The 282,343-nt window shown below is 43.9% G+C and overlaps 10 protein-coding genes and 2 long non-coding RNA genes across 21 annotated transcripts; 4 read left to right on the top strand and 8 right to left on the bottom strand.

Moving 5' to 3' along the window:
* Positions 1-1,255: 1,255 nt before the first annotated feature.
* cables1 (Cdk5 and Abl enzyme substrate 1) lies at positions 1,256-20,173 on the bottom strand. 2 transcript variants are annotated; one of them, XM_076021655.1, is made up of 10 exons: positions 19,374-20,173; positions 12,751-12,822; positions 12,526-12,618; positions 11,283-11,360; positions 8,032-8,137; positions 6,989-7,145; positions 5,667-5,770; positions 3,825-3,931; positions 3,522-3,729; positions 1,256-2,858 (listed from the first exon to the last, which is right to left on the bottom strand). In XM_076021655.1, the coding sequence occupies exons 1-10, from the start codon at positions 19,952-19,954 to the stop codon at positions 2,718-2,720; spliced, it is 1,647 nt and encodes a 548-aa protein (XP_075877770.1). In that variant the 5' UTR covers positions 19,955-20,173; the 3' UTR covers positions 1,256-2,717. The 2 variants fall into 2 exon arrangements, with proteins under 2 accessions (XP_075877770.1, XP_075877771.1); XM_076021656.1 differs by lacking the exon at positions 11,283-11,360 and having other exon boundaries at positions 19,374-20,171.
* A 5,737-nt stretch (positions 20,174-25,910) lies between these two features.
* On the bottom strand, positions 25,911-31,455 carry LOC142884230 (uncharacterized). The gene is made up of 3 exons (XR_012926147.1): positions 30,854-31,455; positions 30,675-30,747; positions 25,911-26,226 (listed from the first exon to the last, which is right to left on the bottom strand). It is a non-coding gene; the product is annotated as an uncharacterized LOC142884230 (long non-coding RNA).
* A 20,214-nt stretch (positions 31,456-51,669) lies between these two features.
* Positions 51,670-57,751, bottom strand: gata6 (GATA binding protein 6). Of its 2 annotated transcripts, none has more exons than XM_076021654.1 (7): positions 57,601-57,751; positions 56,035-56,944; positions 55,361-55,533; positions 54,377-54,502; positions 54,148-54,235; positions 53,947-54,044; positions 51,670-53,491 (listed from the first exon to the last, which is right to left on the bottom strand). In XM_076021654.1, the coding sequence occupies exons 2-7, from the start codon at positions 56,876-56,878 to the stop codon at positions 53,330-53,332; spliced, it is 1,491 nt and encodes a 496-aa protein (XP_075877769.1). In that variant the 5' UTR covers positions 56,879-56,944; positions 57,601-57,751; the 3' UTR covers positions 51,670-53,329. The 2 variants fall into 2 exon arrangements, with proteins under 2 accessions (XP_075877769.1, XP_075877768.1); XM_076021653.1 differs by lacking the exon at positions 57,601-57,751 and adding an exon at positions 57,476-57,598.
* Positions 57,752-76,846: 19,095 nt separating this feature from the next.
* On the bottom strand, positions 76,847-127,975 carry mib1 (MIB E3 ubiquitin protein ligase 1). 4 transcript variants are annotated; one of them, XM_076021652.1, is made up of 22 exons: positions 127,056-127,975; positions 126,248-126,419; positions 124,021-124,150; positions 119,990-120,094; positions 118,841-118,907; positions 118,228-118,432; positions 117,839-118,022; positions 115,357-115,501; positions 114,852-114,985; positions 113,988-114,095; positions 113,674-113,871; positions 113,033-113,184; positions 87,398-87,530; positions 86,328-86,414; positions 85,672-85,830; positions 83,850-84,031; positions 83,155-83,344; positions 82,990-83,068; positions 82,815-82,901; positions 81,140-81,208; positions 80,290-80,390; positions 76,847-78,937 (listed from the first exon to the last, which is right to left on the bottom strand). In XM_076021652.1, the coding sequence occupies exons 1-22, from the start codon at positions 127,282-127,284 to the stop codon at positions 78,797-78,799; spliced, it is 3,057 nt and encodes a 1,018-aa protein (XP_075877767.1). In that variant the 5' UTR covers positions 127,285-127,975; the 3' UTR covers positions 76,847-78,796. The 4 variants fall into 4 exon arrangements, with proteins under 4 accessions (XP_075877767.1, XP_075877763.1, XP_075877765.1 ...); XM_076021648.1 differs by having other exon boundaries at positions 81,140-81,211; positions 82,749-82,901; positions 127,056-127,974; XM_076021650.1 differs by having other exon boundaries at positions 82,749-82,901; positions 127,056-127,974.
* Positions 127,976-128,988: 1,013 nt separating this feature from the next.
* On the top strand, positions 128,989-140,359 carry abhd3 (abhydrolase domain containing 3, phospholipase). Its single transcript, XM_076021647.1, is given in 10 exon segments — positions 128,989-129,236; positions 129,239-129,414; positions 130,610-130,773; positions 133,030-133,212; positions 134,445-134,490; positions 136,361-136,473; positions 137,023-137,196; positions 137,739-137,787; positions 137,879-138,044; positions 138,134-140,359. Coding segments are annotated over 10 exon segments (1,371 nt in total). The 5' UTR covers positions 128,989-129,118; the 3' UTR covers positions 138,316-140,359.
* A 3,543-nt stretch (positions 140,360-143,902) lies between these two features.
* On the bottom strand, positions 143,903-170,095 carry greb1l (GREB1 like retinoic acid receptor coactivator). Of its 2 annotated transcripts, none has more exons than XM_076021645.1 (34): positions 169,865-170,095; positions 167,104-167,215; positions 164,113-164,272; positions 163,530-163,703; positions 163,256-163,432; positions 162,905-163,081; positions 162,657-162,779; positions 161,005-161,127; positions 159,702-159,839; positions 159,471-159,599; positions 158,668-158,793; positions 158,174-158,359; positions 157,762-158,058; positions 157,555-157,683; positions 156,426-156,572; positions 156,098-156,295; positions 155,810-155,990; positions 155,514-155,676; positions 154,809-154,945; positions 154,348-154,684; positions 153,688-153,803; positions 153,282-153,514; positions 152,645-153,171; positions 152,249-152,354; positions 152,017-152,163; positions 151,778-151,911; positions 151,432-151,593; positions 151,072-151,276; positions 150,187-150,349; positions 148,685-148,912; positions 148,470-148,611; positions 148,175-148,375; positions 147,423-147,561; positions 143,903-146,210 (listed from the first exon to the last, which is right to left on the bottom strand). In XM_076021645.1, exons 3-34 carry the CDS (start codon positions 164,267-164,269, stop codon positions 146,047-146,049), a joined length of 5,766 nt encoding a protein of 1,921 aa, XP_075877760.1. In that variant the 5' UTR covers positions 164,270-164,272; positions 167,104-167,215; positions 169,865-170,095; the 3' UTR covers positions 143,903-146,046. The 2 variants fall into 2 exon arrangements, with proteins under 2 accessions (XP_075877760.1, XP_075877761.1); XM_076021646.1 differs by having other exon boundaries at positions 156,426-156,560; positions 169,865-170,094.
* A 17,885-nt stretch (positions 170,096-187,980) lies between these two features.
* rock1 (Rho-associated, coiled-coil containing protein kinase 1) lies at positions 187,981-217,509 on the top strand. Of its 4 annotated transcripts, none has more exons than XM_076021641.1 (33): positions 187,982-188,830; positions 197,885-197,966; positions 200,096-200,196; positions 200,307-200,444; positions 200,541-200,716; positions 201,178-201,262; positions 201,507-201,651; positions 201,794-201,932; positions 202,508-202,599; positions 203,073-203,232; positions 203,346-203,421; positions 203,537-203,625; positions 203,870-203,918; positions 204,122-204,257; positions 204,670-204,761; positions 204,848-205,094; positions 205,208-205,314; positions 205,437-205,587; positions 205,857-206,017; positions 206,103-206,287; positions 206,807-206,876; positions 206,966-207,069; positions 207,200-207,365; positions 207,500-207,593; positions 207,674-207,762; positions 207,852-208,043; positions 208,133-208,298; positions 210,065-210,135; positions 210,256-210,344; positions 210,432-210,510; positions 210,976-211,237; positions 215,063-215,270; positions 215,915-217,509. In XM_076021641.1, exons 1-33 carry the CDS (start codon positions 188,738-188,740, stop codon positions 215,916-215,918), a joined length of 4,098 nt encoding a protein of 1,365 aa, XP_075877756.1. In that variant the 5' UTR covers positions 187,982-188,737; the 3' UTR covers positions 215,919-217,509. The 4 variants fall into 4 exon arrangements, 3 of the variants coding, with proteins under 3 accessions (XP_075877756.1, XP_075877755.1, XP_075877757.1); XM_076021640.1 differs by having other exon boundaries at positions 215,454-217,509; XR_012926277.1 differs by lacking the exons at positions 215,063-215,270; positions 215,915-217,509 and adding an exon at positions 210,694-210,855 and having other exon boundaries at positions 187,981-188,830; positions 210,976-211,115.
* Positions 217,510-218,304: 795 nt separating this feature from the next.
* On the top strand, positions 218,305-224,956 carry usp14 (ubiquitin specific peptidase 14 (tRNA-guanine transglycosylase)). The gene is made up of 16 exons (XM_076021644.1): positions 218,305-218,458; positions 219,767-219,912; positions 220,560-220,592; positions 220,701-220,805; positions 221,267-221,370; positions 221,508-221,566; positions 221,652-221,782; positions 221,889-221,969; positions 222,070-222,152; positions 222,433-222,547; positions 222,649-222,714; positions 222,800-222,892; positions 222,989-223,117; positions 223,206-223,266; positions 223,723-223,830; positions 223,919-224,956. The coding sequence occupies exons 1-16, from the start codon at positions 218,443-218,445 to the stop codon at positions 224,056-224,058; spliced, it is 1,470 nt and encodes a 489-aa protein (XP_075877759.1). The 5' UTR covers positions 218,305-218,442; the 3' UTR covers positions 224,059-224,956.
* A 35-nt stretch (positions 224,957-224,991) lies between these two features.
* On the bottom strand, positions 224,992-230,525 carry thoc1 (THO complex 1). The gene is made up of 21 exons (XM_076021643.1): positions 230,380-230,525; positions 230,087-230,160; positions 229,947-230,007; positions 229,803-229,872; positions 229,350-229,468; positions 229,187-229,235; positions 229,006-229,101; positions 228,718-228,800; positions 228,554-228,627; positions 227,615-227,723; positions 227,401-227,535; positions 227,174-227,274; positions 227,000-227,066; positions 226,861-226,911; positions 226,697-226,767; positions 226,514-226,609; positions 226,329-226,394; positions 226,160-226,243; positions 225,928-226,075; positions 225,747-225,831; positions 224,992-225,436 (listed from the first exon to the last, which is right to left on the bottom strand). The coding sequence occupies exons 1-21, from the start codon at positions 230,425-230,427 to the stop codon at positions 225,159-225,161; spliced, it is 1,965 nt and encodes a 654-aa protein (XP_075877758.1). The 5' UTR covers positions 230,428-230,525; the 3' UTR covers positions 224,992-225,158.
* A 3,174-nt stretch (positions 230,526-233,699) lies between these two features.
* On the bottom strand, positions 233,700-236,450 carry LOC142885299 (aquaporin-1-like). Its single transcript, XM_076021639.1, has 4 exons — positions 236,055-236,450; positions 235,816-235,974; positions 235,227-235,307; positions 233,700-235,112 (listed from the first exon to the last, which is right to left on the bottom strand). The coding sequence occupies exons 1-4, from the start codon at positions 236,412-236,414 to the stop codon at positions 234,921-234,923; spliced, it is 792 nt and encodes a 263-aa protein (XP_075877754.1). The 5' UTR covers positions 236,415-236,450; the 3' UTR covers positions 233,700-234,920.
* A 6,402-nt stretch (positions 236,451-242,852) lies between these two features.
* aqp1a.1 (aquaporin 1a (Colton blood group), tandem duplicate 1) lies at positions 242,853-245,328 on the bottom strand. Its single transcript, XM_076021637.1, has 4 exons — positions 244,860-245,328; positions 244,072-244,233; positions 243,807-243,887; positions 242,853-243,456 (listed from the first exon to the last, which is right to left on the bottom strand). Exons 1-4 carry the CDS (start codon positions 245,220-245,222, stop codon positions 243,280-243,282), a joined length of 783 nt encoding a protein of 260 aa, XP_075877752.1. The 5' UTR covers positions 245,223-245,328; the 3' UTR covers positions 242,853-243,279.
* Positions 244,223-259,401, top strand: LOC142885298 (uncharacterized). The gene is made up of 3 exons (XR_012926276.1): positions 244,223-244,412; positions 248,880-249,101; positions 252,954-259,401. It is a non-coding gene; the product is annotated as an uncharacterized LOC142885298 (long non-coding RNA).
* The last annotated feature ends 22,942 nt before the right edge of the window (positions 259,402-282,343 follow it).

The raw sequence follows: 282,343 nt of genomic DNA, 5'->3' as shown, positions 1-282,343 counted from the left end.
AGACTGGCGTGACTGCCGGGGCCTTGTTTACACTAGATGTGTGTCAGGCAGGAGACTTTCCCGCATGCACCATGGGACTGACCACTCGCTGGGATCACAACAGAGCCGCAGGTGCAGTCCCTTTGACGGTTGACCATGCTCTTAGAAGTCCCAGCATGAATGTGTCCCAGAAGGAGAAGGTTGGACTTGAGGGTCAGTTTAAGAGAGAGAAAACCAGCAGAAATCGAGCAAAGGTCACGTTTTCAGAGAATCAGCATAGAGTCTGCATACGGCAAGGAGGTATGAGCTCATGCAACATGGAGTGAAGAGCGTGCCAACTAGGGATAGCTGGTTGTTGAGCAGCACTCACAGGACCTTTCAACAGATGGAATTTTTTTTTGAAATAATGGATTCAATATTTTTATTATATGCCAATTAATGAATTAAAACTTTTCTAATCTTCAGCCTTTTATTTAATTCCCAGACAATTTCAAATTGAAGGAACCATTCCAGAAACCTGGGTTAGGCAACTGCTCCCAAAAAATTGGGTTTGGGAACCCCTTCCCTGACGGCAGGTTTAGGTCAGGTTAGGATTAGAGGTGGCTTTAGGGTTAGAGTTGGGCTTAGTTTTTGGGTTTGGGTTAGGTTAAGGGTTAAGGGTTGAAATTGAAATGAAATGAATTTTCCCATACCTTTTTTTCTCCCAAAAACATTTCTCTTAACCTCCAATTGCAACATCTGGGTCCTCTATAAGGAACCGTCGCAGGGTGATTGCAACACTAAAGCAGTTTGCTCAAATACTGGTCTGACCAGGAACAGGTTACACTGGGAGCAGACTCAGGCAAGACTTACTCGTGAGCTTTCAGAATAAAATGTAGCCTTGTTCGCATGTTTTGAAGGTGTTTTTAATTTCACTCATAATGTTCAACCAAAAGTGCATTGTGCTTGCGGTTGTTCTGGTTTGAAATGGGTGTCTCCCATTTTATTTTATGAAACTGTACATCAGAGCAGTGAGTGCTTAGCTTTTAATCATTTTAAAGTTGTTTTGCCCTTACTATTTCAACTCAACAAAGCTGAAAACATGCAAAGGTGCACTATGGCACATTGTGATGTCACGCTGCGTTAAGGGGTGTTCAAGAAAAGAACTCTGAACGGGTTTTCTGAGAACAGGGTTTTAAACTGCAGTCAAAGAAATGACAGTTTAGGGCCTGGACGCAAATTAATAAAACATTACAAAAAAACAACAATAACAACAAACAACAACAACAAAGAGGTCTTTATGATCCAACAAGCAAAGTTATTTATTTACAAACATACATAGGTCATCAACATTGCCATGAGTACATCCGATCACAATGTCTTTGGGCTTGCATTAGAAATACATTTCTTTTTTTTTTTTAAATCAACAAACCAGCCTTTAAAACATTATTTTCAAATTTGAATTTTGCAAAATGTGATTACTTTGAATCACACAGAGGATTAATACTTGAAACAGTATCAAATACTTATTTTTTTCTCTAGTCGGACAAACTGTTTAATTCTGATTTGCTGGCTTTGAACACTTTGTGGTATTGCATCAAGTTCAAGGAAAAAACGAAGAGATGTTGGGATATGTGCCAAATAAGTGGATTAATACTTTCCATTCCGGTCACAGCGATTTAAATTCATTCATCAAATTTAATGACTGAATTACCTGTTCAGGTTATATGCAAAAGTTAATCTGTTGTTGACACATTTTTCTGTCAGCACCAGAGGATCTTGCAGCTACTTTGCAGATTCATATCAACATTGTATGGTTTATGGTATTGTTTTTTTGCCCTTCTGACCTTGAGAGCTCCTCTGATCCAGACACAGCACTATAATTGTGCCAGCAATAAACTCTAACATAGAGCACAGGAAGTCACTGATTAAAAATGGGTGTGGTCTCCAAAAGTCCATAGCAAGTGTTTAACTGGTAGAAAATGTGATGGAAAAGCCTCTGTGGAAAAAGTCCTGTCTGGTCTGTGAGCACCTGTACGAACAACAGTGACGCAGACAGCCGTGGCTAGAAAAGCAACAAGATTAATGCAAAGGAGAGAGAGAGAGAACAAAAAATCAAAACTTCTGTTCAATTGACTTGTGTGGTGCCTTGAAAACACAGCTTATTTATCAGGGTTTGTTCCCGAGTTCACTAAAAGTATGAAAATAGATCCCCTTCCCCACCACGTCTTGCTATATGGTCAAAAAGTGCACTTTTAAAGACGACAGCTTGCAAGAAGATGAGTCACTCTGAGGAGCAGCCAAAAGTCCAGCCAATAGCAGCCACTTGTTTACATTTCTACGCAGGTCACAAGGCAACCAATCATAGCAAAGTTTACAAGAAGGAAGATTCATGAAAAGAGATGATAAAAAAAAAATGTTACAATCATCGGATGCTTTATCTAAAGCAAAAGTCCCCCGTCGGAATCAAAGCTCTCTTAATCAACAAAAGAGGGATGAAATGTACAAAGTGAAGCTGAGGACTTGGAAAACATGCAAACTGGGGGGGAGGCGGAGAGAAAGAAGCTTGTTTACAGACGGTGGAGCTCCTTCCTTCACAAGTCTGTAGTGATTATGAGTGGATGGAGAGGTCAAAGGAGATGCGTGTCCCTCCGGCTGGAGGAGGTCAGCGGGGACCATCAGCCTGAGGATGTGTGGGGCTTCTGGGGATGCGATCAGGAGGAGAAGCGGGCAGCCGTCCTCCTGACGGGTCACCAACGCTAGGAGGCCTGCAGCAGGCGTCTGTAGTGCGGCATGATCTCATGCTCCGGCAGGTGCAGGTTGAACTCCAACGCCACCAGGACGGGGAACTCAAAGGCTATCAGCTCTCTGCGGTTCACTCTGAACCTCTCCTCCAGTTTCTGTGAGGGGACGAGGAGTAGAATGAGTGACATGTACAAGACAGGGCTCTTTAATTCCACGCGAGCTCGCTCTGGCCTGACAGGAGGAGGAGAGGCCTCGCTGGATCAGCTGCAGTTAGGAGTAGATGCAAACTGATTTTCCACCCTCTTCATTTACTTGTTAGACCCACTTGCTGCCATGAACGCTTACATAAAGGGGGAACAATTTTGCACCTCAAAAAATAAATAAAAGTAAAAATAAATAATCAGTGGGTCGATCGTAAAATGTAGCAAGAAAATGGTTGAAACCTGGGAAAAATAATCCAGAAAGACTTCTGTGACTAAGTGACTATGGATGTGTGGGAAGGGGGATGGAGTGCAAAAAAAAAAAGACAGTCAAGTTGCTTTATTTTGAAATGACCACTCAGACGTGTCCTGAGTTACCCTTGTGAGGGACGAGCAGGGAAAATCCCATTTGGAAAAATGTTTTGCTGAATTTGGATTAAAACGTCATAATATCTCTCTGAAAACAAAGAGGAAAAAAATCATTCTTGTGCAGCTAAAAAGACTGATAAGCAACTCTAACCAGCCCCGACTATTATCATGACTCACACTTTAACCGACTCCAAAAAAAAAGTACAGTTTTGATTTTTTTATTTCAGACTCATATTAGAGGACACTCACGTCAATCAGGAGCTTGACCTCGTGCTTCTTGAGGTCGCCGCCGATCTTGGCCGCCAGGAGGACGCACGCACCGGCGCAGAGTTTACGGTTCTGCTTGTTCAGTTTTCCCTGAAGCACAAGCTTCTCGAAGTAGACGAAAGCCATGGCCACCGTCGGCTCCTCGTAGCCGCACTCATCCTGCGCCAACTTTCTTATCTCCCGTTTCAGGCTGCGGGGAATTGGAGGGATGAAAGGGAAAGGAGGAAAGTTGAGCTGCCAAGTCAAATCATCTCAACTTGCAGTTTTTTTTTTTTTTTTTGTTACCTCCTGATCTTGCTGAGCGTGAGCCTTATATGGGGGAATTTCTCTTTGAAGGTTTCGTTCATGTCCTTCTTGAGGTCGGAGGGTTTGACGTATTCGATGACCGTGGTCTGAAAAGAAAGACCGAAACACAAGCGGTGACGACACGGACACGCTTTCAGCGCCGAGAGAGGTGACTGGATCCCTCCAACACACAAGTGTTGGGTTGCACCGCCACAGCGTGAGGCTTCGCACGCATCGCCCACAGCTGGAGTCAGGTGATCAACTAAATGTAGGACAAAAGGAAAGGCAAAACAGGAATTGTTCTCTATTTACAACAACAGAAAGCAGTTCCTCCAATTTTTTTTTCTCAGCCAGTTTGGTGGTGTGCTGGAGTATTTATTGAGGACTGGTCTCCGTCATACTCGAGTACAAGCTGCATGAGTCAGATGAGGACATTATAATTGGAGGCCCAGTGTTTGGACCACAAATAAGGTTCCTAGCACCTCCTCTGCCTGGAGTGTCTCAGTTTTCCCTGATGGGGCCATGTCCGAGGAACAAGTCGACCTATGAAAGCATTTTTACTTTTATCAAAAATCAGGCCACAAGTCCTTCTATTTACAGAGACCTTTCCAAACATGAGCGATAGTAAAAAACAAACAAACCAAACAAATAAAAATGGAAAGAGAAACTAATGAAAAACACAGAGCCATAAGCACGACGCTCTGTGTCATCAACACTTGATGATTTCAGAGAGTTCATGGATTAAACAGCAAGTATGCTGCATTTTATTCTATTTTTATGTTTTCTTATGGCTTTATTCTAAATCCAGCAGTAAAAGTAAAAGTAAAACTGGTCTGAGCGTCGCTGAATGGGTGTTTTTGCTGAAGAGGCAAAAGTTGAACTGGTATCACAATCATGCAAAACAAAACAAGTGTTTTTCACTTGCATATGATGGAATTTATAAATGTTACATCAGGATCTTTGTTAGGGAAATGTGAGCCAACAACGTTTACGTTACGTTACCTTACATTTTCTCTTCTATTAACAATTCCTTTTTAAATAGTGCAGTTCCAAGAAACACTTTTTTGTGAAAAAAGGGAAAGTTTTGTTCAGTATTTATAGTCAACGTCAATCACTCTCTCTGGGCTGAAGTGGAGGTGTGAGTATCCTGTTTTGACTTGAAGCCTCAGCGGGAGACCAGGCCATGTCTGCTCAACGGCTGAGAGAATTCCCTGCTTCTGTTCCTGCAGTAAACACAATCGCCATTGTTGCCGGACGCTGGCTTTCGTAATAGGAGGAAGACAAAGACACACAGCCTGGCCTTGACTGAGCATTTCAGCTATGTCAGTCCTTGTTGTGTATTCTACCAGTCTGGGTAACAAAAACAGAGGCCGCGAGAGAATGAGGTGGGAGTCTAGTCGCCGATAAAACATCCGTGCCTTTGCGGAAAAGTGCGAGAGCGATTAGAAATGAAACAGTGTTTTAAGGCCTAGGCAGTGTTTAATGAGTCGATGGAGGAAGAGGGTCTCAGCCGGTGACCTTCCTGATTAAAAACGCTCCTGGACTCCTTTTTAGAACCTGGTTGATAAAATTCCTCAAGCTCTGTCCTCCATAATAGTAAAGCACTGAAGTGGAGACACATCTGTCACGTGGGTTGTTGTTTCGATAAAAGCGCAATTAAAAAGGGCCGCAGGACCAAAAAAGAAAAGAGAGCAGATTGCAACAGTGAGCTACTTAAGGACATAAGAGAATTCAAGCAGTCACACAGCAGATGAAAACAACTTTTCCATAACACTCTCCAGAGGCAGCAGGCGCCACGGTGATGATGACTGAGTGCAGCGTGCAGCTCAAGGACTTTCTCACCATGTAGGAGGGGAAAATTAGGACTCTCTTGTGTTTTCCGCAAGGCCACTGTGGGTCGTCCAGCAGATTGGGGTCGTACTCGCGGAAGTCCCCCAAGTCATTCCCTGACAGGATCACAAACAACAACAAATGTTAACCATTTCATGACACCTCAACCAATAATATCATCATAAAATATCAGGTTACTTTGCTTGTGCCTATAGTTTCTGGTGTAGGGATCGCCACTGGAACAGAATGCACATGAGAGCGGGGGTTTTATTACACTTCGAATGCATTGAGGAAGGTGTGCGGCCAACCCGTCCAATACGAAAGGCTGCCGGGCGCAAAGATAAATGCAAATGTGTCTCCAATGCACATCACCATGCGTTTAAATGTATTTGGTGAGTTTCAGCGAAGTAGGGTGGATAACATGAAAAAGAAGATGGAAAAAGAAAGGGAGAGGATCCAAGAAAAGAAAAGACTTTTTAATATAAATTAGGTGGAAGAAAAAAGGACGTTCAACAAGAAAAAAGAGGCTGCAGAAGAAAAAGAATAAACCCAAACTGGCCCAAAGCCTTTCATCACTACACTATCAAGTATCACGCCAAACCCTCACATTTGAGGAAGATTCTTCTACTGGAAGAGTATAGAGGGTATAAAAAGAACAAAACATCATGTATAATCCACAGGAGACAGGAAGTAGCCATCACCATGACAACGAACTGCCCTAATTGGCAGGATACATAAAACTACAAAACTAAGCATAAAAGTATTTGTTTGAGTGTTCTGGCTGATATAACACAACACCGAGGAAACACGACATCATACAGCATATTCTCCTTTTATTGTCTTATGTTTGCATGCTGTGCATTTTGCAATTTGTATGCAGTCTAAAGTTATGACTGAGCAGAGGTCAACGCTTCCAGCTGCAAAGCTAGCATCCTTCCTGTTCTGACAGTACGCGTGTCGACCCTCCTACTGGAAGGTCTGATTGGTGGGTTAGGGTTAGGGTTGGGTGGGTCTTGGGACTAGGACGAAGAAATAGAGGAAGAGAAAGAAAGAGGCAAAGAAGAAGAAAAGGAAAAATAAAAATAAAATGAAGAAGAAGAAGAAGAAGAAGAAGAAGAAGAAGAAGAAGAAGAAGAAGAAGACTTGTTTTCCAAGTGTTCATGGAAAACACGTTCCATGAACACTTGGAAGAGCAGCGACGGCCAGCGTACAAGGATGGAGTCATGGAAATACTGCAAGGTTGTTGTCGCATCTCAATGTAAACGACCTCAAACCAAAACATGCTGAGCATTTTAACGGCAGGTGTGAAAAGGGGCCACCGGCGGCCCACCCACCTGTGTCCACGCTGCTCTGGTTGCTGTTGGCACGGCCCAGACTGAGGCTGCGGTGGCTGGCGTTGCGGCACTGGGAGAAGGACGAGGTGGAGTCAATGGTGTTCCTCCGACCGCCCAGCACGTTAGTGGGATACAGGAACTGGGTGTAGGACACAGTCTGCGGCAGGAAGGAGGGGTGGTGAGAACATAGTGGGGAGAAAGCTGCTGAACTCCACCCTGCGGCTGCCGTGCAGTGACCTGCACGCCCGTTTCTGTGGAGCCTGCTGGCTTTTCCAACCCACAGCGAAGGAATGTAGCTTGTAAAACAAAAACTCTGCGGCGGCTGGGTGCCCTAATTCAATTTGTTTCTGGCAAATTTACCAAAACACAGTCCAGCGTCAAACATGCATTGGCTGAGTAATCGTCTGGACTCTGGACAGCTCGCAGGAGCTGGTCATAAAGCTGTGGTACTTTCTGTTTGAGATTTATGGCTTTAGGCTGCAGGGAGAAATTAGGATTAATAAATAATGGTACCTATAATTAGACAGCACTATTGAAAGATACATGAGAAGAAAGACTTGCCCAAATAGTTAAGAGATTAGTTAGCAGTTATAAGTCATCCTATTTCAAAGAGAGATGTTTTTGTAAACAGAGAAATAATGATTTATAGATTTAAAGTGTCCTTAACATCGAGTCTGGTGTGTAATCATTTCATTACACAATGATAATAATAATAATAATAATAATAATAATAATAATAATAATGATAATAATAATAATAATAATAATAATAATAATAATAATGATAACAATAATAAATAATAATAATAGTAACTTATGAATTAGGGTCAGAAGTAATTGCATTTACCAATCTTGCCAAAAATTTTCATGCCACTTTGACTTTGCGTCCAAGTCGCAGCCGCTTGCCGGTGAGTTTTTAATACGACCTAATAAAAAGATAATTCATGAAGTTGTTGCCACTAAGGACTGATTTAGTTTGCGACGGTGAGCATGCTGAAGGAGTTTTACTCAGAGACATTCAGGTTCCCCCTCCGCCGCCTCACCTTGCCGTCGGCCCCCAGCTCCACTCCCTCCAGCCCAATCACCATCTCCTTGGCGCTGACGCCACCGGAAGGGTGCCGCTGACGCCCTCCTTCCAACTTCACATCCCTGATGAGCACAAGAACTTTAGGGCTTTGATTGTAGGAACCATCTGTGCCGCATCCCACTCCTGCCCCAGTGCTGGAAGACACTCTGGCTCACTTCCACGTCCCTGAACTCAAGAATCGCGGCCCTATTTGATATGCACTCAACGTCGTCTCTGTCTGGAACTGGAACGCATTAGAAATGAAGATCAACATTCATGGGATTTTCTCCCCTGAAAAATCTTGATTATTTATCATGGTAATATGATACACGCGTGCATTTAATGTCTGCTGGTGGGCGTGTCGACTCTAAAGTGGGCCAAGCAACACCTATTTAGCACTGCAATGTCTCAACATGCCGATGAAACCACGAGAGCAAAGCAGGTGGCAAACTTATCCTGTCAAAATAAAACATGTCACCGCCTCCATTCGTCACGTCAGTTTTATTTAACCGGACGATTAGAGGTTGCTGCCAGCAAAGTTTCATGTTTGCGCAGTGACAAAGAAGATCACACGCCTGCTGTCTTTTTAACACATTACCCTTCTTTATAATAATGAACTGGAACGTTGCTTACACGTAATGACACACAGTGAGAGATGCCTCTTGGAGGTAAAAGCTATTCCACTTGCATAATTTCAAGCAAAACTATTATTTTTGGACGCGTGGTGGCATTTCACAGCAGCAGACATTAAATCATAACACTGCCTTGTTTTCCTGCCTCTCCATTATCTCGCCCTCCTCCGTCTGTTTAAACCCACGAACAGGTAGACGGACATAATTACGCGCCGCTACTTCGCGTGACCCGCCGAGCATTTTGATGATATGTGCGGCCAATCTGCTACAATGGAAACAGTGTTATCAGGCAAATGGGCACATCATGACACAATGTTGACAGATGCATCATAGACATAGAAATCCCCAGGCAGTCTTACACAAGAGTGGAGATTAAATTAAAGCAGACAGGAGGGGGAATAAGGTGCATGAAGCCCGCTGTGAAGCCACTGAGGAAAATAAGTTATTGTGCTCGAGTCTGCTGGGAATACGGAAGAGTAAAGGGAAATTAACAAGCGTTGAGGATTCGATCATGTGAATGTTAGTCAAAGTGTCATTTCTGCAGGTGCTCAATTGTAAGAAATAACTGTTGAACCATCTGGCTGCACTTGACTTCTAAATATCTTACAGCCAAACCCATGCTCTTTTCTTTAAACTTGTAAGTTTAATGTTACATCCCGACCCTGTGAGTAAGATATTTTTTACCAATGTGAGCCACTGGAAACTTCTAGCATGCAGGAGTACCTAACATGCAAGTCTTTCAGGAATAGGAGAGATGAGAAGAACAACATGCCGACGGAACATGCAAAATTTACGCAAAAAAGAAAAAAAGCCCAAGACGACCTTGCAGGGTTCGCAGCCGGGCCGTTTCTAGCCCACACGAGTCAATGAAGCTCTATAAAAAGACATCCCTAATTAAATGATTTTTCATAAATGAGGTTTTCCATGGCACATATTTTCACCGTCCTACCAAAAGTGATAACATTTGTCACTTTCATATTACAATGCAGCAAAAGACGTTTTGCTTAAAGTCAATAAACACGAGAGTAAACAGCTGCTGTTCCGTGATTAAATGTTGTTCCTTTTTTAGTGACTGATTCCAAATCATTTGTTTTTGGCTTTTTGACACATTTTGAAATATTAATCAATAAGCATTCGTATAAATGACAGGAAAAAGTTAGAGGAAATGTTTTAAAAAAATAATGGATGCAATCCAGCAGCCAAGTCATCTAACATCATGCCGCAGTACTTGACTTGGGCAGTTAACTGCAAACTGTCAATTAGCGGCCATAAGCAGTCAAATGTGCACATTGGACAGCTCCTGCAGTGGTTTGTTAACCCCTGACTGCGCACTGATTGTCTGGCTTAGAAAATTCCTCCCACGGATTGGCCCCTTTGTTCCCTGAGCTTTTCAGTCTATGGATTTTTTCTACTCTCAGATGTTTATCTGTCTCTTTTCTCTTTCACTTCCTCCAAAAAACAAAAACAAAAAACAAACCACACGGCTTCTTGTGACCGAGAACAGTCTTACCTAGGGTTGCCACCCTCGTTGCCAAAACCTCATTTGATTTCCATCTGTGGTCTAGATAGGGTTGCCAACCCTCCCGTGAAGTACGCGATTGTCCCATATTTGGCAACTTAAAAACCTGTCCTGTAATGAACTGATATGGGACGCAATTCACTTTGTCCCCCCCCCCCCGAGATGTCCCGGATTTGAAACTCTAGGAGGTGGCAACCCTAGTCTTACCTGTGTAGAGTGTAGGTAGAAATTTCAAATCTAATAGAAATGTAAAACAGAACATGCTAAAATATTTGAGGAGCTTTCTTGGTTTCTAAGAACAGCGTACAGTAAGTCCCAGAAATCACTCGTTTTTGCTAAATGCTAAACGACAAAGCTAGCGAAAAAAGAAAAAAAAAGTTTGTGGAAATCAAGAAGTTGCATGCCCCAAAAGCCTTACGTAGCCACTGTGTAGGGTTGGAAGCGTTACAAGCAACAAGCATTGTGCTCCAATATTAAAGCTACAGTGCGTCATTTTTGGCAGAGCCCTGCTGGAATGAGAGGAATGACAACAACACTGTCGATGACTGAAAATAAGCTTTGCCAACACGTGACCCAGGCAGGCTGAGAGCGTTTACACAGAGGGCGCCTGGACAACGTGCACATCAGTGTCACATTAAAGCTCCGGTCTGCCGTATTCCCCTCTGCTGTCTCAGCAGCGTATGTGGCACTTTGAAAGGAAAGCTCCTCATTAACTATTGTTGCTTTGATTGGGATGTGGTGACAAATTGCGTTTAATGTGGAGTGCGGGAACTTTTAACTTTGAAATTTTAGGGACAGCGGCCTTCGCCTGGACCTGATTGGCTGAATCGTTTGCCAAAAGTTACGCACTGTAGTCTTAAGCCTCTGAGCACCATTAGGCGCACTATCTGTTCATTCCAGTCGACCTTAGGCGGCAAAGAGTGGATCCACCAAGAGCGGCATGTGGCACTGCGTTGGGCCAGCCAGAGGAGAGCACATCCACAGGCAACAGAGGGAACGAGGAAAGACAGGGAAGGGAAGGAGGGAGCAGAGGCTGGAGGAAGTTTGGAGGTTCGGCATGCTGTAGGATATACATACCCTGCTTGGCTACAATCTCGATAGGGCAGGACAGAAAATACACTATAGAGGGATCTTCTGCCACTGATAAGGACTATCCTATAGAAAACAAAACAAAACAAAAAAAACGGCAGATGGGCTAATCAACATCTGTCTGGCAGGTTCAAGTTTGGAGCAGTAAAAAAAGAAGAGAGAGAATGAGATGAGACTTGTAGAGAGGATGCGTGCTTGCTGTTTAACAAGCAGTGAAATCCTGAAAATATCTATAATTTGGTTTTTAGTCAACTTTTAATAGCGGTACAGGACATCTCCCTCTAGTGGTGCTGAGAGTCATTGCAAAAACGCAGCGACGCTAGTGATTGATCGCTTCCTGCGAGAACTAAATGCTGCCATTAAACTGCTAATTATTGTTGCATTACTGGACACTTGTTTGGATGGAGGAAAATAAATGTCCTGCACAACAGCTTTGAGTTATGTTTGGCCATTTAAAAAAAAAACAAAAAACTGATCCAAATAGTGTTTAGTGTAAACATGTGGTGTATAATCAGAGAGCTTTTCTCAGGAGGCTCGATGTCAGCTGAGTAAGCTCACAACAGCGACCTCTCTTCTTTGTCTGCTTTTAACATCTGCGAGGCGGAGATGCATGACACATGTTTGTGATCAGCCGAAAACGATATCAAAACTTACGGGGCACTGCATGTGTGAGGAGAGGAAGAATTCTCTTCTGCACAAAATATGCTTCCTTATCTGCACCATTAAGACCATTAAACTAATTAAGTAATGGCGACACGTCATTTTTTAAAAAGTGCCGGGAGCATCTTTGCCCTTCACTTGCTGGCTTGCGCCGAAGTAAAAAAAATACTATAACGTTACACTTCTCCTAAAACACTGAAAGCACTAAAATGCCAAAAAAACCAAAACATTTAAAAACAGCTTTGTGTGCTCAAGAAGTCATGCCAATGTGAACTGTGACACAGTGATGTGGGATTAAGGCTTTTTTTGGGGTTGATTTCATGGTGCGATCAGTAAACAGGTGATCAGCTTAGGAAAATGAATTGCAAAAATCATCTAAACAACTTTGTCAAGGGGCAGGATTTTCAATCTATGTCATGGCACACAGAGCTCGCAGCCACTCGCAGCGGCCGCCTGCCTGCCAGGGGACTTAAAAGAAACATTTGCCGTGCACTCCATTGACTGGGGCGCCCTGCTATTATCTACCCAGCACTTGTACCAAGTAAAGAGACGGCCTCGTTTGTCATCGTACCTTCCATTGCGCATATCGTGTTGCCTTATGTTCTTTATGAAGTGGATCTTCTTGAAGCTCTTTGGTCTGGGTGAACCCGACAGGGTTCGACATCTGAAAAGTAAAGAGCAAAGAAACACAAGCGGTTACTTGCCTCACAAAATTGCTTTTTCTTTTCCTTACTTTGCTTTCTTTTTCTTTTAAAAAAAGAAGACTTGTGGCTGGATGTGCAAAGTTCAGTCATACCTGCGTAAAGGAGCATTCTCCTCTATATCTTCCAGTGTTTCAAGCGAAGAGCGCTGAGAGATGAGCCTGCGTCTGAGAAGGACAGAAGTACTGCGTTAGGGAAAGTGATAAGCACCCATCCACCTGATACACACACAGGCACAAAGCCATGAGGAGCAATTTGATTAAAAGCCAATGAATCAGTCCACAGCAATATCTAAAATGGCCCAAGGAGGGTCCAGCGCTCCTTGTCAAAGACGGTCAGGCAGTTCCTCTGGAGTTTAGAATGAAGTAACAGCAACATCTATCAATTATTTTCTACTGGCAAACGTGTGTGAATAAATGATGTTGTTTCTTGCATGACATGAGAGCAAGACCCTATACCATAAGTGATGGTTAAAGAAAATCCCAAATGGTTTTTGCACAGGTTTCATAACTTCTATGAGGTCCTCATGACTAAACATTCAACCCGGCTTTCAATGTTTACATTTGACATGCAACAGCTTTCAATCAGTGACTGAAAGGAGAAAAGGATTATGGTTAACGGGAAGGGTTACAGAACAATGCATTGGAGAGTTCATGGGATGAATACATTTGAAGTCATGTCAGGAATTGTCTCTCGTGTGTGTAAAATTATTTATAAAGTCTACATAAGAAGCGCCGCTTGGTTTCTTGGTTCCTGCCATCCATCTCTGCACACCAGACTGAGGCGGTCAGCAGCCAGTCCTCAGTCTTGCTCATATCAGAGAGAATTTTCCAGGATCAGAGCCACTAAGAGGATAACAAGCTGGCTTGGCAACCACTTTATGCAACACATTTGCTCACAGATGGCCTTTATTTCACACTTTAGTTGCGCGACTGAACGGCAAAATGCTGCTGGATCCCTTTCGTGTGATCAGCTGCCAGTCTAGCGCCAAAAACACAAATGTGATGGCTAAGTAGTTTCCAAAATTAGGCTGTAATTGCATGTTTAGCAACAACGGTGACATAATCCACCTGGTCGCACTGGCGCTCACGGTGATATAAACGTACATTCGGCCTAACACGGTCTTTAATAACACTGAGACGCTGCGGAGCATCAACCCAGTGGACTGTAAATTATTTCCAAAGGAAAAATGTGTGGTGAGGCTGCAGACCAACTGGTGACCCCTGAACCCAGCCTCCCCCTCTCCATCAAATATTGCAGCCCAGTGGAGAGGCGGCAGGGTGTCTAGTTAATAAACGACAGGCCGTGAGGACAGATTAACAAAAGATGACTTTGTCGTTGAGGATCTCCCAGAGCCTCGACAAACACAAGCTAAGTGAGCACTGTAAACCGCTGGAGATGGGCTGCTATGAGTGTTTGCATGAGGACGCGGACCAAAGGCCATTAGAGTGGGCAGCCCGCTGTGTATAGTGAGCGATCACAAAGTGGGAGACGTCCGAACTCTGAAGGGAAGAACGCCGACGGCTAGTTTGGGCCAAAAAAATAAAACAAAAAAATAAGTAAAACACGAGGGTTTTAAACATGTGGGCCTCACCTCCCCCCAACACATCCCCCATCCCCATTACAGAGCAGAGTGACCAGCTCCCACAGCTCAGACCGGTGAGGTCATGTGATTTAAGGTCTGACATCATCCATCTTCAGTGACAGTCGTGTCAAGAGGTTGGATAAAGATCTGAGATGACAGGCGGCCTCAGAGGTCAATACTTCCTGTTTCATTCCTGGGATGACTTGGTTCAAATCAGTTTTTCACACTGTTGTGGTGGTGAGAAAATGTCCACCACTGATTTACTTCTTGAATTATTTCAGGAGTTTAGATTCAAAACAAACTGTTCCTGGGATCCGTTTAGTGAACAACTGTTTCAAGGCGTGATCTATGAAATGAGGCAAAGCCTCATCTGTTGCTCCAGTTCTCTGGGTGACTTTGACCTCTCTCGAGTTGCCATTTTAGAAAAAAAAAAAAGCATCTTCAGATTTTAGGCACCGGTTGTTGTTTTTTTTTAAAATCATCTGCGAATAAAATTCCGCTTTTGCAATCAAGCGTTGCTCCATTTCCTCCAATCTGTCGGAAAAGTGAAATAATCACAGCCATCTGTCTCCCCTCAGCGTGGCAGATTCTCACTTCATCTGACAAAATTCTAACTGGCCATGGTTCTCTTCCAGTCAGTCAGTCAGTCCCCAGCCGGCTTCAACAGGACCCACAGGCACCTGTGGACTTTAATCCAGACGGCACAGGACGCAGTCTTCTGACATCGAAGAGTTTTTCCAGACCGGCAGAGATCCTGGAAACAATAACAATATCCAGGCCACTTATTCACCACAGGCCCAAGAGCTTGAACATTCAGTCTCTCGCTAGTGAGACATTAACAGGACCAGGTCCGAGGCTTCAAAGATGCTCTGGTTTACTTTAATGCCAAAGGAGCAGTAGCAACGAGTTATTCCCGTCGCAATCACACACTAGTACCCTCTTGGAAGTTCAATGTTTTATAAAGCCAACAACAATGCTGCCCAGTGGTGCCATGCAATGAAGACATAATGCTCAAGTGGACCTATTAGATGTGGAGATTACACCGTTTCACACGAACGGCCTGCTGGCAGATCACCACGGCACAAGTCTTCCACTCCAACCCAGAGTCACTTTTAAACACTGGTAAAGTTACGGATCCAGTCCCTCTGCTCAAACACAGCCACACCAAGGGGAAGAGTGAAGCGCCGGATCAAATAAAGTTTAGTCTGGGCCGTTTCAGCCTCTGTGATTGTCCCAACACACCCGGGAAAACAAACAAGACAGGGAACTATGTCAAAAGGAAGCACGAGTGAATTGCTCTGCTCCCTATTCCAGCAGTGTCTCCGGCCACTAGCTGAGCACCGTGAGAAACGGAGCGAGACGCCATGTGGAAGGTTGACTCCAGCGTCCGGCTGGAAATTGCTCAGCCCCCCGTTCCTCTTAACTGGACAAGTCTTACGAGCGCTTACTTAGCTTTGTCAGTGCTGTGTGTGTTTGCCAGACGGCCAGCGACTCTGCACAAGGAAAATGAAGTGTTCTTATATAATCCTGTGATTGTGCCAGCCATGACCTCAGCGAACAAGAATCACCCTCATAACCAAAAGTATGTGAGACACACACACTCACACACACACAGTTGTAATAGCTGGCTCTGCTTGTTTTCCAGCCGCAGCCACTGCTGCCTCATGCTAAAAAAGCTTGTTAAAACACTGTGAAGTAGACGAGCCTGCACTGATGGCGGTTTTGACCCTTTAAAAAAAAGGCAAGCGAGGAGAGTCAACCCGGCAATGTCAGGATAAAAGGGAAACGGCTCCACGCATTAGGCTGATGAGACCAGATGCTGATGCTTCACCTGCCTCGGCATGCTGATTCACGAGGGACACATCCCAGGAGGAAGATGAAAGCATCCATCGGTGCCGTATATTACACACACACACACACACACACACACACACATATACATATATATATATATATATATATATATATATATATACACATACATACATACATACAGATATATACATATACATACATACATACATGTATATATATACATATATGTATATGTATATATATATACATTCCATATATATGTATATATATGTATATATATACATATATATGTGTATACATATATATATATATATATATATATATATGTATATATATATACATATATATACATATGTGTATACATATACATATATATATATATATATACGTATACATATATATATATATATATATATATATACATATATATACATACATATATATGTATATATATATATATATATGCATATGTATGTATACATACACACGTATATGTATATATGTGTATGTATACATATATATATGTATGTACATGTGTGTGCGTGTGTGTGTGTGTGTGTGTGTGTGTATCCCACAGCAGCTCTGGCCTCAGAGAGTCGGCCCTGGCAGCACATCAGAATCTCAGCGACTTCCTGAATGGGAGCAGGACCGGAGGCCAGAAGTCTGAGGGGCGAGCGTGTCTCCGCTGTCCCATGGGAGAGGAAGCGGAGGACAGAAACAACAGAGCAGGGAGCCAGGCCGCTTCTCAGAGAGCTCGGGCATCCTGCCTCTCCCAGCCGGGGACGTCTGGACACGTTTCCACCAGCTGCCCTCAGAAAACAAGCCCGGCACTGTGCACGCAGTCAGTCTGTCCGCACGCCCCAGGGGGAATATGGCCTCACTCCATCAACAGGTTTCTCACTTTTTCTCACTCTCTGCACATTCCAAAACGAGGGTACACCTAAGGGTCTACCAACAAGCCCCCATTCCCCCGAACCAACTGTCCAAAAAAACGAGAAGGCAGGCTGGGACTGAGGCGGCACACTGGAAGCTAACGTGTTCTAGAAGGAACTGAAATGTGAGTGAAGCACCAACAATCAAACAACGACAGTTGTAATTGCTGAGCTGGCAAACACACAGCTGAGGATTCTGATTCTGATATTCTGCCAGTTCTTGACTATTTAGTTAACCAGCTTATGTTGACATTTGACAAACACGGCTCCTGTTTCAAAAGCCTAATGTGTCATTTATTGTTCATTATTATATCAAAAAAGGACCTACTGACTGTGTTAAGGGGCACAGAAAACACATATGTGCTTGCAGTAAGTTCTGTGATTCACTAGTAAAAAAGTTCAAGTTTTAGGAGTCAGCAGGCCAGAATGTGAGTTTGCTCCAGTGTCATGATTTTCCATTGATACCACAGCTAGTGGAAGACCTGGGATCAAGTGGACAACGTTTTGCAGTATTCTTTTCTTGCCATTAGATGTTGCTAGATGTTCCAACACTGGGCCTGTAAGACAGCATTTGGCATGTAAAATAGCTAGTTTTTTTGTTTGTTTGTTTTGTTGAGTTCAAAAAACAAATCTAGTCTGTTCATTCTTGGTCCCCTGACACAAAGAATGAAAGTCTTTCGCACAGTTTAAGAGCTGATGTGGAGAGGAGCTCCTTACAGCACTGCAGAAAAACAGAAATAGAAATTTAAATGTCTTCTATCACCAAGACAACCACACATGAAACCATCTGCTGAGGGAGATGCCAAAACATTGGTGGGGAACAGCGGCTGAAACGGGCTGCAGAGATCTGCAACGTCCCCATTAGGCTGCTTGTGCTTGTTTTAAGTGCCAATAAACCACTAAAAGGTCCCTCTGGAGACACACACTCTAGTTCCGTGTCTTTGCCGTTCTTATTTCTCGACCAAACACTGGGCTGTTTCATTGTGTAATTTCCATGAGGTCAGGAAAGGGAACTAAATAGCTGCAGCTTCCTGAGAGGGCTGGCTGAGGCTCTGGGGGGAGGAGAGCGTTCTGGGAGACGGACTGTCAGTGGAAAACAGAGAACTGGTGCAGGAGGTTCTGACAGCGAGAGGTGTCTGTCACCTACAGCTGACCCGCCAAGAGGTGCTTCAATCGCCCCCCTGACCCGCTCCCCGCCTCCGACTGTTCACATGAGGCAGAAAAAACCAAATGAAAACACATCCACTTGGAGGTGGCCAGAGGCTGTCGTCCTGGAGCGGGGAGTAGGGTTACAGGATGTTTGCCGAGGGGAAGGAGGTAGCCAGCAGGTGCCGGAGTGACATTCACTAAAAATAATTTTGGGCTAAACCTGACAAGGAGCACGAGAGTCAGTTCAAGTAGGAGAGATAAAAAGGAGGGAGGCAGGTGGGCAGGTGGGCGTGCTGCTGAGTTCCCTCTGTGGAATCTAGGTTACGGCTTCGCAGCTGCTGGACCTGCGATCACACTGTCTATCAGATGTGTGCATGCAGGCCCGCGGAGTCGTCGCACTACGAGCACCTGTGAGGGGTAAATATACAAGCAGCTGAACTTTATCCCGGGGCCTGTTTATCGCTGCACGCAGGCTGACAGGGTTGCTAATAACTAGCACATTTTTAAAACAGCTGAGCGGAGGAGAGTGAAAGAGAGAGAGAGTGAGACAGAGAGAGAGAGAGAGGGAGAGAGAGAGAGAGGGGGGGGGAGAGAGAGAGAGAGAGAGAGAGAGAGAGAGAGAGAGAGAGAGGGGGGGGGGGGAGAGAGAGAGAGAGAGAGAGAGAGAGAGAGAGAGACTGCAAGAACACAGTTCCCATGAGTTCATTCATTCAGATTCCTGATACATCCAGCTGTGAGAAAGCAAAACAAGCTGATGCAGCAGTTTATAAAGACGTTATACAATGGAATAGATTCCTTGTGGGGTCTGCTCTCATTGATCTATCACATATTTTGAACTTTCCCACCTCCTTCTACTGATAATAAGCAGCATTATTGTTCTACATTCTAAGCATACAACGCACTAAAAATGTTTGCAATAACATACAGTCGGCGAAGTGCAACAAAAGCAAACTGCAATACGCAGCGCATTGTTATTATTATTATTATTATTATTATTTCTATTGTTATTATCATTATTATATTCTTGCAGCTATTTCTGGCTGCAGCCTTGCAGGGCTGGGACAGTGGGCGGCATGGCTGACTTAGTGCTCGCTTGTTATGATGACATCAGTGTGCAGTCCAGTGACCTGAATGTGCAGAACGTGCAAGACGGGCTGGATCCTTCCAACTGCAACAAACAACCCTCTCGTCCACACCCTGTGCCCCCGCTACTCATAATTAGCCACTGAGTTGTTACCTGGACCTCTGCAGCTCTATAGCAGAGTTGGCTATGTGTCCGCCTTCCAGGTTGTAGTTCTGGGAGCTTTGCCTGGAGTAGGGAGCAGGAAGGATTCCCTGAGTGTACGTCTGCAGCCTCCCCCGAGTCGAGGCTGGCACCGCGGAGAAAGGCGAGTTGAACGTGGAGGGCACAAAGGCGTCGCCCTCTTGCTCCGGAGCAGCTGCGGGAGCCGCCGCGAAGCTGCCGCGGCTGCTGGTGAGGAGAGCCTGGTTGGCCAGGGCGAGCGCCTCGGCCGCGGCAGCGGCGGTGGCGGCGGCTGCTGCTGCGGCTGCGGCTGCGGCAGCTCCGTGCTCCGTGCGCTCCGGTGACACCAGGCTGTGTCTAGTCCGAGCCTCCAGCGAGCCCTCCTCCTGGTTATCCGCATCGTCGTGCACGGGCCGCCCGTCGAGGGAAATGTTGCTGAGGAAGGACAGCGCCGCTTGCCTCGTCCTCGGGTCGATGCGTTTCCGCGTATGCTCGATGCTGCTGGTGTGCTTGATCTGAAGCGTGGCCGCGGACGCGCCGCCGCCGCCGCCGCTGCTGCTCGTGGCGGCCGCCATGGTGTTCCGGGCTCCCCGCGGTCTCAGCTCGACGGCATGGGTGGGGGGGCGCGGCGGGGCCGCTCGAGTTCCGCCTTTGCTGAATTGTATGGTAGTGTGGTCTCTGTCTCCTAAGTGCACGCGTTTATGTGGGTGAAAACAGGCGGGTCACGTGTGTGCAGTATTGTGGCAGCGCAGGGAAAATTTGGACCAATCGGCTTCCAGGAATACATGTGCTTTTTTTCTCACTCTCTCTACCTTTTCCTGACTGCTGAAGCTTCCTACTGGCTCTTGCGGCGGCGTGCACGACGAAATTACACAATGCATACGCGCGCACCCACCCACCCACACACACACACACACACACACATGCAAAGAATTTGACCGTTGGCGCGTCTGTGGTCACTTTGCATCACACTGTAAATCACATTTAAGCGCAACACGTTTACGTTGAAACTTGTGCGTGTGTGTGTGTGTGTGTGTGTGTGTGTGTGTGTGTGTGTGTGTGTGTGTGTGTGTTAGGGAGAGAGAGAGAGAGAGAGAGAGACGAGCTTCTTTCCCTAGTCAGCATAAGGCGAGGTTATGTTGTGAACACAGCACACTGATCAATACGCGTTGACAGACACTGAGCCCTGGCTGTTTGTTTTGGAACTGAAAATGTCCTTCTTTCCAACCGCAGAAGTCCACACATTGGCAACAATTGCGCCACCTGTCGGCTCAATGCCCACTGCGCGTGCCGTTACTAATACGCCACCTTGTGACGCTTCTGGCGAATAGTGAGTGTCTTCGCTTTTCACAAACCGCACGACGTTTCATTGAACACTGAGTGATGGAAAATAAAGCTTCGTTCTTTCATTCTGTTTCTCCCGGCTGAGAGTTTGTTGGCCTTTACTGAAGTGTGATTTCAGCACAGTACGCATAGTCTGACTAATATTTTAAACCCAGACCTGTAAATAAAGGGATTAATAGAGAAAATTAAAAACTAGTTTGTAGTATGTGATAGTTGGAAATAGTTTACATATAGATTCAATTTTGTTATTGCAAAAAAAAAAACGCAACAAAACGTCATTCTTTATTTTATGATTCCAGAAAAGGAAATAATTAAATATGAAAGCGATCAAATAAAAGCTTTTATTTTCCACACTTATCTACATTCTACATATCAAAGTATATGTCAGTGTTTGTATTGGAGTGTATACATAGTTGAAATGGACTTGAGGTATTGTTGACATTGCACATAATTAATTTAAAGTTAAATGGCCCATAAGTGTGAGTGTTGGTAGTTTGTCTCTGCAGTTAGATGTTTGTCTTGCTGCTGCAACTATTTTTCAGGGTGTAACGCTGCCCTCATCCCATGACAGCTGCAATAGGCTCCAGAGGCCCCCATGTCCCTGAGTGCAAGATCAGCAGTGATAGAAAATAGATGGATGGATGATTGAATAGTTTCCATTCAGGTACCAGTTCTGTATGGTCATAACATTGCAGCAAAAGCTGTTTATGAATACGAGTGATGGTCAGGAGTTCAATCAAGAAAAAAAGAAAAAAAAACTGGGCCCGCAGAGCAAGCAAAGTGCGACAGTGGCCAGGAAAAACTCCCCTGTGGGAAGAAACCTAGAGCAGATCCAGACTCCAGAGGGCGCTCATCTGCCTATGACCAGTTGGGGTGAGAAGGAAGTCCAAAAAAATGGAGAGAGAGAGAGTTGCAGGTTTAACATCAAAGGTCTCACAATAAGGATGTAGATATTTAATGTGTACATTTGATGTTAAACCTGCAACTCTCTCTCTCTCTCTCCATTTTTATATATATATATATATATATATATATATATATATATATATATATATATATATATATATATATATATATATACATATATATATATATATATAATTCAAATATGTATTTAAATAGATGTTGTATACATCAAACCACAACGTCTATTTAGCATCTGAATAGGCTTAGATGTTAAGTGGTGGGGTGGTGCAGCTGCTGTCCATGTAGAACGTGTTTTTATCTGTGTTTAGGAGGACAAGAGTCCATAATGGCCACCAAGACTCTCAGGACTGCACTCTCCGGCTCCGTCGTGGTCATCACCTGCCAGGGTGTATCGTGCAAATAATATGTAGTTCAGGTGTAGAAGAAAAGGTGAGAGAGGCTCCACCTGCACAGAGCGACAATCCCTTTAACGGGAGAGAAAGATCTCCCTCAGCAGTCCAGGTCTATAGCAGCATAACTGACAGTGAGTTGATTCTAACTGTAAGCTTTATGGAAGAGGAAGGTCTTAAGTCTACTCTTAAATAAACTGTGTCCGCCCCCCGCACCGAGGCCGGGAGATGGTTCCAAAGTAAACGTTAAAACTTCTACCTCCTGATCTAATTTTAGAGACTTTACGGGTTACCAAAAGTCCTGAATCCTCAGAGTGAAGGGCTCTCAGAGGATGATAAGGTTCATTAAGTTCTTCAATGTACGAAGGAGCCTGAGAGTGAAGAGCTTTGTAAGCTATTAGCAGGATCTTAAATTCAATTCTAGATTTAACTGGAAGCCAAAGAAAAGATGCTAAGACTGATGTAATGTGCTGCATCCTCCCAGTTTGAGTTAGTAGACGAGCAGCAGCATTTTGTGTTAATTGTAAGGTCCTAAGAGAAGATTTTGGGCAAAGCTGCAATGTAGTGACGGAAGGAGTTGTTGCCAGGGGTTTACCTTCATGAATGTTCCCATGAAGTGCCTCAATCATTGTGCCTTCTTGATGACCACCAGGATGTATGTAGTCACTAAGAAAGTCCTTCAAAATGTGTGCACCTAGGAATTTGTAGCAGGCCCCCCCTACCCATCCGCTCTTGTGAAGTGGTGATGAATGGACACCCATGCTTCTTTCTGGACGTCCAATCTCTCTGCTGCCCCCTTTGGCTTGAAAGAAAATTATTTCAAACGTTTCTCAGTAAATAATTTAATTGGGATTGGTTCATGGCCAGTTTGCCTCCTACAAAAACATAGCATTCAACGCATCAGTTTCTTTTTCCACACATATCACGACAACGCCAAAATAAAACAATGTACAAGACACAAAAATACTGACCAGACGCAGACGCTGTCAGCCCAACAGATTTGGGATCATGTGATGTATGATATTTATGATCACATAAACACACGGAGGTTAAGTGATTGGCACTTCCGCCTCACAGCAAGAAGGTTGCGGGTTTGATTGTGGGCCTGGGCCTTTCTGTGTGGAGTTTGCATGTTTTCCCTGTGTCTGCGTGGGTTCTCTCCGGGTTCTCTGGCTTCCTCCCAGTTCAAAAACATGCATGTTGGGCAAATTGGGAACTCTAAATTGTCCAATGGGTGTGTGTGTGTAGGAGGAAGCGGGTAATGAAAAGGATGGAAGGATGATTAAATAAATCTAACTTGCAATCACAGGGGAAATAGTTTATGACGATACTGTGCAGCTTTCTGTGCATGTGATGATTGATTATCTTTATTATCGTTAAAAATATGAGTAACAAAGAATTTTTCCAGATACCCAGCGCAATGCCCAGAACCCACCTCTTTAGGCAGGCATATACCTGACTGCTAGTGTATTGTTTTGTATTGTTTTATCATGTGACTTTTATATAATTGTTTTTTAAACTGTTGTATGGCGACCTAGAGTGCCTTGAAAGGCGCCTTATAAATTAAATGTATTATTATTGATAGATATTGTTTACTACAGATCTTCAATCTCAATAATATATTGAGTATAGATCCATCCATTTTCTATACTGACTTCCTCCTGCACTCAGGGTTGCAGGTATCAGTAAATAATATGTCTATAAATGTATTTGATAAAATATAAAGAGTGCATATTTAAATTGGCATTGTCTGCAGCTAAATGTCATTATGTATTTATTTATTTATTTATTTATTTATGTATGTATGTATGTATGTATGTATTTATGTATTTATTTATTTATTTAGCAGGCCATCTTGCAATAACAGGTTTTTACCACTAGAGTTCTCTGTTGGATCTCTTACTGGCTTCCCGTTTCCTGCACTGAGCGCAGCACGACAAGCACATAACGGATTATTGCAGGGCCCCTGGGTGTACATACATCATGGCATCAGTCCAGTGTTTTTGTAGGAGTGTCATGGAATCTAAATCCCCCTGCAGAGTGTTTTATTTCTGACACTGACACAGGTTAGAGGCCCTGATGGAATGTGATATTGGCTCTTTAATGAGTTAATCACTCCCCTGAGGATTAGGTGATGATTTACACAGGAACAGCTCCGCTGATGATTAATAATCATGAGTTTGTTTCCTGGATTTTAATATAAACAGAGGGGTTTTTTAAGCCTCCAAATCTCACTCGGTTTATTCTTTCAACTCAAAACTGGAGCACAATGTCCACATCGTAATGCAATAATGCTGTGCCTAACAGATCTTTGCTCTCAACAATAAAGAACAACAATAAAGAGTAGGAACTGCAGGTTCCTTGGCCCCAGTTAATCTGTGCGGCACATCAGTCCCTGCAGCTTTGCAGCAAAGGCTCCAGCCCTCGGTGAGAAACATGGGGCTTCCTGTGTTTGTGTCAAGTTTCCTACTCATGAAGTACTTCAGCACCTCATTGTGAGGCTTCATGCAAATGACTCCGCTATTACTCACCAATGATTCAAGACAAACATGCCAGCATGCACCATAAATTTTCCCTCATTGCCCTGAGTGGTAGAGACAAAATGCTGTAACCTCGTAACGAATTGGGCATTGTGTAGTCGAGCAGTATTTATGGCCTCGGCAGTGGCAGGACGATTTTGAAAGGAAAAGGTGAGACGATAGAACGTGGAAGGGAAAGGGCCAAAGATCAAAGGTGACAGTGGGGAAATAAAACTTAGTCACCCACGTATTACTCAACTTATGGGAGGTGGACTTGACTGGGAGTTGTCCCGTTTCGTTTCAGTGTTCCATGTGTCGGTGTTTGGTGTAATCCTCCGCCTGGGAACGCTTTCAGTCTTTTGTTTTTTATACCAATAGGATTTTGAGCCATCACAGAGGAAAGCAATTAAAATGCCTGCCAAGCTATTTCAGGGGTGCTAATGTTGCTGCTTGCCTTAGTTGGTCTGACTGGGACACACTCTTTACGTGCATGACTCTTACACACGTACACTGACTCGGGCACACACACACACACACACACACACACACACACACACACACACACACACACACACACACCTGCCTAAAAAAGAAAGCAATAGAAAACAGCTCATGATACAACATAACACTGACAGCAAATTTTCTTTATATCGGACGCATACAGAAATGTCTCGGTGTGCCGTTATCGTTACGTTTTTGGAACAATCCTCTTACGCTCACGGCAACAATGTTAATATACAGCAACTTTTGGCAAGGAAGCCATATTAGGTGTGTGTTGATAAAGGATTTAGATAAGGGGAAGCGTGTGAGGCGAACGCTGAGCTCTCACCCGGTGACAGCTCATCCTAATGGGACCAGGGTTCTTATCAGGGGGGAATCAAGAGAGCTCCCTGAAGTTCACCTCCGTTTAAACAGAGGCTTTGGGATGACAATTAAACGGCCTACTGTTGCTGACAATGCTAAGTCTTTGACAATAAAGAATCAAACCAGTGGGTGGCTGTTTTCGGTTTTAGTTTTGATGTTTGTTTTTGTATTGTAAGTACTCTTTAAACTCATGAGGGGGATTGAAGGATATAAATTCTGCAGTAAACTATGGTCAATAATTGGTTTAGAATGAGCAGTCAGAATGAATGACACGGTATTGTATACGATCAAATAGCTGTTGGGCTTGCTTAGGTTGAAATTAGTTTGTTGCATCTGAAGCAGCAAGTTGAATCAGTAATTTATATTAGATTGAAAAAAATGTGTTTTCTTTGGAGTTATTATAATAATAATAATAATAATAATAATAATAATAATAATAATAATAATAATAATAATTATTATTATTATTATTATTATTATTATTATTATTATTATTATTATTATTATTATTATTGAGAAAAGAGAACAGAGAGTTTGATTCTTGCTGTGGTTGACAAAGACAATTTTCCTTTTTTTTTAAGAGAGGCAAAAGTATGTCCCCCAAAAACAGCTTCAGTTTAAAAAAAAAAAATCAGTTGCGTGGAACCAGGACCATGTCGGTGCCAAGACAAAGATAGATCCTCGTCCTGGTCAGTGGTCAGGAGGGCAGAGCTGGATGGAGGGGGAAGTGGAGGGTGAGAGGGTGCAGCCAAGGTGCTGGGATCTGTGGTCGCAGGCCTGCGATTGATTACAATGTTACAGGTCCTGCAGAGGGTGGAGGGATGGATAGAGGGAGAGAGAGAGAGAGAGAGAGAGAGAGTCAGAGCCCACCCGTGTGCCACAGCCCTCCACCCCCAACATCAAACATGCTGTATTAGGTTGATCTATGGAGATGGCTGGCAGCACTTTCAACGGAGTCAGGCCAGGTCCATCAAAGGATTTATCTCCTCACAAGATTAAAGGGGGCCAAGGCGTCTGCCAAACAAAGGCTAACTCTGAGGGTCACGGCAGGTCCCGAGCGGGGAGATTTACATTGGGGCAGCCGGCGGAACGCTAGAGGACCCCAGAAGAAGACGTGCCCGGCCTCTGTGACGTCTTGGCAGCTAGTAAATTCAACCAGCCCATGCTCACTCACATCACCACAGCCCACCGTCTGATAGATTATCCATAAACATGATTTAGCTGCAGACATCTATGAGTGCTGCGGTAAAACTGTTGCTGGGCTGAGAAAAGCAGCGAACTATATCATGTAACGCCATAAACACATTAGCACATAGTTTCTGTCAGAACGTGCGGCGGGCAGGGTTAAATTTGTGCGGAACCTCCTTTGTATTTCTGACATGTTCCTGGCATAGTTTGTGGGATTCCACACTAATGACGAAATCACTTTTTGGGGGAGGAAAAAAAACATTTTTTGTAAGTAGTAAAGTTGGTTCTATAGTTGTCTTTGCATAGTATATCGCTAAAGCACTTTTGCATGAATCCATGTCACATCCAGTGAGCGGTTCCTGTTGCTTTGACCTTTGAACCCTACGCTATTAATCACTTTGTGATGTTTTCAGTGTTGGAATGTTGGCCTGGTTCAGCGTTGGGCTCACTGCAAGACGCTTTGAATGATTTGAGAGCCAAATGTCAAAAACAAACACGGATATGTGCAGATATAGAATATGAATGACACCGTGGGCATTAATTAACAGGCCATTTTTAATGAAGAATGTAAACGTCAACTCCATCTTTGCTTTGTTCCACAGCAGTCTGCATTCTGGCTAAATGGAGGAATGAAGGGGGAAAAAAAACAATTTGGCCAAGAATTTCTTACTTTTGTTTATCTTTGAGACGAGTTTGCTCCTTTTAAAGAGTATTAGCCAGTGTTTTTGGCTGCATACTTGGCTGTTTTCGTTGTGTCTCACAAAGAAAACACTCATTTATATTCATTAGGAAGGAGTGGGTGAGACATAGCGTAGACTGGTGGCGAGATACGATCAGGGGCTGTGACCAGGATGACGTGGGATTTCGCATTAAAAAGCATGTTTTTTTGTTCGGGTTTTTTTTTACTATTATTATAATTTCAGGCCGAGCTAGAGGGCTAAACAACCAGGGGGAGGCAGTCACGGGAATGTTCTGAAGGGTATCGCAATGCTCACTGAATACAAAGATGTTGTAATTCAGACTTTCTGTGGTTGAGGGAATCAGCGTCTTCCTCTTTTGCCAAATTTAGCAAACCCATCATAAGTATGAAAAAATTAAATGTATGAAAAAGCAAAAATATGAAATATGACTTTAATGAACTTGAAATAACGGTACCTTATGATGTCCATTTTCAGGGACTTACTCCACTGGAGCTGCCACGCACAGAAAAAATCCACACACAAGGGAAAGTCATCTGTTAATATTCTCTGAACAGCCGCAAACATAAAAAATGTTATCTTCTCGGCTAAGAGCGGTGCTTTGCTGTAGCCTTCAAATGAGGAGAGGAATAAAACAGGGTATCAGTTCCCTTTATGACATCACAGAGGGCTGGTTTCCATAATTGTTTGTTTTAGCTTTAGCTTTAGTAAATTATTGCTTCTTTAATTTCTTCGGTGTCCAGGACACTTCTAAAACATTGGTTAAGTGAATTTTTCACAATATGAGATCTTTAAACTCCGCGACTATTAAGCAATTTTTGTTTGGATTGGCAACCTGCTGTCCTTTGTCTACTTCATATTACACATAATGAGCATATTGAAAACATGCATGCAGATTGTGTGCAGCTGAAGTTTTTACTCGGCTGCACACACAATTGCATTCGGCATTTCTTGAATGTATACACGAGAAGATATGGAGATATGTTTGTGGAGCGTTTGTGTAGGTTTTTGCGTGTGTGTCTGTCTGCGTGTGCGCGGGTGCACGTCTTTGTGTGTGTCTTTGTGTTGACCTATCTGTGTTGCACGTATCAGTGTTAGCACAGTGTAGCAACGTGCTGCTCCGCCAAGCCTCGCCCACAGTGGGAGGAGAGTACAGGGCAGGGTCAACACTGTGGGAGCCAGAAGAGACACTGTGCCTGGCACCGGCGCACGCACACGCACGCACACATGCACACACGCGTGAGCATACACACACAAACAGACATACTACACAGACAACCTTGGAAATCACAACCAAGCAGAACAGAATGTACGACGAGGAGGCTGTCTCTCCTCTTCCCTTTTCTTCCCTGCAAAGCCGTTAAGATTCCGTACAATTTCAGAGCTGAAGTTATAAACAGTGTTGGGGTGTGGAGGGCAATGAAGTTTTTACTCATCCACGTGACTTCACAACAGCTTTACCGTGTAACTTTGCAAAATCAACTGCACTCAGCTGCCCAAAATATATGGTTTTGAGGTCATGGCTCGACTGAGGTCAGCACAGTTTTTTTACCATCACATTTGCTCGTTGACATGATGAGCATTTAAAGGCAGGAGCCACAATTGAACTGACCTCCCTCCTCAGCTGTTAAAAAATAGTGATGCTGGAGGTCACATGGCCTGACTCTGCCTTGTAAGCAGCCGTTACTTGGTTTTATCCTCGTGTAAAAAGTGCAGTTTTAACAGTGCGAGCAATGAGTAGCAGATGGGATGGGTTGCCTTCATAAATGTTTCTATGTGTTAGAGTCAAGTTGGACGTCAGGTTGGACTGAGGATTGAGTGCAGGTCCCAGGACTTTAGGATTAGTAGGGGGAATGCTGCCATGCTTTAAAGGGTAAATGTGAAACATGACTCATATATGGAGGTAAGTGACCCTCTGAAGAGCAAAAGCACAGGAAGCTACAAAAACAAACAAACACAAGAAAAGATTATTTCGATTTTTCAAGACGCCTGCTGACCATTGCACTCAATATTTGCTGCACAAGATGATTATATTGGTTCTATTTAGTGCTTTGGATTGTGCAATTGTAGGAATAGAAATGTACCTAAAACAGATTCCTGGATTTGGCATAAAGATCCACCACTGAATGGTAGCTGTTGGGATAATATACACACACCAGCTTTCAACTTTCTGACATCCCATTGTAACTTTCCCCCACAAGAGACTGACAGATCCAAAAGAGGACATTTCATTGTCTGGATAGAATTTAGACAAAAAAAAAAGAAAAGAAAGAAAACACATGCTGGCCAAACTCGATACACTTCAGTGTCCAGTCCTCCTGGTTTAAATCTAACTTGTTACTCTTGGTACAGTGTTGCAAGCACATAATTTGTAAATGTGTATCATCAGGATTACTGTTGACATTTGGAGTGTTTGAACTAATACAACAAAAAAGTAGACACTGTGAATAACCTATCTGCATGCGTAATTTCCATGTCATGTCGTAGTCCTGCAATATTGTGACGGAATATTGACCATATCCACTGCAATTATTTAGTAAATCCATCTGGGCATAGAACATGAAGAAAACATTTGGTAAAGGAAGTCCCATTCATAAAAAAGAAAGAGGGGAAGCAAGTCTGTGATTGGACACTCTGTGCATCTCGCATTAAAACCGGACCAATGACATTCACCTCTGCCAAGCGAACCGGGTAGCAACAATTCAAGACACCTCACTTGTGTGAACTATCTATTCATTGTTCTTTTATTAAGAAAACATCATCCAGCTCTGATGTAAGCACCTCTGCCGCACCATCTGGTTCTTCCGAGTCTTCTTCCGTTTTCAACACAACTGATGGAACACTGATGGGTTACTCACTACCCTTTTGACTGGAAACGATGCAACGGATGTGCAAGAATTTAGACTTTGGGGGCGTTCCAGCATCGTTGTAAGGTTTTGCGATATTAACCCATTGCAGGGGGTCAACCCAACGGCAGGGCAAACACAGACAGACAGACAGACAGACAGACAGACAGACTAGAGTTGCCCTTCAGCCTAATGTGCATTTCTTTGGACTGTGGGAGGAAGCTGGAGTCGCTGAAGAGAACCCACACAGACACAGGGAGAACACGCAAACCCTACACAGAAAGCTGGACCTTGCTTTGAAAGTCGTGGCTCTAACAACTGGACCATTTTTTCCCCTCCCTGTCATTCTAGAATAGAAGGAAAATCCAATAAAGGACATTTTTTTGTTCCCTTCTGCACGAAGACAGTGGTTGTAGGCAATGATTGGAAATCAGGGACAAAAGCCAAAATCATCACACAATCAAAAGATCCCTCCCTGAATACACAAATGACTGTCCGCGCTGATGTGCGAGCTCACCACCTTCTTCCCAACAGCTCGGAATTATCGCACACTCTTTCCTGTCGAATCTCATGGTTGCCGTTGATGAGAAAGGCTTGAGGGAGAGAAGAGAAAACACAAGCGGCAGATTTCAGGCATTCTACAACGCATTAGGTCATGAGAATTGGAACCCATGCTGTTTAAATGATGAAATGGCTCACCAAAGGGACCTCGGTTGAGGTCCATACAATTGGTCACCAAGAGGTCATCCCTAGCTGAGAGAAGAGGAGGAATGATAAATACGCTGGGCTCTACACAATTATTGAATTTCTTCATTATGTTTTCTTTTTATTCACCCCCCACTTCCCTCCACAGCCGCAGCAAATGAAGTTGTTCTTTCGGGCTCGTCCGTGAACTCTCTGCGTTCGTGTGGGAATTTCGAATGTGACAGACGCGCCGAGAGAGCGACGAGGTCCAGAGAACAGAGAGGTCGTAGCCAGACGTTGGGGCTATTTTTGTTTGTAGAAATTTTCAGAAGTGGTCCTGTTACCCTGGAGGCAGCTCGTGTTTTCCATATAGCTCAGCGACTTGGCAGGCTCCTAACGGGGGCAGTTTCACATTGAGCCCCTCCCCGCCATGAGCTTCTCCCTTCCTCCCGCTATCCTCCCACCATCCTCCTCTCACCCCCAGCAGGAAAACACTCGCGGCCCGCAATGGAGACAGCCTGACTGCGCAGGCGGCCCGGCAGATGCACTGGAGATAAGTTTGTGTGCGTAAGCTGGGCCGCGACCCTTGGCGGCAGGACATTGACCAGATCCTGTCAGTGAAGGGGGCAAGAGCCGGCCCACCACCTCTTCTGCTCATTTGCTCCTACTCCCCCCCACCCCCTCCCGCCGCCTCCCATTCTTTCTGTCTCCCCAGCAGCCCAGCATGGGCTGGACAAGAGGACGGGCCCCCTGGAGCCAAGGCTTTCCTCTGGGATCTGAGACTCTGTCCCCAGTCTCCCGACACCTCCTGTATGCACAGCAAAGGTGCCACACACACACACACACACACACACACACACACACTCACACACACACACACACACACACACACACACACACACACACACACACACACACACAGACATACACACACAGACATACACAGAGTCAAAACTCTACAGAGCACACAATAGGTTCCCCAGATAACTTCCCCTGTCCCGCGAAAAGATAATGAATGGTGGTGGGTGAGGTAGAGTCTGTGACAGAGACGCCGGAGCACTTACAAAAACACAATCCTTCGTGCTACATCAGCACTTTCTGCTTTCTTTTGTCCGCACAAACAGCTCCGGAGGAAACACCTCGGCTGCAAAACGCAAATGATTTGTCATGAGAAAGCATAGCTGGTGGCACTGGAAGAAAAGGCTTCGTGTTCTGTTTTTGATTTTTCTCACCCACTCGGGCCTTTGTCTTAGTAGAGAACGCATGGAAGGTGTTATTCAATTATGAAAAATTAGTCTATCAGAGGAAATCTTTAAGAAATGGCAATTATTCATGCTTTTATTTAATTTTTTTTAACCCTTGCGTCCCAAAATGCCAAGCTGTACCAATGACTTCCCGACTCTGTGTAAGTACCCGGCCCTAAAGGGCTCTCTGCAGAGATGAAAGACCTGGCACAACTTGAAATACGAACGGGAAGTATCGGCAATTTGGCCGCTTTGAAGTTCAGATAATACAGCTTTCGCTAGTTTTTTATCTCCTCCCGAGACTATATATAAACCATCGTGCACTGGCCAGCGTCACTCACATCTGTGTATTGTCCACTTTAAAGGACCACACCGCTTGTTTTGCTTGTTTCAGTCTGATCTTATTCCAAACTCACAATCGCTTGTATAACATTCATATTTCAGGTTTACTTAGAGGCACTCTCAGGTATATTAGCTTAACTTACTTCACTTTAAAGCAGCATCTATCCCAAGTCTTACAGAGCCAGCTTGAGATGAGACTGAAGCTTGATGATCAAAAGTGTTAATTGCCACAAAAATATTAGGCTTGGTCACAGTCAACAGGTTATTTTGCACCAAGTGCCAAGTGCAGAAACCCTCCTTGTGTGGAAGAGTAGAACCAAAGGAAGATACACCACTCCAGATTAGTCTTCAGAGAGGGCAGGTGGAGGTTTGGAAGGTGGTTTAGCAGAGTCATGTTTAAATGGACCACCTGCTATGCGATTATGACTGGTCACAGCTGGGGCTGATGATGCATGAAGTTATGCAATTCTTTCTTCTTCTTCTTGAAGATTTTAACTGGGGTCGCCAGCGTTGTTTCCTTCTTTGTCATCTTTATATTATCATATTAGCAGTCGCAGTAGTAGTACTATTTCTAGAGGCTATTTTCCCCCCCAAAAAAACTCTGATGTTTTAGCTTCTTCACGCTAAACCCTTGAAAAAAACTACATAGGGATGAATTTATTTTTTAAGTAACACACTTTGTGCAAAGTCCACCAAGTGGAAGAAGCAAACTGTGGACTTCTATCGTTTGTGGGGAGTTCTTTGGACTGTGAAAAGGGATTTTTTTTACACACTAGAGAATCAAGTATTAAAAAAAGCTTAATTGCTTAATCTGCAGTGATATATTAACCATACTTTACCCCATGGGATATACAATGTTTTTGTGTGCATCCATTGTAGGATTTTTTACTGATAGCGGGAGGATGCCAAGTTTATAAATAAATAAGATGCAATTGACAGGTTAGTACTAAGCTAAAATACACTGTATGTCAACTAGGCACATCATCTTTGAGCTTACACTGCTTTTGTTTTTTAAATTTTTTTATATATATATATCTTTTTTTTTTTTTTCAATTTAATGTGTGAAAAGGCCATGAAAGTCTATGATAGAGAATAATAACCTGTAGCAGCTATTGAAAATATTGTAATTGAGGGGCTGGAGTTAGCATAATAAGAATATAAAAAAATGTGTTTACGGTCAGTTTGTTAGCTATGAGGCAGCAAAAAAAGAGAGAATTTTAACGCTTCCCAAGAACGTTAATCCAAATAATTTCCCAAGCTCTCCCAGAGCCTGAAGCAAGGTTTTCACATTTACATTGTTAGAAGTGCCGGCCTCAGTGGTTAACAACGCCAAAAAAAGTGGGACATCACAATGTTTTCTTTTCTCTGTGTGAGCACACATGAAATTGCAGTCATCCGTCTGTCCCTGTCTTAAAAATTGGTGCGTGTGGCTTAAAATGCAATGCGCTGGAGGAACATAAATCCGTTCCTCCTTCTGCTCTGAATCACAGCCTACCAGCAGAATTCATTTCTCACCAGATGAGCGACTCCTCCGCGCGCAGAAATAAGAAGCTGAACCCAGCTACTCATAGTTTGGAGGTTAAACCTAGTTTGTCATCAGATTCCAGTGGGAGGAAGGGATGAGGACGTTGTGCAAAGAGCAGGCAGGCCTCTTCGTCGGCTGCGTCTCCTACTGACACCTCTTCTAGGAAATCTCATCTAGAATTCCCTTTGAAACCCAGAGGCCTCACCTCTTTCGGCACTTTTACTCCTCATGTTGTTGCGTTTTTCTTCCTGGGAAAATTGATCATGTGGCAACTTCAAGGCATTATCTGTCTCCACCCAGGACCCTCGATTTATTGGGGAAAATTTAAGTTGTTTCTGTTTCCATGTAAGTACCTACTCCAAGGCGTGTCTGACAGCGGAGCATCTACTGCTGCATGTTCTCCCCGTTTTGCTCCGTTGACCAAAAAATAACCCAGCGCAGCCTCTTTCTAGCTTGCATGTAGCCAAATTCCCAGAATTGAATAAGAAAAGTTGCAGAAGAAACAGATGGTCTCTGCAAGTCTGCGGGGATTCAATTTATTTTGTTCAACTATTCAAGCTATTACACAGAAGACCTCCTTGCCAAATAAGACCATAGGTGAAGGCTACTTTAACTGAATTATCCACCAGCCAGAGGAAAAAAGAAAACATCAAAAGTCTCTAAAGAAGCAGATTGATCCAAAATCTGTTGTTGTCGTTGAGAACATGGAAGAGGAGGCCGGATTAAGCTGGGGACTCTGGAACGGTGCCATTCGGATTTCACGTTGTCAAAAAACCAAAAACAAACAAAAGTTTTGACCCAGTTTTCAGTGAAGGGCAAGACATCACAGTAAACACACACAGTTTCAGACTAAAGTTCAGCAGCAAGAAAACATTACAAAGCAGCAAAGAAGGCTCCGAAATCAGCACCAGCAAGACATTTCATTAAAAAGGGTGAAAAAGAAGAAGTTCTGATCAGTGTTGACTTCCTGGTGCTCAGACCCCCTCCGTCCTCATACGTGACTTTCACCGTTCCCCGCTGCACTTCCATTCATCTGCGGCAAATATCTTTCACACATATTGCATGAATTGCAGAGGAAATGCGTAACCATTGCCGCACGTGACACAAAAGGCAACCGTTGCGTGCAGCATTTAAAATCAAGTAAACCTGTGTTTTCTAATGCTCAGCTCTGAGCTCATCAGATATCGTACTGTGTGAATGAACAGTGACAGGCAGACAGAACGCATTGTGTTCGCACTGTCCTTGACGCCGTGGTCTTGCAAATATCCGGCAGCATTGCACAACACGTTAGCAGAGTCTTTTTGTCCAAGGCAAACACTGTCACGAAATGATTCAGCCTCAGAAATGTCTTACGTGTACTGACATTGAATTTACCGGGACAAATAATCAACTTAAAGAAATTGAATTTATTTGTGGGTGTTTTTATTGTGGTCTCATAACGGGATGAGGAGTGTTATGGCTGCTCTTGAAGCACAGGAGAGTGGTTTGATTGAGCATTTCTGTTATGGTTTCATGAAGGAGAGATAGTGATATTCAACTTATTCAATTTGTTACACTTATCAACTTATTAGGAAAACAGGCCTGGCTCTGCTGTATATATGTAGACATAAATAACATCACCAATTTAATATCAACAGAAACAACAAACGGCAACAGACAATCACTGATTGATGCTAACAATAACAAACCCTGCAAGATAGTAGCCTGGACAAACACAAAAATGAAATGGAAGAAATATTAAGAGATACAGTACATCCTCCTGCTTGCTGTATTATGCACTTACTTTGTCAACAAAACCGATTATTTCCCGTATTAATGCAGTTTCAATGCTCACTGCACTGTAGGCTGTGAGGACATGCAGGGAGCCGGTTTGTACAAAACAACATCCACAGCTGATCTCAAACAGCTCTCGTATCCACACCTGAATAGCTTTAAGCACACTTTGAGAAATTTAGTACGTACATGTATGGCTCCAATGGGAGAATTAAAAGAAAAAAAAAGAACATAAACATCTATATTATATTATATTTAACTAAGATGCAAGTGTTATATGTAAGGTATATTAAGTATGATGGTGAAGTCACATGTTAATGTGATGTATTCTAACACTTTTAATATGTCACACAGAAGGATCACACACTCTTTGAGCAAATCAGACACTGTACATTTTGCTTAAACAATGGAAAAAACAGGTATTTATAAAAATCCAAACCCTGTAGATAGGAAGCCAAAAGTTTTGCCTTAGAGAGTGCTGGAATAATGGCATTGATCAGAAATTAAAAAAATAAATAAAAAAAATTAAAAATTTGCTGCAAGAGACTGGATTAAGTGGACCAACGAGCCACTGGTGTGCAGCGGAATGAGCAGGCTGGCCGCTGATAGGTTGACAAGCGTCCTTGTGGGAGCGGAGGAGGGCATGGGAAGCATTTTGGAGGGAAAAGCTTACAGGTGTTGACTGGAGAATGTGGGGAAGGGTGAACAGAGGCAGCAGGAGCTGAGAAGAGCAGGAAGTTCCAGAGTCCATGATAAAGTCATTGTTATTATAAATCATTATGCAATAATAATAATAATAATAATAATGATAATAATAATAATAATAATAATAATAATAATAATAATAATAATACTGTGTAGAGTGAAATGTTGCAGTAGAGGAAAATGTAAATTTAAAACTTTTACAAGAAAAATGCAAAACATATTTGCATTATACATTAACAAAAGCAAAGGTTGTTGTGAATATCTTTATTTCAATACCAACAATGATTGCCTTTACAGTCACATGTTCCCCATATTTGCGGATAAGACGGAATGTAATGTTCTTTTCAATTTGCCTTGTTTTTTGTCCTCACCAAAATTAATGGCGCTCTCTCCGAGAAGCTGCTGCGCCATAACTCACGCACTTCGCTTCCAATCATCTGGTCAATGACTTTGTTCTTCTGGGGGTGTCCTGTTACAATTAGCGACGCATGCAGCACTGTTTCTTCGCACGCCGCTGAGCAAAGCAATGGATACGGTTCCTGTCGCCGGGAGCTCGTCTTTCATCGTGATTGCATTTTTTGCAACAAAGTTAAAATGCTTGAATAAATATTGCAAAAATGTTGGATTACTTCCCAGATGAGAAAATCAATTATGATAGAGCTGTTTTCCCCCTGAGCTCTGAGACTGAGAGAGGAACGTTAGTTTGACAGATGCAGCATATTTTTAGTGCTTATGGCTGGGCGATCCCAGGTTTCTTCAAAATACATGTTATTACATCTGGATGAAACATGACCATAAATGGCCGATAGCTTCAGGAGGTGAGGTGGCCCTGCACACTTTTTGTATGTAACTTCAGAACTTTTAGCACTTTTTTCCTGCTTGATACAGCTGGTGAAAGGGACAAAGCAGTTGTATGGGAATCACTGGCGTTTATTTCCGGAGTTAGAGTCCTTATTCACATTAAAGTATGAGATCATGACTCTGATGATGTTTGGATTAGGGTAAATATTTCATTTTAAAGCAACTGCAGCCCTTAATTACCTGAGGTGGGCAGTGACAAAGTACAAATACTTTGTTGCTGTGCTTAAATAGCTTCCTAAAATATCTGTACTTGAGTATCTCTCTTTCTGATTACTTTTTAATTTTACTCACTACATTGATACACAAATTTGTACACAAATAAAATATGCTGCTTACTTTTGTGTTTCAAAGAGTTAAAAAGATACAAATTATGTTAAAAGTATTTAATTTTTAATTTTTTCTTGTTGTTGCTTGAAGTGGATCTTTTCGAACTCTGCTGTTGTGTAGTTGAATATAAAAGTGGATTGTATTTTAAAGGGAGATTACCTTGGCTTATTAATAAACGTAGCGTGTCATTAAATGCAAAAAATGTTTTTCACTTTTTACCTAAGTACATTCCAGAACCTGTACTTTCTTACTTTTACTTGAGTAAAGGAGTTGAATTGGTACTTTTGCTTTTACCAGAGTATTTTATTTTACACAAGTATCCATATTTTTTTTTTAATTAAGTACAGAATATGAATACTTTTTCCATCTCGGCACATTACCCTCCACCTGATTGTTTTATTGGTTGATTATTTGTTTGATCTTACAACTTACATTTCAGTCACAGCAGATTCTTCTTTAGTTCATGTTCTATCTATTGCATTGTAAGTCAGGTGTGGCTTAGAGCTCAGAAGCACTCTCTAAGACCAAAAAAATGAATCGACAATTGCCTACTTCATCGCTAATTAAAACATATCCATTGGTGGCAAGACCATATAGGTAGGTAGCGGACACTCAAATGGCCTTTCACTCAGAACTATCCGTCAAGAGAGCAGACTGACACCAACATCCGCTGACTAAATGTGGAGCAGGTAAAATATTGTTCTCGGCTGTTTACCTCTCGCCCCGGCTGCCTTTTAATCTTTAATCCGCCCTCTAAACCCTCAGACAACACTAGCTGGTGGACCCATTGTATGGAATTCCACGCGGCGTTCTCGAGGTGTGTGGTTAACCCCTACTGTACATTGGAGCAAACATCACTTCAAAGGGCGCCGCAGAGGGTGTCTGAAGGCGACAGGTCGGCGGAAGGTGAAGGGGTCGACCGCGGGCTGGCAAGGACGCTGGAGACAAAGAAGGGAGCTGGCTGGCTGGCTGGCTGGCTGGCTGGCCGGCCGGCTGATTCAACGACCCCAACCGAGTCCTCGATATTCGAAAAAAAACAACAAAAAAAGGTCCCAGTGTGCAAGATGAAAAATTAGCCTGCGCACACACACTGCGTCTGCTCGCTCCGCAATACAAGTCGAATTCATCAAGTGGATGTAGTATGTGGCTCTGAAATATGCGGCGGCGATGTTGGGACATGTTATTTGTCTGACTAATAGAAGGGGGGGAAAGGGTTTTCCTTGCAGTGTCACATTTATTATGTGTGAAGTTCTAGACAAGAACTGTATCAAGTGTCAATACATGCTGCTCATGCTGGTAACAGCAAATGAACGTGTGGACTCACTAAAATATATGACATTTTCCACATCACCATCTCGACCACTGCAGCAATATCGCCTCGGCTTCATTAGGAAAGATTTGGTTTGACTTTTCTGCCTCATTGTAAGCTTGCATTTGATAAATATGCTGAAAAGGAACTTCTGATTATGGAACATGTATTTTTGCATATTTACGTCAGGATTCTATTATAGTATGAATATGTTTTGTCCCACTTACTCAAAAAGAAAAAGTTCACTGCTGGCACGAGGGTTGAGTGAAGGTTGCGTTCTGAGCAGAGTCAAGGCGACAACTCTGTTTGTTTGTTAATTGACTGTTTAGAATTGTGAGCTTCTTTCTGCTACAAAATGATGCAACCAGTGTTTTGTGGGTTTTTTCAGGATGGAGAAGGAATTGCACACCTCCACTTTTTTTTTTTCCGAGAAATGGTTGATGCATTGATTTAATGTCTCCTTAAAACCCCAGCACATTTTAGAAAAGCCCATGTTTGCTGATTTTGTTGACTTGTTTGGGCATCACAGCTGACGTTTTTGCGTCCTTCCAAACATGTGAAAGGTCCAACAAAGCATTAGTTTAAGCTGGCTGCAACCAGAAGGCTAAAGGTGTTATTCTTTGGAGGGGGATAGTGAAGATCTTATTGAGAGACTACTAATTAAAAATCCTGAGTAAGTAAACCAGACTAAATTCCTTCAAACCCAGCCACACATTGACGCATGCATTAACCAGGAAGCAATACATGGATTTAGTTTCATGTTTTGTTAATAGTCTCTCTGCACAGTGAGTAAAATAGACCACGCAAACAATGGTTTGCACCAAAGTGTCTTCATGTCTTAGCTTTGGAGAGCAAAGATATTCCAGATCTTCTCCTCCTCCCCCTCCTCCTCCCCCTGTTCCTCCTCCTCGAGCACTAATTGAGTGATTCAGAACAGGGCTCAGGCACGCCGCCCCTGTGACTCTATCTGACTGGGTTATTATCGGAGGGCTGTCAGACCAGGGTCCAGAGCAGCTTCAGAGGAATGCAGCCCACAATTCAGGGCCAGCACCAGATCCTCTACTGCAACTGCAGACCCTCAAGTCCTCCCCCTCCGCGCCCCTCCGCCCCCCCCCCTCTCCCCTCCCCTCCTCGATGCACCTCAGGCCAATCAGTCAACAGGACCCCTGGGGCCATTTTCAAAAACAATCACTCTCTCTAAGTAGTCAAGAGGTGCCAGGGCTAATTATAAACAAACTATTGATGTTCTAGCAAAGGATTGCGCAAGATTGTGCCAGCGCAGTGAATGTTTGAGTCCACGTGCACGCGTGTGTGCTTGCAGTTCGGGGTCACAGCAAGGTTCTGCTTGACAGAGCAGTTCAAGTTGTCCGTTTAATAGACCTCACCTCAGAGTGAGAACGGCGCTCACGTAAATGACTCTGAGGGAGAAGAGAGTGGGCTCGTCTGGAAACTGAGAATGAGAAAGAGGTGAGGAAAGGGAAGAAGTTACCTGTGTAATCACTCACTGTCTGTTACAGGTGTCTAGTATTACAAAAACAGAATTTTGAAAGTCCACAAGTTTAATATGAATCCATAGTGTGAGCTTGCGGGTGACTGAGAAGGAATTGAATTTGTAATGACATTCCAACAGCAGCCTGAGAGCTGAACATTTTCATTTTTCTTTTGAAGAAAACATTTACACTCCAAAATCACTGACTGAAACATTTGTATCATCAGCGGTAGCACGAGCTTCCACGTATTTGTTCCACATTTGACTTTCAACCAGACCTGCAGGCTGGGAGTGACATTCAGAACTCCACCCAGAATATAATGCATGTTTCAGATGAAACTATAAACAACAAAACAATCACATACATTTATATTGACATAAAAACTAGACAGCAAGGAAAAACATCAACATTGTTTTTAGTGTCATTTCTTGCTAATAGTCACTACTACATCTTACATACTGAAACTGAAAAATCCTAACATCCCATTAGACTCAGCCAAGTCTAAGAAGTATCCTTTGGTTCACAATATGTCCACTATATCTATTTAATGTGTCTATTATTTCGGCTCCGCGGTCAATCCAATAGTTCAGGTTTCTCCTCTAGGAACAAGACAATTTAGATCCCTCTGTCCACACAGGGAGGCTGAACAGTGGTGTGAAGAATGCAGCAATGACTCCTAAAAATCAGCATCTCACTCTCAGGTCGTTAACTTCGGAGAGACACCCAGTGAATCTGTTTTCTCCGCTGAGTGTTGCCCACTTTAAAATAATGTATTTATGTCTAAATCACGCGATAAGGCCGCAGGCTGCGCCGTGTGACGGAGACAGAGAGCAGAGTGACAGACGCTCTGCAGAGCCAAGAGAGTTCCATCCTCCTCCGGTTAAAACAACAACGCGATTGCGCTCAGACACACGAGCCAGATCCAAGGAGCCATATTTATTTTGGTCCGTCCCACGTTTCTTTCCTTTAAGTAATGAATTAAGAAAACACAGGGTCCCTGGCGCTGGGATGAGAAGATGTGTGGGAGAGAGCTGGGCGCAACGCCTCACTGCAGAGTCCTGAAGGGAATGGAAGCGAGTGCTGGGAGCCTTCCCCTCATCCTTTCACCCTTTCATCCTTCCATTTCTTGACCCCTTAAAAGTTTCTTCCCGATGCAGTCATGCTTCGAGCCTGGCGTCCAGGAAGAGTCGGCCAAACTGGGGAGGACTGGATGAAGTGGGGAGACGGGAAGCGGCGGGCTTGGTGGGGGTGGGGGGAGAAGGCAAGGAAAGGACAGCAGCTGTACCAGTTGCATGAAATGCGCAGGACGCTGAGCGTTGTTGCTGCTGAGAGTGAACCGTATCAGTCGAGGCTGGTGACACGTCCGGCAGAGAGGTTTGGGAACAGCTCCCCTCCTCTGCGCACGGCCTACACAACACCTTCTGAGGAGGGGTTAAATAAATGTTAGTGGTGTGATAACCAGACTGTTTATTGAGAGGGGCCTCTAGCGGGACGGCTAGTTGGCCTGCTTGGGTTTCCTCTTTGATGATGTCATTCTAAGCCAGACCGTGAGGCTCTTTACCTCTGATCTCATAGGCTTCTTCACAGCTCTCTAATCCTGGGATCACATTTAATTATTGTATTAACCAATTATATATATATATCTTATTGAAACTAAACCACAATTTTGATTGAGGTTTCACAGACATTTTGACTCAAAATGAGGATGCCAACATCATGTTTTTAGCCACAGAGTTGAAAACCGCAAACATGCTCTGCTTTCTCATGTGTTGTAGCGTTTGAACTTATAACGTCACACAGGCGGCTCTCCACCTCTTTCCAAGGTAACCTGTATACAGCATGGCAACCGTAGGTATTGGTAGGGTAGAATTCTTTGTGTACCCGAAACCCCAGAATGGTCACGTTGCTCAGACAATGTTGCCAGAGTCTCCATCCACATAGTGTGATCACATCACATTTGCATTTCAATTTTGGGAGAACAATCCCTTTAAAGTCTCCATGCATCTACTTTGATTTCCTATATTTTTTGTGGCTTTGAAGAATGGCAGGAATTGAGCCCGAGCCATTGTGAAACAATATGAAACCACTGCAAGAGTTTTTTGTTCAAGTCACATAGAGTCCCCCTACCATTGCCAAATGCAACCCCAGCAAGAACAAAATTACCGCCGCAATAAATAAAACAGAAACTCGAGGGTATTCCACCAGCAGTGTGCAACAGTGTCCTGAACATAATGGATGCAAGTGCAACTCAATAGTGGCTTTTGTGTGTTCAGATTAAATGTTTCATTTTCAACAAGGCAAAATGGCTCTTTGTATGAATTCAGTGATCTTTCAGGGAAGTCAGCTCGCAAGGAGAAAAACTAAAAAACATAACAAAAGCAAAAAATATCTAAGATAAAGAAAACATAAAAATTAACAAATCTACACAGACGCAGTGGAGAAATGCATTGTAAATTCAATGCAAAGCCTGAAGGATATGAAGGCTGGTTCTCTGACAGACAAACAGGAAGTCACAAGACAAATCAAAAACTAAATACAACTTGAATGATGGGTACAATCTGTGAAACATAAATATCAAAACCCTACACTTGTTTTTCCCCTTTACACCTATGCAACGTATTATTACAGGGCAAACAAAAAGGGATCAAGAAAAAAATACCTTAAAAACAAAAATTACAATCCAGTCATTAAATAATGAGGAAACAGAGTTCTGCAGAGGGTGCCATTCCGCAGCTCCAAACTCACTCAACAGATGAGGTAGATCTTTTTTTTCCAATTTATTCAATTAATCGACCTCATACTTTTTGAAATGTCTCTTTGAAGAATGTAAGTGGTAAGCAAGAAGATAATTCCCTAAAGCACGTGGCCAGTGGCGGATCTAGGGGGTGGCTACTTGGGCTCAAGCCCCGGATGTTTTCTCAAGAGCCCCGGATCTCACTTCTGAGCTGGTCTGAGTATAATGTGCAGTACTGGAATTCACCAGAGTGGCAGAATGCGCAGGAAAGCAGCCTAGACCACAGACAGAAATCAAATGAGGTTTTGTAATTTTCCCCCAAAAAACGGGACAAATTGTGTCCCGGGAGAGATTTTATTTTTCCCGGGACAGGTGGAGAAAAAAGAGAACAATTCTGGGAAAAAGACCCGGCCGCACGGGTAAAGGGAAGATGCATATATTTTTTGTCTTTGTGCGCCACGCATTGGATGTCTGGCCCCCCCCACGAACTGACATCTGCACCCTCAGGGCTAAGCCCCTGATCTCCTAGAACCCTAGATCCGCCCCTGCACGTGGCACTACCCAGCTTATTTGTGCCTTTCCATGTTAAAGCTTTTGTCCCAAGCCCCCAGAGTACAAGATGGCGGCCCATTCATTTCAATGAAGTTGCTCACCCAGTGCATGTCCTGAAAAAGTTTTTGACTTCCTCATTAATGGGTCAATAGCGCATGCGGAGTAGTGTCACTTTCCATTGTGCCTCTGGAACTCACATGATATCTTGCCAATCAGATCGATCCTGGAGAACATCACTGACAGACACGTCAGAACAAGCTGAGACAGAGCCCACGGGATTTTTTCTTCTGCAGTACCTTGAGTGGCCACTGGACAAAATCAGCCCGTCGCCATATTGCCAGTCCGGTGTCCAGTTCTTATAATGCAGCCTTGCTTTGTCCTCTTTGGTTGTAGAAGACGTACGAAAATTTCCATGACATTTTAGATCACACACATCTGGGTTGAGACCAAATAGAAAAAGATTGGGTTCTAGCTCTAAAACGATTAAGAGGCTCTACTGCACCTTTAATCCAGTGTTTTTCCAAAACTCCCCCACTCTTGGGCACTGCCAAAGACAGTGAAAAATAGTGCCCTTGTTTACACCACACCCACAAGTGTCCGAAATATTTACAATACATTTGTATTGCGTACATACATTAAAGAAGTTTAATTCTTTTTAGTCTGTTTTTTTAAACAAAGCTGGGCTCTTTTTTTCCTCCTAAAAACACTTACCTAAATTCCCCCTTTACAAAAAAAAAAGAAAAAAAGAAGCTTCTGTGCTGTGGTTTATTTTTCCCCCTTGCCTCCACGTATGTCTTCACTTTCTCCTCCTTTTTCCTGTTTCCCAGTGAAAAACACAGAGGGTGAGGCCTAAGGGGGTGAGTTTCGGTTCAAAGTTGAATAGGACACGGTTGGGGGAAAAAAAAGCAGAACAGAAAAGAAAGAAAAACACTGGCAGGTGTTCAACAAGTTTGATGCGTTTATGATAGCGGGCGAGTCAGCGTGGTGCTCTTGATTGCCGCCGGTGGATTTATTGGGGCTGGGAAAAAGGAATGAGGCGGCGGGGAGATATGAAGTGTGTCTGCTGTCAAGGTCGCTTTGCGAGCCTGTGCTCAGTCCCCGTTCGCTCAGCCTTCGACAGCAAAAGTCTGAGAGCGACGCTGCAGCCCAAAGCACGTTACCAGTGCGTGGAGCCCTGCCAGCCGCTTACATTGTGCAGTGTAAGAGAAAGCTTGACCTCATAACTGCCTTGTGTTAATACTGCTGGAATTCACTGGAATTTTGTTTTCATAAATGAGGACAGGAAAGGGTAACAGTGGAGGCATAAATCAGGAATTCCCCCCCCCCCCCTTTTCAATTTCTCCAGAATAAGTGACTGCATAAGTGTAATAATAAACATCTCAGGCAGAGACGGATGTAAGATGAGGCCTGTCCCGGGGCACGTAGTCCCAATCTGTGCCCTCACCGAGCACCTAGTACTCACATAATTCCCACATTACCAGGAGGCGAAGCAGGAAGAAATGACAGACATCATTTCCTGGTGATCAAACATTGTTAGCCCGTACATTAACACCAAGCGATGCAATCTGCACTGACACAAATGGTCCAACGTGCTGAAATTGGGCACTATTTTGAGGAATTTCCTCTCGTCGGGGCAGCAGGGCAGATTGGCTTAATTAAAGAGGGAAAAACAGGAAGTTTTAAAGTCACGTCTATAATTAATTGGTCAGCTCAGCCAAAGGGTCTGCCTGGTCAGGGGAACACAAGGAAGCAGCTCTGCTGTTTTTCTCAGCCACAGGGTTCACAGACGACTGAAAACAGTGTGTGCCTCTGCTGTTTGCAGAAGGAAACCGGCACAGTGATTCTATTTTTTTTTTTGCCTTCAGCTCCCTCTTATTTTACTGTGTCTCAGGTGGCTAGCGCCGCTCAAGCCTGTTTATGGCGCAACACCAATTAACATGAATAACAGCACATTAACATTAATATCAGCTGCCGTACAATCAACCAAACAGTTCAAACAATAATTTTATTCACCGTTGAGTTAATTCATGAACAAGCTTTAGAGCTTTTAACTCTGCCAGATTGCCATTAATCATCCGGTCTCTCACACTGCTCTGGGTTTTTATTTAACAGAATAGCGATCAGCGACTGTTACAAACCATCAAGGAAGAATGTAACATACACTCAAAGATTATTTCCATTTCTTACCCTGTGGATGATAGGTCTTTTCTGCATCAATCAGCACATCAGGTAGACTATGCAGGACATTTATTTCAAACAGGAAGTCGTGACAGAATGAACTTGGGGTGAGTCACCTGGGGTTCACAGGGTTCACTAATTGCCCAGTTGGGAGACCTGTCTTACGCAGCCCTTCTCTGCAGCTTGTAAAACGCAATGCTGGTTATGCGCAATTGTTTTTAACTGTTTTTCTGTCTTTCTTTCTTTCTTTCTTTTATTTACAATTTTAACATAATTTAAAAAAGACACACACATCACACATACATATATTTTTATATGTGTGTACATACAGTGTATATATATATGTATTTATATACACACATGCACGTGTGCGTATGTTTACACAGCTTCAAGATTAAACATGCAGACATGCATTTTCTATTCTGAAGACCTTGCATGTTGTATCCAGTGCTTATTTCAGTTACTGTTGTCTTACTATGGTCTCCAATCACTCTGCCCATTCTGACCTCTGACCCCTGCCATCATCAAGACATTTTTCTCTACACGACTGCCACTAACTGGACATTTCCTCTTTTTGGGACCATTCTCTGCGAACTCCAGTAATGTTTGTAATGTTGTGAAAATCCCAGTTGATCACAAGATTGTGAAACACTCAGACCAGCCTGTCCAAAGTCACCTGAATCCCCTCTCTTCCCCATTACGAGGCTCGCTTTGAACTTCAGCAAGTCGTCTTCACCATGTCTATTCGCGTAAATGTACAGTGTTGCTGCTATGTGAATTGACTGACTAGCTATTTACGATAACTCGCAATTGGGTAGGAGTGTCTAATGAAGAGGCCAGTCATGGCTACAATGAAATCTGAGCTCACAGATGCAGTTGTATTGCAGAAATTTCAAGTCTGAAATCTCAGATCCATGTTGACAGGCGCTGAGCTCAGTTTTCTTTATCCAATAAGCCAGACTGAATAAGAAAGAAAGGGAGTCTATCAACTGTTACTCGTGGCTCATTGGCTCATTCTGAATGTGACAGATGTCCAGCTGTCACTGGGTTTTTCCTAGTTCCCCTTTCAAAACATTTTTATTGGGTCTCTCCAGTGTGGGACAAGGGAAATTTAATCCAACACATCAAGTTTGGTGAAATCCTGCCTCATCCTTGCGAGGAGGTGAAGAATAAGACAAAGTGAAAAATCTGATTCAGATAACTTGCACGACGCTAATGAACGGCTATCTGTGCTGTTCAGAAGTCTGCCATGCGTCAGCCTGTTATTTATTTTAAATGCTCATTTGCTTATCAGGAGTTTTCATAAGAGGTCTCGGTAAAGAGGCGCCCAATCAGCGTGAAAGAGAGGAGCCTCACTGGTCCCATCTGTCAAGCTGCAGCATGCCGCAATCTATCCCCGCCCTCAGTGCGTGGCTGAGCCGCTATCTCCAGCTCCAGAGGTGAATTTATTATGTTTCAAGACTTCACTGGGCCCAACAGTGTTTACACAAGCATGCCTCGTTCCGACGTCCCAAAGTCGGAGAGGCTGCGTCGCATTCTGAGTAGGTGGGGCTGGAAAAGTCCCACCAAACCCCAGAGCCCTCTTACAATCAGGGCTACGTTTCCATCCAGAGTTCTCTCGAAGGCAGGAGGTTTGGAGCCAAACAACTGATACCAGTGAGGAAGACGTTGTTTCCTGTTCCTTTTCGTCCAAGCCAAACACAGACGCGAAACACAAACATACAACATGCGTGGCGCATGGAAACTGCTCTGAGGCTGCTGACTTTATTCCGTCTCACAGGATCACAGGCCCTGCCGTCTAGTTTCACAATATTCAAGCGACGCCTCGTCTCTCCAGAAAAGTGAAACTCAGCCCACCTTTTCGTCCGCTCATCCCGCCCCAGGTCAGGACTGACTCCTGACCGTTCATCACCAGGAGCGAGCGTTGGCTCCGCAAAGTCAGGGCCGTGATTAGCATTCTGTCTGTTGACATATGTTTAATTGATTAAAACAGGCCTGCATTTGGTTTCTCCCTGTTTTGTTTTAAAAGGCCAGTGATCTGACAGAAATACTCCGGGAACTATTACATTTGGCGGCGAGCTCGGGTTCCCATACTCGAGAGCGCTGAACCTAATTCAAAACGCCTTGGACGCAAGGCTGACTGGTGGGTAGTAGGAGAGCGGAGATAGCTGTAACCTTGCACTGAACTCCCAGGAATCTCAGAGTACTCCTTGGATCGCGACAGCACAAAATACTGATTTAGTGGCTGCGTTTCAAAGCTCAGACTCCTCTGAGCCTAGGGCCGGGTATAATGAAATTACTTCTCCATTAGGGAGGAACTAACAGAATGGACATTGTATCATCTAGAAGGGACGGATTTGTTAGTCAAATTAATGCAGGAGTGCAGAAAACTTTGTTCTGTCAGACACATGCAGCATGAAAACAAACATTATTACTGCCAATGGACATGAGTTTGGTTTAATGTTTTGTTGGTGTAATGCTGAAGTGCAACTTCTTTTTAAAGCTATCATTATTCATCATGCCTGACATATCACGTTACAGTTTGTTAACTCGGCTCTATTTCGCAAAAATAAGACTAATAATTTCATGACTTTTGATAAAAATCTGTTTTCTAGATTCACTGCACCCAGAGAATGAATTCTATCGACTTTGTTAAGCCACTCACTTTCCCTCTTGCTTCCTGGTAAAGTTGTTTGCAAGTGCAGGCGTTCAGTATCTATATAGTTGATAAACAGAAGGGAAAACTCCGCCTGCATAGATTATGATAGGAAGGATAAGCCGACTTGAAAAACAAGCTTTACTTTGCACCTCTCCGTGGATTTACAAAAAGTTATTGAAACTTTACAAAACATTAATCATTATCTCTTTCTGTCCTATCAATTCCAGACTGTTAAAAAAGGATACGTGTGTATAAAGCCTTTTGAAAATATCAATTTGGGTCTTGTGAGGTATTCTAAAAAGTAAGCATATTATCATTGTGACTAATACTATTATTACTATTGCATGTAGAATATGTTTAAACCTGCAGCTCTCCTTTAAAATGACCTCGGGTTTTGTGCCTTGGCCTGTGCACTATTCAGTGAATAATGTTCCCAAATACCTTCAGCCCGAGGAAGAACAACAGACTGAGCAAACCTGACCAGGCCGTGTTTAATCCCAACATAGTTTCATTCATCCCGGCTGTTTGCAGACTTTTATTTACTGTGCCTGCCGTGCCAGACGTGTCATGAACTCTTTTGTTTTTTTAACATGCATGTACGTAACAGTCCATTTCATCAGACTTCCTGTTCCCAGATGGATAAACTGCTAACCATCAACAAACAAAATTAATAATGTATCCATCACTATAACTTTAACAGTTGAACTTATACCATAACAACGTGAGAATAGAATTGGTATGATTCACCTAAATTATGTATTTACTGACTTCTATAACATTTCTTTTAAAAAATTTCAAAAATTTAGAATCTAAGAAAGAATATTTGATATATTGTATTTCATTCACACATAATAACACAGCTGGACCTAATGGCCACAGGTGAATATAGTTGTGTGTTTCTTTCTCTCTGTCCAAACAAACCTCCTTCCTCATCCTATTTGCTGCCATTCCTGACTACTTCCTGGTTCTTCTTAAAGGGAACACTCGGACTCTCCGACCGCTTGACTTTTACGCGGAGAGAGAAGTCTTCCCTGTCCTTCCTGGTACTGTTTTGTCTTAAAGTGACAGTTAGAAATTGAAAAATTGAAATTGAACCCTTTTGTCTACTGGCACTTTTGAGCTAAATTAGCAAGTTTGCAAGAGACAAACATAAATGTGGCTCCTCCCAATGAGGCTTCAGTAGATGTTTTCCCTAAAAAAAATTAAATAAAAAGCTGTTTGTGTCGTTCAGTCAAATTGGAGGACCAAGTCTTACAGACACATGTGCATGGACACATTTACATTTACACGGATTACAAAAGTCAACAGAGCCTCCCTTGGCAAAGTTGTGAGCAGTATGAATGGGCGGAATTTCAATTTGGGGTGAACTACCCCTTGAAGTTGAACTCGTGTCCTGTGTGAGTGAGACAGTCAGAGTTTATGGCAGGGTGGAGGTGGTGATTATTCTTTACCTCACACTCCTCAATCTGTGTGCTTGCTCGGAACACAATGGCTCCGGAGCCACGGTTTGACCCTCTGTGAGTCTGACAAGGTGGGGAAAATCTCTCCCCTCCCCTGGCTTCAACCTGGCTTGGTTGCAGTGTTTCCCTGCACTGTAAGAGTAGCCGACAAGCAGGACAGCTGTAATGTTTTCAAGTGCCACCGTGTCTGTCGAGGAAACCCAGAAGGGCTGAGTCAGAGATCCCATCTCTTCCGGAGGCAGGACCAACAGGGCTTTCCTTTGAACGGCAATGTGGAAAGATCAACGGGCATCTCCTGAGGGAGCTGCCAGGCTGCGGCGGCGTGGCCATACAGCCCTGAGGCCTGCAGCCTGCTGTTGTCGCTGCCACCGCCACTGCTGCTGCTGCTGCTGCTGGGTTCACCTCGACTGTTTACTTTGGGAGGACTTTAAACCCTGCGCAGCCATCAAGATCTCTGTGCTCACTCTGTGAATCTACTCCCCCCTTGTTTTCCAGCACTGACTTGGACGGCAGTCCCACCAAAGCTCAGGGACAAACCAGGCACAAGTACTCTGCAGCACCTTCTGGGAGGGAACAAAACAAAGTACTTTTTAGCATCGCTTCTTTGTGCGACTGCAAACGTAGACGAGACCCTCAGCCCCGTGAACATCCATCCAGTCGAGAGCGCGGGGAGGACTTCTGCGCTGTGGTGTTTATATTTCCTCCCTCGCAGCGCCATGGATACCAGTCAGGCGGTGCCAACATTGGACCACCTCATAAATTCAAACATCCTATAAATATTTGCCCGTGTTTTGAGTTCAGCACCAGTTTGCATTTACATATCTAAAGGTGCTTTTGTAATTTATTTCAGCCAGGGCGCAAGGTTGATGCCCGGTGGTCTTGCTTTGGGAATGTGTTTTATATAACACCCAAAGGCAAATAAAGACGCCTGCAACCTTTCCATTTGTGTTGGAAAAATAAAACAGAGGCTGCGCGACTCTAATAAAATGCCGGGTTTAATCTTTTGCAAAACAAGGCAACAAGAGGTCACAAATGTGGCTGTTGTGCAGTTTAGCGCATTCCTTCACACTCAATAACTGGGCTAAATCAATATGTCAAAGAGCAGACAGATAACACTAAGCTCAGACATAAATCGCAAGCATCTCTAGAAACTTTTCGTGTGCTATTACTCACGGGCCATATTCGCTTCAGTACAGTAAACATTGTGACAGGTACTTTGCGCTGCAGGTTCAAGAGGACACAGGAAAGTGGATTGTACTCTGAGCCTTCGGAGGCCCGGAAAAAAGTTGGAGAAAAGTGAAGGTTAGGACGAATAAACGCTTGATTTAATGAACCTGAAGCAGACGGTGTCGGCAAACCAGCTACACAAAAGAAGATTCAATTAAGAGACTGCAAAATTTGGTCTTGAGATGCAACAATGTTTTGATGACATTTCACTAAAAAAATATTGTTTTTTGAATATTTTTTCCGTCCTTACCTCTAAGCAAACAACAGTCTTGGGTTAGGTCAGCACATTTTTGCTTTGCCTTAAAAATTACTCCCTTTCAATAGTTCAACTGGTGCTGCTAAGACATGGCTTCCATTGCCTCATACAAAAGTATGTCTGACTAATATAAATAGCATCGCATGGTTCAACGCCCCCCACACCACAGAATCACATGCACATTCCCTGTAAATTCATTTGCATCACTGGAACAATTTATTGGATGGAATTTAAATATTTATTTAAAGAAAAAAAGCAACAAGAGCAAAAAAAAAAAAAAAAAAAGTAAAAATGCTAAAATGCTAAAATGAACATTATATTTTTTTAAAAATAAATAAGTCCAGAAGAATGAATGACATAACTTTTTTGTATGAAGTCGGTTGTGAAAGACAAAAAAAAAAAAAATAAAATAAGAAAAAACATGAAGAGGAAGCAGCACACGCCAACTTTCATGCACAAAATTGTACGATTGTACGACAGGTTGAATTAAACCCGTGATTGTCTGATGGTCAAAAATTGAAGGCCTTTAAGTCGCCTTCTGAACCGCCGCTTGAGGACATAGTGGCTAGCGGTGAGAGAAATTACATTTTAAAATCAAACGACACTGATAAAGTTCTTACATGAAAAAAATACATTTGCATTTGGGTGGGAAAGTGGACATATCATGTCATTTATTTCTAATTTCCCGTCACCACCGAGCCGTCACACAGCTGCTAAACCCTGTTTGTTCAGAGGTGATCTCACTCCGTTCTTTGGTCTAATTCTGTATCAAATGATGCAAGTGCGTGCCTGCTTTGTGAGAGGTGCTCAGTTTATAGTGACTCAGGTAGTGCAGCCAACAAACTGTCTATGTCTTGTAACATAAAGGTCAGTGAGCCAACAGCTACTCCGGCTGCTATTTGTTCAAACATCCAGCTGCTTTGTGTGTCGGTGAGTTGTTTTTGTTGTTTTTTTTATTTTTTTATTTGTTAGCTCTGTTTTTAAGAAAAGTACCTTGTTGCGTCTCAGCAGCGCACAACATTAATATATAATTAGACATCTGTCTTTAAAAAGTTGATTATTTGCAATTATCTTTTTCCAGTAAATGATTAAACAAATGTTCTAGTCAAAATTGTCTTTTATACCCTGTTTAAACCAAACTAGTTCAGTCAAATACAGTAAGAGTTCTTAGTGGAAAACGTGCAGATCCAACACTATACTACTACTGTACTACAAAAACATCCTGCCAAAAAGCAAAAATTAGAAAAGGACACATCAGGACGGTTTAGCTTCTACTCTATGTTGTTATCTTTATTCACAATCATAGCCATGTTTTCAACAATGGAAGATTTATAAATATCTTTTTTTGATTCATAAAAGTTGTCTTGGCATCTTGTGATTCCAGTTGTGGGGAGAGAAAAAATCGAATCGTCATTGGAGAATACAGCACTTTTACGGAGCAGCGCTATCCAATAAACAGCTTTCATCTTTTTCTTCTTCTTCTTCTTCATCACAAAGGAAAATCCATTATGTACACTGTTGGCTTGTCTTGGAGGAGCAGGATCTGGTCCTGTACCACAGGAATAGAGGGAGAGAGGGCACCACAGGACCAGGATCCATCCCGAGCCGGCCACCCGATCAGTTTATCTGGCCTGGAGTTTTCTCAACGGAGTAAGATCCCCCCGTACAAAACTGCTCCCGGCTATTCCACACACTCTGGCTGGCAGCGCGACCGAAGGCCGCCTGATGACCCTGGCCTGCTCTTCTTGCGTCAGAGAAACATTGGCCCCCAGGAACACCTCCACACTCTGTCAGGATCCGGACAGAGGGGCCTGGGTGGCCACGCTGTCCTCCCAAAGCGTTCACATGGTCAAGCTAAGGCCATGGGGCACCAGGCTTCCCCCCGCACTGAAGCCACCTCTGACGTCTGGGACAGACCCACGCTGCTGTACAGGCTCTCCTGCCCAGGGTACTTCACCGCCGAGCCGGAGACCGTTCCCTCCGCCGAGCTGGACAGCAGAGATGAGCTGACCTGCAGTAGCAAACATGACCACAGATGAGCTGGATTGTTTTTGTTTCTTTTCGTAGTTGTTTTTTAAAAGTACATGTTTGTTGTGTATCATAATTTTTTTTTTTTTTTTTTTTGAGACCCTGCTGATTGTGACTGGTTCAAATCCTGTTTGTGTAATTGGCAATTTTGCTGCTGTTGCTGTTGTTTTGTTTTTGTTTTGTTTTCTTGTACTTCTCTGTCTCCCATGTGACCATTAATTAACTGACCTGCCACATTTAATGACATAATAAAAATAAAGCAAGATGACAATAAAATATAATTTAAAAAGAAAATCATTTTGATCAGAACTAAATTTATTCTTTTTTTTTTTTTTTTTTTTAAATAGTAACAGTCTCAATCACATTTGAGACTTATTTTATTATCATTATTATATGCATGTAAACGAAAAAAAAAAAAAAAAAAGATTTAAGTCTTACCCCTGACACCTGTCCAGAGGGGGAGCTTGTTTTTGAGCAATCTTCAGAATTAGATGAAGATGTGGATGTGGGAGTCATCGTGACCGAGTTGCTATTTCCTGAAATTCAAAAATAAAATACAGCAAATTAATAATCTATTGTAACAAATGTTTTTTAAAGGAGTATTCGTCCACATGCAAATGAGGAAAATGCGCCACTTACCAGACGAGCCTTTAGCTTTATTTAGGGTTTTAGGTTTTCTTTTCCTCGTCTGGATTCCTTCTTTCTTCATGGCGAGCGGCCGAGGTACCTGCACATTTCATGTCAGTATATTAGTTCGTTTTTCCGCACGTCTGATGAACGAGTCACTCAAATGAATGTAAGTAAGTCAAATAAAATAAAATACAAATAAAATACAAATTAAAATTGAATTAAATAAAGAAGGACTCACCCCGTGTAGTTTTGTGTAGAGGCCACATGCGTTACACACCGGCTCTCCCTCTGCGTTTCTGCGCCACAAAGTGGTCGTGCTCGTCTGACAGTTGGCGCAAGAGAGGCCGATTCTTCTGGACGTGGACTGCAGACAGAGGAGGAAAAAACGAATTAAATTAAATGATTACGAAAGTGGGGGAGACGCTAAGAAACCTGAGGCGTTGAGGAGTGGTTGGGGGTGGGGGGTTTGTCACTCAACAAGAAGACAAAAGTAAAAGCCGCCGTGGACTAATCCAATTAACATCCATCCAGTCATTCATACCCTATTTCCTTACAACAATATAATCTCTACTTAACGACCATTTGCGCACGACTTTCCATAGCATTCTAATAAGCATCAAGTCCATTAGGTTTCCTTGTAAAAACGGTGCGTCATGCGTAATGGCTTATTGTTCCCCATAAAGATTGAGATTTAGCAGACAGAGGCGCTGAGTGGGGCGATATATTGGCGGGGCGCTTGATTAATTAGGTGAAAAAAAATATCTTGGAGTATCCGTTTTGTTTTAAGTTTGTTTGTTTTTTGTTATACTTAACTATAATTTCCATGTAGACTTAATCTTCCCAACTCCATAAAACGTTGTGTGATTTATGCGTAAAAAAGTAGGCACAATTGGGTGCAAGTTAACGATACTGTATTGTGATTTACAGTTTTATGTGGATTGTATGTAAACAAAATGATTTTCTCATTCAGTCTAAACTGATGCACCACAGCGAGCTCTCACTTCTCCATGAAAAGGCGACGACCTTCTGGTTGTTGTGCGGGACAATTAGGCAGGAAATTGAGCGGTTAAGTAGTGTGACTGTGTGCCTGCGTTCATGTGTGTGTGTGTGTGTGTGTGTGTGTGTGTGTGTGTGTGTGTGTGTGTGTGTGCGTGCGTGTGTGTGTGTGTGTGTGTGTGTGTGTGTGTGTGTGTGTTTGTGTGTGTGTGACCCCGGTGCTTACCGTCCGTTTCTGCGGTTTAATTAATGGCCGGCTCAGCCCATTCATTTTGCTGTAAAGGCCGCAGGCGTTGCAGAGAAAGTGACCCGTGCCGTCGCGCCTCCACAGCGGCGTGGAGATGGAGCCGCAGTTGACGCACTCTCGGCTCTCCCCCATGTCGTCCAGCATATCTGAAACTAAAAATAAAATACAAGATTCATAAAAAAAATAATAATTAAGACACCGCCTATCATCAAAGTGCATTTGGTTAAGATACAATTCAATTGTATCTTAAATATAACATTTAAAACAGAAAAAAAACAGACATGCTGGTATCTTTAAACTAGAAAGTCAAACTTATATTTTAATATCTTCTTTTTTTGTATATATTTTTTCTTTCTTTCTTTCTTTCTTTTTTTTTCTTCGAAAAAAAAAATTAGTTTTACCCTTCAGGGATCAAACCTTAAGTTCAGTTCTGACCTCTTAGACAAAAGCGAAATGCAAGGGAAAGTGTGTTCATTTTGTTGTCTTTTTGAGGCCGACTTTGCGGTTTGTTAGTCGCCACTCAACCAACTCATAAATATAGTTGCACCGGACAGCGCCTTGTGACTTTTAAGGCTTTAAAAAAGTTTTCCCATCACGCGCTCGTCCTTGGCTCGTCGTATTTTGTCTTTTTTTATGAACATTATTTTTCTTACCTCCGTTTGGTCCTCGAATCAAGGGCGCCCCTCGGCTCTGCAAAGTGTGCAGCATGGTGTTATCAAAGGGCCCTCCGCTCCAAGGTGAGGGCAGCTGGGAGAGCTGCGGCGACACGTAGGGGGAGTAGGGACTGGGGTAAGTCCCGCTGAGGGGCCTGGAGAGCCCGTACTGGTCTCTGCTGCCCACGTTCAGCGTGTTGCTGTAGCCGGCGTCCCGCGGCGTCCCGTTGTTCATGGGCGGGCTCGGAGGGTAGTGGAAGCCCCTGGAGGCGTGCGGGCTCCCGGTGCTGTACGACGGGCTCTCCGGGGCGGGCTGCGACCACACCGAGTGGCTGGAGACGGCGTGGTTGGGCTGCGCAGAGCCGCCCGCCGGCAGGTACGGCAGGCTGGGTATCATGGGCCCCACCCTGGAGCTGGGCACGTACACCGGGGAGTTTGTGTTGGAGTGCATGTAGCCGCCCGAGGAGGAATCGTATCCAGTTTGGCTCTGGGCGGCGGCGATGGCCAGTGTTTGGTACATGTCGGCCGGGTCCACCAGCAAGCCCGGCTTGTGCGCGCCGCCGGACAGGACGAGCTTGCTGCCCTGGTCTAGGTCCGTAAAGAGCGGGATGTCCTCGGGGGTGTGCAGGCTGTTGCCGTGCGCGTGTCCGAAGTGAACGTAGGAGTGTAGTGATCTGCTGTCGGAGCGCCGGTGCCCCAGAGCGTCCAGGTCGCTCGGGGGGGTCCTCAGCTCGCCGTCCCTCCTGCTGTCAGCGGGCAGGTACGTCTGCTCCGCCGCCGGCGACCCTGGGCTGCTGGACACTTCTCGCTTGACCATGGACCAGCTGTTATCGCCCAGGTCCATCCAGGAGCACTTTCCATACAACGTTACAGGCGGTGATTGAAAGAAGTCGTCGGAGGGCGGCAGACCCTGTCAGAGACACATAGCGAGGGAAGGGAAACGAGTTTTACGCACGCGGTGCAAAGTTTGGCATTCCGAGCGGCCGCGCGCGCACACGCACACACACATCTGGATACGCAGCAAAAAAACAAAAAAACAAAAACAAAAAAACAACAACCACGGATCCACCACAACCGCGCTTATATAGTGGCGGCGCGCGGAGCCTGACGTCTAATTTCACTCCATGTTCGTCCAGCTAAAGGCGCACCGCGCCGCGCGCAGTGGCTGCCATACGGCCGTCGCGCGCTCTTAAGAGGATCCGTCCATTTCAAAATCTCTGTCCTCCCACACACACACACACACACACACACACACACACACACACACACACACACACACACACACACACACACACACACACACACACACGAGAGAGAGAGAGAGAGATAGGAAACAAAACGCAATATGTCTTCACAGCAAAAGAGATAACAGTTTGATAAGGCCCAATACAGATAAGAGCGAGGGGCAGGAACCGCGATAAAAGAAAGAAAAAAAAATCACCGAGAAAATGAGGATTTGGCTGAGCGAGCCCCGCACCGGCACATGTTCCAACAGCTGTCTGGCGTTAAAGATGGACAAGTAAGAAGTGAGCGAGGCAGCGGGATGGAGGTGGAGGGGGGACATACCTGCTAGTGGTGTGCCATAGGTCGCACGCACGGTTCCCAACAGTGAGCGCAGCTTCTCCTGGAAGTAATGGGAAATGTTAGTGCGCCGTGCCGAGGTTTATGAGAGGAGGCGCTTCTGACGGCGGTGACGGCGGGAGGCGGACCAATCACGAGCCGAGTGAGCGGCCGCGAGCACGATGGGGGTGCCAGCCGGAGAACTCCACCAATCAATCAAACCGGAGACAGACAGACAGACAGCGAGAGAGAGAGAGAGAGAGAGAGAGAGAGAGAGAGAGAGAGAGAGAGAGAGAGTGTGTGTGTTTGTGAGAGAAAGATGGAGGGAGGGAGTTAGAGAAAGAGGGGGGTGGGGGGTCGTGTGTGTGTGTGTGTGTGTGTGTGTGTGTGTGTGTGTGTGTGTTGGACCAAACTCAGGGGGACTCGATCATATTGAAAGTTTGGAAAAATAAACGGAATGAGAGATTGGTAGCTCCGCCCACTGAGCCCACTCTCCATTATTATTATTATTATTATTATTATTATTATTATTATTATTATTATTAGAAGTAGTAGCTACATGCTTCAAACATCCTGTTATTTTCATTAATTTGGGGGTCTTAAAACCTTCCATTTCAAAGGGACTTTGGTATATTTTTTTGCCAACAACGAAGCTCTTTAAAATGCCTACAAAAACTTCTTTGTCCAGTTGAAATTCTGATTGGTCCTGTGTACATGTGAAAACAAGAAACGAATGTATCACGTGGCCTGCTTGTATTGGAGAATGTTTAAGTGCGCTGCTACTCGAATCCATCCGTGTGAATCATGTTGAGTTGATTAAAGTGATATTTATCGATTGATTTTCACAAAAAAATATCCACTTTGAGGTATTAAATAGTCCCTCCACTCCCACCAGACCATTTTTTGGCCACAATTCTGACATTTTGCTTCATTTCCTTCCTTTCTTCCAAAGAAATCCCGGGTTATTTAGTTAATAACGGTATAATAACTATAACTTCATAAAAATCTGTCTTGCATAAAAACCCAGCCTGAGGACTGAACTAATTTTCAATTCTTATTTCTAAGCATTCCTCTTGGAAGTTTTAACAGTGTCGCAGGAGAACAAATCTTCTCCAAATCTTGTCAATTCTCTCCAATCACGCTCTTGATTTTCTGCTTTATCCTGTTGTTTATTCTCCATTCTCATGGCGCTGATCAATAAAGCCCCTGCCTAATTAGTTTACTTAAGCCCGAGTCTCTCATTCAGCGGTCAACGTGTGGCAGCACAAAGTCTCAGCACGTCGCCGCTTTGAACCGAGAAGATTCGTTCAAGCCACAATATACATCGCTGCCGCGTGAAGTGATCAAAAGTTGGGCTGAAAGGCGACAATTGGATCATTCACAGGTGCTCACAGGTGCGCGTTCACGCCGATTTACAGACGCAACCCCCCTTCAACACTCGCGACCTTTTCTGCAGGTACTCAGGTGTGTTTGCACTCAGTCTGGGTACCTGGCCATGAGTGATGGGGACCGGGCCAGCACGCAGGCCTCCACCAGAACCCCCGCCCCCCAGCACGATGCACACCAACCGGGAGTATTACAAAAAGTCTTTTAATATACAAAATATTGCAAGAAGTCATCTTCACACATTTCTGGTTCAAGATCAGTTCAGACTCGCCAGCTGTTAATCCGCACTGAAGGCAAACTGAACAGACGAAATGCACCCTGCCTTGATAAATTCATAACGTGTCTACCTGCCATAAACAACAGCGTGATTAATGGTATTATTGTTGAACAGGTCCCACCCACTGCTGCTGATTGGTTAGGGGGGAAAAAAAAAATCAACGAGCAACACATTAACTCTGACGAAACTGATCATTTGCACCAACCCGCAACTGCATTTATTGCCGCTCAATATTCTTCCAGGTAAATTAGCTGATGCTACAATACCAGTAATGTAATTCATACAACTTTCTTCATTCTCATCTTCATCTTCATTTCTTCATGTATACTCTCTTTGACACATATTTAACATTAGGGCTGATTGTAGAAAATGGACCCCCTCACTTCCTCACTTTCGGCTGTGATACGAAATCTGGATCGAAAACGGGTTTGTCCATCACGAGAGTTAAATTTAGATGACCTCTGCGTAGAGGATGAGTAAATAAAAAAAAAATCTTAAAGTGCATTGGTTGACCGTTCCCATATCCCACCGAGCCTGACTATAACATTATGTTTAAAGGCTTTTTTTTAATTTGGGCCTTTTTTTTCTATTTATACACGCACAGTCCCGTGTGTCACACAAAAAAAAGGAGCGTTCCCATGTTGTCTCTAGCATGACCCGCAGCTATAATCCCAGTCTGACAGATGCTGGTGTCCGGAGATGCGGCTTTATCAGAAGGAGTAACCAAACCGTGGGCTACCGTCTCCCATCCCAGCGTCCTCACTGCGCGCTTGTCAGGGAGGTGTGAGAATACAGAATCCTGTTGTTTTCCCTCTCTGCTCTGCTCTTTTCCACCACCACCACCACCTCCTTCACCTCCTTCTTCTCCTCCTCCCCTCAAGCTCGACACAGGCAGGCAGGCAGGCTGGATGGCTGGCTGCGGCTGATGAATGAGGTGTTTTCTCGCAGCGGTGTCAAAGTGTGCCGCCGCTCGGACACCCGGAGCCTGTGAGGAGTTGTGGCAGGACGCCGCCCTGTCTCCCCATTTATCCACACACGTCAAACAGTGAGGGCCCGCATCACAGACACGGCGTAATCAAATTATCCCATTATTATTGTTATTGTTATCTTGTTATCGCTTATGCACCTGGAATGTAAACGTTTTAAGATGGGCGGCAGGAATAATAATAATAATAATAATAATAATAATAATAATAATAATAATAATAATAATAATAAAATAATAATAAAAAAATAATAAATTATTATTATTATTATTATTATTATTGTTGTTACTAGTATTATGTTATTGTTATTGGTGGTTGTTGTGGTGGTGGTTGTAAGTGTTGTGTAAGTGTTGTGTTGTGAAATATGCGTAGTTCATGTTATTTTCTTTTTAAGTGGAAATCAAATATTTGACAATAACAGTAAAACAAAATTCTCGGCTATTTGTCGTCATGGATTGCGTTTGCTCTGTCATGGCTTTATATAATATCTATCTATAGATCTTTACCATTCGACAAAAACACATACATAAATACTTAGAATTTGTTAGCCAAGCTTCAACAACGACGACGTAAATAATAATAATAATAATAATAATAATAATAATAATAATAATAATAATGCATTTATTTTTAAAAACGGTTTCAGATTTCGTTCTCCGTTTTATCTGCATGGCGTGTGTTTCTTCGAGGAGGCGTGCGCGCTAATGGCCGAGTCTCTCCAGGTGTCAGCGCCTTATGTACCGACTTGATAATGATTATCTCCCACTCTTGTTACGACCCGCTCCTGATTAGCCAATACTGCTGCAATGTGCGCGATGTTGCCTTGATAACACGGCGCTCGAACAAATGCTGACGGTCGCATCTCTGTCCATAAAGAATTCCTGCGACACGATGTGCAGCTTTGAATTCGTGTGATTTGTGTCCGCAGCGACGCAGACGAACGTGCAGAAAAAGGCGAGCACGTTACACGAGAACGCCTCTCACGTCGTCGTTATGAGATATGGGATCGGAGGCGGCTCACTGCTGCATGTAAAACATTCCGGAAAGAGACTCCATTCATCACTTTAATCCTCTGTCGTCTGTTATGGCTCAATTTCTTTTTACCGTTGTGTCGTCGACCTATTTAGAGCCACACATGCTGTAACAGGCACTGAAATCGCCAACCACTTCGGCCCAAAGATTTATTATTTTTTATTATTTTTTATTATTTTTATTTATTTTCTTTTTGGGGGGGGGGCGTACATTACACGATACAAATTTCAATGTTTTTTTGTTTGTTTGTTTGGTTTTGTTTTGCTTCATGGCCTTTTTTGTACGCATTTTATATCAAGTATATATATTTTATAATGTTTAATTGGAGAATGGCGTTATACATTTGAGGTTGGGTTTTTTTAAGCCAACATCTGCACCAACCTCTGTTCAAGAAAATAAAAGCGATGAGCAGTTTGACTAACTTATAAACCGCTGTAGCAAGTTTAAACATCTCTCACCCCTGTCTCTATTGATTTTAAGAGGTGGATATTATTGATCGTGCCATAAACACGGCAAAGCTACGTTTCACAATAAAACGCTCGCTGAAAAAAAAAAACATATTCTTGAAATGTCGGTAAATATACATATTTGCAACTTAAAAAAAGCTTTTTGTTCTAAGTTTAATTTGTTCTAAGTTGTGTGTTATTGTTTTTCTATCTTGCAACAGCTCCTTCATTTATTGCAGCAGCAGGTTTAACAGTGTCGAATGGCGGAAACTACAAAATGATGTCAGGAAACAGATTGTTATTTTTTTTCTTTTAACAAGAATAGAGAAGCAGGTGCACAAATATCGCCGCTCTTAAAAGCCAGTGAGCCACCTGATCAAATCCATGCAGCTCAGCCTAACGGGAAATGTGTGAGTCAGACCGAGTTTAAATCAGCCGCTGTTTCACGGCCTCCACCTTCCCAACCAACCGTTGACTCGTATTTTTTTTATGGAAGACACAGTTAAGTTTAATACCTCCACCGGCCTTCCAGTGAACAGCGGCCCGGGCCGAGCTGCTGCTGGAGGAAAAGGCTACGTGGAGGCCCCGATCGTCAGACTCTCCTGTTTGAAGTGGTAGATGATTAAACGGGTCGTGACAGGTGTAAAAGCAACCTTTGTCATGTTGGACGGCCACCGTCCTCGCTTCCCCCTGCTGCTCCACCACCGGCGGCGGAACGCCCCGCTCACCTGCCTGCCCACGCTGCGCGGCTAACGCGCGCGCCTTCCTCAATGAGGAAGAGGCGTTTCAAACTAGAGGTTGTCAACAAGTCTATTTTGGTCAAATGTGCTGCGAGCGTATTGCATATTTAACGATTTAAAACGAGCTCTATAACTATAAATTTTATTATCACTATATGGCGCAGACTATTTCTGTGGCACCTTTGTCTCAACCCTGGTGGCACTTGCCAAGAGCGTAGTGTTACAAAAAATAAACTAATAATAATTTTATATTTTTAAAAAAAAATAGCGCACACTCCTGAGGCACAGAATTATGCCATGAGAAATATGTATCTACACTTATCTGCCGTTATCGGCTCTTAATATAATTTGTGTCTCCAGCGGCTCTAATTTATCAGCCTCACTATGTCACATCAGCCTGACACGAGGCGTCAGGGTTCCTTTGACCGATTAACAGTGGCCCAACAGTGGCTCCGGCGTGTATCTTTAAACATTTCTGTCGTCTGTTCTGCCCCTGAGAAAGTAGATTGTGGCGATATTGTGTCGCACGCAGTTTCCCACAAAATAATAATAACTGAAGAAAAAAACAGTCAAATAAACGGTGGCTGTCTGTCACTTTGAGATTTCCCCTTTTTCATTCTGTGCGGTTGGAAACCAAACAAAGCTTTCATGGAGCAGAGCGCACAGCTGTGTGAGAGTAGGGATTAAGTGGTTTATTGGCACAAAAGCCTCGCTGTGTGCAATTATTAATTTGCACATCTGGTGGTGTTTGATTGTGCTGGACGTTGGGTGAAAGTGTTGGGGAGGAATTGATCCTGCCGATGGGGATTGGCAGGAGCGGCCTGTGCTTCATTTCTGGTTAGGTTTTTATGTGAATTGGATGACATAGGGTTCCGCAGCGGTTGCTTCCCTCCCCTCCAGTCACTACATATTTATTGGTGACAAACACACCTTGGCCTTCAGGCCAGGATTGTTTAATTTGCCACAAAAATGTCTGACTCATAATTTTGTGAAATGTGTACTGTAGCTTCCTCAGGTCTTCTGCCCTTTATATACACTTTCAGCAGGCATGGCTCAATTTTTTTTCTTCTGTTAATACTTTTAGTGACATATCAGAGAAATGAGCGCCGGTGGTCAGATAAGCCCCCACTCTATCCGCTGCCTATAAAAGTGTGTTTAAAAAGCCATCAAAATAAGATAAGGCAGAAGTGTACAATTCAATACGCTTGGCGGCTAATCACCTTTACGATGCTCGTTTCTATTTTATGTGTTGAAAAACAACACACACACACACACACACACACACACACACACACACACACACACACACACACACACACACACAAGCAGCATATGTTGGACATGGCTAATCCACAATATGTTTCATTCTTAAATTAAGGAGTGTTTGGAATTTCAGGATAAATGAAAATTCAGCAAAGAAATGTTCAGGAATCTTGCCACAAGTGTGCTGCGGCCTGAGAGGGTCCCTGACATAAAGCCTGATTGAAAATGATCAAAGCTGACCTAAAAATAAATAAATAAATAAATACAAAAAAAAAAAAACGAATTTAATTTAAATTAAAAGAAATGAGCAATATTTGCCAGACTGAGCAAAACAATGTCTTGTCTTTATATTTTGTGCGTTAGAGGAGCAGGTTGGCAGATCTTCCTCCCTCAACCTGGCCACAGTGCCCTCATTCAATTTCTTCTTTTAATTTAGGCGCCTGACTGTCATTTTCCACTAACCCTAACCCCCCGGCTCTCATCTTTGGTGGAGGTTCTGAGGCTGCGCTCCCATCTCCACCCTGTGGAGCCAGGACTTCAGTGTGTGTGTGTGTTATGTCTCAGGAGAGAAGGTCAGGTCTCCTGTACACTCTGTGACTTTTCCCTGAATCATCTGTTTTCTGCCTGAGAGAAAGCAGCCTTGGGCTGGAGGTGACATCACTGAAAGCAAAATACAGACATTTCGGAGGCGAGTGGGTGGCAGCGCTGCAAGCCGATGCCAGATATAGGTGGATGCTGCGCGGGGTGGGGGGATTCGGAACTGGGAGAGTGGGCAGAGCAGCTGCCGGGTCCAGTCTGTCTTTCAAGGTCAGGCCTCAGCTGCTTGTTTGGAAAGGTGTGCAAGGACTTGGAGGTGTGGCTCAAACAAGCTGTGATTGTCTAAAATCCAGAGGGCAGACATCTGCTCTACTGATTTTGAATGTCGAAGATTCCAAAGGGAGACTTTTTTTTATCAGATGCATTTCCACATTGGGTCTACAATCTTTCAAAGACTTCTTTTAGTATTTGGAAAGTGCCACATTATGCAAACCTGACTTTCTCAGTATTGTCTGTCACCTATTACTGTTCCTAATGAACTGTGTCTCGGCCTTGTCCTTGAACTTCACAGAAAGTTTTTTTTTTGTTTGCACCACTTTACAGTTGAATTTGTGCAAAAACATGCATTCCACTTCTTTGTGATGTCACAAAGGCCACTGACACCACCGCAGCCAAATCTTTCTAACCCTAACCATCTTTTTTGCCCCCTTTCAACAAAGTGTTCACTTTAGCAGGAAGCTTAAAAAACAAACGGTTTGAAAAAAGTGTTTTTTCTAAGAAGCTGCAAACAGAGGGCTAACTGTGTTGTATTCTGGGGGATGCATAGAGATGATGGTGTGATAAACCCTGTGAAGCTGCTCTATTGGGGCATGGGAAAATAAAGATCTGTAAATTGGCAAAAACAAGTGGTATTTTAAATGCTCTGTATCACTGCTATTGCATGTGAGCACCATCAGATCCAGCAAATGGCCAGTGTCAATGCGTGAACCAGGCTCCAATGTGTTTTCTTCGATCCAACAAGCTTCTAAGGACTGCAACACAAGATGGCATTCAAGATGTGGCAGTGGAGTCCACTCAAATAGACTGGATCTAACCACAGCCGACTGACAGGAAGGATCCATTTGTTTTAAGGAGAGACTGCAGTCAGGAGATGCTGCAGGACAGTGTTCCAAGGAGGCCAAAATCCCCGGCAAGCAGGAAACGCTCCAGCTCGGACATGACCTTCAAGCAAAATGCCGTTAAACTTTTTCTTTCCGAGGTGGAACAGCTCGGTGGCGTTTCCAGTCGGGAGAACAAATAAGCCCAGTGGGATCTGATAAGATTGGAGCTTCACTCGTTGGAGCTCCAGTTTGCAGGGCACTTGTCCTTCCATGACTGTTCCAGTGTCGCCTTGCCTCAGACACACACACACACACACATCCAGTACAAACACAAACACACACACACACACACACACACTCTCTCTCTCTCTCTCTCTCTCTCTCTCCCTCTCTCTCTCTCTCTCTCTCTCAGGGCGACTTGGAGCTTTTTCTCTCGCCCTCTCTCTCGGCCCGGCCAGTTGCCAGACAATGAAAACATTGGGACGCAGTTTCTATGGCGTGACCGGGACTTTTTGTTTGACCATGAAACATATGCATTCTACAATTTCCAATTATGGTTATTTTATCAGATGGCAGTCAAACACACCGGCGGTGCACCTTCCTTTGTGCTCCCTCTCTCAGTGTGTACAGTGCCACACGGAGCAGCGGCTCCCACTGTTTGCATGTTTGCCCATGGTGGGAGTACAATGATTCCCGGCTGGTTTGTGCCCCTGTGGGAAGAAAACAGTCCATGCACATTGTGCCGCAGCCCGTCTCTGCCCTCCACAGACCCACAGATTGTTTTTTCGTCGTTTTTTTTTTCTTCCCAAAGCACAACTTGAGAAATTAAACAGAAGCCAGCGGTGAACACGTCCTGGGCTCTGCCCCCGAGAGCCAGCGGCCAGCGGTCGTATCAGGGCGATCTGCGGCACGTACAGTTAAATCCCTTATTGTGACTCGAGCTGTGCGCCTCGACAAAGGAGGCCACGAAAGACACGGCCACTCTGACTTCACCACTGGCTCGCTGCTCCATCGCCACGGCTTCCTCTGGCAGCCGCAGTCACGTCCACAGCGTCTGCCATTTCACAAGAATGCTCTTATCAAATCCAAAGTTGTATAACCACTGTAAGGACATATAAAGACGCTGTGCATGTGCATGTGCGTGTATGTGTGTATGAGTGTGTGTGTGAGCGTGTGTGCGCGCGTGCGCGCCCATCTGCAACTGTAAAACGGGGGATCAGCAAAGATAGATCTTATTTTTCGTCAAATCAAAACAATGCTTTACTTTTCAACTTTTACTTTAAAAACATCACGCACAAAGACATCTGTGGCCTGTGTGTGTGTTTGTGTGTGTGTGTGTGTGTGTGTGTGTGGGGTGATGGGAGGGGGGCGACTGGCTTGACAGATCATTAATGCAGGATGATGAACTGCAGGGTTATGAGCCAGAGTGATTTCTATAATTGTAATTACGGCCACAACTTGCTGCACCTGACGCACACTCTTGCTAGTGGTTGCTTAGTAGTGTCATTAATACCTGTTGATGATAAAAACCTTGCTGCCCAGATCTTCAGTAGTATTATCTTTAGTAATACTCAGTATTTGATATTCAGATATCTGCCTTAAGGAATTATCCGCTTTTTGGAACACACAAATTTGTTCCTATGGAAAAATCTAATTTAACCTCAAGGCCAAGGCCCTTGTGAAAGTCAATCAGAAATATTTGTTGTAGCACAAAAGAAAGATAAAAGAAACATTGTCACTGACCAAATGAGTTTGTTTATTCTGATAATAAACAGCAGGCTACCAAAAGTCTTTCACAATACTCTCCTGCAGTAATGCGGGTTCTGTTAGCAACACATGCACATGTACGTGTGCGCCGTGAGTCACCCATTAGTTACTTCTACACCTTCGACTTTTGCCCCAGAGTAAAGTACCGAGGGCAAAAGATGTTTCCTCTTAACTTTGCACTACACATATTTACATCTCAGCGTTTTATGGAGGAGGGGATAAAGGTCAGAGCGAAGGCTGATGAAAATATCGAGCGAGCTGCACGGACAGCCCGGCTGTGGGAGAGGAGGAACCGGAGAAGGATGAATGGAGGGAGGGAGAGGAAGAGGCGGGATGAATTATGAGCGGGGGGGGTGAGGGTGAGGGTGGAGGCCGAGCTCCGACACCGTGCATGGCAAGGAAGGTCCCGCAGTGTGGAAGCCACGCCGTGGTGGTGCACTGCAAAACACACACCTTGTGGGAGTCCCACCTGTGACTCAGGTCAGTGGGAGTCTCAAGAGCGAGAGGCGCTAATAAGTAACAGTGTTATATGGCTGTGTTAATGGTTAACGCGGCCCCTAGGTGCTGCGCCCCTGGCCCAGGCACCTGCAGCCCCTTTACAGGCATCATCCGTGCGCACAACACATAGCCTTGATACTTTTTATTTCCCTGTTTTTTGTTGTTTTACCTTGGCTACATCGTTTTGCATGGAGCAATCAGACACCCTGGAAGATGATAGAAATGGATTTCAAAAATCAGATGGTGCAGCTATTAAAGAGCCAACTGTATTATTAGCTCCATAAAGCTTCACCGTGCAGCTTTATTGCCCATTTCTTCCCCTTCCTGGCGTCTCTCCCTGCTCTTGCTCTCCTCCCAGGGTCATACGAACAGCGCTGAATGCTATCTGTCTGTTCCACTCCCCCTCACGGCCTTCTGGCTCCTCACACAACAAATGAATATTTGACAAACACCTCTGTCAAAATCCTGACGCTGCTTCGAAATTAGCCATCCATCGTCTGGCTTTCCTGCCACACACACACACACATGAACACACACACACACAAACGTGCGTTGGCATGCACACATCCGTACGGAGGGGGAAAAAAAGCCTTGCACAAACACACAGACGCTCCTACACAGGTTCTGGATAAATAGCAGTGGGGTAGAATGGAGCTGAGGTCAGGGTAACCTCATGGTGACCCACCAGCTCCTGCAGTGTCTGCTCCCAGCAGCTGGCATGCTGGCACACACGCACACACGCACACACGCACACACGCACACGCGCACACGCACACACACACACACACACACACGCACACACGCACACATACCACACACGCACACACACCACAGCACAAAATATTTCTCAGCTGGTGTGTGACTCCAATAATTTAGGTTTTCTGTGTTAGCGGAATTGATCAAGTCTCAAAGTGCAAAATCACATTCAAACTGAGTGGCAGTGACAGTGTGTGTGTGTGTGTGTGTGTGTGTGTGTGTGTGTGTGTGTGTGTGTGTGTGTGTGCAGAGCAAACAGACCCTTGTACCAAGGAAGCTACACAGCGTAAAAAATCTGGGCTAATGTCTGTTTCTCTCACCAAATTGTTTTTTGATAAGGGAATATCTTGAGATAAGTGTTGCCGCTATCCTATCTGAAAACTGGAAGCCAGCTCGATAAATCTCCCCCGTAATCTAATAGGAGTCATGGGCAGTAGCTGCCATTGAGGAAGCACCGTCTGATACTATGGGCTGATGTTAAGACTAACTGAAAGCTGAGGAGCAGCGGGGGGAAGTTATCCAGCGATGTCGGCTCGTAAAAAGTGATAACGTCTCACAAATGTGAGTTAGTCGCTCAGTGGAGATTGTTTTGGATTAGTTGATATTAAAAGTGTGTACACTGACAGACTTCATCAGCTGCCTAATGATCTCTGACAGCGCAAATCACAGGAGGAAAGCCTGAAGTCAGGCCAATTTAAAAACATTGTTTGCATTTCTGCATCTAAGTGAAGCACTTCTTTACTTTTACAGGTGTATCCCCACATCACAAGGATGGACTTGTTACAGTCATAAAACTCCATATTGGTGACATAGGCTATAATAACGTCTAGCATGCTCCAAACTACAGTGGCAAATTCTAGTAAGGAAAACAGTTGGGTTGCAGTTCATGCATTACGAAATGTTGTTTGTGCTGTTATGAGCATGCTATTACAATTCACCGTTTGAGGTAAACATAATTACAGGTGGCAGCAATTGTAAAAAGCAGTAGAGGAAGATGAGGAAGTGATGTAAAAAGCAAAATGATTTCTAAAGTGTAAAATGGTAGCCATGGTGAAATTAGTGTGCCATTATGGGGATTAATAATTATTATTTGCTAATGTTCTTCTATAGTACTAATTCCAACATATGCAAAACAAGCTTTTTTTAAATTTAATTTTCACTTTTGCCTCTCAGATCCCATAAGCCAACATTGTGTCTGCTTAGTAAACACTGATAAGAGTTATAGTCATCCACTCTCTGATAATGACAAGATGATGACACCTTTAAATGGATAACAAAAAACTGTAAAAAAAATATTATCTGACCACAAGATAAAGCAAAATACACAGAATGTCTGGCGCTACGTAGGATCTAATTGGAGTGTTTTATCCATCCTGTGGCCATTTCTTTCACTGATGTAACTCATGACAACACTTTTGAAACAACACTTAAAAAAAATGTGCATTTACTTAATGCATCAGAGGAGACATACAATAGATCCAGAACATTTCATCGCAGCCCAAAGTCAATGCAACTGAAGAATCTATTGCCCACCACATTCAAGCAACCTAATCTAAATGTTTTTTTTTTTTGTCAATTTAGCCAGTTAACAACAGTGTGAGGCTTCCTCTGGGCGACAGCCAAATAATCACAGCAATAAAAAAGACTTTGAGGGTTCCTCTTCACCCTGACTTCCTGTGTTTCTCTCACTTCTGTGTTTTATACGGGCAGCGTGCCAACAGTCACTTCCTGCTTTTGCCACAACCGAATGTTGAGACAAATTCAACGCGGGGCGGGATTTCCAACACAGGTTGGAGCTCGGCAAAATGAACGCGTAAGATTTCCGACTTGAAATCTCAGCGATCCGGCCACGGCGCAAGGCAGGGTCCCCCCGAGGGCATCCTAAACCTCGGAAAGCCAAGTACATAAATGCTAAACCGCTAACCAGCTAAAAAAAAAGAAAAAAAGATGGAAGACACTGTGATGACTTGCTGTAGAGTTGTGGAGGTGTGGAGTCCCAGTTCGGCTAATTTGAATCACTGAATGATTCCACAAGCAGATAAAATCACCTCGGAGGCCCTAAACCATGGCTGTGCCTTTCGCTGCTCTACAGATGTCTTTCTCTGAGCGGTGGGGTGGTGGGGGGAGGGGGGAAAGCAGGGTCTTCTCCCCCCTCTGTGACCCGAGCGCCCAGGGGTTGGTGTTAAGTAAACTTTGTCAGCCCTGCAACGATCTCCAGCAGAGAACCGTCTCTCTGCTCATCGGGAGACCTTCTCCCTGACCTCCTCCTCCACCTCCACCACCCCTCTGCCTTGGCATTCCTCTGCCACGCCGTCTGCCTGACCTACCTTGTCTTCATCTCTCCCACCCACCCCCACCCCCCCAACTCACCACCCACGCCCCACACCCCGCCAATCCGTCCATCGCCTCTGCTCCTGCTCTCTGTCCCAGAAGCCCGTGCGCCGCGGCTGCTGCTGCTGTCTCCTCCGCTGGAGACAGCCTATCAGGGGCCGCATGTCATCTGTCTCCAGGACCTGACTGACAGGGCGACCTCAGAGATTACCAGTTACTATCAGAGGGGGGGTGGAGGGGTGAGGGGGGTAGGTTTGGATGTCTGTTCTCCTTAAGTGGACGCTCCTTTCTCTCACCACAGCGCCGGTTGGGGACGGGGGAACCTGCTTTAGGCCTCACAAACTGCGATGTGGCGTTTTATCTGTCTGGGCTGCTTCTGTTGATTCGTTACAAGGTCTGCGAGGACGGAGAAGCAGACAGTGTCAGATATCAACTATCTGAGCCGGCGCGGACGCACGGAGAAGAGCGAACCCGCGAGGCTTGTCTCGAGTGTTTGCTGTAAACATCCAAAGTTTGAGCCGTCCGGCAAAAAGGGAATTTGCGACGGCTCGGAAAATCGTCCGTCTGTTGTCCAGGACCAGATGTCGTCTTCCCAGGGCCGCACGGCCACACGGCGAGACCTTCAATTTTAATATTAACCGCATTTGATGTTGGAGTGGGGCTGAGGATTGGTGGGAAGAAAATATTCTGCGGGTGTCAGTTTGGGCTTTTGATTCGAGTTTAGACAATTCTAAAAAGATTCTGATTACTTTTTACCACATTTACTTCTTTTGTTCCGAGTTAACTGGGAAAGTTTGAGATTCACTAGTTCTCATGGCTGCGCACTGAAAGTTGAAACTACAGCTGTAACTATTAGGAGCATGACTGCAAAAATAACAAAAAAAATTATACACGGGTCGTCTGGAATAAACTACTGAAATTTCTTTCTTGAATCTTTGGCTGGACAGGAGATTTTGTTACGGTTGGAGATCAAAATATTGGCAGTAATAAGACTGTAAAAAAAAAAGTCTCATTAGTGCCGCCTCCAATGAAAAGTTTATGTCAATCTATGCCAAGATAAGTAAAGTTGGATGAACTGTTTGGATGAAATGTCTGTGTCCAATATTAGGCAGGCCTTTGTACTATCAAACAACCTTTAATGATCAATGTTAAATGGCTATTGTTATATGTGTCTCGACCCTGTCAGTAAAAAGTCACTCTTTAACTTCTGTCTTTGCCCAGCTTCTTAAAAATGTTCAAGCCTCTCTGTTTTCTTTTTTAAAGAAAGCCCATTGTGATGTCACAAGGGGCGTTTATACCTTTCCAGGTTAGTGTCAACAGCCCTGTCCGAAATTTTGTTTGAGGCCCCGAGGCCGCGTTGCTGCTAAAGCATCAGGCTCCACTGTAAAACGGTAAAATTCTCTCTGGTTTCAGCTTGTGGCACCATGAGAGCACCCTTACAGCACCACACAAGGCCTGGCATCAGTACTGCAGCGTTTTCAGTGGTTCCACATAGATGCCAACATTTTCACTCAGCTATTTTTGAAAGCGATTCAGAGAATTAAAAAAATATATATATATCATCTTCATGTGCAACATGGCCTCAGTTTCAGCACAAAGTTCAAAAACAGTTTTGCTTTTTTTTTAATTGAAATAACTGATCCTGCTCCACTGGATTCAAGATAATAGAATACACAGAACAAGGGACTTTAATGAAAAACCTGCCTTTCTCAACACGGACTGGACTATCGCTTGAAAATTGTTTTTCCCCTCCTCCGGCAGCCAGCTGGTGTGAAGCAGACTAACTCTCAAGCTCTCGTCACCACTCTGTCTAGAACATGGAGCTCTGTGATATTTGTGTATCGTGTATTGATTTGGAGGTACAACCCTTGGCAGTAAAACACAGATAAAGAAGTTAGGCATTAACTTCTTTTTTTTTTTCTCTCTCTCTCCTTCCAGGGGTCACTCTGAGCCTGGTTTCACATAGCTGGAACACACAGGGAAAAAAAAATCCCTTGATGGACTCTGGAATATTGATTTTTCTCTCTGGACTAAAACGGGCCGCCACCGTCAGTGTTTCCCTCTGAGCTCGGCTGCATTCCTGCCCGCCGACCGCCCAGCTGCCCGGCCTGCCAACCCCTCTCCAAGGTTGCTGCCTGCACGGCGGAGGCAAGCACTTGTCAGATGTGCGCTTGTTTCATTACACAACGTGTCTTTGTAGCATTTTGCCGGGCTGCACACGGAGCCTCCCTTTTTCCTTTTTTTCCCCCAACGGATGGAAAGAGGTGGTAGGGAAGCAGAGAGGGTCACTCTGGGGAGCAGGATAAAGCTGAAGGGTCGCCTCCGGCTGAGGCCCTCGTCACCCTGTCGCCCTGTTTGCTTAGTTAAGAGTTGTATGTGATGGGATTTGCACTTGCTGATTAAGTATGTCTACCCCGTTGTTCTGTACACTTGCGGAGGGGTGAAATCCGTCACGTCGGAACAGAACTGCAGTGTCCCTGCTTAATTGTATAATGAAGGCCCACAGTGAAAAGTGTAATACGCATAACAATGAGCGCGCCAATACACGTCCCCTAACGCTTTCCGCTGATCTAATCCCAAATGATGTCTTTGCACGGAATTAATCTCATGTGACTGGCAATTACCGCCGTGTTTGTGTTTGTAATCTCGCCCATAAAAAAATAAATACTGGGAGTTGCGGCGCTGATCTTTTCAATCTCTGCATCCAAAGCACTTGACAGTTTACTGCCCAGGCAAAGGTTGCACCTTCACTGTTTTATAGAATTATTAAGTAAGCAATTATGATAACCCTCTGTTTTATAGATAATAGGACGATAAGGTCCCGTCAAACTCACGCTGCAGTTTGCCCTTGCGCCGCTCTTCCTGAGGAGAAAATCAATACCTTGTTGCACTCAGCCCACTTTGTCCTCTCCACATGACAAGTGTTTATTTTCCCCGTCCAGCATTCAGAGCTTCATCTCTGCCACAGTGGAGTGATAATTAAAATCTGGGCTGGAAAAAAAAATTCACCTTGCTGCCGCAAATTGTAATGACCCTGTTGGCTAGTGGCATTTTATCAAAGCTCATAAACCCTGAATGACTATATATTGATAAAGCCTGTTTAAAGTGTCATTGGTACGATAACATTTGCACTGTAAATGTGGAGTGCAGGCTCCAGCCTCCAATCGCGTTGGGATGATAAGGACACACGACGAGTGAGGCTGCAACCAACAGGGCAAAAGCCAAAGCAGACTGGTGGGTTTGTGGATGTGGAAAAGGGGTTTTGTCTTGTCAAAAGTGGATGCAAAACTGAATGTGATCAAAGTTGTCGACCTGGTGCCATTTTTGCAACTGCGCTGCTGTTCCGAAGAGACACGAGTGATTTTTATTAAAATTATAAAATGCAAGGACATACTTTATTTAAATAAAGTGTATTGAACATTTTTTTGTTTTGCTTGAGTAAAGTTTTTTTCTCTGTTTTTGTTCGCCTCCCTCCCCGATTACATGCACAAATGACAACCACCCACCCACCGTGAGGGATGGACGAGCGCTCTGACACTTTGCCCTGATCAATATCAATAAAGCAATCAGCGTGTCAGGGCAGCGGCCTGTATGTTTTTGAGGGATCCAAGGAGGCGGATAGATGAGTTTATGGCTTTACTGTGGAGGTGGGGCCGCTGCTGCGCTCAGGTACACCAACCCACCCGGGCAAACACACAAACACATTGGCGTTTCATGAGACATGAGGAGGTGGAGGCGGAGGGGGACCTTTGCGTCACCGCAACAGAGACATATTTATCTTTACAACAGGTATAAAGCAAAAATAAAAAAATAAAAAAAATAAAAATCAAGACTATTTGGAGGAATAAAGCAGCTATTTGAAAACAAAAACAAAACAATAACAGTGGAAGTGTCAGAAAAGCAGTGCAAAAATAAAATAAACACAATACAATAAATAAATAAATGTTGTTAACGTGCAAAACTCCCCTGGCCCCGTGTCAGGCGGCCCTTCCCTTCCTATGCTGGCTCTGAAAGAGTTTGTCCAGACAGCCAGGTTGCACTTTGCTCAGCCAGACCATAAACTGGGACAATAAATTCAAGCGGACCTCTGAACTGGATGACAGGGGAGGGGAAAAAAAGAGTTGGGAGAGGACCTTCAGACGTTTCGCCATTGATTCCTCCAAGCTGGAAGGAAAGGAGCCAAAAACAGATGGCAACAGAAATAACAACAAAAAAAACAAAACAAAAGAACAAAATCAATTTCTTCACTTTTGCTTATCTTCATTTTGGGACTAAAAAGGAGGTCCTACTCGTGTTAAACTCTTATTTACAGGTCAGGTCAAGAAACTTTGAAGCTGTGGTGAGAGAGCCATTTCTGTAAGAAACAAGCATTTCAGCTACTTCAAACTAAAGAAGAAGAAGAAGAAGAAGAAGATTACTATTATCATTATTATTATTATTATTATTTTTTAAAAGATTTTTAACAACCACATTTTATTTACAGAAAAAAAAAAGAAAAATAAGCACCTTTTAAACAGCAACATACAATTCTGGGGGGGTAAATTAACAAAGCAAAATGAATAAAGAAAATACAGAAGAAGAAGAAGAAGAAGAAGAAGAAGAAGAAGAAGAAGAAGAAGGTGTTCGACGTGGCCATACCTGCACTGTAGTCACTGGATGTACTGCCACCTTGTGACGTGCTTTGAAACCTGCAGGTTAAAAAAAAAATACAATTCAAAGACAGAGGCCTCACCTCATGTCAGACGGAGAGACGAATAGATGGAGAACAATTGTTTTGTCCCAATTTTGTGTGTGTCTTGGGGCAATTGGAGGGTTAGGGGAGCGGAGGGGGGTGGAGACTGTCCCTGCTGGCTGATCACAGCACAGATTTGAGGTCACAGTCAATCCTCCTGGTCGGGGGTTTTAAGGTTTGAATTGTCTCTATCTGCCGCTCGCTCATGCCTGCTGCAGCCGCCAGGCCACCATCACTCACACCCCCTGAGAGGGAGGCGCTGACCCCCCAGGTGTGGGGAGCAACAACCCCTGCAGTCTAGTCAGCAAACACTGCAGCGTCGGAACAGCTCTGCGAGGAGATAGCGGCGTCTCCAGCACCCTGGCGGTCAGCTAGCATGGTCGCGGTCTGGTCTGGGGTCAGTCACAGCATGACACCCAGGCCCAGGTGTCACTGTTCAGTGTGGATGTGTGTGTCTGAAATTTTCCAGAAATTAAAGTCCACGACAAAGCGGAAAGAATGCATGAAGGCCTCACTTACACACAAATGAGGCATTTCCAAGAACCAATGTGAATATAATGACAGTTATGAAATTAGTAGGATTGTCCATGTTAGGTTGCACATAAGGTACTAACTGAATAATTATGATGAGGCAGCAATATGCAATTAAAAGGGTACACAAGTTGTTTTTTATAACAAAACAATTGAAAGTGTGATTTTCTGACACCTGTCAACCATTTTGGAAATAAAGAGAGAAGTTCAGTTAAGAAATCAGTCAGGCGTCCCACATTTGCCAATCTTCTGCTTTCTGTTCGGAACAAATAAGTGGCCTAAATATCCTGCAGCACAGTAGCCAGACATAAAAACATATTCAAATGACTATTTCTTATTGTTGTTGCGTGCTGTAGCGCTGAGGTGTTACATGGTCCTAAAGCCAGGCATGTGAGCGCACAACGATAGAGGGAACAGTCTCTGCAGTCCTGACAGTGTGGAAAGACTCAGGAGATGTCAGGTAGATTATGAATGGACCAGTCAATGAGCTACAACATCAACGTTTGGCCTCGGGTCATAATTTCTGCCCTCCACAAAGATGCCTTGTGAAGATGGTCCCGCTGCCACTCCAGGAGGAAGACAGATCACCCTCTTCATCTGCTCGGAGCGCTTTGTTTTTCCTCCCTCACACCCCCATTAGCATAGGTCGGCCCATAGCACGCCGGTGCCGAGTCATTATGTGGCATTAGCATTTTCAATTACCTCGCACCTACGGACTCTGTCAGCCTGTCTCCTCTGAGGCAGACGCTGCACAGTGGGAGAAAAGCAACATCTGAGCTCCATTCGAATACAAAATCAAAACAAACAATCCAAGTCGTTAAAAAAAATATTCCCTAGGTTGGGAATAAAAAAAAACCCCACAATGCCCCATTGGTTGTTTAGAACTTTATTTCTGCTATACGGTTGTTTTAAAAGCACTTATTAGCAATACAGACTGAACATTTTCCATGGTACGTTGTACTGCGCATTTTGAACATTCATGCCAAAGAAAATACTACAGATACTTTTCCAACAAGACAGTGACAGTTTAAAATAAAGTACAAAATAGGCTTTTCTTTTAATGATAACAACCATAACAAGACAACACTACCATAAAGCGTATTAGTGCTTCTAGCTTTAAAGTGTTATCGTAATAAATGAAAACAAACAGACAAACAAAAAAATCTGAGCCGTACGAAAAGGAAGAAAAAAAAAGCTACTTTCCTTTAAGCCGAAAAGAAAGGAGACAAAATGCTTGTACGCAGCGTAGCTTCCCCACACAGAGGAAACGAGCCACCCAGTCTCCACGATGCTCCACTTCTTCAACACACAAAGGCAAGTTTCTGTCTTTATAAAAAGCGTTTCTCCTTGGTAAAACACTGGCGAGAAGATACTTTTGACGTCAGAATGTCTCCATTTCCCCCCCCGTCAGGTGGACAAAGAGCTTCTACGGGCCATTTCCAAGAAAAGCAAAGAAATACAAGCGTTGCAAAACATCACCGTCCACTTTAGAAAAGACTGTCAGAGAAATTTTTGAGGCTACATATCAGGAAGGCAGTGACACCTTCAGATCCTGTTTTCTGGGCAGCAATAGAAAATAATTTAACCTACATTTTCAACTCGGCGATCTCACAGATTGTACGCTCTCAAACATGAATGACGCTTGCGAGAAAAGTAAATACAGTTAAATTAAGAGAGGGGAAGGGAAGGTAATACACGTCAAAGAGCACCTGATCACCGTACAAGTAGATTTTTGGAGGCGGATGGCACAAAGTCATCAGAGGTGGAACTAGCAATGCTGATTTGACTTGCACGTGATTTTTTTTTCTTTTTAAATCATCAGACAAATACCACAACAAGTCTCAACAGTTCAATATCAAACCGCGACATGATACGTGATTTTTTTTTTCCAGCAGCATCCGTCGGCCTTCCCACCACGTGCTGACGGGCGACAGCTTCCGTCCACATGGCCGCTCTGGAGGCCGACGAGAAAAAACGAAAAATACAACAGCCTCACAAGCGCGGTGGCGTCTGCTCGTCTAGTGCAAGGACAGCCGGCCTCCAGCGTCTCGCCGCAACCGAGCACATTACACAAACACACCCAGAGAACCCTGTACAAACAGTCATATGTGACAAACTCGCCATACTGTCATGATGAAGCGCTCCAAATCCACGTCGGCCCAAAACCGATACACATGCAGAGAGATGGTTTATTTTTTCTTTACAGGTACAACAAAACGTGACTGCGGCTGGGCACCGACGGTGGCGGACGCACAGAAACTTCACATCACAAAAGGTGACGGGCCGGCCACTGAGTCACCTCCTACTCTACATTTATTTCTGGATTTTCTCTGAGCCGCTCTCGGATCAAGTCCAAAGAAAGAAAGAAAAAAAAAAAACCCTCGCGCTTAAAGCAAAAGACAAAGAAATCCAAAGAGCCCATCATCGGCTCTATTAAAGAAAAGATCATATCGAGCGAAGAACTTTGAAAGTGACCGCAAGACGGCGCCGACAGTGAGAGCGGAGCGACGGGAGAGGCGTGGTGCGAGCGGACTTTAGAGGACACGACCACGGCAAGAATGGCAGAACAGGTCAGTTGGTCTTTCTGTAACAGATCATCCATCTGAACACCTCGAATCTTCTAAGGAACAAAAATCAAGGGAAAAAAACAAAAGGATTTGTTGCATCCAGTAACATGTTTGGGATGGGCGCCCCCTGCAGGCCGACGGAGCGGTGCGAGGACGGCAGGGCAGCGAGAGCAGTGCAGCTGGTGTTGGCGTGGCCGGACGTGGTGGTGGTGGTGGGGGGATCTGTGGGGGGTGAAGGGGGGGGTCGGGGCTCCTAGTAGAGGAGGATGCGGCGCTCGATGGCCTTGCGGCAGATGGGGCACTCGCTCATTCGGTCGCCGCACAGCTGGCAGGTGCCGTGGCCGCACAGGAAGATCATGTTCTTCAGCCGGTCCAGGCACACCGGGCACATGGTCTGACGGACAGACAGACAGACAGCCGGGCGGCAGGCAAGTAGGTAGGCAGGCGGGACAAGGAGAGGTGTCACAATGATGTCAGCAAAAAGAGGGAAAAAAACAGTAAGGGCCGTAGCCGATCCTCAGTTATAAACTTTATGAGCGGACATTTTTCCAATGACTCTTTACAGCTGCGATTTAATCTTTGAGGCGAGTTCAAACCTGGTTACCACACCCTGTTTGGAGTCGCCCGCACACCTTGTTACATTAAGGTTCAAATCAACTGCCAAAGCGCCGCGACAATATGCGTCTCTTCCTGGTCGACCAACTCCACCAGAAATGAGCAAATTCCGTATTTAACTTTTTACGATTGTTCTTTTACAGAAACAACGCACACGTCTGGAAACCGTCCCCAGTGTGATGTCACAAAGGGGGGATGATTCCTCCAAGGATGCCAGCACAGCTGAGGAAAAAGGAAAAAACAGAGCCGGTGTCGAAGCAGGAAGCTACCAGGCAGCGCTGTGGCAGGAGGCCGTAAACTGAAGGCAAATCTTGTCATTCATTTTCTGGCAAGTGTAGATAAACGGTTCTTAGATTAGTGATCGAGTGAAGCTGCTTCCCTGAGCGCAGGATGAAGAACAAGATCTCATAAAAACTATGGATAATATGGGACCGTTCATGCTACTCAAAAACCTGGCAGTAGCTGATGGTGTTGCAACTTCTGCTGTCATTGGCCTGAAATCAGTTTAAAAATATTGAACAGCTGAAATGTTATGTATCCCTTACAAATAATTGACATCATTAATTACACTTCAATTCTTTTTTTAAAAACGGGAAATTGTTGGGAAAAAGTTAAGATAATAAAAAAAAATCAGTACACGCAGATCATAAAACTTGGAAGGATAAAACCTTTGTATGAGCAGAATGTGAGGAAAGTAAAATCACACCCTATTATTATAATTATTTGTAGTAGTAGTAGTAGTTTTATGAGAGATGCACCAATACCACGTTTTTACAGGTCAAGTATTATTAGTACTGTAAAAAAACTGTAAAAAAAAGAAAAAAGAAAAATGCTTTTCAGTACTCACCAATACTGAGTACTTAATAAGGTCATTACACATTGGAGGACTCAATCCTGGTATCGTTACAATACATGATACTGGTATTGGTATCGGTGGACCCCTAATTATTATTATTTTTATTACTTTCATTTACTATTATTATTGTAGAAATATTGATGAAACTAAACCAATGTTTTAATTTCCACCAACACAAAACCCGGATGAGAGCTGAGGGCCTGCAACTCGACGGGCTTCCTCTGTGTTTGGACATCTTCTGCTTGCGGTGGAGTCTCCTGCTCAGCGCGGCTCACCTGTTCCTTGATGTCCTGGAGTTGCTGCTGCAGCTTCTGCACGTCAGCGTTGACGTTGGTGTTGTCTTTGTCCCTCTGCAGGGCCGGGATGTTTCCGCTGGCTGCTTGGGTGCAACGACACAACACGTTGAGAACAAAACTGCCATTCAGGCAAACGGGGCCTCGAGGCGAGACAACGGAATTATGGCTGGGTCTCAAAATGTGACCACATCAAACCTCGCCGCCTCGTAAAAGATAATCTTTACTGCACATCAAACATGAATGGATTCCGGCAGCACCATTGTATAAACTGGGTTCGGAGGGGGGGGGGGTTGCAACAGAGAAAACGGCGCAACTCACTCACTTCTCTGCTCCTGGATTCTGTGCGATTAGCTCAGACGCCAGCTAGCTGTCTGCACTCACACCTGGGATTTCTTTTTTCTCAGACTTGTAGGCTCCACACAAAACTCTACAACTAAAAAACAAAAACTTGGAGCGGGAGAATGTGAAGCAGCAGATGATGAAGTGGTGAACTGAAGCCAAACTACAATGGTGCCTCCGACAGATTTAATTTAAGTCAAATGCAAATAATTGTAATGACCTTTGTAAGCATATTGTTTTGTCCCCCAAGTGAGAAAAACACTTGAGGGCCTGCTGGGAACTGGGTTTGAGCTGCTAAGTATGAGCACAAATGGGATTTTTGGCTTGAGTGTCACATGCTGTTGTACTATACGCTAATTTGTGTGTGTGTGTGTGTACTGCTGAGAGAGAGAGGTAGAGGGGGAGGGGCCAGGGCAGCACTGTAGGGAGCCCTTCACGCTGAGAAAAAGTGTTGTCTGATAAGGGAAGGGGGTGGCGGAGGTATACTTACACCAACTTAGTGCCAGATTGTTGGGCTGGACAAGATCCTGCGATCCTCCGGCCATTGTGTTTGAGCTCCCTGCTGGGAATAACCAGTCACAGTGTTACGTCACGAGCTGTCCTCGCCGCTCCAACAGTTGGCCTGAGGACTGGAAAACTACTCGCTACGGCCACTGAGGCGGGTTCAGAGCAAGGCGTTCAAGGCTGCGCTCACGCCGCGTCCGGCACTGCGACGAAAGCAGGCGCTGTCGTGCATGTTCAGCGTGGCAGGACGTTGGCGTAACTGTCAAGTCCTGAAGTTCACTGCGCCGCGAAGGCTTCAAAAAGCTGAGCCGGGCTGAACTTCAGGCGCCGGGAGTCTGCGACGAGGGGCTGTGCTGCTGCAGCTACTGCAGCCGGACAACAGGGGGCCTCGGTGAGAGCGCATGGGAGACGCTGTGATTTCCTCGCAGCGTCGGACTTGGTGTGAACGCAGCCTTGCACAGGAAGCTAGCATGGTGAAGGGATTAATCAGGGATAAAGGAAATGCCAGCTGTGGAAATTTGTATTAGTACGGCGCTTGTTGGCAAGCGACTGGAAAACTGACTTGAAAGCTTCTATGTCTAAAACCCTAGAAGGTCTAAGGTGACGAAGATTTCGTGCACTACACCGGGGGGGGGGGGGGTTGTGACAGACGACGACACTTGGATGGAGGGAGAGGAGGTATTGCTGCCCCTTGCATGGGTGTGATGCATGTGTGTTTGCGCGTGCATGCACGTCTGCGTGTCGCACAGCGAGCGAAGGCGGGATTTTCAAGGCAACAAGTGGACATGTTGCAGCGATGGACTAAAACATGGAGGCCTGCAAAGGATTCTGCAACAGCCGTCAAGACGTAGCAGGGGTAACATCTGCTGAAGTGCTTCACTGAATGAGGGATGTAGGAATAAATACATGAACAAAAAGGGCAACTCAACTGAGTATTCAGCTGTGCGTTGTTATGGGTGTTATTGATTTTTTAAAATCACTATTATTGTATGCAAAGTTCTTCAGGAGATGGGTAGAACTCCAGCCAACTATGAATTTTATCATATTTGTTGGGGTTCGTTTTTATAATACATTCATTCAATTTAAGCAAAAGTTATTCAGACATTTATGGAATTAAGGAACATGGGGACTTACTAAATACGCCGGAGCTTCTAAACGATTTGTGTGTATCAGACAAACTTAATCTCCAAATGGCATCTGAGATGCTGCTAATAAAACGATGGAGGATTTACGACAAGAAAAGCTTCTTTGTACATAAAATCTGCAGCATATTTTAAGATGAGGAGGCAGCGGAATCGTTACGATGCCGCTGCCCATTTCATCTTAAAAGACTGAGCAAAAATGAAGTGGAATGATAAAAATAAATAAAAAATAAAAAAAAAACTAAACAGACAGACTGATCTAAACATCATAGTCAACCAAGATTGTGCAAAAAACTGATGCAGGCAAAGCGAAGTTTGAAGCAGGAAGCAACAAAAGCAAAAGACAAGACGAGAGGCAAAGCAGGAGTGAGCGGAAAGGATGGAAACTAATCAAGAAAGGGGAAAGGTCAAACGTAATTTTTAAAAAAAGGAATATGTGGAAGATTCACTCACTAAGGCCATCATCATCATCATCATCATCATCATCATCATCATCATGATCGGCATCATCCTCCATACCTTTACCCCCGCAGCACAGAACAAAAGGCGTGCGGCGTTCCACCACAGCCCGGCACTGTACGCACTTCTTCATGAGGCTGGCACAGTCTGAGGACGACAACACACACACAACAGCGTTAGGCACCCGAGCTAAGGTGGCGAAGGAGAGGGGCGGGGGGGAGGGTCGTGTACTCACTCTCACAAGCGCACATGTGGCCGCAGGGCTGGAACAACACGGCTGCTTTTTTGTCTGAGCACACGACGCACTCCTCGATCTGCGGAGAGACGAGGCCAACGCATGAGAAAACTTTTGGGTTGGGTTGGGTTGGGTTGCTGGTCGACAGGCCCACACTGCTCGCACCTTGGTTCTGGACTGGACCTGGTCCTTGCAGATGAGACACTTCTTGACCCGCGGCGAGCACAGCGAGCAGGTGGCGATGTGGCCGCACGGCCCGAACAGAGTGTCTCTCTTCATGTCCGAGCACACCATGCACTCCTCCAGCGACTCAATGTTGCTATTGAGGGACGGGCTGCGAGTGCCCACCTGGCCGCTGGGGGAGGGAGAGGGAGAGCGTACCAAAAACAAGAGAGGAGCAGGAGAAACAGAGAGAGAGAGAAAACATAAAGGTGAAAAATCTGATTGTGACCGCGCTGGCTGCTTCACTTTACAGCAGAATGCAGTGTTTGTGTTGATATTTCCCTGTGTCACTCTTCCAAACTCCACATGGCAATTTAATGGGTCATTTGATTCTATTTTACCGTGCAGTTTTGTAAACAGAGTTTTAAAAAAACAAACCTGTGTGCCTTTTTTTTGATTTGACAGCATAATGCAAAGGACAAACAACCTGACAATTTATTACACCCAGTCCCTCTGAGAAAAGCGGGCGCACCAGCGCCTCCTGTCCCCAGTTGCCGAGTCATCTGTCACCTGGCTCTCCCTTCATATTTAACACACAGACATTAGAGCGCTATCGATTTCCCTTTCGGACTCCGGACAACAAAGTGAACCGGTGTATTTCCCACAAAGGGCAAGCGTTTCCTTGCGGGGATGTTTACCTGCTCTTCTCTTTGTGGCATTTGGCCAGAGCCTTGCAGAGGCTGGGGTCGGGACACAGGTCCAGAGGGGACTGGCCCTTCTTGTTACGAATGGTCAGGTCCGCTCCGTTAGCTGCCAGGAAGCATGCAATGGATGCCGCGCTCTTCTTCTCTGCCCCCTGGGTGCCCAGGCCCATGATTAACTGTGGGGGGGACAGACACACCAGACAGATTGGAGCCACATCGGACGCTTGACTTTTGACACGGCAGATTGAGCGCAGTGAGATACGGCGCTGCGTCCTCACTTTGCACACACACGGCCAAAATATTTGCGTATAATTTTTCCCTCTGAGAGCAAATACAGCAGTGCGATCCAATGTAAAAAAAACAACAACAACAAAAAAACAGGTTGAAAAAAAAAAAAAAAAACAGCACACAATTTTTTTGCTAACTTATTTAGGTCTGACATTGATAAAGACATGTTGAGATCTCTCTATAGCATCTGAAGCACAACCACACCTTTACATGGCAACTGTACTCTCTCTCTCTCTCTCTCTCTCTCACACACACACACACACACACACACACACACACACACACACACACACACACACACACACACACACACACACACACACACACACACACACCTGTATTCAAATGTAGCCCCTGACCCCTCGTCACAATCATCCCAGATCCTGTCCCGCCTCTCTCTTCACCTCATTGCCCCAAATTAAAAACGACTCTCGCGGAATTCAAGTCTTCCATGTCTAACTGTCTTTAACAGGAGCTCTTACATCCCTGCTGATGGTCCCATCGGGCTGACTAATTGAATTCTCATCTTAAATTGGGACGGGTAAGAGGAGCGAACCAGCAGCACAAATCAGAATTAGGTTGACTATTAGAATTGCCTGATGGGGAACCAGGGATGGCCGTGCAGCAAAGAAGAGAGAGAAAACACACACACACACACACACACACACACACACACACACACACACACACACACACACACACACACACACACACACACACACACACACACAAAATCATAAAACATTTTAGAGGTGACAGCAAACTTCCTGTCGTAATTGATTTTCAGATTCATGTAATCTTGCATAGCCGAAACACACTGAGCTAAACAGCTTGAGCATTCTTTGTGTCCAAAATAACAAAACATTAACAGCTTTCATTAATCACAATATTGAAATATAACTTTGTAATGGCATATTTTAGCTTCATGTTGAAAGGTAGGTCTGTAAAATGTATGCTCACTCTACCATGAATGCAAGGTACATTCTAGAAAGAAAATCATACATAAATTAGTTCAAATAAAAGTACAAATAAACCTTCAAATAATATAAATCAAATTTAAAAAGAAATCTGAGTTACACTGGATGTATATAAAATCAAATAGAGAGATAAAGGTTGAAGAGGTATTTATATACCAATTTATTTAACAGACCATTAGAAGGAACTGCGGTAATTGCAGAAGGTTTTCAAAATGTAATCATTAATATTTAATATTATTAAATAATTGTAGGGTAAAGGTGTACAATAATAAGAAGAGAACAAGAATATGCATAATTAATATCAGGAAATGGCTTTGTGTGTTTGTCTGATCCTCTGTCTTATGTTCAACAGAGTAACTCATCAATTCCTGAATACATCAATAAACGTCAGTTCAAATTAAGTCATCTGCAAAATGCAAGCAGCGTTTAATGAATGAACCAAAACAAAAATGTGCATGAATTTTACAGCCTTTAAGCCTGTTACCTTTGGGAACCTTGCCCTGAGTAAAAATGCTGCAACAACGCGAGGTCAGTAATTAGCGTGCCGGTACCGTGTTCTTGGAGGGTTCCCAAGGCTCCACTTTGCTGACGTCTTGCATATCTTGGAGTTGCCGCAACTGGGACAGCGTGTGGTGACGCAGTGCCTCATGAAGCGGCGTGTCCCCATCCTTGTCCTGCACGTCCAGCTTGGCCTCCGCCCGCACCAGTAGCTGCTCACACAAAATAAATAAAAAATAACCCCTTAATCAAAACAAATGGGCGGAAAATTAATTGGCACGTGCCGTGAAACATCTTTTAGGCCGAGTTCACCAGTGCCATGGTGCTGACTGTGAATAAGACACACTGCTGTAATCCCTAATTATGCACTGCATTTTTTCTTAAAACCACAAGATGGCAACGTGGCAGTCTCAATTCAGCAGCGCGCTAGAAGGGAGACACAGCCTCAGAGAGCATTTCCCCGACACAGCATCAATCTGAAGGAGGACCTCGTTCAACTGCAGGACATCCACTAGTGTAAATTAAATGTGGGGCTGCACTGATGTTGTTCTACTTCCCTTTGGGTATAATAGAGAATGAGAAAGTGGTTGAGAGATAACTAGGGACGGGAGTCTCAGTTTACTCTGGACTGAGAGCTGAGAGGAGAGGAAGGGGGTGGGGTGGGAGAAAGCACAAGAGAGGAAGATAAGAAAATAAAGGGACCACTAACCCGCACTATCTGGGTGTGTTGACGCTCCACTGCCAGGTGTAATGCCGTCTGCTGGTTGACATTCTGGATGTCTAAGCTGGCGCTGCCCTAAGAGGCAGAAACAGAAGAATAGGCAAAAAAAACACACACACACAATAAAGATCAGCAGAGATCTGAGATACCAATATATAAAGGTTCTAAAAAAAAGAAGGAAAGTAAAAATGAGGCGTGAAAAAAAAAATTGTAATGTCGGAAACCTTTCTTCCTTTAACCCTGCGGAGACACAAAGAATCAGCTCGGGCACTTGGGGAAATAGCACATCCAACAATAACGGCGTATGTGATTGTCATTTCCAATTGCCAACATCTGAGCTGAGGAGATGTGGAGGCAGGATAAGCTCTGTAATCAGGCGCTGGGTGAAATCCCCAAGTAATAGACTGACTGACTGACCGGCCGCCGGTAGGCTAGCAGGAAAACTGCAGTGCACCTTGTTGTGTGGTGCAATATCTAAAAAGGAAGCTGAGCCATCACTGGGAACCAGCCCACTGCAGGGTCTTGGGGGTTGAGGGGGAGTGGGGGAGGAGTGGGGGAGGAGGCTCGTCCCCGCTGAAAGGTAACTTGCACAGTGGCGCTTGCGTGCTGGATGGTTGCAGCAACGTTGCCTCCTCTCGCCGTCTGCAATTAACCCAGTTCCCACATGGTCAGGTGACTTATGCTGCAAACCCAGGGACTTAAATCTGCAATCTCAGAGGGGAAAAGGCAGCACGGAGCTGTGATTGCATGGGAAGGATATAAAGGCCCAATGGCACTAAAGAAAACCCATGAAAGCTCTGAGCCGTATGGATCCAATAAAAAATGGCAGTTACAGCGCCTTCAAGTAGCCGAGCGCTCGCTGGCTGCAGGAAATGCAGTGGAAGCGGCTCTTAATGGTTTGCGGTCGTGGGGGGAGAGCGCAGAGTCCGCACTGAAGCTGACACAGCTGAGCTCCGGGCTGCTTCAGTGGGCTTGCGGGGGGTGAAATATGTCATTTAGACCGTTATTGCGGTGGAAATAATTGAAATTAGTGGGGAGTTTGGGGGGTTTTGTTGTACCTGGTGCACTAAGAGCTCAGCCACCTCCACGTGGTTATTGAGAGCAGCCAGGTGCAGTGCGGTGTAACCGTCGTCCTTCTTCTCATCCACAATCCAAGGCCGGGGGAGTTTGGATAGCAGCACTCGCATGGCACTGCAGAGAGGGAACAGACAGAGACGGTGAGGAGCGGCGTCGGGTGGATTTGTCAAACGCCAAAACACACTGGTGTTTTAATAAAGATATTGTGCACTTGATGTTTGCTTGCCGCCAAACCGCTGCTGTAAGCAAACATGTCACAGAGTGTGTTGTGCTGACACGCCGCATATTCCAAATGATTCCTTTTTTTTTGTACAACAGTGCCAATGCGTTTTTCCCCCCACGCACACGGAGACACGGGTGCAAAGAACAAGTTGAAGAGGAGCTTCTTCCCAACGCAGAGGGTTATTTACATTTACAGCGTGCTATGAGCAGAGCGCCGCATCTTATTTTAGAGCACCCGTTTCCCCGACCCGCACTTCACCACTCCCTGGATGATGCGCAAAAAGGCACCAGTCGTGGGGAGGCAAAATGGTAATTACACAAGGTTTAGTTGCAGTCACTCAGATCTTCTCCTGGGGAAGAAGCAACCACGCTGGGAAAGCAGGAAGAGGGAAAAAAAAAGCCACTGCTATTCAGCAGAGGTGGACAGAGACAGTCAGTTCTGTGCCACTGAAGGTCACTTAGAGGTTGCGTGCCACAGCGATGTGGATAGAAGGGCGACTCTGCAGACGAAGAGGCTGACGGTTACATTTTATACTGTTGATGGAAGGGAGACGTCCACTTTAGTTTTGACAAGCAAAAGAAGCCGCTTGCGCCTACACAGGTAAAGATTTTCATTCATTCAAAACTGCCGTATTTTTGTTTTTACCCATTTTAAGATTTAGATTTTTGATCTCTGATCCAGGTGGAGAAGCCTTGCAAGGTTGCTGAGGCAAGAAACTCTATAGATCTCCAAAACAGCATATTTGTCTGAGAATATAAAACTGATGCGTTGGTAAAGAGAAGAACCAACATGACGGTTTGTACCGATCTGGGGGAGCTATCAGTGCTCTTTGTGACATCAAAAGGGGCTGCTTGTTTTACCACACACCTTCCTGAAGAAGACGAGCGAGCAAAAAACTAAACGACTAAAAACACCTTAGATTACATATGATTATCTCTTTTTTTTTTTTTTTTGAGAAAATGTTTTTTTAAAAGACACATACATTAAACATTATTGGCCAGCACTCAAAATGTTTTCTTTAACGATGTGGGGCCTCTGATCAGTTCAAAGTTTTGGGAAAAAGAAAACTGCTGAATACAATCTTCCTGCAGATGGATGCAGAGTTTTCACATTTCTCATTCCTTACCTCTCTTCTTAGTCATGTTATTTCAGCACTTTGGCAAACACCCAGTCGGAGGGAACAGGAGAATGCCGAAGCGTGTCGCATCCCTTAATTTAATATAACACCGGTGCATTTGTTGACAACGTGTGATGTGAAATCGGATGCAAAACACATCTTTTCAATTTGTGCTCTCACAGCTGACTCGGAGCGAGACACTGTATCTCGGAAGTGTCCCCCCCACCCCCGCATGCCGCGTCGCTCGGTACACAATGTACCTTCAATAGGCATTAGAGCGGCACCGCTGGAGGGAACACTACTGACCTTGATTAACCCTGAATAATCATGCAAGGCATTCCTTTGGACTGCAACAAAGGGAGGCAGCGGATCCCACTTTGACTTTGATATGGCCGAGCAGCCCCCCCGCACCTGCCGTGGTGCTGGGGTCTGTGTGGCAGTGCAGGGGGGGGGGGCTTTGGGCTCTGACGTAAAGCGGGAAAGGCCACATCCTGTACAATCAATGAAAACTGTTAACTATAAAGACTGTTTGGGGCGAGGGGGGGTGCAAGCCAAACGTGCTTGGCGAGCTTGCAGGCTGGAGGTAATGACGACGGCGCTCTCCCCGCAGGTTGCGGCTAAACCTACAGCTCGTCTCCATCCTTGTGGGGTAATGAAAGAGAGCATCATCAGCAGCCCCTCTCCAGGAGAGCCCAGCGGCAGTCAGCACCTCTGCACGGACACAGATCCAGGGCTGCTGTACTGCTGCAGTGATGAACAGCGCAGCACACTGATCCTGGGCTCCGTGCGCGTGCTCTCCCCCCTCCCTCCCTCCCTTTCCTCCATACCCCCCCGCCCTCCACACTCCACCCACCCCTCGTTGCACAGAGGCTTAAGCACACGCACACACATACACAAACACGCACCTGCATTGCTTGCAGCTATCTCCAAGCACTTCATGCAGAGGACGCGCTGCTTAGGTGTGATAGCGGCCGCGCCCCTACCGCCTAATCTCACATTCACAGCATGTCGCCTTTTGTTACAAAAGAAGTGTTTTCGCCTGCTCAATGTAGATTTAGCATCTCGGGGTGGGAGAACCTTTGGGTGGTTTCATCCATGTTGCTCCTGCTGGGCAGGAGCACAGGCTGAAACAAACAAGTTATTTCAGAGAAGACCTTGCCATATCAAGTTTTGATTTGCCTGAAGCCATAACATGAAGCCTATTGCCAGTGGTCAAACATACCACTGCTTTTGCTTTCTTCTAAATTCAAATTGATGGATAGAAAGATGTTTTTGTTTTTTTGTTTTTTTTAGCACATGAAGTCTTTCTTCTTCTTGTGCCAACGTTTTTTTTTTCACTAGTGGTGCAATATAGACAACCTGTGCGAAGTGGATTGGATGAAAAATTCTGGTATGTGTGGGATAACTGGCCAATAGGCGCTCGCCTGCCGCACTACGGGACAGACTGGCGCCTTCTACCGTCAGCACTAGGGTTTCCTTTTAGACGCTGGGCAGGTGTTTGCTGGCGTAGTGAGCCGCCCCCCCACTGGAAGTCTGGATTGACAGGCTTCCTGCCACGCTGGGCAAAATGGGCGGACATTAATATTAATGCCCCATTCTGGCACTGCTGCATTGCAGTTAAGCCGTTTGCTGTAAAGGCAGAAAACACTAAATTAAGAAGCAAGAATGAAGTCCTGGTTATTTTTTTTTTTGTTCAGTCACTTGGGTAAGTGATGGAAGCAGTTACTAGGGGGTAATGAGAGAAAAGTGTGTGTGCATACCCTGGAGGGAGGTTGTGCAGTAGGAGACAGAAAAAGAAGATAGTCTGCCCGGTTCAGGCTGCAGACTTTTTGCAGAGGAAAAAAAAAGGAAACGACTGACTTGGGCTGAGAGTTTAAATTTAGAGAATTTCAGAGTAAAAGCACCTCCTGATTGCAAATTAGCAGAACTGCAGTCCGAGCAAACTATGGAAGATGCGCAGGTGAGAAGGGGTAACGTTGGAGGAGAAAGCCAGAGGGGTGTGTGTGTGTGTGTGTGTGTGTGTGTGTGTGTGTGTGTGTGTGTGTGTGTGTGTGTGTGTGCGTGACGGAACTGGGTCATCCTGCGAGAGATCTCCACAATCCCTCAGGAGCGCCGCATAGGGGCCTGTTGTCTTGGGCGGCAATTTGTCATTGACCAGGACACACTCTGATGCCCTCGGCTCAGTGTGTGTTGGCATTTGTCATTGCGGGCGAGACGGCGGAAACCATGTGCGCTCGCAATTGTGCGCACGCGTGTTTCCGAGCGTCGGGGTTGTCAACCAAGGGCCAATCTGCTGCTCCCACCCGGCTGACAGCCGTCTGTGTGGTGGTCAGCAGCCGGCGCTGCAACGGTAAGACCCAGACAAGGGGGGGGGGGGGTTAGAATATCCGGAAGTAGGACGGGGCCGAGCGGGAAGAGTCGGCGTCCGGCCTCAGATTAATGGCTGCGCATAAACATATGGCTACCCTCGATGTAGGAGATGTGCTCGGCATAACACCATCCATTAACTGAGGCTTCCAGCTCTGGACAGACGATTCCGCATTAGAAATTAGTCACCAAAAGGCACCACCTGCCCTGGGAAAACAAAGCGCACGGACTGATGGTGACAAACGATCACACAGACTCTTGAGACTCTGAGCAGCTAAATGGACAAACATGCAGATTAGAAGTGAAAAAAGGCAGTAAGGGAGGAAATACTAATTCAGAGGTAGGCTAACTTTTACCAGTCGCACACAGTTCAGCCAAGGACAAATTCTTCAGTTAGTCTTCAGTCACTTTGAATGAGTTTGTCCTTGAGTCCAAGCCAATCTTTGAGTCTATTGTGTCATGTTTGGAAAGAAAATCTATTAAATATCTTCTGAGATATTGCATCCACAATGATAGAATCCTAATGCTACTCGCCATCGTGGAATCCATTACAGAGTGCTTAAAATAATAAAATCCAATACTCTTACTGAGTAACGCAACTCATTAGACATGACTAATAATTTAAGTGGTCTGTTATCTCCATGCTAATATTCACCGCTGTAAATTCACCCTTGCCAGCCCTGCACCACCAAAAACAATTAGTTACTACTCGGCTCCACCAGGGCTATTCCCACAGCCACGCTGCTGCGGTCAGATAAATAAAAAAATAAATAAAAGGAAGCAGGCAGTGAGCAAAGCAGCAGTGCAGCAGAGAGCCGAGGACAAGAGCCTGACTAGCTCCGCTAGGGGGGTGGGGGGGGGGAGCGGTTTTTCCATTACGATGCCGTGAAGAGAATATTTCCCCCCGCAATGTGACCTTCCTGCTGCCAGCCTGTACCTGAGGCCCCTGAATGAGCATGCTTTTATTAAAGACTATTTGCATAAACCCGTGGAAGGAGAAGGAAGACGGAGAAGGCGTGCATTTCTGGAGCGTTTGGGATGTCGCCGCAGCCATCGCCACCGGCGCAAAAGGTGGTGCCGGAGACACCCGACGCATTCTTTGAAAAACATCTCAGGCACATTTGTCTCTCTTTTCAGAAGACGGCCGTCCCTTTGAGGGATTCTCCTTAATTGAGCTCGAATCACCAGGAGATTTTGTTTTAGATGAGAGTCGACAAAGGATCCATACTAAAAGTGTTGCGGCAAAGAAAAAGAAAAAAGATGTAGACAAATCAACTTTGGCACAAGGGCACATTGACAGGGCCCAGATATTTATATCATAGATATTTGTTTATACGGGCTACTTTTAGCCATAAATTACCATCATAAAGTAGCTAATAAATGTTTATGTATGGAAGCAAGTCTGCTAATGGATTTGGTTTGAAATGATCATCAGCACAAACAAATGGGAGATAGAGTGGTATGAAAAGTTTTGAGACAATTTAGATTTTCAAATGACAAATGATGAGCACTGTTGTTACGGCTGTAATTTACTCAAACACCTCTGAATGCCTAAGCTTGTGCACATCAATGTCTGTTGTGTAATTTGCCTGTGGGATTTGATTTGATCTTAATGTTTGACGTTTTTAAGGATCAGGTCGTTCCTGTGCAGTGCAGGGTTCTGTTGGCACTCTGGGGTCGGGAATGAAACAGAATATTAAGAATTATTTCACAGCTTTAAGGTTTCTTTTGGGCTTTTTTTCCTTTCTGAATTAAAACTAGAGCCCACAAAGTGCGGGTTTAATAGCAGTGCTGACTTGTGGTAACATGGATCTGAGGACCTAATTTGATTTTACGTGGGAGCAAACTGAATGTTTAAGAGGTGAACTTATTTGGAAAATCACCTTGTGTGGTGCAAAATGTTACCAGAGCATTTGTGCATACATTCTCCAACCTGGTTGTTCCATTTTTATTTTATTTAATGCCCTAATGCAAGTATCATAACCTATTTTGCAAATACAGCAAAGGAAAACTCAGGTCCTTGCTGGTTTAAGTGTCTCCCGATTTAAAGCCACTTATAATGGAGGATGCAGCTTTTGGAAAAGCCCAACGGTGAATAAATGTCCCATTGGTTTGAAGATGACCCAATTACTTTTACACACTACTATTCTTTGCCACTTTATTCTCCTTAGAACCCTGAGAAAGCCTCATTTTCATTTTTATGCTTCCCATAACAGCAATAACACAGATCTCATTACACGAAATGTGATAAATGAGAGAAAGGGAGTAACGATAACATGCCGCTTGTAGTATGATCATTCGTACTAATCAACACCTTATACCGCACATCCAAAACATTCCCCCGGACTACTCCCACCACCAAGATACACATCCACACACTTATTGAACAGGATTTTTCTCATGCCCAGAAAAAAGTGCCAATATTGAGATTCATACAATTATAAACAGGAAGCAAGAGCCTTATTTAAAGCTGTCCACAGTGTTTGAGATACAAAGTTTATTACTATACTGTAACTGATGGGGTAAAAACAACAACTGAAAACCTGCATGAGATTTAGGGACACAAGCACTTAAAGATTGTTTCACAAATCAAGACTTTTCACCTCAGGTTCCTCTCACACTCACAGTGAAAAGGAGTCCCTGTTCGTGGGAAGCCAGTCGCGTAACAGCGTCATCCCTCAACAGGAGGAAGACGGATGGATAAAAGCCATCAAATTTCCTTCGGCTGTAATTGGCAGCACGGATTGGAAGTGACACGCCGGCGGCCACATTGCAGCTGATGACTCTCACTTCATCAGCACTTCTGGCCACACATGCAGGCGAGGGAGCCGTTGCCGAGAACGACGAGCTTTGGTAATTAAAATCTATTGTTTGCCATTGGAAATAACAGGGATGGAAGGCCCATGTATTAGCCCCTGTCACCCAAAAGCACACACACACACAACAGGCCACATGGACCAGAGGTGCACAATAGAGTCCTGCAGCCGACTTGGCCGAGGCAGAGGAACCATGCTTAATAATTCACTGGACTATACACTGAAAATGTACACAGAAACTACATTCCACACAATTTCACTATTATGGAGATAGTGTCATGGAGTTTTTCTCTCTCCCCAAAATCCCCAAAACCTTGTCATATTATTCATAAGGCCGTGTTGTGCATTGGTCACTTGTCTAAGTATTCTGTGCATGTTTGAGGACAAGCAAACGCGCGCACAAGCTCCCCAAAAGGCATAAACAAAAACAAATCCTTATCCCCTTGACCTGTCATACTCGATTTACATGGAAGCCACTGACTTCAGTGTCCGCACCGTTACCAAGGTAACATGGCATGCATAATTCAACAGCGAAGCTAGGTTTTCAATGTGAACATGGGACTGCATGTGTCCCTCAGAGTGCATCAGAGGAAGCCACATCCCGGATGTCCGCTAACACTGTACATGGCCTGTCATGGGATCAAACCTGGGATCCTCGCTGACCATTAATCCTTGCATGCAAGCAATTAGGATGCAAACAGAAATCAACTGGCCGGGCGGTTGGCTGGCTGTGTGATCAGCCGGCTAAATACACACTCAGTGATACGCTTTCTTGGGTTTTGTGTCCTGTGAAAGCACATTTACCAAAGTTCACGATTTACACCGACGCTTAACATGTGCTCAGTCAGCCGGGACGCATCGCGGCGCATCAATAAAGAGAGATCAAGGTGCCGTCGGCGATGTTAAGGAATCGCTGAACGCCAAAAAAATAAATATTATTACTTATTTCATTACATAAAGCAAATAGATAAACAAGATTTGGTTTTAAATGGGAGCAGGAAATATTGAAGATGCCAGACAGCTGTGTTGTGGAAGTACATCACCTTGTCCTGTCATATTTATGACCTGCATTGCTGAGCCACTTAAAGTGCCGCTAATAAATCCTGCTCTTTCGAGGATTTGCAAGTGGGTACGCAGCCATACCATCGGTACTTTCATCAGCTTCACCATATAGCCATTTTCCGTGCATTCTATACAGTCACTTTCCCAAAAGCTCTTTATGTCCTTGAGTCCCTTCAGTAAAGGATGTAGCCCTCCTCCTCCTGCCTCCTCTCTCCCTTGATCCCTTATTTTCTCTCTTTCCCCTTCATCCCTCCATCCATCCATCCTTCCCTCCTTCCCTCCCTTTCTCCCTCCCTCCATCCCCCACCCCCGCCCCTACCACTCCCAACATGTGCTATAGCGACACAGCAGCCAGGACTCTGTGTTTCAGCATGCCACGGGACAGACAGAGCATTACGGCATGGCTGAGCTTATCTATTGGCTCAGAGCCACCGCTGGCCCAGCCCTTTGGCGCTAGTGTGGGCGTTCTGATTGGTCACAAGGGGATTGGGGTTTGTGTCAGCTTGTCCTCTGGTTGATCTGTTGGACTGGTCCCAGCTCTTACAGAGGTGGACACTGGGAGGGCTTCTAGGATTGAGCAACATTTCAATTAAGGCAAAGTGCATGCTGCAGCAAACTGCTGCCCGCACTGCCTAGCACAGAGCAAGCGAGCGAGCGAGCGAGCGGGCGGCCCCTGCATTATGTCTCCAACAGACGCACTGCATGAGTCTAATTTAACAAGTGACGATATTAACAGACAGCGCCAGGGAAACATTTGTAATTACAAACGATAAATCAGCATGATCAATCTCTCTGGGCCACATGCAGAGCGTGTTAGGATAATTGTCCAACTTGGACGCCTCCCTGCGATCAGTTATTTTTAAATGGATTACATCCGGGCTGCTGTGCACAACCTTTCATCTGATCAGTTTTATGACCCTCACCACCTTAGCCATCAGGAATTATAATATGTTGCCGTGGAAACATTAGAAAGCTTACGCACACAGCAAAATAAAGGAGACAAACGCTAGAAAACGCTGACGGTGGAAACGGCTGTGCCAAAGTGACCTCCCTTCTCAATTTCAGCCTATAAAACCATGATGCTCCACCATCACGTATTGACTGAGCGTGTGCGCGAGCGCATGTGTGCGCGCGTGCGTGAGAGCATATGTTAACAGGGAGCTCTCGTCAGCTGCACCGCACCACCTTGTGAGTCACCGTTACTTATTGATGGGGCTCGCCCTAACGTCTCACAGTCATTAGCATAACTCGCTTTGATACCTGCAAAAAACAGACGTGGAAATGTATCCAAACAAATGAACTGAATCACACTACATGTGGTGTAGTCATTTCATTTTAATTTAATTTAGCATGTATTAATAGTATTTGTTTGATATCTAGATCACAGAATTGTGACATCTAGACCATGGAATTAATTGTTTGTTTGTGCATGTGTGTGTGTGTGTGTGTGTGTGTGTGTGTGTGTGTGTGTGTGTGTGTGTGTGTGTGTGTGTGTGTGTGTGTGTGTGTGCATGTGTTGTTTCACACGCGCAGCCCTGCAGTGTTTGGGTATTTGTGCAGTTTGTGAGTCACTTAACGGTAACATGCAGCTGCAGTGAGGCGCAGCAAAAAAAAGAAAAAAGAAAAAACTCAGAAGCAAGAGAGGCACAGAAGCTTCCCCTGCAGTAAGGCTGGAGGGAACAATGGGTTGCTGGATCAGAGAGCCTGACAGCCCTCGGCTTCCCCCTCCAGCAGCCAGGTAGGCTGCCCCATTCATAAATCACATTTATTCCTCTAAGCGCTCAACAGCCTCACCTCTTCAAATGATGCACTGTTTAAGGGGATGAGGAGGGAGGGGCAGTGGTGGGAGGGAGTGGGGGGGCTTGCTGAGGAGAGGAACTGATGAGAAAGATAAAGTGAGCGAAGACGCAGCCATGCTGATGGAGGACGGGCTTGGAGATTTAGCAAAGAAAACACAAACTGGACTCATTAGAGGAGGCTGTAATCCCCTCTGTGGTGTTTACTGGTGGACAAACACACAGATGGGAGGAATTAGAGCTAGGATGACCGAGACATAACCAGTTAGATTGAGGATCAACAAAATAAAAAGAGGTCTCCCTGCCATTTGAAATGCTGGCAGGACTGCACGTGCTAGCCTTGAGGAGAGGACGCTCTGAAAGCACAAAGGAATGGGCTCCTATCAAGACTGGCCATCATACTAAATAACCACATGTATGCTGTGTACTTTCTTTTCTTTTCCTTTTTTTTTTTTTTTTACATTGGTAAAAATTTGGGCTCGTTTTCCTTGTTTGTTTTTTTTTCAAAAAATAACAGCGGAACCAATGAGGCTTACTGAAATTGATCACAAGGACAAAATAATGTCAGAGGCAAAACAAGTCTTTGGAAATGTATCTTAATCATGTACAACAAAAACAAAATGACTGATTAATTCCATTCCCTGAAGGCAATATTTAGCAGAGGGAGCAATGCCATCAATTGTCTTCCACGTGAAAAGGCCTTCGTGGACACGGATTTCTTATTTGCTTGACCTTTGCAAAACTGCCCAACTCCTCTCTGCAATGTTGGATTCTATTCATGAGAAACAAATTATTCTGAATTCCCTCCGTTGCAAACACATACGCCAGACGTAATGTTTCAGGTATCTATGACATTTATGTCAGATGCAAAAATATCCTTCCTGTCAAGAAAAGCTCCTGGGGCTCATTTATGCTCTTCTTTTTCTCAACTGATCCTCGCCATATCTGTGCCATTTCTCCGCCAAGGGAAAAAAAAAGAAGAAATGAATAAACAAAATAAAAACACAAATATTGAAAAGTTACATCTCAAAGTGAAATGATTATTATGGTGCAGTGTGTTTGGTGAAGTGTTGTCCACTGGATGCAGGTGCATTTGAACAAGTTACTCGCTGCGTTTTCAGGAGAGAACACAGTGCAGCTTCAGTGGTCAGCTGGTGACCGACAAGACTTTTAATAATATATTTAAAATACTCATGCTACATAACACAATATGTATCTCTATATCAACAGAACTACAAAGCCCCAAGTAATTAACGTTTGTAGTAGCAGAAAATTATACGCCAGCTTTTTGGGGGGGATTCTCCTTGTTAAATACCAAAATCCATTCACTGTATTGAACCCTTTTAAAACTGAACATTTATTCATTCTCATATGTGTTGGTTTATGTGTTTTGATAACGGAGTCGCAAAGTAGCTATTATTCCACCTTTCCTGAAGTAGATTGATGCCAGTCAAAGTGTAAATCACCACTTATGGTTTTAGAAAGATTAAAGTCCTGCTAATTGTGTGACACAGTACATAATTATGTGACAATGTTTATGGTCTTTGGGGATCAAACCCACAACCTCTCAGTCTCTGGATCGGACACTCGGATAATTACTTGACTCATAAATGGGGCACAGTTATAACATATAACAAATACTACACAGAGGGGAAATCCTCCCATGAAGTGCATCAATTGTTTGTATGAGATGCAGGTTAACTTGGAAGGACCACCTTGGCTTGTTCCCTTTGATTGAACGCCATAAAACTAAAATATTAAAAATGAAAAATATTTTTTATTTCAGAATTCGTACTGCCTTTGATATTTGAGTTTCTGCAGGAATCTTGTCAGTCAGCTAATAGTTTCATCTTTTTTTTTACTCCCATCCCGGTGTGAAAGGAGAAAACAAAGACAGAACGGGGAGACCATTAAATCAAGCAAATTGCTGTTCTCACAACGATCTGCATGAAGATATGTCTGAGGCAGAACTGGCTGAGGAGAACAACCTGTCCCACCCCCCTCATCCAGCGAAGGAAAGCACATCCATTAGCCCGCGCTTTCCCTATTGATTGATTAACTGCTCGGCTAAATATTCAGCTCTGCACTATTCATCATGCAGGCAAGATGTAAGCTTTGCTGCTAAGTTTCAGGGGCAAATGGGATATCGGAATGTAATTGAGATTAAACTGGTGGACTGTGCAGCTGCAACGGGCAGGGCAGAGACCTGCTTATGGGACACACAACACACACACAACAACAACAGGCATCATCCACCACAGAAATTTTAAAAAGAGAGAGAGAGCTCACGGTCACAATCTGTTCTGATCAGTTTTTGGAGTGTGCGCAAAGGAGCTGAGGCCAGTAAGAACCTGCAGGTGGACATTTGCCGTTTAGCTTCAATTCTGCACTTTAATAGGCCATGTAAGGTCGAGTTTAGAGTGGATACATTAGCTCGCAATTAATTTTACCTTGTGAATGGTCAATTCTGGTAACAGCTGTAAAGATAATGTAATTGAAAGTTATAAATTGCAGCAGCGTGCATTAATTAAATTGCACACTTAAATCAATGCCGCTTTCTCCCCATGGTGGAAAAAGGCTACGGACACCACGGCGAGCGATGCACAACGACTGGGAGCTTGTTGAAAAGCTCATCAAATCGACAGGCGGACAATTGCCGAACATTTTTTCCTACTCGTGAAAAACCACTTTGACAAATGTCCCTGCTGCACTGGAGGTGTTTCTTTTTAGAACGAGGCTGGATGTTCACCAACTGAAAATCCAGGCTCTGGTTTTAAATGACCGCCTCTGACAGCAGCAGCACCCGGGCATTCTGGGGCATTCTGCTGCAAAAACAAAAAAAACAAAGCAAGGTGGAGGACTACAGCAACATAAAGCAGGCCAGAAGGGGGGAGGAGTGCAGGGACGGAGGGCACAGAGGACATTGCTTTGATACAGTATAGATGTGCCCCGCGATGAGACCCACTAATTAAACAGATCCTTCAGTGGCCGCGCCTCGGGGAACCTTGAAAAAAGACACTTGAAAATTAATGAGCGCTCAAAACAGAGAGCGCGTGGACCAAACTTTCCACTGGCTCAGAGGTGAGGCCGCTGCTCGCCCGCCTGCGCTGCCCAAAAGCGGCGCAAGGGAACGATTGAATTGAGACAACGCCTTGAGTTCGCGGCTGCCTTGACACCCTCCGCTCGACACCTTCACCCGTGACGCCCCTTTGCTCAAATATGCAGAGCTCTAAGTATAGAGGTGAGCGGACGCGGCTCGACCATAAGGAGCGTGTTCTGGCTGAGAATGACAGAGACCGCTGGTGGTGGTGGTGTGTGTCTGTGTGTGTGTGTGTGTGTGTGTGAGGGGGGGTATCAGACGAGGTGACGGGGTTGCTGGTGAAGGGTTTAAAGCGAGGGGGAGGAGGAGGAGGGGTGGTGGTTCAAGAATATACAAGTGGAAGCACGAGAGACCACTTTATTTGGAGCTCCTAAAAATAGGCTGCCAAATGGTAGCGGAGGCCACTGGCCGGCCCGACACTCGGCTTCCCTTCCAGGCCGCTGGAATCGATAGGCGTGGAGCCGCACGCACGGCTCCGCGGAGCCTGTCGCCAACAGTTGCTGTTGGGTGGTGTTGTGGGGGGAGGGGAGGCTGGAAGGGGGACACGGACAGGGGTAGGGGGGGTGGGGGGGGACTGGTGTGGGGAGAGGAGGAGCAGAACTGAAGTGGAGTGGAGCGGAGCTGGAACTATTTTTTGCGCTGCTTGACTAAATATGGTCAGGGAGGTGGTGAGACAAGACACACGAGCAGCCCGGCAACAGGGGCCGCAGCGTGTTTCGAATGCTTGGCTTCCCTGGGAGTGCTAAGCGATTAGCCGAACCCTCCGGCGCGGCACGGCGGGGCCGAGAGCCGAGGGCCGAGGGCCGTCCCACCTCTCGTCCCCGATTTGCTGTGGCCGTGTTCCCCCCCGCGCTCGCCGCCCTCCGGACTGCGGCTGAATCTCTAATAGATCTTCTCCCTCGCCAAAGGGGTGACCCCTCGCAGCGCTCCGTCAAGGGAATAAAGATTGACAAGTGCACCAACAAACAAAAACAGAAAAACAATAAACCGCTATGAAACGCGCAATCGAATCTTGCAGAGGGGGCGTTCGAGGCTACGACGAGCGCGAGTGTTCTCCCGCCGCAGACCCTTCGTCCTCTGAGGAAGAACCTCGATCGCAAAGTGTGCTTCAAGCGTTGGAGGGACTCACGGCTGTGAGCTGCTGCGCAAAGTTCCAATGAACAATAAAAGCTCATTTTGAGAGCAGGGTAGAGCTCAGGGGCTTGAGGATGTGTGTCGACGGAATAAGAAGAAGGCAGCGCGGCAGGAGCTGCGCGGTCGCTTCACTTCCTTCCTGCTTTAGGACCAGGGCATCTGCACCCCCCCCCCCTTCCCCCCATCAGCACCACCTTCAGAATGCATACGATCAAGGCAAGTGCTGCAGTTTTTTTTTTCCCCCTCACCCCACCCGCCCTGCCTCCTCCTCAACCCCCCCCCCTCCTTCCCTCGTCTCTTTTTTGTCCGTCCCCCCCCCCTCCCCCCTCTATTCCAAGTGGAAACTCCTCGTGTGAGCCGTCCGCTTCGAAAAGTGTGACCTGTGTTTGTATGGGAATGTGTGTCCATGCGTGCACGCGTGTGTGTGTGTGTGTGTGTGTGTGCACCCACTTCCTCGTCCCCCCCTCCTCCCCCTCCCCTTTTCCCTGACTCCAGCACTTAACCCGCCCATCGCTGCTGCTGCTGCTGCTGCTGCTGCTGCTGCTGCCGCCGCGTCGCCACCTCCCCCAATCATAGGAGCTGATTCAGCGAGTCAGCCGTGCACCCGGCACACACGATGGCTGCAGCAGCTGGAGCGCTCTGTAGGTCATTATGGCTCTCCTCGCACAGGAAGAGGATGCGAGGGGAGAAAGGAGGAGGAGGAGGAGCAGCTCAGATAAGAAACTGATCTGACAGGTAATGTATGCTCTTCCTTTGGGCTTCTGGATGTAGTTTACCCCTGACGGGCCCTGACGTCTGCCGTCCCGTCCCGTCCCGTCTCGTCTCGTCCCCCCCTCTCTCCCCTTTGGATCCAATCAGTTGCGAACCGCATGGTCCGCCTGTGACTCGCGTAATCAAAAAGGGGAGTGGAATGCACTGTTCTGCTGCAGCAGCAGCAGTAAGAGCAGCAGCAGGAGGAGGAGGAGGAGGAGGATGGGGGGATGAGGAGGAGGAGGAGGAGGAGCGGCGGCAGCAGCACTGGGATAGAACTTAACCAAAAATACACCTCTGGGCTTTTCATTCTCCTTGTTTCTCTTGTCTCATCACAGGTGGAGGAGTCACGGCGTCACAGAGGGACAGAGTGAGGAGAGGACGAGGAGGAGTCGGGAGGAGACGGAGCGGGATGCGGGGAGGCTGGGGAGTTGCTATGGCCCACATGGATTCTAGCCCCGTTTTCTGCACTCTCCACTCTATCTCTCTCATCTTGTTCTTTCTCCCATCCTCCCTCCCTCTCTTGTCTTGCTCCCTCTCTCCCTCTCAGCCTCTCTCTCTCGCTCCCTCACTCTCTCTCGTGTTCCTGGCACTGGCCGGACATGCTGCAGCAGCAGAGCTCTTTGGCTCATTAGGCTTCATGTTTTGCAGTCCTGCCGCTATCTAATGATGGACTCGCTAACTCGGACCTGCACTGGTGGGGGAGACACTTGTGCACCACTCACCTTCTGCGGCTGAGACCTTCCCAAGATGCTCCTGATACTGTGAGGATACTTCAATTACCGGGACTTTTGATTTCGTATTTTCCTTTTTTTTTCCTCCTTAACAGTTTTCAGGTGCTTCCTCTGTGGTCTCGCAGCCCCACTTTTTAATTTAAGTGAAGGGACAGGGGAGGTTAGAGCCGTTCCTTAGCTGACGGGAGGTAAGTTTAAGAACATGTCGCACTTTTGAGCCCGAGGACGGCCGAGTGGTGCGGCGAGCGGAGTGATGACGAAGCATCGGGGTAATGAGCGGCGGGCAGGTCGAGGGTTCCAAACAGGGGAAAAGCGGATTGACAGCACACAGCTGTGAGAAGTGTATTAACACAGATGTGGGTGGGAGGGGTTAGGGGTGGCGGGGCGACGGAGGGAGGGAGGGAGGGAGGGTGGGGGTGGGGGTGGGGGGGGGAATTAGGCAGAAGCAGCAGTTGGCTGAGTAGATGTGTGTCACCGGCTGAACTCGCAGCACTTAGGGGTAGTAACCCAGTTTCTTGCGTCCCTGCGTGGTCAGATTACTGGATGCTCGGCAGGGCACGCAGGGCACCGCCGTGCTGCAGTGGCATCGCCACGGCCACAACAACCACCGGGCTAATTCCTTAGTTCCTCCAGCGGCCACTGAGCACGGAATTCCACTCCCCTCCCTCCCCATTTCCTCACCCTCTCGGGTGGCTGTGACATTTCCTAAACCAGACATCACACCTTTAGAACCGGGCTTATCTGCCCACGGTCTCCTCTAGTTCAACCTTCCCTCATTGCTATTCCAAAGCTTTCCCACTGCAAAAACATTGCGCCACCGTTCCCAATTTATTCAGTTCCCCGCTATCAACTCTGCAAACTTCAGCCTGGGGCCGCCCTCCGCACATCCACTTTTGCTGGAAACACGCCTCACTCCGGCGCTTAACTTGTTGGCTAGCTTAGCCTCGCACGGGGAGTGATGCTAGCTTGTGGAATGTGTTGGGCTGGGGCTAAGATTGGTTACAAACTGTTATCGCCACCATGCAAATGGCTATGGATTGGTCCCTCCCTCGCTGCGTTAGAATGGCTGCTTTCAGGGGAGGCTAGGACAGTGGGGGGAACCGGCATAAAAACCGCGTGGCCGAGCCAGAGAAAGGTAACGGGGGGTTCAGCGGCTGGTTGGGGGTATGGCCAGGACCAATCCACAAGTGCTGAGTGGGCATTAGCGCCTTCATGTGACCTATGGCCTGCCTCTGCGCCTAAAGCCCAAATCCTGCTCACAATAGCTTCCTGTTCCACTTGGATCACCCTCGTTTTCAAACATCAGCAAGCGCTTCGGCAAACCACCGGGGACGTTGCTGACACAAGAGAGACAGGGGACAGGCAGTTGGCGAGGGGGACACGGGGGCGAGCGCAAGTGAGCGGTCAGAATATAGAAAGTGGGGGTGAAACCTGAGAAGCAGATAGGCGCGAGGGAGACGGCCTGAAAAGAGAAGTGGGAGGGGAGGAGTGGAAATGTGTAGCATGTCAGCAGGGGCTTATAGGCGCAGCCCCGCTCCCAGGACACAGCAAACCGTCATCCCACAGGACAAGGTGCGCACAGAGACACCTTGCACCAACGGACTTTCCTCCAAGGAGAACGCTCTTCTTCCCTCTGCCACCGCCGCCGCCGCCGCTTCAACTCCTCACTTTACCTCTGCAACATTTTTTTTTTCCCCCACCCGGAGAGAGCATAAGATCGCCGCCGACACTCTTTGAAAAAAAAGAAAAGCGAAGGAGCCGTACTCCCCCTCGCCCACCCCCCCCACCCCCACCCCGCTCTCTAATCCTCCTGCTTTCTTCCAGTTGTTTGGAGGACAGCCGGGGTCACTGGGACAGTCGACTATGGTATGGACCGAAAACTTCTGTTATGTTCAGAGGCGGGGGTGGGGGGACTCGCTGTTCAGCCCTACATGGCAACCAAATGAAAGCCCAGAGTGTTGAACTGAATTCACACTCAAAGTCACCTTACGGTGCAGACTACCATACTTGGGAGAGAGAACGATGAAGAAAAATATTCTGGTCATAACTTCCTGACCTTGGATAAAAGGTGAGAACACTTCATACCTCCTTGGTGTACATACTTCTTTATGTACCCATATGAACATATGATAACTATGGAATGTAAAGAAGTATGTATTCCTGGTGAGGTGCAAGCCCCTCTGCTTGGAAACAAAATCTGTGCTCGGATCTGTTTGTGCTTTGCAGATTGTTTATATGACTGTGATGGTGGTGCGACCGAGGGGAAAAAAGAGAAGTGAGGGGTCGGGAAGGCAAGTGAGAGGGAGAGAGAGATGCAGGAATGGGGGAAAGTAGGGAAGCAGCGAGCGGGAGTGAGAGAGGTAAAGCGCGTACATTAGCTATACTGTCTCTGGGCAGTCTCACTGCAGCAGGGTTGCTGTAGGGAACTTGCTGCTTTTCCAAACCGGCTGACTCGGCCAATAAAAATCTCTCATCCAAGACGTGCCGACAATTTATCAGTCTTTTGTGCAAGTTGGCATAAAATGATCATGTTCCTGCCGTGCTTTGACGTTGGGGGGGGTGTTCAGGGCACTATTTAGCCGCATACGCACACAAACTACAGGCGACGGTCGTCTGGTGACGGCACCGTTCGAACAGGGCCCCCTTTCATTATTGGCTGATTTTACTGCATTACAGCCCTTGACGCTCAGCCAGCTGCAACTTAGCAGCAACTTCAGCGGGCAGCGAGCGGTATGCTGGAACTGCTGCTGACCATTAATACCATAATCTGTTCCAGTGCCCCCACATGGCTTAAGAGGTATAAAAAAAAGAAAAAAAAAAGGAACAAGGTGAATTGGACCAAAACTCACGAGCCATATTAATACCGGCTAAGTTTTTCATTCCAGATAAAGAAAGAAGCGTACAACTTAGAGTGCAGTGCATATTTGCTGAGGGGGCAGAAAAGAGGCAGTGCTGCTGCTGCTGCTGCTGCTGCTGCCTCCTCTACCACAAGCTCGCTTCATCCTTCCGCCAGGTCGAGGAAGCCACCATCAAACCTAGCGTGGCCTTCCACAGTAATTTACCACCCGGGGGATAAACCGCAGCTTTTACATGTCGGCTGTAGCATGTTGGGATTTTAGAAAGTTTATTTGTCCGCTGTTTGGCGGTGCCTGCACTCCCCTTTATGCCGCTGCCCTTATCTGCCCCCCCCCCACCCCCCGCCCCATGCCCCGCGCCCCCCTCCCTCTCCCCCGATTCGTCAGCTCTCATTGTTCACGTTTGCTACGCTTGCCAAATGCTTTGCTGCGCCGCATGGCAGTCAGATTAGACCATCAAAATGTGACAATGCAGGATCAGAGTCAACTCTGGCCTGTCAGCTGATTCTAATTGTTGACCGCTTCAGACAATAAAACGGCAGCACAACGTGGTGGACAAGAGGCGCAGGGAGAAGTGGAGCGGCGGCGGGGGAGGTTGGGGGCTGAGGGGGGGGGGGGCTGTTTGCCTGCCGAGCTATTCATATCTAGTACTTTTACCTGTTCTGTAACCCCCCACCCCCACCCCAACCCACCCCACCCCGCTCGCTCTGGCCTGCACTTGGATCGTTGACAATGCCTGAGCCAGTTTTAGCAAGGGTTTACCCCTCTCTAAACCTCTTGACTGTAGATCTGGTGCAAACTCTTTTCTTTTCTTCTTTTTTTTCACAGCACACTGCTGTTAAACACCAGTAATAAGACAGGGACAAATATCAACACAGCTAGTGCAAAAATAATACTATGAAATAATCTTTATTAAATATTGAATCAAATTTTTCCTATTCTAGACAATGTAGAGCAAACCCTCAGAGTTAAAGCTGCAACAATCGTTTCTAAATTGCATGATTTATTTTTATAATAAAGTAATACATTAGACTGTATTGTCTTATTTCTTTAATAGTGTTTTATGTAATTCCCTTTTGTCTAATGCTCAGCGATGTATAGAGTTCGATCAGCTCCAAACAGGAATTTGTATCTCTGTAAAAGCAGAAAATGCAAAATCCTTTGGATTTATCAGCAGTTTTTCAGCATGAACACACATTTTTAGTGGGAATGTATTGATTGTTTGTTGCTGTTTTTCATTTAGTTTTTTTTTCCCTTTTCCACTCCTGACAGCTATTTGAGTGATATTCTGTCTGTCCAGCTCTCTTTTCTGCAAGGCCATCAAAGGCGTGTAGGATTGCATGGGTTGCACTGCATGTTATTCCCAGGCCCTCAATAGCATCGACCCGCTGTCTGAGTGACAAACACAGCAGATGCTGACATTATCAAATGCTCAGTGCCTGTCGTCCCCCCCTCGTTTTTGCCCTGTTATGGCTCTTAGACGAGGTGAGCGGTCCGGCCACCTGACTCTGAGTGACGGAGGAAGTGCGCGTGTGTGTGTGTGCGTGCGTGCTGGTGAGCAAGTATGGCTGTGTATGAGCATGTTACAAATAGACCTGCCTCTAGTGTGCCATATCAGGCTGGCCCTATATTGACCTCCACGCCGTCTACAAGCAGTGCCATACATCACTCAGCTGTCGCTTGCCACTCGGAGAGCCTTATTCATGTCTTGGCAGAAAGCAGCTGACTTTCAACCGTAAAGTGACATTATTATTCTTCACCGTATGTTCATGGAGGCGAAACAAAACGAGCCGTAAAAAAATAGAAATATTTTGAGTACTGGTTTTGGAAAGCTATTTGAATAATAAATAACACTGCAGCATTGATAGCTGAGAGGGAAATACATCATTGGCAAGCGCAGTTCAATGTTGCTCAAAAAGAAGAAACGATTAACTGTTCTTATGATTGATTTCTCGCTCGAGATGGTTTGTGTCGCAGCCCAGGGGATGGACTTTCGTTTGAAAAGGTTAGAACGCTGTACTGGTGTGATGTTAAGTGACCTAAACTAACGTGGCCCTCTTGTCGCTGCTCAAACGGTGCCCCCTTGCCCGCAACGAATCGTCTCCTTGGAACTTAACTATCTGGTTGAAATGAACGTTGTGACTTGACACCCCCAGGTGCTGCTCTGCAAACGTGAGTGAAAGCGGCCCGCATGCACGGCCCTGCCTCTGCATTTGTCTGCGGGCCGTCTCGGTGACCGCGGCGGCACCAAGCTTGCAGCGGGGCCCATCTGTCAGAGCCTGTAATTGCTTCATGACTCCGGGACATTTGACTCAAGTGCACTGCCACAGATTATTATTATCCTTTTCTCAGGGAACAATTTTTCTCACTCTCGGGAAAGGAGGGGAGGAGAGGGGAGGCAGCGTAAAACTTGTGACGATAGCAAGGAGGAGGATGAATCGGCTGCCTGGGAGAAAAGCTCCAGGAAAAGTTTGCTGGAGCTGATCAACTGTGCCTGCCAGTAGCTGGGGAGGTGGTCAGGGCTCTAGCACAGTGGGTTAATCAACGTGCTGCTGTGTCACACAGAGTGGCACATGGCTGCCAAAGTTAGGGAGGGGCGGGTGAAGATTGACGTGATTTTTCACAGCTTCTGCTTTTGGATCAAACTACGGCGACGTCCTTAAAGCATCAAGCCCATGCGGCCGATCCTGAAGCAGCCAATCCACAATGCTTTGCTAAAGCTGGTAAAATGGAACCAAATCACCTCTTGAATGGATTTGGTCCCCTTCAACCAGCTGTAGCTATGCTTTGATGACTACCGGAGCTCCCGCTGTCGCAAAGCCTTCAGCCCACCGCCGCACTTCCCGACGACGGCGGCTTCAGAGTGAGTGGTTGAAACGTCCCGCCGCCTTACGACACTTTGCTGTTCTATTGTCTGCCCAATAAAAGCCAGTTCCAGCCAAACTTTGCTGCCGTCCACTTTCTTGAGTGAGTGTTGCCTCTCTGCCGCCGAGTGGATTGATATTCCGGAGACACTATCAGCGGCTGTTTCAAAAATAGCAGAGGGGGAGGGCAGGGTGGGTGGGGGTGGGGGGGCAGACATGCTGCGTGCGCTATTTCAGAAACACAGCACTCACATATCTATGAGAGAATGCGCGGCTGTCTCGCTAAGTCTCGACTGTCACCGGCTGCGAGCAGCCAATGACGGCGCGGTGGAGGGAAGGGGAGCAGATAAAGAGTGAAGCAGGGGGGGACGCCGACTTGTTACCAATGCAGCAATGACGGAGCATTGCACAGGGAAAAGAAGGGGATGCGGGAAACGCTTTGCGCATATTTTTTTTTTCCCTTGAAGCCGCGTGTGGCAAAGCCGTCCGTGCCGGCAGGCACGAGGCCAGAGAAGACTCCAGAGAAGACAGGCCGAACGCACCGCCGCCATCAAACACTCGCAACCTCGCTCAGTCGCTCACCCGGTGGATCAAAACTCCAGCGCTCTGTCTTTTCCTACTCCATCTAGTTGTTTGGTTTTTTTTGGCTTCCTAAACTCCGTCCTAACTCACACACACAACAATACGTCTGGAGACTCGGTTACAAACATGTTGAAATGCGCCTCATCGCTTCAACAGATCTGAGGATTTTGCGCGCAGCAAATAGAAACCAATTATTAAATTAATTAGCACTGTGTTCACTCTCCTCCCATAGTAATGACATACTTTTATTTATTTATTTATTAAATAAATAATACAACCATAGGAGCAATAACCATGAAATCTATTTGAGTAACGTATGAGCCGCTCCTTCCCTCGGTCATACTTGTCTGACTTGATTAGTCTGGTGTAAAATAAGCAGCAAAGAGGGTGAAAACCTTTAACCCCCTAATTCCATCAGAAGCAGCCGTGAAGAACATTTCAAAATGATCCCAGAAGAGCCCGGAGTTTGACGCGTTTGATTTGTTTTCAAGGGCACCAAACCTATAGGAACTGCTGCGATACTGTGATGCAGGTGATGCAGCAGTGGCGTCTCGTACTGGGCTCCAGCGGCAGAGCGAAGCTCGGCACTGCAGCGGCCGACTCGGGCGACTGCTCGGGTGAAGCAAATACCAAATGAGAGCTTTTCACGTATTTTGGCCATTTAAAGAACCGCAGCGCTTCTGTACATGATAGTGGGAGGAGGACAAATATGACAAGGAGGTGACACATAAAAGGGTACAGAGCGATGCTGCAGGGTTTGTTTGGAGCCAGTTTATGAGTCATGGGCTATTAATCGTATTGTTTACAGTGGCGTAGCAGCCACTGGCTCCTCGCTGCCCGAGGGAAAGAGAAAGAGACGAAACAGGCACCCCTCGCAGGTTCGGGGCCGCGCTCAGTACACACAGTGGGAGCCCGAGCACGTGGACACCGACTAAATCCGTTTACACGTTTACATCACGTCTAGTCGCGACGGAAAAACCAGATGACCGCAACCTCGGACTCGGTGAAGTGTGCACCTGAGTAATGAAAGGCGTGAAATATAGTAAAGCTCAGCTCCCCCTGCGCCCCAGTCGCAAGAGTTCATCTGTCTCTGTATTTGGGAGACCAAATTCAAAGATTCATCTGTCACCCACAGGGCTCCTCCTCGCCGTCCTCCTCAATCTTCTTTCCACTGCCGGCGAGCCGCCGCACACTCTTAAACACAGCCAGGCGCAGACACCGACCAACAGGCAATGGGAGGAAGAAGAGCGCAGCAACAATCAGGAAGCAATGATTCACTGCAGCGAGGCCAACGCTTCGCTGACGTTTGCGTCATCAACTATTTAAGACAAAGCATCGGTTTGCGTGAGATGCAGCAGCATGTGGGCAAACATCATGGCCGTGTCCGGCCGAAGCACGGCACGCAGAAGAGCGCTGTTTAAAAAAAAATAAATTCAACAGCAACTTTAACTGTAAGGGCATTAGGATTGATACAGAAATAAAGAAAATACAGAAATATAGTACAAGTGATAAATCATTTTAAAACTACAAATCTAGATTGCTCAAAACATTACACTTTGAGACTGGATCTTTTAAAAAAATATATATATATTATTTTTTTTCACCATTAATTCTGAAAGCCTTTCAGCCTAAAATATTCAGGCATTTCTTTCGTCATTCTTGGAAAAATGATGCCATGGTAGAAACTCGTTAGAAACAAACGGCTTTCCACTCAAACACGCAGTGGACGAGCCGCTCTCACTTCAACCAAGGGAGAGATTTCCCAGGGTCTCAGGACTTCTCTGACTTTCTCTGATATTGCAGGAGCTCCAGTGTGAAATAAAAGAAAATGGGCAGACTGAAGAAGGCAACATATATCTTCGTTCCACTGAAGGAAGGCAAGGGGACGGAGAACGTGCCACTGCAAGCAGCGCACGCGCGCACCCCCCCGCGCGCACGCAGAACAGCAGCGTTAACACAGAAAATACTGCACCGCAGCACTTTTTTCGCCACTTAATCAATGAGTCTTCCACCGGAGCGCCTTTTCAGCCCTTTATGTTCTGGTATACAGAGTCCTGGTGTACATGCACACATTAGCTGCCTATAATTTACTAACGCTGTGCATTAAAAGACAACAAAGTGACCTGGCAACATTTTTCCATCAGAGAGAAGGGCAAGCAGGGGCTGCTGACCATATATAGCGCACTTAACGCAGGATCATTAATAATTTTTTATCTATAATAGTGAAAATGTTTAATGTGTAACGTAATAGCACATACTTTTATCTACACTTTGGATGATCTGGCTTTTTATATATTATTTTAAAGACCTTTATTTAATGCCAGTATGAATCTTGCTTTTTTTTTCTCTCTCTCTCTCCTTTTCAAAAAACTTAGCAAGATTAGATCTGGCCGTGTCTCGTGAATGATCAATTCATTTATTCTTAATAAAGTGATCCTTTATGTCTGAGTCAATCCGTAAACCAATCCATCAGTCACACAACAGAAACAGATGCTGGGTTCAATCTACTCTGCAGTGAGCCAGAGGTGCCTGGCCAGTCCTGTGGTGGGTGGCAGGTATTCTACAGACCGCTCACCTCTATTCCTCTTTTCCCAGTGCCAAAGGGAGGAATGCCAGTGATGGCAAAATCCGCCTTCAATAATGACAATCAAGGTCAAAATACAAGACACAGGAAACTAAACCCCTCTCATTAGGCTTGAACTGTTAACTTGTGAAAAAAGAAAACCTCTCAAATATAAAATACCAAGCCAGTCAACGTATCCATCACCACCAGAGACCAAAAATGATCAACCAGAGTAGACAGCTGTCCCCCCGAGTCACATTTCAGCTGGAAACAGACCAGGCAAACTGCTGTTGCCATGCAGAAAGCTGGACCTGATGTTTGAGTCCAGCCACCAGCACAATGGTAAAAAAAAAAAAAAAAAAGAAAAGAAAAGAAAAGAAAAGAAAGAAAAAGTCGAGAAGAGAACTTCAAGGACTATTAGCTGGAGTATTAAAGGAAAAGAAAAGCTCATGACAAGGCAGATGCTTTCAGGGCCTCAAAGGTAGCTGAATGTTAATTTGTGAACATTCTATCTGTTGGGGAGGAGGAAGGCCAAAGACCTGCGTCACACTTCAATTACTGTCAAACTAAACTCAGAGATCACAGTAGCTGGCACTGCATGCCGTAAGAAAAACCCAGAGGTGGCACCTTTTAAAACACATATTTCAATGATTTCAATTCAAATTTAGTTTCTAAGCATGCGAGAAGAGGAAAACATAACATGAGGCTCGGACGAGTCTCATGCATCACTGTCCCTAATCAGTGACTTTGATTTATAGGCTCCGCACATCTTCCCTAAAACACATTCAACATTGCTAAATAAAAAGGATTAAATATTTATCTCTAGAAAAACCACAAAAACACCCCAGCACGGATTAAAAGTCCATCAGACGTGCCATCCTTCACACACCTGCGATACTTCAACAAGCTCCTCGGTCTGTTCATCATTATGATAAATTTGTATATGTCAGGGACTAGACCTTGTCTATCTCCAACTTAAGGTCTGTAGGAAGGAAGCCCAAATCATTCATTTTGATGGAGGATGATTAAACGGCAGATTAGTCATAACTGATGAGTAATTCTCATCTGCCATGGCCTCTGTCCTCTGGCGACTAAGAAGCACAACACATCTAGTCGTTTTAGTATTTGTCCTGGTTTTATAAGGTCTGCCATGGTTTCATCATTAAAACGCTTTGAGTATTTTACAACTTCACTAAAGCAATTTTATTTCTGCATGTGCGATGTCAAACTACAACAAAAAGTTATTTTCATTCTTTGAAGCGTTAATAAAAGTAAAAAAGTGATGGTTGCCTACTTTTTGACATCAAGCTCAAGCGAACACAGTGCAAAGTCACCAAAGAAACTTGAGAGTTTTGAACTCAGTCAAATTCTCTAACAGCTCGGGTGTAACTTTTTTCAATTAGCAACAGTAAGAAGCTGAGGTCCCAATATTAAGCAGAATTTAGCCAGTAAATGAACTCGACAAAGTCCGGTCTTTCCTTCTTTTGTTTCCTCCATATTTCTTAGCTAAAACATGCAGGTATGGGATCACTGCCAGGTCAGTGGCAGCACCCTCACCCAGTCTTGGTTGTGCCCACTGACATAGCCTGTGACCTTCCATCACACAGCAAACAACTTGGCCACCAAATGCAGAAGAAGGATGAAGCCACATACCTGGGGTTTCCTCGCAGGGCAGCATGGTGCAGGGCGTTGAACCCATTGTTGTTGGTGATGGTGACATCAGCGCCTGACTCCAGCAACACTGACAGCATGTCGTCTCTCTTTTTGCTTATGGCGTCGTGCAGCGGCGTGTCCCCTTCTGAATCCTACAAACAGAACAACCGTTGTAGTTCCTTTATCACCAACATATGCATCCACCAATCAGTGACTCAAGGCACTCACTGCTGCCCTACGACACATACTGCTGATCATGTAGTGCAGGGGCCACCAACACGGTAGCACAACCCGTTAAGCTGCGTCTAACATTCTATTTTATCCAACCTGGTTCAGTCATTGTTGATGATTATTGAGATCTCATTAACGTGATGATTGTCTTTACATATATCAGTATCATTAATAATCATATACAACTCAAGCCTAACTGAGAAAATGTGTTATTTCGAGAGAGTGTAGCACACTAGTTGCCCTTCATATGGCTCAGTAGCCATGAAGTAGCTCTCAGGTTCAAAAAGGTTGGTGACCCCTGAAGTAGTGTGTAACAAATAGTGCAAATCCAGAGTTTGGAATTGGTGCTAACTTTGTGAGATGGCACAGTGGGTGTGGTTTTAAAGGAAGGTAGATAACGAGACGGATACCTGGAGGCTGGGGTGGCAGCCAAAGTCCAGCAGCGTTTTGACCACCTGCAAGTGGCCCTTATTGACGGCTATATGTAACGGAGTCTGTCGTCTCTTGTTCCTGGCATTCAAGTCGGCTCCGCCCCTCTGCAGCACCTCAATGACAGAGCCCTCATCGCCAAAGGCTGCGTGGTGCACTGCCCTGTCTCCGTCTTTGTCCTGAGCACGGTGACAAAACCCGCATAATGACTCAGGTGATTTCTCAAATGACGCACGCACACCAGGAAGATGCATAAGGACGAGATGGGGAAGGTTCAGTGAGGTTCCCCCCCTACCTCGGCTTCCAGGTCCACGTTGTGCTTGAGCAGTAGCTTCAGGACGTCCACGTGCCCATTCTGACTGGCTGCTTGCATGGCGGTGTGTCCAGCACACTGACCATTCACCTGTGAGGGAAAGGAATTCAAGTGAGAACGCAGCAGCAGCCACTGTCTGCCTATGTTTGGATGGGAATCAATTCAATTTGCCTTTCACCTGAGGGGCTGAAAGAATAGCAAGGGTGTGTTTAAGCATTGTGTGCGAGTGTCGACGGCAGGGTGTGCATGTTTCATCGCCAACTGCAGCGCTGCAAAAACTCAGAGCATAAATATTAATGCGAATCCCGTTGGGAGTCTCCAGACGTCTATTGTCCTGGCAGGCAGATCACTTGGCCAAGCTCAGCGTGCTCAACTTTAAGCAAATAATTCTCCTGAAAGGCAGAAGGGCATCTGGCCAACCTTTACCGAAGACACAAACACATGCGTGCATGCATGCACGCCCACATGCCTGTTCTCTCCTGCTCTGAGTGAGAGCAGTGCTCAGACCTGACACATTAAGTTCTCTAAAGCCCTCCACTTCACAGGCTTCTGTCCTTGGCCAACTGCCGTATCCCTGCTCCCAAGCATGTGTAACATCAGCGATGTTTTGGGTTAAGGGTGAATTGGGTGTGTGCAACAGTGCACACCAATGTGTTTCCTCTGGGCCCGGACTTAATGCTTCTCAGATTGGTAGAGGTGCTGGAGTGGGAAGAAACTCTCAGCCTTCGCCACGCTGTGGAAGTGGCGCAGAGGACGGCCAAGGGTGTTCCAACCCCCAGCCGCAACTGTGAACAAATCCTCCGCTTCTGGTCGGCAGCGAAGTAGCCGTGTTTGCCAGGAACTTACATCCACATCAGGCCTTTTCAGGATGTCCTCCACCTTGGCAAGGTCTCCATTAGCGGCAGCCTTCACCAGCTCCTCGTTGATGTCGCCTGACTCCTGTGTCTCAAATAGTTTTTTCAGCAACTGGGACAGACGCTCTGTTCAAACAAAGGGAGGAATGAGAATGTGTAGACAGCGGAGAAGGGAAGAAGAAGAAGAGGAAGAGGAAGAAGAAGAGGAAGAAGAAGCCTTCATTAATTCCACATTGGAGAAATTTGCATTATTACAGCAACAATACAACAGAAAAGATATTGATTAAAAGAAATACGGAAATAAAATAAAATAAAAAATTAAACAGGCTAAAATATTTTTAGCCTAAAAAGGCACAAACGGAGATCGAAAACAAGACATTCACAAAATATTCAAGATATCCAAGATGGCGCCACGTGAGTGGCAGCGAGTTAGAGCAGAAGGGAAAGGGACAGTGCTCAATATTCTCTTTACATTAGATGTGGAAGTTCCGACATACCTCCAGAAGCATTGCTGACAGCCGAGCCGGACGGGGCGATCTTTGTGACAGCCGCTGGATTGTACGTCCAAGAAGTTCCACAAACCTCAACCTTGAGGTCGCTGTCTGAGTAGATCTGCTGCACGCGACCCACCTTTCCCAGAGTCTGCAGATAAATGTTGGGAGAAACTCATGAGGACTTGAGGGCCGTGTTGTGTGTATCCGAGGAACGATGGATGGAGATTGTAAACAAGAAGAAAGAAATGAGAGGCTGGAGGAGAGAATAAAGTGGGGAAATAACCCTTGAAGCAATCAATTGTCCTACATGTAGCAGAAAGAAGCGTGCGGTGAAATAAATAAAGGAAGAATTGCAGGTTGCCGAGTTCTCAGTATTCAGAAGATATGGACTGGCTGATGAAGAGATGGATAAAAGACCCTACTGCCATTTCTCTTTATACGGGTAATACAGTCCTGGGAGAGCAAAATGCTTTCCTATTTCGAATCACATTGCCCAAGCTGTAAGCCATATGAGAATGAGGCTCGGCGAGATGGGTCTGGAGCTGTCCTGAAGGATGCCATCAATAATGGGGACTGCTGCAGTCGTTGTAGCAGCATTGTGCCGCAAACAGACATGGTTAGTGATCAAAACTACAACCCATCGCAGGGTGTTAAGGCTCATTAGCTGCTGCGCAGGGACCAGTTGGGCAGGGACAAGTGGCATATTGGAGTAGACTGGCAGTACACAACCCAAGGCATGATGCTGGGCTACAACTAACGAAAAATAATAAACTCAAAAGGTCAAACTAAGTAAGTAACTTGTCGGCAAGAGAGCCTTAGAATGATTGCAGGGGAGGAATCGTGTCTCAGCAGGATATTTGTGGAACAGTGGTATAAATTATAGGGAGGTGATATTTTTAATTGTGTCTGTGATGATCTTAAAACTCTAAACCACATTAATGATGTTTTGTCACTTCAGCCCATGTCCTCATTCTTAGATATTACCGTAAAAATATATAAGTTCTGGAGTGCAAGATTTGGCATCAACTAATAACAACAAAGCTTTTTCTTCTGCAAGCTGTGAAGTCAGAGTAAAAATCATGAAACCGTACGAAGATCTACGTGATGGATCACTGTGGAGAAGTTGGCCGCCGCCATAAGCCTAACCCAGCTCTTTGTAAATACAGATGATATTTTGGCGACTGAATACATAATAGTTCATTTATTTGTGGCATTTCAAATCAAGCTCAAAACATACAGTAGCAAAATATGTCTCTGTCTTTCTATAGCAAAATTAACCAAATGAAATTGATAGGCTTTACACGATCACGATTTTTGTGCCGATCACCGATCAGTGAGCAGGAGCAGGAGCAGGAGCAATATTTAAATGACTTGTTTATGTACACCCCTTGCCTTCTCACTTTCCCGACTATACGGACGAGCACCGTCTAAAGTTGTTTGCTATAGCATCCGTTTCGGAGTTTGCTTTTCTTTTTCTTTCTCCGCGCTGCGTTTCTTGAACTCAACATGCTCCTCCGTGTGTATCTTTTCCAAGTGCCTGATTAAATTTGTCGTGTTGAAATTTTTTGCCGACGTTCCCCCGCGAGGTACTGTAGCGTTGCATATATTGCAGATAGCTCGTGCTATGTCCGTTTCTCTCACTTTGAAAAACTTCCACACCTCCGACATGTTTGTTTGTGTCGCCCATGGATGTTGCCGTCGTGAAGATTCAAATAAACTTTATTGTCCGTCACATAGCGACAGTACTCAAAACAGGAAGAGGCACGAAGACGAAAATTAAGTTTTTTGAATCATGAATCATTAGCTCTCGGATACAAACAAATAAACATGTCGATGCTGTGGAACTACTTTGGAGTAAATGAGACAGATGAAAAAAGTTTCAACACGACCACTACGTCATTGATCGGATCGGTGATTTATGACATGAATCCCGATCACGAACATTTAAAAAAAAGCCAAATATCGGCCGATCCGATATAGCCGATATGATCGGTGTAAAGCCTAGAAATTGACCAACAGAATAACAATTTCCAAAATCCTTTACAACATCTTTCTATTGCCGCCACAAGACAATAGGCCAAAGTGAAAATGGCATCAACATTAAGTGGCACCCCCACCACCACTGCTACCACTACTGTATGTCCATGTCTCTGACTATACTGTTTACACCTACATTACATTCTCTGTTGATACTGTTTACACCTCGCTGCTGTTTATACTATTTATACACATATTGGCGCAATATATCTCTGACCTACACATTTTTTTACTGTCTATTTATTTGTGTTCCACCACCATTCTACCCCCAGATTTTGTTATATTTTATTTTAAATTATACTTGGTAGCAAAAAGACTGCTGTACTCCAGAGCCGGGCAACGACATTCCGTTGCAGAAGGAATCACTGCTGTGTTACTTTTTTTTTTTTTTCCAATGACAATAAAGGAAGTCTATAGACTGAGAAGAGTAAATGTTGAGAACTCTTACAGGCAGCATGGCTTCAGCCCACTCTCCATGGCCTCTCTGCAGCAGCTTGATGCGGTCGATGTCGTAGCAAATCTGGACCAGGTCTCCCACCAGGAACTGGGAAGTCCCTCCCTCTGCCCCAGCGGCTACATCACCACTGCGCACCACGTTGGCCTTTGTCAGCACTGCAGGGTTGAATGTCCATCTGCGGACATATATACCAGAGGGTAAAACAACTGGCACAGGTGAGTTCACGAATCATTCCAAACGGGCTGAAGAAAGGATTGTGAGAGCGTGTGAGGGTGTGCGACTGAACTGGCAGAGGAAAAAAAAGTGCTGATGAGCAGATACACTTAAAGGTCAACTCACAGGCAGACGATAAATCTGAATGTATTGATCTGCGACCTCACCGGTTACCGCTGGGGTACTGGACAACGATGTCATGATCTTCATCAATGCCACACACTGTGCCGGTGGTGGTGAGCGTCTCAAACATGCCATCGGTCCATCCGCCATGGCCGTGTTGCAGAGATTGAACAATCTCCAGGTCCAAGTCTATGTTAACCAGGTCTCCGATTTGAAGACCGCCGGGATTTCGGTTTCCGTTCTGCTCCCCTGGGAGAGGAAATTTTATAGAAAAAAATTGCATCACATTTCAAGTGGTGTGAAATAAAAGCAAAATGAAATCCAAAAAGAGGCATTTTAAGGGAATGACGGTGGGGGAGCAAACACAGAGGAAAGGATCTAAACTTTTGCACTGCACGTCAAAAACGCCAGTGCTGCAGTGGTAAATGCAGGGACGCTAGAGTTTTCACAGAGTCTGAGAATACTGTAACTGCATAACCCAGCCCGAACCTGGGCTGAGCAGGACGATACTGTGCAGTGCTGCCATCTTGTGGTCAATCCAACTCAACTACAAACGGATCTCCCCCTTGTGCCCTTGAATTCACTGCACCACAACCGTAGGTGAGAGAAATGGTGCAATAATGACGGTGGACACCGACGACTGGGTGGCTTACTTACCTAAAACGGGGCAATGGTCTCGGTAAAAAGAGCCGCCTTTAGCATCCTGGACACATTTGAGATCAGACTGTGGAGAGGGGGGGGGGAATAGGAGAGGATTTTGATAATTGAACTGAAAATTGCATTAGTAGCGGAGCAGCAGAAAAGGGGTGGTGAATAATAAAAAATGGGATGTGCTGCAAGATGCAGCGTCAGTGCAGTTTGCCTGGAATACAAACAATCCGTCGCCTTAAGGGTGAGGCAGGACAATGAAACGCCAGGGCGCTACAGAGAGAGAAGCAGCACATAATTTGTGATGACTCAGAACCGCAGAGTTTGAGGGTCGAGATAATTGTGAGGCAGAGCCAACATTCCTCCGAGCTTCAGTCCGGAGCAAAACGAGTCCCAACAAATTAATAAGTTAGGGTCCCTCCTACACTCAGCAGCAGGCAGAACACTTCTGATCTCATCACTTTGTGCACACTGCAGACATGACAGAGCAGGAAAAGGGGGTTGGCCCAAGTGCTGCATTTGGAAATGATTCTGCTCTGCAGTGCTGTTGGATCTGAACTCTTTTAACCCCAAACAAAGGCAAAATAATAATAATCAAACTGGGGGGTCTGATCCATGACTGACTCCATACGGGAGCAGATGCAGCCTAACCTTCTGATGAGCCAATTAGAATAACAAAGGACAAATCTGTTTCCGCAAAACCCCTGCGTCTGATTGGCTTCTTTTGAAAAAAGGCATGGGCAGTCTGCACCAATGGCGAGGCTGCTCTCCATCGGAGACGCGTGCGTCGCTGCTCCAGCTACAACCCCAGGAGAATGTCCCCCACTCTAGTAGTCTAGGAGAGTTGACCTCCATGTTCACTACCCCCGCCCAGAATGAACAGCTTGCCTTTGTCATGCAGATACCTGCAACTTCCAGCTGCTTTCACAATGGCGCCTTACTCATGCTGGCAGCGTGGCTCACACAAAGGCCAGGCGAGCAGAAGAAAAGGGCCTGCAGTCTTACACAAAAGCCACCTGACAGATGATCTTTTGTATGTGTGTCTGTGTGTGTGTGTGTGTGTGTGTGTGTGTGTGTGTGTGTGTGTGTGTGTGTGTGTGTGTGTGTGTGTGTGCGCGCGTGTTGTCTGCGTGTGTGCTGAAAAAAGGAAAGGCTCACCATTCCTTCGAAGCCAACTCTGTAGAGGTTCTTGGCCCCGTTGTCCCACAGTACGTACGCAGCGCTGTGAGGGCTGGCAGCGCTCCAGTCCTGGATCTCCGTCACCTGGTGGGATACGGGGACAATGAGCACAGGACGGAAAGGGGCACTTAAGATAGAGATTTTTGCTATGCTGAAATTCTGGTGTAAAACAGTGGAGTTAGTCACATGGTTTTAGTGAGGTTTTTGCGTCTTAATATAACAAACGTAACCATTTCAAGTGAAAACTGGACCATTGCATCTTACACACAACTGCATGATGTCGCATGCAATATGGAGGCACGTCGTGCTTATCGTCTGCTGGCCACAATGTTTTAATTCATTTATGAATGAATTACAAAATGACAATGATTTCCAAAATTGGTTAGTGAATTAGAAAATGTCACCTGTGCCTACATTCACAAGGTGATGGGTAATTAATGGTAAAATATCAATTCTGGGTGAACTATCTCAAAAACTCTTGGCTGATAAAAAAATAAAAAACAAACAATGTAGCCTGCAAAATTGTCTGTGTCTAAATCAAGACAAGAAAATATTTTCACACACACATCTACAGTAACTCCAAATGGAGGCCTACAATCTTGCCTTAAGCTCACTTTGTGCAAAACAAACAGAAATATAAGTCAAAGTTGTACATATGTATTACAATTCATCTGTTTAAATATTGCAATTCGTCTGTTTCAGTTGAATTGTAATATGTACGACTTTGACCTATATTTCTGTTTTTTGGCTTTGTGGAAAAGTTGACAAATCAGTAAAATCTGATTTGTCGACTAGTGAGGAATAAAATCATGAAGAACAAACGCGATATTACATCGATCTTGTGGTCACAATTAAACGTTGTCTTAATTTCACCCTGCATTGCAATGTCACCGTCACTACTAAACTGCTTGGTCTTATATTTTACGAGCCAGGAATTGTTGCAAAATCTCCAAGAATGTTTTGAAATCAACTTTGAAGACCATCGATGTGGTTTCAAAGAAAAAAACTGTGAAGACAAATAGCTAAATGACGGATCCGGCTGAACGTGATGTTCATGCTCGACAACATAACAGTCATCTGAGCAAAAACAACCAACATTTCCTCAAAGAAAAATTATAATGCTAAAAAGAAGAAGACTGATGATCTATTTGCCATGCTAGTATATAATTAATGCAAAATAGTATCTCACATACCCAAAGGGATAGACAAGGTTCATTATTCTAAAGTGATTGAGGAAGGCGCTCGATCATTGCAACAGGTCTCCAGTGTGGAGACTCTGGTTTTTGGGTGTTTTTTTTTAAGAATCTAATTAATACATCTCCCTCAATGCTAATGTAAATGTTGCATACTTGTACTTGGAGTCATCAGTAAGGCCCACAAAGACAAAAACAAAAGTTGTGTGAAGTGAACCATAAAAAAACGATGAATAAATAAAACCAAGCAAAAGCACAAGAGAAGAGATTCCAGAGGACACCCTTGCCTTGCGTATCATCTACTCATGTTTATGTTGTTATGTGACATTGTGCTATTGGCTAAAAATTAATTGTTTGTGCTTTGCAATCTTTTGTCAAAAGATAACAAGGGAATTGCTCGTCCTCGTCTGTCAGGTCATCCTGACACCGTCTTGAGAAAGCATCATGGTCGGGCAGACGACTGCAGCAACTTCCCAAGTCAGAGACTACGGCAACAACATGCGCTGTCTGATGCTTCATATTAAATTACTGCAGCTTCAGTTCAGCTTCAAACTGATGAAAATGTTTGTTTTGTGGTTTTAGGGTTGTGTCGTCGTCTCCTTCCAAACATAAACCGGCTTCTCTGATCGGGGTGGGCGATACGCTGATCTGAAAATTTAGAGGAACTTTCTCCTGTATTTTTGTGGCAGCAGTATTACATAATAACAGTCCACTCAAAATATGACTCTACCTTTAGCACAGTATTGAAGATAAAGCAGAACATACAGTATAGTAAAATAAACTTTACAAATTAAGCTCAGTAACTGCTATGTAAGGGTTATTCAAGCATCCATTTTAAGGATGTTATGTTTATTGAATCAAAACCATTTTGCTTATTTGGAGGCAGTAAATGAGCACAGACTCGCCATTGCTCAGTTGGTTCATATGATGTAATTATTGCTTCCAGAATTAATATTAAATTAATTATATTTAGTCAATTTAACTCACAACACAGTTACATTGGTTTAGATGTTTGTCTGGTTGTTAATGCAGTTAATTGCGTTGAGCGGCAATCAGTTTGTTGCCGCCTTGTAGCTGCAGCTGGGAGAGAGGCGTGGGGGGAGTAGGGAGGAAACCAATGCAACTAAAACAGAATATTGAATTAAAATGTCCTCTTTTTATACTACATAATGTGTTTTAATTATATGTCTGCGGATTCAACCAGCATTACCAACAGAACAGGCAGAGGTGAATGCAAAGCAGCTGCTTGTGCAAGTACTTTAAGGTTTAATGTAAACACAAGGTGACATTTTTCACTTCTCACAGTTTGTCCGTTGTTTTTTTTTTTCATCTAGTAGAACAGGTGCACAACAACTGCATTAAATACCTGTGCTTGTGATTTGAAATACTGTTTATAAGTCGTGCATAATTTAATCGCAAATTCCATAGTAACCCAACACTGACTGTCCTTTGCTTTAGCTGTGTGGGTGTGTAACATTAGTTCACTGTGCTGTGGCAAGTTAATACCCTTCTGTTTACTAAAACTAAAACACACGGTTTCTCGGCCACGTCATGGTGCAGGAAGCTAAGCTGGATACTAGCATAGAACTTTGACCTACTTTCTCTAGCACTAAATGTAAAATTTTACGGTACCGGTGTTAAATGCAATTTATTTACATGCAAAATCAGATCAAATTTGAAAGAAGATGTTAGCGTGTCAAAAGAGGGCGACCAATTGTTCATCACAAGCTACGCAGCAAAAGTTCAGAAAAGCTATTTTGGCGGAAACTAATTCTTTAATTAAAAGCTGTGCCTTGAGTAAACACTGAGGTAAAATCGTTAAATTATTTTCAGTCCCCTTCCAGAGGTAATTGATTAATGAGCCTTAGGAGGGAATATTCGCGCTTAACTAATGGAACATCTAAGCTGGAGGACATGCAATAGCAGTTTTCGAGAGTGTATTGCTTACAGCATCATAAAACAGTAATGAGATATGGCATTTAGTAACAGAGCAAAAATGAGGTCTTAAATTGCCTGGAGGGCCTCTTAAATTGAATAGTCTGGAGTCTGGACACAAGTCAAAAATAAAAGCACTTAACAACGCATTTGCAGCAACCATCTAAACAGTGGTGGAAATGTGTTTTAATCCGATATTGCACGATGTTTTAATGATGTTGTTTTTAAGTTAGGGAAAACCTACAGTTTGTTTATAGGCAGAGTGAAGATCTGTGGGGATTACAAATTTATTATTATTATTTAGATGCTTTTTTATTTTTCAATTCTTTACAAATGTTCCCTACATTTCCCATCAAGAAAGCTACTTTAACACAGACATGTATTTTGAACTGTACAGAGTTTCTGACTACACATCAGCTTAGATGTACAAGTAAACTGTTGTATTATACTTTTCCCACGGCAAGTATGTGACAAAAACACCCTGAGCTATGCACTTCCTGTGCACCTGCACATCTTGAATCAGTTCATATTTTGACTTTTTGTTTCTTCCTCCCTTTGGACTGCAATGGGGTCACTAAGTATTTTTCCAAATGGCCATCATTCACATGGCGACCAAGGTCACTTTAGTCCAACTTGTCTGTTTTCCTTCATTCCAAGAATTTGTTGTTCAAGTAACAACAAATATTTCAGCAAAAGAAAAAAAATAACTTTTTAACTTTTTCATTATATTTGAGGTATTTGAAAACTTAATCTGCACTTGCTAAAAAGAGAATGCTGGGAGATTCTCTATGACTATATTTGCTGACAAAGACAAAGAGCTGCAAAAAACAAAAGGAATCATTGTCACTTTGATTTGTCCAACTTGTCACCGCGGTACCCTACCTTTCCTCTCCTTCCATTCCCTCCATCTTGGTCCTCCCACTGCCAGTCAACTCCTCTCACCACACGGCCACCAGTGAAAATTCCTCTTGCTGTGATCTTCTTCGACTTGCGCCGTGACTCCAGAAGAACTCTGATGATCAGAGATGTAGAAAGGAACATTTGCATCAAGTAATAGTTTTTCATAATCCTAGACGCTGAAAACAGCAATGCATAAAACACCAATTGCAGTTTGTAAAGAACAAATAAAAACAGAGTAAATATTACACAAAAGGACAAACTTAAATTGTATGCATCTTCTTTTTAGTATAAAATAAATTTTCAGTGACAATTTCATCAATTTAACCAATATGTTTTTGTTAGGCTCATTATTTTTTTTTTTAACCACAAAATATTCTTTTCAAGTCCAAGGTTAAAAGTACAGAAAATGTTCAACTCAAAGGAGAGTCACTGTAATTAAATGCTTGTTTTTTTTACACGTACACTTTAAATTCCAATCATTATGAGATAAACCATGCAAGTTCATGTATTGAAAGAAAAAAAAAGCTCATAAAACTCAAGTCTCCAAGAACAAAATGAACCTTGTTGGCAGACACAGCAGCTGGGCGGTGCAGGTCTGACAAATGCAAACAGCTTGGGGCCTCGAAACACTGACTCTCCCCTCTGCTGTTAGTGACGGAGCCTAATGTGGTGTAACAAAGCGAGCCACTGCACTACAGAGCAGCGTGAGCTGCGGAGACCTCCAGCACCCATAGTGCATTATGCAATGTCAGTCTCCGGGGAAAAGATGTTGTAGTCAGATGAAAAGGCAGCCAGCTGTTGGGCCATGTGTTCATTTACTAGACTGTGGTGGCTTGACTAGACAGCAGTGGCTGGAACTGACTGGGCATAGCAGACAGTACAAGGCAGTGAGTGTAAAGACGTGATGATGTTTCTGCCAGTGGAATTTCACACGTGTGATCATGGAACCCCCACCCACCTGCTCCTCAAAAAAAAGACCTTAAGCTTTAAAATCAAACCATTGTTAACTCTATTGTCTTCTTTTCATTTACAAATGCATTGGTTTTGAAAAACAAACAAACAAACAAACAGATGTATACATACAATGGCAGTGAGAAAGATTGCCTATTCACTTAATTAATACATATATCTTTGAAAACCTAAATAAACTAAAAAGCTTTTGAATTGCCAGGCAAGCATTCGATAGCCAGCAGTGTTTTTGTTAATAAGTGCTGGCAATGAAACAACCTAATGTGTTGTTTATCGCAGTCCTCCCTCAGCGAAAGACGTGTAAGTTCAATTGCGTTCCCTCCCTGTGAGGTAAAAGCAGAAAGTGCTGAGTTTATATACTTGATGGTTTTATATGTCAACGCTTCCAGAAGCAGATACACAGAAAAATGAAGAACAATAGTTCTGCGAGCAGGATAATGCCAATTGAGTGGAACAATTACTGCAGGCTACTATGACTGTGGAAAAAAAGCTTGAGCTATCACTGCTGCTGCAATGTGCTGTCAAACGCTGGCTTTTACATGTCTGATAGTGTGTTGAGAAATGTTATTAGTATTACTAGTATTATTATTAGATATGATTAGTACAATTACTATTATTACTATTACTGGCATGATTTAAGGTGTAAAAGAGTATAGACGGGCAGAGGCTCTCTGGTGGCCAGGAGACAGCTGTTAAATGACATCGCAAACTGGTGAGAAGTCTTTAATCCAGGAAATTTATGCAAAGTCTGCAGAGTCAAAAGACGAATACTTGAATTTAGGGATCTGCTTCAAAACATGCCGTGCAATCATTTAACACTGAATATTTCAGGACAATTAGAGCCTTGACAACGTTCATTTAAAAACAAAACAATTGAATGTGAGTAAATACTGTAAATTGGAAGCACGAGGTCTGACTGAATTTTAAAAGTCAGTTGTTGCCTGGCAACAGAGACCTGAGACAGATTCTTTCTGCCTGTGAGGCAGGGTGCACAAAAAAAAAATGTCTCAAATGTCTCTCTCACACACACACACACACACACACACACACACACACACACACACACACACACACACACACACACACACACAACACACAACACACACACACACACACAAAACAAAGGCACAATGACCAATCCCTGAGACACAAAAGAGTTCACCTGCAGTCCATGTTGTCCATAGGAGGTTTTAAACATGGCACAACAGGGTTAGGCCTGTACGCCAGCATGTTAACTAACCTCTCACTGCCCGGAGTAGTGATTCTGTAGAACCGGTGTCTCAGGTGATGCTTGTCTCCATGGTAACAGGTTGTACAGAGGTCGTAATTGGTGCACTCAGCACATTTCCAGCGAATACCGATGATGGGCTGTTGCCGGCAGGTGTCACACATGGTTCCATCGTGCTTTATGCCTGAGGGGGGCAGTAATGGTTAATGGTAATACATCAGGGTCACACAGTGAGGTGGTACATATTGATTTAAGTTTGTAGCACTTTTGAACTAGGTGTTTTCTAGCATTACTGGCTTTGTGGGCTTAAATGATTAACATGCACAAACACATGCATGTTGGTCATGAATAGGTTCTCAGGAAAGCCTTCTGCTCCTCACCTCTTCATGACTTGGTAAGGGTAAAACTGAACTGTATGCAAGATGAAACTGGGGGCCAGCAAAAGGTCAAAAGTGATTAGAGTTCTTTGGAGGGTTTTTTTTGCACATTTTAAAAGGACACATTCTGGAATATGCCCATCTTGAACATCTCGTGCAATTTGTTTGGCATCTCTTGCACAGCAAAGTGCGTTTGTGTCAGATATGTTCATAATTAGTCAGTCTAATATATATATATATATATATATATATATATATATATATATATATATATATATATATATATATATATATATATATATATATATATATTAAATACGCGTATAATTAAAAAGATAATTCCCTCAAAATAATTCACAAAAATAAGAGCCGACAAGTGGACCCATGTCCTCCTCGTTGCGCCACATGAGTTACCACAAAGCAACAATGTGATGAAAAGTTACCTGTTGGAGCGCTGTCCAATATTCTCACGTCGTACGCTCCAGAACAACGGTAGTTCGCAGCCGTGCCGTTATCCCAGACAACCACCACCTCCTCCGGACTTTCAAAACTCCTCACGGTGCCAACATGTCCCTCTCCGCCGTCCTGCTTCCCCCACTTCCAGTCAGGTCCGCGGACGACCCTCGCTCCCACCCCTTCCATCATTGCTCGGTTATTCCTGCCGGTGGTCATTTAAAGAAGAGGTCTTGCTGCGCCGAGGAAATCTGGTGGTTTTAGAGTGCCAGCAGCGGGCTAGCAGGCTGTCGGTGGTGCCGGGTGGACAGCTTCGTAAAGCCAAGTGTGAGCGGGTCGCAACAGAGAAAAGGGGGCTGAAACAATTCCACAAAGATAGCCTGCTAGCTCAAGTTAGCTACCTAAGGAGGCTGCTGGAGCCTTGGCAGAAACTGTTCCGATGAGCAGACGTTAACTGCAAGCCAGCAGCTTCTCGGGTAGCGTAGGGAGGTTTAAAAAGTCTTAAACGCCACAAAAAAGCAACATTGTCTTGGGTAGCCTAGACGAGTAATAGACAAGCTTAGTAGCTCTGTTCCTCTCCCCACATAAGAATGCCACCTCTTCAACTTAGCAAGCTAGCCACTGAGTTGCTAGCACCGCTAACAGGGATAAAAGCTCTCCTGGCTGCCGAGAGGTTCCCAGTTGAGGCGAATGTACCATCGGCCTTGTTGATAGTTTCCGCTCTCTTGTTGTTGTTGGCGGCGTTGTTCCAAAATTCACCCTAAATGCCTACCGTTTTTGCCAGAGATGGTTCCCTGGAGTCAACTCAGTGTATACGCGTCGCCATTATTGTCAATCATCGTTGAGATCTCAGGCGAGCAACAACTAGCTCCGGAGATGCACGACAAAGGCCGAAGAAGACTCGAGCGGACGAAAACAAGCCCGAGTCCGTCTGCACCGACCACAGCCTCTGCTCACTTCATGTATTGGCATTAGTTACTAATGATGTAGAGGCAGAAAAACATTTATTTTTATATTATTAATTTCCGCTCAGTCGCATCTGAGCATCCCAGACACATAGACATATCTTATGCATAATACAATTTATATTGTTAAGACCAAACTGTCTCTGATTAATGTTTTAAGTCAGTGTATCAACTATACCATCAACAGATAAGAGTCAACAGATTACATAATATTGATTTATTATTATTATTATTATTATTATTATTATTATTATTGGCAAAACAAATGTTTATGTTGACATTACATCAACGTTGATATTATGTAGGTGTCTTTGGAAACTTTGGAGAAAAAAAACATGTATCCAAAGTGCAGTCATTACTGAATGGAGACTATTAAGTTTTTATTTGCAGATTGTACTTTTAAATTAATATATTATTTTCATTTGTACTTTGTTGATTAAAAAGATGTATAGATTATTCTCTCAAAAATGCAGGATAGTATTATACAACCAAACTACAGGCTATGTCGGCCTACCACCTAAGTATTTCCTGGGGCAGAAGAAAAAGCCTAAAAATAGAAGTACCTGATTGTTTAGTGCAACAGTAACGTCCAAATTCAGTGTGAACTAAATTGCCTTCATCATAATTGTTCTGTTCTCCTTCAGTGGGTGATACTGGAAGTGTTTGTATAACATTTGCAGAGTAACTGCTACCCAGTGAAGACCTCTCTTGTGTATTAAACTCTTATGACCCGAATAATACACAGTCTGCCTGGAAATATTGTCATTTTGTGGCTGTAGAATTGTCCAAAAAATGTGCAATGAGTGAGTATTTCATCCCATTTTTCAGGATAACCTCAACTTTCAATATCTAGTAGTTATTGAACTTCATTGTGTGTTTATGACTTGTAAAAAATAGTTAAGTCACATGTTCTGATTCTGCTTAAACCGCCTGAATTTGTTGAGGCCGTTTCATTGCAGACGTTGCAAGCCGCACATCAGCTCCATTGCCTGCAGGAGGCGACAGACTGCCTGCAGCTGGATATCATGGGCCTGCTCAGCTTGACCCGATAGCCGGTGAACGAGCGCCCTCTCTCGCCGACGCGGTGCATGTCCCCAGTCACTCTCCCCTTGACAGTCTCCTTCACAGTGGGCTCGCAGGCAGCCAGGCAGGCAGACTCAGCAGACTCTGAAGGGAACTGGCCGCCGTCCTCACAGCGCGGAGTGACAACAGGGAGCTTGCAATGATCTCGCCGGACTTTAACTTCAACATTCTGACACGGGACTTGTCGCATTATCTGGAGAACCAAGTCAAAGTCGGTCTGTTCGGCTCGGGCGTCGGGCTGTCTCTTGTCCTGGGTTTCAGCGCAGCGTACACCTGCTACTATCTGATTTCAGTAGCGAAGGTAAGGAGCTTCTATACGTGGAATCAACACTGGAATTTATTTATTTTTTTGCCCCCTCCCGCGACGCTAACTTTACAAAAGAGACGAGTCCGATAGAATGTCATCAGTGTCATTGTCATCACAGCCGTGCGCGTCAACGTCAGTCCGCCGGCACAGTTGCTGATGGAGGTTTCGATTATTCTGCATCTTTCCAGCGGCGAGCCTGTGCGCCTGTGCATGTGCAGCAGGACGCGGTTATCCCGCCTTAAAAGTGTGACGTTCACGATAATGCAAACGTGCGGCGCTTGCCCCCTTTACTGCTAACCTAATATGTCGTGTGCAGAATGCTGCTGTACTTACTGTCAAAATAAATGCATCGCTGCCGCCACCGCCGGCTAGGCTAACGCCACTGTACAGTATGTTAGCCTGCAATGCCGGTAGCGGCATTTTACTCGTGCACGGTCGGAAAACATCAGTCTTGTTCTCCTGCGGTGAATATAGAGTTTGCACCTTTTTTTTTTTTTTTGAACGACTAATCGAATTACAGGCTACCGAGGATGTGTACTTGGTCGAAATAACATTTTTTTGCACGAATTTATGGTATTCAACATTGCTATCGCATGTGGTACACAGGGATCATGTCACAATGCTGGACGTGCAAACATATACAAAGAGTAATCTCAAGTGATCTTAATGGATACATTTTTATTAACCGATTTATTTGCAAATTGTCCTACCAGTCTGGAGTCTTTAGGTCCTCTCAAACATGAATGGAGGAAAGCAATTTCTTTCTTTAAAAAAAAAAAAGTATGTAAAAAATACTTTTACATACTTCAGAGGCTTCTAGCTTGATTAATATTGTTTCAAAATCGTACAAATTGTTATTTTGAAGATCACTTACCTCAATAACCCTAATGGCAAGACAACAGACATGTTTCGGTTGCATATAAAATACAGATAATGTAAAGTATACACCAAATATCGGCGGGATTATTCTGACATTTTCACCTTTCAAGTGAACATTTTTAAGTGTTTTCTTCTAATGGTGCTTTTAGGATCCTTATTAAATAACTTCCTGTTATGTAATTCCTTTGGAACTAGATCCCCCCCCCCCCCCCCCCCCCCCACACACACACACACACACACACACATTTTTTTTCTTTCTTTTTTTTCTTTCTTTTTTTGCTCAGTCTTGTGCTACACTCTGTTCATGCAGAAACCACAGCTTATCTCGGGGGGTAAGAAGTTCTACCAGTTTCTGAGGGAGCAATGTCCAGTGGTGTCGGAGACCTACTACCCCACCTTCTGGTGCTGGGAGAGCCGCATTCAGACTCTCCTCAGACCTTTTGTCACCGCAAAGCCAGGGGTAATATACAGGAAGTAAGTCCTCCTCGTGACTGACACATCCATTGTGCGGCACCTGGTTATTTTGTTTTGTTTTGTTTTCTTACATGCCATGAATGAAGTTGTTGCTTACAGACATAAGCCTCACGTCTAAAAAGACTGAGGTCAAAAAGGTTGACGCAGAAAAGTTACCTCAGACACAGAGGCAGTAAATGGGCAATTGATACGGCACCTTCGTTGTTAAGCATGCGGTTCTGGAGTAATTAAAGCCCCTTGCAGTGAAACTTCTGATTACAGACCCATATTTACAATTGGCTCCTGTGTTCAGCTCTTTTTTTTTTCCCAAAAAATTTCACAACTGGAAAATCTCTCATAAACCCTGATTAGGAAAGAGGGTATTGTAACACATGGCAAGTGTACTCTACAAAGAGAGCAATACAAACTCTCTCAACCTTACAGAAACACTTACAAATAAAAATACTTATGAATATACAGTGGGGCAGCCACAGATTCTGCAAGTTTTCCCACCTAAAAAGATGAGAGAGGTCTGTAATGTTCATCATAGGTACTCATCTGTGAGAGACAGGATATTAAAAAAATAAATCCAGGAAATCACATTATATAATTTTTTAAAGAATTTATTTGTATAATAGTGCAGTAGATAATTATTTGATCAATAACAAAAGTTGTCAGAGGTCAAACAGTTCATGTAGGTCTTCACCAGGTTTGCTCACACTGTAGCTCCTATTTTAATTAATTGGGACAACATGCAGAATCGGTGGCTGCCAAATACTTTTTTGCGCCATTGTATATAAATATGCAATTATTATTTCTAGTTAATATTTTAAATTTGCTTTTGTAACTTTTTTGTATCGATTGTTGTCATAGTGGTGCTTATTAGCATATGGCACATGTTTAATAATGATCAAGAAAATGTTATTTTATTTATTATAACTGTTTGTTTAAAGATTACAGAAGGATTAAAAAAAAAACTCCCACTTGCCAGCAGATAAAAATGAATGAACTCAATAGGCAATGAATTGACTTCTTTGAATTGCTGTTTTTGTCATATTTTGTGTGTTTACTCACTTGAATATGTTTGTAGTTTAAGCTGTTTATTCTAGATATTAGTATCTTAATTTGTTTGCGCCAAGGACATTCACAGAACGACTGCTTTCAACCGTCACCTCCTCCATGAGACCAATGTCACATTCTGTACATCCCTATAGTTATTAACCCCACCCACTTCCCGGGACAGGAGGCCACTCCCACCACCCCCACATAATGATGTCACCAAAGGCTAACCAAGGACGGTCACTGTGAAAAGTGCCCTATTTATCTCCCTGCTCTCTGGGTGAACTTCCACCCTTCCCATCACCTGAGTGGTGGATAAGCTCTCTAGCCCCGCCCACCCAGTGTGCTGGTCACTCTGGATTGCCCCCCCCCCCCCCCCCGCCTGGCTCTAAAGTCTAGCCTCAGGTGTGTATTTCACGGTGGTCCTGTAATTCTATGCTAATGCCTGAGCATGTGTCAGCTCGCTGGCAGCCGTCTGAGTGCAGCAGTGCTCATGAAGGACCCTGTCACACCCTCTAACCGGCCGGGACTGCATCATCTGCTAATTGACTGATAGTGAGAGCACACTGGTGCACCAGCCGTGCCTTTATTCTTTCATCCTGACTTCCTTTGGGTTGCTAAGCATGCCGACAAGATGATCTGAAAGGAAATTGGGTGGCTCTTGTTAATCTCATGTATTTAGTGATACAGTCGTCATGCCATATTGTACCATTTTTGGATCATTATTCTGGACTCCAGTGGGGTGACCTCACATGATGAATTTTCCAAGATCCTCAAGCATCCTACTTTGCTTTGTGTTTACAGCCTCCTGCGATAAGGCTCAGTTTTATCTTCAAAATAAGTGGACCTTCAAATTGTTTGGAAGTGGGTAACAAACAAGGTGGTCTCAGAAGGTGGAGGCTGGTGTGGTCACTAACCTGTGGCTAATATCTGTGAGGTGCCCTTTGTGACATCACAAATTGGCTGACTTGTCCAAAAAGTGCGGCAAGCAAACAAAGCAAATAATGGACATTTTTCATTTCTAGCGATTTCATTTATGAGTTAAAGCCATGTGCTGTTGTTAAGAAACAGTGGTAATGTAAATTTGGCTTTTAGCAGTTAATATAGTGTTCAGGTGTGCATTATAACCCAACTGTGCCAGTATATTTCATAACAAACAAACATACATACATGCCGTTGCACAACCAGACGACTGATTTGTCCCTCTGGTCTCCGCAGTGAGCTTATTAAGGCAGCAGATGGAGGACAGATCTCTTTGGATTGGTTTGACAACGATGACAGCGCCTCTCATCCCGACCCGGCCACCAGGCCCACAGTCCTCCTCCTCCCCGGCCTGACTGGCACCAGCCGGGAGTCCTACATTCTGCACATGGTCCAACAGAGCCGGGATCTGGGCTATAGGTAGGTGGTCTTGGCCTGGAGACACTGGCTGCCGTCCAGTGCTGGGCACACAATCAGGGCACTGAGCGACACGGTCGACACTCCCTGGGCTTTACAGCTTCATTTGTGATTCGCACGGTGTACAGATATTTTTCTCTCTCCAACGCAGACGTCGTTAAACCGTCGAGGCAATTTTGATCAAGGGGCGAATGCTACTTCTGTAGCACTCGCCTGGTTTTACATGATGGATGTCTGCGTGACGGATGTGGATATTGGGGGTTATTCAAGGCTACATGCTCAAGTAAAGTGGGCGGCCGAGCTTTGTGTGAAGAGTTCCTTTCGCGAATGGCCAAGCGTTGCACAGGCTCGAAGAGTTGCAGAGGAAGGCATTATTTCCCCCTGTCCTTTCTCCCTCTGCTATAAACCTTTCACAGCATTCCGTGCACTCATTATTTTCACCCACATTCGGAGAGGCACAGGGAAAGGGAAGCGGCAACCTCAGCATCTTCCGCCCCTCACCCCTGTCTGCGCAGCCTAATGAATTGGAGCTTATCCCAGTGCGAGCTTTGCAGCTTAGCTCGGGCCGGCTTGTGAGGGTGCACTGCAGCGTGTGTTTAAACAGCCAGCCAGCCACCCACCCCAGCCTTCAGCCCGGCTCTCCGCACTGTGCAGCCCCACTCAGCCCCACCCAGCTAATGGCTTGCGTATAGGAAGTACTAGGCAGGTCCGATGGAGTCATCACCACGAGGGCGGCTGTGAGGGGGACGCCTCAGCCACAGAGAACAACATTCCACGGCTGTGCGTCTCTGCACACCTCATCATATTCTGCGTAATGCATTTTATTAAACTACATTTGTTTGCTGTGTACATTGTAACAATTGCTTCCAATTAAAAGTAAATACTTTGGTTTAAAGCTGCAGAGCTTTTAGTCAAAAGTCATTAGTGTAAAATAATCCACAAAATAGTTCTTTATGTTTTATTTTGTTCCTTTTTGAATTTGAATCTGGTCACCATTGGCCTGGAACTTAGTATTATAACTTCATATTACTATGCTTAAAACTTAAAACCCAAGTGCTGTTATTAACTCATTCTGCTGCATCATTGACTAAAACTATCGTTCTGTTTTCCTTTCCAAATGACTGCACAATTTCTTGTATGACACAGGAAACCATGCAGCCCTTTTGTTCTCTTCTAAAAGTGTCTGTAGAAGTCGTTGGAAATACCACTGATTAATTTGTGTGCTTGTATTTCAGATGCGTGGTGTTCAACAACAGAGGGGTGTCTGGCGAGACGCTGCTGGTAAGGATCTTGCTTCAGCATATTGTTTTTCTTTGTGTTCAGAAAAGAGACGTGCTCTCCGGCACGGCAAGTTTTCTCTTCTCCCCGCGGACCTGTGTTCTTTTTGTTGCTCTTGGCTGGTCGCAGTGTGTGCGTGCGTGTGCGTGCGTGCGTGTGCGTGTGCGTGTGCGTGCGTGTGCGTCCCACACGTGTCCCTGAGCAGACACTCCGCCGATGATGATGTTGTTGCACGGCTGGGATTAAGTTGTGGACAGATACTGTATTTTAATGCTGAGGCACAGAAATATGACCCCGGCGAGCACGTGCTGTTCTGACACCTGGCTTGACCTGCCCTCTCGCTCACCTGCGCACACTCAGCCTTATACTCTTAAGTCAGATTTTCCTTTCTTTTTTTTTTAAATCCTCTCTTATGGATTCAGAGTGTCACTACCATTTCATCTGAAATAGGAATAATGTTTTATTAGCATCACAATCGATCTAGTTTTCTTCTTTGCGTCCATGCATCTGACACAGTGGCTGATCTGAGTCCTGCTGTCATGTTTTACATTCGCCCAGAGGTAAAAAGTAAATGGCATGGACGGAAATGTCGCAAAGTTTGTTTAGTGAGTGCTCTGATCTGGGTCATATCTCAATTTCAGCTGACTAAGCCAGGGATTTTTCTCTCTCCCACACACACATTACAGCCGGCAACTGAACTGTATTGATTCAAGTGGTTCAGCATTCGTACAGTCCTCTGAGTGTTTTCTCTGCGTCCAGTTGGCGTGAAAGTCCTGCTTTGTTTAGAAGGGATGTTGCTTCAGAATGGCCCACTGTGCAAAAGATGCGCCACGCCTTGAGGGCTCTGTTGTGTGCTAGTGCCTGAGCCGAGCGACATCACGCTGGGGGGAGTCTGCTGCAGCCTGACAGCTATATATTTGTTCAGTATGCAGTGAAAGAGGACATTACGTTGGTTAGCGTGAGGAAGAGCAATGCAGGAGATTTGCTCAGATGGAAGCTGATCAGTAGTCGTGGTGACAGGAAACAAAGAAATTAAAGAAGTTTAATTTTCTTCTTGCGAGGTATGACATTTTTGACACCCCTGTGACATGGCCCACAAACACAATGAGAAAGACCGGCCTCAAGCTGTGAACATTCCTTAAGAATGAGTTCAACATGCTCCTCCAAGACTGTTTTAAAGGTCCAAAAATGTACTTTGTCTGCCACAGTATTTCTATGCACTTAAAATAATTGGATACTTAAAGGTGCCACATGATACAAAATTCACTTTAGCATTTTGTGTAACAATATTTTTCTGTAGCCATCCAAGAATGCCTGAAATAAGACAATTCCATCCTTTACTTCTTTTGCTTGAAGCATCTTTCAAGCGGTCAAACATTCATGCCACCCTATGCCCTCTTTTTGTCCCATTACAAAGACGTGGAAGGCACTAAAATGCATCAATAAGTTTTTGATGTCGCATTAACACTAAGCATGTATAATTAAGGGAGGCTGCAAACCGAAGGCTGAATGTACCATTTTTCTGGAGTTCTACATGACATTTTGGGGCAGCAAGGAAGATACTGAGTAGTCTCAGATAAGATTCACATAAGACAAATAAATCTGAAAAGGACGATCATATGGAGCCTTTAAATTCCTTACTGCGTTTGTAATGATATATATTTTAGAAACTATATATAGTAATTCGTCACTTACCCCAAAAAGTTGTCCGGACTTCCTTTCGTCAAAGGAAGCTTCCTAAAATGACTTTGAAATCGTGCCCTTGAATAACAAACATGTTTTGAAGTAACTGCATGTGACTACATGCTTTTTGAGGGAAACAGACTTTGAAAGGCAAGACTGGCCGCTCTGACCATCTTCCTGTTCTGCTCAGACGCCGAGGACGTACTGTGCGGCCAACACAGAGGACCTGGAGGCTGTCATTGAGCACATCCAAAGGAACTATGGGGCTGCACCGGTCATGGCTGCTGGAGTATCAATGGGCGGGTAATGTAGCCTCTCACCGACTACGGTACTGCACTGCGAACAAATCTCAGAATGCTTTCCTAAAGCTGTGCACCTTCACACTTTTATGAGTGACCCAGTTGTGCTCATACAGAGAACATTGAAATATATGAATCAAGTCAGCCGAACTTTCTACCTGTGAAGCAAAAATGTATTTCACCAGGCTCGAGAAATAAAAATGTAAAAAAATTACGTAATCTAAAGTTCTTTCAAGAAAAATGAAAGAACCTGTATTTGAACTGGAAAAGCCAATCAAGGTATGTTGTATATTAACCTTTTGAAAAAAAATATTTTATCTTGTGTGACAGTCAGACACTCCGAGAGTTGCTCAGTGCAGCATGCCAGAAATTGTGTGTGTGTGCGTGCGTGTGTGTGTGTGTGTGTGTGTGTGTGTGTGTGTGTGTGTGTGTTTTAATTCAGTTCAGCTCTAATCCCATGAAGTGCAGGATTGGTCAGATATGGAACTGGTTCTAATCCCTGTTTTTACCCCACCCATCTGTCTCGTGCCCCGGCCCTCTCTGCGTAATTAAGGATGATGTTGGCCAACTACTTGGGTCGCAAGGGCCGGGAGACGTATCTGAAGGGGGTGGTGGTCTTCTCAGCGGGCTGGGATGTGTTTGAGTGCACGGCTTCTTTGGAAAAACCCCTGGACCGCTTCCTCTTCAACTCCTACCTCACCAGCTGCCTGCAGGCCTCTGTGCACAGGTCAGACCGTGGCGCTGTTGTGTCATAGTTACTTTGCATATTTCCGTTTTTAGTGTATTTACGCTGACATTTCTGACATCAACAATCCAGGGAAAATACTTAAACCTTGCAAGGCAAATCTTTTGCTGCCTCTTTGCAGACCTCCAAAAGAAAAAAATAATTTTCAGTCTAGTATAAGTTTTGCATTGGATCTGACAGCCAATCAGAGGTGTTTTAGTCGTGACGAAACCAGGAAACAACTGCTACAAGATGCTAAAAGTTAAAAAAGAAGTTAAAAATCTGATTGAATTCGACCAACAGTGGGACCTTCATCCAAACTCATCTAAGTTCTGTCTCTTCATCATCTTCATATTTCATAAACAATCCTTGTCTGACCAAATTGATATTACATTGCAAATTACTGTCTTCAGTGCTCATGATACAGTGGCCACAGAAACAAATTCCAAACGCTATTTGACGAGCACACCTGACGGTACTTGGCGAGCGCAGCCAGTTCCTCCAAACAGCAGATGTGACGATTTTGTCCTTTGTTTTCCCCGCAGACACAGACCAGTGCTAGAAAAATGTTACGACATTGACCACATTATGAAGGTAAGGGATTATTTTATGTGAAAAATCCTTTAACGGCAATTTAATGAAAGCAAGCAGCCTCTCTTGATCGCTTTTCTCTCTCCACCCGCAGGCAAAGACCATCCGGGAATTTGACGAGCGCTTCACCTCCATCATGTTCGGCTACCCCACCAACGACGACTACTACCACGATGCCAGTCCGTGCCACAGGCTGAAGTCGGTGCAGGTGCCAATGCTGTGCCTGAACGCTGCCGACGATGTCTTCTCCCCGTCTCACGGTGAGCTCTCAGCCGCCTCGCCGCTTGGATTTCTCCCACGGACTGCAAACGCTCACAGTGCGTCCCCTTCCCTCTCCTTCCCTCGGCAGCCATCCCAGTGGAGGTGGTGAAGCAGAATCCCAACCTGGCGCTGCTCATCACGTATCACGGCGGCCACATTGGCTTCCTGGAGGGGCTGTGGCCGCGGCAGAGCACCTACATGGACCGAGTGTTCAAGCAGTTCGCCAAGGCCGTCTTTGAACAGGGCAGCCGACTCAAAGACCTCTCCTGATAAGAGAAGGGAACAAAGGAAGCCTCCTCGTTTTTCCTCCTTCCTTTTCCAGTCTTTTCATCTTGCCTTCCATCCTTCATGCATTCCATCCTGTGTGACTTCTAATTCCTCTTGCCATTCTTTCATTCCCCCCTCCTTTTTTTTTTTTTTTTTTTTTACCTCTGCTTTCATCTTTTCCTCCCATTCGTTCCTTTTCCTTCCCTCCTTTGACTAGTTTGGAAATCTTTGCCCACCGTCCGACTCATTCTCCTGCCATTAAGCAAAACACAAACAAAACGGCGACATTCTTTCTCCCATCCTATTTAACGTTTTATTGCATTTGACATTCATTTATTTATTTAATCACAGCTAACGTGTCACTGTATGTAACCACACCTCTGTGGCTGCTCCCGTCACTGGCGAAAGCGTTTGATCCATGGCTGATTTTTAGAGTTCATTTTCTGGCGATAAGATTCCAAGGCAACATGGTGCGGTTATCTTCCTTTTGCAGTCAGTTCAAGTCCTGAACATGAAACTATAGTCTTTCTACACAAGCAGTAGGAATTTTAGCCCTCAGGGATCCTCTTCATTTTTGGAAGAAAAAGCAGCATTTTCATGTCTCATTTTATCTGGTTTCATGCAACTGCTTTCTCATTTTTTTTCCCCATAAAGTTGGTTTGTGTACATTGTTGCATGCTGTTGTCAAAATGCCACCCAATGGCTCTCTGGGTTAGAAGGTGGAGACAACACCTTGAAAAAAAAGGCAGTATTTGAAGTTGGGGAGATGACTTACTAACGTTTTGCACTAGTGTACATGTGTTTCAGTGTTAAGGGAAACTTTCGCTTTATTGCAACTGAGTTAGATGCTATAATGACACAATCATGTAGACTGGAAGCTGCAGCGTAATGACTGGAAGGAGATGAAAACTGTTAGCTTGGTTCAGTCTGAAAGGCTTGACCAACGCTGCTTTTGTCCAGGAACGGGTCACCTTTCCCCAGTATTCCTACCAGTCCTTAAGATCAGTTTCAGTTTCTCTCATCTGACTAGTGTTCATAAAGTGAATGAGCATATCTGTCAAAACGCCACAACACTCCATCCTTCACCATTTGCATGCACGTTTTACTTTAATATTTTTCAGCTTTGTATGCACCAAATAGTCCTACTAATGGTAGAACGTGGAGAATCATTCATCAATGACCAGGAATGTGAAATTGCACTGTTTTAGTTTCTACTATCATGCCTGGAATTCCTTAATGCAATGCACCTCATGTGAATCGATGGATGAGTGTATATCCCAAAGGCTAAACAGAGAAGATATGTTATATTTTCAATTCTATTTTTTGCCTTTGTGGGCAAAAATCTGGAGTTTCTTTTTTTTTCTTTTTTTTCTTTTCTTTTTTTTTTACTTGTATGTGAGTACGAAGGTGCCAGATACAGTGATGTGAATGAAGTAATGCACATAGAACGGCGGAGGAGCATCAACGGCTGTTTGAAGTGGTGGATGTTGCTTTACAAGATGCATAAGTATCGGTAACTAAAAGCCGTCCGTCGGTCCTGCTCTGGTCCTCGGTTTGCCAACGATGATCTAGGGGCTGGCCACCACGGATGAGTTGGCAGCCGACTGAATGGGCGGACCTGAGCGGCGGCCAGGCTCTGGGTAACGCACTGCATGGAGACATTGTTGACTTCCTCTTTCTCTAGGGAATTTCTTTTTTAAACCACTAAACTCCTATCTCTATTTGCTATGCCAAGTGTCCATCGAGCAGCATGTGTCTCATCAGCGCCACCATGTCCTGAACCTTAACAACCACCTCATGATCCGTAGCACAAAGGACATGTTAGAGGTTTCTTTTCGACTGTGTACAAGGCTGCTGCATTTCATTTTTGCACACAGCATAAAAAAAGACTAAATCATTCTGTTTCACATGTGCAGCAATAAGATTTTAACGTTAAAAAAAAAACGTGTCTGTAGTATAATAAGTACCAGTATGTGCACATTGTTAAAAATGAGTGTAATATGCTGTATTTAATCAATTATTAAACCAAACCTGTAGGTCATTTGTGTGTCTGCTCTAAATGTGATTTGTCACAACAGTATGTGGAGTGTTTGACTCGACATGTACTGTACACATGGGTTACTAGAGTGAATCCTGCCGCTGGAGATGACCCACTAGACCGACCAACACTGTCCCTTCAGGGTCACACTTCCTCGTCTCGCACATCACCCTGTTGTTTTTTTATTTTTTTATTCTCGCTTATGGGCTTAGCAGTTGATGGGATACGCACTGCTGCATGTGATCTGGCAACGGCGCACAATAATCCCACCCGACCTCACCCTTCAACTCCACTTATCTCCACCCCACCCCTCAAATAAGCTCACAGACAGATGAGCTTTTGGTTTTAGCTGGATGCTTCATGGAAGCCTAAGAGTAATTAGAGTAGCTTGCCAAGAGCAACTGGTATTGCAGTAGTTTTGTGTCTGTCCATAATTCAATTCAATGTATGTCTTTATTTCGAACATATAAGCATTAATGGACAGACAAAAGACAGTGAAAGTAAAATAAAAGGACAATATATAGTATTCAACAGCAGTGTATGAAAAGGAGGAGGAGGAAGTAAAAATCTTATGGAATCCAACCCCTTTGAACTCTATGTCGTAAAAACAACAATTATCGTTAATTCCTTATTGGGATATCAGAAAACTACTCATAAGTGGATATAAAGTCTGAGATGAATAGCATGTGTGAAACGGACGTGTGCAGGAGCCAACTGACGCACATAAGCACACAGTAATACTAGCCCATCGAAGGAATCGAGAAATGTGACTGTCAGTATTAGCAGGAGACTTTGCAGGGAGATTGTCACAGAGTAACTTCCCACAGCCAGAGGCAGGTCAAGAGCTGAAGCGGAAGAAACAACTGGGTGTGTGAGTGTGAATCGACACGCAGGGCTTGATGTGTGTTGATGAGCTTCAGGTGAGTGAAGGCAGGCGTGTGAAATGAGCAGGTGAGGTGGAGCCGTAGTTGAGGAAATGAGCGGGCAGTGAAATCAAATTTCTCACGAGTTGATGTGTCTGCCTGTGTGAGACAGTGATCGTTACAGTGCTCTTGACTGGATAAAGCGAGGTCATTGTGTTTCATTTTTCACTGATGGGCTAAAAATATTATTCCCTTTTCCAGATATTTGTATATACTTGCAGGCCCCATTAGAGCAGCCTTGCATGAGTATTCACGCTGAAAAATATGGAGGTCTCCAAATATATATAATTTTAGCCCTCTGTTTACAGCCTTCTGCATCAGCTTCATGCCAAGACATGATGCTGTTGTCTTCCACGTTTGGAATAGGGTTAAAAAAAACAAACAAACAAACAAAAAAAAAAGGTCGCCTTGAGGGCCTCAGGAGGTCTTGAGGTCTGTGTGCCCTTTGTGACATCACAAAGACATCATTTCCAGAACTGAAAAGAAGAGCCAGCAAAAGAAGGGTGGCTTTGTCTCATTGTTGTGCAGTTATACAAATGCTGTATAGCCTGAAGGTGAGATTAAAAATATGTCTGATGTCAGAAAACATTTGGAAAAAAAAATAATGTTGCTATTAAAGGAATGATTCAAACAAAATCTGTCCAAAGGACTGCAAAATAACATTTTACTCTGTCTTCACACACTGTATTTGATGTAGTCATAAAACAGTTAATTACCCTCTGGCCTCCTTTTAAGTACTGAAATGCTCTGCTTTGTCCCAAATGACTCATTTTGGGACAAGTGAATCTTTTGGGGATTTAACACCCTGCGGCTTTTTTTTTTTTCTTCTTTTTTTCCCCGCAACATCTCTCAGCTTCTTTCGAAAGAGCAATTAGGAGGTGTGGAATTCAGCATGGCAGCCGCTTCCTGCCCTCCCCTCCTTATCCTATCTGGACTGCCGCTGGCTGAAAATAGCCTTGTGTTATATCACACAGGGGTTGTAGGTTGATGGAAAGTGCGCTCTAATATTATCTTATAGGAACCGAAATAGTGCTGCCCCTGCACCAGCACTACCCCTGTGCCCTTAATGTCAAGCCAAAGAATCCATTAGGAAGCTGTTTGCACACTTGGTAACAACGAGGGTCATTGTGCGTCGTCACATGGTTGTTAAGGTGAGACAAATATCAAAACAGGAGGGAAGTGAGTCGAGGATTCCTACCTTTTGCTGAAAAGATTTGGGGCTTGAGTGGACGCAGAGAAGGCAGGAGGGTGATTAATCACAGGGTGAAGTCAGGCTGCACATGCATTTCAACAAGACTGCAGAGGCTCTGCGTTAATGCCCTTTTCCAGCACAAAATGCCAGGCAGCTGGATAGAAAGTCAAAATCAGCGAAAACAAAGAGGCAGTGCATCAGTATTACAGATGAAGTGAATGGAGTTTGGTTTAAACAGAAGTGGCCATGAAATATAATGGAAATAATAATACTTCTTAGATAGCACTTTTTAAATCAAGGCAGCAAGACGTTTGACAAAAACAGTTCTAATCAAACAATAGGCACAAGAGGGCACAACTAGGCAAAAGAACAAGGCAAAGAAACACAAACTTGTAATTGGAACATCAATAAGAAGAGCTTATAAAATCAAGGAAGGCCTCTCCATAAAAATAAGCCTCAAATTGAGATTTAAAAGAGGACACTGAGTCAGAACACCTGATTTTCTCTGGGCCATCATGCCAGAATTTCAGAGCCCTGGTGGTGAAGGCTCAGTCACCTTCGGGTTTTAGCCTGGACTCGTGCGATGAATAAAAGGCCTCTGACCAAGGACCTCGAATTACACTGAGGGACTGAAGGGGTTCAAAAGTCTCAGATATATTCCGCAGCCAGGTCATGAAGAGCTTAAGAGGTATAAGTATTAATCTTCTAAAATCATTTCTTCAAAGAGCCTGGGAGCCAGTGCAGCGAGTCTAAGGCAGGGATAGGGAGGTGGAACTGGTCCGCAGGTAAGAGGCGACCTGGCTATATAGGGAGATGAACTTTAAACTTTAAACTTAACGTGTATCTGAGAGCTGCTGGCAGTTGTGGTCAGGGTCAGGTCAGGCGTGACGTGCATGATCACAAGAGCAGGAGTTGTTACAGACAGCAAGATTGACTTCCAAAGCATGGATGAAACAAACCCATTTCAACAGAGTGTTGCATGTATTGCACACTTTGGGAACACAGAATCATTTAATTAACAAGGCTCTTATGTTGTGTCAGCATAAGGAAATCTGTTGACATAAATGATTCCAATTCCAAACCCGCGATGTGAAAATGTTTAATAATTCCAGAATCACATTTTGGCACAAGACAGTTATTGAAGCCAATCCGAAATTAAAGCACTAACATTATAACAGGGAGTGTGCTTGTGTATAAATTATCGTTGGCAAATTAAAATACGGTGTGCTTGTGTTTTAGGGACTTTTTTTTTAGGGACGAAGAAAAGGCCCATATGTATATTTTCTATACTACTTCATGCCAATTGAACCTTTTAAATGTTTAATACACTGCAAAAATAAGACTCTGCAAAATGTCTGAATCCAACGACGGGTTTGCAGCTTTTGGGGTGTCAGTTCAACTCACAAGACAACTTTTGAGACCAACAAATGAGAAAAATCCTTTCAAAAGTCATTTTAATACATTCAGCAATTTTTCAACAACAACAACAACAGCACGGCTCTAATGTCATAATGTTCACAGCCTGCATCCACAATGGTAAACATGAGGTAGATCTCCCAGACACCAAGGCTACCACCGGGCTGCGCATGGTAATCAAAAACACTTCGGCTAAGATTGTGAGAGCAAGTTGCATATTAAGTGTTAAATTATTAAAAGAGAAAGACATTCTTCAAGACCATCGGCGTTTAAGTTAAAGTTTTGATCACCAGTCTTATATTTGGACTAAATTTATGGGGGGTAGGGTTCATTTAATAGTGGGACACCTTTTCATTTTTTATTCTTCTGCTGGCAACTTGTATAGTGCAAGTTCACATTTCATTCCCCCCAGTGACATTCAGTAGGCATAAGAATCATTCGTCTAGGTCTTGTGCAAAGCCCTCGTGGGTGTTTCTGAAGAGGACGAACTCGCTTGGTTTAGGCGAGCGCAGCATGCAATCACATATTACACGTCGATATGATTATCAGTCCAAAAAAACGCTCGTCAAATAAATAAGAATCCCTCATGGACCTGATTTTTCATTTTCAATAAAAATACAACACAAAAACAGGAAAGGAATACAAAAGATTTTGGTTAAGGACACATCTAGGTAGATTCTTCTTGTCTTTGCGTCATCACATTAAATACACAAAGACGTTATGACCAAATATACTGGCAACAGTTTCACAAAAAAAAACAAAAAAAACAAACATCAGCAACCCTCGGTGGTCAATGGGACAATAGAATATATTAATAATGTAAACATAGCTTTCAACAGTACAGTAGTCAGAAAAAGCAATCATTTCAATTTTCTTCACTTTGACAAAAAAATCTTTTTTTTTGCCTCACAGTTAAATGGTTTCTTCATTCTCATTAGTCGGAAAAAATAAAAACTAGTGATTTGAGCAGTGACTTAGTGACACATCACTTAAGGCATTTTCTGAACAACCCTGTGCAGAATTCTATAAAAACATTCAACTTTCAAGTATAGGAAATTATGTTGTTTTTTTTGTTTTGTTTGTGTTTGGTTTAAATTAAATATGGCAGGTGGTGACTGATTGTTTGGCAGTAACAGCTTATTTGGTAGTGGCTTCAACATGGTATTTACTGACAGGATGTGATGAGGCTTTCCAAACGCTACTCCACTTTTGGCTGCCTTATTGTGGACTGGAAGGGCACAAAGACAACTGAGTAAAAAAAGCAAAAGAAAAGAAAAGAAAAAGAAAACCCTGTGGTAAGTAACAAAGATGGACCTGCTTGCAATGCGACGTTCTACGTTCTTGACAAATCTTTGGTTCAACTAAAACCAGTGCAAAAAAGCTTTTTGCCCAGGTTCATCAATAAATCTTACATACTTTTAGGATGCGAAGACAAAAACAAAACAAAACAAAAAAAAAAAAGGGCCTCCAAATTGCAGAACTGTCCCAGCTTAAACATTCACCCACTGTTTTCCTGTGGCAGTGCAGTAGAAATGGCCAACCTTTATGTTAATATATCTTGGAAACAGCCAGCTGACCTTTTTCTTTCAGAATCAATGAGCTTTTCTGGAGTTCTAGAGGCTGAGCACGACGTAAAGGACAGTGAAAAAGATAAAAGTGGCAACAGAATGTCTGGTGTTGATGCCAGAAAGTAGCGAATGAACTTGGAGAAAAGCTTTACCCCTTCAAGCAACATCTGCTGGATCTCCCTTAAAAACCCTGAGATAAACAAACATGCTCAAACTGGGACATACTGTCAAAGTCCACGTACACATACAATCTTCAAAAGCAACCACAGCGTTCATTTTTGTAAAACACGACAACAAACCAAAGTTCACTTTCGGCTGTAGCTTTTTGTCTTTATCACAGCTGAATTTAATCTTGTAAGCACGAGCGGAAACTTTTCCCAGACAGCGTCAAAGGCCCAAGCCCGACCGTTGCTGGTACGGGTGTAGGAAATCCTCGTCATGTGACCACGTGTCCACTCGTCGAGCACATCAGATCATCTGCATCAGCATTTTCTCTTTCTGACCTCCTTTTGGAATGAAAGGGAAAGTGATTCCTGGCCAGTCCAGAATCTGTTCACACTTCTGATTGTGCCTCTGCGGATGCACGCTGCGGCAGCATCAGATATGACGGCCGGTGAGGAAGTAGAGCGGCCGGTCCTCGCGGCAGTTGGCTGTCTGAAACTCATCCCGCAGACGGAACTGCCACTCGTCCTCCAGCTCCAGCCGGGCGATGGTCTGACGTAAGGAGCTCCGGTCCTGGCTGATCACGCAGAGAGTGGCGCCTGTGGAAAGAGTTGAAGTTTGGAGGGAAAAAAAAGATTTGATTGAGCTGGTAGCTTTTGAATGTCTTTTGAATGGCTTCAAGAGAATGGTGGATGAAGCACATGTTCTTCTACTTAAAGGTCAAGTGTTGAACACTTATTATGGCTATTTTGGCCATTTTCTAGATGTATAAATTCATTCTGGTGGTCTACCTCCCACAATAAACAAGGTTTGTTTGGTCAAGAAACTCCTAGTTTGTGCTGTACAGGAATGACAAAACAAGCCTTTCTCTGGCTGCTGGCTCTCTTCCCTCCTCCCCTACCGGGCATTCACCCAGAAAAGAAAGAGTAACATTGGGGATATCCAGCCAACCAAACCAATAGCAGTCTACCATTTGACAGCTAAGCTGGAAAAAGAACACAGTCACAAATATAAAGATATTTATTTGTTTGCACCGTGTTTTCTTGCAATGAGATGCTGCTAAACTGTGCACTAAACTGTGTGGTTTAACATCTTGTCTCTTGATCTCAATGCTTTACACTCCACTACGACAACAATGTGACAGCGATATTGCCACCTTCTGATTCTTTAACCGAACAAGCGTGCCGCCATGATTCATTGCAGTGTGAGACATTTAAAGTCGCTTGGCTCGCAATCCGGACCATCATCACAAACGTTGCAGGCTTGTGTTCCTGCCAAGCAGCAGCCACCCTCGAAATCTGTTCAAAACTCTTGACTAAAGCAGCCAGCAAACCAACAAATAAATCAGCACAGGCAGCACAGGAACGCAGGAACACATTTTGAATAGTGCGAGTTGTTTAAAAATTGCTACTACACCTGCCTATATAAAATATGATCCACTTTTATATTTAACGACACAACAGCATATGTTCAAATAGCTCCAGTTCAGCAATAACAAAAATAATAAATTATGAGTGAATTACAAATAATTTATGAATTTGTGTTTTTCCAATGTAAGAAATAGAAAGTACAGATATTTGTGTACAAATGTAGGGAGTAAAAGTAAAAAGACATAACTTTGTTACTTCTGAACAAAGTGCAAATACGCCTCTAGTGCAGCTGTACAGCATGTGAATGCATTCAGCGGTATGCTTCTTAAAGTTTAACCCTACCCCTATATTACACTTACAACATTTAGACCAATTCAATCTAAAGTAAACCAAAGTTAACCGAGACAACCACAACAGTTGTAGTGGATACTGACGACTCACCTTTGAGGAAGCGGAACCTCTTGAGGAGTCCGGAAGCGACAAAGGAGTCACAGAGGTACAGCAGCAGACCACTGAAGACGACGCCCTGGTGGTTCAGGTTGGTGGAGTGTGGACGAGAGTTGATGTAGTACACGGAAATCTGCTCAGGAATAAATGACGGGATGAAACTCCCTTAATTAATCCCTCTCTGGCAAACAGCCCTTTTAGGCAAGTGTTGTTAAAATTATAATTAGGACGCTTTAATGATCTCTGCACGTGCACCTGGGGTCATGACAGGCAGTGTGTTGATAGAACTGCGTGATACTGAACATCGTGACTGATCTCTATTGCAGGAGAGGGGGTGAAAAAAACCCAAAATGCACACACAAGAAATGTGCCAAGGTGTGCACTCACCATCTAATATGCAATGAGTGTACTGTGCAAAAAAAAAAACTGCTAGCGTTCATTTTTCACCCCGCACACTGTGCATGAATGCAGGTCAGAACATTCTAACCGGGAATGATGTGCAGAATGTTTCTCTGTGGGTTAGGCTGTCCTGCAGACAGGCCTATTATTTAAAATGAACTGATTTTGCTGGGGTTTTTCAAATGCTTTCTCACTGACAAGATCAGATATTAGAGAGAAACGACAGATCAGTCCAATTTTGTGTTGAAGATGTTTTGTTGTTTTTTTCCCCCCTTCCAGTGGAAGAAACTCTTCTAATTTTCTCAAGCCCTCTGCCTCTCCTCATATCACTGCTTTAGAGCTCTCACCTCTGGACTGATGTTGAGGTAACTGTCGATGGACAGAACTGGGTTGTTCCTGTTCTCCACGGCCTTTGGAAAGAGTCGATGGCTGCAACTCTGAAGGAACCTCTCAAGCAGGAAGTGGGCCGGGGCATTCAGGAGGGTCTGCTCACTGTCTGGGGCGCAGACATACTGGGAAGGACTGATGCCTGCAGGGCTTTCGATTTTCTGGCAAGAGGGGAAAGAACTTTTTTAAACAAGATGCTTTAAGAAGAAAGAGAAAAAAAAGGCCTGTGAGTTGAGATCTCAGGATGACACCAACCACGTGTTTGGGTCTGATCAGAAAGTCTTTGTTCCCGCCAACTGGAATGTGTTTCTTCATGAAGCTGAAGTTGTTGAGGCGGCAGACAAGCAGCCCGCTGCTGCTCACCCTCAGGTTGAAGTCAAGCTCCTCGCAGCTGTACCTGCACACGGACAGTCAAACGTCAGGACGGCCAAAACGCCACCTGCTGAGCGAGCTCAGGCCTTCTCCATTACCTCGTGACGTCGTATTGCACGTTCTGCGTGAGGTCCACGTTCAGCATGATGAAGTCGTGCAAGTGGCACCGACTGAAGGGCTGGCTGGGGGGCCTGCAAGCCACGTCGCTGCTCCACTTGCGGGCTCCGAACATTGCGTACAGGCAGATCTTTGGCGTGAGTTCCATGTGCTGCAGCACCATCTTCAGGGAAACGTTGGTACAGCCGGGGCCCCCATCAGACGGTTCGCTGAAAGACACAGACACAAAGATGAAAGAACAGTGGGTAATAATAACTGGGGACAAAACAGTATCAAACTCTCACAGAACAAAAAATGCCTCAGTAAGATGTCAGAAGAGCAGAGGTAGTCTACACCAGGGGACACCAGCCATGTTGACACCAAGGAGCACATGAGTGGCCAGCAGGCCTGTTCCAAAAATACTTGAAAACTTGTTGAGCTGCGCATAAAATTACATTTTATCCAACCTTGTTAAGTCATCATTAATAATTATTGAAAACTCATTAACATGATCAGTGTCTGTGGCCCTGCGATGAACTGGCGACTTGTCCAGGGTGTCACCCTGCCTTCGCCCTAAGACAGCTGGGATAGGCTCCAGCAGACCCCCGTGACCCTGAATTGTAATAAGCGGGTATAGAAGATGGACAGTGGATGGATGGATGGATGGATGATCAGTGTCATCACATAGATCAGTATAATCAATGAGAATATATAATTGAGAGAGTTTATTATTATGTGTTGCAAACTGGTCGCCCTTCACATGACATGGCAATTTTAAAAGTGGTTGAGTGTCCACAGTTTCACAACAATTGTCATTCGGTTCTTCCTAAACACTTTCACTGTATCGACAGATATGAACAGGTGAGCCGAGCGCAAATGATGACAAGCGTGCACGGGCTGGTGGTATCAGCGATTGCAACCTTCTTGTTTTCCTTTTTGCAGCTGAAATCAAAACAAAAACTTCTGACCAAGGAAAACAAGATTCATTTGCTATTCAAAACCAAGAACTAGCTTGGTGCTTTCAATATCAGTGCCAGCTGCACTGATATACAATCAATCTGAGGAGGATATGGTAAATGGACTGCACTTATATAGCGCTTTCCAGCACCTTTACGGTACCCCGAAGCGTTTTACAATGGCCTCTTATTCACCCATTCACTCACACACTCATACATCAACCAAGGTATAATGCAGTGGGCACAGCAGCCAGCCACGCATCTCCTAAAGCTCACCTTACACGACATACACTGCTGTGATTGGGTTGGATGGCTTTAGTCCTGCCGACCATGACATAAAACAAATATATGTGCAGCACATTGTGTGATTTACGGCTCAGGCTGTGTCAGGCCAGTAGGGAAGCCTGCTATGTCCTGAACCACAAGAAGATTTCATACCAAGAATAAACTTCTGGGACTTTTCATTTCGTCATTAAGGTGAATCATCAGGACACGGTGGTGTCTCAAGCTCCCATCTAAACAACTTTTCAAATGTCAGGGTGAATCACCTCCTGTTCGCTGAGTGGTGGCTGTTCCACAGCACGCAGTTGTCGTCCATCATGATGACGAAAGGCCATACGTCTTTCCTCTTGACACCCAGCTCCTCCAGCCTGTTCCTCTCCAGCTCCAGGTTATGGTATGACAGCTCTTTGATCATGAAGCGGGCGGCGCCTGTAAACAGCACATGTCAATATCTTGCTTCATCCTTTCTGCGAGGTGTCACAACACCCGCAGTGCCCTTCAAGTGAGCAGCGGCGCGGCACCGTTGCTTTGTGTCAGGCAAAGCTTTCTCAAGGTGATGGTGGGCATTAGACGCGTCTTCTGAGAAAACACTGTACCAAAGAAAAGCCGTCTTTGGCATTGACGTTGGTGCGGCTGCGACTTCTATGCTCCTTTCAACTGAGCGACACCAATTTTGGGTTTAATATGACAAATCGGACTATTGTGCTGCCTGCTCCCTCTGGCTACTTCAGACAACATTTAACCTTTCGCCCACTGTGATCAAACACCACTGGCTGTGATAAATATATAACCAGGAAGGGCCATTAGCTGTCATGAATCACTGCTGTGTCAGAGCAGAGGGAGGGTGTGTCTGTCAACGAAGTTGTTGCTTGCTTGCAAAAAACTACGTATGGGGCCTTTAACTTAACAGTTAACAGTCACTCAGACTTTACTAAAGGTGAAAGGTGCTTATGAAATTGCACTTTTTAATTATTAAAACAAATAATTATGCTGGAAACTTCCCCACAGTGGGACCAACAAAGGATGATCTTATCTTATTTTAGATCTTGCTGACGGAATTCAGCGGTTACTCGACAGTGTATGACAGAAGATAGAGTCAGCGATAGACAGAGGTTTTTTTTCATCGGATGGGGAGTTTCAAGAGTCCTCACCAATGCCGGCGTTATTGAACGTGGCAGGCAGCACTAGCAGGATGTGGTTCGGCCAGTACTTCCTGTAGTGGGGCATTTCGAATTGCTTCACCACCAGTACGTGGAGATGAGCGGCGCCCTCAGTGGCGTGGAAAATGTTAAGCAGGCCGTGCTCATGGCGTCCTGTGGTTGGAGTAAAAATCGGGCTCTTTATCAGTCCAGGGTCCTGGGGACAGACACAAGACACCATAGAGACAATTGTGATTATTGATCTCTTTATATAGAAGCAAATAGATTCATAAAGGAAAAAACATGTTGTGAGCAAGTGAGTTATTGCAATTTTACAAAATGCTCAGGCACATTTTTTGAAAGTAAACAGACCTTGGTGGAGACCAGCTGGAGACGCATGCTCTCCATTTGGCTCCCCTGCTGGCTGAAGACAAAGTGCGGCTCCTTGGTTTTAGGAATGATAAACTGGACCTGGACCTCCTCCCCCAGCATGGATGAGCTGAAGGTAAAAGTGTGGATGGTGCACTCCATCAGCTGCAGGACACATGCACACACACGTTAAAGACACACACACACACACACACACACACACACACAAAGAAAAAGAATGCTTTTAAGTTTCCAGCATCAGCCCATATTGATCTGTTTGAATTATGCATGTGCTTCTAGAACTTCCCAGCAAGTCAAGCTTGTCAGACGCCCAGCGAGCAGCTCTCACCTGTGAGGCAGGGCTTGCTTCGCAGTAGTGGTGACACTGCTCGCAGTGGTGAAAGGTGTTGTGGGCCGCAAACTTGCTCAGGCGTACTGATTTGGTCCGTCGTTTGTCACTCAGCTCGTCGTCTTGCTTAAAATCTTAAAATAGGACGAAACAAAGGTATTTCTGTGAGATTAAACTCTGTCATATCAAACCAAGGCATGTAATGAGCCATTCCCGTGCCTCTGCGTGTTTCTAGTGACCTTTTAAGCTCTTTGGCATCTTATAAGTGTAAACAGGGCTGGCCCCCCTGAACTTAGGGTCCCGAGGGCAAGGGTCAAAGGGCAACTTTCGGATTTCTTCAATGTCAGGCCACTGGGTGTTCACCGAAGCCGTAACCTCGGCTGTTTCTGTGGATGTGGAGAGCACAAAAGGATGAAGCTCATCTTTGAGTGTTGGAGAGCAGGCAGGCGAGTCAGCAAGTGCAATTTTCACCTTGTTCCTCCACCTCCTCTTCGTCGTACACATCAACCTCCAAGAGCCTGATGAGCATCCGGGACAGAATGCGAAGGAACTGCAGATAGGCGCCCGTCTTTCCCACCTAATTCAATTTCAAAACCAAACTTGAAGTTAATTTTTTACTGTACAATAAACGGCATCGCTCTTGAATCAATCCAAATTCAAAATTAAAGACAATAATTTTTTGCAATGAATGCAACTACATACCCTGAATTACCATCACAAATTGAACTTTTTAATACATAAATACACTAAATGAAACGCCAAAACATCAAATTAATAAATCATCACTTTCTTTTGTCTCGCTTGAACAGTATTTCACCCTGTGATTCAAATTATACATATAATGACGTGCTTTGTTGACTATGTTACCTTTGGAGGTCCGCTGAGAAGCAGGCGCCGGGGATGCGGCACAGGCGGCGCTTGGTAATCAGCGTGATGCTGCTTCGCCATAGTCCACTGGCGGTAGTACGTGCTCTGCTCTGCCCCCTGCAGGTTCTTAGAGATAGGTGGTCTTAGCGGGCTGGTCCAGCCCACATCCGGGTGAGGCAGCAGAGAAAGGGAGTTCAGCATATTCCTCGGCTCCCCCGACAACAGGTTGTGGGCCACCCGAGACAGGATGACGGTCCGTGGAGACTCAGAGATCGCGCCCTCCCGGCCGGACTGTGTGGACTGGCTGGGCCTTTGTGTGGAGGAGGAAGACGGGGAGGGGGAGGAGGAGGAGGAAGAGCTGGAGTACTGGAACGGCTGCCCGTTGGAGGCCAGCTGGGAATCGCACTCCTGTTTGATTTCATGTGTGATGGTGGCCATGTCTGAGGTCACGTGACGGTCGGGCAGATCGGAGGAGGGCTTGGAGTCGGCAACGTCAGAGGAGCTGACGCCATTCTCAGCCAGGGAGCCTGAGACATTTAGATAAGACCAGAAATAAACATCATTTTCAAACATGACATTCACAAGTTTGTGTGACTGGTTAAGATACAGTTTTAGATATTCTTCCCCAAATACCCACCGGAGGCTCTTGTTGCGGCACTGCCATTGCTCTGGGGTCTCTCCAGCTCATGCCCATCGTTCGGGCTGTCCACTGCCTTCTCCCCATTTGATTCTGGAGGTTCCACAGAGTTTGTGGGACGCTTCAGCACCTCCTTAGACACATAGGTGCAGGCCATCCCCACCTCCTGCTCCAGGGCAGTGCGGTTCATGAAGCAGGAGTCAATCAGACGCATGTCGCAGTATTTCAATGACCTAGAAGAGGTGAAACAGTTGGGGTTTTTTTTAGGTTTTCTCATATATTAGAATAGAGCAGTCAACCTTTAAGAATACAATAAAAAGGCACACAGACACCAAACACTGAACATTCACCATTTCAGGAAAGCGTTTTGACTTTAGAAGTGGTGAGCAGGGATGCAGGAACTTACTTGGGCAAAGTTTCTCCCACAGTGTCCTTCCCAGTGAGAACCAGGATGCAGGGCAGCCCTTCCAGGTCCTCGTATGTCAGCGGAACCCAGTCTTCACTTACGCCGCCTTGCCAAGCCTACAGCAAAGCCGTCATAACATTAAGTATAACTGAATGAGAATTAAATTGTATTAACATGCCGACTGAATGCGACAATGCAGTTACTACAGAATATTAACAAAATACATACAAATAAAAAAAAATATATAAAAAAACTCAAATACAATTAATTACATAACTAAGTTAAGAATGCAAACTGAATTCTGCTGCTTGTATTTCTTTCACAAGTTCGGTTTGATTTAAAGGGCCACAATCATGCAACACTTTCAAACAACAATGAGCAATCTCTAACCAGTACATTTTATCTCCCATGCTTACTCCACTTTCTTAAGAAGTGTGCCCTTCCAGTACCCATTGTGATGTCACAAGGGGCAATAATACCTGGTCAGGTGTTTGTTCCACAGTCTGAAACTCGCTACCAGCTGCCTTTTCAACAATAAGATAAAAATAAAAATGCCTGGTCCACCAGAGTCCGGGCATAAGACTAAGTCCAAAAAAAAGGGTAAAATATAGGACCTTAAAATTCTGACGTCATATGGCTCTATTTGTATGCCATCCTCACCCTGAGTTTGCTGACAAAGTTACTGGGCACAGTGAGGCGTGACGCAGGATTTCCGAGCAGCACAGCAAAGCTCAGGCCCAGCCTGCTCCTCACGTCCTCCAGTCCCTCCCGGATGAGCATGGCCAGCGGTAGGGAGGGCACTCGGACGAGCAGCATGTGGCCGCGGCCCTCCAAGCCCTCCCTACTCGGGCTGGTCATCAGGTCCTCCACCATTGTCAGCGTCTCTGGTGTCACACGTTCCCTAAGTGACGGCGTCGAGGTCAGGGCCATCATGGCCTCGGTGTACTGCTGGATCAGCAGGTAGCTGCGGACCACCATGCTGTGCACATGGGAATGTCTGGGAAAGAGATATAAAAACAGCAAATTATCACTCATGATCAATTCAGGCAAAGTGGGTGATGTGTTTCTGTTTGGGTTTACAGTTTTAGTGATTTAGAGAGACTGTGTGACACCCCACTGACCTTTCCAGCAGAGTGTGCACCATCTTCTCAAAGGCATCATCAAAGTGCAGGATTGGGCTTGCCACGCCCCAATGCAGGGAGCTGCCATAGTCCCTCAGACCAAAGTAGATCAAATCTTTGTGAGACTGCTCCCCCTGCTGGAACGATATTAAAAACATGAGGCGACGATGATCAAAAATAAGTTAACGTGCAGGGGAGCTCCTGTTATTGTTGACGCACTTAGTGACCACCAGGTGGCGCATCCTTCATACAATTGCCTTCCTTCTAAACGTATCAATCTATTGTCTACAGCTATTTCTCCTGCGCTCGGGCTGCTGGAGCCTGTCATACTGATCCAGGGTGCAGGCCAGGTAGGACATGTTGCCCTTTCACACCAGCAGGACAATTTAAAGTTGGTAATTAGCTCAAGCACCAGGCATAGTGACAAGCCTTTATATGCAGGTCTTTGTACTGTGGGAAGAAGGAAGCCGGAGTACCAGGAGAGAACCCACATGGAGAACACTCCACACAGAACAGCTCCAGGTCCATGATTCAAACCCACAACCTTCTTGCAGCGAGGCTACTGCGCTACCCACTACTGCATTCAATATTTGACAAAAAGTAGAAAAGTCAAAACACTTTGCATGAGTCTAGTTTGCTTAATTGTTGGAAATTGTTACAGGTGAGTTGGATATTTTCACTCATGGCGATGTTCAATAAACTCACCAGGATTTCTTGGGAGGGCCAGTGAACTTCATTGTGGATGCTGATGCGGGACTGGCGAGTCTGCAACACGTACGGAAAGGAGCTGACCTGCAGGACCAGGAGGTTGACGGCATCGAGGACTTCTTGGCAGTTAACCACGCGGTTGGCTAACCCCTGCAGGTCGCTTTGGGCACACAGAGGACAGAGAGTGAGACTCCTGAGATGGAGCGAAGCCATAACAACTTGCGTGTTCCCACGTCCCCCCCCCCCCGAGTCGACGGCAAAGGAAACATTGTTATGCCCTCATGGAGCCTCACCTTGTGAGGTCGATGTGCGAGTCGTCGTGAATGAGGACAAACAGTGTGTAAGGGTTCTCTCTGACTTTCTTCATGAAGGCCTCCATCTTGCCGTGGATGCGCTCATCTAAACTGACCACAAACTGGTCGAGATTCTCAGGCGCCGAGTACAAGTCTTCAATTCCCAGGTCCACGAGCACTCCTGGCGAGGCAAAGGAAAACACGCATTTAGCCTCAACAGAGCACCGGGGATTTAAACATTCAGTGTGTCCAGCAGATGGGACAGTCGTCCCTGGAAGACACACAGACCTGATTGTCGGATGCGCAGTGCCACTTGATGGAACAACACGTGAGACGGAGGGAGCAAAACAAGAAAGTCCACTTTGCAAAAACGCCCCAAATCAAGGTTCTGTGTGCCCGAGTCGGCAATGGAGCACACTTGAGAGAGGAGGCTGCGGGCCACCACGAGCTGAGCCGGGTAGATCTGAAAGGGCCTGTGCTGTGGTTCTGCAGCATGGAAACAAGAGGGAGAGAGAAGCGTTGGAACATTAGCAGAGCTGCGCCGCGGCCGGCTGCTTGCTTTGGCCGCTGGCTCTGCCGCTGTTTGAGCGGCGGGCACGGCAGGGAGCCATCTAACCTCTGTCTGAAGGCGGGGGCATGCTGGCAGCTTCCTGGGAGTGGGTGGGATCGGTGACATCACCCTGAAAGCCCTGGAGGTCCAGCCCCTTCTGTGGGCGCTGGTGTGGCAGCAGCTTGTTGTCCTGGTGGTCCCCTGGAAACAAAGCTGTGAGCCTCAGTCACACACAGCCTGGTGCACCACGCTGCCCTACAGTGCTAAATAAAGAGACTCTTCATATTTGGTCTCAGTGCTACATACATATAAAATGCTTATTCACGCAACATCGCTGTGGCTTTCTTTCTTTTTTTGTAGCTATTACTGTCGAGGGGCAAAAAGCTGGAGATTTTCAACAGCGATGTGTAAAATACATAATGCACACAAAATGTACCATATCTCTGCAGATGGAAAAAGCATTAAGAAACATGTCTCAAAATAAGCAGCAGACACAACCAAATGACTTGCCGCCATTCAGGGCTTTCAATATGTGATGAAACACAACGTTACGACATCGCAGAGATAAAATGTCAAAAGGTGCAGCGACAGGTTAGAAATGTGTTTTTGTGTAGACAACATGTGTACAGAGTGCATGCCAAGGTGCTGAACCCCCAAGAAGATGAACTGTTGTAAATGCATGTCAGTCCCGGAAAGAGCTGGAAGAGAGTGTTTGCAACCAATTACACTTGCACACTCGTTAACACTTTCTTTCACGAGTAAGACGTCGGCTATCACATATTTTGAAGACATGACTTCTAACAGCACACTTGGTCTCACACCAGCTATGATGTCGACATTAAGTCACAAATCCAGTCAGGGTGGCACAATATTGATGCCTTAACACTAGTAGACTTGCTCTCTGCAAGAATCGAAATGCTCATTATTCGTGAAGAATACAGTTGTTGTTTTTTTTATAGAGTTTGTGTCTTTTTAAGTAATTTTGTTTTCTGCCATTAGTTCCTTGTAAATGTGGCTTTTAATGAGGATCTGTTTTTTTTCTGGCAAAACTCTGAGGCAGGCAAAGCGTCTGAGCTTGCAGTGACGTCCCGTCTTAGCTGGCAAACCCTTGCCTGTGTCTTCAAGAAAAAGGCTGATTTTGTAATATCGTGGCCACGTGGAAAGCACTGAGAAAGCCAGGCTGAGATGGACTCACCTTGTGACGTGTTTCTGAAGTAAGAGGTGAGGATGCTGTCTTTGCCTGTGATGAGTTCGTAGCTGATCTCCTTGAGAAGCTCACTGGTTGTGAGCGTGCCTTCACCCAAGGCTCGTGCCTGGTACTTTCCTGTGTTCATAAAGCACAGATTACTGATTTCAGATTCTGCACATTTGATGATGTGCCGGCTGCCTGTGGTGCACTCACCCAAGACAAGTACACAGAACTCATTGCCGCTCATTTTAGAGGTGCAGATGATGACCACGTATGTGGGAAGGGGCTGCTGGTTCGGAGTCTCACAGAGAGAGCGGAGTGACTCGGAGAGCCCGTCCCCTAAGGAATTATGGGTAACCACGACTTGGATGGTGCCCCCAGAGATGCTGGCTTCTAGCCGGGCCAACCAGGGCAGCTGGGAAGGGGAGATGGCAGTACCTCCAGGGCCACACAGCATGGCCTTGAGCATGAACTGCTCCAACTCCTCCCTCATGGGAATCTTATCTGAGTCTGTCACACAAAAAAAGACAAAACATAAAATGTAAGTTCTTAAACAAAAAGAAAAATGAGGGTTGGGGAATATTGGGTTTGCTAAACTTCTCACCCAAGAATGTGAAGCACTCACCCAAACGTGCAAGATACTGCAAAGTGAGAAGAATTCTGGTCTCCGCACAGAGCAGCTGGCTGCCACTGAGGCCCATCATCTCCATGTTTTTCTCCGTCACCTGGTTGATCTTGAAGCAGTTGACCAGCAGGGGGCTCACCACTATGTCTCCAACGTTTCCATAGAAGTAAGGTAAAGTGCCATGCCCTGGGAGCAAGACAAGATGATGAGTCAGAACTGGCAAAGCAACACAAGCAAGTGAAGTGTGAAGTGAAAATATGTGAAACCAGCCAGAGGGGAAACACATATCAATAAGAACTGGCAGCAGAAAGGGATGACTATAATGACTTTAAATAAGAACTGTTATTAAAAACAGAGGGCACAGATGTAGAGCAAGATCTACAGAATAGAAAAATAAAAACTAGTCCGTTAGATTTGACTGGTTTTTCTAATGATTAACAACTAAATGCGCTTGGTTTCATTTCGAGCACCGATCACTGAAGTGCAGCTCATACCGATGAGGATGACGGGGCGAACTCCCGCACAGCTGACCAGGTTGTCGGGGATGATGACCGTCTCTCCAGCCGTGACAGGCTGGGGCTGAATGACGACTGGGACAGGGGGCTGAGGGGAGGACACCCCTGAAACAGCAGCAGTGGAAAAGGAAAGAGCATGAAGTCAGTGCAAGGCTCCATCCTCTTAAGGTAAATGTCAACAAACGTTTAACAGACTTACTTACTTACTGCTGTTTTGCTTATGTTGAGGCATAGATTTTTTTTTGATGTCATTGTTTATTCACCCATTTACTTTTCTACCTGCTACTAATACAGGTACTGATACAAGTGGGAACTTTTCACCAAAATGGTCAGTTGAAACGTGAAGTTAGTTTATCAATTTATTTACTTTGTTTGGCCTCTAGTCAATAGGTGACATTCTATTTTCGTCACACTGTTTTCATTTTTCTGGGTTAATCACAAAACTACAAAAATAAACGACAACAGTAATGACTGGGAATGACAGTGATTAGTTATGTTAAAAACAAATGTTAAAAAAAACAACTGACACCATTAAAATCAAAAGTTACGTTAAAAGCAAAACAGTCACATAATTTAAGAAAATAAATCTGGGTCTATGTTGCCAAGTCGACAATGTAAATTGTCCATACTAAGTAAAGAGCATCCATCTACTGACTGGGTAATTCATGTCCCTCAACAAAGAGACATAGAAGGGTGTGTGTGTGTGTGTGTGTGTGTGTGTGTGTGTGTGTGTGTACCAAAAATTGTCATAAAAACATCTTAGATCTGTTCATAGGACTGACCGGGAGAGCAGACTATGGGCCGGATAGCAGGCACAGAGACGGCCGTTGGTGGGACGGGTACGAAAGCATTGGGATGCCAACTTCGATGGCGCTTCTTGGGAGGCCCATTGCAGGGCATCGCAGAGGATACTGCAATACAAAAAGAAAACACCAAGTCCAATCACAAATAGCAAAAACAGAAAGAAAGAAAGAAAGAAAGAAAGAAACTTGACTTGGGTGTGAACGACTTACCGGGGCTGACTGCGAGGTTGCCATTGCGAAACCCCTGAACCTGAGGCCCTAAAGAGACCTGCGAGGGGCTGAGTAAGGGAGGACGACCATCCACACCTAGTCCGTCGGTAGGCCCGTTCACCCTTAAAGCAGTTGGGACTGGAGGAGCACATGTGCATGCGTGAATATGAAACCCACTAACAAGATGACAAAATCAGGCAGATTTTTAGGGTGTAAAGACCATTTTACTTGGCAATGCGTGACAATAATAGCAAGCTGACACAAACACATTGATAAATGTGGCATTGTGTTCACTATGCCACATGTGTGCAAATGTGTTGCATGCAAATGTTTTCTTTTCTTTTTTGAATAAATCAAAACCCTGTGCTGATCTTCAGGAATCAGTATACTTAGTCCTCTGTTTACAAGCTCTTACAAAAAGGGCTCAGTTTCAGCTTGTTGCAAAACTTGATGCTTTATTGAACCTTCTGCAAGGCAGCTGTGTGGTGGCGTCAGAGCGGACTGGGGCACTTCTCTCGAACACAGGAGAGGCGTCAGCACCCTTTGAATAAATAAACATTTGAACCTGATGACGGTGCTAAAGGACACTTTATTAGATCACAAGGCCTCATCGTCTGCGACTCACATAGGGTCTGTTCTAAAGACTTTTCCCACTTGCTGTGGTGGAGGTGATCCTCACAGCAGTGCCACAGAATCATATGTAGCCATTAAAAAATATGCCGATATAAAAGTAAAATGGAAAGACAGCAGCAATCTTCATAACAGATGCTTTGGAAAGCCTCTTATTCTTAACTCAACGCTATTGACTGTGTTTTGCCAATAACCTCATTGGACATTTTCCAATCTCATATTCACTGTTTTTGCAATATGCTAAACTATTGATTGGTATGTGTAGCCTTTCTCTGTCAATATCACAACCTTGTCAGTCGGCTAATGGATGGAGAAGCCTTAAAAAGTCGTTACTGCATTCCTTCCTCCACTATTGATCATTGCGGGCGGAGGGCCCCTACACGTTCATGCATGTGCTTGCGTCTGTTTGTTTGTGTTTGTATCTAAGCAGGGCAGCTGTTAATCTTGGCTGCACGGTCGGCCGCCACTCCATCTGCCTTATGCTGCCCGTAGCTAAGCAACACATTCGACAGCATTGATGGCGGGATGCTTCTGGGAATGTAGGAGTGGAGCTAAAATGGGTGTCAGGGTGGATGCGGCTAATTTGTGTAACCCGAAACATTCAACTCGGTTAAATACTACACGTGGCATAGCGCAACAAGAGAAAAAAACAGAGGAAAGAAAATTGTTTCACCTATTGGTAGGGTCTTGTTTCCTGGCGTGGAGGCCAGAGGTTTGAGGAAGCTGCAGTCTCTGCTGAGTTCCTGGCTTCCGAAGAAGACCAAGGAAGTCTGTGACAATCTGGAGGATGGCGAGTCTGGCAGTGAAAGACATAAAACCGCAATAAATCAAAAAATTAATGATCTCAGAATGTAGCCCAAACGACTTTGTCCTCTGTGATTCAAGCCAGTGCTTAATAGGCTGTTCCATTCTATTGTACAATACAAACAAATCATAACTTCCCTCCCCAATGGATCATTTCAGGATAAACAGTCATTAGGGTTGAAGGGCTGCATGTTGGTGACCTCTGCGCAAACGCCGTGTACCGGGAGGATCGCAGTCAAGAGTAGCCAGGAGTCACGGCAACAGCAGGCTGTGATGGCAGATCCGCCGCACTCACATTTAAAGTGCTGCTGACAGCCGGCTTCCAGGTTCAGAACAAATCAATAGGATAAGCCCAGGAGCTTCTTTTTAATCAGAGACCCAGCTGTTGTGAGAGGTCAGGGAAGAACAACATCACCTTGAACAGAGGCAGACTCATCCTCCAGTGACATCTGCCATTTACGCAGCATTCTAGTTTCAATGTAGGGTCAGTGTTTCAATGCTTCTTTTTTTTTATTATATTAAATGACTGATATTATGGCTGTTTACAGATGTTATAAATTAATTTTGGTGCTCTACTTCCAACAATAACAAAGACTAGCTTGGACAGTGCTAGGGCTAGCTAGCGGTGTAGATGGCTACATAGCTGTCATGCGGTATTGAAAAAACAGTTGAATAAGGGATCACTATGATAATCAGCTCGACTTGTTGTGACGTAGAAATTCAAGCCCGAATCCGAACGTTGAATAGGCAAGTCTATCTAGTAAAGCCCAAGGTGTCATTTTTCATTTTTCACTCGTAATGCAAGCGGTAAACCACGGCGCATTTTGCGACAACGTTGCGGCCGCAATCTCTGCCACTTCTGCGTCGCATCCACAAAAGATTTTTGGCCTAAAGCTCTGAAGGCGCAAAAACAAAACAAAACAAAAATAAATAAAACGGCCAGAAATTCCGCATGCGTGGAATCAGGTCCCACAGGTAGCCAATTTGTACCCTAGATCGTTGCGCAAACCTCAACCACCACACGTTGAATTTCCAACGGAATACTTTTTTTTGTTGCAGTCATATAACCCTTGCACATTGAGTCAAGGTCAGGAGAAAGTCGCACACGTGTCTCTCCAAAAATCCCCACACACCTTTCCGGGTCTCTCTCACCCTCTTAAAGGGCCAGTAACATGTTATGACCTTTATGTATGCCTGTGCGCCTCAAACTGTGTGGTGACAAACTTATTGACTCCATTAAGCCGTGACGCCTTTTATTAGCATGACTATCAAACAAAGTGAATGTTTTCTAATGAAACACTGATCATTTTTTATATATCATTGTATCTTATATAATAAACTGTATTGGCGTATGACAAAACAACAGCATTACCAACATCAAGGGCTATTGCTAATCACAAGGTGAGAGGATAATGTACAGAAACGGTTGTTTCCCTGTAAATGAACACCTTCATCAGTTCTGTCTCATAATAAAAAAAAAACTGAGATACGTTTCTATTCTCTGCGCCTCGAGTACCTTACCTGATAGTGAAAAAGGTGACAAACTGTTTCCGCTGGTGGCCCCGTTTTCTTTGCTGCTGACAGACGAGGACGAGCTGGGCTTAGGAGTTAAAGCGCTGCTGGAAAACTGCCGTGTTTTTCCGTCTGAAAAGACACGGACGTGTATAAAGACGTGGTCACACGCAGGGCGCAGCGGCTCAGGAAAGATGAAAATGTGAACGAGCCACTGAAAAGGCAATGCCTTGGAGGGTTTTCTTCTTTTATTTCACCTTTCCAGCAGATGAGGGGTCCTTTACAGAGAGCACCCTGTGAATTCTTCACCAGGTAGTATTTTAAGTGCTTCTGCTTTTTGGGCTGCGTGGATAACTTCAGGTTGATATGGTTTGAAAACTCGGTGAAGTATCGGAAACCTTTCTCCCCGCAGCCGACGCAGTTTCCTGAAAAACCTGCCACGGAAAACCAAACAAAATAACATTATCGTCATTTAAAACAAAAAAAAACAAACGTATTTACAGCAGGGTCAGGCCTCAGAGCTCCCTCATCGCAGTGTGAGCCTGAAATGATGCTGATAGCTATCTCGTCTCTGTCACTCTTATCTCCGATGATGGGAACAGACTGACCCAAAAGTGCATTTTTCCCATTCTCGTCAGGCAGGAAGCGCCGGTCCACGAAGCACACCAGGATGTGCTCCGGGACGCTGGGGGACTTGGCACCGACCAGCTCGAAGCCTGCCGGGACTTCGATGGGCTCTGTTGCCATGGAGACCAGGCGGAGGTCTTTGCCGGCCTGACAGAAACCTGAGGACATAGGGGCAACGATGTTGTAGGTCATCTTTTTTTTTTTTTTTTTAAAGTCCCTGCTGACAAAAACACTTTCAGGTATTTCAGGATTTACCGTCCAGCGTGCAGGAGCCCTCAGGCGGGGTGGCCTGCAGGTAGGGAAGCGGAGGGCTGCTGCTGTTGGAGTCGTTGTCTTCCTCCAGCTCCTCCGTGTTGTTGGGCGAGTTGCCGTTCACCAGCTCAGGTTCGAGTGGCTGCCTGACATTCAGGCTGTGTTTGGACGTCACATCTGAGGTGGCAACATTTCAAATGAAAAATGTATTGACGACAAATGTTGTTCTTTTCTATACTTGCAGGCTTAAAATACTGAGAAACATGTTTGGTCATTGTTCTGGAAAAACATCAACTTGAAGCTAATTCATTTAGCTCTAATACAGCTGAAAAATAATTTTATTTTTCGAAAGAGAGAGAGAAGTGACTTCTTTGACAATTTCAAGTATTATTGCTGCTGTTTCAGTAATAATGGCACATATTTGAATCAGTTTCACTAACAGAAAAAGGGGTCAGTAATCTTAAAAACAAGACTTGTAATTATCGAAGGCAAAGAGCAAATCTGATATTTTCAAGCAGACATGAGACTTTGCGCCGCCTACGATTCGGCAGCTCCTGATTGTGTGTTGTCCTTCTGTTCTCCCTACCTTCCATGTGATCGGGGTAAGACGCTGGGTCCATGTAGAACTGTGTGAAGATGGGCTGTGGATCTATGTTAGTGGAGAGCAGCGAGGCCTCTATAGAGTTATGGAGAGCCTCTTCAAAACGAGCCGAATTGAGCTGCCCAGCATACGAATTCCCCATTATCTGTTGAGGAAATGACAAAAGGGAAGGATGCACTGTCACACCCAGGTTAATCTCAATTCACTTACAGGTGTCTCACAGAATAAAGAAAAAAAAAATCAACAAATAAATCTATACATGTTTTAAAATGACTGCAGCCACTTCTTTCAAAGAGGGCACCTCCTTCATTTTGTCAAACAAAATGAATTTTCTGCACATAACAAACCTGCACTAAAACAAACCTAAGGTTGCCTTGCCTCATCCTTCCCAAAAGTGCAAGAAAATGTGGGAAGCCAATTTGTTTTATACATAAAACTGGAAAGCAGACGTTTCCTTTATAGCTGAAAAATACTGCAACAACTGTGAATATGCAAAAAGAAAAGCAAAAATAGAATAATAAAACTCCTTAAACGAAAGCAGAACAGCAGTTTATTCTGACCTGCGTGCAAGCATTAAACTAAACAGGCTATTCAAATAAACGCTGTTGGATCTGGGTCAGAGAGCCTTAATAGACCAAACTATTAATCAGTTACTCTGTAAACATTGACAGCTGCGTACAACGTACCAAAATATCAAAGACCTTTCATTTTATTATTATTTTTTTTTCTTGTTGAAACACCTGCACTTGACACACGCCTCCTCGCAGAGTTTGTCATGCGTCAGCCAAAAGATAATGACCACCAAGTCCACTGTGGCTTTTCCCCCCTCAGCCTCTTGCCTGTTCTGCCCCCTCCCTCCCCGGTGCCCACCCAGGGACATCTGCTGGGGTCAGGTTGGGTGTGGGCTGAGGTTGGCCGCCTCTCTGCTGGCAGGTGGCAGCTGGACAGAGGGCTGAGCATGTCCTCCCCAAGAAAAGAGAAACAGAACACGCTTCAAATGTGGAGGAGGAGGAAAAGAAAGAGAGCAAGGCGTCCATTCCTGGTTTCTGCCAAGGTGCTCCAGTGGGAGGACGTTTCAAGGATATCAAGGCTCTTTAAATGGCAAGTGGATGGAAGGTGGGAAAGAAAAGAATAAGGGGAGGGTTTTTTTATTTTGGCTGCTCTCCGGACACATGAGCGGCGCAAACTTCCTTCTGTGTATGTGTGTGTCCTTGAACTACATTTGACTTGAGAAGAGCTGCGCTGGAGTTCATCAGCAGGTTTAGAGACTTCAGCTGTCTGGGAGCAGTTCAGGACACCCAGCAGCTGTGAACACACATGCGGACGGTGCGCTTTTGACGGGAGCAACTGCGTTCCTGCCGTAAACATCCGCACAGGTTTAGGGTTTTTGTTTTCTCAGATCTGGAACAGTTCTGCTCATCTGAAGATTATTTTTTATTTATTTTGCAGCATTTGAACTGAGGTAGTTCAAATCGTACTGCCTCAGATAAAAAAATAACGTCAAATATTTTGTTGTACATGAACGTGACTTGCAGCAGATGAAACTATGTGTATGCTGTACACACACACACACACAGGAACACATATGTATATACATGTATACATATATATATATATATATATATATATATATATATATGTAGAGAGAGAGAGAGAGAGAAATTGACTGTGAATTTGTAATTGCATATAATTGATACTAGTGATGGAATTTAGTCATGATTAAATTCTCTTTCTACATATACATGTATTTGTATATTAGACAGACAGACAGACAGACAGACAGATAGATAGATAGATAGATAGATAGATAGATAGATAGATAGATAGATAGATAGAAAATAAAACCATGACTAAATATCAATGCTAATATCAATTGGGGGTAAATGCAACATTTTGCTTCTATTTTGCTTCTTTTTTTTTTTAATTTTGCTTCATCGATTTTTTGAGATATGAAATGGATTTAAGCTCCCAGGGACATCTTGAACTCATTTATTTTGTCAACAGAAGGGCAGGGTGGGAAAAAAACAACAGGAGCTGCCGACGCCTGGACAGGTTCCGGAGCCGCTGTTTACCTAACAACCTTTCTGGGGTGGAATCTGACCAACCAAGACAAAGGACAAGATTAACAGTGCCGGGCTGCACTGTTGAAGAGATAAGAGGATTAACAGAAGGGAGCTACAGTACGTCTTGCTTAACTGATGGAGGAAGGCTGCTGTGCGGACAGACAAAGACAGAGAGTCGGGGACTCCGGGGGAAACGTGCTTGCCTGAGGGCTTTTTTCCTTCTTTTTTTCTGCCTGTTTGATTGTGACGTCAAAAGCTGCTCTGGAGGCCAGTTGACCCTCGAGCCCTGGCAGGCAGATTTATCATTAACCTCCCGCGCGGGCCGGAGTTGAACGCGGGGAGAATGACCTTTTATCACCTTGGTGGCTTGCAACAAAGCGGCGTGCAGGATGCTGTGCTGGTGGTTCCGAGGAGCGACTCAGGTGGTTCCTAAGGGTCAAACGCAGTGGCGAGGAGGAGTGTGTGTGTGTGTTGCGTTGTGTGTTGGGGGGGTGTTTAAGGTGATTCACTAGCTGTGCTCGGCCTGATGGATGGTTGAACATAATGAGCAGACTCTATTGGCTTTAACATTCAAGGGCTAATGGACTGAGAGGAGGAAGCAGCGACGGGGTCGTGACACTGAAAGGCTGCCACTCGGACTGTCAGATGGTCAGTCAAGGCCATTCCTCTGAACCAGGGTGGCAGCAACAGATTGCATGAAAGTGGACCCCCCCATCACACACACACACACACACACACACACACACACACACACACACACACACACACACACACACACACACACACACACACACACACACACTCCCCTCCCCCGGCGTCAAAATATTCTGAGGATCTTCACTGCTTTGATGTGGAACAGGGGAAATATGAGAGCACCATCACTAAGCAGTGGACGGAGAAGGAAGTGACTTACGTTGGAAGACTGACACCAGGCGTGAAGGGACTGGTTCACCTCTGCTGCACGTGAGATGGCTACCACTCAGCAGAAAGTCTCAGCAAAGACATTGCAGGCAGCGCCTCCAGACCTGGGGGAAGGCAGAGGACAGTTTTAGCTTACGCCGCATCACTCCTAGAGCCAAGCGGTATTTTAAGACCCAGGTTCTTCTGACCCCACTGGAAATGCTTTATCAAAGCACTTCTACTACTAAGAAATACAACTGTGTGGTTTTAGTTGGAAAAGTCACTAAAAAGGCTTTTGGTTGGAGACACAAATTGTGCAGATTTACATTAAAACATGGCAATGGCTGTACTTGGCGTTCATTTCATGATTTTTACCCAAACATATATGCACTTCATAGGTAGCATAAGAAAGATGTGGAACATCAGAAAACAGGGATTAGTTTGCAGTTTGCTGTCCCAACATCTAATGGTACTAAATCTTACAAAATGGGCCTTTAAAGTAGGATTTTCTATTGCCTCCAGAATTCATGAGAGCTAATTCTATCATAATTGAATGCATACATGTGGGCAAAGAAGAAAACAGGGCATCTGTTATTTAAATGAATTAAAATGCCATTCATTTTCACTTTAATGAAAAATAGAAAATACCTCCTATTGAACCGCCCAACACAAATAGTTACCTGCAGCATGCAGACATTGAACTGTTGCACTGCCTGCCACCCACAACATTAGGAACTTCTCATTCGAGTGACATATGTGCCTTACAATGAGGAAGCCAAAAAGGCGTTATGTGATACCCAAGCCTTGGGGCTGTTTTCACGAAACACAATTGACTGTTTTAGTCTTTGGCCGGGCTGCTAACACATGGTCACCCAGTGTGAATGGATCTGCCAGTTACTTTGACCCTTTGACAAAGGACTGTTTAGCCACTCTGATAGAACTGTCCCCACATAACACTGAATGTCACAATCTACGCTGTCATCACTTTAGACTGAGTGGCACGATGCTGTAAGAGGAAGCCTGGCCCAGGGTCCAAGTCCTTCAAAAAAGCAAATGAACACAAGCTGCTTCAACTCGCATTCACTAACTACACTGGACTTTATTTTTTATAAATGATTAGCCAGCTCGATAGAGATAATCAGATTGAAAAGTCTGAAATGTCAATATGTCAGAAGCCTGTGCTCTACTACACTTGAAAATGTTGTTCAAAAGAGTACAATTTGTCACTGACTTTGTAAAAAAAAAAAAAAAAAGAAAAAGAAATGAAATAAATAATTACTATCCTTGCTATAGTTGTAGGACAAGTTCAGACCCTGGGTCTTCCCACGACGGGAAGAATCTCAACCTAAACGACCACACCCACTGTAACGAGTCCTAAAACATTTTGATGCTTATCTATCAGGGAAGAGTAGACGTCACACAAGGAGACACAGATAGCACCAGAATGAAGATGAAGGAGCCGCAGATCGAGACATGAGTACAAGATCGGCCCCAGGTGCTGGTTTGGTTCCTGTTTTTCCGGAAATGACATTTGAGACAGACAAGCTTAAATGTATGCTTTTTAGGTAACCGAAGCAATTTAATTTAAGGAATTGATCAGAACAAAGCACTTTCAGAAACTCTATCTAACTAAAGAAAAGAAAAGAAAAGAAAAGAAAAAAGATTACTTGGAGCCAAAATGCTGGCTGAACATAAATACTTTTATTGACTGAAGGCATTGCAACAACAAAAAAAAAATGAAAAGAGTAATTTTGCTCCTCCATACACTATCAGGTAAAAAAGATTAAAAATGAATAGTTGTAGTGACTAAATTTAAAATAACGATCAGCCCTTTAACTGTGTGCACTCAGTGCAAGGGTTTTACATTTATTCTGTGATTAAAATCAATGTGAGACAAAATACCTGTGCTGTATACATAAAAGGGCATTATTGTTTTACATTTAACTTAACTGTCTAAATATCTGCCTCTGGAAATAAACAAAGTACAAATTCATAAGATCTTAAGGCCTGTACAAATAAGTTCCACTGAGAACAAATAAATGCAGACACGTGGCAGATTTTTCAATTAATATACAATCAATTTATTTAAATTCATGATTTGAAGATGCTCATAATTTTGGTCTGGACAAGGTTACATACAAATCATTCTTTAATTTGTTTGAGTCCCAAGAATCAATATTGATAAATAAATATTTTCAAAATAAGTGATAATACTTAATTTTTTTATTCTATTCTTATAATTATGTCACTTAAAACGCGTAATTACATTAAAGCATTTCCAACGGAGACGGAGGCAAATTTGTAACCTAAACTACAAGAAAACCATTGACAAATTTTGGAGGGCAACTGTGTTACGCACTTTACATTTGTGGTCAAATCTCAAAGTGGACAAAAACAACAGAAACTAAAAATGGCTTAATCCAGAGTTCAACTGTATTTAAAATGTCTAAATTGTAGGCATTAATTAATTTGATTCTATAATGTATTTTCCCCTAACCTTATTTGAAAATCTTTTACCATTTCCATACTGGAAGTTGCAAAATGAGAAAGTGCTCCAAACACAAGAAAAGCTGTGGTGGAGGGATGCTGGCCGTCAGAAATGAGAGAGAAAGGGGGGATGGGCTTAGAAAATGTGAACGAGCAAAAAAACAACAACCCACAAATATATCATTGTGTTCTGCAAATTAGTCAGTCCATCTGACTAACGTTGCGATGGGGGAAGGTGGGGTTGTGTGTGACACACAGGAAGTAGTTTGAAAAAGGCCCTACTGTACCTTCCATGACTGCTCGACCGGCGGCTGAACCCTTTTTTAATTCCAAATCGAATGCAGTAAATCCACCCCAAAAAACTGAAGGCTCTTCCTTTCTTTAAAAATATTCCAACTTAGACAATAGATCCTGCAGGAGACGATTTGTTGCCATCCATGCTGCATGAGTGGCGTTTCAGTCTTTGCTGGTGTCGTTCAAGTCACCTTTGTCATGATCCTCTATGGAGAGAAATGGGAATCCCACTTTTACCCCTCCAGCCCTCCCTCTCCCCCCTCTCTCCTTCCCTCCCTCCCTCTCTTTCTCTCTCTCATTCACATGCAAACAAATAGGCGCACACACACACACACACACACACACACACACACACACACACACACACACACACACACCCCTCCCCCGAGTTCCTACATGCCCTCCCATTGCCTGTGCCATTTGCCATAGAGGGAGAGAATCCACCAGGGGCTCATTCATCTTGGCCCTGCTGACCCCCTGCGGTGAATGATGCTCTTGGAGCCCTGAATCTGTGTGTTCAGAGGGGTGAATGAAAAAAAAGAAGAGTTAAATTCCCCCTCGGTCACACATGTGAGGGGCCCTGCCACGCGTGACCCCCAGTACGCGAACATATCTGCTGTGGTCGTCGGGTCAGGTAGACGTTTTTTGGATAAGGAGCACTGGCAGATCCTGGAATTAGACTTTCACTCTTGTATTTAAGCTCAGTTCATTCACTTGGAAACAACTGCTGACTTTTTTTCCCCAGGGTCCGGCAAAATAGGGGCAAAAATGTAGCGTAAACTTGAGTATTTTGTGTTTGTAGCCTTGCCTGGGATTGACCCCACTCCGGGAATGTACCCCTGCTGTAAATACCAAGGAGGGGCTGGGCTTTCCTGGTCAAAACAAATAAACAGAAATGGCCAACAAATTAAAAAGGCTATGGTGTATATTAAGGTTTCATCTTGAAACAAATGCATATAATTTAACAATGGAGTCATCGCACTGAGTATGTTCACTAAGATTTGTGTCAAATGACTGAAACGTTTTGAAACTCTCAGTAAAATGCACCACTTTTTATTATTAATAAGGCTCTTCCTCATGAACGCCCCGTGGTGGATTTGCAATGCAATAAAAACAGGGCATTGTTTAGGTTGCAACTGAGGGGTTTTGTATGAATCCAACATCAAATGACTAAAAGTAACTTTGACATACACATTTGTTTTATTAGCAGAAACTGTAACTCTTCCTATAAAACGTGTTTGTTTTCTAGCCAACTCATTAATGTTGAGTGAGGACAAAGAATTTGCCAGGTAAACAAAAGGTTGCAGCAAACTCAGGGGCATGGGGAAGCTTTTACATAGTTCTTCAAGGTCTCTCTGACAATTCACCAGTAATTCTCCTTTGATGAATAGTGATGTTATGGGGAAGCATAGGAATTAAGGAAATAATGTGATTTTTGGGGGGATTTTTTTTCAGATCTTTCATTTAAATGCTGTTTTTCTTATCTTATAACGTGTAAAATAGCCCGTGTTGGTAGGAAATAAATCACGCAAGTGATGCTTCTTGTGGCATCACAAATCATGCTAAACCCCCCTACATAAAACTGCAATCAAGCACAGGCAAAATCGACCATGGGATTTCATGCAAACCCTGAGATAAACTGGCAACTTGTCCAGGGTGTAACCCTGCCTTCACCCTCAGACAGCTGAGATAGGCTCCAGCACCCCCCAAGCGCCTCACCGTGACCCTGAGTGTAGAAGAAGTGGGTATAGAAAATGAATGAATGAATGTAAGATTGACTTCATGCAACAGAAAGTTTTGCTCCACTTGCATAAAGCAATTTGCTGCCTCGAGACAGTGGGTGCTGTTCATTTTTGCAACTTTTCTGTCTTGCAACAACTGTACTCGCTGTTGGAGGAGGTTCTTTCTTCTACAACACACCTATTTATAAAGGTTGTCCATTATTTCGAGGGTGTTGATTGTCACAGCAACTGGAAGACCTTGAAGTTCTTGACATCCAGCTGCAGTTTGTCACTTCACATAAATCTTTTTCAGACTCTTAGAATCATGAATAGTAATAACACTCTCCTTGTGTGACTCTTTAAGCATACCATGTGATTTGTAAAAGTGAAAAAAAAGGTTTCCAGTATTTGTGAAATGCGTCGTTCACAGATTGCCCAAAAATCACCTCATGTATGCACCAAAAAAACTGGAAATGCACCTAGAAAAATGCAAACTAAAAAAACTGTTAAACTGGAGAAATGATAAGCAGTGTTTTTCAGCCACTGTGCTGCGGCACACTAATGTTCCCGTGAGATAATGTCAGGTGTGTTGTGAAAAATTATCCAAAGTCACTTAATTGGTCTAAAAAAAGACAATAACATTTTATTGTCCAGTGACTGTGCTTGAAAAGGAATGTGAGCCTATTTTCCTCAATTCCTTCCAGGATATCAGCTTTGTGTGCATCTAGACAGGCCTGCGTTTCACACTGAGTATAAATAAATTAGGAGACTATATTGTCATTATTAGGCTAAAGTGTCCTTTGATAGTATGTTTTTGTTGATGGTGTGCCATGGGATTTTATCAAGGACAAAAAATGTACTGTGGCTCAAAAAAGGTTGAAAAACACTGCCTTAAAACTGCCCATAAATACATTAATATAAGAGTATACTCGCAGTACAATAAAAGTAATTTGGTTTTCCTACCCGGTTCTCATATACACAGTACATAGATCAAGGGTCTTGCTCCGAGTTAGTTGCCATCTTGTGACGCTATTTTTTTAAGAAGCCCAGTATTTAAGAAGGACCACCTGACAGTGCCCCAAATACGAAATATGCTTTCACGTGCGCTTCCTTAAAACTTTTACACACTGGACATTTAAACTGAAAGTGGGAATTAAAATGTAACTTAAAAAGTCAAACAGTCCTTCGCTTTGACCACACGGCGGTGCAACTGATGTTCCAGTTCATTACCACAGTTGTTTTAATCAAGTCGTGTGCAGCTTTTCACACCACCTCTCCAATGGTTATATTGGGGCGCAGTCAGTGTGACGGCTGCTGTAAACCACCATGTCAGCCAATCACGGCCTCCATTAGTGCTTGCTTTGCTTTCATGTACCCATTTCTCTCAATTAGCCGCATTTGTCTAAACAGCCAGCTTTGAGTTTGACTGTGAAAGCGGTCTGACTATCGCTGCCGAGGTCCACCTACGGACGACGGGGGGGTCCAGAGCAGTTGCTTTAGATATCTGCCGTCTTTTTGAGTGCGAGATTTGTTCTGAATCACCTGTAGTTATCAATTGCAACAATGATTGACCAGCGTAGGCCACAAGTTCAACCAGGGGAAAGGAGTTGTCAATTTGATTTATCACTAAGCCCCTGACTTTGACATGGCCTGTCCCCAAATAGCCCATTTAAAATGGAGATAATGAGTAAACCAAGCATTTTTGGGGGGCTCAAAAGACACTGTGCAAAAAAAAAACAAAGAGTGCAAACTGAATGGTTCCCCGCCCCCAAGCCCATCCTTCACCGCTGCATTGAGCTGCGGCTAAAGTCTCTGACAAAAGGGAAGTATCCTTGCCAAGGCCACCTGAGGAAAGACAAACCACATGACCAGCCATGGGGGGTTTCTGGGAGCTTATGTTTCTGAAAGAAGCAGGAGAGGGGGTTCTCTCCCGCTCGCTCTCCTGGGATGCCACACAACTGTTCCTGTCCAAGCTGACTACAGCCACGTCATTCATTTTTAAAAATACATGTTATGCAACAGCTGCCAAAATTTACAGTACCAGCACTGTTGCGGTGTCAATGTGACACTGACACGAACATGAGTACTTGCTTCAGGCTTTCCGATTTTGTGTGATGCTTCCAGTCGCATCGATTGGGTTTTAATTGATGAAAAATAATAACCAAGTTCAACTGCACATCAAAGACTGATATTGGCGAATTTATGCGACACGCCTAATAAAATGGGACACACATGCCATATGAAACCATCCTTGTGTTACAAAAAGGGCCAATGCCCCTCATTAAGAGTGCATCCTGAAGTCTTTTTTTTTTTTTATCTTGACGACAAAGTGTTTAGGGTTTGTTTTAATTTCTTTAGTTTAGTTTTAATTTTTAGTTTTATTTTTTTTTTGGTGGTGAAAAAAGTGTTAGAAAAACTGATATCTATTAACAATTTTGCATTTTTGAATTGACGAATAATGTCATATGAGGCGGAAGGAGTGCATCCGAACAGGGATGAGTATGAGCACCGTGAGACTATTTACATTTACATGAGAGTAAATGCATTATTATGTGATGTATTAATGAGTTATCTCCAAAAAAAAAGGTCAACCTGAGCCTAACCCAGTATGAGATTTTCAGAAATTATTATGTATTGTTTTAGGGTTTTTTTCCCCACAAATGGTAAAATATATATATACATATATATATATACACAGAGTCAGCCAAAGTAATGTATACACACATCAAGAAAAGAAAAACTTGCATAAACATTTCATTTGCATAAGTACCTCTCTACATATACTGTAGATACCTCTTTCAAAGTTTGATCAAATTACGATAACACTGTGTACTGTTGTATGATTTTCCCAACAGATGCCATTGCCCTCATGAATGTAGCATCAGCAAGTGTTGAAGTAACAAACATTACCCAAGCAGTAGTTTGCTGTACACATAACTGTCTGGAAGCCAATGGCCAACACTTTGAGTACCTCTTGTAATTGTGGAGGCCAAAGGTAACTTGTATTAATCTTGTGACGTCTGAATGAATTTGGTATAGAAATATTTATGCAAGTTTTTCTTTTCCTGATGTGTGTATATATTATTTTCTGCTGACTCTGTATCTCATTCCACCTTTATATCACACCTTTACCAAGTTCATGTATCATTCATGGGTGGGGTCAAATACTAAAGAAACATGGCCATCCTCACTGTAGTACAGGAGTACTTCTTCACAGCTAATAAGCCAAAATGAAAACAAAGGCAACACCGGTGAGGAAAATGGCCCTAAGTGCAAGATGAGACATGTGAATGCGTGTGTTTCTACAATGACCCGTGCCTTTGACTGTTCCTCCTTTAGTGTGGGGTCCAACTGACAAATCAATTTAAAGAATGACGTACGAGTATCAGGTGGAGAGGAAGTACAGTGGGCAAGGCGTGAGGTAGCACGCCTGGCTCTTGTATTAAGAAAACAGTGCCGCTGTCGAAAAAAACAAAATGAGAAAACGAAGCAGCCATCATGTGAAAATTCCCGCAGTGGGAGTCTCCTTTTTCCGCCTTCGACATGTGCACTACATAACGCCAAGGGTGTGAGGACTTGCACCGCTGTTTACTATCCCGGTGGCAGTTCGCAGCTCTAATTTCCTTATAAAAAAAAAAAGTTGCGCAGCCTTCTTGAAAATCCTTCTCTGCTCCCACCGCTGGGGGACTACCTGCTGAGCCCTGAAGTGCAAATCAGCCGTAGTGAGGATAGCAGATGAGCTGAGGTCATTTGTGGCTTTGCAGTGGGCCACACAAAGGAAGGCAAACATTCCAGTTGAATGCCATTGCTGCAGTCGGCAGCAACAGGGAGAATCAGAGGGAGCAGGAGACAGAGCAGAGCTCCGTGGAGATAATGACCTGAGGGCTGTATTTGTGTGTGCGTGCGCGTGTGTGTTGCGGAGGATTATCTGTGGAACTATAAAGTGGGGTGAACCAGGGTTTAAGACCTGGTGTGACCAGAGGGGACCGGGGGCAGGGTCCAGGGCCTGGGGTGGGTGGGGGGTGGACAAAAGGAGCATTTGGGCAGATGAAGAAGTCATCATCATTAAGCCACTGGAAGTTTACTGTCCAGTTATAAAAGTCATCTCAAAATGAGTGGATCGGTGGAGGTGTGCGTGTGAAAGGGCAGCGGGCCCGCGAGGGGCCGCGGGGCAGCGACCACGACTCGTCCAGGAACTGTAGCACTAATTCATTAGGGGACAAGCAGGCTTTGTGCTAACACCAGGCTGATCGGAGCGCTGACCTTGCCACACAACCTGCCCCTGCGGATGAGTTTAAGGGCAAGGCGTTTAACCTTAAACTAAATCTGAGCCCTGAACAGAGCCGCGACTTCTCGACAGCACAGGCAAACAAATAACTGAGGCAGCAGCAACAGCGGAATATACGACCAACATGTGACTGAAGCTGACTTATCATAACCTAACTTACAGTATCAATATTCCAGCAAACAGCTGGCATGGTTAGTTTGTTTCTCTATTCAAAAATACAACATTAGGTATTTTCAATGTAGGTCAAATAGTGTTAAGACTTAGATTTAGTATATGTTTTTTAGGACTTTGAACTATTACATTATTTACATTGTTATACATATTTTTTTATTTTATTGCATACACATACACTTTTTTCTCGGAAAAATGATTTTTCTGATTATAATCTTCCAAATGTAATTATAAGTAGTCTGGGGTCTGACAAGCTTGGCGACTATCAGGCAGACTTTGACATGTGTGACTGCAGAATGTTTGCCTGACTAATCAATGAACCACTCAATGCTTTCAACTCACCTCAAGCTTCTGGCCCCCCGGCTGTTTTTTTAAGATGGAGCTGAAGGCAAAAATTATTAGATAAAGCATATTTGTTGTGTCGTCATGGAAATTTCCAAAAGACACTTTCTTTCTATTTCTCTTTTCAAAACAATAAAACCTCTTGGCCTCAAATAAATGCCAGGATGTAAAATCAATCATTTGGACTCGGATCGGTTCACATGGCCGTAACCCCAATCAGAAGAAATGGATGAAAGTGAAGGACGAGTGAGAGTTTACAACGATGTCCATGACTGTGTGATAAAACAGACGGCCTGTCAGTGAACCCAATCTGCATTTTACAATGCTGCAGGGTTGAACGCAAGTTCACTTAAGTAGGAACAACAGTGGGAGAAACAGGACACTAATGCCTTTATGGACTTATTCAGGGAAGCCATATTGAGTAACACAACAATGAGTTCTATTTCATACTGTAAAGCTGTCACTGGTCGTGGTCAAACACCGGTCAATGGTAAAGGGCATGATGAGGGGCAGGAAAGCAAGTACTCCACAGCTCTAAAACACACTTTATCCAACCGTCTGTTATTACGATATCTGAAAGAGTAGACATGAATTTAGTTTTTACTGATTCCTTCCTCAGCTAAGCCTGTGCTAGCAACGCATCCTCCGCTATCATAACAGCTTCGTCTAACATCTGGTCCACACCTCAGCAGCTCATCCCAGAGAAGATCTTTGATGATGGTTGACCAGGCCTTGTCCTGGCCATAAACTCTTGTTTGGACAGCCCTATTTGTTATGGGGTGTAAAAGGAGAGCCATGGATCACTTGGAGAAGACCACCGCTATCAAAACATTCTCTCTTATCAGATGACAGCATTGCCCACAGGGGTCACGTTGTGTTGTGGGGTCTGACTTGAGCTACAACTTTTTCATGTCAATTCTTTGGCCGGCCTCGCAAACCCAGTCAATACAGCAAAGAATATAAATGTAAAAAAAAAAAAATAAATAATAATAATAATCTCCTTTTAAGATTATTATTAATTATAGAATTTATTATATATCAATTTCAGATATATGTACGGTATAAATAATTAATTATTTATTTATTTGTTGGTTATTTCTTGTTTGTTGGTGTTTACTTACTCAGGCTGAAAGAAAAATATAATTGAACTGACAAAAATTAAAATAATTGACAATCTTTTTGATAATAATATAAATACTTGATGTTTGGTTATCGAATACTGCAGCTAAAATATTTGACTGATGATGACTCATCGTTTGTGGGAAGAACGCAGGTTTGTTTGTTTATTTATTTATTTATTAGTATATGTACATATATATATATCCATACATATATATATATATATATATATATATATATATATATATATATATATGTATATATATATATACATATATATATATATATGTATATATATATATATATATATATATATATATATATATACATACATATATAGTAAGGTAATGGAAAATGACAAGGGCTTAAAGTTAAAAACAATGTTGATAGAACTATATAGTATATGAGGAAATATAAGGGATACAAGTCACTCAGCGTGTTAAAGGTCTTATTTTCCCTCATGGAGGGCACAAAGGGGAGCTGAAACACAAAACAAGATGCAAGTTCCCGCAGCCGACATGGTAACTCAATTTAGGCACGCAGAAGCTTTCATGGAAAGGGCACAAGAAAGAGGTCTGTTGTGTTTGTCAGGCATCCAGAGAGAAATATTTCTTTCACAATGGGACCTTTCCTTCTGTTCCTCCCTGCCAAAAGTCTAAGGCACCTTGAATCCATCTGAGTGACACCGTGACAAAGAGGCTTCTCAACGTCCCGACGAAAGGTGGCTCCTCCCCTTTCCCTTTAAACTTCCTTACTGGGCGATCAGCTGTATCCATCATGCACCCCCACTTCCTGACCCCGGGCGGCACTGCTGCATCAGCAGCGCAACAACCCCCGCTACATTCTGCCAATTAATACGCACCACGTTGCCATCGGTGACAGGCCCCACACTTAAATCCCATCAGTCCTCCTTGCTGCGTCGGGAGCCGCTGCATCAGCAGGACTCTTTTCTTGTCCTAATGGGACAAAGGAAGCAGGGCTATCTATTGTTGAGGACTTGACCCCACACACAAACCTTGCTTAGGAGAAAAGGTAACAGTCAACCAATTCAGGTCCTGTGCACTTCATCCTGATCCCTCTGAGAAGATGACGTAGTTTGCCAACTGGCAGATGGGACATGTAGGAACTGGCTCAAGAAGAGGGTGGCGAATCAATAAAAGAAGTCTGCGTGGGTGACTATAGAGATTCTTAGAGCAGAATTGTGTTGAATGTTTTTAACAGAATAGATTGTAAAAAATCCCGTACAACATAATTTCATGTATTTTACAGTAAAAGGGAACTATAGAAATAGCAACTGGCCAAACCAGGTTCTTTATTGATCACAGACATAAATATATATGTATATATATATATATATATATATATATATATATATATATATATATATATATATATATATATATATATATATATATATACATATATATACATATATATACATATATGTATATATATGTATCATTAACAGCAATTATTTTTTAGCAACACTTATTTATTTGATCCTGTACTAAAGGCCACAGATACCAACCATCCGCTGCCACATAACTGTGAAAGGCAAACCTGAAGGTTCATGACTATTAAATGAAAAGTTCAAGTCCATAATTTTCTTCTTTTGCTTTCTCAACTTTTCAAAGTATGTGTGCTTCTGTGCTAAAATATGCCATTCTAGATCCCAGCCCTTTGTGATGTCACAAAAGAAAAGTACACCTCACTGACAACTCCCCTGCCTGGTGTAGGTCACCACACTGCCACCAACACAAGCAAGGCAGAACAATGAAAAAGCTTTAGCAAGAAGCTGAAACTGTATGTTTTTTTTGTTTCTTTTTTCCCTGAAGTCTGGAAAGGGTTTGCAGAGTTTTTCCACAGTAATAAATAATGCAAGACTGCTGTACTGGTGCGCACAATCAAAATTGAGGGTGTAGAAACAGGCAGAGAATGGTGCCATCAGCTGCTATTTAAAAGTAATAACTTTGCTGTAATATATCATTAACTACACAAAGGTAGAAACACTATGATGCGAAATCTAAGAAATATGTCCAATTCTTTTGTAATCTGCATTTGCAATATTTTCACGTCCATTGAAGTGTTTTTTTTTTTCCATGCCGGCCTGTTGCTCTTTAGCAGCAAGTAGACAGAGAGAGAGAGACAGAGAGTGAGAGATAGATAGAGAGAGTATAAGAAGGGAGAGTGAGTGACCTTGCCTGCAACAGAGGAACACTGAGTCCTCGCAGCAGCAGCAGTAGTGGAGCGGCTGGGTCCTGGTCACCGTATCCTTGGACTATCACTGACAGCCCACAGAAAAGGTTTGTGCCCCGGAGTGCTCTCCCCCACATAGCTTGGCAGCGTCGACACACGCTGACCTCGTGTTTCAGTATGAAGAGAGAGGGAGGCTCAGTGTGTGTGTGTGTGTGTGTGTGTGTGTGTGTGTGTGTGTGTGCATGAGATTTGGGGACAACAAATGAGGGCAGAGGCAGTGTGGCCGTACTTCAATCCGGCTTCAAGCCTGAGAGTTTACAGCTGTTGATAGCACACATCCGGCTCTTCATTCTTTCTTTCTGTCTTTCTTTCTTTTTAAACAGCAACAGCACAGAATAGTCAACTTCCTCTATCACCACCGTCATGCTTCAGATAATAAATTAGCAAAGAGCCTAAATAAACAACATTCAAGCAAAAGGTTGAATTAATCAAAGTCAGCCTGAAGCACATGGAAATTCTTTCAGGGCGCCGCGCTGCGATTTAACCTGTGGCACAGCACACACTGTTCCCTGTTAAACGATCGTGTAAAGCAGCAAGCAGTCATTTCTGGCCACCACTACTGTCCCTCTGGGGTTGGCATTCACGCGGGGCTGGAAAAGCACAGCCGTACGCGCTGTGAGAACACGCTGTTCCACAACAGTGCAGCGGAGCCAGAGAGAGGGATTCTCAGCTGGACGCTCTCCAGGTTCCAGCAGCGAGAACGAGAATATGTCATCGCGGAGATCTCCTTCCGTGAACATTTTGCTCTTCACACGCTCACGCAGACAAAGGAGAAAGAAGAAAAAAACCCAATAGATGGATCTTGGAAAAATGGAGCAAAAAAAGTGGAAAGCTGCAGCCAGGAGGTAAACACTTTGTGACACAATGGTGCTGCGGTGCAACGGGAGATGCTCGGCCTCGGCCTCCAACAGTTGTTTTCCGCCTTGTTTGTGCTCATTACGACTGCAATATAAAGAGTTCGACTTGAGGAAGAAAAGACTGAAAATTCCTTCTTCGACCTTGACACGATGCTACTTCCTTTGCAAACACACACAAGTGCACTTGTGTTTTTTTGTTGTTTTTTTATGACTTGAGCCATCCTGAAGGGTGACTTGCTAGCCGGCTTTCTTTGCTTTCTGTGCAGGAACTATCTCAACTCTGAGGACAAAGAGCACAGCGGAGGTACAACCTTGATGCAATTAGATCAATCTGACTTCCTAACAGTGCCGTTACGAGAGCTCGCATGAGCGGCAGTCAAAAGCATAATGATAGAAAGAGTCGGCGGACACCAACGGGGATTAGGCTGATTGGGTCGGCTCATTGGCTGACTGAGGGGTCAGAGATAAGAAGCTGCATGTCAGAATAACAGCTAATGGTGACCCAGGAAGTGCCATCTGCTCATGTTCCGCTCGTGCATGAATTTACAGACCAAAACGCAAGCACGCACACACACCACACACAATTAATGACAAGGTGAACAAACAAAAAAAGCAGGACGTTCAGGTCAGGCACCTTGGCGATGAATTTTCTACCTTCCCTGGCTTTCAATTCCTTCCATCCGTGACTGAAGGGCCACGTGGTAGCAAGACAGAAGGAGCAAATCCATCACCACCCAACCGTTCTGTCTCTCCTTCGTTCCTTCTCGGGGCTTTAAACGCCAAGGCGCGAGACAGGTTTGGAGTCGCAGCGCAATTCATGGTCGGAATGAAGATAAGTTTGTAAGTTGGGGGGATGGAACAAACAAACAAAAAATGTGTTTGAAAAGACAAACGTCTGATGTCATTTCATATATTTTAACTGTAAACAATGCAGATGGATGCAATAATTCAGGGTCAAAAGGTGTGCACCAGTCACCACGACAACAAAGACAATATTTGTTCTCGTTAGCTGGCCTCACGTGGAAAACTACGTGAGACCTTCATCGCAAAAAAAAATAAATCATGGTTTGGTCAAGATACTTATCAGCACCTAATCTTCGCAGCTTCATTCTCAGCAGACTGGTCTGCCAGGAGGACCGGTGTAGGTAATCTGTCCAGGGTCCACCATTTCCGGTGATTTCAGTCGCGATTTCCGGCAATTTCAATGACGTGGCAAACTGTCATTAGCTTAGCGGTGTCTGGACGGCAACGAGATCTGTTCGGGGTTTCGGCGATTGTCGATGGCGTCGCATACCGTAACTCTATTAGGACAAACTACGAACAAACGATCGAACGATAGATAGATTGATAGAAAATGTAATATATATATCAATCTAAGCTCACATTAACTTTGCATTACTGTCTGGCCCAAAGGATCTGTTCAAACCCATTTAATGCCCTCCCAAAATTCGCCATCTTTCATCTATCTATCTATCTATCTATTTGACCACCATGTAGTTTGTCCTAATAGTGTTGCCGTAAGACCCCGGACAGATTCCGTAGGCCGGACAGATTTTGTACCTACACCGGAGCTCCTCGGGGAGGAGGCCTTTCTTTGCTGCCACCGAGGCCTAATGCCCTTTCCATGACAAATTGAAGCTGTTGACGTCGAGCGCCAAAGACTTAATTCCCTTTTTCTCCAGCTGTGAGAAACATCTTTATCTTTGACTTCTAAACGTGAGCCACCTCTGATGCGTGCCTATAAATGTCTGTGGCTGTGAGGTCGATTGTTAAAACTGCAGCCAGCTGACCTCATTTACAAACTACACATTGCAGCTTGGCCGAGGCACACTGAGACCTCACTGACTCCTCTCCCAGTAGGGTTGGTGTGGCCATGATACCACTTTGAAGTACTGGTATTAGTGAGACGGAGAAGAGAGGGAAAAACACACTGGAGGAGGAGGGGTGAAAAAAAAGAAATAAATCAATCATGAAATAATTGTTCTGCTTCCTGCAGGTGAAACTAAGATATAACAGCTGACGGTGAGGGGCTTGGAGGAGGAAGCCCCACCCCCGACCAGAGGGATCAATGCACATAAATGGAAGAGGTCACAGACCTTTGACATGTCCTTTCAGCCGGGGGAGGGGACGGTGTCTTTGTGAAACTGCCATTAATGATCCAATTGTTGACTTGAGTCACGTGCCTCCGTACTGTATGTACAGTTTGCCGCCGATGGCCTACCGCTCTGTGCGCGTTACACTTGGACCATCCCCGTTCTGCTGTGATCTGTTTGGCTGCACGTGTCAATGGCTTGCATGTGCCCCCCTTCCACTTCCTCCCCGATTGTTGCTTTCTGTATCTCTTGCTGCCTGTGCTCGGCCGCCTGGTCTCGCTCTGCAGCACTCCCCACATCTGTTTTAACCTCCTCTCCCATCACGTCTCGTTCTTGACCTCTCCTGCTGCCCTCCTAGCCTTATCTCCTTCCCTCCCTTTGTGCTGTACTTCTGACCGAATTTGACCCCGCAGATGTGGCTTCCAGCTGCAGAGAGGAGTCATATAAATATATATATACACATATATATATATATATATACATATACATATATATATATACACATATATGACTTATATTGATGAAAGCAATGATTGTGGCTTTCCATCTAATCAATGACAATTTCTACCTGAAATGACACTTTTTAAATACTGCTTCAACTTATTTGCAATTCCAACTGTGTAGGCTGCTTTTTAACTCAATCATGTCAAACAAAAGAGTAAAATCTTTGAAAAAAGGGGGGAAAAAAAGAAAGAGAAAAGATGGTCCTGACTCGTGCCTGAGCAGCTGGATGGACGATGGCTATTTTGAGGACCACCTGTTTTCAGGGATTTTACTGACATTGCACTCGAAAAAAGAAAAGAAAAGAAAAGTGTGAAACAATGGCACTGATCTCTGTGGCTGGGATCCCTATACCTTCTGCAGTCAGGATCAGAGAGCGCTCCTAATAACTTAAAAGAACTATCTGAGAGGATCAAGAACAGCATCAGTCTACTTCTGCTCCCCCAGCGCTGCTTTATGTGATCCAACCGTACACAGTGATTGGTCTGCCTGGCTGTTTAATGCAAATGATTTTTCCTTATTGATCCGAGCTCAGTATGATGTGCTGCAGGAACTGAGCGATGCTGCAGCAGAAACTGAAACCTCTTTGTTACTGAGTGGATTGGTAATCAATTGTCATGTGTGCCTTTTTGTTATGACACCGGGCAGAAATCTGAGTGCTCTATCACACGCCAGCTTGTCATAACAAAGCAGGATAATTAGGGAGCAAAAATGAAAAAAGGGATCCAAATGAGAATTCCCCAGTGAAGTCATTATTGTGACTTCTTTGGGGAGCTTTAATATATGAGAAATTACAGTTTTGAAAATTGTTTGCCTCACAGCAGGTCAACTGTAAATGAAGAATGAGAAAAAGTAAGTTAGTGCCATAGCACTAACTCTCACTAGCAAGAAGTTGCTTCATAATAAATTGGTGATTAAATGAAAAAACTCACGAACATTCATTGACAAAAAGTTGAATATTTGTATTTTTTTTGGAGCTTGTCCAGTGTAGCAAATTGTTTCTTCAATTTAGTTATTTCCCATTATGTTATTTTAACTCAATACAGTCACTCTAAATGACTAGCCCAAATCACAGTACTGCTGATTCATATGGTTGTAATATCAAACAGACCCGCAGTGAACAAGCAAAAGGATGAAGGTCAGACAAATCCAATGCAATGATTCTTCCCTCTGCAAAACCAATCTGCGGGAGATTCAGACACCTAGAAAATCATTCTCCGTTTCACTCCATCTAAATATAAGGGACATGTCGCAAGACCACAACTGCCCACTGCCTCTGCACAAAGAAGCATTGAATAGAGAGATGACTCCTTTAAGGCTGCAGAGGGGAAACCTGTGTGAATGCAAGAAGTGGTGTCACAGAAGCCTTACTTACACCCTCTCCACCACCCCGCCCCAACCAGATTAAGTCCCAATTGTTTGCCAGAAACAAAGACACCCAGTGAGGAAACCAGCCCCCTCAAGGGCCAGATGGTCAGTGTTCAGAGCCCCCTGACCTCTTTAGCCCTTGCCCTCTGCGGCAGAGCTGCGCGTGCTCTATAGGCGACGCAGGCCACCCAGCACATTCACAATCCACATTGCTCCTGCAGGGCATGTGCTCACACATGATAGCGCGTGGCTCAGAATCAGTGGTTTCCATCCGGTGTCTCGCTGAGAATAGGCGGATAGCATTCACACCGGCGGTTGACATCATTGCTTAACATCTATGCATTTTTTTTTTTTTTAAGTAAATGAAAAATAAATAATATGCAGTTGCATTGGTTTGACTGACATTAAAAATGCAGCTTCAATATCAGCAGTGGCCGTTTTGGTGCAAACTCCACATGTTCTTTGCCACTAGGTGAACATCACCACACCTTCATCATCTGGTGGCCTTGGCTCTATGGTGACATTTTGAAGGTGCACAAACCCCTAGTGGAGGAATGCAACCTTTGGGGCACGAAACAGGAGTCGATTAGGCGAAGTCAGGACAGACTGGTTGGCCTGTCATTACAATCACAAACCACCAAACGCACCACTCGGTCACTCTTATCTGATATGGTTTTACCTGAGCGGCTCAAGCCTGTTCTAACACCAAGCCCCAGGCAAATGCAACGATAGAAAAAAAAAAACATGCAAATTAGTGGCCTGGTTTCAGGTTTATTTTATTTAATATGCCTTTGTCGGCAAAGGGTGACTTAAAAAAAAAAAAAGATTTACACATTTAACTTGGATTTCAAAGTTTGAGCGATAGAAAATGAGTTAATTGTAGTTTACGCTACGTGCTTTACACACCTTTATGTTTTGCACGGACTTTGTGTGTGCTACGTCAGTTGCGCACACATCAACGGCACAAGTGCGAAACACACGGAGGAACAAAATATACTTAAAAGGTCGACCATCGAGCTTTCCTTTGACCCCCAAATACACCCTTAACATTGCAAATAGACTCGAGGAGCCAAAACACTTCATGGCAAATATCCCACGCCACTGAAAGGACTCGACAAACTTGGAGCATCAGTTTGAGTGCGCCCAGGCTGCTCGTACTGCAGCGGCGTTAAACCGTGTTTGTGACACGTCCTCCGGCACGGGTGACGCGCGGGAGAAGCATGCATGCATGCTTACCTTTTGTGTGGCCAGCGACGGCAGGTCTGTGGGTGAATTTGCCACCTGGTTCCTCTCGACAGAGTCGCCTCCGCACGCCACAGCTGCTGATCTCTGCCGTTCCGCTCCGCTCGGCTCGGCACGGCTCGCTGCCGCTCCTCCTCTGTGAGTCTGCACGGCTACAGCTGGTACGCGCACGGCTAGGGCGCCGCCACGTGACGTCACGGCAGTACTGTACACGACGTTTGGTCGGGGGTGGGGGGAGGCAAGTTGCGCTCTGCCTGGAAGTCAAAGGCTCAAAGCTGAGCGCGTGAACAGTTTGAATGTGCATTCATCATTTGTGATCACGTGTCACGATATATGCACTTACGACGTGACGCAGCACAAACTAGACTACAATATGTTCAGACGTATCCTTGCAACAAACGGGGTAAAAACAACCCTGTCGAAATGTTTCTTGAGTTGAAGGTGTGCACAGAGGTTCAAAGAAACGGACGGAGGCTGAGCAACATCTTTGGAATATGCCAGTGAATCAGAAAGGGCGGAATAGAAACGCAACTTCCTTTTTTAAAAACGCGCACGCGGCTCTGTTTAGTAAGTATATGTAGGTCTATTGGCTTTAAAAGTCAATTTCGCGTGTGCATCGGAGTAGAGTAACGGAGGAACCGAGGCGTAAAAATGGTAAAACACTGCCCCCTGTTGGCTGATTGGCCCTACTGGAGCGGTAACAAGCAGAACAAAGACAACAGAAGAAAAAGAGATCATTTTAGCAATGTGTTTGGACCAAAAATGAATGATTTTATTTACTCATTCAAAGTAATAGATTATTCAATAATTGGAGGAGGTGGGCCCTGCTGAGTGGAAATGCGTCCTCCATTCATCAAAAATCAGTATGATTGTTAATTTCATGTGATTGTCCATATTGGATCAATGTTGGGTTTACCAAGCACAGGTCAAAGATCACATTCTGGTACCCAGGTGGAGTGCAATGGCTGCACTCAGAGGGAGATGAGTCAAATGAAATGCAGAGAACAGATTTCACCGTAACTTTTTGTGTTTTGGACGGTCCAACACCTTTTAGGCCCGCCCCCAGCCTGCTCCAGCTGGTTAAATACAGGGGACTTTAAAACCTCTTTTAGAACTGAAGAAGTCTTTAGGGTGAGAGGTGAAATGTCTTTCAAGATTGCAAACAGCAGTCCAGTTGCCTCAACATAACCCTTCTGCGCAAAGATGGCCTGGATGACTGAGAACCCTCACAAACTTATTGTGTTAATTTCACAAAAGAAATATCTTCAACTTCTCAGCTAAATAGCTATTTATAATCCCATTTCATGCCCATCATATCATATTTTGTTCATGTTTGTCTGAAAATATAGAAAACAATTGATTTGACAATGATGTGTAATAACAATAGTTCATTGACATGATACATGCAAGTTACAGCAGTCAACATCAGCAGCATAGGTAAGATGTTAGGGGTTCTATTACAGGTTCAATTAAATGTTAATGCTGATAAGGCTTCACATTAAACCGGTATAGTCTATGTTGTGACAGCCTGGGCTCAGTTTGTGGATCAGCTGAGGCTTTTCGCAATTACACCGGACACCACAGCTGGTGTAGGAAACGTGACTTCTGGAGTGCTGCCAGAAAAGAAAAAAAAAAAGATAATATTATTTGCAAAATGGTTTCATGCCATGAGCCATGAGGGCACTAAATCATACATACTGGACCTTTACAATGATTGAAACAGCATCCCCGATGATAATAATAATAATAATAATAATAATAATAATAATAATAATAATAATAATAATTCAAAAAACAACAACACCTAGATCTAAATGGACAAGCAAGATTTTCCCCTCATCCCCAAACTCAATGAAGCAACAGGCATTCAACACTTTAGACATTCCAAAGTACTAATTTAAAGAAACGAGGCTACTTATGATTGTATGGTTTCCCTGAAGCCATGATCGGGCTGCATTAATGCAAGAAGAGAAGAGACGAGGTTTGTCAGTGTGTTGTTATTGGAAATGCGCAACAAAATAAAATAGAAGCCAACCAAAAACAAACAAACAAAACTGTCGAATCCGTGTTCTCAACAGCAACATGTTGCTGTCGCGGTTTGCGCCGATGGTTCATTATTTACGCATGCGCCTTGCTTGACATTTTGAAGTTGCTTCTCTGGGTTGTTTGAACAGGAAGGCGGACATGTTGGTTGGGCTGTTGGAGAAAATCGGGCATCGTCTGCTGTTTTTTTCCTCCCTCAGAAACTATCTCAAGCAGGGTCTGGAAATGAAGCGTCCCTGGCTTCAGGAAAAGACGCTTTGACCGGGGACGAGTCAGTCGACAGCCAGTGACGGTGCACGGCACGCAGCGGAGGAAAGGACGCACGTTGCAACCGCTGCGTTAAAACACATCGAATTTTGGAAGAAGCAGAAGTTTTTCCCCCTCCAGCACTTCTACTTTTGAGCTGTCATATTCTATTGTCGTTTTCTGCCCGGGCCTGTCACAGATATGGAGACGGGCCCGAAGTAACCTCTGTACGAGCCGTGTTTTCGAAATGGACTTTTAATTGCCTTTTGTGTGGATGTACCAACATTTAAGCCCTTATCCTCGGTGGCATCCTGTGGAGGCTGACTAATCTGTCGCCGCGTTTATCTTGTGCCACTAAACTTGCCACTTAACGAGAAAAAAAAACATTTTAATTCTGAAAATGTGGCTTTTGTACATTCAGCGTAACCTTAAACGTTTCATCGTCTGCGAAAGCTCGCGGAGGACAATGCATTTTCTTTGAAGTGCGGTGTAAAGTTCACACGAAGAAAGGAACGCTCGGCTAGCTAGCTACCACTGGCTGCTAAAGCTAGCTAGCCAGCCTCGCCAGTGAGCCGTTTTCGTGTATAACACAACTCCGGGACTGAGTTACTCAGCAAAAATGTCTGCCGAACAGAGTATGGAGGTTCGGTTTGGAAAAATCGATGCCATGTTGAAGGACCCCAAGTCAGAAATAAACACGGATTGCCTTCTGGTAAGTTCGCCGCTAGCTATCTATATAGGCAGCTAGCGAGTCAACCGTTCGGGCTCAGGCTACTCCTTGGAGAGAAATTCTTTCCGTGACCAACAAGTCGCCACCATTATCACTGAAGGAATGCACTGAAATTGACGCCGACACGTCGTTTTAGTTTACATACGCGCTCACGTTGAATGGCATGTTTATGTGAGATACGTGTTTACCAGTTGCTAAAAGATTTCCGTCAGTCGAAACAGCACAGTCCTTTTTACTTGCAGATCAACCGTTAAATAGACAGTAACTTGTCACGTCTTAACCACCTCAACGATTCGAGACTCTTAGCAGTGGCAGTTACAAATGAATTGGCAGGTGGTCATTTTGTTTTGTTGTTTTGCAGTACATGTTAAGGGGTCACATCCCTACAGTGTCATTGAATTAGCCAGCCATTTCACAAACACGCCAAGTTCCTCTTGAGAGATATGTTAAGTCGCTAGATATTTAAGAATGAGTTTGGGGCAACAAAAGAAGAAGAAGCAGCACAAAACAAAACTTTTTGTCATCACATTTTATCAACATTTTACGGATGGCTTTTTTTAAAATTTGAACCACACAGTACTGACGCATGATGTCATCATTGTGGTTTATTAGGTCATTGGAATACAGCTGGTTGAGTGTGCTACTTTTTCCACTCTTGCTTGGCTATTGGCTCTGTTTTGAAGCGGTGGCTGCATGTGGTCCTGCTGCATCAGTGCACCTGTTAGTTTGCTCTGCCCTCTTCTTGTCTGGGTAACAAATCTAGCCATTGGTGAGGAGGAAATGGGGGACTGCTGTCATGTGACAAAACCACAAGGCGACACCTTTACACCTTGTTTCCAACGTGCGGACATCCCATGAGACGACTCACCTGAGAGCAAATGCTAAGTTGTTGCCAAGTCAAGCGTTTCTGGATGTGACTGACAGCCGAGTGCCGCTGCCATCTGTCAAGACTCACTGACCAGTTTGGGACATTTGTGCCTTAATGCAAGACTTTGAGAGCAACATTTATGCAAGTAATTTTTGGTACACCAGGGTTTTCTTGCCCACAGTCCATGCCCTAATCAGCCGGGGGGTGGGGATGGGGGTGGGGTCCCTGTTTACAGAAGTTGCATTGTTTAATCACTCAGATGGTTGTCGAGGTGGTGCACCTTCAGTGAGTCATTTCTCAAGTGATTCCCTTGTTTTGAGTAACTCCTATGAATTGCTTTAGTGGCTATGTTGATTTACAATGCGAAAAAAAGTGATCCAAAGCTGTTTTGGAGCAGTGTTTTGTCATTGACCTGCACACGCGCCTTTTATGGCAGTTTGTGGTTTTGGTGCTGTAAATGTCCCTCCTCTAAGAGGTCCTCCCTCCCATCCTGTTGCAAAAAGAGGCAATTAAAACTCACCTAAACTTGCACACACTCTGCATTCTTAATGGCAGAAAGCTGCAAGCACTGCTTCTGCTAGCAGGAGCACACACAAGGGTGTTGTTTCTCCCCCCCCCCCTTCTGCCATCTTGTCTGATCAATGAATGGGGGCCTTTTGCTGAGACTCCCTCTGCCACCATGCGACTCCACCCACAGCTTAATAAAATTCCATGCTAATCAAATAACCTCTTGTCTTTGACTAGCCTAGAGTTCCCCCGTGCTTCCCAAATACATTCTGCACGCCTGGAGAGAGTGGTGAGCAGGCAGGCAGGCAGGCAGGCAGCTCAGAGGTAGCAGGGTGTGGGCTCTGCTCTGCGCTCTGCCCATAAACCAAAATTATGTGGACTGAAGACTCATGTTTCTAAATGCTGTGAATCAGTATGTTTAAGTCATAAAGCAGCCAACATGCCTGTCTATGAGTAATAGGTTCCATCAGAATGCACAATGCAGGCCTTTTACTGGACATGTTTCTGTACCCAGGTCTTGGGCTGGGCTTGTGTAGCCCTGTGGGGACTGTACTTTTTCCAGTCCACGCTGGGGCCAGGTCTGTGTTGTGTGACGGTGACATTTGGCCCTCAACTAACCACTTAACCTTGTTGCTGGCCTATGTAACACAATATTCCAGCCTTGTCACCCTTATCTTCACCCCAAAATAAAATGTATCTGAAAGAAGAGCGTCTTATCATGCTGGGTTGCCCCCCCCGCCCCCCCCCAAACGTGGAGCCCTGGCCAGGCCTCATTCTCAACTGACTCCATGAAAATACAAGTATTCTCAACTTCATGCGTTTTGTTGTTTTCCTCCAAGTTTTGAACAGAGAAAAACTAAAAGTACAGACTGACTCACAGGTCATGTGAGATATGGGAGGGCGTCACAGCTTGTGCATATACACCTTTGGCTGGACAACAACATTTGATTGTGTCACACTAGACCGCTCGGCCAGGACACGTGGATCAGAGTGTGTGCATCCAGTGTGGAGCAGCAAAATAAACTGGAGAAAATCCATGCAGTGCTTGCAGGTTGTTGCCGGAGGGGCGTCCATCGACAATGCTACCTCACCTGACTTTCGCAATCTGCTGCAGGCCATTTAAAAAAACACAATCATCTCATTTTTCTCCAGGCCATTTGTTAGTTGTTGGTGTGCTTTTCTTTTGCTAAAACAACATGCATGCAACCAAAGCAGCAATTGTTTTGTTGTTTTAACATATATGACTTGGGAGGCAGCATTAATTGGATGAAATCTAATAGTTATCACAATAGATTTTAAGATTGTTTTTTTCCTAAATGGAAAGTGGAAAGAGAGAGCGTTTATCATGAATCAACCCCAGCACAGTCTTTGTTCTTTAACATCTTTTTGTCTTTCAGGTTATCTTTTTCATAAATGTAGACTCTAGTAACACAAATTTATAGTGCAACGCTAATGTGGGCCTTATGTGATTGCGGCACTCACCTCTCAGTTCTGTGTGTACCTCATCTTTTTTAAGGTATGATGTAAAATAGCAACATTATTTTAATGTGGTCAGGCAGCCCCCTGCTGCTCGGCTTATTTATTCAGAGAAATATTGCAGTGCCAGTTTTAGAGGCTCGCGCTGGGAACCCGTGCCTCCTAATTTCACCACAGTTATTTGATGCGTTGCTCCTGCTGTAGCTTCTGTATCCACAGGAAAGCTGAAAAGGGATGTTATTTAATTCTGCTTTAGAAATGTTAGCGGAATCAGTTATTGGAAAACTGTTTCAAGTCCCGGCAAGCTGCTCTTCTCACCTCACGCCTCTGAAACAACAGGCTTGCTCAACACGCAGGCTGCTTTGCAACATAGTGCACTGCTTTTAGTTGAAGTTTCTCGCCGAGATCTGCATCAGGAACGACTCGTCGGGTCACCTGCATGATAAAGGTTCACTTGTCCTCGTGTTGAAACCATGTATCTGTGCATGATAATGATCACTGTTTGATTTCTGTTGTCGGAGGTAAACTCCTCTCCTCTGCCATTCAGCGAGGGCAACAACAGTTGGCTGAACTTCATGCAAATGGCCATCTCCTCGGCTGACATAAAGGGCAGTAAGTCCTTCCTAAATGAAAGGGTTGTTCTTAACCGCGTATCAGGTATGCCGGCGTCTTCTGCTCCTTAGCTGGAAGGGCAGTCAAACGTGTGCGTAGCGACGACGGTCGCCGTCTGTGGCGGTCGTCGGTCGGTGCGAGCGCAGGAATCCACGGTAGGACAGCGGAGTTTTGCTTGACGACCCAGAGATCGCTCAGTGGAAACTCGTGAGCGCTCTCCACTGTTGGTGTAACTCGATTATATTTTGACATGAAAGCATTTGTGACAGTGATTCCGGCTTACAGGGACCTCATAAGGCAATGGAATGCCCCTGTTTTGCTTCTCCTGGGTTCACTGTCATGGCTATTTATCTTGCACACTTGTTACATATGAAGTTTTTCTAGGTAAGTGGGATTATATGTCACTTGATATAATGTACAGCAGGAGCAAAAGCAAAAAAAAAGAAAGAAAAAAGTTTGGCCTTGTGTGAATATTTCAGAGTTTGCCACACGGATCAATCCTGCACCAGAAGGATGTAAGTGTGGATTGTGCAACCCACTCAAATGTGGCCTGCATTTTCTCATATCGAGGAACCTCAGCATCCCGCCACCAGACACATATGGGCTCTACATCAAATGGGCACAGTTACTTCCTCTGCTGCCAGTTGGGAGGCAGCACACCCCCCCCCCACTTGTTGGAAATAGATCCAAGTTCTGTGCTCTTTTACACTGACAGCCTTCACTCTCAAGTGGGCAAGTTGTTTGTACGATCGCTTTTGTGCATTCAGTCATCCACAGTGGAGCTGCCTTTTTTTCCCGGATGGCCATCCTAAAGGCTGTCTGCACAATGGCGCACATGTGGAAAGCATATTGTTCTGAAGAGGTGGCAGAAAAGGAAGTGAAAAGTCGGGCTTGAATTAGGCCGGTCTACATGCCTGCTGCTGGCATGCAGAGAGGGATGATGTGGCCGAGGCTCCCATGGAAATTTTACCTCAGACTTTAATGTCTGGAAAAGTGTGTGTGTGTGTGTGTGTGTGTGTGTGTGTGTGTGTGTGTGTGTGTGTGTGTGTGTGTGTGTGTGTGTGTCCACCCAGAAGCTTAAAGAAATATTTGCCGTATGCAATCTCAACCCCTGGCTTCTGTATAACCATACAGTTTTTAAACACTTAATTGCCACTTTTCAAAAATTGTGTGAAAGGGTGTCGTCTCACTTTACTATTCAGTAATTCCTGGGTTGTATCACCTCCTCCTAGCTGAAGCCGCATCAGCAGATATGTTCGAACACGGCGTCCCAATATGATCCCAGTTTGTTTTCCCAGACATTCTTCCCAAGGCCGTAATGAAACATGGATCGCTACCACTCAGTTCCTCCACTGCGCCTGGCCGTGCAGCATCCACGTCTGTGAACCTGACCATTGCAACCTGTTGGTTATTGTTCTCATTATTATAGTGACTAATAGTGAACAAGCGTGTGATGGAGAAAAGGCTTGTGTTGAGATGGTATTCAGCTCGGTTTCTAAAAATACAGGCCTACTGACATACTGCTATACAATGGCACATGAAAGTCTTCATGATAGTGCGATGTCACTTTTTCACCATGTTGCCTGCATTCACACACACAACAGCGGAACCACCAACAGCAAAAGTAAGAACACAAACCTTGGATAAAGGAACATTTTATACATTGGTATTTAAACGTTGGTAGCGTCACGCTTTTGTCTTTTGGCTGTGACTGAAATGCCAACAGTTAGCTGATATATTGTCTGTAGCTGGGGGTTGTTGTCCTTTTAAAAGAAATCAGTTACACAATCAAACCTTTAACGATGAATTGTGTAGAAGGATGGAAAAAGTGTTTGCTGCTCTCACTGCTCCCCGTCAGCACCCGCACACAAACATCTATTTCATCCCACTTTTCAAACTCTAGTGAGTCTCTTCACTCACTTTATGAGGCAGCAGGATGTGTGGCTCAACCATGAATACTTTATTTTGAAGTTTAAATCCAGAACACAGTCCTTTGATAAGTAATATGAACTAAACAGCAAATTGAGCAAATGTTACCGCTAGGAGATTCTGGTCCAGCTGAAAGACCAAAGCACTCCTCACACTGGGTGCTTTTCCCAGTCGGACTCAACATGACACTGCCACCCAACTCTTTATTGCAGTATTTTATACTATGGTTAATGTGCTTACTTTTGCATTGAGAGCCCAATGAGCAAGAAACAGGTGTTTGTGGCGGCCCGAGTTTACATTGTGACTGCACGCCTTCAATACATGAGAATGTATGAGGGACTTGTTGAGAGAAGGGCTTTCTGAGCAGTGCTGTTACATGGCCTCACTGTCATTTATTCCTCCTGTCGATACACACATGCATATCGTGTAGCTGCTGGATGTCTTCTCCTTTGTCTTCTCCAGATCAGCTGCCAAATTCCTCTTGCTATTAAACCGCCATGTGTGGGTCGTAAACATACCGTGTCAACAGAACACGGCAGCCCTGTTTCCGTGTTGCTGACGCACCGCCTTGCCTTCGTAGCAGATGTGGATTGGATGGCATCCCCGCAGCTCGCTTTAGAGGCTGAATACCAAGTGAACCCGCCGCCGACCCCCTTATCTGCGTTAGTGAGTTTGGCGCGGAGCTCCGAGGAGGAACAGTAGGGCCTTGAATGTGCTGCACACAAGGGGCTTTTTGATGCACGTGCCCAGAGAACACGGCGGCGTAGGTTCAGGTCGCTTCGCTTCAAAGTTGTAACAGCTCTCTCTCTCACTCTCTCTCTCCCTCCCTCACTCTCTCTCTCTCTCTCTCTCTCTCTCACTCTCTCTCTCTCGGTTCTAAAAGTTGTCATTGCCTCAAATGGCCAATTGGACTATGAATAGTTTGTCAAACTATGCATCTGTGCGGTGACGCTGGTGTTCCTGCAGACTTTCCTTCAGGTCAACACATCCTGGCATTTCTGGCACCCACGCTGGGATACTGCAGCCAGAGGCAGTCTTCCCTATTGAAAATATGAAAATAAAACTCACAATGTGACACTGTAATGGGGATGGATTTCTCCCACCCTTCCCCCCCTCTCCCCCTCCCCTCCCCACCCGACCCTCTCTCCCTCCCTCGCTCGCTGCCTTCACTTTTTGTTGTGAACTTGTTTGGCCGCATACCTAAAATAGCTCTCTGACGTGTACAGTCCTGTTGAGGAATGTCACTGTGGCTGTCCAGAGTTCTCTGTGGCAGGAAGTTATGCAAACGTGCACTGCTGAGCACAGAGCCTTGTGATTAGGCCGCTGAAGGACTCACTCCTTCAGCCCTCCAGTCTGCCTGGACACTGTGGGACCAACGTGAACCGTCCTCTCTACCGTGCTGTTATTTTGCAAACTCTTCTCTGGGATTTAGCCATGCGTTGATTGCAGCCCAGCCTCTTATGGAATCCAAGGCACACAACCGTCCAGGTTGCTTTGGCTCTACCCAGCAGCCTTTGCACCTTCTACGTCCCCTGTCCCCCTCCTCCCATCCGCCCGTTGCAGTTTCCGCCCTTCCCTCGGGGTGCTTGCTTGTGTCTCAGGGGCGACTGTGGGCGGGGGGGCCGTGGTCCTGACCTCCACCGTGGTGGCAAAGGAGCGGAGTTACCTCAGAGGATTCCTCAAGGCGACTGAGCTGCTGATTCACCATGTGTCATCATTGTTTTGCTCGGCGACGCGAGAAGCAATGTGTCATTTAACAGAAGCACGTTGGCGATACAGGAAGGACGAGATTCCTTCCGTAATAGTGAGTGTGCAGATGATGTAGGTTATGTCAACAAGGAGAACAAAAGCCGGGTGTTTTTTTTTTTCTAGCAAGAAAATGCATGAAATGTATGTGACCTGTGGCAAAGATGGCCAGCTTCCACATCTGGCCCACACCTGCTCGAGGGAATGTGAAACCATATGCTGGGCTCAAGTGCCTGTGTTCCTGCCTTGTTTGAGGCATTCTGGATTATGGAAGATTAGATTGAACCCTGCCTGCAGTTCCGCTGCTGCCTCGCCTACAGAGACGCGGCGTCCGTGTTTGTCAGAAAAGTAGTAGTGAAAGTCACAGACAGACGCCGTATGGCATCATTATCATCAGTGATTTACAGGTTATGGACGTTGCTGGAGATGTATTTTCACGTCCTCTCATCGCTCTTGATGCCAACATCCCCAATATATATAAAAAAAAAGAACAAACATAACAAGACATTCGTCACTTGTCGCTAATGAAATGCGCCATCAGGCGGTTAGCAGCTTGGCACACTGGTGGCTTAATGACTGAAATCACTTATATAATGGTTCAAGTTGTGAGATGTAAATGATGGTGAGAACTAGTTGAGTTAGGAGTTCATAAGAATGTGGCTCTGGCACTGTATTGTTCAGCAGTCGCAGCTGACCTCACTGTTATTGTTTGACACCACCCTGTGGACTGCATTTTTTAGAGGAACTTCCTTTATTTGGTTGTTTTTTTTTCTTCATGTGAACAGTGTGAGGAAGGTTGACTGGCTCACCCCAAAATAAAACTTGTCTTCTGCAAAGATGTGTAAAGAATAGGGCAGATTAAATGTTTTGTTTGGCTCACTGATGCCAAAGAGATTCCATGTAACACAGCTCCTGGATTGGCAGCTGACGTGTTCAAGGAAGATTGTTTGAAATGTTGCGTGCTGTAAAGGGAACAAGCACATTTTTAACATCACTCAGTTACTTGGAGGCAATATGATGCTGCATCCACTTTGCATGAGCTTCCCTAGTTTTGATTTGCTTAGCCAGCCAGGCCCTTGTTTTCTGTGCAGAAACCGTGACCACATAGGTTTTTTTTATGCTGTGATTGACGTCTTGCGACCACACCTTCATGGACCATCTTCTAAAAAATCCTATCATTCAGCTTCTCTCTCCGAAATAATACACTTTACACTTCACGGTTGACATATCTATACCTCTGGCTGCCATAGAGACTGAACACTGTATCTATGGCATATCCATGTTTATCAAAAAGCAGTTTCCAAACTGTGGCCTGCAGTGATGGACTTTGTGGGTGTTGAATTCATAAAGCCCATCTTTAGCCTGTGAATTCCTGTTCTATTATTCAGTTATTATATGAGGTGCCATAGTCATAGAGACAACATATATATATATATATATATATATATATATATATATATATATATATATATATATGACTACAAATTAGATCTTCAGATCCAGCTTGTGTGTTCGCAGCTGGTTCAGAGCAGCAGAATTACAGACAGTTGTAGATGTGCTAACTTGTTTAACTTTTCTAGCAGCATTCCAAGTGGCTTCTGACAAGGTTGGAGCAAATGTTATTACTGCTTGCCATATGCATAAGTAACTCTGAGATCCTTTGGTTTATCCTCTAACTGAACAACTTGGATGAATCCACGCATCCATCCATCCATCCATCCATCCATCCATCCATCTATCTTCTTCTATCTGACCGAATAACCTACATGCAGCTCTCGCACAGGCCGAAGACTCGATGCGACACTGCGCTCGCATTCTCACGCTGCCGTGAAGCTCGTGCCCCAGTGGAGGCTGCGGCCTGGAACGCCCCCGTGCTAACCCCTCTCCTCCCCCTACAGGACGGCCTGGATGCTCTGGTGTATGATCTGGACTTCCCTGCCCTGAGGAAAAACAAGAGCATCGACAACTTCCTGAATAGATGTAAGTAGCTGGCGTCATGTTCAAGCTCCCGTGAGCTCTCCACGTCTTTCACTGGGCCCATTTGTGTTTGCCGGGCCTGTCACATATGAGTATTGGCCCAGGCTCAGAAAAGAAGACTGTTTTTGGGTCACCGCCTCTATGCAGCGTTGGACACAATAGGTGTCTGCTGCTTAGTGTCCCCAACAAAGGGGCTTTGATAAATGGCTGGTGACCCACATGGTGCCTCGTCATGATGGTTTCTCCCTTTCACTGCCCCCAGAATGGGGATCCCCCACAAATGCTACCAATACCAGTATTGCATTTGACGGTGAGGATGAATCTCTCTATTCACTCGGCAGATCTAACTGTACCCACTGCAGGATTGTTCCTGAAGAGACGCTTCAGTGTCGAGCGAATGGGGCATCATTTTGAGGAAGTGTACCTTTGATTTGCGTAATGGCGTCGGCTTTGTTGGTGGTTTTGCCAGAACATCCGTGACACAAACTTTAATAAGTGAAAATAACACGCATGCTGCTTTTCTGAAGTTGTATCATTACTCTCACTAAAGAAAAAAAAAAATGTCCGTAAACTTTACCTTTTATTGTCCCTTGCCTCATATGTAATCCCTTTTTGTTCTTCTGAGGCTGGTCAAATATGCTTAAGAACAACTTCATAGCAACGACTTACATGGGAAAATATTACTGTTCTATTGCCACGAGTTTGTATGCTGTGAAACTGCACGGCATGCAGATAAGTAGAGGTGCAGTTCATGGATGCATTTTAAAAGATCTATTTGATGGTGTGATTTTGAGGGCAGCTGCCCCACAAACTGTGTTAAAGGAAATAATTTAAGAATTTAGGAATGTTTTTGACCTTCTAGTAACTCTGCTTTAATCTAAGTGTAACTTTAAAGCCAGGATTTTCAGGCAAGAGAAAACAGTTTTCTATTTAGCCATTTTGCTCCTGCAACCCTTCAGGCCAGAAGTGCCATTCCAGATATTCCTCAATTACTTTTGGTACAGTACGTGTGTGTGTGCGTGCGTGTGCGTGTGCGTGCGTGTCTGTGTGTGTGTATGGCGGCGACAGAGTGTTGGGGACCCATTGATGGATGTGGACTAATGGATAAACTGCCCTGTAAGACACTTGTCCTCAGCAACCAGCGTGGCCTGAAGCGCTCTTTCCTCTGAACGGCCTTTCATTGATTTCTTTGCTCTCCATCTTTCTTAAGAGCTTCTGAAAATAATCCTCTTCCACTCTCATATGCCCTTTCTTTATAACCATACCTCTGCCAAGTTGGGATAATAGTCCCAGGGAACGGCGCTCTCGGAGGAAGTGACTCATGTTGAAATGCTCTTACTTTAATAATTCAGGCTTTCTTCTGTATTTTTAGAGCAGCTGAGCTTGGACGCTGCCCGACCCGCTCTCTTTTCCATGCAGTCCCGTTCCAGCTGTGTATTCCCATATGAATTGAAAATGATCCCAATAGGTCAACTATGACCAAAACGCTCTCAACCTTCAATGCCTTTACTCCGAAGGGACCAGATGTCGTTGCGTGTCGTGTGCTTTAGTCTGCGTTGTGGACAAGCTTTCCCTAAACGGCGCAAATTTCCAGGAACACAGTTGTCCTTCCAGCCTTTTATTGGGATTATTGTGTTGGAAGTCCTCAGCCTTCTTCTTGTTACACATGGCAAGCACGAACGCAAATCAAACCAGCAACTATTAATATTAATCAACTCTAAATATTATGTAATGTAGATTAGTAAAACAATCTTAGCCAGGATTGTCCACAGCTATTTAAAATGTTTCTTGTTTTACTGTTTGTTTTACTGGGATATTTTGTACATAAAATGTAACACAGAGTTCTTTTGTAAGTTGTATAAACTCACACAAACTCTTTTTCATTCAGTTGCAATCCTATGATTCCTGCCATGACAGAATCATAAATGCAGAGTGAATAAATAAAACGTGATGATGAATAGGCAATATTACTGAAGTGACTAACGCTCACCTGAGAGCTATTAAAACAACAAAAACAAATGTATTTCAAAATAAGACACAAATTCCTTTACATAAAGTTTTTTTTCTTTTTCAAAATTGACCTTTAAAAACAAGCCCAAATGTTTAATCATGTCTTTTGTTTGTTTTTGCAGACAAAGAAACCATTAGCAAAATTCGAGATCTGCGAATGAAGGCGGAGGACTATGAGGTGGTTAAAGTTATCGGGAGGGGTGCGTTTGGAGAGGTACAATTGGTAAGAACAGCACGCTGGCACCTTTGTTTTGTTGTACACTTGAAACCTTTTATCATTATTAGCAAATAGTTTTAGTGAAATGACGAGTTGGCGTCACCTCTCTTTTGCAGGTCAGACACAAAGCCACCAGCAAAGTATATGCAATGAAGCTGCTGAGCAAGTTTGAGATGATCAAGAGGTCGGACTCTGCTTTCTTCTGGGAGGAGAGAGACATCATGGCCTTTGCAAACAGCTCCTGGGTGGTTCAGGTATGATGCATGAGGAAGAGGACTCAGTATGTGACACACCAAGGCCTTGTATTATCCTTACATCCTTACCTCCCCCTCTTATGTTCTATCCTGCAGCTCTTCTTTGCATTCCAAGACGACCGCTACCTCTACATGGTGATGGAATACATGCCGGGTGGGGACCTGGTGAACCTGATGAGCAATTACGATGTACCAGAGAAATGGGCTCGCTTTTACACGGCTGAGGTTGTGCTGGCCCTGGACGGGATCCATTCCATGGGCTTCATTCACAGGTGAATTGGAAACCTGGGCTTCTTAGTAGAAATACAATTGCAGCTTAGTAGTAATACAAGTAGTAGCATGCAATTTAAGAGCCTTTTAGACAAGTAGAACTCGGCTTTTGGTGCTCCATCAGAATTTTGTCTGTTCCAAAAATTCAAAAGCAATTTGTGAGAATCAAACTTGTAGTGCGTATTCATCTAAAACTCTAAAACCTGTTTTGCTGGTTGGAGAATGTAGATCTAAATCGGCAAAAGAAAATGTCAACAAAATGTGTCATACATGAGAAATTCACAGGAAAAATGTTTTGATTGGAAAAAAAAAAAAAAAAAGAGAGGTTGTATTTTAATGGTCAGTTTCTGTGTAATTTGGCCCTGTGAGAGGCCTCCAGTAGAGACCACGTGTCCCCTTTGACTGTTGACAAATGCATTGAATTGGATTTATTTCCCGTGTCACTTTGCTTTTATCCTCTCAGGGACGTGAAGCCCGACAACATGTTGCTAGACAAAGCCGGTCATTTAAAACTGGCTGACTTTGGGACCTGCATGAAAATGAACAAGGTACTCCATTCAGCTTCAATCAACTCTTCTGAATGCTGTAGTTCATTCTATATTTATGCTTCCTGCGGGGTCACAGTTTCAAATACAATCTTTCACAGAAGTTCTTCTGGCTGTTCCCTGCAGGGGTCGCCACAGCAAATTAATTGGAATATTTAGCTTGGCCTTGGTGAACGACTTTGATGGTAATATAAAGGTGTTAACTGTTTGTCCAATTTTCTTTTGAATTGTGTTTGTGCCCAATTAGGATGGTATGGTACGATGTGACACAGCCGTGGGAACCCCTGACTACATTTCACCTGAGGTACTGAAATCCCAAGGTGGAGATGGCTATTATGGCAGAGAGTGCGACTGGTGGTCAGTGGGCGTCTTCCTTTACGAAATGCTTGTTGGTAAGTAGAGATGTGACCTCCTGCCCCCACGTGAAACTGGGCGGCAAAACAAAATGTTCACCTTGACTTGTATCTTCCTCGAAGCTTGTACCTCCTTGTGGACAGTAGAGTCATTGCTCATTGTTTTTGCATTGTGCTCTAGGGGACACACCTTTCTACGCAGACTCCCTCGTTGGGACCTACAGCAAAATCATGAATCACAAGAACGCCCTGACCTTCCCCGACGACAGCGACATATCCAATGATGCCAAGAATCTCATCTGCGCTTTTCTCACTGACAGGTTAGATGGCGGTAAACCAGTCACTCCGTTCTAAAGAGGGGTGCTCTTATCACAAAGCCCTCTCTCCAAACATAGGCGATGGTTTTATTTTGACTCAGAGGACTCTGACTGGAAATGATGCCTCTCATAGCTGTGTGTCTCATGGCCTTAAAATATTTACGGACAGCACAAACTGTGAATGTGAAATATCCATTCAGTGGAAAGCATTCCGTCAAATGGATATCTGCTTGTTTAAAAATAGGTCCTTCATACTGCCTGTGGGATATCATCCAAGTGTCCGGAAGACATCCCAACAGGAATGTTGACACGTTTTTTTTTTGTTTTTTTTTTAATGTCAAAATATTCACAGTAGTATTCTTGCTGCAGCAACATGCGCGTTTCCCACACAACAATGAGACTTGTCCGTTCGGTAGAATTCTTTCCATCCATGAAACTCTAGAACAAGTTACACGGGTTCTAAAACGTCACCTGACCCCCCACACACCCCCCCCCCCCCCCACCCCACAAAGTGGTCTCGTTGCAAATGCCTGGAATGTCAACGTTTTCCTTTTAACCAAGAAATCCTGTCGCTGCAGGGAAGTTCGACTTGGCCGTAACGGCTTTGATGAGATCAAGAGACATCCCTTCTTCAAGAATGACCAGTGGACCTGGGAGAACATTCGAGAGAGTAAGAACATTTTCATGGAGACCGTTGCAGCTTTTCCCTCTTTCAGCGGGATTGCAGCACCATAGAAAGAGCTGAGCCGTCAGTGTATCAGGAACGGCCTTATTGCCGAGAGAGATTAGAAACGTGCAGCTCAGTGCAAGAGCTTTAGTCTGTTCTCTACTGGCTTCATGTTCAGTACTTTACCAGACAGAAGTGGTGACTTCTGCATACATACTGGCCACCACTTTAGTTCCACAGCTTGCTGGCTACTCTCCCCTGTTTAATGCCATCAAAGTAAAGCCATGTTCTATGAACTGCTCTGCAAACTGTGAATTTTGCGATGTATCTCTGAAGTAATGTGATGCAATATATAGTTATTGTTTGGCTAATTCATAAAGAAAATGCAGTACACTACAAAGCGATAACTATTTTGGACACAATAGTGTTTCATTTTTGTCATAAATTCTCATTATTTTTATTTCCCTCGTCTTCAGCGGCCGCCCCAGTCGTGCCAGAGCTGAGCAGCGACGTTGACACCAGTAACTTCGATGACATCGAGGAGGATCGGGGGGAGGAGGAGACGTTTCCAATACCAAAGGCCTTCGTGGGCAACCAGCTCCCCTTCGTAGGCTTCACGTACTACAGCAACCAGCAGTATGTCAGCCACACACAGGATAATTTTCAGTCTGGTGACAGAAGCAGATGAACTGTAACATGGTCCATAATTCAAATCATTGCTAAGATTATTGTTATTGTGTGTTTCTCAGCCTTTTGCGCAAGTCCAGTTCCGCCACAAAGGCCAGCGACAAATGCGGCAACTCCACGAAAGAGGACAAGAGTCATGTGAGTGAAGCAGCAGCCAGCAGATTTCTATTTAGTTTCTTTGACACACACAGACTTTATCCTGTTGGTGTCTTTTTCTGGACTGCTGATGGTTTCTTGTCTTTTTCCTTTGTAGCTGGAGAACCTGCAGAAAAGGATCTACCAGCTGGAGGAGCAGCTCCACAGTGAGATGCAGTTGAAGGATGAGTTGGAGCAGAAATGCAGGTACAGACTGGGATTCAAATTAAAATTTACCATCCAAATGATTCTAATTCTGATGGCTCTGCAGATTGACAAGATGTTGGATATTTGAGAAGAAATGTGACAATCTAAATGCCAACAGAGAAGCCACAATTGAGCATTTCTGCTTGCCTCACCTAGACCTGCTTGTCTATCTTCATTGATCTATTTATTTATTCTGGTTGGTTTGTCTGTGGCTGATTCTCATGCATATATGTTTTCTGTGCAGGACATCAAACAACAAGATTGACAAGATCATGAGAGAACTAGATGAAGAGGTGAAAAGCTTTGAAATGTGTTCTCAAATGTTATTTGTGACGTTTGCTCCTTCTTTGCCATCAGGCAAAATGTAAAAATGTATAAAACCCAGTTAGAGTTGAAATTTGAATTTTGGTCAAAAACAACTTCAAACTCGCGGAACCACATCACAACTTGCTTTCTTCCTGCCACATCACTGCTGCTCTGACTTTCCCTACTACAGGCCAACCTTAGGAAGGGTGCAGAAGCCAGTGTGTCTCTGCTGGAGAAGGATAAGATCATGTTGCAGCACAGATTCACCGAGTACCAAAGAAAAGCCGACCAGGAGGCAGAGAGGAGGCGCAATTTGGAGAATGAAGGTGATGATGAGGACTTGTTCTGTGCATACTGATCAGACTCTGTCCAGTTCAAGCATATGTCCAGTGGTGTCATGTCCGGTTAAAAAAAAAAAGAAGTTTGTGACATGTTCATGTTCCCTTAGCGTGCCTTCGATTTTGAAAGTCTCAAGTGGACTGTACAGAAGTCTGTTGTGACTTCAGCTTTCCAAACTGTCTTGTTGAATGTCAACCTAAATTGGAGACTTTTGTGTAATGAACAGTCGAAAGATGATCCTTTGCTGGCTCAAGAGAAGCTTGCTATTAAAGTGTTTAAAAAAAAAAAATAAATAAATAAGTTTGATATGCACTTTGCAGTGTTTTTATTGTTTTAAGGAGTAATATAAATGTAGCATTGCACATTTAAAATTTCCCATTTCCTTCCCCCCCTCTTCAGTGTCAACTTTAAAAGAGCAACTTGAAGAGATGAGGAAGATCAGTCAGAACTCGCAGGCCTCCAATGACAAAATCGTCCAGCTGCAGAATCAGGTACGCAGTCCCCTCACTTTTACATCCCGGAGGGGCAGGCGGCGCGATGCAACAAAATTGGATTTTTGCCTGTTTTTGCACGCAAGCTGGAAGAGGCCAACGACCTCCTGCGAGCGGAGTCAGACACGGCGGCAAGACTGAGGAAGAGCCACACGGAGATGGCCAAGTCGATGAGCCAGCTGGAGAGCCTGAACAGAGAGCTGCAGGAGAGGAGCCGCGCAGCAGAGGGGGAGAAAGGGCAGTTGGAGAAGGAGCTGCTGCATCTTCAGAGCTCCTTGGACTCAGAAAGGAGGAACTACAGCCAGGGCTCGGAGGAAATCAGGGAGCTGCAAGGTGACTAGCGGCACTAATAACCCACATCGTGGAAATTTTGTAATTTCTTTGAAAATGTTTTGCTCGTTGTAAACACTATTAATGGCTTGACTGTTATCTGCTCTCAATCGCAGCGAGGATGGCCGGCGTACAAGAAGATAACAAAAGCTTGAAGCAGAGCCTCTCGAAAGTGGAGACGGAACGAAAGCAGGCTCAGGAGAGGAGCAACAATCTGGAGAAGGTAGGCATCACGAGTTACAATAGTGGCTTGTGAGCAGCTTACGGAAATGTTGTCGTGTGGACTATGATGGTATGTTTCTTAGTTCCTAATAGTTTTTGTTTCATCGTTGCCCCTCTCAACAGGAGAAGAACAACTTGGAAATAGACCTAAATTACAAGCTGAAGACCCTGCAGCAGCGTCTGGAGCAGGAGCAGACAGAGCACAGGGTGACGCGGGCACAGCTCACAGACAAATATGAGTCTATTGAAGAGGCCAAATCAGCTGCCATGACGGGTATGCCAGGCCTGTGTCAGAACATGCCCTTTCTCTCTTTCTTTGCTTAGTTGGAGCGTTATTTAAAAGAAATCCTCTTTTTCTGTATCGATTTATTTTTTTTGACTTCTCTGATGCAGACAATTTAACTTTGGTCATTCTCTGACTTGAATCTGATGCAGTGCCAGGACGCTGTCTTATTTCATAGGAAAATCCTCAGCTGTCAGCTGGTGTGTGTGTACTTTTAAAATTCTAACCAAAGTGTTTTCTGTGTGCCGGTCCAATTGCAGCTGTTCAGCTGAAGATGTCTGAGGAGAACGGGGCCCGGATGCGGGCTGAGAGCAGGGTGGTGGAGGTGGAGAAGCAGTGTTCGATGTTAGAGTTTGACCTCAAGCAGTCGGTGCAGAAGATGGAGCAGCTGATGAAGCAAAAGGAGAGGCTGGAAGACGAGGCATGTCGTCGCTGGATGTTTTTTTTTTTGTCTTTGTTGGACGTGTGCTCATTTTATCCCTCCTCGCTTCCCCTCTCTTCCTCAGGTGAAGGGCCTTCGGATACAGATAGAGCAGGAGTCGAGCAAGCGTGTGCTGGCCTCGACTGACCTGAAGAGCCGCACGCTGGAGGTGGACCGCCTCAGGTGTACGGAGAAGCAACTCAAACAGGAAATCAACACTGCACAAGAGAGTAAACGCTCGCTGGAGTTCCAGCTGGCGCAGTTGACCAAGTGAGTTGCTCCCCTGCACTGCTGCGCAACACTTCAATCACTTTGATATCAATTGAAATAGAACCGTAATTTTTCAGTATATAGAATTTGGTGGTAGCAGCGACCTCATACCTGTCAGTTTGGTTTTGGAGCCTTGCTTTCCGCACCTCTTTCCAGGAAACCCAATATCCTGTTGATCCTCGACTTGTTGCTAATGCTCTTATAGAAGTCAAGACATAAAGTGCCCTACAATTGCTAGTTAATTTTGAATAAGCACTATTATTCCAGCTTAGTGGACGACTGCGCCAAAGCGGGTCTGCAACAGTATTTGCACCAAAGGATTAGCGTTTACTCTGGAGTCTGCTGCTAAGCCTCTGGCTGGCTGCCTCTGCTAGCTGTAGCACCAGTTATGTTTTTGCTTCAGGGAGCAAGCTGGGTCTACTTTCTTGACTGAGTAGTGTTAAAGGATAAAGTGCAGTCGTGTGTACGTGCAGCTCAAGGAGATGCACATAATAATTTGTCTAATTGATGCGTTCACAGACAATACAGAGGCAACGAAGGACAGATGAGGGAACTTCAGGACCAGCTGGAGGCTGAACAGTATTTCTCTGTAAGTTTAAAAACAAGAAAAACAGCAAATCTACTTATCTGGTATGTGATGTTTGTGGCTGAACTAACGCACTTGTTCTCTCTGTTCAGACGCTTTACAAAACTCAGGTCAAGGAACTTAAAGAGGAGATTGAGGAAAAGAACCGACAGGTGCAAGAAGCCTCGAAAAAGGTGCAGGAGCTGTGCAGTGAGAGGTACGAGGCGGAGCTCCATTCACAGACGAGCCCAACACTGTCACCGCCAGTGAAATGATTCACATGTGAACAAGATGCAGTAGACTTTGCTGACAATTGAAGGCACTCTCAAATGTGTTTCTTGGAATAGGGATTCGCTGTCGGCCCAGCTGGATCTGACGGTGACAAAGGCTGAATCAGAGCAGTTGGCCCGGGCGCTGCAGGAGGAGCAGTACTTTGAGCTCAGCCAGGAGAACAAGAAGTCTGGGGCCAGACATAAACAGGAGATTGTTGACAAGGAGGCAACTATTGCACGGGTATGTGCAACTCCTACACATGACGTGCAACTCCGATTATCATTCATTTTTAAAACGCTGCAACCTTTATTGTTTGGCAACATGGAGTGAAAAGTCTAGAAAAACTTTTTTTTATATTATTATTGTTATCACAGCTTGAGGAATCCAATACAACTCTGACCAAAGATGTAGAGCACCTCAGCAAGGAGAAGGCTGAGCTGGATGAGAAGCTCACTACTCAGGAGGAAGGTACTTGGACCGAAATCACTTTTGCGTCTTTGATATTTTGAATTGAGGAAAAAAATGGGCCCTTGGTTTTTTCTTGTCAGAGTTCGTAGCGCGAAGGGAGGAAATTTTAAGTACAATGAAGGCCAACTATGAGAAGATCCTCTACACGGAGCGCACGCTGAAGACCCAGGTAACAAAGCTTCCGCGAAAGCCACATTGAGAACGGAGAGTCGCAACGCAAGCGGCGATTTGTAACGTTTGCCGTCTTCACCGGATCAGGCGGTGAACAAGTTGGCAGAGATCATGAATCGCAAGGACATGAAGCTCGACCAGAAGAAGAAGGGCAGCACCGCCGACCTGCGGAAGAAGGAGAAGGAGAACCGCAAGCTCCAGCTGGAGCTCAACCAGGAGAAGGAGAAGTTCAACCACATGGCCATTAAATACCAGAAGGAGCTGAATGAGATGCAAGCGGTAGGTTCAGAAGGTCACGCAATGCTGGAGCCCGGTGAAATTAAACACCGGCTTCTTGATCATTTCTTTATGGCTTTCATCACCAACAGCAATTGGCGGAGGAATGCACGTATCGCAACGAGCTCCAGATGCAGCTGGACAGCAAGGAGAGCGACATCGAGCAGCTCCGGGAGAAACTCAACGACCTGCAGCAGCGCATGGAGAACTCCAGCGTCACCAGCTTGCAGACGGACGAGACGGACAGCAATGTAGCAGGTCAGTGCTGCACAGGGTTCCACTGCACGCTGCTGCCAGACGTCCCGCCTGGGCTCTGGTCTTTAGAAAAAAGCATCGGAGGACCACAGTGTATTATGACACTATGTTTCAATAGACAAAATGTTTCAGATTCATTTTTATGCAACATTTGCAAACTAATATGAGCAGTTTCCAAACTTGAATTCCTCCTTCCTCTTGCGTTCTGCAGTATGGCCACGGCGACAGACACCCTCAACAAACACTGTATTGTGTGTTTTGTTGGGATAAATTGTCTGTGCACTTTCACTTGTTTGCAATTTGCTGTCATGAATTAGGTGCACTCACAAAACAGAGATGGTGGGACACTAAGTGTGCGATTCAGGGCTACGCAGGGACAGTGATATTTGTTGTAAATGTGAAAACACTGTGCTGCCCCTGAAAGGGCCAGTTAACCATTTGACCTCACCGTAGACCTTGATCTTAAGTAGATTTGGGACCTAAACTTGACCGTCCATGAAAGTAGTTAGAAGAATGGGACAGAATGTTAGGGGTGGGATAGGATCCAACCTAAATGGAAGATTCCTTACCATTAAGAAATCTCTTTGTTTCTCTCTCGATTCTCTGAACCCTTCTGAAAATGTTTCATTGACAAGTCATTGACAGTTTTTTCATGTGTGCTGTTGTCCATGGTTAAAACAATCTCTCTTTATTTCCCTCATGTCCAGCCGGTTCTCCTTGCTCTACTTATCTTTGTAACTTCTATCTCTTTCCCTCTGTGAGTAACCCAGTGGACGATCCTCTTTTGCCTGGCCTGTGCAGCAGCTCTTGTGTGCTCCCCGTTTATTCTTTCTATTTTTAATTTTTATTTTGCCCCCTCAATTTTTCCTTCTAAGTATCCTTTTTGCAGAGGTGACAAGAACACCTTTTCTCTGTGGGCAGGAGGAAGGGGACACTTTTGAAAGTAGCCTGAATAAGTGGAGGGGACCAAAAAATAAACACCCTGCCTGATTGGTTAAAGCCCCTACCAGCAACAATCAAATCAGAAATCAGCTTCAGTAGGAGGTTCAAGATGGAGTGCTAACTGTAATTTAACCACGCACACACACACACACACACACAAGCAGAGCTACACCCTGTGTGAGGTGAACTACCCCCCACCCCCTCCCTCACGGCACCTGTGTTCTTCAAACACTTATTGGTTGAGTGTCTTTTTTGGCATGTTCACATAGAGTTGCCGCTAGTTTGGCCACACACTTCTCCACAGCACACCACCACATTTGAGTTCTCTATTGTCTTTTCAAATTGTATTTCTTCCTGCTGCATGCACTTGAAGGATCCCCGCCTGATGGCACAGAAAGAATTGAGTGCTCAGGCTACTGAAGGAAAATAGTAGCAGTCTTTGCTGCTCTTACTAAAATCTTGGTCTGAGTTGTTTAATCCATGAGTATCTTGATGATTTTGCGAACGCACTAAACAAAAAGTAATCATACTAAGTCGGAGCAAACCTTGTGCCCTCCTGCATGGGGAGAGTGCAGTAGCAGCATGGCGGGTCAGAGCTCACCCTTTAATTCTTTGTCTCCAGTGCAGCTGGTTTCACTCTTTCTTTTGGAAATAATTCTGATCTTTGCCTCTCAACTTTTCTTTTTTTTTCCTCCCTCAGTTGACTGTTCAGATTCAAAAACTGCATGGCTGTTGTTTTTTTGTTTTTTTTTTTCCCTGCAGTACATCTAAATCACTATGCGTACAGGTGTAATTTTTTTCCCCACTTGTCTGGACTGCTTTTGTAGAATCCAGGCTGGAGGGTTGGCTGTCCATTCCTAACCGTGCTAATATCAAGCGATACGGATGGAGGAAGCAGGTACGCCGTGTGTCCTCTGGGTTTCCTCCACGTTGTTGTCATTTCTTGTGGAATGTGCGTCCCTTGAGGACCGTGTCCGTCTTCCTCTCATTGTCCTCTTTTTTCCACAAATATTTGCAGTATGTGGTTGTAAGCAGTAAGAAGATTCTGTTCTACAATGATGAGCAGGATAAGGAGCAGTCCAACCCCTCCATGGTGCTGGATATCGAGTAAGCACCTCGTTCTCTGCTCTGCATGTGCGATAAGGGTAATAAATCCTGTGCTGATTGACTGCCATGTCTCTGCTTCCTCTGCAGTAAATTGTTTCACGTAAGACCAGTCACCCAAGGGGACGTCTACCGAGCTGAGACTGAGGAGATTCCAAGGATATTCCAGGTTTGTCACATGTCCTTTTTCACGAAGATGTATGTGTTTTTTTTGTTTTTTTGTTTTTTTGGAATCTCTCTGGCCACTTTATTGGGTACACCTTGGCATGCAGTGTGCTTTGAGATAGCGCTCTGCAGACCCCGATGGAACAGTCTCACTGAACATTTCCTGTTTTTGGGACCGGCACCTTAGATGTCTGAAATATCCCAGTACATCAGCAACACTCCAACCTTCTAGTCTGGCAGCAACAACCGTGCCACATTCAACATTACTCAAATCCCCCCTGCCGCCAATGTAATTGACTGATTAGTTATTTGTCTTTACAAGCCAATTGAACACCGTACCCAATAAAGTGTGAGCGTATATACATTCAACCTAAGTGTTTGAGTCGGCTCCTCAGAAAGTCTGTTTTACAGCCCAGTTGTTTTGAACGCACCTTCTCCCTCTTTCCCTTCCTCCTCCCTCCATGTCAAGATTCTGTATGCCAACGAGGGAGAATGCAGGAAGGAGGCCGACATGGAGACGGTGCCGCAGGGCGACAAAACAAACTGTCTGCCGCACAAAGGCCACGAGTTCATCCCCACGCTGTACCACTTTCCCACCAACTGCGAGGCCTGCTCCAAGCCTCTGTGGCACGTCTTCAAGCCGCCTCCAGCGCTGGAGTGTCGCCGCTGCCACGTCAAGTGCCACAAGGACCACCTGGACAAGAAAGAGGACGTCATCGCCCCTTGCAAAGGTAAAGCCGTGCACGGCAGACCCTTTTTATTTGCTCTTCTCAAACGGCAACGTCACAAATATGGATGTCACACGGTGCTTAGTAGGGATGCAACAATAATCAGTATTTTACCAAACTGTTCGGTTCGCTACGCAACGGCAAACAACGGTGTTTCACTATGTTTCGGCCAGTCACACGTTATCAAAACGGGCACGTTGTGCAAGTAGACGCACTCGAGAGCCGCGGCTAGCGGTGCGCAGCTTTTTAAAGACCCGCAGTTATCAATAATTTGATACCACCTTGGAGGGAGAAAATCTTTCATGCCCCCCCGCCCTATCAAAACCAACATTCTTTTTTTTTTTTATCATGAACATTCATTTCACATTCATTTCACTTTCCTCTTCATTTATGAAATCATTTATTTTGTACAAATAAACAACTTTAGCAAATCACTCTTTGTGACATCAAATCCTGAACATTACTTTTTAAACAAAAATACTCCTTTCACTTTTCTGCTGTACAAATAACTTTTTTTTGGCAAACCACTTTTGTTACATCCACCATCCTGGCCTCGCTGTGAAACAGCACAGCTTTACGTTGTGCTCCCATTTCCTCACAAAGTGCAGAGAATAGCCGCGCTTTCAGGGCTGTTGTTTTGATGAAATTGACCACTTCAACAACGTCAGTCATGCGACAACATCTCATTTTCTACCTGCCACACGGGATGACGTTGAGCGTGGCGTGCGCTAAGTCATAATATCTCGCCAGTCGCGGCGTAGATCGCGTACTGTTGCAAAGGTGTTTGATTACGTTCAATCAGCGCTGGAAAACTCTTCATTGTCCTCTGGCTTTTTCGCTCGCGGCTCGCGCATTAGAAAGAAAATAGACCCGACGCCGAAACGATCGCTACGCGGCGCGAGCCGGCCGTGGAGGTGCACCCCGCTTCAAGTCTGGCGTGAACGACACCATCGCTCTCCTGAATTCTTCTTTTCGTCCCTGTCAAATATTTGTCCATCCTGTGTACCTGAGCAGCGTTTTTCTTAGCTACAACCTACTGAACACTTTTTTGTCAATTGTTCCGCCGTGGAAAAAGTTCCGACGTGAAAACATTAGTTCCCCCTGGCGCCCCGTCTCCCTCCCGCCTGGTGCCCCCCCAGCCCCCCAGCCGTGACTCTGCGCCACCCACTCTGAGAAACACTGCAATAACACAACGCATTTACCTCATTAACCCGAGCGTCTCTCTTTGAGAAAACTATGAATATAGCAGCCTGAGATAATAACTATAGTCCAACTATAGAATACAGCAGGCTAAGATAATAATTATAGTCCAACTACGGTATTTTCTGGACTATAGAGCGCACCGGGCTATAAGCCGCCGATATCTAGGTTGTGAAATGAGATATATATTGGATAGATAGCTGGATAAAGATTAGATGGATAGATTTACCGGTACACAGAAAGATTTCTTACTTGTTTATTTACATAACTGAACTGATTAGTTTCCCAATGGTGCCGGTAACACAGCAGTAAAAGTGCTGATCAACCAAAACAGAGAAGTTGCGAACTGAACACACGTCGAACCGCTGTCACTTTTTCTTCATGCGCACTGGAACCATTAAAGTGACTTCATGAACACTGAACCCAGAAAGTCCCTGTCACTGGTCATTTCCTCCTGTGCACTGAAAGCGCTGAAGTCACTTTCTTCAGTGTCGGAGTTGAACAGCCTCAGAAGAGCTTCGTCACCTTTTCTGTGTCTATGTCAGTGTTGCTCTCTGTGTCGCCGCTTGTCTTGTTTTTGCACTTCCTGCTAAGGCGCCCCCTGGCGGGTGAAGTAAAATCCACAGAAAAGCCGCACCTTTGCAGAAGCTGCATGGTTCAAAGCGTGGGGAAAAAGTAGTGGCTTATAGTCCGGAAAATACGGTATATTCCTAAAACTCGCTAATCTTTCTCCTACCTGTTTGTTGTTGTGGTGCCACTCGGCGCTTTCGTGACGTCTGCTTTTGGGCGCACCGCAGGCTTGCGACGTAACATCTGCATTTACCTGATTTATCAACTTTAGATCGCCGAGCCCATTTTCTAATATTGACAAGTAAATAATAGTAAAGGAATAGTATATGCATGTAAAGAGATTTATTTTCAGCCTGTTAAAAATAAATATTTCACCATTTTTAAAAAATGTCCCATCCATGACGCATTACCGTAATTTCCGGACTATAAAGCGCACCTGAATATTAGCCGCAGCAGCTAAATTTTGGGGGGGAAAACAAATGTGTACATATACAAGCCGCACTGGACTATAAGCCGCAGGTGTTTCGTCAGGAAACGGGTCCGCGGAGCGGATCGGTTCGGCGGCTGCGAGCCTGCGACTCTGGACTCGCACCGCGGATCCTGTTTGCTGGGTCCCGCTGGTCACCTCGGTTAATTGGTATGGAGTCGGACCAGAACTTGAGGCAGCGACGCACCGGAGCTCACAAAGACAGAGTGCATAAAGACAAGAGAACATACAGACGAGAGCGCGAACGCGCCGTGCTCAGAAACATAATTTGATTGACTTGTTCTGTGTTCACCCTTTTCTTGTGATATAGAAATGATCAGTATTGCTCTATTTCCTTCTTTGACAGCCAGATTTAACTTAAAAGCTGCATCATATGCAATTCTTGGTTTGTTTTCCACTATGAGGGTTTGTGCATGAAAACTTCCTTTGCGCAAACCGTCTTGCTCTTGTTCTGTATTTGGTTCCACTTTTGCTGCCTGTCTCACTCTTTCCCGAGCCCACCCAAAAATCCATAGGTTGAGAAGGTCCCCTAGTGGCCGTCAGCTGTAAAAAAAACAACAACATAGATTAGCCGTACCGTTGTATTAGCCGCAGGGTTCAAAGCATGGGGGAAAGGTAGCGGCTTATAGTCCGGAAATTACGGTAGTTGAGCCTCCCCAGCCCAATAAAGTGAAAATCCTTGTAGATGGTGAACCCAAAGTTAAAATGAATCAATTTACTGTTCACCCTGATGTCGCCAGAGGTTTTGATAGCGATTCCTGATCCCCACAACCGTTCAGTTAATTCAACCCAGTGGTATTAATGGTTTGTAATCTCTGAAGCAGGTGTCCAGAAGGTGAGGCTGTGTGTGAGTGCAGTTGCTTATAAACACAGTTGCTTATATCACAAGCACTGAATGGCACTGGGCTGCAGGCAAAGCGGCTACACTGGATATTTTGACAACAAATGTGTGGCCATCACCACTTTGTTACATATTGGACCGCTTTACCTGCGATCACATAACACAAGCAGTATGAAGCTGAGTCTTTTCCTTTTGTAATGTTGGCATCCTTGCTCCTAGTAGGTGGACTATTTTACCTCTGTTCACTTCTTATGTCAGTTCGAACATGTAGCTGGATATAGCACATAGCATATAGCTTTATAAATGGCCACCAGTTCAGTTTCAAACCAATCGCTAATGCACTTCCAAGTCCTGAAGCCAAATTGGAATTTGGGGTGCAGTGCTGCAGTTGGCCTCTAGGCGACTCTACTTCTCTGAACTGTGTTAATTTGCTTGTAGTGCTCTTTCTGTAAAACTTGCTGCTACTGACTGATGTTAATCATGAGAGGAGTTCAGCACTGTTGGCAGCAGCGTGTGAAGACATCTTCTGTCTCAAGTTCATTGGTGTTTTTCATAATAGCTGTTGTGTTCTGCACAGTAGCACCTTTTTATTAGCACTTGTGATTGTGGGCTGGTTCAGCTAAACGTGTCCTTTCAGCATTTTAACAGCCAACCTTGAAATAAGAATGGTAGTTTTCCAGTAACAGGATTGATCTTTAGGCTCACATACTCTGTTTTCCCCCTCACACAGTAAACTACGATGTGACCTCTGCCCGAGACATGCTCCTGCTGGCCCTGACAACAGATGAGCAGAAGAAATGGATTGGACACCTCGGGAAGAAGATCCCCAAGACTCCGCCATCCACATTTTCAAGGGCCTCGCCTCGCTCCATGTCCACTCGCTCCGGACCAAACCAGTCTTTCCGCAAGAATCCTAAAAGCAATACAGGGAAGCTCAGGTAAGCTCACGATATATTGACTTACGCAGTACTTTGCATGATGCGTAGATGGACAGTGTGATGATTTATTTATTTTTGTGTAGGCAGTAAGTGAGAGAGTAGAGTGCCATTGTGTCCCGTGTGCTGGGCTCAGATTGTGGTCAAGTCGGTGGAGTGACCTGCTGTTTGTTTCCTGTGTTGTAGCAGAGCGCAGTCCAGCCTCCAAGCAGCAGACACAACATCCAGCACTTGTTGACAGGAAACCTACACAAAGTGTTGATGTTTTTTATTAAAACTCTTCAGCTTTCCACTTGTCTATTTATTATTAATTGTGTTACTGGGCGTTTCTAACACGAGACACATTCTGCTTGGTTGTCTGACTCCCTGGACTCTTTATCAGTTGACACTTGGGATTTTTTTCCTGATTGGCACTAATGTGTTGTTGGGTTCAATAACTAACATGTCAATTGCTAAACATTTCTGAATCATCCACTCTTGAATTCATCTGAATCATCCACTCGGAGGGTTTTTACTTCACCTATCAAACACAGTGGAGAGTTTTTATGGTGTTCCCCGTGCCTGTAAACCAGCTGCTGGGATACTAACTACAGTGAAGACAATGTACCTTCCCTTCACTGGACACCTGTCTCTGCTCTGTCTTTCAGCTAACCATCTGAACCATTTGGATTCTTTTCTGGACTCTACTTATACTTTTCTTACTTGCTCATCAACAACGGAGAAACCTGTATCACTTTAAAAAAAAAACAACTAAATATCTAAGAAACATTTTCTAAAACATAAAAAAAATGCCAACGCTGGAAAACTGCAACACGCTTCAGACACAAGGCATCGTTGGGACACCCAAGAGGCCTGACGCCACCCTCAACCACCTTCCCCACGCGACCTGAACCAACTCAATGAACCTTGTAGTACTCCATTCCTACCTGAAGATGGTGCACTCGACTCGAACTAAGAGATGGACAGTGGAGCCCGTCGCTGACATTTTGTTGTGTTCTCATAGTCAACAACAGTTGTGATGGACATGGAAGGCAGAAGTGGGGTCAGCGGGGGGAGGGGGGGGGGGGGTTTGCTGGGACTCTTGCAAGTATGTGTTCAGTTTTAGGTACTGTCATACAGGGATTGCTGATCTGCAGTGAGTGGTTGTGTCTCAGGGGTGGACAATACCTTCTTTGTAATACCTTCATCCATCTGATAGATAAACGAGTTTAATGCAGGCATGCTTTTGTTTCAAGTAAAAAAAAAAATTGACTGATGCCTTCATCTAATATCTCTGGCCCGTTTGCCTTTATTTTATCACTTTGCAATTCACTTATCAGGTTTGGGACAGAGTATTGGGACTTGAGTATTAGATTTTTTGTGTTTTGAGTGAGGAGCATGCAGAAGATCATCATTTAATTCTATGCATTATTTTTATTATAATTATTTTTTATTACTCCAAGCCATAATGAGAGTTCCATTGGCATATGGGGGTCATAAAATCTAATTGATTTTTCTTTTTGTTTATTTGGTACATTGTCTCTGTATTTTTTTTTTCTTGTATTGTTTATTTTTTGTAATGTATTGCCTTACATTGATTCATAGAAAAATGGTTCAAAAGGAAACATTAAGTTAACAAATGTAAAACTGCACTGTTTGAATTGTAAATTATTTGTAGAAGACTTAACAGGTGTAGCATTTAGCCCACCTAGTGCCTTAACGTTTGGATATTGATTTTACTGCCATATCTTTTAGGGGTTTCTTTCCTCCTCCAAATCAAGACAACTCTTAACACTTCCATTGCTTACTTCTTTTCTTTTTTTTTTTTTTAAAAGAAACACCACATTTGTGGTTTTATCAAGAGGTTTCCCCTTTTTGAATATATATATATATATATGTGTGTATATATATATATGTGTGTATATATACATACATACATATGTTTTAAATCCGAATTGGGTCCATATCACATATGACAAATTTCGGGATGGTGCAGTCCAAACGAGCCTACCTGTGTTAGTGATTGTCGTCAGGCACAATCGCAAGTGATGTCCCGTTAATGCAAACTCCCCACAGTGTATATACTGAGAGAGACAGGAGGGTTATGGTATACCTCTGCAAAACATTTTATTTTATAACTTTTTCAGTTAAAAAGAAAAAAAAAGCACTGGAACTATGATCTACTCTTGTCTTGGATAATTTGCATGGTTAATTGCATTGGAGTCCGCACTGATGATATGTCAATAAACATATCTCTATCATTCTTTGCATCCTGGTCTTCACTCCACCCCAAAGACATCTATGTATCTGTGTTGCTACAGTTTCAACCTCCAAGTCCTTTCCTGCCTATTGGGATATTGGGTTGTTTCTGCTCTGACGCATCATTGAGAATTCTTTGGAATAATTAGTCCAGCATAATGTTACAACAGGAAATTGCATTGCATTAATAAACGTAAGTATATGTAAACAATCACTCTTTACCATATCAAACAAAATAGTTTTTCCCTTTTTAAATGTTTTTTTTTTTTTTAAAGGATTTGCTTTCAAGGGAAAGTCCCAAAAATAAATTGAAGACGTTGTGTTTTGTCATTCAGTCATTTGCAAAACTATTGATGTGTTGACCTTAAATATAAAAGAACATAAGAAAAACAAAAAAAACAAACAGACCATAATTTTAAAAATTAGTTGTTCAACTGAACTAAAGCTCTGAGTGTGGACTTTGTTGTATTAAATTGTACATATACATTAAACTAAACAATTTAAAACGGTTTGCAACTGACTCAATCCGCTTTTAGAAATAAGGACCCTCAAATAATGAAGAAAAAGCAATTTTCCACTGATGGTTAGCGTGCTGTTATATTATACACGTCGAGCTCTTATGTTGAAATTTGATGTTATTTCATATAGGCCATATAAATTATATATAAGTTTTAATCGTGCCATAAAATGTCTTTATACTTACATTTTACTTAAATTTTGACTTTCATCTCACGATCTCCCATTTATTTCTCTGTAGCGTGGCCCTGTAATCCACTGCACAATCCAACGCCGCGACAAGCAGAGGTCAGAGTACATCGATAGGTTCCCAGCGTGTTGTTGCAGCGTCATTCTGTTTGAATGAAGTTCAGATTTAGCCAACTCACGTCCCGGTTGTTTCAAACAGGAAAATACTGAAGAACGAAGAGGCAGCACAAAAATGCCAGTGTTTACAGGTATGGGATTGTTTCACCGCAATACATGCTCTTGTAGTTTGGAAACGTCTAGAACTAGATTTCTTTCATGTGCAGGAATGTAAATTATATTTAGCATGCTAGCTTAGCTACAGTTAGCGTTATGTACTGCTAGCATGCTAACGACAGAAACTCTTGTCGCCTGGTACGACAATATTACCAATTTAGTGAAGTAACAAAAGGGAGACTTTTTCCGTCTTGAAAGTATGTTGGTGCATCTTATTAGAGCTCTTGCGTTTTTATTTTTATTTTTAGCCTTTGCTATCGGGCATTTGACAAAACTAACAGTCACTGCTGCTAGCTTTGAGTTAGCTCCAGTCGCTACACAACAAGTCATGTTGTTGTTAGTTTGTCCACTGCTTTTGCTAATAAGTTATTCACACAATTCAGCCGGGTTCTGTTGTAATCCTGTGATTTTAATGATTTTACAGGTGCAATTCACTCCGAACATAATAATAATAATACTAATAATAAAAATAAACTTGTTAGCGCAGCACGCCCTGCATCTCACAAGTTGGCACTTTTAAACCTTTGTTTTTGTGAGCAATCTAATGAGGCTGGCAAAACCGAAACAATAGTTATCTTATAGACAGTCACTCTATGAGCAAAATATTGATATTTTTCATTTCATTGGAACATCAGTCAGTGTGAAGTTGATAGCCTCGACTTTGTGCCTTTGGCTCAACTGTGCGTACGGCGTTAGCTGCCTGAACTCTGGCTGTTTTGGCAGCTGCGAGGCTGCGGAATACCCTTTGATTGGTAAAGTGATACATCGATGTTTGCAATTTAGATTTATTTCCCCAAAATTATATATCGGTCTAGAATATTCTTGCCTGCCACTGAGGGGCGCGGTTATATCCTCGTGTTTTTTTGCGTTCTACGGAGGCTCTATCTGACCAAACAACGTTTATTTATCAAAATGGCGACGGCAATAATAAAAATAAATGTTAATTTTCTGATACTTGAGCATTGGTTTTATACCGTAACGACTAAACATGTAGTTTCATAACAAATGTACGTTTGTGTTAACCTGGTACAACTTGTACACACGCTTAAAAATTATCAACAAGTATCATATTCCAATATATGCACACGTCTACTAAATACTGAACAAACATTTTGATATTCAGAGCAATATTGTATGATTTGATATGAAGTTGGAATATCAAGTAACAACTTAAACAAGTGAAATGGGATGGCATGGTGAGATTGCGCTACCTGGCCTGAGTCATGCATCGCTACTGTTTGCACGCCCTAACCGGCGTACACCTGTCTCGTGCTTTCTTCCAGTCAACGTGAAATGGGGCAAAGAGAAGTTTGACGCAATCGAGCTGAATACTGAGGAATCGCCCATGGTATTCAAGGCTCAGCTCTTTGCCCTGACGGGAGTGCAGCCGGCCAGACAGAAGGTCATGGTGAAGGGAGGCACTCTTAAGGTACAAATGTAAACGTGACATTTCTCTTGGTAAGCGCAGTAAAAAATATTTTCATCATCCGGGCCCGACGACAAATTTCTCTGTGATCCAAACCAATGACGACGACTGCTTCATCTCTTTCTTATTTTTATTCTTTCTATACTGGTGAAAAGCTACAGCTTGTGCGAAGAGTTACTGTCTTGTCATGCACATCCTGTGCCTCCAGGAGATACTGTACTTCATGAGTTACTGCTTTATTTCCAGCTCTACTCTGTCACCTGCAACAGCTCACTATCTCTTGGTACCCTAGCAACGGGGGCCCAGAGCGAGGCCGTTGCAGCCTGTGTCTGGGATCGCTTGCACTTTCCCAAAACCTCTCATCTCTCTCCTTCCTCTCCTGTAAAACATCTTCACCGTCTCTGTCTCCTCGCACTCGTCACTGTGTGTTCCTCAGAATTCTGATATACGTAAAAGACTAAAGATGAAGCAGACAGTACAGTCATTTTCCATTACACTCGCTTTTATTAAAATTGATTTGTTTGCCAAACAAAATATTGGCCAGTTTCTTAATCCACCGTTGTGTACGTCAACAACAACAAAGGCGCCATCTCAATGTTGTATCTATTGTAACCACGTTGTTCTTTTTTTTTTTTTAATCTTCATTCCAGGATGACGAGTGGGGAAACATTCAGCTGAAAAATGTGAGTTGTTCAGATGTGTTTGGGCAACAAGGATTTCTTGGCTGGCCGGTTATTAAAGTCAGCATAGGAAGTGACTGCGTCTGCTCACGTGTCTTCCTTGTGTCGCAGGGGATGACCCTGCTGATGATGGGCTCAGCAGAGGCTCTGCCTGAGGAGCCTGCTGTGCGACCCATGTTTGTGGAGGACATGACTGAGGAGCAGCTGGCCTCAGCCGTGAGTCAGCCACAAGATTGCCAGTGCAGGCCAATCAGACGCGGCGATTACAGTTTTCTCTTTCGACCCCATCAATTAAACATGTTTTCCATGGGATGTTTGTGATGTTGGCGGCATGATAATAAGTGCATCCATTTGTCCAGTCGACATTTGTGTTGATCTCCAACATGGTTCAAGATAAAATGCCAACACTAATATTTAGGAAGCAGGAGCTACTTGAAAGGGTTTAGTCCACACATTTAATGACTACTTTTTAAAATGTTGACAGGACAAAGCCGCTCAGTGCTGATGCAAACCTTGCAGTATTCAGGAAGATAGAAATGAAAAAATGTTTTTTTTTTGTTAAGTGTGAAATGGCTTTGCAAACTAAGCTTCTTCTGCAGTCGAGGTCGACCGACTGTCTATTTGAATGAAAGCAAACTGTAACTAAGCACGACTCAACTGTGTTTTATTGTTTCTAGATGGAGTTGCCTTGTGGCTTGACAAACCTCGGCAACACCTGCTACATGAATGCCACAGTGCAGTGTCTGCGCTCTGTGCCGGAGCTCAAAACGGCTCTCAGGAGGTGCGTTTTTCTGGATACTTTTGGTGCCGATTGTTTCCTTTCTGTCCGGTCCTGGGATAACAGCTTGTCGCTGCAGCGCTGACTTCTGTGTGAATGCAGCCTTACTGCAACCTCGCTGCTCTTTGATCTTCCCCTAGGTATTCTGGTGCCCTGCGATCTTCAGGAGCAAATGCACCATCACAGTATATCACAGCAGGTATTAGCCCTCGCTAATCCTAAGTGCATACATTTGTTACGCCTTGATGCATTTGAACTCATTGAACTTTTATTTGCGTCGTCAGCCCTGCGTGACTTGTATGAGACCATGGAGAAGACCTCATCGAGCCTCCCGCCCATTATTTTGCTGCAGTTCCTTCACATGGCTTTCCCGCAGTTTGCAGAGAAGGGCGATCAGGGGCAGTACCTGCAGCAGGTGAAAAATGCTACAAATCTACGCACCTTTCTAGCATTTACATCACTGTCCAAATGTGTGCAATGTAACTGTCTTCTGCATGCTCTTGCATGTTTTGTTCCCTCAGGATGCCAACGAGTGCTGGCTGCAAATGGTGAGAGTGCTTCAACAAAAATTGGAGCCACTTGAGTCAGAGACGCCGATGGAGGTAATTATTCTCGCCCTGTTTTTCCAACACGGTGTAGACTTCCAATGAAGTTACGTTTGAACTAATGATTCTAGTTATTGCACCGTCTTTCCATCTACAGACAGAGTCTGAGGGAAGTGCTGCTGCTGCCTCCACAAAGAAGAACTTCATCGACCAGTATTTCGGTGTAGAATTTGAAACTTCGTATCCTTGTGATATACATGATAATTTGATCTTCAACTTGTCAACCAATTTACAACAATTTCAACCAATCAATCAATCAATTTTATTTATATAGCACCTTCCAACAGCCAAACAGTGCACAAGGTCCTTTCCAGAGTAAAACATAATAAGAGCAATTACTAATAAAACCTAGTTAAAACACAGCAATACAGTTTAGTTCTGTTCCGTGTTACAATTTTCTGTTCAAGACCCAACCAGGGTGTCTCAGCTCCGGGCAGCTTTCCTTGACTCTCTGACTCAGGATGAAGTGTACAGAGTCGGAGGAAGAGGAGCCAATAAAAGGCAAGGAAAGCCAGCTTCAGCTGAGTTGCTTCATCAACCAAGAAGTCAAATACCTGGCCACAGGACTGAGGCTGGTAAGGGTCGAGACTAAAAGTGCTGTACCAGAGTGGCTTGCTGAGTGCTTTGTGGGTCTCCCAAGCAACCCGTGCTACGTCTCTGCCTCTTTCCCCTCCAGCGACTGCAGGAAGAAATCACTAAGATGTCTCCAACCTTGGAAAGAAATGCCCTTTATATAAAATCTGTAAGTCTCCCTCACCGTCGCTAATCTTTACAGCGATATGTGAAACCTTGAGTTTAAAATGCATTTCCCCTCTAAAACCCTCCAGTCCAAACTCAGCCGCCTGCCCGGCTATTTGACTGTTCAAATGGTCCGGTTTTTCTACAAAGAGAAGGAGTCCGTCAATGCAAAAGTCCTTAAGGTCGGCCTCCAATATCCGACTTCCCCCTCAAGCGAATTATCATTAACATTAAACTTGGAACTAAATGTCTTTTTTTTGTTTCCTTCTGTGGCGAAGGATGTCAAGTTCCCTCTGATGTTGGATGTCTATGAGCTGTGCACCGCAGAGCTCCAGGAGAAGATGCTGCCCCTCAGGTCTAAGTTCAAAGAGATGGAGGACAAAAAACTTGAGAAACAACAGCAGAAGGTGAGGCAGAAGGTTTTTCCTGTTTGAGTTGCTCGACAATAATTTCCGTTTTATACTCAACAACATTGCCTCTGTCTGTGTTCTTTAGCTGACGAAGAAGCCCGACAAAACAAAGGAAGTCAAATATGAAAATTTCTCCTTCTCTGATGGTATGTTGAGCCATTTGAAATATACGGACTTCACTTAAACACCCTCAAAAATGTTATATCGAATTTGTTTTCAGTGCTTGTATTATTCTGGACAACAATGAAAACCATTAGCTCACTGTTGACAGCCTCCCACAAAGAATTGATGCTTTCTACCATTACACTTTTTATGCACATATTTGTTTTGACGTTTCATGTTTTAGGTAAAAATACATTACGAGGACCTAAATATTATGTAGCATAAAATAAATTGTCATGTCATTATTTCTCACAAACATCTTAATGCTTTCTTGTCGTGTTGGCCTTAATTTCCTACAATTAAGGAAAAAAAAATAAATCTGAATCCTACCGTGCAGACCCAGAGCAGCAACAGCATTTTAAACACAGTTTGCCTCCTCCAGAGCTTCGCCTTTCACTGAGTCACGAGCTGGGTTTGAAGGAATGTTTATCTTGCTGCAGACTTGGGCTCCAACAACAGCGGCTACTATGACCTGCAGGCGGTGCTCACACACCAAGGCCGCTCCAGCTCATCGGGTCACTACGTGGGATGGGTCAAGAGGAAAGAAGGTAGGACGGCGCTGAGCCCCCAGGACATGCCGCTGCATGAGATGAAGTGAACATGACGTTTCCTACTCTCTTCTCTGCCTCTTGTTAGACGAGTGGTTCAAGTTCGACGACGACAAGGTCAGCGTGGTGTCTCCGGAGGATATCCTACGACTGTCTGGAGGCGGGGACTGGCATATAGCATATGTTCTACTGTATGGCCCCCGGCGGCTGGAACTACTTGAAGAGTAGCCAGACCACCGCATCCAACACACGCATCCAAGATTGCCATTTCCAAGCACTGCCTGCATCCATGTGCAGTGAACCCGGTGTCTTTAAAGAATTTGATGACCTTAACTTTTGTTTTTGTAACCAATGCAAATGCTTATAAAATACTGTCAAAATATTCAACTGATGTGAGCTTTGGGGGAAAGGATGCAGAGAGATGGTGGGAGGCTCCCTGGACTGGACCCTTGACAGAGGTTTTTCAAGTCTGGCTCCGCAGCTTCATTAAATGTTTTATACACATTGTATATTTTTTAAAGCCTCTGATAAGGTGCTCATATAATGAAAGCGACATTTCTCAGTAGTAATTTAATCAACTTGTTACAAAAAAAAAGAAAAAAAAAGCTTACTCGAGCTGTCGTCCTCGACATTCTGCTTCGTACCAACTCGGCACATATTGGATCTTCACGTGCACTGTAAACACTCGCGCCCTTGTTCACCTGTTGGCCCTCTGGGAGTTTTTGGTTCAATCTCAGGTCTTTTCTTAAATGCTTGGCTCGCAGCATCTCCTGGAATTGTTCTACAACATCTTGACAAAGGAAGGCCTCTGCCAAACCTTCATTGAATGCTTTTTTTTTCCCCCCCCCATGGGATGTGAGCATGCAGGGGTAGTAAGTTCAGAACACGCTGCCCTGGCTGTGAACTGCCTGCAATTAAATAAAGACTTGAGATTCAACTTGTGAGTGTATAACTCGAGCCTTGGACGATGGGGTTTAACACACTGATGTCTGTGCCGTTCCAAAAACATTTCTGTGCTTCAGTTTGTCCCTCAATGCAGATCGCGCCAAAAGTGACACCACTGTGTAATAAGTTAACTGATTGCTTTCATTGGTGGTGAAAATAATAAAAAAACCAATTATTCCAACTCATGTGGGATTGTGATAATAATGCTGACAGGTGTTTTGTTAGAAAAAATGTATTTAATAGGAATTTTTACACTGATGAAAAACAAAATTCAACATAGTCTACATGTGGGGAAAAAATGTCAAATTTTTTTGTATGAAAAAGGGACGAGTGACATTAAATTGGGACTTTTTTTTTTTATAAAGTAGGCAACGCTTGATATTTTAAGCCTCATTGAGGCCGTCCGCAATTTGGCCGAATCCTGCTGCGTTGAGAGCGGCGACCAGGTTCTCCACAGTAGCTTGAGGTCCTTCTCGGTCCTGCCAGGCCACCAGCAGCAGCTTGGCCTGCATGTCCACGTCTTCGCTGTCTGTTTCGATCTCCCGCATCTCTGCCGCCTTCACCTCCAGATGAGAGGCAAGTGTCTTCCACTGAGCGCCCAGCTTGGCTGCGATGTCGTCCATCTGCTGGTTAGTCACAGTCTTGCTCTGTATGCTTGGACCTGGACACAGGAGGATGATGAGGTCAGAACACTTGGACAGAAATAGACCAATATGGCTTCTTGGCAAGTCAGCCTTTCCCATAAAGGCCAAGAGTGTTTCTCCACACGGTCAATTGAATATTTAGAATTAACACTTTAATGAATCTTGACCATTTTCTATTGTAAAGAAAATTTTGAGATGTGGGACATTTTATTTTTTAAAAGGTCCAAGCAATCGCTGCCCAGCTCAAAAATGAATTTGCTGAATTAGCTATCGTAGTTTGAGGTGCACTGCATAAAAAGACAGGACCGAGGCAAATCGCAGACTCACTGTCATTGCTGTCTTTGAGAAGATTGTCTCCGTTGTCATCGTCGTCATCCTCTCCCGTCTTGATCTCTTCTGAAGGAATGTCCTTCTGCAAGCGTTGTAGAAAAGCCAAGGTCAGACTAGCACATCGCAGTCAACATGGATCTCTTCTAAAGCCATACGCAGGTTTTTAGCAACTCCTCACCGGCAGCTCTTTGGCCAGTTTGCTGACCATGCTGTCCAAGTAGTCTGCCAGGCTCTTAAACTTCTGATTGGTTGGCTGGAAAAAGTGTGGACTCCTCCTGGACAGGAGCCTCAGGGCACGCCAGCCGTAGTTTGGGTTCCGCACGACCCTGTGACGATGTGCAGGATGAGTCAGAGGAGTGAGACACCCACAGGGAGGCGAGAGAGGAGCCAACGACTTGGGTCACACATACTTGTACTCGTCCTCCACCATGTTAGCAGGGTCAGCCTGTTCAATGGCCTCTGCGAAGAACTCATCCAGTGACGGCATGAACTCCCTGAACAAAAACATCATCACATGTTCAATGATGCATTGCACACATTTGTCTTTTTTATTTCACCAAGGTTCAGTGAAATACTGACCTGCTGTCTGACTTGCAGGCCTCCATGTTGTCATGATTCAGATTCCACAGTCGTGTCAACTCATCACTGACAAAAACAAAACAAAACAAAAAAACAAAACAAAACGGCTTCCAATTATTCTATTCTTGGGGGGGTGGGGGGGGATTACTTTTAAATCGCAACCCTGCATTCATTTGACCACATACTTTCCCATGAAAATCTTGCGGTCTGGTCCTTTTCCTAGGAAGTCTTCTGGAGCTTGTCTTTTCCTGGTGGGCCTTTTGGGTTTGTCATCAGCTGACCTGTTTTAGTGGAAAAAAGTAAAAACACCGTCATGCACTCGGTCCACATCTCAAAGGAAGCCTCTAGCTTTTGTCATCCTGACATACCTTTCTTTGACAAAACTGGGGCAGCCGTCATTTTTCCAGCCATTCCAGTTCTCCTCGGTGTCGAGGATGTGCTGTTCAGCGATCAGACGATACATTTCACTGACGGTGTAAAAGGGAAGTACCGAGAAGCTTGAAGAAAGACAAAGTTACAAAGGCCAACCCACCTCAACCATGGTGGCAAACTTGTCTCCATCGGGGGGGATTTCTCGTAGAAGCTGGTAACAGGGATTCATGAAAATGAAATGAAGGACAGCGGATCGACCGTCACAACAGGTGAAATAAGCGTGTTGTCTAACCACTGACCTGATAAACTAGTTTAGTTGTTTCCTCAATCCAGGCAGACTGATCATCATTTAGAATACAGCCGGAACTGTGGAAGGTAAAAAAAAAAAAAAAAAAAAAAATTAATAAAAACCTGCTAGACAACCGATGAACTGCTTTTTTTGCTTACGAAATAAGGGGTGCGATGCAGTTTACCTCTTGAACTTGACCTGACCCTTGAGGTACTGGAAGAGGATGAGGTACTGCAGAAGAATGTGCCGCCTGAAGTTGCTGTCACTGAGCTGCAAGTCCATCAGCTGGAAGAGAAATAGAAGTAGAAGGATATTAGCAACTTCCTGAAGAAAATGTGTGCCTTCAAATAAAAACGTTCACTGGACAGGACACCAGTGCAGACATGGAGACCCATGGCATCAGCCTCTCACCTTCTCACTTGTTAGAAACTTTGCAAAGTAAACATGCTCCCCTCCAGATGCTCTCAGGTCCTCCAGCTTCCTCTTAGAGGCTTGCATGTCATCCAACTTGTAGCTCTTAAATACTGCCAAGGTCTCGTCGGAGTACTGCGCATGACACAATAATATATTGACATTGTCAGTGTCTAGCAGTGAATGGAACTTTTTCCTCATTAAGGTGTTTTACCTTCAGGAAAGTCATCCAAGAGAATTTCTCGTAGCACTGCAGGGGGTTCCTAAAGTAGTCCTGCAGAGTCCAGAACTTTCTGTACAAATTGTAGTCGATGGGGATGGAACTGGAAAAAAAGGGCAGAATTTGAAAATGGATGCATGCGAATAGAGCATATGTTGAAATAGATCTACTTAGGCTTTACACAATCACGATTTTTGTGCTGATCATTGATCAGTGAGTTTAAATAAACCGATAACCGATCACGTGAGGAGCAATATTTAAATTACTTGTTTATGTACTTATATACTTCCGTGCTGTTTCCCCGAGTATTAATAAAGTTGTTTGCTTTAACATCCGTTTCGGAGTTTGCTTTTATTTTTCTTTCTCCGCGCTGCGTTTCTTGAACTCAACATGCTCCTCCGTGTGTATCTTTTCCAAGTGCCTGATTAAATTTGTCGTGTTGAAATTTTTTGCCGACGTTCCCCCGCGAGGTACTGTAGCGTTGCATATATTGCAGATAGCTCGTGCTATGTCTGTTTCTCTCACTTTGAAAAACTTCCACACCTCCGACATGTTTGTTTGTGTCGCCCATGGATGTTGCCGTCGTGAAGATTCAAATAAACTTTATTGTCCGTCACATAGCGACAGTACTCAAAACAGGAAGAGGCACGAAGACGAAAATTAAGTTTTTTGAATCATGAATCATTAGCTCTCGGATACAAACAAATAAACACGTCGATGCTGTGAAACTACTTTGGAGTGAATGAGACAGATGAAAAAAGTTTCAACACAACCACGACGTCATTGATAGGATCGGTGATTTATGACATGAATCCCCATCACGAACATTTAAAAAAAAGCCAAATATCGGCCGATCCGATATAGCCGATATGATCGGTGTAAAGCCGAGATCTACTTCTATTCATTTAAAATGGAAAGGTGAAGGCTTCATACCACGGTGCAGGGGCATCATCTTCTCCCATCTCTCCTTCCTCCACATCCATACCCTCCTCCTTCTCTTCTGTGTGCTACAGCCACATGACAAAAAGCAGAAAGGTTAAATCCCAACGTTTCCCTTATTTTCGAATTCAATTCAAAATGTAATTTATATAATTTACCTTATGGCCAAGGGTGCTCTCTTGTTCATTTTTGTTGAACACTGTAATATTGTCCAAGTTAAACTGGCTCTGTAAGTTCAGACCTGAGATAAAGAGAAATACAAGTATTAAGAAGTGACTGGATGAGCCGAGTATAACAGACATGGGAATGAAATATTCAAATGATCAAACAGGTCGTGTCAACATGATGCAACGTGCCACAGTATCCATCAGTCAGTCTTCTTTTGTTGCCTGCAATTACAAGTACATTTTTGGCACTCTTGTGAAGCGAGTTCCAGTAATTCCTACCTGATTTTTCAGACAGAGGGAAGAGTCGTGCCAGGAAGAGTTGGATGCGCCCACAGAACACCGTGTTCTGAGATTTTGAAAGCCTCCTTAGCAGATCTGCAAATTGTGACGTGTTACAACAAGCGGCTTCCGAGTTTTAGTGCATACCTGCACAGAAACACCTGGACACTTAAACACTTACCATTGCACATCCTCAGTAAGTAATTCTTCCCAGCAGTATAGAACGAGTTCTATTAAAAAAAAAAAAAGACCAGACAAAATAAACAAATGAATATAATTGTGCTGGATACCTTTTCTTTTTATACAAACTTGTTATTATTATTATTATTATTGTTATTATTTACCGATTTCCAAGTGGAAACATTCTCCTCTACAAAAGAGAATATTTTGTCACACAGGTCAAGAGGAAGGCAGTCCAGAACATCCCCCAGCAGGACAAAGGGAGTAGTAGCTGAGCAGATACCTGCATGGACAGAATGCGGGTGAGAAGACCACATGGAGGAAGCAGCAGTAACAGTGGAATCTTATTTACATTAGAATGTTTTACACGAGTGTGACTGCAGCACGCGGAGAAAACTTAAAGCCTTAATTATGTGTGGTGCACCTCGCACTTTAGAAGTCTCGTTCCCTACTGCCTGTTGCTTTCCAAAGACCTCCTGCTATCAGGCTACACCAATTAGGAAAATGCTGATAATCTTAGAATGTACTTTTCTAACTTTTATCATTTCCTTCTCGATCACTGACTGCAGGAGGCATATTCACAGTAAAAATCGCTTTCAGTTCAGATGACAACAAACCTTCAGTCACTGCATCAATGCTGAGGTCAATGAGAGACAGGTAGTCATCACAGCTCGCCTTTTGCTCAACCTACAAATAAAGACAAACAGGTCAAGACTATAAACTACAACTGTAACATGTCTCTTATAATTCATTATACTTACGATAAGATCTCCGAGAACACTTCGCAGAGCCTGGTCTAGGGTAGTCTTTTTCTCTGACTCACTGCAACCGACAAGACAAGAAAAGTCACAACACGCATAACTAGCATGTGCACAGTTTGCGTTGAGGCAGGAATACTCACATCCCATCGATCTGGTTGAAAGCATTCAATAAATGCTTGCCAGGTTTACCGGCCAGGGCATGTTTGGCAGACGTCTGAAGGCGTGTGATTGGGGTAAGGAGAACATTCGTAAATATAAAATTCACTGTTAAGACTTAGCTCGCTGCTAGCATTTGCTAAAAGCACCGAGCACTAACACAACAGTAACAGCAAGCAAGCCCTTTGTCTGGGTAGAAACTTCAAACCTTGATATGATGTAATACAACATATTAGTCTATGTAAAAAGAAGCGAATCCAAATCCGCGACTACTTACTGTGAATTTATCCTTAGCGTCGACAAAATTGAATAAGGACGGCGACATCTTTACAGTTTTGCAACCGGAACTTTCACGAATTGTCTTCCGGGTTAAAGGCTACGCGCTCGCTGAGTTGAGTTGCATGCATAATAGACCGGATTCCTGATACAGCCAGAGTGAAAATAGTGACAAAGGAGGCACTATGTACATTCGAAATACAGTTAAAAATATATTGTTATTCATTTCTAAATGTAGTTCATTTTAGAGAAGAACTAAGTAGAAGTCGACCCCCTTGCGTTAAAATGAGGAGAATTTAGCATTTTGTGACGTTGTGGCCAACCGGAGGCTCCATATATGCAACAAATCATTATCAGTGTAATTTCTTTGAAAGTCCAAATAACCCCGCGTCTAGTGTTTGGCAAAACTATAGCGTTTATTTTCTACTGACACATTTTTGTTTTGGCCCTTTTTAATAGTCTCAGGAGACGATGTCAAATGATACCAGAAGGGGGCAGTGTTGTACACTTTATGATATACTGCCATGCGTCTGCTGGCAGACGAGCGATTGAAAGTGAGTTTGTCCCGTGCGACAGATCGTGCATGTGACGTATGGTGTTTATCTTCGTTGGGTTATATGTGCATGTTCACACCTCGTAAACATGTTATTGTGTTAACATGGTTCTCATATACGTTGTTCTCTTTTGAGACAGCTTTCAAAAGAACTAAATCAATTAAAAGAAAAATCAACTAAGTACTACTACTACTACTACTACTATTATTATTATTATTATTATTATTATTATTATTATTATTATTATTATTATTAATAATAATAATAATAATAGCCGTCGTCATTATAATAATAATAATAATACTAATACAACTACTACTACTACTACTACTACTACTACTAATAATAATAATTATTATTATTTTAAGGTAAAATAAACTTCTGAACTCTTGAGAGGAAGTCAGTGTGCTTGCACAGCGAAAAAAAAATCAGTGGGCTTTGTGTGTGGCACATTCAACAGGTCTTGTGATGACAGTGGTTGAAAATGTCCTTTCCAACTGAACTGTGTCGAGCCGCAGTGATAGAAATACTCTAACTCTGTAATCCGAACCTGCAATTCTGATGTCACAATTTCATTGTATAAAATGTGTAATGTCAAGAAAGGTGCTTTTTCTATCCTGGTTTGAGTACCACAGTGACTAGGACGTCCAACTGCATAATGATACAGGCCTATTGTGAAAGTCGTCTCAGAGTTTCTGATACTTGTGTGTGTAACACTGTGTGTTGCATCAGTATTTATTTCAGTATTTAGTTAAATTGACACAATTTTGTCTGTACGTAGTTGAAGGCATGAGGCAGCATGAGGCAGTTAAAACTTCTTACTGAGATTGCTCATAACAAAATATACAAAAATACTATTAATTACTCTGTTGTTGACCTGGATTTGGTTGTTAAATCCACTAAATCCAGTGTTTTATTATTTAAACATTGATACTGCTGTCATGTCTGTGTATTGTAGTTTGCCTCTAACATTGGCAGAACTACACAGAGCTTTGCAGTGCTGTTCTGTCTATGTTTACCAGGCAGGTCGTCGTGTCAGGACCTCTAAAGCGGTCTGGCTGGATGGACGGTTTGCCTTTTGCACGCTCTGACAATTGTTTACAGCTCTTCAGTTGTAAAGGCAGTTAAGCAAGGCAAAGGTGTCATGCTGACGTTGGGGGGAAAACGCCAAACCGTGAAAATGCAGGCCAGTAGTGACACATAGAAAGAGCTGAGGAATACATTTCTTGACGTCTGTGTGATTGCACCGGTCACAAAAAGGAGAAGTGTTTTACCCTGCAGTTTTGATGCGGTGCCTTGTTCCTCATGTGCACAGTCTATGGCTTAGCCTGACCCAACTCCCTCTAACTGACGCAGCGTTTATTGAAACGGTGCCAAAAACTGATGAGAAGCAGAAAGGGAGTGAGCATGGCGAGTGCCTCTTGGGTTGCAGATAAGAGCCGGCATCAGTCACTAGTGGAGTTGAGCTGAGGGGAGGGGTTAAGTAGTCCTCAACTTGACTTTTCCTCTGAAAATGTTTTTTTGGGGGGTGCTTATGAACTTAAATATACACACATTTCCTTGCGTGTCCAATATTTGCCATCTGCAGGAAATATTAGATATTAAGGAGGACTTTCATGGGACTGAAAAGAGCAACTCTCAGCTAGATAATTACTCAGCCCAAAACTCCGTACTTATTGTTAGTTAAACCAAACTGAATTCTTGCGTTTGTTTTGGAACTATTTTTCGTTGTGAATTAATATGCATGAGCTCTGCCAGGAAAGTGTTGTCTTAAAACAACAACAACATCAACAACCAAAAATACCTAGAAATAATAAATGTCTAATTACAGTCATGGTTCTCCTAAACATTTATTTATTTATTTCTCTCTCTCCAGGATCATTCATTTAGATCTCCATTCAACGTTTTAGAACTATGCAGCAATAACTTTGATATTATAAGGAGAAAATAAATGACACTTCTCTTTTATGACAGAATCTACTCATTGGATGAGTGTGGCCATGATTTAAGGGTGAATATAGTACTTTCTAGTCAGGTCAGCATAAATCAGCCCGAGCCTCTTTTCTGGGTTGTTTGTTTTGTTGAGATCAAGATAATGAGCGGCCCACTGAACTCCCTCCCTGTGCCAAGTGATCAAGTCAAATCATCTGATGGGGGACGATCTCAGACAAAAATGGCCAACTGCAACAAAAAGAGCTTTGTCCATGTTGTTGAGGCCATCATGAAAACAACAGGCCAACCACAATGCTGTGACCCATGAGGTTAAACACACAAAGGAAGGAGATTTAATACTGGCAACCGCTGCACTAAACCGCTCTCTGAAATTCCACGATAAAAAAAAAAATGAAATTGTCTGAATTGGTGTCGTATTATATAAGCAAGATAGCCCCCTCAGTGCAGCTATGGCTCGGTGAAATAAGTAAGAAAGCAAACTGACAGTTGTGATAACGCACAGCAGAGCAGGGCAACGTTCCTCACTGAGGGGAGGAAAACCATAAAGAATGATGTATGCATTCAGTGCAGATAAATATTATCGGAGCAAGTGTTGTTAAAAACAATAAAATGTGTTGATTCATGCACATGCATTGTAGATCCTTCAGTGATGTCCAAGTTTTTATTCCTTCCCTCAACATTAGATAAATGGCCCTTTGTGAGACAGTGTCATCACTAATAGTGGCCAACCATATTGCAAACAGCAGATCCATGTTTTCAGATACTGTAGAAAGTTGATGACACAGTGTGACTGACCAAAAAAGATACGCCTTGATCCAGCGAAAAACCCACTTTTGTATTTTCTTTCTCCTGTATTTCATTTTAGTTCAGTTTAAAGGCAGATGGAGATTTACATTTTGGGGCCATTTTTCAGTGATTTTTACCCACAGACTCCAAAACTTTATTTGTCCTACGCAAGATAACAGCACTCGACTGACAGAAGCCTTGACACTTTTGTCTCAGTTCCCAAAAAGATGTTGTATAAAAGAGCCAAAAACAGCAATAAATAGATAACAACTCAAGGTTGAAAAGTGATAACAAATGAAAAAAATAAACAACGCCCCTTAATTTTTACCTGCGTAGCTGTGCCATAAAGGGACGCAACAATCTAACAGATTAGCCCTGTCACAAGATGCCATAAAAGTATTTGGGATATAGCCGTTATTGTTAATGATCATCTCTCTCTCTCTCTCTCTCTCTCTCTCTCTCTCACACACACACACACACACACACACACACACACACACACACACAACACACAAAACAATGTTGGGAGTGCTCAAAGGGATGTGCCTTCAAGCGTGGCAGTTATCTTGCTCCCGATTGGTACCTGAGATAAAAAAACAAACAAAAAAAACCTGCATCTACTTTAACGACTTGGACTGGATTGCCCTCCAACTGCGGGCCTTTTTGTTGAGAAATGTTCAGCTATGGACTTTAAAGTCAGTGGAAAGGTTATTCAATGATTAGCCCGGGGTGTGGGGATCACAAGCCACGAGACGGGACGTGTGAGAGGACATTCTTGTGACACTGCCAAACAGGAAATCTCCATGATGGCCACTTCTTGTCCATCTCTACCTGCGTATGTAATGTACTTTCATGCACTATTACCTCATTAACATCCTTTTGTTGTTTCACTACTCAGCCATATTTGGGATTTCTGCCAACAGACCATGAATGGAAAAGTAACTTATACAGCATGTACAGTATGTTGATGGAAAGAACACAAGGACAAAAACATCTAAATAAATGTAAATAAAAAAAAATAAATCTAATAAAGCATGTTACTCTGGCAGACGTAAGGCATGAGTAAGAATGTGCATTTATTTGAGCTTCTGACATAGTTAAAAATAATAATAAAAAAGAAATTTAGTGGAAATAGATTTCTTTTATCATATATTGAAAAAACATGATATAGGAAATTAAAACTAAAGAACATGTCAATTACAAACCACATTGAATGCATACGCGACAGTTGGGTGTCACAGCACGACGCTCACTTGGGCCACTGACTTGGCCCGGGGCTGCTGTTGCCTTCTCTGGTTGTTTCAGCTGCATCGTTCTCATCCTCCGGCCCATAAAGCAGGACGTGCCTGCGCCTACTGAGGTTATGTGATCGTGGACACAGAAGGAAGTCGTAGATAAGAGCCGCTGCTATGCCACCGCACATGGGTGCCAGCCAGTACACCTGAAATAAGAGACAAATGCTTCAGCTATGGTGTGTTGTGTCGACAGAATAGGTGCCATTAAAAAAACAACAACAAGTCTTTCAGAGATTTAAATGTATATTTGCTGACGCTACCCAGTGGTTCGGCATTTTATTGCGTATCACGGCTGGTCCGAAAGTCCGGGCAGGATTAATACCACATCCAGTGAAACTGATCTGGAAACAGAAAACTCAATAATCAATCAATCAATCAATCAATACACTTTGTTTCTTTTGAAGGTAAACCTACAGATGAATTCAGTTTGAGTGACACAGATGAGTTACTCGGCCGAATTAGCTTTTAGAATATGTTAGACTGTGTAATCAAGCAGTGAATCACCAGTTGCTCATGCCTTGGGTGTTATCATCACTCTTTCATCATTATCATTGTTTTTTTGTCTGTGATAAGACAATACATATAGTTATGCTTCTCACTCGCAATTGCTCGTCTCTGTCCTTCCAAACCTCCACAAGACACATTTCATTAGTTTGTATATTGTGTAACATGACAAAAAATGCAGCCAGAATTCGTCACAGACTTTTTCTATTTTTTCCCTGAAGTCGATGCATGGAAAGTTAATTAGTGGCAGATTAATGATACAAATAACTTTAATGTGAGTTTGTTTCAACACCCAATTGGCTGCTGTCACTTATTTGCTCTGCCCAAAGTCTTGTGTTCACTTACAGCTGCAAAGTGCCCGAGTCCCACTGAGAGTCCGATAGCCAGTGGTGCCGATCCTCTCACGTCACTCCGCCGTTTATCAGTCACTGCTATCACGCAGAGAACCAACTGAAGGGTGGCAAGAAACTCGATGACAAAGCCTTGTCCCACGGTCACGTTCAGCTGCAAGAGATGAATATGTTAAAATGCAGGGCAGAAAATGAGGCAGCTCAGGCTTACACCATACAAAGCTGTCCCATCACCTCGTTGACGCCAAGGGGCCTGCCAGGTGCACATGCGTTCACAATTGCGCTGGCCGCGACCGCTCCGAGCATCTGGGCCAGGATGTAGCAAACACAACGTAGGGCGCTGATCTGTGTGCAGACCAGCAGGCCCAGACTCACTGCTGGGTTCAAGTGCGCTCCGCTGATGTGGCCCAGGCTCTGTGCCAGCGTGGCGATGGCCAGCGCAAAGGCCAGCGTGATCTTTATCTCCATGGCAACCTTCTCGTTGTGCAGGCTTCCTCCGGCGATGGTTGAAAGGCAGATGGATATGAACAGCAGCATACCGACAAATTCTGCCGCCACAGCCCTCCAGAAGCCCCAGGTTTTTATTTCTGTCATGTCTGCCTCCAAAGTGTTTGACGTGTCAAACCTAACTCGCAAGCGATTCGGTATTTATAGGGCAGGCCTGAGTGCAGAGGGAGGAGAAAAGAGAAAAGAGGAAAAAAGATGCAAGGCAGTTAAATTCAGCCACAAGCTGCAGTGACAGGTTGTAAAAATGGTTCCATCTGAAAGTGATATGCAGTTACACTTATTCATACTTTATGACCATTATTCAACTTCCCCCTGAAGAGGGCTGCTGATTTAATTTTCAATAATTGATTTCCGACAGAACAGTGCTGGTGTTGGACTTGTCTCTGGATGCCAGCAAAAAAAACTAAAATTAAATAAAAAATAAAGGTACTAAAAAGCTGCAGGCACACTAGCAGGCAGAAGAATTAATTGGCACACGGGAGAGATGGAAAGGCATATTTTGGAAACATGAACGGGAAATGAATTGACATCCTCACAGTAACTACCAAAGGACGACAGTGAATGATCCCGGGTCTTAAGGACTGAGCTGGGCTGACACTACATCCTGTGTAACCAATCCCAGAAATGGGGAATTAATCTCCAGAACTAAGTAGAAGAGAAGTCCAGTTGCCTGAATTCACAGCGTATAGGATGTAGAGGTGTATAGGAGGAGCACAAATCCTACAGCAGAACCCTGACATGGGCCTGATTTTTTGAGCCAAAAGAGGAGAAAAATACATATTTCAATATCTACCATCTCCTAGAATGAGGATTAACTGTAACTAAATCTGCTGATGAGAATGTAAAACCCCTGGAAACAAAAGCCAAAGGCTTTCATCTTGTCAGCACTCTCTGGTGGTGAGAGGAGGCCTCGTCTTTGCTGGAGGACAGCCACAGAACGGCAGCGATGATTAAAACCTGGCATTTAGATTTGAACAATACTTTGGCCAATGAGTGAGTGACATTCACATGGAACCGGATCAGGCTGCAGCCAATTCCACAAATACCACTCAATCTGAGCACTACATGACATTCATTAAGGGGATGATTTCATAGGACAATTGGAGACGCATGGGCTCCACTTTACCTTGTTGACACCGAGTGAGTGTGTGGCGTCCTGATAGTGTGCACAATGATGCTGATGCTGACGTACAGTTTACTCGTTTTAATTTCTAGATTCGGATTAAGACAGTATTACAAGTATCTGCTTGCGCAACAGCTACAAGACAAAACATTTTAAATAAAGTCAGAGATGTTCATGCCAAAGATGTAGGTAGTTGTAGCTGTTCTGGTTATTTCTTGGCAATGTTACCCATTCCATCCAAGCAAATGAGCAGCCCAATCCACCGCTCCACCCTAACACTATTGCATTGGCATTAGGAGGTTTTTAATTTCTCAGATAAGATTGGCCTGATCCAAACATCTTCATGAGATTTTTGCCTACTCTGAAGATGACCTTATTTTGACTGAGGTGATGATGAGCTGCTGTGTACAAATCAACACTTAACTCAGAATAATGCCTCATCCTGCTCTTACTCATCCACCCTCCCTTCACTCAACGCTCTATCACTGATTGATGATCTCTCTCTAATGAATGGTTGAGACACACTTGAGGTTCCTGCCGCGTAATAGTCTGTTTTTCTTGGCCACTCTGGTCTCAGTTCTTGCTTTCTTTAGGCGCAATGCTCATGGAGGAATTGTTTTGATAAAGGGTTATACAAATAAAGTTAACTTGATTTGAACAGCTTCATGATAGAATATTGCTTCTGTTGCCAGCCGCTGCACTCCAATCTAAGCTATTATGTAGAAAACGGCACTGAGGAAACTCATGTTACGGCTGGCCAGGAGGCCCAGGGTGATGGCAGCATTTAGGTGGGGGCTGCTAATGTGACCTGCTCACTGTGCTAAAGTAGCTGCCACAAGGCTGAAAGGACAAGCCACTTTCATTTCCTGGCCTGGATGAGATTGATTCTGCCATTCCAAGAAGTGCCCTCCAAAACAGCCAATTTTTAACATGGCGAAGCAGATTGCATCAATCTCATGCAAACATAAAGGTTTGGGGCGGGGTACGGTGGCAAAGTCTGTGTGCACAGGCGGGCAGCCAGATTGAAAACACTGTGAATGACATTTGCCAGCTGATCTCAGGTGTGTTGCTTTAAAAACTAGTCATGGTTAATTAGAAACAGCTGAAAGAGAAGCTTGTCAAGCAGCATGAAACGACCTCCACGTGTTCCTGCGGTTTTCTGTACTTTTCCACTTTAGCCGAGCGCCATGCTGCCCTGAGCGTTATTCACTTAGATCACTGCTACCTTGTGTGGGGTTGAAAAAATTTGGTGACTAAAAAAAAAAGAACAAATTAAAAGAAGAAAATCAGAAATCTTTACATTTACATTTGCATTTAATACATGTCATGTTACATTTTAATGTGTCCTACTATTTGAAGTCTTGCCAAACACAAATCTCCCATCCGTCCATCAGGTAAAAACCCATAGATTTTGATTAAAAGGCAGGAAAAAGCTGGAAGGAGACGATGCGAACAATCCTTCCATCATGTTCCATTGCGCCAAACTGATGCTTGAGATATTAGCTTCTCTTATTTGGCCTGCAGCTATTCTATTCAGTGACGCAGGGTTAACTTAACTTTTACCAAAGCCAGGATGAAGTAAAGAAAAACTATACGGTCAACAGAAAAAAAAAAAAAAAAAATCTTTTGGTGCCATTTTTTTTTCTTGTAATGGGAACTATGCAGCATGTTGTGATAAAACTGCCACTATCATAGAATTCACATTAGTCTTTTCAGCAGCTGTTGTTTACAGCTCGTATTAGTCTTCTTGTTCATCTGTGGTTTTTAAGTAACAGTTGCTTCGGTGATGCATACCTCCCACCCCAAAATTATTATTATTAAGGGAAGTTGACTGGAAGGGATGAACAATAAACTGACCAAGAACACTATTTGATGTTGTGAGAAGAGTTGAAATATTCACCTCTCTCATTACAATACTATATCCAGCCTGTTCTCTACTGATATATTTATAGACTGAAACATTTTTATTATTTTGGTAAATCAAATGCCTGTAGCCAATATTGATATTCCAATAGCCTATATTGACAACTGCAGTTATGGAGTAGATCATGTCCGCTGAGCTTGTCTGTACGAAAAAGCCTTGTCACCTTATTTCAAAAGCACTCCATCAGCAGAAACATGCTTAAACGTAGATACATTCTAGTAATTCATTTTCAAGATGTTGACAGGTTTAAGCAGCGAAGGATATGGAGACACAAGCAGCGTTTTTCCAATTTTCTCCACAGCAGGCAAACCGGTTCAGCCGACATCAGTGACCTTAACTAATTCATCACTGCTGCTGCTTGCTTATCCGCTTTATATAAAAATAAACAACTACTTGCTTGGGAGGAGTTCATTCAGTGGGTATCTCTGTGAAATGATGAACTAGCAAACAGGGAATGATAAAAAAGCATAAGAATTGGGATCAATTTCGAAATGTTTACCAGGGTAAACTATGTTTAACAATGACGCTCCATGATGGAATTACTTGGCCACTGAAACAGAGGGCATGTGTGTGACAGTGAGGCTGCAGCGACATGACTAACAAGGCTGAGGTTACCATCAGAAGGATGGTGGAGCTTGGCTGCGGTGGGAGATTTTGCTAAAAAACAAGCAGAAGCCCTACGGAAACATGAGGGCAGCAACTTGTTAACAGCTACTTACAGGGGGCAGGCGTGAGAACAGGCATCTCACTTTGGGCCTCTGCTGCTGCTGTGCTGTTGCTGCATTGCAATCAAGAAATGCAAATGACAGCAAGGCAGCAAGTACGTAATGGAATCCAGCCAATTGGTCAGTCCCAGCAGGTTCAGTGTCCTCAACCTGGCAAATTGTGTGGGCTTCTAGGCACTTTCTACATTGTCCTGAATTTGTGTTGCAGTACCCATTTTAAACACTTGTCAGGCACATTCTGTAGAAGATATGTGATAGATACTTCATGCCTGATGACATTCTGCAAGTCTTTGTGAATGGTATCCTGAATGGTCTCCTTTTTAGATCGCGTGTTCTATTCTGGGCTTGTGTCATGCAGGGCCGGCTCCACTGAGGGCAACATCAGTCAAACGCATATGTCGAGGAAGTTGGACCTTTGAATTTACAACAAGGAAACCAGCCTCCCGTGCTGCGTCTCTGTATGAATGCACTGACGGGTTAAAAGGTCACCCTGCTTCTGGTCCTCTTGTCACCATAGAAATCAAAGCATCACCTTTGACTTGAACAACAATGCTCCCACCCAGAGAGAGGAACACACCCCTATTTCACTTAATCTAAGACTTGTTGCTTTACCTCCACCCCACACACACCCCTTCATGTTTTAATGGATTTTCCTATTTAACCAAATTATTGTTGTTATCTCCTGGGAGAGGACTAGGTTGTCAAGTTGAGTTTGACAGTGTGTGAGTCTGTTTTTTTGGTATGTCAGATGATCAGCTTTCTTCCTTCACATTAGTACTTAGCTCTAAGATTTCAAAATCAAAGCACACGAACAAAAAACAACACCCCAGAGCTCATCCTAGTTTATCAATATATATTATATATTATTCTTGATCCAATTTAGCAAAATATAAAATCATATGTATGTAATTCCTCAACACAGGACATTTTCAAGACTGTTTCATGTCTAGTTTTTATGTATTTGTTTTAATTTTGGAGGGAATAATGTGTGGAATGTGGTCCCACAGAAGCATAAAACTATAGAAATGCAAGTGCACTAGGATTTATTGCTGCACTTTGTCAACCGTAGCTCAAGGATAATAGGATGAATTTAGAACAGAAATGCAGCCATGCAGACATGCGAACAAGTCAAGTATATAATCAATATGTATGCTGGTCTGTTGGGCAAAGCCATGCAGTGATACTCACGACTTCAAAGGGTTTCCACTTCCCACTGCTCAAAATCGGCAACACACTTTCTGAATTGGAATTAATTTAGCAGCGTCCATTTCTCAACAAACTGAGTTAGGATTCAGCTGTTGAACTTAAGCAATTTGACGCGACGTTCACCCAGTGTTTGTGTTCAGTGTTTGTGTTGACAGTGGATTTAGGGACAGACAGTGCACACTACAAAAATTAAATGTGTACTGCAGGGGTGGGGGTAATATGGACACTATTACTACGACAAACTACAACTACAAACCTGGCAACCTGGATGAAATTAATTGAGGCTACCTCTCCCAGCCTGGTTGTGTTGTTCTGCATTAGAAATCAATGGTGATGTTCACATGTCTCAGGTGTAAAAGCACCTTGAAGACTAGTTGTTTTGTGACTTAAACCCAAACCCTGAAGTTGTTGCTAATAGCACAGCTTGCTACAGAGTTACTAGACAGCAACTAATCTTTATGCATATCTGAACTTTGTTTGGAAGTTGTGAATTTTCTACGTCCAGCTGCTGTTTTCCCTGCATGTGCCGGGTAAGGTTACCTTTTGTTAAGGTCAAATGACGAGGATGTAATTAATTTAATCTTTCAGTTATGAAATGTTGATGTGTCCTTCTAGAAAGCACACTCACTTTAACTTGAACTTTAACACCCCTAACCCCCTCCCCGGCCCCCTTTGTTTGCTTCACCTATTAGATAATAACTTCCCCTATCACACTACGATCAGCGTTTAGTTGACCAGTGATTACGACTTTGGCTGGTGAATTGTCCTGACATTGAGAAACACAATTGCTTAAACAAGCTGAGGATTGCAGAACTTTGCACACGTTCTTATCGGATAAAACCAGGGACTGGATTACTGGACAAGCCTCAGTGTCCTCAGAGGTCTTTAAACAGGCCCATTTAACTGCATGCTTGATGAACTGTAGGGATTTTGTTTTCAGCGCGTTTGCTATTCATATTTTTATTGTCTGACCTTTCTATCATCTCTGATTGTGGAAGGGCACCGATGTGAGCCCTGAAGTTTGAACCTTCTTGGAGTAAAGCAATGGTGAAAAACCACTAGACCACCATGCAACCTTGTTTTTTTTTGTCTGTGCTGTACAACATAAAACTTTATATTATGTCATCTAAATTTTAAACATGTCCCTCTAAATATTTTAGTTTGCACAGCATTCCTGAGTGAAGATTTGCTCATAAAAGTGGCACATAGTGTCAGGGCCATTGTCAGTAACTAACATGGGAGCATCGATTAATAATGCACGGAAGACCGGACATAAGAGCTCCAGAAAAGGCCAAACAGGAAATATTTGCCCCAGGGCCTCCTGAAAGGTTAATCTGGCCGTGGATGAACTTGTGGATCAGTGAGGATTTGATTTAATCATCTTCAGCAGTGTAGCACAATATTTTAACTGCCATGCACTCAGCTCTGATGTGTTTTGGTACTGTGGGTATAGTTGTTATAGTGAGATTTTTTTTTTTTTGAATTATCGTTCTTTGTATACCAAATTAAAATTTGTTTGAATTGTTATGAAAGCAGTGAAATGCATGTTTTTTTTTTGTTTTTTTTTTTACTTTTACAAGTGTTTTATTTACTTAAAAAAGAGATTTCACAAGTGAACACACAATACATTAAACATCTGAAACAAAGTGGTAGAGTTAACACAAAGCATACAAAACATGGCTCGTCGTAAAATACTGATACTGGACAAAAACAACAACAACAACAAAAAAGGAGTCTTAAACTGCTCTCTCTCTGGCTGGCAGTCTGGATAAAAACATTGTGTGTTTGTGTGTGTGAGGCCAAACACAGGAGTGAATTAGCAAAAAAACAAACAAACACTAAGTGACCCGTTACCACAATCCTCATTGGTATCTTAGAATAATACAATGGCATACTACACTATGTTCAATATATATTTGTTTTTTTTTTACAAAAGTATAGACACAGGGACTAAGAGATTGTGACCGCGCGGCACTACTTTGTCGTCATCTCCACTGTGGCATCGTTGGCTCCGTTGACGTCGTAGTCGCCCACGGGGCCGCTGACCAGCACTTTCATGCGCTCGGGGAAGTCGTCGAATTTGGGCGACAGTAGGAAGTCGTATATGAGGGCCGCCGCCACACCTCCACACATCGGCCCCACCCAGTAGACCTGGATCCAAAATAAAAAAAAAACCTCAGATCAATACGCGGGTCCTGCATCAGATAACATGAGCTGTGTGTAAACTGCCACTGCCATGAGGAAGAAAGGGAAAGAAATAATGGTGTTTGACAGGGATTCACAAGGTTCAAAAGGTTTTCTCTCGGTCGATATCCCAGCAGGCCTTATTGTACAACAAGCGGAATGCGACCGCTCATTAACTGGGGGAAGATTTCACGACTCGTCTGGCCGTTTGCTCGGCCACCAGGTTACTTCGGCTTTTGACGTGGGGCTGCACGCACGGGTTGGAAAAAATGCGAGGCATGCGTGAAGCGGCTGGCGCGCCTCGCTCTCTGACTCACCCAGTGGTTCGTGAAATCGTTCAGGATCAAAGCGGGTCCGAAGGAGCGGGCGGGATTGATGCCGCAGCCCGTGTAGCTGATCTGCAATGGACGAGAAAGAGAAGATCACTGACCTCTAACCGCATGACTTGGTTCTGGCGTTTTTTTTTTTTTTTTTTTAAACACAAGCCATCAGAAAAAAAAAATGTCCACGGCCACGCTGTGTCCGCTGCTGCACGTTTCACGTTAGCATGAGCTCTCTGATTGGCCGTGAGTTGTGACTTACCGCCGCCAAGTGTCCCAGGCAGACCGAGAGGCCAATGGCCAAGGGTGCAGAGCCGCTGACATCACGCCGTCGTTTATCAGTGACTGCAATGACACACAGCACCAGCTGGAAGGTTGCCAGCAGCTCGATGCCCACGCCTTGGCTGGGAGTGACGCCGTTGAGCTGCAGGAGTTCGGAGAGGAAGCCAGAACAACAACACTCTGTCAGTCAGCGTCGGATTGATGGTTTCGGGCCGAGGAAGTCTGACACCAATTTGGCAGCCGCCTGCGCTTTATTCTTTATTCCTATCTGTGGAGGAAGCCCCGTCTCTGTTACCCTCAAGGCATTTGGCCGCGGCTGAGGTGAGCATGGTGCAACTCAGTCCCTTGGCAGTGAGGAGATATCATAGAGACAGCTGACGACAGATAACCGGCAGACACACACACAAAACAACGGTAGAACTTTTTGAAATACTTGAAGATCAGCAAAGGAGTACTATCAGCGAGGTGACATTGCGTGTTTTTTGTTTTTTTACATACTCTTCTGTGATCGTCATCATTTCAGCTATTCAGTTGTGTGCGTGTCATCACTTTTTAATACAACAGCAGAACGACCTTCCACCCCAAAATAAAACATCACAGTCTGTGCCAAGTCAGGTTCCTCCTCCCTGAGAACCACTTGTCATCGATTCTGAATTCCACTATTATTATATTTAAAACAACCTAATCAGGTACTGGACACTTAACTTAACTTAACACTTAATTTAACTGCAACTTAAACGCTGCAAAATTTCACCAGAACGGACTTACTTTGTTGAGACCCAGAGCTGCAGTGGATTGCGGACGGGCTCCGTACATGATACCACAGGCCAGGGCCGAACCCAACATCTGGGCCACGATGTACATGACTGCCCGGAACAGGCTGATCTGACAGCTGGCGAGCATCCCCAGGGTGACGGCTGGGTTGAGGTGGGCGCCGCTGATGTGGCCCAAACTCTGGGCCAGCGTGGCGATGGCCAGTCCGAAGCCCAGCGCCACCTTCACCTCCTGGTCCGGGTTGGAGTTGTTCACATTCCCGATGGCCGTGGCGATGCTGAGGAAGATAAACAGGGTCATTCCCACCAGCTCGGCCAGGACGGCCCTCCAGAAGTCTTTGCTCTTGAACTCTCTCATTGTCGGTGGCAGCGCTGCGGTCGGTCAGGCTGTGGCTTTGAGCGAAGAAACGCACGTGTGTTTGGGTGTGTGTGTGCGTGTGTATCCGTGTGTGTATGTGTGTGTGGTTCTCACAAACAACAGCCACAGGCTGCATATATAAGGCCTGGGCCGATAATGGTTAGTGGGCGGGCCTTGTGAAGAAAAAAAAAAAAAACTGAAAGAGAGGGCCACAGTGAATTAATGAGAAATCCAAAAGACTGGTCTCTGCTCTCCCTCCCTCTGCTCCCCTCCGCCCCCCCCACCCCCCACCTCCCACCCCCCTGGCCTCCCCTGTCCGCCAGCCCCTCTCCCACTGTGCAGCGCTTTGTGGTCTTTGGACTCTCATTGGCAACTAGGTCCGAAAATAGTTGCACCTAAAGTTACACTTCTGAACGCATAATACCAGGATAAATCAGAGCTCCTGATTTAGAGGGCAAAAGAAATGTTTTGATGTAAATGATTTTTAGAACATTTTTTTTTTGCTCGGACTGAGAAAAATCCAGATTTGCCCACTTTAAAAAAAAAAAAATATATATATATATATATATATTATTTTTTTTCCTTTTTCGCGTCTGTGAGCTTAATCACATCACGATGACTGATAGCACACGAGGGAGAGCAGGAGAGATGCCAGAATTCTTCCAAACAGTCCTTTCAGGTCTCAGTCTTCCCTCTCACAGCCAGGGGATTCACGCTTTAACAAGACCACCCAACTGTCAGCCAGCACCAGGATGTGCTCTGACAAAGGCAGGGAGTAAAAGCTGAGGAACATTTGGAATTTTATTGGAAAAAACGAAAAAAGGAAACAGTGACTCAGGCAGACTGTATTTCTAAAATGCACGTAAATAACAAAAATATACATTCATGTAAAGATAAATTGCTTTCAACGTGGAAGGTTATTGCTAAGTGGTCATTATCCAGTCTGCAAAGAGCAAAAAGGGAGAGTTTTACTGGTGTGAGGTAGACAACCAGCTTTGAGAAAAGAGCTGCCTGCTGCACCTGGTTCCCAGCTCGTGGGGGGTGTATCAGCAAACAGCAGCCGCAGCAACATGGGAAGAGTTCACCTTTCTCTCATTTCGTCAGTGTTCTTCAGTATAACCACGTTTTATTGTGTCTGTTCCTGTTTTCACTGACGTTTGGCTCTTTTGGTCCGTTGAATAATGGGACAGGAAGGAAATGACAAACTTTAAAGGAGAATTTAGACCATGTTTCACATTTCAGTTGGTTCTTCCTGTGGTTTCTTGAGAACTTGTGTGCTCAGCTAATTATCTTTCTGCAGATTTCCAAATAGTTTTAATATGTATTGCCATTTCATTTTGGTGGATGCCTTTAAAAAAACAAAATGTTGACGAGTATGAGATTACAAATTCATAGCACCTACTTCTACTACATCTGTTTGTAAAACAATTTTTATTTTTTCTCTCAGTTGACAAGCAGCATATATATGTATTTATATGTATATATATATATATATATATATATATATATATATATATATATATATATATATATGTATATATATATTTATATGTATATATATATATATATATATATATATATATATATATATATATATATATATATATATATATATATATACATATGTAAAACACTGTAAAAAAATATATATATTTATATATATATATATATATATATATATATATATATATATATACATATATATATATATATATATGTATATATGTATATATGTATATATATATATATATATATATATATATGTACATATATATATATATATATATGTACATATATATATATATATATATATATATGTACATATATATATATATATATATATATATATATATATATATATATATATATATATACATATATACATATATACATATATATATATATATATATATGTATATATATATATATATATATATATATATATATATATATATATATATATATATATATATATATATATATATAAATATATATATTTTTTTACAGTGTTTTACATAAAATCGCTGGCGTCTCATGCCCTCAGCAGCCCAGAAGACTTGGAAGCGGCGATGTGATGACTGGGAGGGATGGCGACAGAGCCAGCTGTGGAGGATATTCCTCCGCAGTGTGAAGCATAGTCTTAACCCACAATGACTAATCCATGCAGTGCTGTTTCATCACAACTGTTTTCCTGCACTTTGATACAATTTCTCAGGAACAGTTGGACTTTTTATATGTCACATCTTGTATGTACAATACTGTCCGTAAGCCACATTTCCTATTTTGAAGAGGTTGCATGGTACCCGATCACATTGGTGCCTCCTGTGTTGTTTGGATGCAAAACACTGTGTTGACGTGGAAGCTTTAAATGCTCCTCTGAATTTGGAATGAATTAAATGAGTCAAATGAAGCGAACTGAAGGAATTTGAATGAACTGAAATATTTGGCAAATTGTGAATGCTTGAACGTAGAGAATGTTAACAATTTTCAAAGATTAAAATACATTATAAAATACATTATACCAATACATACATTATACCAATATAGATACCAATATATATATATGTATATATATAAATATATATATATATATAGTGTTGAATAGATAAATATAAATAGATGAATAGATAAATGAAACATTAATATGATAAACTGACTCAGGAATGAGGCTGCATTGTCCTGTGCTTTTATGCAGCTTAAAAGTCTGTCGGTCTCTCTTTCTGTCTGCCTGTCTGTCTAATAGTCAGTCAGTCACCACCACCACAGGGTTAATAACAGGATACCAGTGCCTCAGGGAATGTGCATTATGTTTAAATATCAGATCATATTTGGCTTATATGTTACACCATGCTGACAGCTCACAATATTTTCTTTCTCCCTCTTCTCTATTTCTTTTTTTTTGACATGATCTGTTCCTTTGCTTTGCTGCCAAGGAGCAGGATGTAGATAAGCAACCATTTGTCAGTATGGAATTAGGACATATCCTCTTCAGTCCAGCACAAAATACAACAAGATTTGATCACATGGGAGATACATACTGCTGCACTTGTTTTTAGTTTTTTTTTAGTTTTTTGAAATATGTCTTGCAAACTGCACATCACTCTCTACCCTATCCCCAACTTCCTGCCACTATTTAGTTGTCTTGCCGGAAGAGGCACGTGTCTGTGTAACATTTTTTGGTCTTTTTTAAAGCAATGAACACATTGATATCTCATGGAGTAATGTTGTTCTTTATGAGTTTATTTTGGATGCACAAGTATTTATTATTACTTGTTGTTTATTCAGACCAACTCTCATCTCTGTACATTCAGTCGCTGAGGTAGAGCAGATTGTCCAATGACCGAAAGATTGGCGGTTCAAATCCCGCTCCATCCCAACCTGTTGTTGTGTCCAAGACACTTAAGTCACATTGCCTCTACGAATGTGAGTGAATGTTTGGTGGTGGTGGTTGAGGTCAGAGGGGCTGTTTGGCGCAGATTGACTGCCTCAGACTGCTTCCGTCAGTCTGCCCCAGGGCAGCTGTGACTTACCACCGCCAGTGTGGTAATATAATATAGCTAATATATATGTATATATATGTATACACACACACACACACACATATGTATATAATTTTATTATTATTTTAAAATATTGCTTCTATTTATGCACTTGCAGGAACAAGCAGAAGGGACGTCACATTACTTTCCAAACAATATCCAGGCGAAAGGAGAAGGCTGGACTGATAACAGCCACCCAGGAGACCAGTCCTCTGGTTCATCCGTGCTCTGCAGACTTTACTCGGCTGCTCTGTGTGTGATGCAAGAGCTCGGGCTCATGACTCTTTCATGAGAGCTGGTGGTACGTGAGAGGCACTGGAGCGAAAAAGCGCCGGGACAGGTGAGGCCCGAGGGCAGAGTTGAGGAACGGTGCGAGGAAACGAAAACACTGCTCGTATTGGGTGGAAGCTGCAGGGCAGGAAGTTTGGAGGGGTTTGGACTAGAAGTCCACCCTGCACTTCAGGCACTGAAGAGTATATTGTCACACGTGGCATCACTCTCACGCCTCTCTCCTTGAAATAATGCGCTGCCATGCCTAACCAAGGGCTTCAGGATGGAAAAGAAAGGTTTAACTAGTAATGACTCACTTACATGTACAATCTGATGGCTGTTAAAGGAACCAATAAATTATTAACGAATATTTGTCACATCTCAGTGCGTCGGACAGAACAGTGCAAGTCTCTGCTGCATTTAACATCGATCTAGATTAGAATAGAATAGAAGTAGAAAAGTATGTTTTCAGCAAAGAGTGAATAGTTCAAGGTGTTTTTGTGATAATTAGGGACATGGGTGAACACATTTCAGGAAAAGAATATCAAAATGCATAAATGTGAAGTTGGCATAAGTGGGATCTCTCCTGATAATTGAATTGCACAAACATCAAAATAATCCCCGGCAGCAAGATAAAAACAAGGAATATTTTTCTTTGATCTTTCAGATTTAGCTTTAGGTTATCAGAGAAACCCAAATGTAAAATTCAACATTCCGTTGACTACACTGCAAATAAAAAAAAAGGCCTAGCTCACTGTCACGTTCACATATATAAGGGGAAATGCTCTGCAAAAGTCTCCTTGACTCCGCATGTTTTGCTCGGGTGATTACGCCATGACAATATCAGGATACGCAAAGTTCATTGAGAGGTTAATGGTAAATTCTGTGGCAGCCAACAAAGGCAGGCCGGCTCTGTTGGCAGCCAACAGCAAACACGGTGTACTTGGCCATTCCCCTGCAACGACTTTGACTCTTCTTTTTTTTAAATCATTGTGGCAAAGTTATGTAAATGTCGAGCACAACTGCGTCAGAGTCGATGGGGAGGTAACGGTCTCGCACATAAATCCAGCGTTTTGGAGATTGCTGCAGTAAATTTTGGACTATTTCCAAAAACAAAATGTCTTTGTGGCATCTCGCCTGCACATGTAGAGGAGCGACATCCTCCAGTATCTGATGAAGCCCATTTTGACAGCGAGGCTACAGACGAAACTCTTCCAAACTTTTTTTTACGTGAAACCTTTTTCCACAAATCTTGTACGGTTTACAATGTGACAGAGATATCTCTGCATCCCATCGCAGCCCTGCCTCTCCTGACTAAACCTCAGGGTGCTCCAACTGTGAGTGCAAACATCAACAGTCAAGAGTGTTTAGGGTGTGAGAGTCTCTGTGTGAGAACCCTGTAAGTCAAGAGTTGAAATAAATGTCCAGAACGTCACAAAAACAGCAGAGGGTAAACGTCAAGATCAGGGTGGGCTTGATTATCACTTGGGTTTATTTGGCATTCAGGTTCAAGGGTCACACATGCTAGACACAACGGTTTTGGAATGGTGGAAGCATAGTAATCCAAGCATGCAAAGAGATTGTAAAAACAAGCCTACATAATCACACAAACTGGACTAGAAGTAGTTGTTTTCCATCATTTTTCCATTTGCTTTAATACATTTTACAACAACTGACACGGACTCAGTAATGTGGGAGGGTGTTTTGTTTCACATGCTGCACGCACCAGCTTATTGTTTTTGTTTTTAAGTTTTTTGGGATCACTCCCATTCACTCCCTTTCCTGATTGGACTGATACATGAATAAAACAAAAGATGAAGCGTGAATATCACAGAGCCAAATATCAGATTTGCCTGAAATCAGTCTGGTACAAATGATACGAGAGAGGCAAAGATAAGACCAAAACACGCACAAGTGTTTGTCAAGCGACTGGTGAGTTGGAGGACAGTCAGGGAGATGGGTTAAAGGGTGAGGAGCGCGAACAAAACACAGAAAAGCAGTGACCCGCGAAACTGTCTGTGACAGTCAGGGACTCATTTTACTAATTGCTCTAAGTTATCTAATTATGGTTTGCTTGCAAGGTATTTTCTCTCTAAACATTTTTTGCAAGAGCAAAACAAAAAGGGATAGAATGCCCAATTTCCTCTGCGCAGAATTCTTAAATTTTGGGTTCTGAATTGAGGAAGCAAAACAAAACGAAAAAGAAAAAAAGACCCGATAACGGTGAGGCAGAACAGATGTTTTGATTGCCAGGATAAAGAGAGGTCATTCTTCACAATGACCCCACACTAACAAGGAGAGGAATTTAGCTACAGGCGTGTGAAAGCGGACAGAGACAAAAGACCCAAGTGAGTGATTAAATAATACTTCAGTGCTCACATCCATGTGTATCACAGTTGTTTTGTTCAGAAAACTCTTGAGTGAAACCTTCGCTGGGCAACACCAAACTTAAAACTCCTTTATAATGAGAAATTCACTTTACTACAACAATATTCTGATATTTTATTAGACATCCTTGCTATATTCTTGATTTGTTAAAGTGTAACTTAAGTATTTATTTCAATGAAGGGCAACAAATAATATAACAAGACAGAACATTTACACACAAGACATCAAATACATATTTTAAAAGGAGTGAGAAGAAGTGAAATAAGTGTTATTCTGATAATAATATTATTCTGTGGCCATGAAGAAGCTGTCCAGAAATAAGAAGAGCATTTTTTAGAGCAATAAGTTTTTAGTGTACTTTTCACACTGTGGAAGGTTGTAAACAGCGGGCTAAATATGCTGTTTCCTGGTGTGCTATAAACACATATTTGGATTATAAATCCTGTGAGGCCTTCCTACCTGATTACCAAATTAAAGTATAAAAATATGGAAGCTGCCGTGCTGGAGCAACTTTGACTGTTGGTCTGATGAGCTGCTCCCATGCACCAGAATGTTACTCACATACATCATTTGCAATTGAAAAGGCTTAAGTTAGAGTATTTTTAACCCATCAATCCCATTGTTGTTCACACTTAAAACACCAGAATCTTCAGAGACTGAGGCATAAACATCATCGCTTTCCTGCGATTTCTCAGGCACGTTGCTTTTTAAGATCTTACGTTTGTTTACCTCGTGATGGATCAGCTCTTGCTGAAGGCACTGATGTGGCGAAAAAGCCTCACGTCCCCGTATTGTTAGAAAGGACAGGTGAAATATGACATTCATGGTGGCTTCCTGCTCCCTCTGCGTCATCTCACTTGTTTATAAAAAAAAATCCAAGGTGTAAGATGTGGTGTGGCGGCCCAGAGAAAGGAAACTACTAGCAGGTCTAATGTCGCTTTAATGGTTTTTAGCTTATCTAACTTCCACAGTGGAAAAGTAATTAGTGAGTTATTAAGGTGAACCTGTTTATTTTTGCAACAGCCTTGATAGGATTTCCTCTAATTCTGAATGTCACTTGTGAACACTGGTCTAAATTTGATGCTGTTTTAACAGCGGCGATGAGCAGGTTCAGCAGGGGTTTTCCATTTTGTGACCTCTCTGTTGGGACCATAATGGTACAGAAAACACCTGTGTAGGTCTTTTAGTTACACAAAATCGCTCTTTTTATTCAGGCCTTTATTCACTCTCACATACACACACACACACACACACACACACACACAGACACACACACACACACACACACACACACACACACACACACACACACACACACACACACACATATCTACAGTAACGCAAGATTTTGATCTGCTCAGTGTTTCATGTCATGGTGGCTATTATAAGACGTAACGAAGGGATTTACTTTCGCATTGTTGACATTATGCTTTCTGGTACTGCCAAATCTGACACATTTTAATTATATAATGATAATTCTACAGTTAAAGATGAATAATTTTGTAATGATTCTATCTTTGTGCAATCGTGACAGGGACCAAGAGCCTTCATCTGCTGGCAGGATGACCCCTCGTCTTGTCTACGTGCGGAATGTCTGATGCAAGTCAGCCTCGTTGGACTTTATGGGGAGGTCAAGACCTACTTTTAGTTTCCCTGACACTGACAGTGTGAATTAAAGTTGTTTTTCTTTTGTTTTAAATGTTGGTTTTATGTGTCGTGGCCAAGGGAAAAAGTTCACAAATGTTTGCCAAGCAGTGAGTCGTCTAATTTTACTGGCACACTCGATGATGGGTTACAGCAGCATCAAAGTAGTCTTATCTGAAATGAGTTCATATATGTCTTTAAACATTAACTGACTCGTCTCAGGATGTGAAGTGCTTCCTCGTGTCTTGTGAAACGACACTGCTGTTGGGAAGTGTGAAAACGTCCATCTCGGTTGTTGCAAATTCTTTTTGTTTGATTGCCAGAGTCGGTGTGCGTGCGTGAGTGTGTGTGTGTGTCTGTGACTTTGCCTGTGTCAAACCAGCCTCTGCAATTTGGTCAATGGCTGATGCCTACGTGTGTACCGCGCCAAAGAGATTTACATCACCATTCAGTGCGTTCACTTGAAATCGGCAGACCCACAAAACTCACAGGGGGGTGCCCTTTTATTAGGAGGATCAGTTCCCCTCAATTGTTGCATGTGGCTACTGGCTCTTTGCCTATTTATTACCATTGTAAAAGCCCCCCTCCCCACCCTGGCCTGCATCGCCCGCCTCTTCTAAACCTACACAAAAACATTTCTGAAAGGCCTGGTCAGGGGTCTGCGGTGCCATGACGACGGCTTCAGCAATTTAGACTTTTTCCCGCTTTGGAGATCCATACGTTTTTTTTTCTTCATCAAGTTTTACTCATCTTTTTGGCCAAATCGTAGTGGAGATTGGTATCAGAGAGATCCCAGCGGTCTGCAATGGGATTTTTGTCCTTAAATTGAAGTGAGCGTTAGTGTAAAATTGATCTTGCGGTGTGTCAAAGAACGAAAAAGCATTGTGAAAGATTGTTAACCAGCAACACTGGTGCATAAATAGCAGCCTTGGCAATCCACTGTGGACAAAATACAAAATGTTCCAATTGCTTGACATGTGCTAGAATAACATCAGCACATTAAATGTTTTGGTTGTCTCCCTGTAAAAGCCCTTTATTGTGGCTTTATGGACAGCGGCCATCCTGGATGCACTTCGGTAACATTACGTTCTCTGGTATGACAACACGTTTATAAAATGATAATGTGTGCGGCTGATAAGGATGGACTTCGTACTGCGGCTGACGGGTTCATCCTTGGCTCTCGTCCAATGACGGATGAGACTATCACCCCCCCCGGTTTGACTTGATGCGCTCGTGTTTATTTACATTCCTTGTCTGGCAACAACTGGAACACTTAGTATTCTTAGGGAGGAGGAAATTATGTTGATTGATTTATTTGCTGCTGCAACTCAGTCTGTGCATCTCTGCAGGCTGAAGATTGCAGCCAGTATTCTGATTGCTCAAGTGCACAAGTGTACAGGTTAGACCTTGTGATAAGCACAATCAGATTGTGCTTATCACAAAGGCTTATCACGTCTTGAATGACAGCGTTGACGCTGTCAATCAAGACACCATTGGTGCCTTGTGTTAATCTCAGCCAGGGTGGTTGGGGAGCTTGCTCCCCTGTTCGCGAAGCCCTGCAGGACTGTCCACTACAAAAATACTCCCCAGACCTCCAAAACTCCCCCCAAGTGACATGAGTTTGGTGGTGTTGTGAGGCCTGGCTTGCCTTCATGCTGTACGTCGGATGCAGTTGATTTGTATACCTAGCATTCTTTCCCAGGAATTTGTGTTCTGCAGAGGCCTTAATGTGCTTTATGAGCACCAAGACAGCCAAGAGTCAATTTTCATGAAAGAGACCAGCTTCACAAATGAATGAATAACTTGAGGTTTCAAGGTTTCATTCACTGGCCAATGATGGTGTGTATGGTCACTATACTCACATGCTTGTGGGGGAAGGTGTTGTCAGTATTTCAGTGGTGTAACTTTGTCAATTTACTCTGTGCTAGCCCATACATATGGAGGTCACATTCTTGACAATGTGTGTCAAGACTCTCTGGGATGCATGAAACCTACTATCAGTTTCTACCTGTGACTGGCAACATAGTTATTTTACCCTTTAAAATATGCTCTAAATGTTCTTGTTTTGGAGTCTCTTTTCTATTTGCATTTTACCATTTAGTTTCTATTTTTTTTTATTATTCTATTACTATTATTCATGGCCTGTCGAGGACCTTTAGCCCTCTGCTTAAGTGCTTTCAGGGTGAGTACATAAATCATTTGGAGTTTAGCCATGGATAGTTACAAGTGGTATGAATAGAATATATATGAAAATAAACTACGGGGCTGGACTCTCTCTTAGTGCCCTGCGATTCTCCATTTAATGTACATGTGCCCTAAATCTATTAGATAACGTCTAAAATGCCAGATGCTTTGGATGCCGCATGCTGCAGCTGGGAGTACCAGTGTCCGCACTGTATTATTTCTGTCTTTATCAGATTTCATGTACAAGACACTTAATCCAACAGGACTGCGGGTTTTCCCTCATGTGTAAGAAAGATCAAAGCGCTGTTTTTTTTTCTTTTTTTTTTCTTACATTTCTGTATTATCATTTCAATAGTTTCTTGTCACTTTGATCGTTCCACACGCACAGCCAATTTTCATGTGTCCCAAAATGGAAACGTTACCCTCAGTTTTATTAATTAAACCAAGAACACATTGTCAAATCTACTTTCTAACCCTTGTCCCCAAAAAATTGCCACCTGCACAGAGACAATTTTTTGCATGCTGGGAAATGAGAGCGCGCCCCTCTTTCCCTTCCCATGTCCACGTGAGTGCTCTAGAAAAGTGTGAGAGCCTGTGAGAGCCTTTGATGGTGGGCGCCGCGCTAAGAAATCATCGGTTAGCACAATGCGGCTTGGCGGCTTCTGCGTACGACCCGCTGTGCGCCGTTCCTTCCTCACGATCAATTGCAAAAGTCATAGAAGAATCTCGAGGACGAGGAAGAGAGACCCATTAAGGACGTGGCTCCTCTGTGTGGCCTCGTGGTCAGGGTTGCTGCCCCACGGAGGAGGTGAGGGGAGTCCACTGGTGTGTGACGCACTCAGGGGGACTTAGTCAAGGAACCGCCTCCCTTTCAGTTCCTGGTCTGGTGTAGAATTCCCCTATAGGGAGCAATAAAAAATCATCGTGAGCTGTTAAATATAGTGATGCTATTGTCCAGTGTCATTGGAACAAACCTCACATGTGTTTTTCTGCCCGCTTCCTTATAAATGACAGGGCCAGAAGAGGAATTGTTACGTAAAGAGAAGTAGTGAAGAATTCATTTTGAAGATTCTGCACACTTCGAAAAATGTACTTTGAGATTCTGAAGCGGGATACTTTCTGTCCAAATCCTAGACTGTAGCAGCCAACCTTGGACCATATTGGACATCCATCACGTTGCACGAGCTGAAGCACAGAGTTTGTATCCAGCAGTTGTTGCCACGGTGGTTACTGCCCCACTAACACACGTGCGACTCAGTGCTGTAAATGGCCATCAAAAGGCATTGTTTTACAGTTTACTGGCTGTACATTAGGCTGTTTGAACCTAAACTTCCATAAATGTGTGCGTGTCAGGCGTTGTCCTATAAATCACAAACCCTACGCAGGAAACAGGAAGGAGAGTAGATTTTTTTTCCTCCCCCACTGGAAACAGGCCCAGTCCGTTCCCAACCTGAACGTTTTTGCTAAATATTTGTTTTGAACCCGCTCCGACCTTTAGGTAATGGTGAACACAAGTTGACTGCCGTCCCACTACTGTATGAACACCTCCCACTACTGTACTCAACTTTATTTCTTTCTCAAATCGCAGCACACTTATGCAACATGGCTGCCATCCAAATAATTGCATCAACAGAATAAAAAAATGAACACAAAGAAAAAACCCAGGCAGCCGTCAGCGCACTCCTGCCAAACTCACAGACAGACAATTATATCACATTGCAAGCATTTCCTCGATGCCTGGATGTCAACCTTAAATCTTCCGCACAATGCATTGTGCGCGCGGTGGAAATCAGCGCGGGGCAGACAATCAGCGAGAAGCAGACGGGGGAACTGTGGCGGGAATTTGCGGGTGGCACCGGGGCAGGTGACCGCTGCCAAAGCACAGGATCTTCTCACACGCTGCCTGTCCCACGGGTGCAAAAATGACTCCCGCTCCCCCCATTCTGCAGCGGCGAGTGCCTTATCGACGGAAGGAAATAATCTGGGAGCTGTTTCCCTGCATTGTGTCTTATTGTTCCCCCCTGAGTCAGAGGAGGCTACATTAGCCAGCGGGAGGAAAATAATGCTTAGTGGTGACCCCCCACCCCCCACCTCAAACCCTCAACCCCACCTTCCCCCACCAAGGTGCCTTCATTTATGCTTTTTAGGAATATCAGTTGTTTTGACTCTGAGGAAACAAACACAGGATGCCGGGAGAATATAAAGCAACCGATAAAAAGAACTATTACCGTGCAGCGTTTTTCGGGGGGTTAAGAAGTCGTTTTCCACCCTGCACACTCATCAAAACAAGTCGGGCACATTTAGCTGGTAAACATCTCAGAGTGAGTTTTTATTCTTCACTCTGAGGCTGCCTCTCCACCTGAAACCCATTTCACAGCTGAGCAGTGTAGCCTGCATAGTAAGAAGCCTGTCCATTCAGCGCCGCTGGTAAACAACCCTGCCAGTGAGTGCTCTGTGCCAGCTTGGTAGCAGAACAGAGAGCGGCCTTTTTCCACTCTTTTTTTCGGGGGGGTGGAGAGGGGTGCTGACGCCCACATTAGTACAACACTGACACTTTAAGCCATCGGTCACCCCCCCGAGGTCTCCTCACACAGCCTTCATGCTGTGCCACTCAATTTAATATTGTGCAGACGGGCGACTCGGTATTCATTTGTGCAACAGCGCCAGTTGAGGCCAGCGTTAGAATTTGGCCCATAAAGGTTGGGAACGGTTTTATCTTGCATACATTTTCTGAAAAGTGAAGCAAGCTAAAGAAATGAAGGTACTGACTATGGCTTTGGAGATGCATATTGTTGTAAAACACTGGTAGTGTGTTTTGCATGGTTGAAGAGGGAAATCTGTTTATCCTCTTGTGTGTAACAAAATCCCAGGATGCTTGAGCTGCTCCAGACCAGGTTCCCGACCATTAATAAACTGCCGAGCTCACCGGTTGACTCCAGTTTAATCAGCCTCTTTTGGGAGGTGGTTTATCTCTTAAGTCTTCCTTTCTTGTAAGTTCAGAGTGCCGTTTAAAATTCTAGCGGGCCCATTGCAGGCAATCACATTATCCACTTCGAGCCATTTGCTCCGCCCTTTCATTATCCTCAAGAAGTCTGTCAGCAAGCAGCTCAGCCTCTCTCAAAGGTTTATTAGCCAGGCCTCTTCTAAAACTGTGTTCTGAGCAACATTTTTTGAAGGTGCTTTAAGACCAACTAGCGTCATATTTCCACTGACAGAAGCTCAGCTGACAGAAATAATTTTTTCGCATATAGTTTGACAGTTGCAGTCCGTACTGAGCCTTAACAAATGCGAGTGGACAGGAGACGGAGGGAGGGAAACAGGAGCCTGAATTGTGTTTGTTTGACAAGTAATTATATCGGTTCACACATTCTTTATTTGAACTTTTCATGCCAGAGCAGAGCAGCTAAAAAGCACAGACACTAACTATGAAAGTATAAAACACCTTTTTTAAAAATCAAAACGTGTAAATGGAAAAAAATAATAATAATGATAAATATTAAAAACAATAAATTAATAAAATAAAAATATATTTTAGTTTTTAGTCATTAAAGTTTTAGCATCACTTCAAGACTTCTTCGAATCTTGATTCACAATAATGGAGTTCAACAAATCCCTTATTCTGGGCCACTTAAAATAAATTGCAGGGTTTGGAAAGCAGGGACTTGTAATTGGTCTCCTACAGCTAAAATTGAACATGGAGACAAATTAAAGTGGAGATTTAAAAGAACAGTCAGAGATACTGAAGAGAAATGAAACTTCCACAGTGGAATGGGGAGAAAACACAGAGATGAATTCACAACCTTTCAAAAAACAATCAGTGCATAGTTCATATAAATCTGCAATATAAGAGATTAAGTTCATGAATTTTAAAATGTAGTGGCACTTAAATGGAAATAAATCAACTCTCTGTAGTTGTTCAACCTGACACAAATGGCATTTTCAAAAGCATTTTAATGATGTGTTAATGTGGAACTAGAAGAAGGGCGTTCTGCACATTGACCATGTTTATATGCACAGTAACAATTCCTGTTAACCTAATTTTCACGTGACCTGATGCAGGGCATGGAACCAAAATTATAAAGTTCTATGACTGGCCACCAGGGGGAGCTGCACAATGGAATTCTCCCCCTGCAAATCAATGTATTCCAGGAATGATGCTGAATCGGGGTATGAAACTGTGATTTTGTATCAATGCTTAAGAGATAAAAGCTAAGAAGCAAACCTTATATAAGTAAAACTGTATTTTACCGCACACATTATCATAAAACTTAAGTTTTAAAACTCAAGTTACTTAAACATTGAAATTTAAAGTGCAAAAAGATGTTTCCGATGTGATTTTGTAAATGTGTGCTAAAATGACGCGTTAAAGCTGATCTGGGCAATTGATGATTACATCGGGCAAACGGGCAAAATGAACACAGTCAATTTATCTCCCACACACACACACACACACACACACACACACACACACACACACACACACACACACACACACACACACACACACACACACACATTGCCTTTATCTTGACAATTTCGGTTTGTTTTTCCATTCCCTTACAATTTCTCTTTCGTTCTTTTTCTCCCTTCTTTAAAAGCGGAAATGATTTGGGTTTTCCATTTTGTGCAGGCTGCGCCCTTGTGCACCAGTAGTGTAACCCACACCCACTTCCTCCCGTGCCGGTCTCCACCACTTTAGCACCTGCCCTCCAAATAACCCATGACATGCAAACCAACAACAGGCACAATCTCAATATCAACGACAACAGGAGTTGTCAGGAGTGGAAGAGGCGTGGAGTTGGAAAAACGTGAGAAAACTTTAATGTGGCTCGTTAAAGTGAGGTCAGTCATACTCAAACTCAGCTCTCACTGTGCATCCCCCCCTTTATCCATCCTATTATTAGCCAATCTCAGCCCAGACTGTTCCAGGGGGGGCAGACCACAGGGCACCAGCAGAGGAATTGCACACATGCAGGCAAACAGTCATCAGGCGACCAGGGAAAACTGTCTGGCTATGAGGTGGCACCGCTAACCACTTCACCGCTGTGTTCAACTCCTGCTAAAATAAATCACAGCTGCAGCGTTCACTCTGGCGCGGGTTAAATGGGGTTACAGGGCTGCTCCCCCCCAAGCAGTTACTGTAAATGCCACATCATCTGCTGCTGATCGCCACCCATAGAGTGCACAGCAGCCTCGCAGACCAAAACCAGCTCATTTGAAGCGGCAGAAAACAAGGGCGACAAAGGAGCCATTGACATGTAACCCCGGGGACGTAAAATACTCGCAGTGGCTTGGTCCCGGGTCACAATATAAATATCACAAAGTGTAATTACAAAATCCCTGACATTTGTAAAGGTCACACTGACTTTTGTTTCGCTTGAAACCATTCAGAGGATTTTGGCTTTCTGCGCTGGACAGAAAGGACCTGCGGTTGTCTTTCTACTTCTGTTTTAGTTTTTTCCCCTCTACCCTTCCTTCCCTCCCCGACCCCATAGTGAGAAAAAAAAAGCTTTTGAAGAAACTCTTCAGCACCCCCGGTCGACAGGAAATCAAATGTGTGAGCATGAGGCTGCTTGAGACCTTTATGGTAATCAGAAAGTCAGAGCCAAGAGGCTGTTGGTGGAGCAGCTCTGTGTGGAAAATTCAAAAGAAACACAAAGATTGAAAACTGATTTTGCCTCTCGTCTTAATAAATGATACCTCAGAATGACTGCAAGTGTAGAAATATCTGGAAAGTATCTTTGTAAATGTGCTGGTAGTGTAAGCAGCCTCAGAAAGAAGTCTCACTTGGGAGGCAGGGAGACACATCCCTCCTGAGCATTAACTCGCAGGAGGTTTTTATTTTTTATTTTTTTATTGTGCTTACTGTGATTCACTCCCACAGAGACAGTTATGTGCAGCTCGAGGGTGCATCCCGAGTTCGAAGGTGTTTGCAGTCCTCGATGCAGTGGCGACAGGATTAAAAGGCAGCCTTTTCCTTGCAGTAAAGCAATTTGCACAACATGTTGGGGAAGAAACTGAGCACGTCGGCCACAAATCAGGACCTAGCAGGCGAAGGGCCAGTCATTGTGGCCGCCTTGTTGCCAAGTTGAAAACACGCCTTTCAGACTGCTCCAGATGGCTTGTTTTCCTTTGGGAAGTCTGTATATTGGCATCCTGTCACTCTTGCAAAGCTAGGTCCACATGCGTACATTGGTTACTTTGAACCTGCTTTCGCTTATTATGAAGTGTCTTTGAACGCTTTGAGTAAGAAAACGTTTTATTCAGACTTAATGCTTCCCTCTAAATCTGCAAAAACCCTTGTTGTGGGCTCTGACTGGGAGCCGAGCCAGCACAGTCAGCACCTTAAGACACAGTCCAGTCCTTGCATGCACGGCACACCTTTCGGAACCAATTTCATTTTTTGGTGTCACACGATCAGATAAAAAGTTATCACCTTTTCCTGGAGAGCAACATCTTGCTTGGCCAAGCACAACAAAACCAAAAACAATCCCCTTACATCAGATAATGTGGTCATGTTGATGTAGTGGAACTGATCTCAACACTTGATTATTTTGCTTCCCTGAGCAAACGACACTGAAGTTTAACAAACCGAGTCAGTGTTGCCCTCAAGATCCCATGTTGTGCAAAATAGCCTTCGCCAGCTCTATGCTGTCAGTGAACCAGAAAGAGAAAAGTCCATCTTTCACTTCTTTTTGCTTGCACCACTTTCATAAAATACTGATAATCAGCATTTTGTTACGTCACAAAGGGCACTGATACCTCAGTGAAGCATCTTCCACATTTGTGGCAACACACTCAGTTTGTGCCTTCCACACATGAGGAAGGCACAAAGCAAGTGTTTTTTTTTTAAATTCATCTGCAGGTTGTAAACACTGAGCTAAATATGAGAGATATGGTAAATTAGTGGGATTTTCAGCTCCTGTAATTTTGGTCAACACCCTTTTCGTGCCAATTTAAATAAAACCAAACTTTTTTAAAAAATCCTACGAAGACATGGAATTTTCTCCCAGAGTTTCACTTTTCCAAGCCTCCTTTCCAGCCGTCTGAATTATTTTAAGGAAACGCAAACTGTTCAAGCTTTCGTTAAATTGAATTGTGTCATCATCGCCTCCGTTTGCAACCGTTCCCTCTGATTCTGGGAGATTTAGGTTCCAATGAAGTGGCAAAGTGCTTGCCATCCAGATTACTTAAAGGAGCGTTAAATCGAGGGGACAGGAAGCATTGCTATTGACAAAGCACTTGCACAAATATTAGGATAACACTCTGCTGAACTCAAAATAAGGAAGGTTTGGGCTGCATGTTATTTCTCCCTGGTATCCTGCCATTGTGAGGTGGGACAGGATGGGGAAAAAAAGCACCTCTAAATTGGAAAATGCGTTATTAAAAATAGGATATTTCAGTGTTTTATGGCTAGATTGCAGGTGTGGTGAACTGCACGCGCAGGCAGGCCGTGCAGCTAAACGTTGTAAGTTAAACCCATAAACAGTTTAGGTAAGAACGACGTCCTCGTGATCCTTATGGGTTGAGTAAAGATACGGACCAGCGTAGCAGGTGCAATGATCCTCAGAGTTTTGAAGGGTTAATGCATGCGATGACATATTAACCGAGACGTTCTGCAGAGCTTGGACTGCTTTCGTCGACAGGTCAGCACGTCCAAATGAAGACATCTTATCTGTTAGCGGTGGTGCATACCTCCAGTTCAGCACAGGCCCATCGGACCACCCGTGAACTGACCATTAACAGGATCCTCTGCTAATGTTGTGCGAGCGGCTGGGGAGTGATGGTGTTATTCAACGCAGCACTACAGTAAATGCTGAGATGCTCAGCCACTGCCCTGGTCTCCTGGTGGACCTATTGCAGCCACTCAACTTCAGGGAACAAATAAAATAAATCAATAAATTCAAGAAAATCTAGGACAAGCGATTGTACGACCTCGTCCTAAAACAGAAATTGTATTTCTTTTTGCATACTTACTTAATTATCCAAATTCCATCCAGCCTTTGAACGACTAATATGCCTGCGATCATAGCGCAGGATAAAATCTAGTTGTAATTGTTTTCCCCTCAGTCAACAGTACAGCAGCCTTATGTGATTATTTCTGCATAAAACTTTGTTGGTCTCCAAAACAGAACAGAAACACAGCACGAAACACTTTTGGCCTCCTGCTAAAAATGAGGCTTTTTCGAAGTGAATAAAGATAAGTTGGCTGCAAGATGGTCCCAGGTGGTGGCTGGAACACCTGCTGCAGGTGTTTGACGTGCGTTTGAAACATTTGCACACATTTCCCGAAACCTTGTGCAAGCAAATGAATTACAGAACAGGTTTTCAACATTTCCGAGCAGCTCGTTGACAGACTAGAGACACTTTGGTAAGTCAAGTGTGTATGTTGGACGACCTTCAGGTTAGAAGAAAATACTTCCAAGCTTTTTTTGGAAACTCACAGAGATCATCTGATCCTCGTAAACAGTGTTTTTATTTTTATATTTCAAGTGAACCTCCCTAATGTTGTTGTTTTTTTTTTAATGATGGAATTTGTACAGTGAGAGTTGCGGGAGTTCAGGAACTTCACTCACCAAGTGAACAAGTCTAGATACTGCTTTATCTCACACTGAGGGTGGTCAGACCAAAACTCTTGCATCATTTTTCATCTCAAATCCGACCTGATTTTCAGTTTTGACATAAGGACCTTTTAGTTAGCGTCACCAAAGTCTTGTTACGCAATGAGGGCAAGACTCGCTGAGTGTTTGTGCTGTGTGTTGTACGTACTGTGCGCTCTGTCCCGACTTTCATCCCCCCTCCGCCCACATACATGACCCTGCTTTAATTCATGATACACCGTGAACAGCGAAGGCAGCTAAATTTGAAGGAGTGGCCAATTAAATACTCGTTTCATTTGTTGTCTCCAGCTTGAGGGAAATGTACAGTTCCTTGACCTTTAGAAAATGGCACACAGGGGAATAACCCGAGGGGATTTGTCTTCCCTCCTCCCCAACCAGATGGTTCAGCCATTGGCGGCCGCAAAGGCATTTTTAGCAACAAGGTGGGGTGCAACGTGCAGGCCGAGAGAGACTGTTGGGATCCAAACTCGCGGCACGTGACTAAGGTCAGTTTGACCCCCCCGACATCGCCATCGAAATCAACATGATGCCCCAAACAATAACCCCACAAGCAGATGTCATTGTTTATTGTGGTGCAAAAACTTTAAATAGCTGAGCATTTGGAACTTCCTCTGCATTATACTCTGTGATTTCATCTGACTCAAAATACGCCTGTGGATGTTTCCCTGTGGACGTTGCACCAACGTGGAAGACACTGCAATCTGAGCGACGCCTTGATATCTGCCGGAGTTCCACACACAGCAGATGAGATAAAGCACCAGAGTGGAGGTTTAATCGATTCGCAGGCTGTGGATGGATCTGTATTTTCTAGCAGCGTGAAAAAGCAGGAAAAAAAACAGCCTTTGAGGCCAAATCAGACTGGTGGGATTTTGGGCAAACGGGAAACTGTGACGAGAATATTCTGCTGCTGGCCTCATTTAACACAGAAAGCTGATTGTTCTTTGTATCTTTCTCATCCAGTCGGTACAATAGAGCCAGCATTTCTGTTTATCCGTGACTCAATATTTTGCTGAAAGGTCTCATATTTTGCTCATTTCAGATCTTTGTCAGTCAAAAAGCTCTGCTGATACTCTGCATATTTTGCCCTCTGTTTACAGCCTCCTGGACAGAGGTGATGTCACCCACATGGGAGGGATCAATGAGGGATCAGTGAGATCACAAAGGGCTGATTTCCATCACCGTGTGTTTACAAACACATTTTCTGACAGGTGGAGGAGGCTAAGGCAACAGAGTAGGGACTTTACTGGGGACTTTGCTGACAGGATAGCGATGCATATTGTAATTATTACTGTTCACTTGTGGCCCTTTAACATATTCTTTCTTATCATATTATGTTTTCTACCGAGCAATTACATATTCAACAGTTTCCGTTATCTTTTTGAATCGGTGGAATTGCTGCACTATTATCTCAAAGCTCATACCAGCCAGATGATTAAGTGGCCTTTAATTCAGCCCTTAAGTGTCGAAGCCTTTTTGCGCATTTCATTCCCTTCCAATCTTGACCAGTTGCCAGATAGTGTTTTATGACAAGAGATGACACTTGACTCCAGAGCCCCTTCAAATAAAGATTAGAGTCCTTTGAAATTTAGCTGCAATTCCACCTCTAGCGAGCCGTGTATTGATCAGGAGATTTCATCCAACCGTGGTCATTTATCTAATCTTCCCTCTGTGTCTGATATATTGGAGAGAGTGGTTGCAAAGCTTCTGGGGGAGTTCCTGCAAAACAAGTTGGTTTATTTCCAGTCATGGTTTGAAATCTGTTATATCACAATCCAAAACTGCTGTTATTATGGCTTTCTGTATTTTTTTCTTCTTAGTGATAGTGACAATCTTTAGTTAGCAGCGAGGCAAGTGTGTAAAGATCAGATTTTCTACCTCAGTTTTGGATGAAAGATAAGACAATATTTTTAAAGTTAATTACCATTTACTGTTATAACTAAGTTATTACAGTAAAGTTGAGAGGAACGTCAAAGAGCTGTCAGCTGTTTCAAAAAATGCAGACTCAGCAACTGCAACTGTTGCATCTAAGCATCTTATCAAGTAACTTGTGGAGGTTCTTCTGTCACTGGTGCTGACTAGAGGGAAACTGATTGAGAGCCTTTAGGTCAGTTCCACTGCTGGAACTATCACCACTCTATAACGTGATGCATTTAGACAAAGTAGACGCTCATCGGGTTTGACAGTTAATGTAAAACAAACGCAACTCATCACTGGAGGATCTTGTCAACCTGCCCTCCACCAATGACCTCTGCGCCGCACCGACACTGATCAAGCATATTTATTTCAAGCAACGACAGTTTTCTGACCACGGCGGTTGTTTCCTGTGCGACTGCACCATCCTGCACAGTCAGCCTCCGCCCCCTCCCATCCTTGTCATATTTGACGTACCGCTGATCACAGCACACCAAATTAAATCAAGCTGAACAAATGAAAATGAAAAATAATTTCCACCACAGTGCAGTAACTCAGCGGGGAGATCCGTTCTCAGTTTGAGTTTGTTTCCCCACGAGCTGAGGTGAATGAACACACCGGTAACTTCTTCTACTTTTAATTTTCTTTGCATGAATTACAAGTGGAAAAAAGTTTTCGGACACCTTCGCAACCATTGTCATGAAATATTTGCCGGATATTTTTTGTGTGTTTTCAAAATGTTTGGCTGCATCAGAGGCAAACAAACAGATTTAAATTATTTTGTTATTTATTGTTGATAGCAAAATTAGAAAACTAAATGCGTGGTCTTGTACCCTGGATGTGCCACAAAGGACATCATCTTGCTTAAAAAAAAAATAATAATAAAAAAAATCTTAACTTAAGACTGATTCTTAGACGGTACATCACAAATGCATCAGGTATCCCAAATTATTTTTCCACTACTACAATGCAGACTTCACTTTAAAGAAGCTTTCAGACACCAGTCGACCCTGGCTGGAGTAACACACCAACATGAGGATCATAGAAAAGACTAGTGTACATATATTAATACTGCAGCAGGTTGACTGTTTCAGGATTTTGCCTGTCAGTAGGTGTGTGAGGATGAAGACTTTGGTGTATCTCTCAACATTAAAGGAACATACACACTGTGCAGTTTCAATGAGCAGGGCAGAAAGTCAGCACCAGGAACCATTGATTCAATGACTGAGGGACTAGTTTGTTGCCTCATCAGGACCTGAGCCAGTGTCCAGCAGAGGGCAATGATGGATCAGCATTACCCTGTGGATTTTCTCCACGTTCTAAAGCCCTCTTGGCCTCCCTGTTGGTCAGGCATGTATTTCTTTTTAGCAGTCCTGTGTTTTTATTGAAAGTGAATACAGCCTCTGTGCTTGTCTGTGTTTATGTCCAGTGTATTTTTAAAACAGAGAGACTTTTCATCATGTGTTTCTTCCATTCTTTCTGGCAATTTACCACATCTTACTTTCGAAGCTCCCATCGTTTCTTTTCCTGAAGTGAACCTCGCAAGGATATCACAATCCATATTTTTTCCAATTTGAGGCAGAGCTGAGATTAACCATGTGCTTAGTCTCTCGAAGATGCACCTCTTAGAGGTCGACATTAACAGATTCTTCATAAATCTCATCAAGAATTCACTTAAAACTGAGATGGAGGATGTAGTTCAAAGTACAGATATGAGCACAGGCACATCTGCCTGGTCTCCTATGAGATTAACATGTTTTCACACCTGGCAGGCAACACAGTTTGATGCAAATCATGATTTGTTGTGTTCATCATCTTTGGCAAACTAATGTTAAGTGTCAGCGTGTACATCTCCATCATGGGGCCCTGAGGACTGCTGCTTCACTTTACAACTTCACTTTTTAAATTGATATCCTATTATGCAATTTAAAACAAAGTAAAAACATTTCACACCATGTGACACGGAGGCCTTTTACGGGGTGACACCAATTTTCTAAATTAGAATTATGCAGAACCGTAGGCAGAGGTGTTATTGCAGTCTGTATTCTCTTCCAATCAGTGTGCCCATATAGTACAGACACTCAGACCTGTGCACTTGTGGATGTGTTTTTAATTTGGTTTTTATTTTTATTTACAGCCTGCCTTGATTAAAGATACGACATACAGCACTCATGACAATGCTTGAATATTCGAGAGCATTGAACCCCGACACTGGAACCTTCCACTTGTGCATCAGGCTAATTATGAGCCATTGATTTGAGGCAATGCAAAGGCCTTACAGGGTTAGTTCAGAAAAACAAATTTGGAATTTCCCCCATGTACATCTCGGTATGCTGTTTTTTCAAACGTCAGTGTAAATGCTCACGCTGCGATTGGGATTTGTCTCACTGTGGCATCCGTTTGTCCCGCTTTGCATTACCTCACAGCGACATGCCTTTAGTGATGGCTAGATAATCTGCATCATGTGCTAATCCAATTTGCTGTCCCCACTCCCCCTCCCCATTCCAGAGGAAACCTGAATGTGTGAGTGGATCCTCATCCAATGAGATGAATTTGTATTTCGCGCATGCGTGCACACACACACACACACGCACGCACGCACGCACGCACGCACGCACACACACACACACACACACACACACACACACACACACACACACACACACACACACACACACACACACACACTTTCCATATTGCTGCAATTTGATGAGCACAAATACACACACCAGGCGTGCGAAAACCCATTTAGCATGCATGCACATTAAAATCCGAGGCGTTTGATGTTCTCTGCCGTGTTTGGAATGGGGGAGCGTGGAGGTGAAACACAACGGCAATTTTTGTGATGACACTGCAGAGTAACATTTCACATTCAATACTGCTTTAGTGCTCTTGTTGACTTTGATCCACCAGCACCACCAGGCACAACCGTTTACAATAAGATGTGAACCCAGACATTGCTGGCTGTCTTTGCTCCAGCCTCCGTCGGACGTGACTGTAATGTTAGTTCCCGTTTCTAAAGGGCAGAAAGAACAGATCTGATGTGCCGTCAGTCTCAGCCACAGATTTCTATTGAATTTCACAGTTGCGCAGCAGTCAAACAGGTTTTAGCCACTGTGAGTACAACAAGCTATTCAAATTACTATTATTTGAAATAGTACTGTTTAGTTTTTTTATGTGTACGCATGCCATACATCATGTGATTTACTACAGCTCCGATCAAAATGAGAGACAAATTAACCTTTGCAATCTGTCCCCAAGGGGACATTAAACATAAGTCATTTTGTGACGATAAACTCCAAAAAAAGCACCAAAGTACTGCCATAAATCTATACAAGCACACACACACACACACACACACACACACACACATCTATATATATATATATATATATATATATATATATATATATATATATATATATATATATATATACATATATATATGTATATGCAGCTGTTATTTTTCATATGTATATATATATATATATATTTATATATGTATATATATATATATATATATATATACATATACAACGGCAGAACAAGACCCAATCTAAACCTCTCAGAGCACTTCTTTGGATGGCTGACGACCAGACTACAATATCAGAGTTGTAAAAGGTAAATGATTAAAACAGCTTTAATGATCCTTGTTCACTGAACAATAGCTGCAATTTGTCCAGAGAGGCCAAGTACGTCATTACACACAGTTTTCTAATGAAGCCATTGTTTGAACATTGAATCTTGGTGAGAGGCTCCATTTCCGAAAATAGATAGGAGCGGGAGCGCTGAGCAGGATGTTTCATTGCAAGTGTCTCTGCAGCTCGATGTAATGATGCAGACCCTCGGCTTCAGCCAGCGCTGCTGCGTTGAAGAACACTCACCTAATAAAACTAAAACTAAAACTCAGCATGATCACGCACACTTTTCATGTGCAAATGGACTGTGATTTAATCACCTCACGGCCTCGTTTAGCTTTCATAATCAGGCTTTTTCTTTGAAACACATCTGACTTATTTGGACTCAAGTGTTTAAGGAGCACTGTTGAAATGTAGAAACGGAAGGCACGTTAGCTATAAAGGCATCAAACTGCAGCAAATTGCACAGAGGTTGGGACCGTGGTGACTGATAGTGAATCAGTGAGGTCCTCGAAGGATGTCCTCCAGGTCAGAACTTAGTTGGCTCAGTAATATGTAATTTATAAAGATAAAAAAAATAAACAGGCATCGGAACACACACACTATTGAATTGTTTTATTTATCAATTAAATGAAATACAGATAATGTTTTAGGAATCCAAAAGAACAACAAGTAAACTGTCAATTTAATAATTAAGATTTTTTTTCAAGAAATGCTAGTTGCTGTTTGCGCTTCATCAGTTGAAAACCTGGTTGTTATGATTGAAACAAGACTTAAATTAATACAAAAATAAGATATTCTATGTTCAACTTATCCACAACATTGTGACTGTTTACAGTTTTTTTTTAGATTAGATTCTATTACAATATCATTGTCACAGAAACATTATGTATTGCACTCTTTGCGTTAGTAGAAAGAATATAATAGAAAAGTCATTTGTTGGCCCCAAAGCAAGGAGACATGACAGCAAAAAACTATGTACAGTAATCTATCTAAGAGATTAATGTACTTCCATATACATCCTGGGGAGGGCGATATCATATAGCATCTGCCTTGTACACAGTAAACTAGAGGCTATGGCTGGCCACTGGCACAACTGACTCTTTTACACGTGTCAGTTGTGCAACTTTGTCTCCCAAAGCAACAGCTTGATAGAGGAGGCAGACAGAAACAACCTTTCCATGCGGGCAGTTTGCGTCACACGTGTTTATATAAATGTGCATCTGCTCTCCCACTACACAGAGCGCAGGAGGCATCAGATGGCATTTTATTGTGTTTTATTTACTTAATATAGCAGCGTGATGTTCAGGAGTAGCTCAGCTTCATATACTAGCCTGCTCACACTGCCACTCTGCTTTTGTTGTTGTTGAATTGTTGTTTTCTGGTAAAGTGGCTTTTTATGCTCCGCCCACCCCCCTATGGCAGGCTTGTGAATGGCCAGTATGTCCTCATGCTCAGTTTCCTCCTCATGGTCTCACATGCACTTGACATTGCCTGCTAGCTTGCATATGTGGTTGCATGTGGATGAGATCATCTCGAAATATTGTTTGGAGATCACAGCCCACATGCTGGGCTGTGTGTGAGGCAGAAATGGGATTCCATCAGAGGCCTGGTGGTTGAGTGTCGACCCCGACACTGGCAGGTCGTTGGTTCGGGCCCTGGCCAGAGTCCATTGTCTCGAGGGTTGTACTTCACAGTTCACATGCTGAGCTGTGTGACAATTAGAGGGACTTTAACCCCGACCCTGAAGTCCCGTGTGAGTCTCCTCCATCAGTCTTTCCACCTCCTTTGCAGAATGTTTTCTTGCTAGTTTTTGCACTGGGCTGTCAGCTTTTTATAGGCTTTGTCCTTTCACACACCGTCACATTGGGGCAAAATGCCACAAGCAGCAGAGGCCACCGTGCTCTTGTTTACTTACATAATGGCTGTAACGAGATGATGTATGTGTTTATGGAGTTTAGACAATTTATATAATGCAACATGTGAGGGGAGTGAATTAAGTATTGTGGCAATACATCAAATAGCTGGGAAGGCTAAGTCATGGCCGCACTGGGGAGAAGCTTGATTAAAATTCATGACTTGCTTCGCTGATTGGCTACAAAAATATCATGGCCGCCGAACCACAAAGGTCAAGTGGGTTTGTAATTCACTCCATTTCTACTCTACAGCTAAAATATAATCCCATGTATTACAATTATTAATTATATATATATTAATTATTCCCTCAGGCTTGTATGTCAGTCTTGAACCAGGTGGTTTATTGACTGATGCCTGGTCTTTTAGAGAAAAAGATAGCACTTATGTTGATTCACAGTGTTTCTTTTATTTTGGTTTTCTCTTACATGGTTTCATCCTGTGCACTGACCTGCAAGGCAGTAGCAAAGAATTCCATAAAATTTAATCCCCATGCCCACATTAATTTGGGAAAAGTTTTTGTCCGCCACATTTCAGACTAGCCAATCAGGTTTCCTCAGCGCCAGCTGATTTAGCTTGGCATATAGCCTTTTGTGTTGCTTCCGAGTAAACTCTGCATACTTAAAAACACTGACAAGTAGCAGAGAAAATCCTTGGTTCTGTTCTGGCTCATCTCTTTTTGAGCAATGCTGTCCAGTTTCCATTAAACTGCTGCCACTGCTCTGGCTGCCATTCTTTAAAGTTCTGCATTCGCTTCCTGGTCCTTTCACAATTAAGCCCTCAAGAGGCTCTCTTTGTTGGCTTGATCATATCTGACTCCAACTGGCCAAACTCCACTTGTTATCAATGAAACCTTTCAAGATGGATCTGCTACCACATCATCCAGCAGACTTGTTTATTTTTTTTCCTCACTGTAGACTTTGCACTAATTTCTATTGATGAAGTGCAATTTATTGACCACTAATGGCTTTCCAAAAAGGGCTGCCTGCAGTGATTCAATTTTCTGGTAGGCATACGATGTTGAACACAAGATTTTGACTTTCCAGTCAATAAAGAGGAGAACGTCTCCTCAAAACAATATCTGTAGACAAATTATTGCATTATCTCGCTCTCAAGCTGCATTGTTGTTTCACCTTGAGTGGAAGCCATGCGCCCTGCGATGAACTGGCGACTTGTCCAGGGTGTCACCCTGCCTTCGCCCTAAGACAGCTGGGATAGGCTCCAGCAGACCCCCGTGACCCTGAATAGGAATAAGCGGGTATAGAAGATGAATGAATGAATGAATGGAAGCCATGCAGCACCAGAGCAGAGCTCACCAGCCTATTGTCTCCTGAAGACACTCTGCCAGTGGCCCTCAGACGGTGATTTCATCTCCAATCAAGAGTCGGTTTTTAGGTTGTGATTCATCCAGAGTTCATAGTATTTCTGAAGCGGGGCCCAAATTTCTCCACAAGGGAAAACGTGATGTGTCTTAGTCAGCGGCTCAGACCAATTAGCATTCTACAGTGTGGGATCGAATTGATCATTTGTCAGAGCGTTGATAGCTCAACGTGAGCTCTATTTATCACAGAGCGGATGCGTACAAAGAGATTATGCATCCAGAGATGATTGCCCCTGTAGCGATCTCATTGGGAAAAACAACACAATTAAATGGATGACAAATCAGAAACATGTAAATCCTGCAGAGTTTCTGATGATGATAGAGTTGTAATCACCAGCCAGTAGCCACTCTGTCAGATGTGATGGAGGGTGGACATGGGAACCTGTGGAACTAATATTGTGAAATTACGTGTGTTCACATCATCCAGCTTTCACTTAGAATGTAGTGTTAAACCCAAAACTGTTTTATCTCTTTATCGCATGGAGTTGTGATTTACGTGATACCCCCTAAGCACCACACATGTCACTGCAGTCTCTATTGTAACAACAACTGCGTGATGTAAACACAGTGCAGCGTAGAACTGTGTCAGTCATGGTTTGGCCCAAACTACATGATCAACTAAACAACTTCATTGCACTATTACTGATTAAATACACAAAGCTTCTGTAGTGGCAAGGAAAAAGGTAACACAATGTTAATGTTCCTCTTCACTCCGAGTCACGTAGAATATTTCCTGTGTGCCTAGATTGTGATGAACTCTAAGTTCATTTATGTGCATCCAAAACATCTGAATGAACATCTCTCGATTGTCATTTCTTTGATTTGTTGAAATAACTGGAGGTTTAGGGCGATGGATAAACAGTTTCAGGTGTGAAATTCTTTGTCTCGACAAACAGAAACGTAATTGATTTTCATCGTAGGTGTCTTTGTTGGTACCTTTGAAATCACTGTGTCATCATATTATCTAACTCCCCACCCCTTTTTTCCCCCTACCTTTACATTACTACAGAACCTTGAGGCTTCTGTGGTAGATTTGAAAGCACTCTCCTAAAGCCGTTTTAGACAAATTCAGTGGAAACTACAGATACAATTTAAAGTCATTCATTTTGTCAACACCCGGGACCCTTCTGTGTGGAGTTTGCAGGGCTGGTGTGTGACTATTTCTGGTCCTCCCACAGTCCAAAGACCCGCGTGTTCGGCTAATCGGCAAATCTAAATTGCTCCTCCCCCAACCAACCCTGAGTGCAAGATAAACAATGGCTGGATGTATGGACGGATTAATGGATGGATGGATGGTTCGTACCAAACAGCATGTCCTCTTTAGTGCAACACATTCTCTGGATAAATCATACAGCCACTGCCTTCTCCTCCTAAGAAGATAATGATGAGATGTTTTAATGATTTCTTCCAGCGCCTGCAGAGGGGATTAGTCACTTTACCTCATTCCTAGTTTTAACGCTCTGACAGACAAAAGCGAATCCATTAATGACACGCGTTAAGAAGACATGGGTGTCGGTCATTTGTAATCAATACTCTGGATGTTCACAACACCTTGAAATCCTCTACATTTTTTTTTTTTTTTTTAAGCAAGCAGAGATTAGCATGCAGTAGCCAGAGTTGCTTGTTGGCTTAGAGGAGCAAAATCTATAACGGTAGAAAAGCAGCTGTTAAGCTGTCAAAGGCTTCACTAATCATCTCTTTGGCCTTGAGAAAACATCTTGTCAATCAAATTATATTTTTGAATTTAATTACGGTCAGGCCGGGAGCTGAACACACGCTTGATGGATCTGCCACTCATTTGGCTGGTTTGTGTTTAAAGCACTTTTCTGATGACTTTTATGCATTTCTGACGCAAGTCCACTTTTCCAGACGTGTGTGTGTGTGTGTGTGTGTGGTCATGTAAAAGAAATTAAGCTTGTTGGATGAGGATGCGCTGTCACGTTTAGGTTACTTCTCCCTTCCTTCAATGCAATGACAACAAAAATAAGCCAGATTGTACATATTTATCTGTCAAGAGTGACAGTCTGAGTTTCAGGTGTAATAGGACTGAAAAAATAGGACTTTTCCAGGTGACGGTTTGAGTTCTTTGTCCACAAACGACTTTGACTGGCATTGATTTCCCCGAGGAAAAGAACAAATAGCCTCCCCTGAACACTTGAAGAAGCATCTCAAAATAAACTTGCTTTGCACTGCCCTCGTGCCCTCAGTTGAACTTTGCTCCACGTTTGGATGCTCGCTGTCAGATCTCTGTGTTCACAGAAAAACAAAAAAAGAACCAAAGTCCACTTCCGAGGCTAGTTAGTTTTGAGGAGACTGAGAGTCTCTCTGAGCGCTCATGCCATTTGGCACTGTGTGCATATCAAGGAGCTGTCTCGCATGAAACAAAAAGGGGGGTGTTGGGGGCTTGTTAAGTCATGAGGCGGACCAACGATAAAAAGATGAGATGCTTGGCAGAGTGCACCTCCTGGGGCCGTCTCCCCCTTCTTCTCTGTGATAAGCAGCTCTTACAACAGCTCGTTTAGTGCCACGGTCGCAGTCAAGGACGAGATCACGTCGACGTGAGACGAGGAAACAGCAGGAAATGAGTGATTTCATAACCGCAGACCTAGACAAGGCCTTCCGGGATCCTACCTTAACCTACAGAGTTACGCAGAGAAATAGTGAAAGCGGCCACGTCGGTGTCGACTTCAGTTCAACTCTTAATGCTCTAATTCTTCATTAAATACCCAGCTGCTCGTTAAGTCCCTAGACAAGTGAGGAGAACAGAAAAGAGAGACTTGTTGCTGGGAACAGTTTGAACACTCTGCAACTACTCTGCATCCATCCTGCTTGAGTGATCAGATACTCGGCAGGAAGGTGTCGGGTTCCTCATCCACCCAGGCACCCAGTGCTGCTCACTCAGTAGCAGGTGCCTGCTACTGAGTGCTACATATTGTTGTTTTAACCAGTAAAAACAACAATATGTATGGATGTTGAACCATGTATGAGTGTATGTTAAAATATGCAGCTCTACAAATCAACCCTGTGATGTCACACCAACTCATGAGACTTTCAAACGTCATCGGCACAACAAACCATCATTTTTTTTTAGCAGGATGTTGAAACTGAGCCATCTTGAAGGAGGCTGAACATTCTGTTTCCTTGAGATCTATAAGTTTTTTTGTGGGGGAATCATGAAATATTCATCATTAATAATGATCCGGAAATAACACGGGTCCTGAATGTAGTCGATCATGTACTCATTGTTTTGGCTGATCACTGAAAATGATGATGTATAAACAGTGTTGAACATTTCTGACTAACATAACATCTGATATAAATCCTGTTCCATTCTATTTCAATTTGAGATGATGTACTCTGATTAACAGCAGTTCAGACGACCATAAATCCACTTTACCCCGAGGAATTAATAATGCATTGGGTTTATTCAGTTTGTTTATCCAGAAGCCAAATGTGCATTGGCATCAATTTTTGCTTATTTTTTCCCCCCCACACAAAACAAATAATCAATAAAAAGTTTCTGGATTAATTAAAATACAAATGAAGTGTAGACAGGGAAGTGTGAAGTGTGAAAAAGTCACAGTTGTGTTGATGCGTGTAATATTAATATCAGCCCCTCTGAGGCATTTGGCACCACAGCATGCCGGAGACTAATTGGAATAAGACAAAAATGCTAATATTGATAAAATCTCTGACAAATGAGAGAAGGTGCCACTGCGCTGATATGAATAACGTGAATTAAAGATTGAGAACAGTGCTTGCTCAAAGGCTCTCAGTCTGGGACTATGGTCCATTAGTATAGACCACAGACAAAATATATATTTATACTGTATTACTCAAAGAGCCTTGCGATAAAATTCTAATTAAAACTTTTAACTTTGAGTCTTTTTTTCCTTTGTGCGCATTGCACGAAGATCTTAAAAGGGCTTCAGATTGTCTTTGAATCCGTGGGCGAAAATGAAGCGCTTCCCTTCGGAGCGGCTTCCTCCTTGGCTTTAGACTTAACTTTCCTCATGGCACAGAGCTGTGGGAGCCGTTGTCAGAGCGGCACCTGCTGCTAGGAATGACTATGCCAAGTGTGTACCTGACAGCGGTGACAGGGCGGCATTTCATTTACAAGCCTTTTCACTCCCCTCTTCAAGGTTCACTCCAGAGGAGGTGCATCTCAAGCAGGAGCTTAGTGAGACAAAAGGCTTGACAGCATAGTGTTAATCTGCTACTGTTCTTTTCCTCAGTCTGCTCTTTTATTCCAGTGCAGATTTATTTATTTTTATTTTTTTTACATTGCTGCCTTTTTTTTTCTTTTTTTTTTTTAGTACGAACTGACCGGTACAGGGGAGCAGTCCTGTTCAGTAACTCAGGCTGATATTAGAAGTGCATTTGAAGTCATTAGGAAATTATTTTCTTAAATTTTTACAAAGCTTTACAAAGCTTTTCATTTACGTCTTTATCAGACAATGTGTTCAAGAATCCAAACCCTTCTATTCATTTTCAACCCAAACTACAAAATGACGAACCTTCACCTTAACCATACCAAAAAAAGTAAATATCCTCACTGTTGATGAAAAAAATAATTTCTTTCCTCACCACAGAGCCTTTTAAAGCGCATTAAGAAGAATCTTAGAAATTAGATATCGAAACTTCCTTAAAAATCGTGATAAAGTTTATGCCAGCCTTTGAGGTATTTTTTCTCCAATCAGAGCCAATGCCCAAATGTTTTAAGCTAACAGATTTGCTGAATAGTGAACACTCTGTTCGTCTTGCGATGTCATTACACTTTACTTAGCCTAATTTGTGATTAGTGAAATTTTTACAAAAGCACTTAATATTTTATCGAACTTTGCCGAATTACATGTTTGAAAGAGCATGGACACATTCTGCCACTCGATCAAGCATACAATTGCTTGATCGCAATTGCCCCCAATGCGGCGAGGCGGCACCTTGCATGGCAGCAGCCACTTATTGGTGTATGAATAGGTGAATGAGAGGCCAATGTAAAGCACTTTGGGGTACTGTGAAGGTGCTGGAAAAGTGCTATAAGTGCAGTCCATACATTTTTTTTCCCTAATTCTGAACCTTTAGCATGCAACCCGCAAATGTCAGCAATCAGTCTAAGATATCTCAGTAAATTTCCTTTCTTCCTTAATTCTCCTGGGCAAAGAAGCAAGAAGATGAGGCGAAACTGTAAATAACCACTAAAGACGACCAGGAGAAAATTACTGCTTGCTTGTGAACAATGGAAGCTGCTTAAGGAATTGGCATAGTTGCCGTTTTATCAGACCTAAATGGTTGGATTTTCTCTGTAAGCAACATTATTTTTTGGCCTTAGCAAAAACAGTTCCATAAGCCATGCAGTGCACTAAGAATTTTGATTGTGAAAGATGGATGGTTCATCCAGTCATGCTCCAAGTTTTGCCCCCTCTTTCTAAACATTTTCTATGGGGACAAATTACAAGGCTTGTAATCCATTGAAGATGTGCTTGTTGTAATCTGTGCATCTGAGCTCTTGAAAAAGTTCCTTCCAATTTGTAGCGGAGCACGTCTCTCCAAACCTATATAAAACGTTTGAGTGTTGGGTGCCAGACAGAATTCACTCTGTCAGAAAAATAACTTTAAATCTTTAGATATTTCTTTTTATAGTGGAAAGTGTGGAGAGAACACCCGACTTTTATACTCCCTACAAAATTTACACAATAAGGGAACCAAAAAATAAGTTTGCAAGATAAGGGTGATTTAATGTACAACAAAATTCATTACAATGTAAACGGCGAGATTTATAGTCACTTTCTCAAAAGATGCATCAACAAACAAACATTTATACGAACCCAAATTTCCTGAAAAAAACAGAAACAATCAAAATCTCAGAGATCAATACTCTGAGATATTCAAATTAGTCCTTTCAACATGTATGCGAGGGTGTGTGGTCAGGTAGATAGATTCCAGTTCAGCTCAGTTCATGAATGTGTGTGTGTGTAGTGCTGTTCAGTTCAGTTCATGTATGTGGAGAGTGTGTGAGTAGAGTGTGTGAGTGGAGTGTGTGCGTGTGTGTGTGTGGGTAGGTGTAGTCAGAGAGGGAGAGTGATGAAGAAGCAAGAGAGCATGTAACGTCAGCAGCCAGGTGGAGAAGCCTGAAGAATAAGGAGGTGGAAGAACTTAGCTGAGGGAGAGGAGAGTGGCCTTTGACCCGGTCCAAGGAAGGGTTTTGGGGTTCCGAACAGGTTTGCCTGTTCCAGGGAGTTCCTTTTTCTTCCCCCTTCAAGACACTGGTTGTCGGGTCCACCTCTAGTTCACTCCGGTCGTTGCATTTTCTTTTAATCCACATCCAGGTTAGTTATCCTTTTTCTCCTGATCTCACTTCTCACTTTTCTTTGTTTCCGCTTCATCTCTTTTGGTCTTCTTTGTTTGAAGTTCCCGCTTTTTTTTTGTCAGCTCAGGTGTCTCTGATTTATAACTTCCTTCCTCCTTCACCTTGTGTGATGTCACTTCCCCCTTACACTACTTCCTGCATCCTACCTTGTTACAAATTCCTTTGCCATTGCTAACATGAAGGCTTGTAATCCATTCAGGATGTGCTTGTGATGTGTTGTAATCTGTGCATCTGAGCTCTTGGAAAAGTTGCTTTCAATTCCTTTGCCATTGCTAACATGGGATGGAAGTTACACAGAGGAACAGTTTTCAGGCCATCAAGGAGGCTCTTTTTTCCCCGTGCTCTCTCTGTGACCGGAGCTTGAACTTCAGGGAGAACCAACCGCGTATACGGCATATGGAGGATCAAAAAAGCTCAGCTCATTTGAGGGTCATGATATCATGGGGATTAATCTGTATGAAAAAAGAGCATCAGCCCATCTGTGCAAATTTGCAATGATGCTAGTTTTATTCATTTATTATTTATTATTTACCTCAAACACACATGCATTACAAAAAACTACCATGGCCTTTTCCCAAAAACTAAATTTCAAACTGAACCCCTGAAGCATTTTCACATTTGCAACACATTATTGGTGCATGGGCACCAATAGGAATTTAGTAAATGGTAGTGGGAAACAATCAAAGGTTAATGCAGGATTTAATAGTGAAAAAAACATCAACAACAACAACATTAAAATGTACAGGGCAGAGGTTAGGTGGAGGCTTGCAGTCCCTCTTCATTCTGTGCCGATAGTCATAAGTTTACCGATTATATAACAGTATATAAAGAGTACATTTATAAATTAAACCATGCACAGTGGCTCGACCTCCTAGTGTTTCATAATGTTGCTTTATTTCATCCGCTAACAAATAATTTCACTGTTGATGATGCATTTTGAAAAGAAAAAAAGGCATGAGAGTATTTGCCTTACATACCGACTCACGGCAACAATTCAAGTCGGAAGGAATTAACATGAAATGTGAATCAGTGGTTCGATCTTGCTGAACATTTACTCGCAGAATTGTCCTTCTGTGAATTAGAGCAGAAAGCCAGAGGTGTCTCCCCCGTCTTGAGGATGAATCAGTGGAAGCGCTCCAGTGAAAGAGGGAGGGGGAGGACAGCTAGGAAGTAGAGTGAGAGCTGCCGGGGTTCCATCCAGCGCCTCAGGTGAGACCTACCAGAGAGGGAAAAATAAAACACTGGAAATTATCTCCTCATGGTGTGTACTGGAAAAGATGTGCCGAGCCTCCCCTTTGTTTTATTATATATTCTTATACTTCCTTGTAGCACAATATTTGTAGCACAATATTTGTATTCCACATTTGCATACCACTAGATAAAAAATACGAACTGAATGAAAAGTGATTTTGGGATTAAGGAAGGAAAGTGCTTATTCAAGCGAAAAATAACTGAACTAAATTTCCATCAAAAAGTATCAAGCAGATTTTAATAGTGCTAAACAACGTTATTTGTGAGTCATTTTGATGCACGTTTCCTCCAGACAACAATTTAGGTGATGTATTCTTGATGTGAAGATTTTAGCAGCTTAAATTGTTGCCAGTGGTAGAATCATCTTTTGTCGAAGCGTGTAATGACACTTTCTTAACAGCGGTGTCTCGAAGTGCATACTCACCTTTGTTTACCGCTTTACCCAAAATAAGTTACGTGTCGAACCGCAAGTAATCACATATCAGTCAAAGAAACGTCAACACTTTGTTGGCTGACTAAAATCCACTGCAACATCTGCGGTCATGTTTGACAGTAGTGAATACGGTTTGCTAGCACACTAACTCTGTTCCTCTACCTGCACTCACATAGATTTTGCACACTTATTTACTCGGAATACACGAGATCTGTGTAGAATTGCAAGATGTTGATCATCTTAAGCAAACGTTATTTAATTAAAAACTTTACATAAAGAGCACTGTGTTAAAATCCCACATGTTAAAGTCAGATAGTGGGAAGCATTATGAAAAAACAGAAAAGCCATTAGAAACAGTTGATTACCTGGAGGACAGGGCCGTCTTTGACTGTGGCTCGGCTTCTCCAGGGAGGGACCGTACAAGCCTTTTGCTGCAGTCTGTTCACATAGATTTTCTCCACACTGTGAACTTGACATCTCAGGGGAAGTTTTAGGCAGGAAGTGGGTTGGTTTTAGCTGTTGTTGTGTCTCCAGTAGATCAGAACAAGATAGAGGGCCAGAAATCACAGTCCAGTATGCTGCTTATCCAACATTTATTTATTTATTTATTTATATATTTATTTATATATTTTTCATTTTTAATATCTTGCAGATTTTTGAGGAAGGTTGGAAGAAATGAATGAATGAACAATGTCTTCACACCTTCTTTCAGCAACTTTCTCATTGAACGTCTTGGCATAATAGCAATAAATGTAGAAATAAATGTTGCAAATACACGCACAGTAATAATAATAATAATAATAATAATAATAATAATAATAATAATAATAATAATAATAATAAATGTTTAACAAGATCCATCAGTGCGTTATCTTTTCAGGAACATTTCTCACAGCAACACACCTCCCACACATGCTTTCTTTTTGACATGCATGACAACCTATGTTTGGACAACAACAACAATGAATAGATGGTCATTGTTTTGAGAGAATGTACACAACTGCGTCAGAATAAATAGGATTAATGGTCACATGGGAAATGTTTGCATGGGGATGATCACAAGGAACATGTTTAAATATATCACATGTTCTATGGAGCGGCATACTCAGCCTTTCAAACCTTTCTTCTATCTAACAGGAGGGTGACCCTTTTGTAAAAACTGCTTTATTTAGATTTGTTACATGTTTTTCCTGTTTCCTTATAACAGCTCCTCACGTTGTCACAGATGTTTCAGAAACTGCTTGTGTGAGCACCTTAAAGCAGCTTGGGGCCCATCTATTTTATTTGGTCAGGTTTAGCTTGCAGTTACAGTTTATTGTTTCATCTGGTCTATTGTTATTCAAAAATATTATTTTTAGTATTATTACATTCTTATCTTGTAATAGAAAATTAAAACAACTGCCGGACGTAAATGTAATGGTGACTAACAGCACAGAACAGGACCTCTCTGACCATCTAAAATCAAGAGATCTACAGACAATGAAATGTTGAAGAAACTTGGCGACACTTCAGTATTTTCGTACTCTCAAATGCTGCCGCCATGCGGATGTAGCCAGCAGGCCACGAATATTCGTAGCTTT

Source organism: Nelusetta ayraudi, unplaced genomic scaffold, assembly GCF_046127955.1.
Source record: "Nelusetta ayraudi isolate G7.1 ecotype Tasmania unplaced genomic scaffold, CSIRO-AGI_Nayr_v1 ptg000011l, whole genome shotgun sequence".
Lineage (NCBI taxonomy): Eukaryota > Metazoa > Chordata > Actinopteri > Tetraodontiformes > Monacanthidae > Nelusetta > Nelusetta ayraudi.
This window is presented reverse-complemented; position numbering and strand designations above follow the sequence as displayed.

Bases quoted from the DNA above. Each gene is read 5' to 3' on its own strand.
- greb1l (XM_076021645.1), bottom strand. From the start codon at position 164,269: ATGGGGAATTCGTATGCTGGGCAGCTCAATTCGGCTCGTTTTGAAGAG. The intron at 155,677-155,809 runs GTGAGGCTCCAT...GTGTGCCCAAAG, and splicing joins TCGCACATCGACCTCACAAG to CGACCTGCAGGGGTTAGCCA. The intron at 153,172-153,281 runs GTGGGTATTTGG...TAAATGTCTCAG, and splicing joins TGCCGCAACAAGAGCCTCCG to GCTCCCTGGCTGAGAATGGC.
- cables1 (XM_076021655.1), bottom strand. From the start codon at position 19,954: ATGGCGGCCGCCACGAGCAGCAGCGGCGGCGGCGGCGGCGCGTCCGCG. The intron at 12,823-19,373 runs GTAACAACTCAG...TGTCCTTCTCAG, and splicing joins ATAGAGCTGCAGAGGTCCAG to ACGCAGGCTCATCTCTCAGC. The intron at 12,619-12,750 runs GTATGACTGAAC...TTTACTTTTCAG, and splicing joins GAGAATGCTCCTTTACGCAG to ATGTCGAACCCTGTCGGGTT.
- LOC142885299 (XM_076021639.1), bottom strand. From the start codon at position 236,414: ATGACAGAAATAAAAACCTGGGGCTTCTGGAGGGCTGTGGCGGCAGAA. The intron at 235,975-236,054 runs GTGATGGGACAG...CATCTCTTGCAG, and splicing joins GGCCCCTTGGCGTCAACGAG to CTGAACGTGACCGTGGGACA. The intron at 235,308-235,815 runs GTAAGTGAACAC...TTCTGTTTCCAG, and splicing joins GACTCGGGCACTTTGCAGCT to ATCAGTTTCACTGGATGTGG.
- gata6 (XM_076021653.1), bottom strand. From the start codon at position 57,598: ATGTCCCCCCTCCACCTCCATCCCGCTGCCTCGCTCACTTCTTACTTG. The intron at 56,945-57,475 runs GTGATTTTTTTT...TGTCTCTGACAG, and splicing joins GCCAAATCCTCATTTTCTCG to GGTCTGCCGCCCTCCGACGA. The intron at 53,492-53,946 runs GTAAGACTTAAA...TTGCTACTGCAG, and splicing joins CCTCTGGACAGGTGTCAGGG to GTCAGCTCATCTCTGCTGTC.
- thoc1 (XM_076021643.1), bottom strand. From the start codon at position 230,427: ATGTCGCCGTCCTTATTCAATTTTGTCGACGCTAAGGATAAATTCACA. The intron at 229,873-229,946 runs GTAAGTATAATG...CTTTATTTGTAG, and splicing joins GTGTTCTCGGAGATCTTATC to GTTGAGCAAAAGGCGAGCTG. The intron at 229,236-229,349 runs GTAAATAATAAC...TTTTTTTAATAG, and splicing joins ATGTTTCCACTTGGAAATCG to AACTCGTTCTATACTGCTGG.
- mib1 (XM_076021648.1), bottom strand. From the start codon at position 127,284: ATGACCACCGGCAGGAATAACCGAGCAATGATGGAAGGGGTGGGAGCG. The intron at 118,023-118,227 runs GTGAGGTCGCAG...ATATGTCCGCAG, and splicing joins CAGTACCCCAGCGGTAACCG to ATGGACATTCAACCCTGCAG. The intron at 113,185-113,673 runs GTATCCGTCTCG...TTCTGTTTGTAG, and splicing joins GCTGCCACCCCAGCCTCCAG to GATTCAGAAGGGGACACGCC.
- aqp1a.1 (XM_076021637.1), bottom strand. From the start codon at position 245,222: ATGAGAGAGTTCAAGAGCAAAGACTTCTGGAGGGCCGTCCTGGCCGAG. The intron at 244,234-244,859 runs GTAAGTCCGTTC...GAACTCCTGCAG, and splicing joins CAGCTCTGGGTCTCAACAAA to CTCAACGGCGTCACTCCCAG. The intron at 243,457-243,806 runs GTGAGTCAGAGA...TTTTGGATCCAG, and splicing joins ACGATTTCACGAACCACTGG to GTCTACTGGGTGGGGCCGAT.
- usp14 (XM_076021644.1), top strand. The intron at 222,715-222,799 runs GTAAGTCTCCCT...AAAACCCTCCAG, and splicing joins ATGCCCTTTATATAAAATCT to TCCAAACTCAGCCGCCTGCC. The intron at 223,267-223,722 runs GTATGTTGAGCC...ATCTTGCTGCAG, and splicing joins AAATTTCTCCTTCTCTGATG to ACTTGGGCTCCAACAACAGC.
- rock1 (XM_076021640.1), top strand. From the start codon at position 188,738: ATGTCTGCCGAACAGAGTATGGAGGTTCGGTTTGGAAAAATCGATGCC. The intron at 201,263-201,506 runs GTACTCCATTCA...GTGCCCAATTAG, and splicing joins CCTGCATGAAAATGAACAAG to GATGGTATGGTACGATGTGA. The intron at 201,933-202,507 runs GTTAGATGGCGG...CTGTCGCTGCAG, and splicing joins TGCGCTTTTCTCACTGACAG to GGAAGTTCGACTTGGCCGTA.